At 42.0% G+C, this 288,358-nt stretch overlaps 3 protein-coding genes, 1 long non-coding RNA gene and 1 other non-coding gene across 13 annotated transcripts; 3 read left to right on the forward strand and 2 right to left on the reverse strand.

Moving 5' to 3' along the window:
* Positions 1–24,143: 24,143 nt before the first annotated feature.
* Positions 24,144–136,393, reverse strand: ZPBP (zona pellucida binding protein). Of its 3 annotated transcripts, XR_006594055.1 has the most exons (9): positions 136,236–136,392; positions 134,442–134,522; positions 125,633–125,758; positions 116,544–116,693; positions 103,736–103,954; positions 84,060–84,136; positions 61,163–61,340; positions 38,954–39,066; positions 24,144–24,352 (listed from the first exon to the last, which is right to left on the reverse strand). XR_006594055.1 is itself a non-coding variant. In XM_006929088.5 (8 exons), the coding sequence occupies exons 1-8, from the start codon at positions 136,360–136,362 to the stop codon at positions 24,258–24,260; spliced, it is 1,053 nt and encodes a 350-aa protein (XP_006929150.4). In that variant the 5' UTR covers positions 136,363–136,392; the 3' UTR covers positions 24,144–24,257. The 3 variants fall into 3 exon arrangements, 2 of the variants coding, with proteins under 2 accessions (XP_006929150.4, XP_023105921.2); XM_006929088.5 differs by lacking the exon at positions 38,954–39,066; XM_023250153.2 differs by lacking the exons at positions 38,954–39,066; positions 125,633–125,758 and having other exon boundaries at positions 136,236–136,393.
* A 307-nt stretch (positions 136,394–136,700) lies between these two features.
* On the forward strand, positions 136,701–192,963 carry SPATA48 (spermatogenesis associated 48). Of its 7 annotated transcripts, none has more exons than XM_045052110.1 (11): positions 136,701–137,530; positions 138,406–138,537; positions 139,576–140,319; positions 147,094–147,191; positions 165,438–165,514; positions 171,235–171,373; positions 173,251–173,318; positions 177,033–177,074; positions 178,306–178,413; positions 187,328–187,435; positions 187,673–189,618. In XM_045052110.1, the coding sequence occupies exons 3-11, from the start codon at positions 139,761–139,763 to the stop codon at positions 187,821–187,823; spliced, it is 1,350 nt and encodes a 449-aa protein (XP_044908045.1). In that variant the 5' UTR covers positions 136,701–137,530; positions 138,406–138,537; positions 139,576–139,760; the 3' UTR covers positions 187,824–189,618. The 7 variants fall into 7 exon arrangements, with proteins under 7 accessions (XP_044908045.1, XP_044908046.1, XP_044908047.1 ...); XM_045052111.1 differs by having other exon boundaries at positions 136,701–136,969; XM_023250150.2 differs by lacking the exon at positions 187,673–189,618 and adding an exon at positions 187,554–187,575 and having other exon boundaries at positions 136,703–137,530.
* LOC102902482 (2-hydroxyacyl-CoA lyase 1-like) lies at positions 161,789–163,572 on the forward strand. Its single transcript, XM_045052113.1, has one exon. The coding sequence runs from the start codon at positions 162,788–162,790 to the stop codon at positions 163,514–163,516; it is 729 nt and encodes a 242-aa protein (XP_044908048.1). The 5' UTR covers positions 161,789–162,787; the 3' UTR covers positions 163,517–163,572.
* Positions 192,964–252,291: 59,328 nt separating the features above from the next.
* LOC109497768 lies at positions 252,292–255,310 on the reverse strand. Its single transcript, XR_002737209.2, has 3 exons — positions 255,246–255,310; positions 253,015–253,158; positions 252,292–252,941 (listed from the first exon to the last, which is right to left on the reverse strand). It is a non-coding gene; the product is annotated as an uncharacterized LOC109497768 (long non-coding RNA).
* A 16,319-nt stretch (positions 255,311–271,629) lies between these two features.
* Positions 271,630–271,767, forward strand: LOC111559644. Its single transcript, XR_002740768.1, has one exon. It is a non-coding gene; the product is annotated as a small nucleolar RNA SNORA7 (small nucleolar RNA).
* The last annotated feature ends 16,591 nt before the right edge of the window (positions 271,768–288,358 follow it).

Consider the following 288,358-nt stretch of genomic DNA (forward strand, 5'->3'; position numbering starts at 1 on the left):
ATCTGGAAGAAATGGACAAATTCCTAGATGCCCACACACTTACCGAAACTCAGAAGGGAAGAAATAGAAAATTTGAACAGACCCATAACCAGCAAAGAAATTGAATCTGTTATCAAAAATCTCCCAACAAGTAAGAATCCAGGACCAGAGGGTTTCCCTGGGGAATTCTACCAAACATTTAAAGCAGAGATAATACCTATCATTCTCAAGCTGTTCCAAAGAATAGAGAGGGGAGAAAAACTTCCAGACTCATTCTATGAAGCCAGCATTACACCTTGATTCCCAAACCAGACAGAGACCCCAGGAAAAAAGAGAACTATGTCCCTGATGGCCAGTGTCCTGATGAACCTGGCAGAAATTCTCAACAAGATACCAGCAAATCGAATTCAACAGTATATTAAAAGAACTATTCACCATGATCAAGTGGGATTCATTCTTGGGCTGCAGGGCTGGTTCAATATTCTCAAATCAACGTGGTACATCGCACGAATAGAAGAAAGGATAAGAACCATATGATCCTGTCAATAGATGCAGAAAAAGCATTTGACAAAGCAACCTTTCTTAATAAAAACCCTCAAGAAAGTCAGGATAGAAGGAACATACCTTAACATCATAAAAGCCACATATGAAGGGCCCACAGCTAGTATCATCCACCGTGGGGAAAAACTGAGAACATTCCCCCTGAGATCAGGAACACGACAGGGATGTCCACTCTCACCACTGTTGTTTAATGTAGGAAGTCCAAGTGTCAGCAGACATCAAAAAGGAAAGAAAAGGCATCCAAATTGGCAAAGAAGTCAAACTTTCACTCTTCACGGATGACATGATGCTCTTCACGGAAAACCCAAGAGTCCACCCAAAAAATGCTAGAACTGATATGTGACACAAGCCAAATTTAACAAATATTAACAATGTACCATATTTGCTTTAATAGGCAAGAGATCAAGTCTACTTCCATTAATTATTAAAAAATCAGACGGTCTTCTCCAACGCAAGGTAATAAGGAGAGATGAGGGGGCACCCAGCTGGCTTGGTCAGTAGAGCATGTGACTCTTGATCTCAGGTCGTGAGTTCGAGCCCCACATTGGGGTTATAGTTCACTTAAAAACAATAAGGAAAGGTGATGGAGGCTCCCTGTCATCTGAGTAAGGAGGCCGTTGCAGAGATACCAGTCAGGGCACCTATGGCACCAGCATATGGGCTTCACTGGCCAGTATAACTTGCAACATAATGTTCTTACTAGGCTTACCCACCCACTCTGTTCCCACTGGTAGCCTCTGTGGGTGGCTGGGGCAGTCACTTCTGAAGACTCATATTCAGAGACAGCAATTCGCTCCTTCCAGAATAAATGGGAGTTCACAGCCCATATGTTTTCCATGCCAGGGACCACTTCTCACTGTCCCACATACAGCTGGTTCATCCTTCCCATTCCAAACCAGACTCCCCAGTCTCCCAGTTGAGTTTCCTAAACACAGATGCCATCTTTGACTGAATTTCGCCACTTGCACCCAGAGTTACAGCCAAACTCTGTGTATGGACTGGAATTTCACTGTGAGGTCACAGCCCACACCCTGCCCCTGTCTACCACTGGCCGTTAGAGCCTTAGGCTTTGGGTGCCTCCAACCGTGCTCGAACATGGCCGCTACATCCCAAGTCCCTGCCTTGTCAGCATTTTGAGGTATTAGCCATTTTCCAATATCCAATTTAAGGGCCGTCACTGCTGAGAAGAATTCTTTGCTCTTAATCGGACTGTCTATGCCCCTGCCATACTGTTCATTTGGCATTTTACCTTTGCATGATGTAGAGATCATATCACACTTTTGCATCACAATTTATTTTTTCCGTATGCTCTACTATTTATGCTAAGCTCTTTTTATTTCAGGCTATGAAACATTCGGTCCCCAGAATAAAGGCTTGCTGACTTGTTTTCAATATATTAACTCAGAGTTTTTTGCCAGTGAACATCTTGAAGAGCAACTCAAAGCTCCCATGACTGTTTGCCTGCCCTGTTGTCTCCTGGTTTCTCGGTTGAGTTGCAAACCTGAATGTCCGGGTTGCAGCATCCTGAGACATACGAATGCCCACTGTTGCAGGGTTTATGGTGAACAGCAATTACACGGCCACTGGCCAGTTCTGATGCGGGTCAGGAAACAAATGATTTCTGGTGTAAAATTTGTCATGTTGAACATCATTTCTTATACTGAGGAGACACTGGTGCTTAGTGACGATAAAACAGGTCAAGTTTAACAGTTTTGTTATTTGCAGCGTTCATTTACTTTGTTCCAACTTTTAGAATATAAGTTTCTTGTCTTAGACTTTCACAGTCCAGTATTTATATGCATATTTGAATCTTCTTACATAACATAATTAAACACCTCGATAGGTATCTAATAAAATCATAAACCAGTGAACTGAGTCATTTCTGCAAAAACACAGATTTCCACAAGCAGTTGGAGACATGTTAGAAAGTGGTGGTTGTCTGAACTCCACCACAGAATTCCCTCTGAGCTTTGCAAAGCACCTGCTGTTTTAACTTTAACACAAAAATGTAGAAATTAAGCCCAAACACCTAATTTTTATTTTATTTTTTATTTTTTTGTTTTATGTTTTTAATTCTAATTAGTTACATGCTATATTAGTTTCAGGTATACAATATAATAATTCAACACTTCCATAAATCACCTGGTGTTCATCCAGGAGGGCACGACAAGTGCCCTCCTTAACCCCATCACCTCCCACCCCCCACCCACCTCTCCTCTGGTAACCATCAATTTGTTCTCTCTAGTTAAGGGTCTGTTTCTTGGATTCCCTATTTTTCCTTTTGATCATTTGTTTTGTTTCTTAAATTCCACATATAAGCAAAATCATATTTTACTGACTTACTTGGCTTAGCATAATACTCTCTAGCTCTATGCAAGTCATTGCAAATGGCAGGGTTTCATTTTTTATGGCTGAGTATATATATGATGGAATATATATATGTATATGCTATGTCAATGGAATATATATATGTATATGCTATGTCAAAGATTAATTTTGACCATATAGTTGTGGGTTTATCTCTGGGTTTTCTATTCTGTTCTATTGATCTATGTGTCTATATTTGTGCCAGTATCATATTGCTTTGATTACTAAAGCTTTTCAACACTTGGGCTGCTTCCATAACTTACCTATTGTAGATAATACTGCTATAAACATCAAGGCGCATGGATCCCTTGGAATTAGAGTTCTTGTATTCTTTGGGTAAATACTCAGTAGTGCCATTGCTGAATCATAAAGTAGTTCTCTTTTAACTTTTTGAGAAACCTCCACCTGTTTTCCACCCTGGCTGTGCCAGTTTGCATTCCCACCAATAGTGCAAGACAGTTCCTCTTTCTCCACATCCTCACCAACCCTTGTTTCTTATGTTTTGTTTTTTGGGTTTTTTTTTTTTAGCCATTCAGACGGGAATGAAGTGGTATCTCACTGCAGTTTTGATTTGCATTTCCCTGGTGATGAGTGATGTTGAACATCTTTGCGTGTATTTGTTGGCCATCTGGCTGTCTTCTTAGATAAATGTCTATTCATGTCTTCTGCCCATTTTAAATTGGATTATTTGTTGTTTGGGTGTTGAGTTGGTAAGTTCTTTATATATTTTGGATACTAACCCTTTATCAGATATGTCATTTGCAAATATCTTCTCCCATTCCATAGGTTGTCTTTTATTTTGTTGATTGTTTCTTTCATTGTGAAAAAGCTTTTTATTTTATTTTGATTTGGTTTTAGTTTTGTCTGTTTATTTGTTTGTTTGTTTCCCTTGCCTCAGGAGACATATCTAGAGAGAAGTTGCTATGGCCACTGTCAAAGAAGTTACTGTGTGTGTTCTCTTCTGGATTTTTATGGCTTCAGATCTCTCATTTAGGTCTTTAATCCATTTTAAAATTATATTTGTGTGAAGTGTAAGAAAGTGGTCCAGTTTCATTCTTTTGCGTGTTGCTGTCCAGTTTTCCCAACACCATTTGTTGGTGAGATTGTCTTTTTCCATTGGATATTCTTTTCTGCTATGTCAAAGATTAATTTTGACCATATATCTCTAGGTTTTCTATTCTGTTCTCCTGATCTATGTGTCTATATTTGTGCCAGTATCATACTGCTTTTATCACTAAAGGTTTGCAATATAACTTGAGGTCCGAAATTGTGATGCCTCCAGCTTTGCTTTTCTTTTTCAAGATTGCTTTGGTTATGTGGGGTCTTTTGTGGTTCTGTACAAATTTTAGGATTGTTTGTTCTGTGAAAAACACTGTTGGTGTTTTGATAGGGATTGCATTATAAATGTGTAGATTGCTTTGGGTAATATAGACATTTCAACAATACTTGCTCTTCCAATCCATGAGCATGGGATGTCTTACCATTCCTTTGTGTCGTCTTCAGTTTCTTTCATCAGTGTCTTCTAGTTTTCAGAGTACAAGTCTTTCACCCCTTTGGTTGGGTTTATTCCTAGGTATCCTATTATTTTGGGTGCCAAATGCCTCATTTTTAAAGGAATAAATCCCGTTGAACATTAAGTGACGCTGACATTCATGCTAGGCGTGTTCACCCAAACGGTCAATCAGATTAGGAAGGTTTAACAGAAAATGCACTCTGCTTGGCACATGGACATTTGATGGCCCAAGAGATGTGTATTGTTTAACTCCTTCCTGTGAGTTCAGAGAAGTACACAAAGCCTATGACTTACGCATTATACAGGCTCAGAATTCCCAACAGCAATCAAAGGATATAAATGAAGTCACGTTAGGACATCATTGACACAGTCTGATGAGTAAAAGCAATTGTAAGTATTGCCGCCTTAGTTTAAATTCAATTTTCAGGAAATGTAAACATTTCTCAACCTCATTTAAACTTTAGTAATATTTAATGATTACTTTTCTATTTCAAAAATTCCTGCAATTGAAATCTTAGGCAGAACTGCTTTCAAATACACTTTATGGAGCTATTCCTTTTCCCATTTTCCTTTATATATTATATTTATGTTATCAAGTCAATACATTCTATTTTTATTTGATTTCAGGCATTATTCCCTTCCTAAGCATGTATTTCTCGCAAATTAGAGTTTTAAAAGTGAAAACTATCCAGTAAGTAATGCTTTTCTATGAAACTATTAATGTTATATATATGTGTGTGTGTGTGTGTGTGTGTGTGTGTGTGTGTGTATATATATACACACATATATATATACACATATATATATAGCAAAATAGGTTATTAAATCGTTTTTAAAAACCCGCTGTTCAGACAATTGATAAACATAAACTCTAAGCCAAGAATTATGCTAGGTGCTTTATTACCTCACTTAGCCTCACAGGTTAATATTCTCCCCTTTTTTGCAGAGAAGTATATGTGGGCTTGGGGAAGTTGGAAAATAGGTTTACATTTCAGGCTAGTGAATGATGGGGTTAAGAACCAAACTCTGCGTTACACTAGGTCCTGGGATTTGAAGTCTTATCATTCACTTTTAGAACACGGGCCTCTATGACCAGATTTTCAAAATGCTCTTGTACAGTACTCCCCACAGATACAAGGAATGGATGGCCCCCTAACCCCGTCATTCAGCTCTGGTGATATTGACGCTCAATGAAGTGAAGGGTAGATCCTCACAAAAATATCATGACCTCCCTTGTCTAAACGTTGGTCATATATTTTGATTCCTAACTGAATGATATCTAGATTTCTGGTTAAAATTGTATTCAAGCATCAATGGTGTTTTATATATCTTTTTTGTAGGTATGGTCCTTCCACTGAGATTTACAAAATATGACCAGATATTATGACCCAGTCTTCCTGAAGCCATGTGAAACAAACTGCCATTTATTGAGTGCCAATTATAGGACAAACACTACAATAGGCCCTTCAAATTCTTTCCTTTGGTTTCTTCCTTTTGTCACCTGAGCTGTGTATCGATGAGGAAATTAACACGTGGTAGGTAACCTGTTCAGATGTCAGGGAGAGAACTGGGGCCAGCTCCCCCTGGTCCCATTATCCTGCATGGGGCATGGTCAGGGCTGGGATGGATCGGTCTACCTGCATCAAATACTCTTCTGACACAGTAGCTGTTGACCTCACTTGACCATTTCTATCATTCTACAGATATGTTCTGGGTGTATGCTGTGTGTCAAGGATGGTTTAGGCCTCGCTGACTAGGAAAGATATAGTCCTGAGGTCCATGGAGCTCTTAGTCAAGTACACCAACGGAGGCGCTTAAATCAGTCTACACAGGGGGGCATCTCGGCCATTTTGAACTTTGGTCTTAAATTCATTAACTTGCATCAGTAACACCTTTTATAATTGAAAACAAAGTTTTGCTACCTCCTGGTGCGTGTTAGCTAGTGATCGAATGATGAGGCTCATGTTGTATGGAACCAATGTCTTTAAAACAATCAAGTGCCTTTTCGGGTTAGTTATGCTCTCTCCACAAGATAGTCTGCACACAGTTTCCATTTTAGCCTCGCAAACTCCAGTTTAATAGGAATTAATTATAAAGTAAACTCTGCTCATGTTACATAATGTTAAATCAGTGATTTCAAAGCACATGCTATTTCTGAAAACGATCCTGGAGATGGGGGAAGTGGTTGTTGCAAGAGTGACAGGGCCCTCCGGCCGCCAGCTGCAGACCACTGGCCAGGCTGATCCGTCTGCTTCCCCTGCCCTCCCTTGCATTTTCCTCTAGAAGAAAACATTCCCGCTTAAAAATAGGCATTATTGCAAAAAAATAAAATTAAAAAAAACAGGGCACCTGGGTGGCTCAGTCGGTCAAGCATTCGACTCTTGATATCAGCTCAGGTCATGATCCCAGGGTCCTGGGATGGAGCCTGCTTGGGATTCTCTCTCTCTCTCTCTCTCTCTCTCTCTCTTTCTGCCCCCCCTCCTCCCTTGCTCATACTCTCTTTCTCTAAAAATAAAATAAAATAAAATAATAAAATAAAATAAAATAAGGCATCATTGTCATAAAGGGGCTTGATATAAAAATATTTTCCATCTGTCTTTTTGTATGCTGTAGGTTAATTATGGCATTGATACTATAAAAAATAGAGATCTTATAAACAGCAACACTGAAATGAGAATAAAAATGTGTCCTTTGCAAAAAACAAAATGTCTTTAAAAGAAACACTATGGGCTTTTTTAGTACAATGAACAGATACCTACACTTGAAAGGACAAATAATGTTATATAGTAATTGGGGGAATATAAAGGGAGTGGTTAATTTGGATATGGGACCCAAAATGGAAGACTCAAAATTTAGAATAATATTAGAGTAATATAAATTTTAAAAGATGTTTTAGAAACCTTTAAAATACTGAGAAGCATTTCCTAAAAACTCAAAAATACATAATGAACCCCTTTCTTAAGGCAACAAAGAAAATAATAAAACAAAAGTGGTCGATGAGCGAGATAATTTTTCCTCAATTTATTCTTCAAAAGTATCTCAATTTTCCAGTCGGAAGCTTTCCTTCTATATATGCATGCATTTATACAAATGGGTAAAATTACCTTCTGAATTCACCATGGTCTAAAATATACATACAAGCAGGGGATGTTTAAAAGGAAACAAACAAAAGACAAAAGAAGCAAGGCATCATTGGCCAGACATTCCTTTTAAGTCAGATATCAAAGAAAGCTGGATATACGCAGTAACAGGTGCACTGGAGTAGACAGAGAAAGACTCTCTTCAGCCGATTTTGCCATTCAAATTTATCTATGTAAATACAGCTTCATGAACCCTGTAACTATGTGTACATAGCTATAAATATAAGCACGTGTATATACACATATGTATTTAATAGCGTTATTTACTACTTATAGTTTGAATTTATTTTCTTGCAGAATTTTAAATACTTATCCCACAGAACCAGTATTTGAAAGTGAAAAAAAGCAAAGATCTTAAATGGCATCATTTACAAATATATGGGATGCTTTACAAGGCCCCAGATATATAGAAGACTGTATCATTGTGTTTTCATTTTTAACAGGCTGTTGTAGGAAAAGATATACTAAAATACTACATTGATGAATTACAGACAGTTTTGTATAGACTGAGAACAATGATATATTTTTATAAGTCCTTTCGTGAAAGTGAGTCTGCCAGTAAGTGACCATGCCCTGGGTCCAACAACATCAGTTTTATCTACCAAGTGTAACAATGAAGGGCCCTTCAGCCACCATTTTTCTTGCTTATCTGACATGTGGAGACTTTATGCTCAGTGTTGAAACTACCAAGAGAAATCCCAGGTGGGGGGAAAGAGAAGGCGTTGATCCAGAGCGCACACCCATGATGCTTTAGGGAACAAGGGCTAGCGCATGCTGGTTGGAGGGGATGGCTCTGGCAGCAGCAGACAATGGCGGGAGTTAGAAGGCGTAGGCAAGTGGTTTCCATCCCTGGCATGGGCCTTACTCCACAGGTCTAGGACCACAATGGCTAACGACCAAGGCCAAAACATCCTTTTAACATTCGTGCCGTAAATATCCTCGATAAAAAAATAAATATTTGCAATCTCTTTGCTTTATGTAACTTAGCAGTAAAGACTTTGGCCATTGGACGTCTGGTTCTAAACCCACTCCTACCAACCTACTGACTGTTGATCAGGTACATGATACCTACCTCTGTACTGCAGATTGCTCTTTGGTGAAGTGGTACCAACCCCTAAGATCATTGAAGGAGTTAATATTTGGAAACCACACAGACTAGAATAGATAATATTGATAAAGCACAAGTTCCATATAAAAGTGTTTATTACTTAACACATTGGAAATGTGAGAATATTGAAGTTAAAACATTTGGAAGATTCTAAATCAGTGCAAGTGAATGTCTCACTTTAGGACTCATTTTTTTCCTGTGTTTAAATTTAAAACATATAATTTATATCATATCGTAGCTTTTATCCCATTTATATATAATATCTGCCAGAAAATGTTTTGTAATAACCTTAATATTTTGTGGAGCTGAATTTAATGATTAGGCCCAATCTGTATATGTTGTCGCATGGGTATGTATGTTGGACTGGTTTATAAAATAAACTATTTATTAAACTGGGTTTTGCACTTGTAGATAGAATCACGTGTAAGAGAATACCTTTGAAGTATTTCGGCCTTTTAAACTAGATTAAACAAGAATAAAATGTGTATCATTAAAACACTCAAAATTTGACAATTATTTTGAGTTACTTAAGTATAATCCTTGAAGGTTATTCAAATATATATTCTGACTTCCACTCCTGTTACTTAAGTGAAGGATTTCACTGCTTTACACTGAAGTAATATCTATCATATAACCGTGCCCACAGCATGGGTGTGATGATGGTACATTTTTATTTTGTCATTTCTAAAAGTAAATGCAATGCTCCTTAAATCAAATACCTGGAAATATAGACTAACCGTAAATAAATATCTTGAATTCAAGTACTTCTTATGGACCCTCACTAGTTTCCTTTGCTTCGTGTGGCCTGAAGGAAAGGCTTCTTTAAAAATAAATTAAAAAAAAAAAAAGTCTTTTTAAAACTAAGAACTTCACTCACATTCCTGAGTTGGCAGATTAGGTAATGTAGAATAATCTTCCTGCCCAAGTTGATAAAACAAACTGGACAGAATATATAATCCCTTTTGAAGTGATTGGTGGCCTAAAGACCTAGGAAAAACTATCAGACTGAGAGCTGGAAAGGCACAAGTGCAGAGTGTAGCCTGGCATTCTGAGCACTTTTGCCGAGTACAACTCCTATTTGGGATAGTATACTGAGACACTGACGAGCAATTTTGATATCTTGTGGGTTGAGTAATCAGGGAAAAATTTGGAGTCTGGGTGCACCAAAGATCGGGGGCCTTGGTCATCTCCCCACACTTCAGTTTGTGACCCCAGTGGGCTGCCTGCAAGGTGCACAGGTGATCTGCGGGTGAACCAGGTGCTATCTTAACCGCAGCCCATCTCTGAATCATTGGATTCCTCCAGAAAATCACAACTGCTGAAACTGGGTTAAAGTGATCCTAGGTGGCTGCTGTCTCTGGTTCCTCTCTGGAAGTATGTAACACTTGGGCTCTAAATTATGATTACAAATATTTTAAAAACACGAAGCACATTGCCAAAGCTAGAGAGGCACACAGGGCTGAGACAGCATCAACACAGGGAGCAGAAATTAAGGACAACAGGTGCAGAATCGCAGGTTCTGTCATGACGCAGTAATGAGATCCAGAATATAAAGAGAAATGCTGCACTCAAGCAGGTACAGGACAAAATTGAGAACTTCAGCAGAGGATTAAAAACCTAAACTGACTGAGCAAAATCGAAAAAAAAAAAAAAAAAAGAAAAGAATTTTGGACCTCAAAATGATAAAGATTCAATTGAATAGGTTTCACAGAATATTAGAATAGTATAAGAATAATGAATTGGAAGACAGAACAAAAGAAAACAAGCACAGATAGGAAATGCATAAGGAAGCATAAGAGAGTGAAGGATGTAGTGAATATTTAAAGCTACAGAAGGAGGAAGACAAAAGGATAGAAACACCTATTGTTATGATTGCTTTAATTTTGCTTATTTTAAATTTACTAAGTCTTTACTAATTTTTCAGTCACCATTCAGCTATATCTCCATATTTGCCATTTCAGTGGCTTTTACTCCTTCCTTCATCTTTCATTGAAAGAAATACTTTTTCTTCTGTCTGAAAAACACTCTTTGGCATTTCTTTTAGTGAATTTCTACTGGTGATACTTTTTTTTTTCCAGTTTTCGTTTGAGAATGTCTTTATAGCAACTGCATTCTTCAAAGATAAGCATATAAAATGGTAAGAGGACCATATAAATATTAGATCTTGATAAGGATACATATAGTATAATCTACAGGGTAATATTGTTATATGTAACTGATGGAATAAATAGGAGACATGAAAGATAACAGAAGGACCTAACAACAAAATTGATAAAACTGATGTACTGGGCATGCACATGATTCTTCCTAAAAAATTTGCAGAATACATGTTTTTAAAAGCACACGTGGAAAATTTACACACAATGACTTTAAACTGAGCCATGAAGTCTCGACATACTGTAATCTGACATCATAAAGATTATAAATCTTGACAACAGTTTAAACTGTAAATCAATAAGAAAAATTAAAACAAAAGCTCTCCCTATGTTGTAGATCAAGAAACAGAATTTCAAATATCCCACAGAACAAAGGAGATGTCACAAGAGAAATAATAAATCTGATGTGACTGAGCAAAAAGAAAAAGAAAAAGAAGGCATAAAGAATCAATTTCAGGAATGGAAAAGGCAAAATCGCGACAGATTCTGAAGATACTAAGATAGTGAAATCATATTACAGGGGACTTGTGGTCCTGCCAAAACAAAGCATCCCCATTTCTCCAAGATTCTCCCTCTTCTAAAATCCTTGACACAACGAGCTTAAGAAACCTTGGAAAGTTGGAAAGGAGGAGGGGGGAGGAGGCTGCCTAAGAACTTAAGGAGTTGAAGAATGCCACTGCAGGAGTGCCCCGGTTTCCTTACTGCCTCCCATACATCCCAGGACCACCAACAAACATAGAAAATGCTCCAAGAAAAGCAAGAGGATGGGAAAAAGATGACCTAACATTAGAAGACCTTTCTGGCTGTAAACACACCCTAATCCAGGCAACACAAGGAAAGCCTGTACCTCCACCCTTGGTTTTAGTGGTCCCATTGGGAGCTGTCCTCTCACCCACCTTCCACCCTGCAGAAAAAGATGGCACTCCCATGCCCCTGCTGGGTGGTGTCGGGCCCACTGCTGCCCCTCCTACATCGTGAAGCGGTCCAAACCTTGGCTGGATACTCTTCTGTGCAGAATCCCATGCCTGGGTGTCAGGCCTTTTGTCAGCCTGGGCAGTGGTGCTGTATATATAGTGGGGAGGTACACATCCTTGCAAGCACTGAGCCACTGGAAAGAGCTGGATGTCATCAGTTTGCTACCACCTGGATGGCTAGTGTCCTTGAGGAATAGTGCCCTATCAGGGACCCACTAGTGGTCTCTGTTTGGGATAGGTTTGACATTCAGAGTTGACATTAGCTAGAAGAGCTGGGGAAGTGGGAGTCCATGCTATCGGGCCCATATATAGCCCCACCACCCTATTCTGGCCATTCTATTTATGTGTCCATATGGAGCGCTAGTGCAGCTGATGATTAAATCTGGCAAATATCACCTGGCTGAGACATTTTATCACTGGGCCATTCAGTACCTCTTCTAAGGGTCACATGCCTTTTGCTGGATGCTAATGTGTGTTTAAAAGCCTTTGCACTTTGGAGCACCCAGGTGGCTCAGCTGATTAAGTGTCCAACTCGTGATTTCAGCTCAGGTCACGAGCTTACAGTCGGGGGATTGAGCCGTGTTGGGCTCCATATGGAGCATGGAGCCTGCTTAAGATTCTCTCCCTCTCCCTCTGCCCCTTTCCTGCTCTCTCTCAAAAAAAAAAAAAAAAACAAAAAAACAAAACAAGTCTATGTACCTAAGGCTATATGTCCACCCATAGTACTCTGCCCCAGATCTTCTCTCCAGTCTTCAGTCTTTTTCCTTCTAGGACCCTGGTTACAGCCAGGCTATTTCCACTGCCTAGGAACAGTCTATCATTTACCCTCTCCAGTCTTGCAGGGCCACCTCTGAAATGAGATAACCACTCTCAAATTCTGGCTTGCAACCACAGAGAGCCAATCCACTCGCAAGTCAAGCTCGGGATTTCCTCATCCTTGGGATTTTTCCTTATCCTTCAGTTGGTTGAATTGATGTCAGCTTAGAGCAGAGTAATGGTACACTTGCTGTTGGTGATATGGGGGGGTCTGGATTACCAATTAATATAGCTTCCTTGGCCCACCTGGTCTTACCTGGACTCAGTTCTCAGTGTACCATTTCCATCTAACAATGGATTGCCGCTGGGTCAGTGCAGACACAACATAACCATCATAATGGAAAGTTCTGGGCTCATGGTCACTTGGTGCCCCACAGTTAGGTGTTCCGTAAGACTTTACTTGTATTGCTCTGGCTACCTCTCCTCCCATTACAGGAAACCCACAAATGCTCAGACCAGCACATCCCACATGGCCCCATGAATGGTGTGTCCTTGAAGTCTCTTGTGGAACATAATGCTGTGTTGGTTTCTTCTAGCCTCACATAATTTATCAATCCCAGCATTCCTTCCTCTACCATCTCCTGAGGCAGCTCTGGCATTTCTGCTTTGCTCAGGGTGGCCCACCCCCTTTTCCAGACATCGAAAAACCCTCCTAGCAGTAAGTTTCCCCATAACCTGGAGTACTTTGCCAGAGGGTTAAATAGCACCTCCCTTGAAAAGTGTCCTAGTCAATGAATTCTCTCACAGTTGTACATTCCAGTTCCTTTGATCAAATACCCTCAAACTCCAACCCCCTGGTTCCTGGCAGTACAAGTAACAGGGTCTTTCTGTATGCTACCAAAGAGGGCTTTGGCTTTCACACATGGTCTTATACTGTTTGTTAAAGGCCCTCCACTTCACATAATTTCTTTTCAAAGCATCAATCTGCTAACCTGTTGACATCACCGTCCCCTTATATTTCAAAGACCTAAATCATCAGAACTTGCAAGGATATGCCATTCAGTGGAGCACTCCCTCTGCCCACGTGGTCATCAGAGAACATTTACTGAAGCCCCATCTTCCTGCCTCATATTCTCAGACCGGCTCCTGGCCTAACTGGGGTTAGTCTGGATCTTCTAGGAAACAGTCACAAACGCAGGTTTAGTTATGTAAGAGATTAATTTGGGAAAGTGTCTATGAGAGAAAAAGGAGAGGAAGAGGGGAGAGGCAGAGAGAGCCTTCATGTAATGATGCAGGTTGGACCCCATGAGGAGAGCAGATAGGCAGGGCTTAGGCAGAGTTGTAGACTGCAGTACAGTCTTAAGAAGGAGCTGGCTGGGCTGGTGAGCAGTCCTCTAACCCCAGCTGCCCATCAGGAAGCTCCCACAGACCTAGATAATGGGCCTGCATCACGACCCCATGCTCGGTCACTGGTGGCAGCAGTCTGTGGGAAGCATAGCATCATGCAAGCAGGGGGGATTCAGAAGGCAGCCGTGGGGCCATCAGTTGGTTATTCCTTCCGGTAGAAGGCTGTCATGGCTGTCGCACTTGTGCCACCACCAGCCCCACCTAGACTGGGTGCTACGGTCTTCAATTCACTTTTACCACAGGACCAGGGAGTACTCGGACATGTGATGGAGAATCTCTCGCACTCCTTCCTGCTCCTTTGTGTTATGGCAACCCAATTCCCCCTGGATGACCAGGTCGATCCATCCAAACCAGTACAGTCACCAACTTTTTACCAGTTGGTTCAAGAGCATGAGGTGGAAGTTTCAGCTTACAATTTAATAGAAGTATTCTCCCCTTGGCAAATAATCCCTCTAAACTAGCAGAATCCAAAACTGCAGAGACAAGAAGCAAATGTTTTGCTAGTGAATAGACAGGGTGATCATGAGAAGCCATTCCCATCACCTACCCCAACACACACACAATTCTGAGACCCAGGAGTCTTAACTATAGAAGTGACAACATGGTATATTAGTGTCATGCAGGTAGTGACACAGTTCTAGGGCCTCCCACCATGCCCATCTTACAAGAAGTACTGTAATTCCACAGGCACAAAATCAATGAGGGCAATGCAGCTACTCGCTAATAGTTGGTGAGTGGGAGCATAAATCATCACCCCCAGGAAGACAATTACTCTAGCCTCAGTAAGTGATGTCACTCGGCTGACACTGTAAAAGTCTTCAACTTTAGTCCAGATGGCTTCAAGGTGATGGGGCACATGGTAAGGCCAGTGAATTACATGAGCATGAGCCCATGGCCACACTTCAGTTCCCACAAAACGAGTTCCCTGATCAGCAGCAATGCTGTGAGGAGTATAATGACAGCAATAAAGGCATTTGGTAAACCCACAGATGGTGGTTTGGGCAGAGATATGGTATGCAGGGAAGGCAAATCTATACCAGTTCCAGTGCGAACTAAGGGCTGCACCTTTCATAATAACCTTGGTCCAATGTAACCAACCTACTCTTTGGGTGGCTGGCTGGCCGTCTCTCAGGTAAATATTGCCACACTGGGGGCTCACTGTTGGACTCTGGTGCTGAAGGGACAGGCACTCAGAAGTGGCTGTGGCCAGACTGTGCCTTCGTAGCAAACCCTCCCATATTTGTCACTATGGCCACTTTGTTCATGAGCCTACTGGCAAGGAAGGGAGAAGCTGACCATTATCCATGGACGGGCCATGATGCCCGCTGGATTATGAAGGTTCCCCTCTGCTGAGTTTCTCTTTAGTGTTCATTCCTTCAACTCTGTGCTCATTTGGAGAGATCATACACTTTTTTTTTTAACACTTTGCCACCAAATTTCCAATCTCATTCCTTCCAAGTCTCTGATCAGTGAGCCAAACTGCTGACTTACTACTGCTTAAAACCCATGTAGACCTGTACCTCTAGTCATCTCTCATTCCTGGCACTGTAGAAAATTTGAGCACTGCTCGAAGTTCTACCTGTGGCGAAGATTCCCCTTTGCCACTCCCCTTCAGGACCACCCCGGTGAGTATCACTGGTGCACAACTAATTAGGATCAAACCTTTTCTCCCCCAGTAAGTTTGTCATGGAGAATACCACATTGAGGTCACAGATGGAGGATGAAGTGAGGACGCAGGACTAGGAACCATGAGAGTCTGAGCCAGTCCTTGTGCAACTTACCGTGCTCTTCGGACCCTGCCTGAGCCCAGTTCACTCTCATAGTCCCACTGGCTGACAGTGCTGCTGTGCACGCCCAATGCCACAGCTCCGTGTGTTAGAGCACAACCATTTTGCTGCAGCCAACTCTAGAACACAGAGACAATCCAGAAGCCGTTTCTCAAAAGGAGAAGAGTTAATGTGAAGAGGACAGCGTGGCCTTCTCTCACAACCCAAATGTTCACACTGTGATTCACCTCACCTCTACAAACCTGCCCAAGATTCCACACTACACCTTATCTGCTGCGACATTTCCCCTGTGCTTGGATTGCTGAGGTCACGTTGTCCACCTGGGGTGCGGCTTGTGCAGTGGCTGGGACAGTTGCAGGGACGTCTCCTGCTCTGAGCCTCATTCAAAGCTGGTGGCCTTTCACGTTACTTAGTAAATGTGCAGAAATGACACACTCAGTTGAAATAAATGCGGATGTCAAAACCACAAGAAGTCCCCTCTTAGACAATGCACATTTTGATTTGTGGAAGAAGTAAGATAAAGAAAGTTGTCCATGATCATAGAAGGATAACAACATACCCCAGATCACAGGATCCCTAGAATTTTTACCAAGGTGGCAGGCTCCTGAATTTTTGTGGGGCTTATATCCAATGCTCTGACATGCAGGATTTGATAATTCCCCTGTGCTGGAAACAATCATAATGGTGCCTTTAATGTAGTAGATGAGGGTGGTGTATCACACAATGGGAAAGTGGCAAAATTGCCTGAAGACAAGATTATGGCAGAGGCTAGAATACAACACAGCCCTGTAGTGGGACAGTGAAAGTAGGCTTCTGGCCAGCCAGCTGAAAACAATCTGCTTCTGGTGGTCTCTACCTAAAAGCATAGAGAAGAAAGTATTCACCAGGTCCTCAGCTGCATTCCATAGACTGGGGACTATTTTAATGTATTCTAGTAAGTAGTATCTGTGCTGGACCCCACAGAATGCTGGACGGTCATTCTCCGAGATCCATCTATCTGGCACAGGCCAAAGAGACGAGATGTATAATGATGTGGAAGGAATCACTGTCTCTCCATCCTTCTAGCCTTTGGAAATGGCATTAATCTCTGCAGTGCCTCCAAAAATGCAGTACTGCTTTGGCTTGTTGTTGTGGTAGGTAGGGACTGTTCTAGGGGCTTCCACCAGGCCTTTTGTATAATTGCCATTAACTCCATAGTTCATTGAACCAGGAAGAGGCATATGTCCGGCTGCTCTTAGACCAACTATGTATTCTGGAACTTGCAGCAGGCCAGGGGACCACTGGGAGGTAAGCCTGACCCTAAGCTCCTTCATTAGTCTGTACCTGAGCATAGAGGTATTTTGGTTCCCAGGAGGAGCATCAGGTAAGAGCCAAAGGCGAGTAATCTCCAAAATATTTGCTGGTTTTCATGACCCTTTTAGGCAGTGCCCCTATCCGGTGGCCATCGGTCTCTTTAGGGAAGGCTAGAAAGCCTTGCAGCATAAATATTTGGCAGAATAGTGGGTCCTTCCTCAAGAGTCGCTGTGAACTGAGTCTGCCCTACTCTGTTCAAGGTGTAAACACCTCTCTGGGTCTGTGATTCAGTTCTGACAATTAGCTAAGAAGTCATCGCCCAACTGTTGTGACTTAAGTCAGTCTTCTTTGAAACAGGCCTGGAGCTCTAACAAATAAACCTAGATTCTAATACAATGGTGGACCGAACTGCCATCCATTTCTTTCAGCCCTAGGACACCGTGAACATCAGACCCACGCCAAAGATCCCAGTGGATCACATCTTTCTGATCACTGCTCCAGCCTTGTTGGCCACCTGTCTTTCACCTCCTATTGGCACAACTACTAGAAGCCATCTGTCCATCATCCCCATTTGTGGAGCCCCTTTCAGTGACAGCACCCCAGCTCTCATTACTGGAACACAGAGAACTCCCATTACAGAGATTCCAAGAAAGCCACCACTCCATTCACCAACAACTCCTCTGGTGACAGGAGTGTCTAGACCTATCGGGGGTTGGAAATAGGGGAGTGGGTAGGCAGATGTTATACAGAAAAAAATCCACTTCAGCATTCCAGTCTCCCCAGCCTTCAGACACCATACTCAGCATGCCAAGTAGTTCCAGCCTTGTCAATTCCATTCAGCATCATCCACTGCTGGATTCAGGTTGATTCACTGACTCCCACGTCACTCAGACGAGCAAACTTTTAGTGCTGTTCTCAGCTGCTCAAGCTAATGCATTGAATCCGGAATCTCTGATAATTATATCCATCTCAATAAATTCAGTCCAATCCTACACTCCTTCCATCCTGAGTCTACTTGGGATCTACTCCCGTATGTATCAGTTATAAGTCTTCTATTGCTGTGTAACAAATTACCACAAAATTTGTGACCTGAAACAACACCCATTTATTATCTCAGTTTTCTGTGGAGCGGGGGGGTTCTGAGCATGGCTCAGCTGGGTCCTCTGTGCGGGACTCGGCTTTAGCCAAGGTGTTAGCTGGGCTGGGCTCCATTCTGGAGTATGGAGTCCTCATCTTAGCTCACATGGCTGTTGGCAGAGTTCAATTCCTTGCAGTTGTACAATTGTGCTAGCTGATAGCAGAGGCTGCTCTCACTGTCCATGGCCCACAGCAGGTGCTTGCCTGTTGCTTCTCTCACAGGCCATCAGGGCACAGCAGCTCACTTCTCCAGGGCCAGCTGGAGAATCTGTTGCTCCAGTCAGATGGTAGAAAGTCTTACATAAGGTAATCATGCAAGCGACCACCCCACCTTTGACATCTTCTATTGTCTAAATTTGACTCATGGGTACTTCCCACACTCAAGACAGGAATATACAAGATGTAACAACTCACTGGGGGCAGGGCCCCCTAGGGTGTGTGTCTGTCACAGCATATGTATATCCCAGATATCTCCTGATATAAACTGGCTAGCTATTGAAATTCTTTTGCTATGAATGGTAGGTAACACTTGGTACCCAAACAAGCCTGGGCATTGTCAGGATTCAAGTTTAGGTATAGGTTCAGAAGCAATGAAAAATGATGATGGTTTTGGGAAGGAGGCAAGACAACTATTTTAGGAGAGACAATAGGTTCTTCAGACAAGAGAAAGACTAACCTTCTCAAGAAAAAAGGGCCCCTTGCATCAACAAAAGCAGCCCAGTACAATGTTGGCTTTGATGTGCCCAGCTTCAGCGGGATCTTCCATAGGCCCTCAGCTCCATTTTGAGGATCCTACTCTCCTTCCCAGTCAATGTCTTATCTCTAACCTGAGAAACACTTTTAGGTTGTGAATTCAAGCTCTTTGGTAATCCAGCCCACCATCTGATTAGAACTTGTCAGAAGTCTGTGTACCCGCAGGAAAAAGAGCTGCTTTCATGGCATAGATTTCTGGTTCTCCAAAGCCCTAAACTCATCATTTTTTCACCCAGTCTTTACACTTCATTGTCTTCATTAAAATGCATTATTTCCCCTGCTGCTTGGATGCCAAAGCCCTGTCTTCTACAGGCACTTGACCCTGGGTATAACAGATGTTGATTTAAATGATATTCTGCTACCGAAAACCATGAATTGCCACCAGCAACAGAGTCAATATTATCTCTACATCTGCAAGAAGACAGGTCTGTGGGAAGTGAGATGTCCAGGAAGCCTCCTCCTATGAACACTGAGCACTGGGTGGCATGCCTGAGGTCACCGGTGGCCTGCAGCAGGGTGAGACGCATGCAGGGCAGAAGAGAGTGGGGACAAGCTGAGCCATGGAGGCCTCTCTGCATTTTTTGTCATCACACTGGACCGTGATGACAGAACCCAACAGAACTCAACACAACGGCCCCGTGGATATAAAAATCTGACCCGTGTCAGCCCGTGTGTTCTGGGCCCCTGACTGCTAGGAGAGAGTGAACTGAAATCAGAAAGTGGAATATAACAGACAAGAAAGATAACCACAGGTTAGAACCAGATTCTAATCAAAGAACTTACACCAGTTTGAAGGTGGGAAGATCTCACTGTATCTTGTCCACTTGAATGGGTGACTAGGATGTGTTTCTCTTTTCTCTCTTTTCTGAATGGATATTTTAAACTAATTACTCACTTCCTTCTCACCCACTTTATATTGGGTAGGTTGGAGGCAAATGAACAGTCTACACCACAGGGGCCCTGGACCGCATGTAACCTTCTGTACATCTCCCCTGAGTCTGAATTTCAACCTGGATACTGTCACTGCCTGAGAGTTGGAGGCTGTACTACTGGGGGAAAGAATGAACATTTCATTGGAACCAGTCATGCGAAGGGAGTGTACCGATACAGACTAAAGAGGTGCTCTGTGTGAGATAAAGACTCTGACTCACTAACACCCATTCCAAGTATATGTCTTATATTCCTTTTCCTCTATTACTGAGAATAAAAGGTGAATGGATCTATTTTCCACTCCTTTATAGTGTCAGGGCCTTGTGACATTACTCCATTCAATATAACATAGAAGTCTTTAGAGGGTTTTCACTTTCCCCTTTCACTTCTGAATTGAAGGTCAATCAATGCCTAGAAGCACAACCCTGAGGGCAAAAGCTGTACTAGGGAAGGTGGGGCAGAGAAAAGACGAGGCTGGGGAGGATGTCACCGTGGGGCCACTGCACCAGCTCTAAACCAACCTTGCCCGATGTGAGAAAGGAAACCTCCAGACCAGGACTCTGTAACCCGCAGCAGAACCAAAACGAAACTGGCACACATCTTCCCACCTACCAGCTGTGTGAACTGGGAGAGTTACGTAACTGCTGTGACTCCTTTTTCTTGTCAATAAAAAGAGAATAAACAGTCACAGAGCTGGGCAAAGTAAATGTGAAAATCTATATGAAGGATTTCAGACAACACCTTTTACATAGTAAGTTGTAGATAAATAGCCATCGTCAGCAAGGGCAGCGGCACTGATAGATGAGAAAAGTACTCACCAGTACTCAGAATATGGGAAACGATTCCATATATCAAAATAATTTAAAAAGTGATGTCGGGGGGGCGTGGTGAAGTAGGTCCTCAGATAGATTACTGGTGGGACTGTAGATTGGTACATTTCTTTAGGAAATTGGCAAATGGTCCAGAGGATTAGACATCTCCAAACCCAGTATTCTACTTCTGGGTACGCAGCCTACAGAAGACTTCAAAATACCACAGAGCAGTAAGAAAGAAGACGTTAGCTCTAACGCTCTATAGAACAGTGCAACTTTGGAAAGCAATAGAAATGTCCACAAATTAGAAATACTTAACCACAGTAATTTCGCTAAAATGTATCAAATATTAATTAAAATTACGTTAATGAGGTGAATAAAATACTATGCAAAATACACCATAATTGTAAGGGAAATATGAGTATCTACGGCATGAATAAAAAATCACACAGAAATAAGAGATTTGCCACAACGTTAACAACACTGCTGATATCTGGGTTATGAAACTATAAGTGGTATTTCCCCCTCCTGTAATGAATACTCTATCAGTTAGGATATTTTCAACTGCAAGGTTACAGAAAATCTAACTTGCTTCGTTCGACACAAGGCGCCTTCTTCTCTCACACAACTGCGCAAGTCTAGGGCAGCCTGGGGTTCAGACACAAGGGCAGTGATTCGACATCATCGTGGGCACCTCCGCCCTATCCTCAGTGTGGGCTTTGTCCTGGAGCATGGGGTTTTCAACACAGCAGTTGCCCTAAAGAAGCCATGTGCTGACGGGTTCAAAAAAGGCTTGTTCTCTGGGCTAAACAAGCCTGGCGCTCTGTTGGGAAGATGGGCAGAAGTGAGTGGATATCAGAGAGGTGGGCACTAATGCCTTCTTCCAACCGCTACTGTTTTAATTTTTCAAAGTGTGTCTATTGCTTCCAAGATGTCAAAACTAATTTGTCTCACTGTAGAACATTTGGAAAAGAGGGTACCAAAAAACCTGCTGACATGATCCTATTACAGAAGACAACCGTTAACATTGGGTTCGTTTGAAAATTTGAAACAACACTACCTGGCGTTCTCTCCTATGGAACTAGCATAATTTATTCAACCACTTCTCTTGATGTTAACTTCATCGGTGGTAATTCCATTTTCATTCATATATAGAATGTGGATATTAACACCACTGGGCGTAATATTCCACCTGATTTCTAATTTACTTTCTTAAGGTAGTTTCCTTTAAAGGTAAAATTACTGGACCCAACTTGTTATAAGGCTCTTTTTACATGTTGCCAAACGAACACACAATTACACATTTACGGTAAGAAAAAAATCCGACGGATAAACTACAAAACGGGAATCGTATTTTCCCTAACTTCACAGATGGGTGTAAACATCACATTGCGTTAATATGAAAAAATGTTTTGTTAAAATTAAGGCATTATGTAAGTGGAAGATATTATTCTGATGCCAACAAAAATAAGGAACACTTGAAATTGGCCTCTCTCAGGGATCAGTTCGTCATTTTTACTGTACGCATTGTCATCGCTGAAAACAACTTCCAACACTCTGTGTTGTATGTTAATAGATGCAATGGTTCTGCTAAGTACGGAAATATTTATTCTCATAGGATGATTCCAGGACTCACACTCACTATTCTCCTATTGTCTACTCTTATCCCAGATCACCTTCTCTTCCTGACTGGATTCTGACCTCCAGTAAGAGCACCACCATTATAATTAGGGCTCTGCTCTGCTTCCCCAGGCTGACTAGCTACTGAGCTGGTATCGTTCATCCCTAGGAAACTGTGTCAGAAGTTAAATTCCTCAGCAGTTTTCAATCCTAGGGGAAAAAAAAATAACCCAAACTTAGGGAGTACAAGAGAAAATGTATTTCAGTTCATCTTACTACAGGATTAAGAAATCTGGAAAGCTTTAGGGAGCCGCGCTGCTTTTAGAGATGGTGAGTGAGGAGGTCTTTTACTAGGTACAAAAAACAGGTACTTTAACACGCATAACCTCCTCAACAGTGTAACGGCAAATATGTGACTTACTATACGAAAGAAGGCTTTAAAAAAAACAAAAACAAAAGGGTGCCTGGGTGGCTCGGTCGGTTGAGCGTCCAACTTCGGCTCAGGTCATGATCTCATGGTCTGTGGGTTCGAGCCCCACGTCAGGCTCTGTGCTGACAGCTCAGAGCCTGGAGCCTGCTTCTGATCCTGTGTCTCCCTCACTCTCTACCCCTCCCCCACTCTCACTTGTCTCACTCTCTCAAAAATAAATAAACGTAAAAAAAAATTAAAAAAAACCTCTAAAAACCATATGCAAACAATGATGTCATGATTATCAAAGTTACAAGGAATTAAAAAAAAATCACCAAGGCTAACAAAGAAATGTCATATGAATTCACTTCCCTTTGCACTGATGTGAGAATTCCAGGGTGCTGATTTGTCCAGGGGATGAGCAAACGAGAGACTGTCTAAGTGGTCAATTTTACAGTCAGGTAGAGCCCAGGTGTGAGAGACCTTTTCCCCGTCGATGTGCTGCCCGGCTGTGCCTACATCCAACCTGTGTGTTTGCCATTTACAAATGTTTATGTCTTCAGAAAGGAAGTATGAAGGAAAAGAACGGCATGTCTAAGAGCATAGACAGTGTTACAAATATAAATGGAACAATAATTAAAAAATTGAGAAACTACTAATTTCGTACGTTACTCATGTAACGTACTGGTACTTAAATCTTTAAATTTTGGGTAATCTTCCAAATTCAAATACAGCACCCCAGAGTGAGACAGAGTATGATGGTGTGGGGAGAAGTATCTGTGACAAAACAACTGTAATAATAAAGGAAATGAAATAAAAGATGTGATGACTGTTTGATACTTTTGCCTAGAGGTGTCCTCAGGGCAAGAACCTAGAGGTTCTCTTTCCACACTGTGAAAAGTTCAAAGGTTAACGTAGGCACATACGAGATGATTATTCCATTCTAAAATGTCAAAAAGGTAATTTAAAGGCCTTTATACTGAAAAGCTGAAGATCACCACACTGAACTTTATTAAAAACTCATGGTGTCGTTGGGACCTGGCCTTACACTACAGCGGTTAAAGTCTGCAATAATAAGATGCACAGGCCTTTTAAAAAGTGACCCTGAACTATGAAAGTTCAAACTAGAAGAAGGAACAGCTCACCAATTTAAATGTTCAAAGGAACGGAACGAGCTGGAACCAAACGATTATGGAAGAACATGGTGGCCTGAGATTAGTCAACACACAGTAAGTGCAGAATGGGCGATTTTAAAATAATCCTGAAGTATCTTTTGGGGTAACACCAATATAGCATATTTGGAACTATTTTTAAAAAGCAGCAATCCAAGAAACACTCTCAAGTCGTGTGTGGGATCGGCACCGATGGCTAAGGATCAGTGGGTGCTCCATTCATAGAGCATCTGGACATACGCTGTTTCAATGACAATGATGACACCAGATTTTGTAAAATCTAATATATTTAATTTTGGCATAATAGTGATTTATTATGTATTAATACTTCAAAAATATACTTTTGTGTTTAATAAACCACCAAAGAACTCAGAACAATGGCCCTATAAGCACGCTTTAGCTCCATACACCAGGCTGCTGTTGCACTGAAGGCAGTGAGTTCCATCACGGGGGTTATAAGATCCAGGACTGCAGATCACTGTGAATAAAGAATAAGTCAATAGGTAACAGTTTCCTCAAATGCCACATAAATTAATTTTACATGGAGGATACATTTTCAAAAAAGATTCTTTATTCCTTTTTATAACTCATGCTCCTTTGTAACTGTGGCAAAATACACGTAAGATAAAATTTACCATCTTAACCGTTCTTAGGTGTCCACTTCCATAGCGTGAAGTATATTCACCTTGTTGTACAACTTATTTCCAGAACTTTTTCATCTGGGAGGAACCGCCACTCTATCTCCATTAAGTATCTCTCCATCCCCCTTCCCACCAATAACCTCTGACAGCAACCATCTACTAGCTGTTTCTATTCAGACCACTCTAAATGCCTGCTACGAAAACTTGTAACTTTTCACTGTGATCCTGGCTTAGACTAAGACTACGAGCTCACACAATCTTACTCCTCACATAATGCTGAGTTCAGAAAGCTGGCGGGGTCATCTTGTGTGTGCTTCACCAGAAGCCAGGGAGGTGAAGACGGTCCATTTGCCAATGCATAAAGACAGCCCTGAACACGGGAAGGACCTGCAGCTTATTTCTAATAATCTCATGACCTCAACTCCTATTTGTCACTTGCTAAATGTTTAATCTGGGAAAAGTTACTAACTTAACGTGGTTCGATCATCCCTGTATATAATGAATATGTTGCCACAGCTGTCTCTGCACGGCAGGAAGTAAAGAATCTAACGGCAGAAAGAATCTAATGGCAAATACACTCTCTGTTATGGACTGACTCTGGGATTCTGGGTAAGCAGTTGATTCCTAGTTCTCGCTTCTTCATTTGTAAAACAGGCACAGTGACAACCAAGTCTATGCTGTGATGTGAGGACTGAAATCACATGACATAGATGAAAAAGCATCCAGAACACCGCAAGCCTTCAATAAATGCTCTGCCCTTGGTGGGACCGATGCTTTTCCTTACACTTCCATTTGAGGCAGGGGCATGAAGGTCATGTGATGCCAAGGACTCTCGTTGGGCTGGGGTCTTTGATTATCCTGTTCCTCCTTTTCCTATTGCAAATGTAGTCAGCCAAGGATTCACAAAGATGTTAACTGCACATCTAAAGTAAGGCGACTGGGGGGCTCAGTCAGCTGAGTGTCCGACCAGCTCAGGTCGTGATCTCGCAGCTCATGGGTTTGAGCCCCACGTCGGGATCTGTGTTGACAGCTCAGAGCCTGGAGCCTGCTTCGGATTCTGTGTCTCCCCCTCTCTCTGTCCCTCTACCCCTCAAGTGCTCTCTCTCTCCTTCAAAAATAAATAAACGTTAAAAAAATTTTTTTTAAAAATTGCATGTCTAAGGCATGGCTGTTATGGGCCATCAAAGAAGATTCTGTTTCTAGCACCATGATTCAGTAATGCAGGTCACTGTCTGGATCTGGGTCATATTACATTATTTAACCTTTTATCTTTCTTTCAAATAATATTCTTTCAAACTGGGAAATATCTTAACTGTTACTCAGATGAAGTGTTTTTCATTCTAGGTTCAGCAGATTTCCTCAAGTTTGAATTGATCTTTTATGTAAAAAATACCGGTTAGACCAAGTGAAATCGATTTTTGCTGTGGTCATAACAACAGTGTTTAAAGTGGTGATGTATAGGGTAAAACTGTAATGATGCGATGTTTTCCAAAGATGTGTGATCGCAGTACACTTTCTTCCAAAATGCATATTAATATTTCTTGACGCACAATATGGACATGCTGAGAAAAGTTATCAGTGTTAAGTCATTACACAGGGAGCAGAGAAAAGTGAATCTGCGGGCAGTCTTTACATACACTTTACACACAGGGTCACCAGCAGAGCAGACACTGGCATGAAACGGTCTAAACCCCAGTTTGAATACACATGATCTTCTAATAAATGTTCTCAGAATTAACAGATCTTCATGATGCCATATGTGCTGTAATACCTCGGAGAACTTGTCTGCAGCCCTCTCTCCTAAGGTCTATCCTAAAATGTCATGTTCCCTTTTATGTGGAATTCAGGAAAAATGCTAAAATGCTAGTTACATTTAAAGGAGAAGATTAGCAAAGTTGTCTTCTAGCTTTTAGTCTCACTGAGCAGAGTATTTCCTGGCTACGGGCATGAGAGCGACCTGACGAGATCCTGATTGTGTCACGAAGCGGGGTGGAGCATTGGTGATTAATCAGTACCAAAGTGCAAAGAGATGAGAGGTGGGGGACAAAACCTTCAGGGAATACTTCCTTAAGAAGGGAAATAACCAACCAGAATACAAAACGTATGCTACATGTGATATCAAAATTAAGAACTTAATTACAAAAATCATAGAAGTAATGAGCCAAATAACAAAACTGGGGGCACAGTTGTAGATAAATAACCAATAGAATACTATTCAGAATATACAAAGAATTTGTACAAATCAATGGGGAAAGGACAGAAAACCAATTTAAAAATAGGAAAAAAAGAAAATATACATGTCAATTTGACTGAGCCACCAAAAAAAAGCACTCAAAGAAAGTTAAGAATTTGGGAAATGTGGGGTGCCTGGCTGGTTCAGTCAGTATAGCATCTGACCCTTGACCTCAGGGTCGTGAGTTCGAGCCCCATGGTTGGGCGTGGAGCCTACTTCATTCAAACAAAAGAAAGAATTTGGGAAATGTGAATAAGCATCAAACTAATATACTGAGAGTGACTTCAGCAAGATGACAGCTCAAGTGACTTCAGCAAGATGACGGCTCCAGGCCCCCAGGCTCCCAAGGAAATGCTAAACAAACTACAAGAGACTGGCTAAAACAACCTTGTAGCAGCTTTGGAAAGTAGTCAGAGACCAACAGCAACCAGATGAACATCCCATCAAGAAGGCAGGCTCAACATGGTGGAAAATTTGTGGCACTTCTGCTCGCCCTTGCCCCAGAGCTCCTCCCCCATGCAGACTCAAAGGGGAGGCCAGGCTGCCTCCAGGGGAGCAGCAGCCAGTGCTCCCTTCCAGCCCACAAACCAGAGGGCAGGGCAGACCGGACTGGCCACCTGTCTGACGGCCACCCGAGGGACTGGTCTCAGCGCTGCTTGTTTCAGACGTAGGGCAAATCTCTGGCCCGGAACAGCCCCGGGCACATTCTGAGAACCGCAAAGTGATTACAGACCCACAGACACCTGGGACAAGAGACTGGTGACTGAGGACTACACAGAGAACACCCAAGGGCCACAGGAGGAGCGGGGTGCAGACTCTTAGGGAAATGAAGATGTTTAAAAATAGAAAGGTATAATAAGAAAGGGAAGAAAGAAAGAAAGAAAGAAAGAAAGAAAGAAAGAAAGAAAGAAAAGTTAAATAAATAAATAAATAAATAAATGCAGCCAAGTATACAGAAGAATCAGAAGAAAGCACACAGGACCAAACATGAAAAAGTGTTCAATCTTTTCAATAACTGTTAGAGAAATGCCAGTCAAAACAAGAATATGGTATCACTTCATTCATACCCATCAGAATGGACACTATCAAAACAACAACAACAACAACAACAGGGAGGAGGAGGAGAAGAAGAAGAAGAAAAGGACAAGTGGTGGCAAAGATGCAAAGCCACCGGAGGCCTCGTACCATCGGTGGGAATGTGAGAAGTCGCCGCTGCGATGGGAGGGGATGTCCTACGCCTTTGTTCACTGCAGTTATTACCACAGCCAAGAGGTGAACACAATCTACGCATCCCTCATTGGCTAGATGGAGAAAGAAAATGTGGCATACACACATACTGGAATATTACTCAGCTTAAAAAACATAAATCCTGTGATGTGCTACAATATGGATGAATCCTGAGAATACTATGCTAAGTGAAATGAAGCCAGTTACACAAAGACAGTGCATAATCCCACGTACAAGAAGCATTTTTTTTTTAAGTTTAATTATTTATTGAGAGAGAGAGAGAGAGAGAGAGAGAGAGTGAGAGTGCACAAGCTGGGGAGGGGCACAGAGAGGGAGAGACAGAATCCCAAGCAGTCTCCACGCTGTCAGCACAGAGCCCGATGTGGGGCTTGAACTCACCAACTGTGAGATCGTGACCTGAGCTGAGCTCAAGAGTCAGACGCTTAACCAACTGAGCCGCCCGGGTGCCCCAAGAAGTATTTAAAAATATCAAACTCCAGAAACAAAAAGAGCTGTGGTTTCCAGGAGCCGAGGGGAGGAAGAAATAGAAGTTGTTCAAAAGGTATGCACTTCCAGCTGATGAAAAAGTTCTAGACATCTGTTGCACAACGATGTAAAGTTAAGACCACTGAACTGTATACTTAAAAATGGCTAAAGTAGTTGATTTTATGTTATGTGCTTTTTAACCAGAATTAAAAAATAAAAAATACAACAAAACATAAGAAAACAAAAATCTCCAAGCAAATTAGAGGCCAAGTCCCCATGCCTTCACAGGTGAATTCTACCAAATTCTAAAAAAAAACAAAAAACAAAAAAATAAAACACAACATGAACCCCAATCTTTCTCAAACGCTTCCAGAAAACTGAAGATGAGGAACAACATCTAAACTCATTCTGTAAGGCCAGAATTGCCATCTCGCTAAAGCCAAAGACGGTACGTGAGAACAAACGAAAGGCCAATATGCCTTATGAATACGGATGGAAGTCCTCAACAAAATACTAAACCAAATTTAACAGCATATTAAAAGGATTATATTATATGTCATGGTCACTTAGGACTTACTCCTAAAATGTAATGACAGTTCAATATGTGAAAACCAATGCAATACATCACATTAACAGACTGATAAGGGGAAAACCCCATACAATCATCTCAACTGATGCACACAAAGCATTTGGCAAAATCCACCATCACGCTATGGTGAAAACTCTAAGCAAATTTCAATTATGTAGTGGAGTGTTATCAGCCATAGTTACTACGTGATATGTTAGATCCTTAGACTTTATCCATCTTCTAGCTGAAGGTTTGATCCTAAGAAAGTAGGACTTAAATGCTCTCCCCAAAACTAAATAAAATAAAATAAAAGATAACTATGTGAGGTGATGGGGGTGCCAGTTAACTAGATGGGGGAAATCCTCTCAAATGCATACCAAACCATCACAGGGTACACCGTGAGCATCTTACAGTTTTGTCCATTCTACCTCAACAGGGAAGACAGATGCCACAGGAACATACGTGAAGGAACAGAAGGCAAAGTTGCCAAATAAAAAGGAGTTCTGCAGTGAGTCAAATTTGGTTTCAAATTCGAATTTTTCACTTAATATCTTTATGAACGCATGCAAGTACCCTAAGATTGCCAGGATTCAAATTCCCTGATTACAAAATTAGGATACTTCCTACATCAAAGGGATGTATGATGCTTAAGAAAACAGTGGCCAGACTCTCAGCAAAGCTTCAGCTATTATCATGAAGAAATCAATAAAATGTGTATTTCTGTGACTGTGCCTGAAACACAGTCAACACTCAGTATCATATGCACAGAACTCAGTCTTGTGTTCTTTCCATTCCTGAGTGCTGGGAGCAAGTCTGTATCATCCGTCTGGCCCTAACCACGTTCAGTCATTGTTACTTATATTTTCATATGTTTAGATTTATACCCAATTAGAGGATACATTCCTTAAAAGCTAAAACTGTGTTGTGTTCTCGATAATTCCCTCTCACATCATGAGAGGGTGGTGGTGAATAGTAGAGTAGAACCATGTTTGGCGGTGGGTAGAATAGATACTTATGTAATGTTTAAAAAAAAAAGAGGAATAAAATGGATTTTCCTCAACCTGATAAAGGGCCTTCATGAAAACCCACAGCCAATATCATAATCATAAAAGACTGTGAGCTTTTCCCCTAAGATCAGGAAAAAGATAAGAAAGACTACTATCTCTCCTTCTTTTAATACAATATTGGAAGTCTTACCCAGAGCAGGAAGGCAAAAAAAAAAAAAAAAAAGCAAATTCAAATTGGAAAGGGGAAGTAATGTTAGCCTGTCAACAGACAGTATGATCTTATATGCAAAAAAAATCTAAAGAATCCACCAACTCCCCCCCCAATTTACCTGATAAACAAATTCACCCAAGTTATGAGAGACAAAATTGACATGCAAAAATCAATTGTGTTTCTAACAATGAACAATCCAAAAAGGAAATAAAGAAAACAGTCCTGTTCACAATAAAAATAAAATAAAAATAAAATATTTAGGAATAAACTGAACTGACAAAGCATAATGCTTGTATACCAAAAACTACTAAAAATTACCTAAAGAAATCAAAAAAGACACAAATAAATGACAAGACACCCCCTGTTCATGGGCGGGAACATTTACTATTGTTAAGCTGTCAATACTACTGCAAACCATTCATGGATTCTATGCAAATTCTATTGAACTCCCAGGGACAATGTTTTCAGAAAAAGAAAAATCCATCCTAAAATTCACTGAAACCTCAAGGGAGCAAGAATAGCCAAAACGATTTTGAAAAAAAGAAGAACAAAGTTGGAAATCTCACACTTGAGGATTTTAATCCTACGATAATAAAAATGGTGTGGTCCTGGCATAAAGACAGAGCGAGAGACAATAAAGTAGAGAGCCAAGAAAAAAACTCTCAAATGATTTGGACAAAGGTACCAAGATCATTCAAATGAGGAAAGAACAGTCATTTCAACCAAGAGTAGCAGGTAAGCCCATATCCACATGAAAATGAAGGAGGCTGGACTCTGACCTTACACCTTACATAAAACTTAGCTTAAAAAGATCAAAGATCTAAAAAGAAGAGATGAAACTGTAAACCTCTTGGAAGAACACACAGGAAAAAAGCTTCATGACATTATGTTTTTCAATGATTTGTTTATATAACACCAAAAGCAAGTATGTACAAAAAAAAACCAGATAAATTATTTGCAAAGTATATATCAGACAAGGAGGTTACTACCCCAATAATAAAAACAAAGAACTCCTATAACTCAACCACAAAAATTAACCCAATTAAAAAATGGGCAAAAGCTTTGAGGAGCCATCTCTCCTAACAAGACACACAAATAACTAACGAATACATGAAAAGATGCTCAACATCACTAACCACCAAGGAAATGCAAATTAACACCACAATGACACACCACTTCACACACATGAGGATGGCGAGTTATTAGACAAAACAAAAAGGTAAAATAACAAATGTTGGCCAAGAGGTAGAGAAACTGTAAGCCTTGTGCTTTGTTGGTGGGCATGTAAAATGGTGTAGTCTCTGTGTAAAACAATATGGCAGTTCCTCCAAAAATTAAAAACCAATGATCCAGTGATTCCACTTCTGGGTATAAGTAGGTGGAATGAAGGTGCGTGCCTCTCTTGAAACGTGTATGTTGAGACCCAACTCCCAGTGTGGCTCTATTTAGAGATGGGGCCTCTAAGGAAGTAATTAAGCTTAAATGAGGTCGCAAGAGTGGGACCCTGATCTGACAGTTAGTGTCCTTATAAGAAGAGATAGCAGAGTGCTTGCTCTCTTTCTGCACACATGACATAATGAGAAGGTGGCATGTTATGCCATCTGCAAGCCACGAAGAAAGCACTCGCCAGAAATGGAATCAGCCAAAAGGTTACACTTGGACTTCTAGACTTGAAAATTGTGTGTGTGGAGGGGGGGAAATGTACCGTTTAAGCCATCCAGTCTACGGGATTTCATTTTGGAAGCCCAAACTAACATAGAACTAACGTATCCAAAAGAACTCAAAGAGTTAATCTGTACATGCATGGTTCACTACAGCATTATTCACAAGAGCCTAGAGGTGGAAACAACCCAAATTTCCATTGACAGATGAGTGGATAAAGAAAATGTGGTTACATACATATGGATACAGAAGATGTGGTGTAAGTCATGAGAACAAAAGGCACAGCACAGGGAATACAGTCAATGATACTGTGATAGCTTTGTGAAGGGACAGACGGTAGCTACACTCGTGGTAAACACAGCATAGTGCATAAACTTGCCAAACCACTATGCTGTACAGCTGAAACTAATGTCGCATGTGTGTCCACTATGCTGAAATAAAAAAATTGTAAAATTAAAAGAAGAAAAAAAGATGCGGTACATAAGTGTTAGGTGAACTAATGTGAACCAATGTGGGAACGTGAAACCAAGAAAAGTAACGTGGAAGGGGATGGGGTTGTGTCCTGGTCACCTACCACACATTTTAGGGAATGGGAATGTGGTCCATCATACCAGGGAATCCTGTTCAGTCTTAAAGAGAAAGGAAATTCTGACATATGCTACAACACAGAAGCTAAGTGAAACATGCCAATCGCAAAAGGACAAATACTTGTATAATCCCATTTATACGAGGTACCCATTGTAGGCAAATTTATAGAGACAGAAAGCAGAATGGTGACTGTCAGGGACTAAAGGAAGAAGGGAATGGGGACTTATCATTTAATAGGTACAGAATTTCAGATGAAGATTAAAAAAGTTCTAAAGATGGATGGTGCTGATGGTTATACAACAATGTAAATGTACCTAGTGCCACTAAATTGTACATTTAAATATGCTTAAAAGATTAAATTATTTTATGTATATTCTACCACAATTTAAAAAAAAATGTGATGCAAGACATAAGGGTCATCAGATTGCAAATATTTAAGGCGTGATTATGCCAAGAACTGCACACAGGATTTGTCCCACACTGCTGTTGTAAAAAAGTGTTAATTAACACACCAAATGTGGAAAAGACACGGATATATTTTAACGAATTACATATCTATTGATCCAGTATTAGGTAAACACTTTGAAGAATCTTGGATACTAGGCTATATGCACAAAGCTATTCATAACAGCATTGTTCTTCCTGGCAAGAAAACTCAGAAGTATGAACCCATTTTAAACAATAAAACAGATATATACACCTTTTTATATTCACATAATAGAATATTATATGGAAATAAAAAAATTTTAAGTAGTGTTATAACCACAAAAAATATGGATGAATCTCACAAACACAGTCTACAAAATGTGAATCAGTTAAAACAGGTTACCATTAGAGAGATTCCCAGGCTGGATTTTTAAAAGTCCTATCTTATGCTACTAAAGCAAAAATATAAATATTAACCAAATTAATTTATATCAGCTGTAACTCAAAACCTCAACCACAATTTTATTTTATTTAACTTGACAATTTAAAACTGGTAGCATTTATAAAGAATAAATCAAGTGGTTTGTCCTCTCTAGACATCAAGACGTTTAATAGGAATTACAGCAGATCGGTACAACACAAGAGAGAACCCTTTAAAAGACATGTATAAGGCATGTACCCTTATTTTTAGATCTGAGGGTAAAGAAAAAACTTTGACATTAATGAAATAAATTATTAGAAAAATAATTTTATCATGACTGTGAGTAAGCAATGAGACTTAGACTATGTTAGACAAACAAAAAACATGCACCAAAAACAATGTCCACAATGTTAAAAAAAAAAACAGGTGGTTAGAATTCCAAATCTAGACTGTACTAAATTCACACATCTGCAGTAAGAGTTGATAAAGTCTGGAAAAAGCAGCACACTATTGGACAGCCCTGAAGAGGTGGCAAAGGCGGGCAGATACCGAAGGCACGCTAACTCCTGAAAGAAGAGAACTGTACCGCGTAAAGCTGTTCTAGATTTCTGCGGCGGGCAGTTGTCAGTCCATGCGGCCCACGGGTAGATAAAACTGAAGCAGCAGTCCAGTCTTAACTGGTTTCAAAAAGTAAAAGGACAGGCTTTTAGGCCACTAGAAGACATGGAAAGTAACAGGAGAAATTCAGTGAACAGCGTCAGGGGCTCTAAAATCTGCATGTAAACTCCACCCAGATAACTGGCTAATGTATGACCTTCACATGTATCCGTGATATTGCACGCTCAGCAAAAGCAAGAGTCGGAAGGCTGAACAAACCGAGAAGATGATGCCTACGGTGGGGGAGAGAGTTTAGATTTTGAATCTGGCGTATCGCTTAAACACAAATCAACAATCTTCAGAAGAAAAATAAATCAGAAGACTCTATACAGCACTACCCATCAAGTTTAGTGTATCATAAACATTATTAGATTTTCAAAGACCTGGAAAACTGTGACTTATCGTCAAGAGGAAAAAGATCAGTAGAAACAGATCCAAAATAACACAGATGTGGTTATCAGACATGAAGACTTCAAAGCAGCTAGCACAGATGTATTCACGGACATAAAGGAATACACTGTCATAATAAGTGAGCAGACTGGAAAACTGCATCAGAGAAATGGAAGCTCTAAAGCATATAAAAGAAAATTCTAGATTCCCAAACTGAAATACTAACAACAAAACAAAACAAAACAAACCTGGATATGTTTAACAGCAAAATAACAACAAAAGTAGAATACGTCAGTAAATACGAAGACATACCAACAGGAACTGCCCATTCTATAGAATAAAGAGACACAAAAGTTTCAAAAAATGAATACAGTGACATCAGCAAAAATACAGGTAGCCCCAAAAGGTTGTCCCAACCAAAACGACCTGAAAAAAAATCAAACAAAAACTCTCAGAGTTAACGTTGAAAGAACTCTGGAAAACAATCAACATACTGGAAACAGGAAGTAATATGGCAGAAATAAATCTTTTCCTGTCAGTAATTACTTTCAATGTAAATGGATTCTATTCCACTATCAGAAGACTGAGATTGACAGAATGAATAAATAAAACATGATATAACTTTATGCAATCTGGAGAAGACTCACTTTTGATCAAAAGAAACAAACAGGTTGAAAGTAAAAGGATGAAAAAAGATATTCCATGAAAATAGTAATGAGAAGAGAGTTGCATGGCTATACTAGTATCACACTAAATAGAAGACTCAAAACCTGTTATAAGAGAAAAAGAAGGAAACTATATACTTATAAAAGGGTCAATTCTCCAAGATATAACAATTATAAAAATATATACAACAAACAATAGGCACACAAAATATATAAAGCAAACAAAGAATTAAGGGAGAAGTTGACAGCTCTACGGTTTAATAATTAGAGATTTCATTACCTCACTTCAAATAATGGATAGAGTTTTTAGACAGAAGATCAGCAGAGGGCTTATAGCACAATAAGCCAATTAAACCTAATGGATATACAAAAACACTCCACTCACAGTGATAGATACCCATTTTTCTCAAGTGCACATGGAATATTTTCTAGCATAGAGAATATTTTAGGCCATAACACAGACCTTAAAAGACTGGCGTACAAATCATCTTATTACAATCGCAACAGAATGAGGCCAGAAATCTGTAACATGAAGAAAAGTGGAAAGTTCGCACACACATATGTGGAAATTAACACCCTATTAATAGACCAATGGGATAAAGAATACATTGAAAGGGACACTGGAAATGCAAGGTTGTTTCAACATTAGGAGATCAATCAATGCAAATTGCTATACTCGCGTAAGAAAGGAAAAAAACCATGATTATTTCAAAGGCTGCAGATAAAATATAGGACAAAATTCACTAACGACTCACGATCAAGACTCACGATCAAGAGGGGTCACTGAGAGGCTGGGGCACGTTCATGAACGGAGCAGTAATGAGAGATCCAAACACCAGTGTTCCACAGCTTTCATCTGTCATGTCGGCCACTGCGGAGGAGGTGGGTGCAGCCATGAAGGCAAGGCCACACAAGGTGGATGGGAGAGGCTGTCTCAAGAGGAGATTCTCAAAGATCTGGGCCCCACTTCACTGTGAAAAAGAGTTTGTTGGTGCCATTAAAGAAGACACTGAAGAATGTCATCTAAGAGAGTATGTGGAACAGTAAGGGGAAACTGAAGTGACTGAAATCCTGACTGCCTGAGGCAGTGGCAAGAAGAGAGGCTTTGCTTTTGTTAACATTAGATGACTCTGACTTCAGGAACAGCATGCAGTGGAGTGCCTGGGGGGCTTAGTTGGCTCAGGTCGCAATCGATCTCACGGTTCAGGAGACAAGCTTATCATTCGATGTGAATGGCCACAACTGTGAAGTAAAGGAAAGTCCTATCTAAGTAAAAGATGCCAGATGGATGTGGCTCTGGAAACTTTGGTGGTGGTCACAGAGGAAACTGCAGTAAGCGTGGTGGTGGATATGGAAGCAGTGGGGGTGGCGTGAATGGACACAGTGATGATGGAAGCAATTCTGGAGATGAGGGAAACTACAGTGGTGTCAACTACAACAATCAATCTTCTAATTGTGGACCCAAGAAATGAGGGAATTTTGGAGGCAGAGGCCCTGGCCCCTATGGTGGTCGAGGCCGGTACTGTGCCAAACCTCGAAGCCAAGGTGGCTGTGGTGGTTCCAGCAGGAACTGTAGCTATGACAGTGGCAGAAGATTTTAATTCATGTCAGAAAATAAAGCTGAGCAGGAGAGGAGAGACAGAAGCGACAGGGAAGTCACAGGTTACATGATATGTGTGAACTCAGTCACGCACAGTGGTGGTGGGGCCCAGCTGCTACAAAGAAGACATGTTTTAGACAATACTCATGTGCATGGACAAAAGTCTCGAGGGCTGTATTTGCAACTAATTGTACAACAGGTTATTTTAGTTTCTTAAACAAATTTTTTTTTCATGTTTGTTTATTTTTGAGAGAGAGAGAAAGAGCATGAGCAGGAAGGAGACACAGAATCCGAAGCAGGCTCCAGGCTCTGAGCTGTCAGCACAGAGCCTGATGCGGGGCTCGAACCCAGGAACCGTGAGATCATGACCTGAGCTGATTGAAGTTGGACGCTTAACCAACTGAGCCACCGAGGCACCCCTTTAGTTTCTGTTCTATGGAGGGTGTAAAGCATTCCAACAGAGGGTTTCAGTGTAGATTTTTTTTCTGCACTCACGTTGTCGATTGTTAAATGTAATAGTCTGATCATGATGCTGAATGAGTGTGTCTTTTTAAAAATGTGCTGTATAAACTTAGTCTACTCTGAAGCCATTTTGGTAAACTATCCCAACAATGTGAAGTTAGAATTCCTTCGAGGTCATTCCAGGTTCCATTCAAAATTTATTTACCACCTGCTCAGGCACAGAAGCCATGGTCTCCAGAAACTTTGGTACATGTGAGCTGACATTTACTGTTGTGACCTGCAGTTCACTATTAAAAGGATCACCCAAGCGCAGTCACAGAATTTACTTGGTTGTTTTTGGCATATCTTATGTCATATATCTGAATTGAATGATGGTATCAGATAAAATTATAAATGGGAATGAAGCCTGTGCATCATATATCATGTGTAATCAGTAAATGCCTTAATATCCTCTTAAAAAAAATCAACTGCACTCTTATAAGCTAACTGGAAAATAAGTCATTAAAAAAATTCCATTTACAGTAGAGCAAGAAAACCCTTTAACATCCTTAAGAATAAATCTGAGAACTACAAAACATCCTTGAGACAAATTTAAAATAATTTACACAGATGGAGAATAACCGTGTTCACTGTCAGGAAGACTGAGTATGTTTGAGATGATTAATTATTATCAGTTTTGTCTCCAGAATAAATACAATCTATTCAGACTACAGCAGGCTTGTTTGCAGAAACTGGCATCCTAATTCTAAAATGTACACAGTAATTCACAAAACAGAATAACCAAAGAAATGTTTAAAATGTAATACAATCGTTACTATGAAAGTACAGCCACCGACACTTTGGTATTGGTGAAATAATAGATGTGTGGATGAACGGAGCAAAACCGAGCCTATACGAGCATCGTCAGTTGAATTTTGATAGAGGCGCCAAGGAATTTTAATGGAGGAAGAAAAGTCTTCAGTAAATGGTGCTGGATCACCAGGATGGGATGAATGATCATCAACCCTTACCTCATATTAAACACAAAAATGAACTCAAAATGGACCATGGACCTAGATGTACAACCCAAAGTACGAAACAAAAAGCCCAGGAGAAAATCTTTGTGGTCTTTGAATATGAAAAGGTTTATTAAGACACATGAGCCATACGATAAAAATGAGTTAGCTGGACTTCAACATTTTTCTTTGAAAACGGAAATGCAGGCCAGTCTGGGACGACACATTCGTGGCACATACAGGTTCCCCTCTATCTGAAAGCAGGGCATTCCTATGAAACATTCTGGAATGCCGTAAATGGTGTCAAGCAAAGAAGCAACTACCACTTCTTTAGAAGTGGAAATCCCCTCAAGTTTCTTCAGTTAGTGAAAACGGTTTCTAAGGTAGGCCGTTACTAAAAACCAAGTGGCATAAAGTGAAGTTTCAGACAGCGGAGAAAACCTGTATATTGGAACATGACTTTTGTCTATACTGTATTAAGAACTCTTACAACTCAGTAAGACAAGAACCAGCTTAAAAAATGGGAAAGGTAATATTTGAGCAGACACTGTACAAACAAAATACCAATATCCAATGGGAACTTGAAAGTATCTTTTTAAAAGGAATCTGAAAATTAAAACCACAATGAGATACCACTACACACACACACACACACACACGCACATGCACACGCACACACCCATACTGGAATTGCTAAAATGAAAAGAGTAACCATACTCTGCTTTGGAAGGATTTAGAATAACTGGAACTCCCCAACTTTGCTGGTAGAACATGAAATTGTAGAGCCACTTAAGAAAATAATTTGGCTTTTTTTTTTTATAAAGTTAAACATACACTTACCATGACCCAGTAATCGCAGTCATACGTATTTTCCCAGGAGAACTGAAAACATATGTCCACACAAAGACTTGTACAGGAATTTTCATAGCAGCTTTATTTGTAATGGCCTAAAACTGGAAACAACCCAAATGTCCATCATCAGGTGAATGGATAAACAAAATGTGGTATATCCATACAAGGGATACTACTCAGCAATAAAGAACAAACCATTAAGACATGCAATACTACTGATGAATCTCAAAATCGTTATGCTGAGTGAAAAGTATTCTGACAAACATTACATACTGCACGATTCCATTTATAGAAAGCTATAAAAATGCATGCTAATTAATACACAGTGACACAAGGCATATCAGTGTTTGTTTCAGAATGAATGTTGAAGCACTCTCAATTACAAAAAGGCAGAAGAAGAATTTAGGGTTATGGCGAAAACCTTTTTCTGGACTGTAGTGATAGTTTCATGGATGCATGCATGTCCAAGTTATTAAATTGTATGATTTCAAAATGAGAAGTTAATTCTAAGTCAATGTTGAGCCCAAACAAAACAAGTCACAGAGGTTAAGGTAAGACAACGTGTATTTCGTGATTACCATGCAAACCAATAGTATCTATGGTTACTGATTACCTCAATAAAGTGAAAAGTAAAACATCCTGAAGTGGGATAAAAAATACCAGATTCTGAGAACAGATATATCAAGGCAGAAAGGAAAGACGATGGACTATGGAGGCCTCGTTTATAGGAGGATTCAGCTGTTTCATATTTAAATTGCTTCAAATCTTAGAATATGAAATAAGCGACAATATAAAACCTGTTTTGAATAGATTTACTTGTTTACTTGTTGCAATGATACATGTGCGTACTTGTTTGCAGTATCATTTTATAGGCTTCTAGATGTTTGAAATACACCATTATATCATTATAAGAAAAAGATCTGTTTCCAAACAGCCATAATAATTCTCTGCCCCCCCCCCAAAGCAAAACCAAACAAATAAAAATAAACCTCCAGGTACAGATAGCTTCAATGAAGAATTAAACATTTGAAGAGAAAATGACATAAATTTTACAAACTATTTAGACAAAGCAAGAAGAGGAAATGATTGCAACTCATTTTTAAAACCTGCAGTGCCCTACTACTAAACTTTTACGAGTATTTACAAAACTACAGACCAAAGTCCCTCATGAATATAGATACAAATATCCGTAACAGTAAGCATATAAAACCCAGAGATAACCAGAAATGGTAAATGATGCTCACACATAGTTTACATTAGGTGAGCTTATGCAAGGTCAGTTCAACATCTATGTATCCATCGATTCATCATAAAATATGATAACAGATAAAAACCATATGATTATCTCAACAGTGTGTATAAAAATCGTGACAAAATTCAATCACATTCATAATCAAAATTGAAATAAACAGGGAATGGAAGAGAATTTCCTTCATCCAGCCATGGCACCTCTGAAAAACCTCTAACTAGTATCCCACTGAACTGGGAAAGCCTGTGGACTGTGACAAGGGAACAGGAAAAAGATGCCAACTCTCACCACTTCTGTTGCGCGCTTTTCCAAACATGCCAGCCAGACTAACGGGGCAATACAAACAGAGGGGGTGGGAACTGTAAATAAAAAGTGAAAGTGTCTTTATTCCCATGTGACATGATCAGGTATGAAAAAAATCCTCAAAAATAAAAAAGAAACTCTTAGCACAGTAGCAGTGTTTGGCAAGGCCACACTATATGAAGTCAATACTTCTACAAGAAAATAGGAAAAACTCTTCATGAAATTGGGGTAAGCAGAAACTTCTTGAACACAATTATCTTTGGGCCATTAAGAAAAATACTGAGAAACTTAGTTTTGTCAAAATTAAAACTTCTGGTATTTGAAAGACACCGGTAAGAAAGTCCAAAGAGAAAACACACGGACGTATTTCCAGAATATATGAATAAACCTTCATACGCCAATGTTCACTAGAAAAATAACTTGACAAAAGGGTAGAGGAAAATATTTGAACAACAACTCACAAAAGAATATGTCTGCGTGCTCAAACGGAACACGAGAAGGTACTTGGTATCAGCTGTAAGGTAACCGTATATTGTACTACAAATGGCAGAGTACTATACTCTGGTTGAGACGGTTAAAATTTTTAAAATGGACAATATCAAGACAGCAAGAATGTGAAACAAGCAGAAATCTCATACATTGCTGGCGGGTGTGAAAATCATCCAACCAATACTCTTTAAACTTTGGGAGTTGGTTAACGGGTTAAACGTATCTTACCATATCCCCCTACACCTTAACTCTTACATGTTCACCCAAGAGAGATGAAAATGTAGCTCCACACAAAAACTCACACAGAGATGTACTTACAAGTTTTATTCACAATAGCCAAAACTAGAAACAACCCAAATGCCTATGAAAAGTTGAATGGATAAATAGTTATCTTTAACAAGTAGGTGTGAGTGGTTATGAAGTGGCATTAAGGGAACAATTTGGGGCAACAGAACTTTCTGTATCCTCCGAGTGGCACTGGTTAAATGGATGAAAACACTTATCAGAACTCACTGGACTGTATAATTAGTATGTCTGCATTTAAAATTAAAATGTGTGCATTAATGACACTTTCATAAAGTTGATTAAAGAAATATTTTCCCACAAATAAAGCTCCTAGCCCAAATGGTTTCCTTGGTGAATTCAATAAAATACTTAAGGGAAAAAAATACTATTATTACATATATACACATGAACATATGTATCATACACATATACATAATACCCATACATGGATTTTTTTAAATACAGCAGAAGAAAGAACATCGCCAACTTGTTTTTTCATGGCTGGAATATTCATGATCCTAAAACTGAGAAAGAAATTATAATAAAATGCATAATATAAATAACACCATTCCTTAAAATATGAGCATGTTAAATCCGACAATATATAATGATGATGTGGAGTCTGTCCAAAGAATGTAAGGCTCAATAAATATTTTTAAAGATTAAGTATAATTTTGTTTTAGTTTAATAAATGCAGAAAAGCAGTAGACAAAATCCAACTCTCATCCGTAATAAAATAGCTCATAAACTAAGAATAAATAGGAATTTCTTGGTCCGATAAAGGACATATAAAAACAAACACAGCTAGCATTATACTTCAAGGTGAAATATGGCATGTTTTCCCCTTAAGATTAGAAAAAAGATAAGCATATTTTTTCTCATAATTTATATTAAATATTTACTTAAGGCCCCTGCAACAGGAAAGAAGAAATAGGGGGCACAAAGATTGAAGGGAATAAGTTGATACTTTATTTGCTAACCCATATGATTATTTACATAACAAACCGGAGGGGTCTACAAATATAAGTATGTTTTGTAGGTCATAGGAAATAAATCGCACATACAAATTAGTATTTGTATTTTAACAGTCAGCAATTGAAAATTCAATAAAAAAACATCCAATTTAAAATAGAGTCAAAAATGTGTAAGACATTCTCACTGAAAATGACAGAATATTCATGAGAGTACTTCCAGAAGCCAAAGAAAGATACCTCCATGCTGTTTCCCATAATAGCTACAGCAGTTTGCATTCCCACCAACAGTGTACAAGGGTTCTCTTTCCTCCATATGCTCGCCAACACTTGTTACCTAAGGTCTCTTTGTCTTATTGATAATAACGTGATGAGATCTCATTGTGGTTTTGATTTTCACTTCCCTGGTGATTAGTGATTTTGAGTACCTTTCAATACACCTGTTGGCCATTTGTATGTCTTCTTCTGAGAAATATCTATTCAGGTCATTTGCCTGTGTTTTAATTGGATTATTTGTTTTTATGCTATTGAGTTGTAGGAGTTCCTTATATATTTTGGAGATTAACCCCTTATCAGACACATGGTTTACAAATAATCAAAATATGGAAATAACCTAAATGCCCATCAACAAATAAAAGAGTAAAGAACATACGATTTATATATACAATGGAATATTCATTATTCAGTCTTAAAAAAGAAGGAAATTTTGCCATTTGTGTCAACATGGATGAACCTGGGAGACATTACGCTAAGTGAAATAAACCAAACACAGGAAGACAAATACTGCTTGGTCTCTCTCACATGCAGAATCTAAAACAGTCAAACTCAAAGGAGCAGAGAGTAGGATAGTGGGTTGCCAAGGGCTGATAGGAAGGAGAAATAAGGAGATATTATAGTTTCAGTTATGCAGGATGAATTAAGTTTTAGAGCTCAAAACATAGTGATGTAACTATAATTAATAATATTGTACGGCATACTTGAAATTCACGAATGGGGTAGATATTAAGTGATCTCACCATGCACACATACACAAATGGTACCTATATGAGGTATGGGAGGTGATGGATTATGTTAATTAGCTTGATTGTGGTGATTATTTCACAATGTATGCATATATCAAAACGTCAAGTTGTACATCTTATGTAGAATGTTGTCAATTATCCCACAATAATGATGAAAAAAATGAAATAGCTCATGAATACAAAGCCACATTCTGTCTAAATCATAATTCTATCAGGCTTACTGCAAATGGAATTGACCAGCTGACTCTAAAATGTATATGGAAATACAAAGGACTTTTCCAGAGATGACAAACACAATGTATCCCATCCTACACATTCTTCAATTGTGACTTTGTTGAGCAGTAGAGTCTGTGTTACCTCCTTATGAAATTGCGTAGACCTTTGTGAGTATGGCAAAAGTGAAGCGAGGTGACTTCTGAGGCTAGTCATAAAACACATAGCTTTCCACTGTTTTCTTAGGACATGAGCTTTTAGGTTCTATTGCCATACTATAATGTAACAGTCCCCAGTGCTCATACAGGGTGGTTTTAGGTATATTACTATATTTAGTTAGTATGGAAACCCTCAAGAATGATAGGCATATGGCCACAGTCAACAGAAAATTCTCACAATAGTAGGGAATAATCAGCCTAGACTAAACTCTGGTTCAGCCTAATAAACCTTAAAAGCAAGATCAGAAGTGGTCAAACTGTCTCCCAACAACTTATCAGTGTGTCCCAGACAAAACTCACTAATATAAAAACACAGAAATACAAAAATAGTCAACAACAAACAACAAAACATGCATAATGTATATAGCATTCAGTAAAAAGTTAACTGGTACCTGAGGCAAAAAAGTATGATTCATAATAAAAAGACAAATAAATGAATTGCAAGCTACTGTGAACAAACATGTAAGAACTAGAAGAGACCATTAAAACAATTAATGTAACAATATTCCATAAGTTCAAAACTTAAGACATGGAAGATATAAAAAGTGTTTAAGTTATCAGGAAGTCAAAACCGAAGAATGAGTGAGATGAAAAACTACACAGGGTACACTTCTTGGTCGATTTGATGTTGCAAAAGAAAAGAATAGTGAAGTGTGAAGACGAAACAATAGAAACTCCAAAATAAACACACAGAAGACTTTTTCTGTGAAGAGATCAACAAAAAGCTGTGAGAAACTGTCAGGCTCCCGTGCTTTTAAGTGGAATCTCTAAAGGAGAAGGGGGTTAAAGTTATTTAAATAAATAAAGCTGAACAACTTTCCGAATTCAAAGAGCACGGAGTGTCCACAGATCCAATAAACTCAAAGACAAACTCCAGGGCAAGAATCACAAAGAAAAAACTACATGGAGGTGACTCCCATGTATGTTCCTCACAAGCAGTGATAGAGACTCTTAGAAGGATCCTCGGAAAGAAAGACACCTACTGTACCGAGGAACAAAGAGGTGACAGAGGGCTGCACACTGGAAGCAATTCAAGTTAGAAGACAAGGGGCGGGCCACACTGGAAAAAATGTATAAAGAACAGAAAAACTATCAACCTAGATTTCTATATCTAGTAAACAAAGTAGCTCAGAAATGAAGAAAAAGAAAGACTCTTTTCAGAAATTAGAAAGATGAAGTATTTTCAATAGCAGAGTCACACCAAAAGAAATAAATAAAATCCTCCAGGCCATTGAAAACAACTGCGGATGGATGTGGGTCTCCATGAGAAATCAACACTGCTGGATATGGTAATTACATGGGTAAATACATGAGATCTGCTTATTATTTATGTCCTGCTAAAAGATATCAGCTAATAAAAATAGTAACAATGTAGTGTGAGAGTTGTGATACATACAAAACTAAAATGGATGTCAAGACTAGCACAAAGGTCAAGGGAAGAGAAATGGAAACATACCACTAGCTCTTATGTGAAAGGGTAGAATATTACTTACAGGCAGACGGCACTAAATTAATGATATACATCATAAGCCTAAAGCAACCAGGAAAATAAAAGTACACAGACTTGTACTTAATAAACAGCAAGATTAATGGAATCTTAAGTTATATTCAATTGATTTAATTGACTGAAGAAAAAAAATAGATAAAAAAGGAACAAAAAGTAAGAGGGAAACAGAAAACAGTGAGATGATACTCTTAAACATAACAATATGAATTGTCACATTACAATGGGTTTAAAGATTCCAATTAAAAGGTAGAGATTGTCAGATTAGATTTTTTTAAAAGCAGAATCAAATTATACATTGCTGAAATAAATACATCTTAAATAACAAAAACACATTTAAAGTAAGGAAATAGTAAACGGTACAGCATAGCATGTGTACTGGTCAGTTTTATGTGTCAACCTGGCTATAAGCACTACTGGCTAGTTACTCAATCAAACCCTAATCTAGGCACTGATGTGAAGGTACTGTGTGGATGTGGCTAACATTTACAGTCAACTGACTCTATTAAAGGAGATAATATTCTGGGGGGGGGGGGGAGGGGGAACTGATCTACTCCATTAAAAGGCCTATGAGCAGAACTGAGGCTCCCTTGAGTTGGAAGAAATTCTGCTTGTGAACTTCAGCTGCCGGCTGGGGGCCGTGCACATTTTGCATAACTTCCTTGAGGGCCAGCCCTATGGACTTTAAATTAATTAACTAGCTATCAAAATCACATAAGCCAATTTCTTGCAATAAATCTCTAAATATCCTTGTATCTTATTGATTCTATTTCTCTGGTGGAACCCTGACTGATAAACCCTATTAACATTAATAAAGAGAAATCTCACTTATTCGGCAATATTAACATTAGGCGAAGTACAAGCCAGAGGAAAGACCATTACAAGGAATAAAGGACTCTTCATAATGATAAGGGTGTTATCATAAATAGAAGGATATGATAACGTTAACCATTTATGCTCCAAAGAGCGGAACTTAAAAAGAAATGAAAAAAAAAAAAACAAAAAACACTAATGGAACTATAAATAGACAACTCAATCACTTTAGTAAGAAAGGTAAATAAATACCCCTCTCTAAATAACAGAATAAAATAGACAGAAATAAAATAGACAGAAAATCGGGGGCAATATAGGAGATTCAAATAATATCAACAAACTGATTTGATACTTACAGGAGAACATTCTACCGAATGAGGGAAAAATACACACTCTCTTGAAGTACAAATGGAACATTTACCAAGATATACCATTTGCTGGGTCACAAAACATTTCAATAAAGTGTTCAAGTCATGTAAAGTATGTTCTTTGACAACAACTGAATTAAACTAGGTTTCAATAAAAGAAACACATCTGGAAATCCCCTTAACGTAGAAATTAAATGTCACACTTCTAAATAACTGATAGCTTAAAGTAGAATCAAGAGAAATGAGCATTTTGAAGTGAATGAAAATGAAAATACAACACGTGAAAATCTGTTCAGCGCTACTAAAGCAATACTAGGGTACTGAAGGATACAAATTACCCAAATGTTGCCAAGAAAAAAAATGACCTGAACAGCCATATGTATTTCAAAAACTGAACTTTTAGCAAAAAACGAAAGACAAAAAAAAAAAAAAAAATCCCAACAAAGAAAAACCAAAGGTGTATTCTGGCTTTGCCTTGCTGTTTATGGTAAAATGCAGGAGGAAGCAGAGAAACTGAGGACTGCACTGTTCGGCAAAAAGAATCAGCATGTGATCATTTGAAAGGTTCTTGGCCTACCCACATTGCAAAAGACGCTGAAATCGGGATATTCGCTAGCAGAAAAGCAAGCTGTGGGGACAATGATGGTATGGCCAGATAAACTTTCGCTACTGAAATTAGGTATGTGACTCATAGATCCACTCGACCACCCCAAAACCTAGAATTGATATTCACAGTTTTCAGAAAAGATCTGTGCCTCCACAAGATTTTTGATTAATGGTGTGAGCGTCCAAGACACAAACAGAACACCGCAAGGTTTCTGAGAATGTTTTACAGCAGAAACACTGCTCACGTGGTCTAAAGGGGACAGACAGGATAAAATTAAAGAGGGCTGTTAGAGTTCCAAAATTTTACAAGCAGGCAATGGGCCGGTATTATTATCTGCAAACATGTGTTCCCCTTTGAGGAAAAAGGGAGGAATGACTGGCAGGAGAGCATCCCAGGCCCAGAGGCTGACCAAGTGAGAGCCACAGGCCTGGAACCTGCAGCCATGGACTCCGTGGACCCAGAAATCCGTGCCTCTGTGGGTCCCCCGGGAAGAGGCCTGAGATACAAAGGACTATGGTGAAGCCCTGAAATTTAAAGGAATTTTCCCTCCTGAGTTTCAAACTTGTTGACTCCTTTCTTTCTGGCAATTTCTTATGCCTATCCCAGTTTATTTTAGAAGCAGGTAATTTTTTTCCTAAGTTCAAATGTCCACAGACAGAGAGGAATTTTGCCCCAAGATGGATCACCAGTGGAGTCGCAACCATACACAATGTGGAGGACTTAAATAATGGGGATTTGGAATTTCTGAACCGATATTTGAGTGAGATTTTAGACTCAGAGGTGAAGTTGTAATGGGATGAAATTTTAGAGGATGCTGGGATGGGGGGATGGATTTTTGAAAGCGGTACAGTCAAGAATATTTGAGGGCTAAGGGCAGATTGCAGTGTATTGAATTATGTCCCTCAAAAAGATAGATCTAAGTCTTAACTCCTAATACCTTTGAAACTGATCAAAGCACTATACTTAAGTGAATAATATAGCATACTACGGTATACTTAAATCCAAACCATAGATTAAATATAAAAGGATTAAAAATCCAATTAAAAGACATTGTCAAAATGGATGAAAACTTGAAGGTTCATCTATAAGGCTGACACACATTAATTACTTTCAAAAATTGAAAAGGTAGAAAACATCACACAAAAATCTGGAGTGGTTTTACTAATACCAAAAAATTAATTTTAAAAACAATCATATTTGAGAATTTTGACCATTTTTTTCCTGGTAAGTGACAAAACTGAATAGAACAAAGAGCCACAGAAGTAGATCAAAAATCCCATTTGAATATAGGTTATATTAACAAACATGCATTATCAAGTACATGAACAAAACTGAGACTTACAGACCAATACACTCAACAACTACAGGATTCACATTGTTTCCAATAAAATAACTGTAAATATATGGATTAAATTAACACAGTATTTTCATTCACCACAGTAGATTAAATCAGAACTCAATATCAAATTACATTTTGAAAATCTCCAAATATTCAAGATGCATATATTTTTTTTGAGGAGGAAAAAAGAAAAAAACAAAAGGGAAAAGTGTCCTTTGGCAGTTGGGTAGTGACATGGAAAAGGAACAAACGGGTAAAAATTAAGATTTTTAACAAATAAAACAAAGAACTACAGCAACAGCTGTCCCGCCAGGGTGACCCTGTTTTCTGAACGCCTCCCCCTGCCACCCCATGACCCACCTCACTCTGCCTGCCCCTGTGTGGAGAACCCCAGAACCCCTCGCCCACACCCTACCAGGGCACCCCCTGCACAGAATGTCCTAGGACAGCCACTTCGGTTTCAGCTGTCCTCCCAGGGTTCCCTTTGTACAGACAGCCCTGGGACCACTGGCTTCCATACACTTCAGCCGTCTTGACAGGGTACTTACTCTCTTCTTGGTGAGCACTGGGACCACCTGGTCCACACCAACTTCAACTCTGGTCATCCCTCCAGAGCACCCCCAGCCATGCCGGCCACAGCTACAGCCAGCCAGCCAAAGTCACCAGGAACACACAGTCTACTGAGAGAAGGACCACATGCAAGACCATTCCTTCAAGTTTACAAGAAGCTGTCCATTCCACCTAACTCCCAGAAACACAAAAAGTCAATCAAAACGAGGAGATGGGAATATACTCAAAAAAGAAAGGAAAATACAAAACCTCAGAAAAAGAACCAAATGAAACAGAGACAAGCAGTATGCCTGATAAAAAATTTAAAATAATGATTGTACAGATGCTCACTAGGTTGGAGAAAAGGGCATAAGAACTCAGTGAAAACTTCAAGAAAGGGAGAGAATGTATAATAAAGAACCTATCAGAATTGCAGAATGCAAGAACTGAAATGGAGGACATAGAGAGAGAGAGAAAGAGAGAGAGAAATCTTAAAAAAAAAAAACTGAAATGAAAAATAGGAATGAAGCAGTGAATCAGAAGATAGAAAAATTGAGATTATCAAGTCTAAGTTACAGAAAGAAAACTGAAGACTTGTGGGACATCTGCAGGTGGAAATTATGGGAAGCCCAGAAGGAGAAGGGAAAGGCAATGAAATAAAGGTCAAAAACTTGAATGCATGAATTTATAAATAGAAGGACTTAACAAATCCAAGTAGGATAAACTCAGAGACACACAGCAACACACATTAAAACCAAACTGTTGAAAGGCAACAGTACTGAAAAATACTGAAAGAAGCAAGACATAAGCAACTCATCACGTACGTGAGATCCTACGCAAGACTATCACCCAATTTCTCAGCAGAAATCTTATAGGCCATAAAGAAGTAGCACTGTATACCTAAAGTACTGAAAGAAAAAAAGGGTCACCTGAAAATTCTACATCTGGCAATAATGCCTGCCCTTCAAAAACAAGGGGGAAATTAAGTTATTCTCAGATAAAGAAAAGCTGAGGGAGTTCATTACCAAACCACCTGCCCTACAAGAAATGCTAAAGGAAGTCATTCAGGTAGAAATAAAGAATGCTAGACAGTAACTCAAAGCCAGGAGGCAATATAAAGATCTCTGGTAAAAGTAAATACATGAGGAGTATAAATGTGGGTATTATTATTTCAATTTGTAACCACTTTTTTATTTTCAAAATGATTTACAAGACAAATGCAGAAAAATAATTACACATCTCTGTTTTGGGGCACACAATATTAAAGATACAATTTGTGACACAAACAAAGGGGGTGTAGAGCTTTTATATTTGAATGAACTTAAGTTGCTAAAATTAAAGTCAGGTTGTTTTATGTCATCCCCATTGTATAGCTCTACTATAGATACAAAAGAAATGAGAAGGGAATCAAAAAAGTGTCACTATTAAAAAAATCAACTCAACAGAAAAGGACATCAATGGAAGAAATTAGGAAAAAGAAAGTTTTAAGAAATACAGAAAACAAATATCAAAAAAACTGACATCCCTCCTTTTAAGCAGTAACTTTAAATGTAAGTGGATTAATTTCTTTAATCAAGAGACAGATACTGGCAAAGCAGATAATAAAAAATGATGCAATTACGTTATCCACAAGAGATTCAAATAGGCCTGAGATGCAAATAGGCTGTAAGTAAAAAAACAGAAAAAAGTTATTACATGCAAATTATAACCAAAGAAAGCTGGAGTGGCTATCCTAATATAGACAAAATAGATTTTCAGAGAAAAACTTAACAACAACAACACAAAAAGATGGGAAGTACATACTGATGAAGGACAATTTAGTTCATCATGAAGATACAACAATTATAAACATACATGTGCCGCACCTAACAACAGAGTCCCAAAACATATAAAGCAAACTGACGGAACTGAAGGGAAAAAGAGTTATACAAAATAGTGACTTGAATACTCCACTTTTAATAATAACAAGCAGACAAAAGATCATTACAGGCCTTGAACAAAACTATAAACCAAAAGGACTTAGGAGACACACACAGAAGCCTCCACCAGAATAACTAAATACATATTTTTATCAAGTGCACATGGGACATTCTCCAGTACAGACCATGTGTTGGATCACAAAAAAAATAAGTCTTAATCAATTTTAAAAGATTAAAATCAATGAAATATCCTTTCTGATCCCAAAAGAATGAAGCTAGAAATCAGTATATTAAGAATACTGGAAAATTTGCAAATACTTAGAAATCAAACAATATAAACAATCAATGAATCAGTTAATAAACACAAAGGAAATAAATATCATAAGACAAAAACGAGAACACTATATACCAAACCTTAAGGGATGCAGCAAAATAAGTACTAAGAGTGTTATTTATAACTAAATATATACATCAAAAAAGAAGAAAGATCTGAACTTAATAAACTGACTTAAGGAACTAGGAAAAGTGAAACAAACTGAGCACAAAGCCAGCAGAATGAAGGAAATAATAAAGATTAAAGGTGAGGTTAATATATATATTTTATATATTACATATAATATATATAATAGAAAAAATCGACAAAGCCCAAACAAAAAAAAATGGACCGCTTCAGCTAGTTTGAGTAAGATTAAATGAGAGAAGATTCAAAATACTAAAATCACAGTATCAGTGAACATAGGAACATTACTGATTTTACACAAACAAAAACGTAGGAATAGTATTACTGATTTTGATAATATAAAACTATACTATTAATAATCATATACCAACAAACTGAATAACCTAGATGAAATGGAAAAAATTCTAGAAACACATAATCTACTAAAATGACCCATAAAGAAGTAAAAAATCCAAATGGACCTGTAACTGGTAAGATAATGAATCAGTTATTGGGGTGCCTGGGTGGCTCAGTCGGTTGAGCGGCCAACTTCGGCTCAGGTCATGATCTTGCGGTCCGTGAGTTTGAGCCCTGCGTCGGGCTCTGTGCTGACAGCTCGGAGCCTGGAGCCTGTTTCGGATTCTGTGTCTCCCTCTCTCTGACCCTCCCCCATTCATGCTCTGTCTCTCTCTGTCTCAAAAAATAAACATTAAAAAAAAAAATTTAAAAAAAGATAATGAATCCGTTATCAAAAACCTCCCCAGAAGGAACAGCCCAGGATCACATGGCTTCACCAATGAATTCTACCAAAATTTAAACAATAAGTAACACAAATTCTGTTCTCAAACTCATCCAAAAATTTGCAAATGAGGGAAAACCTCCTAATTCTACAAGGCTAGCACTTCTCTGGTACCAAAGCCAGACGAAGACACTGTAAGAAAAATACAGTCCAATAACCCTTAAAATACTGATGTAAAAATCCTCAACAGAATACAAAGAAACCAAATTCAGCAACCAAGTGGGTTTTTATTCCCAGAATGCAAGGATGATTCAACATATGAAAACTTGATCAATGTAATATACCACATTAACAGAATAAAAGGAGAAAAATCCAACACGTGCTCATCTCAATGAAGGAAAAAAAACCATTTTCCCAATGTCAATACTCATTCAGGATAAAAATAACAAACTATGAGGGGAAGAAAACTTTCTAAACATGGTGAAGGCCAAAAATTAAACACTCATAGCAACATCATATTCAACAATAAAAGACTGAAGCTTTTCCCCCAAGACCAAAATAAACACAAGATGTCCACATTTGCCATTTATATTCACCATAGTGCAAGTTCTAGACAGAGTAATTTGGTAAGAAAAAGAAATACAAGGAATCCAACTGTAAGTGAAGAAGAAAATTATTTCTGCTCATGATCTTATGACTCAAAAAAAAAAAAAAAACCCACCCCTGTGAATCTGATAAACAAATTCGGCAAAGTTGCACCATATAAAATCAATACACTAAAATAGTTGCATTTCTCTAAGTCAGCAATGAACAATTCAAGAGAAAATTTAAAAAACTATTTTACAATAACATCAAAAAGAATAAAATGTTTAGAAATAAATTTAAAAGAGGAGATAGAAGACCTGTACACTGACAACTACAACTTTCAACATTGCTGGAAAAAAAAAAAATAAAGAACACACAAATAATTGGGAAGACATCTGTATTTATGGATTGGAAGGCTTAATATTATTAAGATTAATTATTAACACTATCTTATTAAGATTAATTAATTAATTAATCTAATTAAGATTAATTAACACTAATGCCACACAAGGCGATCTACGGATTCAATGCAATCCCTATCAAAATCCCAACTATGTTTTTTTTCAGAAATAAAAAAACTCACCTTAAAATCCGTATGTAAACTCATGCATCTACAAGTAACCAGAAAATATTAAAAAAAGAAAGACAAAATTGGAGGAATCACACTTCCTGATCAAAACAGCGTGGCATGAACACAGACATCCAGACCAATGGGACATGAGAGAATCCCAGAAACAAACCCTCCCCTACATGATCAACTGATGTCCAACAAGAAAGCCAAGACCATTCCATGTATAAAGGATAGCCTTTTTAATAAAAGATTTCTGGGAAACTGAATACCCCGCATGTAAGTAAATAACACTGGACCCTGACTTTCCACAGTATACAAAAATCAATTCCCCAAAGGCCCCACCACCAAACACCACCATACTGGGGATTAAAAAAACATACCCACCTCTACCTATACAGACACTTCAATTGAGCTTTTAGGAGAGCATGAGCTTTTCAATAAATGGGCCTGAGAAACTGGGCGTTCAATAGGAGATAAAATCACACTGCAACTTTACATGATACGAAACAATTCAACTGAGATCTCAGTTAAAGCACATACTCATACTTAAAACTTAAGAATTATACCTTATTCCTCCTGTCCTCCTCATGCTTTCACAATCCACGAATAATGTTTCTTGACTGTGCCCCTTAAATATATTAGATCCATCCACTTTCTCTATTGCCATGGGCAGGACTCAGTTATTAATTAGGCCATGCTCAGTCTTGCTTTTGTGTGTGTTTTCTGCCAGGAAAACTCTGTTCACAAATCTCTATGACATTCTTCTCATCACACAGGGCTTGACTCAGGAGTCACTTTTTGAGTCAAGTCTTCCTCAAAATCCAATTGGTATGGTCCTCCATCCAAACCCTAGTTACTATCTCTGATGGTCAGTCTCCATTTAAACCCACAGCCTGGTGCACTTCCCACCCTTCTGTGCCCTGTACAACAGGGCATTCGTTCCCCCCTGCCTCACTGCTGGGTGTCCGCAGTGACCACCTTGCCATATGCCCACAGCCTGCCCCAGGCAGCCCGTCTCCCCAGCTCCAGCCCTACAGGCTGCATGGCTCCTTCCTCGTCCTCCTTCAAGCCTGGGGATGGTACGTGATACAAGCTTCAAGGCGTTGTAGTTCTAGATGCTTCAACACACCTTACTGGCCCCCGCATTCCACCCAAACCTCCGACTGTGGCACTTTCATTAAATGCTATTGGATATACTAGTGTTTCCTGTTTGAACCCGACTGATACGCTAGAGCGTATCATATCACCCTGTTTAATGTTTTTATTGTGCCGATCACCACGTGCAATGATTTTATTAACTCTTCTGTTTAAGGGTTGTTTGATCTGATAAACTTAAATATCAGAGAAGCCACTTTTTCAGTTCATTCATCAAGGTATCCCTAGGGTCTGACGTTTAGCAATAAGCCACTGTATATATCTCTGAATTCTAACACATGTCTGGATGAATAAAATAGAAAATAATGCCACTACTGTACTGAAGGTATTTATGAGTTGCTGAAAGATAAGGATGAAATGGCTCAGGATGGGAATAGCAAGTTATACTATGAAGCCAGCATCTTATTATTGAAGGTTTTAAAGTAAAAAATGAAGGGATTACATTAGGAATTTAGGGGTATAACTGAAAGCTATGTGAGATATGGGCTGAAGAGGAGAAGAAGAATTCCCCAGTTAGGAAGGGAACGTAATCATTCCACATGAGTGTGTGCGCGCGTGCACACACACACACACACACACACACACGGAATTCAAATTAGACGACTGTAACAGGAATAGAGACGAGAAGATAAATTTTGGAGAAAGACCTAAAGGAGGATTTAACTGCAGGCGGGCAGAGAGGGAGAAAGAAGGTACAGAACAGTTAAGAGGAGGCCATGGAAGGCTGTCTGGGGAACGGGCCTTGAGTGGCAAGTGTAAAATCCCTGGAGACTAAAGGGAATTAGCCGACGCAGCCGGCGGCGAGGGGAGTGACACGGTCTAACTCTGTATGGCTGTAAAAGTCTGCTTTTTACTTTTTGAAAAGTGATGCTTGCAGTCCAACAAAAGAAGTTCCAAACTGTCTGTAATCCCATCTCTATTGTGAGAGAGGCTGGAGATGGTGTGAACATTTAAAACTGATAAAATAACCAAAAATATCCAAAGTCAAAATGCTCATTTTTTAAAACTAGTAGTCACATTTCTGTAAATGTATACAAGGAAATAACTCAAAAAATAAAAGCTGAGTAACTGTAATGGTAAATCATCTTTAATATCATGGTAACAATAGGAAATAACCTAAAGTCTAACATAAAATGCTTGGCTATCCATTTTAAATAAATAAAACCAGTCTGAATTTCTATTGTTGGCTATCCATTTTAAATAAATAAAACCAGTCTGAAGACAGCAGAATAATACAGAACTATGTTTATAACTTAATGGTTAAAAGAAAGTAAATCATAATGATTTCATTATTCCCACTGAGCCTTTACTAATAGCTGTTAGAATTGTAAATTTATGAAGACAAAAATCAAGTGATACCATACAAAAAGAAAAAGAAAAAAAAACCCTTGTAAATTTCTTTTCTTCACAGTGCCTTTAACAGTGGTGTTCGAGCTTTAGGGGACAATTTAGTATCTTTACATCTTATTATGAAATATAACACATAAAGAGAGAAAAAGACATAAATGTACAATATAATGAATATTGCATAGAAACCTATCTGGAAACAGTTTAGGCTGTAACACAAAACTGCCATCACTCCCAAATTCCTCCTGTGCCCCCTCCAATCACACTCCCTTCCATCCCTCCAGAAGTCAACACTCTTCTGTTTTGTGGTAATACTGTCCCTGGACTGCATTCTAGTTTCAGCATTCATGAATATATCTCTGTAAAAGAATTGAACTATGCCTACGCTACATGGATTCTGTGGTGTTTAGCTTCTTTCCTGTAAGTTAATAAAATGCACCCATATGACTGTAATCCCCATTCATTCACTGTCATTCCTGTAAAGCATTCCATTGTATGAATAGATCACTAGTTATTCACACGTCTTACCATTAGTGGACACTTGGGTTGTCTCTAGTTTGGGACTATTAGAAAATACGCTGTGATGAAACTTCCCCGAGTCAAATGCTAGTTACAGAATGCGTGCATGGCACATTTACTACGACATGCAACTGTTTCCCACAGTGGCATGATCTCCACTCACGAAGGCAGAGTGCGGCTGCTCCTGGGCCTCCACCCCTTTTCGGCACCTAGTATTCCCTGACTGTTTACTTCCTGTCAATCTCAGAGCTGTGTAGTCGGATCTCAATCTGTCTTGAATTTACATTTCCCTGATTACAGAAAGTGTGAACGTATTTTCATGTACCCATTGATGACCTGGAATTACTCTTTTGTTAAGTACATCTGTTCAAATCTTTTCCCATTTTTGAATATTGTTTTGTCTTTTTTAAAAAGTGTTTTTTTAATTTACTTTATTTTTTATTTTTTTTATTTTTAATATATGAAATTTACTGTCAAATTGGTTTCCATACAACACCCAATGCTCATCCCAAAAGATGCCCTCTTCAATACCCATCACCCACTCTCCCCTCCCTCCCACCCCCCATCAGCCCTCAGTTTATTCTGTTTTTAAGAGTCTCTTATGCTTTGGCTCTCTCCCACTCTAACCTCTTTTTTTTTTTTTCCTTCCCCTCCCCCATGGGTTTCTGTCAAGTTTCTCAGGATCCACATAAGAGTGAAAACATATGGTATCTGTCTTAAAAAGTGTTTTGTATTAAATTTTTAAATATGTTCTGGGTAGTGGTCTTTTGTTGGTTATATCCATTACAAATAATTTTCCCATTCTGTAGACTACCTTTTCTCTCTTTGCAGTGTCTTGATAAACAGAAGTACTTAATTTAGTAGAAAAAATTATCAACCATTTAATTAAAGTTAGTGATTTTTGTGTCTCTTTTGGGAAATCACTTAAAAAATTTTTTTTAAACATTTATTTATTTTTGAGAGACAGAAAAGACAGAGCACAGTGGGGCAGGGGCAGAGAGAGAAGGAGACACAGAATCCAAAGCAGGCTCCAGGCTCCGAGCTGTCAGCCCAGAGCCCGATGCGGGGCTTGAACTCACAAACCGTGAGATCACGACTCAAGTCAAAGTCGGTTGCCCAACTGACTGAACCACCCAGGCGCCCTGGAAAATCATTTTCTGATGCTGAAGACATGATGATATTTCTCTACACTGTATTCTAACATATTTACTATTTTTATGTATTTATGTCTATAACACATCCGGAGATGATTGTGACTTTTTAAACTGGGTCCAATTTCATTGTTTTTCTTTATGGCTTGGCATTCCAGTATTACCTCTCTGACACTTTTTGTTTTACATATTTAAAACCATGTTATTAAGCACTCATAAATTTAGCAATCTTACATTATTATATCTTGACAGACTTATCCTTTTATCATCATGTAATGCCCCTCTGTGTATCTAGTGAGACTTCTTGCCAATCCTGTTTTGTTAATATCAGCTTTTTTATTATTATTATTTTTCTTGGTTCTTTGATTTAAAATTAAAACAAAGGTTCAGGGTTGCATATCTGAGCAAGATAAATTTTGGAGTCTAAAAGACCTTATTAAAAACAACTGTATCGTTTAATTCACTTTTACTGCATAAAGTACACAGGTACTTTATAAGGTATACTTTATTAATAAAATCATCTCAAGATGTTTAAATACTGTACCAACAACCTAATTATTTCTGACCACTCACAGACACGATATCACTAACAAAGAGCTCCCTGGGAGCTTTGAATGTACAGTAGCAAATCTTATGTTCAGAGAAAGCAACAGAAATTGACAATATTACATAAACAGTTACTGAGCTATACATTCAATCTGCAACAGTCAGTGAAAAATAGTCTGCTTCCTCAGTAGAAGGAAAGTTATCTTATCTGGGTACTGCTTATCATGCTACTATTCAAGCATTTAAAAAAGGTATTGCCACACCAATGCTAATACTCAGGAATCTCAGACCTCCATGTGTATCAGAATCACCTTAAATGCTTATTCCAGAAGGAGATGTCTGCTTCCCATACCTTGATATATTTTTCAGAAAATCTTTAGGTAATTTTGATACACACCGGAGTTTTAAAACCACTGCCAAAGTTTAAAGAGGAAGAAAAAGAAGGTGTAGTGGGAAATTATGTCAAAAACCGTTGACATTCAGGTGTTTTTCTGAGGCAATTAAATACGAATAAAATGGAGAAAAATAAAAACAAGATAGAGTTTTACAGAAATAATACAAACTACGGAAATCATCCAGGAAATCAAATTTAAGATTCTGTGTTTTAAAAAAATTACATTAGAAAACAATATAATCTTCTAGATGGTCTTTGGTTGTATTATCTTTATAATCTATGAAAGTATGAGACATCTAGTATTCACAGACTTAATTAGAATCTTCTTTCTTCAGCATCAAAATGATTGACAAAATCATGACAAAATTAAGCAATGCTAAATATGAAATGAGAGAAGTATTTTACAGTGAAAATTAATTTAAAATGCTAAACGAATTAGAAATGAGAAAGATAACATAGGTAAAAATGTTAAGCCTCCACTAGTTTATAAGCAAGCAATCTTTATCTGTCATCTAGAAGTAAAATCACAGAAGTAAAGTATGACATCCAAAAAAGAAGAAAACACCCGCTGTTCACTTAATCTACTGCTGAGAAAGTAAACGCATTTTTCTCACATTCATGTCCCAATCAATCCTCTTTGTTAAACATAAGCTTACTGTCTCTTCATTTTGGAAATAAGTTGTTTTACAAAGTACCTCATGTTTTCATTTGCTTCTCTCTAGCATTCCATTTTATACCAAATAGATTTAAGTTCATTTAGTATGCTAATTTTGTAACTAATGGCACATTTAATACCGGCTTCCAATTCAAAGGATGAGTTAAATATCTTTTTGGGTAGCATTTGCTCTCTAAAAATTTTGGAGCAATGGCCTCATGTAATATAGACAAAAGTATTGTATGCGATGGTCACATTATACTTAATGAGTTCTGTTTTAAAAAGGCAGCTCAGTCTTACTTCATTCGTGTAACAGAAATGATGACAGCACAAAGGTAATTCTAAATTAAAACATTTATTTACCATATGTTGGCATAAAATGAAATTTAGCAAATCACTAGTTAATAAGTATACTGAGCAATGATAATGATCCCATAAAAATGAAAAAAAAAATGTTCTCTCTCTCCTCCACTCAAAGATAGGACTCCTGCTGCCACATTAAATTTGTACCCTTCCACTCTGCCCTCTCCAAGCCCAGCTAAACCCAGAGCTCTTCTGACAGCACCCCTCTAGCCCTGGTTATGCAACCTCCCCCCCCCCCCACCCCCCCCACCCCCCCCGCAACCTGATGCTCCTTCAGGCCCCTGACTTGGCTAGAACTGCTATCCCTGCATGTTCAAAGTCCTACCTCAAGTCTCACATCAACCCAGAAAGCCATGTCTAATCACATCCTCTGTGACCCAGCCTATCTGTAACTCAGTTTCCTTTATATCATTTCCTTTTCATTCTCTTCCCTATGCCTCTTGTTCCCTAACTGTTCTACGAATGCATTTCCTGTGTCTGTAAACTCTGTGGGCACAGACCCCATGTCTGGGAGAACAAAATAGTATAACAGAGGCAGGAAATACTTCTGAAACTTGTAAGTTTCATTACATACTTCCCATGGGGTCTGTTGTCAGGAATAAATTACTTTAATGAACTTGATCAAACAGGATGATGCCTAACAGACTGAATGTTATAATTGCATGGCAAAATGAGAGAATGTGACAACTGTATTATCCAAATTGTATAAATGCAAAAAAATTTTCAGTAGTAAAATTTTTGTGCTTCTCAGAGATTCAACCCTATTATTTCACTTGTAAAAGCTATGCTTAACTATTTCAAAATTCTTGGAATTAATGACATACAAATATTTAAGCTTTTTAGTTTATCTTAGGTCTTTATAAAGTGAAAATATAAATGCATTTAATAGACAGCTAAACTACCAGGTTCTGGTCTCACTGTTTGGTATTTCCAGGGTTTCTTCACCATTATCTGTGCTCTAAAGTGATATACATAATCACAGATTATCAAAATAGTTACACAGTTGGTATATGTGTTTATTTGTTAAATCTGTGTCATATTTCCTAAGATAATTTTTCAAGTACATTTTGTCAAATTTCATATCCTTAACCAAAAACTCAATCAGAAAAAAAAAAAGGAAAAGTATTATCTACCAATTAAGTCAAGCAAAGGAAAAAGAAAATTTAGTGCTCTATTATACTGAAAGGATTTTGATCTAACCTAAGATAGAGAGTAGAAAAGAACAATCAGAGAAGACTGAATGAAAATGGTACTAATTTACTGATGTTGCTATTAGAAAGCCTTTTAAAACTGAAGATTAATTGCCTCATTCAACTTTTGAAAACAGAAATTCAAAGACTCTGAATCCATGAATTAACTTATTCTAAACAGCCTCTATAGAACTCTCTTCTTTAATAAGGAAAAGACAGATGAAAGCCAGATAGCACAGATAGCTCCAGATAGCCCTGGAGCTCCGATCAAAAGTCAGAAAAAAAACAACTGATAAGAAAACAATTCATATACTTATTGCAAAAAAGAGAAAGTAAAAATATAGCTAGTCTAAACTGTACAAATGTAAACTCATCAATAACGGATTCTAAAAAATACATCCTTTGTCTCTTTTTAGGGTAAGTAAATGACTCACACCCATTATCTGTGTGTCCTCCCAGACAACTGCCTAACGCCCCTAACCCTTCTTTGCTAGAATATTAATACAAGGCCCAAGTTAAGCCAGCTTTTTTTTCTTTTGTATCTTCAAGCTCACGTAGTCTTTTCAAACATGCTGCTTAAAATCAGCTAAAGATCTAAGTGATAGTAAAAATAAATACTAGGCATTCACTTAGGGTCATGAAAAGAAGGAAGGTTTCATAAATATAAACCATGAAATTATAGTTCATTACATACCACAGCATTCAGGACATTTTGGATGTTTTAGGGTATTCATTCCATACCCTGGAAAGCAGCGATTAATCCATACCATTTGAAGAGTACCTTCAATATAGTATATTTCGGGCAATGGCTCTGCACGTCTGCCTAGAACTTCTACTTGTTGATTAAAAAATCTCTCTATAAGATTTTTAGCCTAAAATTGAAATACAATATGAGAAAATTATTATCAGAAATAAGTTAATTTTAGAACAAATAAGGGTGCGTACATATTTAGAGGCAGTGAAAACAAATTCCTGAGGTCCTTATTTATTCTTGCATTCACAGGATATAAATAACATATAAAAATTTGAAAATGTCACCTATAAACATCAGATTTCCAAATAGACTTCAAATACAGCTACAAAGAAACCATTTGGATATATAACCAGCATTTTGGCCCCTTTGGATTTTGAATAATATATGGATGGGCATATGAGCAAAATCAAAACAGCTCTTTGTGGAGTTGAATATACTCTAAGAAATGTACTCCAACAATTAACGTGCTTTAAAAATGTACTTTAAGAATCTTTAAAAAGCATTCCTTTAAAAAGGAACACCCTCTACTCTTTCCACAAAGAAAAATCAGGTTTAAAATCAAGAGGAAATACAGCAAATGTTAAAATTTCCACTTCTGTGCTCCCAAAATTAAATTAACAAAATAATTAAGGCATCATTCTGATCTATAATTAATTACCTTTTTGCCTGTAATAATTATTCTGGTGTGAGTCTTAAAATTAACAAGAGGTTTTTATGCTTTTCAGTGTTAAAGCAGGAAGTAGGGGCATGAGTTCAAACCCTCTACAAGCCAGTAAGTTCTCCTCAATTTTACCACTCTAACTGGGAACTTCGAATCAGGTCAGGAGCACAAATGAATGGACTCATGCTGATCTCTAACCACTGAAGGTGTACCTCAACTTACTGACTTCTTCACATTTCTTGCAAATTTTCCTTGCATGAAAATTTATTCTAAATAATTATACCAATGTTTTCAATATACTGCATTTAAGGCAAATATTCTATTCGTCAATTACTTACCAGCTTTCTATAGTTTAAATGGTTTGTTTTTGCTTTTGATAAACTTTGGTAAATTTGTTACTTACTGTTTATTTGGTTAAACATAAATTTGGGGTAAGGAAATACTTAAGAATTAATTAGATATAAATCTGGTATCTGATCAGCCATATTTAAATGCCAGACCATAATTAAAAGTTACAGGAGCACAAACATAATCACTCAGCTTACTAACACCACCTCTAACTAACTAACTAACTAACTAACTAACTAAATCACTGCAACTAAACATGAGAAAACCTGTTAGGGAGAAAAATGATCAGATAAATTAGATTCCTGTTTCCTATTTTCCCTCTAAAAAGAATAAGGATAGATCTCTTATTTGATAAAAAAAAAAAGGCAAAAAATTATTTGAATCATTAAATTTTTTATACTAAGTATGTTGATGGTTGATGTGGGGTTAATTACTTATACCAAAGAGTGAAACTGACAAATTCTCTGAGTGGGTAAGGATTACAAATTTTAACATAAAACTTTTTGGATCAGTGTGGATGATATAAGAAGAAATTGTAATTATAGAAACCCTCCATAAATTAATCATCTGGTCTAAGATATAAAGAATATACCTGACTGAATAAACACCACACTTCCCAGCCCATGCTACTCCTTCCTTCACCACCCTCAAAAAACTTTAAAGAATGATTAAGCATATACGGAAGGACTATGTTCTACAACGACTGGTCATTAATTACAGGGCTGGAATGAGAAGCCATTACTATCTCAACAATGAACAGCCTGTAAAGTGTATGAACTTTTACAGAGAGAAGTTGAACAGCTTATGTTAAATACCACAGTCTGCTCCACTGACCATGCCAACCAAGTTAGGTAGTGAACAAAAGTGACTGGAAAGGCTGTCCTATCTGCTTAATACATTAAGCATTACATTAGCCCAGAAGGCAGTAACTACTTAACATTATGGTAGTTCTGTAATAGATCATACATGCCATACATTGTATAAGACTAGAGTCCAACTGGAGCTCCAATATCTACTGGGGAGAACTAATATCTTCCAGGTGTTAGGGTATTACACCTGTAAGTTAGAGTCCTCTAGAAACTCTTGGTTAACGCCTATATTTGGAAATCTCTGTGGAAAAATAACTATGGTCATCAATTGGGGATGGAATTAAGAAACAAAAACGGAGACAGAAGCTTAAAGGTGTCTTGGATGTAATGGACAGAGCTGTGAATTTGCACAAAAAAGATCAGAGATACTAGTGCTCAGGGAGCAAGTGAGAGAAAGGACATCCTATCTCACAAGAGAAGGTCCCAATGGAGAACTATAAAAAATGATTAAACAGAAATACAAAGTCGTCTTCGTGACGGGAACACTATAACATGGGTACTATGTACACATCAGTGAGTTGGGCACAGAACTAGGGGATAAAGCTCAGTCTCAAAGCAGAACCGAAAGCAGGAGGAGGAAAGTACAAGTTTGTGTGAAATCCGTGGAAGTTGGAACCCGTTCCTGAGATGCACACTGAATCCCAGCACTTCAGAACAGAAAAGGTTAAATTTGCAAGGTGGAGATGACTTCAACCCTGCAGCAAAAGACCAAAGAATCTACTCTTCACTTAGCGATGTCACTGAAGTACTGATTGTTCCAGAGGGATTAAAACTTGCACTGGAACACCAGGCTCTTAAGGAAGAAAGATTAAAGGCAAACTAATTCATGTTTTGAAATTATTGAGATTTAAATGGTCATATTAAGAATTTTTAAAGTAGTATATTACTAATTGAAAAAAGCAAGTTGCAGGCAGTGGGAGTATGGAAAGGACATTTAAAAATACAAGAAACTGGGGCACCTGGGTGGTAAGTTGGCTGAGTGTCTAACTTTGGCTCAGGTCATGATCTCATGGTTCACTGGCTCACTGCTGTCAGACTCTCAGTCAGCGTAGAGCCTGCTTTGGATCCTCTGTCCCCTTCTCTCTGCCCCTCCCCCACACGCACCCTCCCCTCCCCCGAAAAGTACAAGAAACAACTTCCATTTTCAACTATATGGCGTCCTAGATATCCTGAAAAATCCTCCTGCTAAAAATCACCTAACTGAATATATTTCAACAATGAGAGAAAATAAAAGGAGGAGGATAGGAAGAGACAGAGAGGGAGGCCAAAAATGAGGAAAAAACTACAAATGTAATAGTAGCTAGATTCCTGATTCATTTCATGCCAGTCTGGGTATTCTAGAGTGTTTTAACTTACCAGCCTAAAGACATAGGGGAAAAAGTCTTAAACCTGTTTAAAAAAAAAAAAGACTCTGTAAAAAACTGAGCCAAGAAAAACATTCAATCACAAAAGGGAATCAACAAGAAAGCTTCTTTATCAAAGCTGAGGGAGGAAGGGTGTTGGAAGGGGACTATGGAGTGGAGGGCTGGGGAAAGCAAAAACTCCTCTGGGAATTCCTACAAATTGGTTTGCTTTCAAGTGGGTTTGGGTTTTTATTGCATTTTCTATGTGGTATAAGATCCCCAAACTAGAAGTTAACATAAAATGTGGCTTTTTTTGAGAACAACCCTGGAGAGTTAGGCAGAAGCAAACCCAGAAATCCTGCAGAAGCATACCCACAACTTAGGCAAAGGGACTATCTACCAATAAAGGCTGATAAACATGACTTCACAGAACTATAAGGAAAAGGATGAAATGAGAAGCAAAAGAATAAACAGCAAACCGCCAAATTAGAACATCGAGAAAGTCACACAACAGAATTTCAGTTACCTAAGACACAAAAATGATATACAGTATGTTTAAAATACATAAAGACACAAAAGTGATATGAAAACATGAAAAAGGAAATTTATACCATAAAACAAGGTAAAGTACATTTGTAAAACAACCTCCCTAAACTACAAATGATAAATGGCTTGCAAACTGGAGTGAAATTAAAAACTCAATGGATAGACTGAACATCAGAATAGGCCCAGTGGGAGGCAAAATAATGTAACACAATAAATATCTGAGATTACTCAATACAGAACATAAAAAAGAAAAAAGTAGGACAGTAGCAGAAATATGGAGAAATCAATGAGATCATCTAAAACATATTAAAAATAGAAGTTCTAGAGAAACAAATGGAGCAAAAAGGTAATTTTCAAAGTTATTCCAGCAGAAACGTTCCAGAAAGGACAACGGCAATGAATCCTCAGATCTCAATGGAAAAATAAATTCTGGAAGAAAAATATGACAGGAGAAGGATGGACTGAGATGCAAGAAGGAAAAGTTAACAAGGAAATGGATAAAACTGTGGATCTATCTACATAGACATTGAAATTTTGAAACAATTTTTAAAAGAACTAAAATACTGTTGAAAAAAACCCATAAAAATGATCAGGTCATCAGAGTTATAGGTCTTTATGTCCCTTGTACTTTTTTGGAAACTAAAATAAGTAACTTTTGGTTCTGCTATCAAGAATACATCTTAAAATTTGAAGCAAACCCACAAAAAGAGTAAGAAAAGAATGTATAACATCCAAATAACAGAGGAAAGATAAAGTTTAATCAATCCAAAAAATATATATAGGGAAGGAACAAAACCTGAAGAATAGAAAACCAATGTAACTGGTATGTAGTGGAATGATAGAAACCAATCCACATAAAGCAGTCGTTTTATTTGAAAATAATAAGGCAATGGACAAGGCAGGATATGAAACAGAATTATTTCTTTTTACAAGGCACAAGGCACAATCAACCAAAAGAAAGCAGAATCAAAGGGAAAATGTTATAAAGAATAGATGGAAGCACCCCCCCCATAGAAGGGTGTTGTATTTAAATCCAAATGTAATTAAATTAAATGTAACTGGTCTAAATATTCCAATTAAAAAGCAGAGATTGTTAATTGGACTTAAAAGATTGTTAACTAGATTGTTAATTTGGACCCCCAAAAGAAAGACATCAATAAGATGGCAGAACAGGAGGTCCCAGTTTTCACCTTACACAGAAACACTGTTTGGACAGTAATCCGTGGGTGAAAACACTTTGTAAGAACTCTTCAATATATACTAGAAATGTTCCAGCATCCCCATGGACCACAAAACCCAAGATCGGATACACTGAAAATGGTTGGAAGAACAGTTTCACTTTGACTACATCGCTGCTCCCCTGGGCCAGCAAAACTCAAAACCTGGAAAGATCCTTCTGGCCCACAACTTATCCCACGGGGGAGAGACAGTGCCATGTGAAGGTCTGGCTTCCCAGCCTTGTGGAGCACTGTCCATGAGGCCTTCTCCTGGAGGTCTACTTCTCTGTCTGCACCCAGAACTCAGAGGAAATCAGCAAGGCTGGATCATCTAGGGAAAGCTAAGAACAAAGAAAAGGGATGGAGTCTCATGGGAATGAGCCAGGACACCATGAACTCCAACAGATGGCACGCAGAGCTAAGCAACCAGAGTGAAATTGAGTAACAAGTTTAACTCTGCAAAATGTGGAGAAGGTATACAAACCTGAAATTCCCTTTCAGCAAAGAGGGAGAGAAATGGCACTCGTACCCATCGGCCAAGAATCTAAGTGGGCTGCTTCAGGGAAAAGAAAAAGGTGACCCTTTGGGCAGCTGGCATGACTCCACAGGCTACACAGGGGCAAAATAATCAAAATACTTCCTTCAGTAGGGAGGGAGAAAAGTGGCACTGGCACACAAAGCCCTGGCATTTCAGGCCATCGCCAGAGGGAAAAGGACTGAGTTGCCCTAAACACCTGATATGGTTCTCGGTACCCAGCATGGCTCTATCGGATTGAGGAAGGGAAACAATTCTAATACATTTCCCCCAAGAGACAGAGCTAGGGGAATTCAGCAGGTGCATCCACTGAAAAGGTTTAAGAGATTCCCCTCCCCACCTCGCCCCACCAAATCTCTAGTCAGGTCATTCTCTCCTAAAGCAAGACCACAAAGATTGGACAAAGTGGCAATTTCTTTAAATGTTCAGACACCAGCCAAAGCCACCAGGATCACAAATCATCAGGGAAATATGACACCATAAAGGAACAACAACAACAAAAAAGTTCAATAGTTGACTACAAAGATATGAAGATCCATGAATTGCCTAACCAAGTATTCAAAATAAATTTAAAGAAGCTCAGTAAGCTACAAGAAAACACTGAGACATAACAAAGAAAACACTGAGACATAACAAACAAAACAGGAAACAATAAACAAATAAAAGTTCAACAAAGAGACAGAAACCATAAAAAAGAACCAAACTGAAATTCTGGTATGAAGAATACAATGACTGAATGGAAAAATTCAAGAGAGAGCTTCAAAGGCAGACTTGATGAAGCAGAGAAAAAAAAAAAACAACCAAAAACCAAAAACCAAAAAAAAAAAAAAAAAAAACAGCAAACTTCACAGACATATCATTTGAAATTATCCAGTCTAAGAGAAAAGAAAAACAAAGTGAAAAAACTCACAAGACTCATTTGACATCATCAACTAAATCAATATATGCATTATGGAGGTCCCATAATATAAGAGAAACACAAAGAAATTAGAAAGCTAATTTAAAGAAATAAAACCAAAGAACTTCCTAAATCTGGGGAGAGGAACAGACATCCAGATTCATGAAGCTTAAAGAATCCCAAAAGGGTTGTACTAATCAGTACTACCAAGGACACCAAGAAACATTATAACTAAAATTGTCAAAGTTCACCAAGACTGAATTATGAAACCAGCTGGAGAAAAGCAACCAGTCAAAAAAGGGGTACCCCCACCACCTTAGGATATCAGTGGATTTCTCAACAGAAACCGTGCAGGCAGAAAAGTGTGTAATAATATATTCAAAGTTCAGGAAGAAAAAGAAACTGCCAACAATACCAAAAATACCATACCCATCAAAACTGCCCTTTAATAATGAAGGAGAGGAGACCTTTCAAACTGAAGGAGTTTGACACCACCAGAAGCCCCAGAACCTCAGGGACAGCACTGCTTTGCAAGAAGTGTTAGAGGGAGTTCATCAAGACGAAGTAAGACGATGTTAGATTGCAACATAAAGAGAATGAAAAGTGTAAATCCCGCTGGTAAAGGTAAATATATATGCAAATACAGAATAATGGAATACTATAAGGGTGACGCACACATCATACTTAAAGCTAGTAAAAATGTTAAAGACATAAGTATTAACAATAAATGCAACTACAAAAATCTGTTCATGGATGTACAATACAAAAGGTGTAAACTGTGACCCCAATAACAAAGTGTCGGGGGAGGGGACAAAAATATAGAGTTTTCATATGCAATTACGTTATCCACTAAAACAGACTGTTATAAATGTAAGATTTATATACAAGCTTCATGATAATGACAAAGGAAATATCTCAAGCAAAGAATCAAAGCATATCAGTACAAAAAATTCATCAAAAAACAGAGGAAGACAGTAGCAGAGGAAGAGAGTAATGAACTACACAGCAGACCAAAAGCAATGAACAAACTGGAAATAGTAAACCCCCACCTAACAATAATTACTTTAAATATAAACAGATTAATCCCTCTCATCAAAAAGCACAGAGTGGCTTCGTGGATAAAACAAGATGCAACTAACTCTACGCTGTGTACAAGAAAGTGACTTTATATTTAAGGGGATTCACACACTGAAAGTGGAGGATAAAAAGAGATATGCAGATGAAAACCAGACAGCAAGGATGCTGTTTTTACACCTGGGAAAGAAATCCCCTTCGCAGAATAAAAAACTATCATAAAAGACAAAGAACGTCATGCATTATGTAATGATTAAAGAGTCAATTCAAAGGGACAATGTAATAATTATAAATATATATGCACCAAACACATACGTTTATATAAACATATAAAGCAAATACTGACAGGACTGAAGAAAAAACATGACATCAACACATAATATTAGAAGACTTCATACTCCAATTTCAATAACGGGTAGAATATTTAGACACACAATCAATAAGGAACCATCACACTTGGACAACACTATACACCAAACAGATTTAACAGATATATTACACATTCCATAAGCACTCATGTTTTCAGACAACATTATTCACAAGAGCCAAAAAGTGAAAGTAACCTGTATGTCTATCAATGGATGAATGGATAAACAAAATTTGGCATAAATGTACAATGGAATGTTAGCCTTTAAAAGGAAGAAAATTCTAAGACATGGTAAAATATGGATGAATCTTGAGAACATTATGCTAAGTGAAATAAGCCAATCACAAAAATTACTATACTACTGAAATTATATGCAATATATAGAAGAGTCAAACTCAAAGGAACAGAAAGTTGAATGGTAGCTGCCAGGACCTGGAGAAGGGGAAATGGGGAGTTAACACGCCTGACCAGCAACTGGTGCTGGTGGAAATACTACACAGAAAACCCGCAAGACCAGAAAAAGATATAAACAATGCTATCACCCAACATGATATAATCAACTACATACAAAAAAAAACCCACCCAACAAGAATACACTTTCTTTTCCAAGTACTCACACAACATTCACCAAGATAGATCATGTTCTGAACCATCTAACAAAGCTCAACAAATTTAAAAGTACTGAAATCAGTGACATCCTTTAGGTAAATAACCAGTAGTGTGACTGCTGGATCACAGGGTAGTTCTTTTTTTGACTTTTTGAGGAACCTCCACGTTGTTTTCCAGAGTGGCTGCACCAGTTTCCATTCCCACCAACAGCACAAGAGGAGTCCCCTTTCTCCACAGCCTTGCCAACATTTGTTGTTTCTTGTGTTGTCCATTTTCGCCATTCTGACAGGTATGACGTGGTATCTCACTGTGGTTTTGATTTGCATTTCCCTGATGATGAGTGATATGGAGCATCTTTTCATGTGTCTGTTGGCCATCTCTTCTTTGGAAAAATGTCTTTTCTTGTCTTCTGCCCATTTTCAATTGGATTATTCGTTGTTTGTGTATTGAGTTTGAGAAGTTCTTTATATATTTTGGATACTAACCTTTTATCAGATACGTCATTTGCAAATATTTTCTCCTATTCTGTAGGTTGCCTTTTAATTTTGTTGCCTGCTTCCTTCACTGTGCAGAAGCTTTTTATTTTGATGTAATCCCAACAGTTTATCTTTGCTTTGTTTCCCTTGCCTCAGGAGACATAGCTAGTAATAAGTTGCTACAGCCTGTGTCAGAGAAACTACTGCTTGTGTAGAATTATTATGGCTTCAGGTCTCACATTTAGGTCTTTCATCCATTTGGATTTTATTTCTGTGTAAGGTGTAAGAAAGTGGTCCAGTTTCAGTCTTTTGCATGATCCTGACCAGTTTTCCCAATGCCACTGGTTGAAGAAACTTGTCTTTTTCCCATTGGGATATTCTTTCCTGCTTTGTCAAAGATTAATTGACCATATAGTTGTGGGTCCACTTCTGGGTTTCTATTCTGTTCCACTGATCTATTTTTGTGACAGTACCATACTGTTCTGATCACTACAGCTTTGTAATGTAACTTCAAGTCTGGAATTGTGATGCCTCCAACTTTGCTTTGCTTTTTCAAGATTGCTTTGGCTATTCAGGGTCTTTGTGGTTCCACACAAATTTCAGGATTATCTGTTCTAGCTCTATGAAAAACGCTTGTGGTATTTTGAAAGGGATTGCATTAAATGTGTAGACTGCTTTGGGTAGTATGGACATTTTCACAATGCTTGTTCTTCCAGTCCATGAGCATGGAATGTTTTTCATTTCTTTGTGTCTTCTTCAATGTCTTTCACCAGTGTTTTATAGTTTTCAGAGTACGTCTATTCCTAGGAACTTTATGGTTTTTGGTGCAATTATAAGTGGAACCGATTCCTTGATTTCTCTTTCTGCTGCTTCATCATCGGTGTATAGAAATGTTAAAATATTTCTGCACGTTGATTTTGTACCTTGCGACTTTACTGAATTCGTGTTATCAATTCTAACAATTTTTTGGAGGAGTCTTTTAGCTTTTCTACATAGAGTATCATGTCATCTGCAAACAGTGAAAGGATAAAAAAAATACTGATTCGAAGGGGATACACGCACTCCAATGTTTATGGCACCATTATCTACCATAGCCAAATTACAGGAAGAGCCCAAATGTTCATCGACTGAAGAATGGATAAAGACATGGTATATTTATAGAATGGAATATTACTCAGACACAAAAAAGAATGAAATCTTGCCATTTACAACAATGTGTATGGAGCTAGAAAGTATTATGCTAAGCAAAATCAGTCAGAAAGACAAATATTCTATGATTTCACTCACTTGAAAGTTTTAAGAAACAAAACAAATGAACACGGGGGGAAACAGAGAGGGAGGCAAAGTAGGAAACAGACTATTAACCATGAAGAACAAGCTGCTGGTCACCAGAGGGAAGGGAAGTAGGGAAATGGGGGAAACAGGGAATGGGGATTAAGGACAGCACCTGTGATGAGCACTGGGTGATGTAGGAGAGTGATGAACCACTAAATTCTGCACCTGAAACTGATTATCACACTGTGTGTTAACTGGAATTTAAATAAAAACTTGGAGAAATAAAATAAAATCAATGACATGTCAAAATACGTGAGACAGAGCTACAGCCAAGCTGAAATGGAGATCTACAGCATGAACCTTTCTATGAGACAAGACAAAGGAATAGAAGTAACCTGTCTCAAGAAGCTACAAGACAAGTAAGACAAGGAAGGAGGCAAACAGAAGAAAGGAAATAATAAGGTGGAAGCAAAATTTAATGAAATTGAAAACAGGAAAACGATAAAGTCAATATCACAAAAAGCTGATTCTTCATAAAGATCAATAAAATTAATAAAGGTCTAATGTGAGTGACAAAAATAAGAGAAGACCCAATGGAAATGTCTGCAATGAAATGGAGAGTATCACTAAGAGACATTAAAGGTCAATAACAGAAAATTCCACACAACTCTATGCTCAAGCGAAGGACAACTGAGAAATGGATTAATTCTTCACACACCACAAACTATAAAAATTCAACTATAATAAAAACAATGACCTGAACAGTTCTGTAACTAGTAAAGGAACTAAACATGTAAGAAAAAGCTCCCTAAATGTTAATATCCAGGTTTCATAAAATTCCAACAAATATTTCAAAAATTAATCCTGAATTTAAAAAATCTCTTCTAGGGGTGCCTGGATGGCTCAGTGGGTTAAGCATCCAACTTTGGCTCAGGTCATGATCTCACGGTTCGTGGGTTCAAGCTCCACGTTGGGCTCTGTGCTGACAGCTCAGAGCCTGGAGCCTGCTTTGTATTCCATGTCTCCCTCTCTCTGCCCCTCCCCCACTTGCAGTCTGCCTCTCTCTTTCTCAAAAATAAATAAACATTAAAAAATAAATTAAAGGAGGGGTACCTGGGTGGCTCAGTCGGTTAAGGATCTGACTTCAGCTCAGGTCATGATATCATGGTTCATGAGTTCGAGCCCCGCATCAGGCTCTGTGCTGACAGTTCAGAGCCTGGAGCCTGCTTAGGATTCTATGCCTCTGTCTCTCTCTGCCCCCTCCCCCACTCATGCTCTGTATCTCTCTCTGTCTCTTTCTCTCTGAAAAGTAAATAAACACTAAAAAAAAAAAAAATAATTAATTAAAGGAAAACTATGGACTAATATCTCTTATGAATACATGCAAAAATTCTCAATATTAAACTAAATCCAACATGACCATGTGTGATTTATTTCATATATACAAGGTTGCTTCAATATTCTAAAACCAATCAATGTAATCCACAAGTAAAAGAAGAGAAATCATATGATCATAACAATTAATTAACTCAGAAAAGTCTTGGACAACATCCAATACCTACTGTTAATAAAAATTTTACCAAAGTAAGATTACAGGGGCACGGTCTCAAAATCATTTACAAAAAGCATCTACAAAACACCTATAAGAAACATCGTACTTCATGCTGAAAGAATGGATGCTTTCTCCATAAGCTCAGAAAAAGGAAATCTACTCTCACTACTCATATTCAAACTCATAAAGCACTGGATGCTTTGGCTACTTCAAGAAGTCAAAAAAATCAATATGGAGGCAAATGCACAGACTGGAAAGGAAAAAAAATGAAACTGGAGATGACATGATTGTCAGCAAAGGAAATCTCAAGGAATATAAAATACTCCACAATACAAAAGACCTAGAACTAATATGCAAGTTCAGCAAGGACCTCAGAAACAAGATCAACACACACTGATAAAATGCATTACTAGGCATAAACGGTGAACATAAGGAAACTAAAATTAAAACGCAGTATTTCCTTTTTTTTTTTTTAAGTTTCTTTGAGAGAGAAAGAGAGAGAGGGAGGGAGAGCAGGCATGTATGTGCTCGTGAGCAGGAGAGGGGCAGAGAGAGAGGGGAGAGAGCATCCAGAGCAGGCTCCACGCTGTCAGCACAGAGCCCAATGTGGGGCTCAGTCCCAAGAACTGTGGGCTCATGACCTGAGCCAATGTCAAGAACTGGAGACTCAACCAACTGAGCCACCCAGGCACCCCAAGACACAGTTCATACTAGCAGGTTATGTATGCTAAAAATTACAGGAAGATGATTTAAAAAATTAAAGAAGACTTAAAAAGATATAGAGACAGCACGTTCATGGATTAGAAGAACGAACATAGTCAAAGTGTTAAGTTATTCCCAAACTTCTACAAAGGTGGGTTTGGCTCCGAGACCACTACAGTAAAGTGAATATCACAATAAAATGAGTCAAGTGAAGTTTTTGTTTTCCCTGGGCATACACAGAAAAAACTGTACTTTCACAATACTGTAGTTTATTAAGTGTGCAATAGCTTTCTGTCTAAAAAAACAATGTACGTACCTTAATTAAAAATCACTTTTTGGCTAAGAAACATTAGCCTTCATCTGAACTATCAGGAAGTCGTACTTTCTGCTGGTGGAGGGTCCTGCCTCGATGCTGGCGGCTGCTGACTGATCAGGGTGGCGGCTGAAGGATGCGGTGGCCGTGGCAATGTCTTAAAATCAGACAACGATGAACTCTGCTACAGCAACTGACTCTTGCTTTCACAAATGATTTCTCTACAGCATGTGATGCTGTTTGATGGCATTTTACCCACATAATTTCCTTCAAAATTGGAATCAATCCTCTCAAACGCGGCCACCACTGCTTTACCTGCCAGGTTGATGGAATGTTCTAATTCCTTTATTGTCATTCCCACAATCTTCACAGCATCTTCACCAGCTGTGGCTTCCATCTCAAGAAACCACTTTTTTCCTCCTCCCTGAGAAGCAACTCCTTATCCGTTCAACTTGTATCATGAGACGCAGCAATTTGGTCTTCAGGCTCTACTTCTGATTCCAGTTCTCTTGCTGTTTCTGCAGTGGCTTCTTCCCCTAAGTCTGGAAACTTCAATTTGTAAAAACAAAACAAAACAAAACAAAACAAAACAAAACAAAACAAAACAAAACAAAACAACAACACAGTATCTGTGAAGCGCAATAAAGCAAAGCCAACACAACAAGGTGCCCCTGGGCAGGACTGATCAGCAGAATTCCTACAAGAATCCCAAAGGTTTTTGCAGACATACACAAACTCATTGTAAAATGTATTTAATGGAGCACGAATATTAAAATAGTGAAAGCAATCCTGAAAAGACAGGAATACAATGCGATGAATAACTGCCTGTCATTAAGGCTGTCTTGGCTGAGACAGTGAGGTACTGAGGGAGGCATAAACACAAAGACAGGAAAATAATAAAGAACCCAGAAAGAGGGCCACACAAATACTCTCAGCTATGGTTTAACAAAGGTACTAAAGCTATTCAGTGGATAAAGGACAGCATTTTTAACAAATGAGGAAGAAATGCAATACCCAGGGGCAAAACAGTAACAACAAAAATAGCCTTGCCCTAAATCCCATGTATAAAGCAAAAGCTAACTGAAAATGATCACAGATACCAATGGAAAATGTAAAAAAATTTAAAAAGGGAGGAAAATCTTCAGAATGTAGGACTATGCAGAGTTCCTATATTTGACCCAAAAAAGCACAACCCATAAAAGGAACAATTGATACACTTGAACTCATAAAAATGATACACTTTTTTCCTTAAAAACCCATGTGAAGAGGAAGAAAGGAGAAGCTAAAATCTAGGAGAAAATATTTACAAACAACCTCTCAGAAAAAGACTACATCTAGAATATACAAAGAGCCCTCCTCACTCAACAGTAGAAAGGCAAACAATTCAGGCAGAAAATGAGCATCAGATACTTCATCAAAAAGGAAGTGCAGGTGGCAAATAAGCATAACAAAACCTGATCAACATCATTAGCAACTAGGGAAATGCAAATGCCAACCATCATGGGATACTGCTAAGTAACTTTCATGGGGACAAACTCAACAACAGTTACACAATACCACATGCAGAGTAGAGCACAGAGAAACTGGACCACGCAGACACTGCTGATGGGAACGGAAAATTAACTGTAATATCACCCACAATTAGTCTTCCGACACGGTAAATTATTTTCACATGAAAACTTGTACACAAAGTTTACAAAAGCTTTAATTTTAACAGTCAAAACTTGGGATCGGTCCAGATGTCCTAGAACAGATTAAAAGCTAAACAAGCTGTATACGTATATGCCCTGTGGGACACTAACTCAGTAAAGTAAAGTAAAGGAACAGACTACTGATAGATGTACCACCTCAGATGAATCTGTAAGTAATTATGCTGATGGGAAAAAAAAGTCAACAGCAAAAGGTTACATTCCCCAAGATTCCTTTGTTGTAATTTTTAAAATGATGAAACTTTAGAAAAGGAGGGCAGAATTAAGAATTAATCAATTAATTAAGAATTAACATCACGCATTAAGGAGAGAGGTGGGAGGGGTGAGGAAAGAGGAGGGCGTGGTTATGAAAAAGCAGCACAGGAACACTTGCAGGACTGAACTGTCTGTATCTGGACTATGGTGGTGGATATATGACTCTGCACAAATGATAAAACATCACAGAACTTAACACACAGAAATGAATACAAGTGAACTGGCCAAAGAAGAAGGACGGCAGTGGATTTTACCAATGTCAATACCCCCTCCTGGGAGACTGTTCTCTGTCGGTATGGTTGCAAGACGTCACCATTGGGAGAAACTGGGCAAAGTGTACAAGGGATTTCTCTGGAATATTCTTACAGCTCTATTTTACTTAAAACTCTCCTCAATTTTTTCATGCAAAATAAAAAGCTGAAGGAGTTCCTCACCACCAGACTGGCCTTATGAGAAATGTTCAAGGGAGTGCTTTAAGCTAAAGGGAAAGCATGCTAACTAGTAATCAGGAAAACATGTGAAAGTGCACATTTCAAGGTCAATGTACAGTGGAATTCTAAATAATCTAGTGTTAACTGCTTAATCACTTACAAATACTGTATGAAGAACAAAAGACAAATAGTAAAAAAATAACTATGATCATAATAAATACAGTAATTAGTTAACGCACACGCAAGGTAAGGAGATTTAAACAGAGGGGCGCCTGGGTGGCTCAGTCGCTTGAGCATCTGACTCTTGATTTCACTTCAGGTCATGATCTCTCTCATTTCTCATTGAGAGAACAATAAAGATCAGAGCAAAATAAAGACTCCAAAAAGACAATAAAAAAATATCAACATAAAGCAGTTTAAAAAAAACAAAAAATATGGACTTTTACCTATACTCACCAAGAAGAAAGCAGATTCCAGCATATAAAATCAGAAATGAAAATGGAGACATTACATACCATACCACAGAAATACAAAACACGAGAAACTATTATGAACAATTATATACCAACAAATTGGACAACCTAAAAGAAATGGATAAATATATAGAAACATACAACCTACCAAGAATGAATCATGAAAAAAGAGAAAATCTGAACATATCAATTACTCGTAAGGGGCCTAAATCAACAATCAAAAACCCTCCCAACAACCAAAGTCCAGGACCAGACAGATGGCTTCACTGGTGAATTTTACCAAAAATTCAAAGAAAAAATTAATACCAATTTTTCTCAAATTAATAGAATTTTTCTCAAATTATTTAAAAATACATACAAAAGGAGGGAACACTTGCAAACTCATTTTATGAGGCCAGCATTACCTGATACAAATACCAGACAAGGACACTACCAGAAATGAAAACTGAGGTCACTATCCTGGATGAACAGACATGCAAAAATCTTCTACAAAACATTAGTAAACCAAATTCAACACTACATTAAGAGGATCATACATCAGGGCGCCTGGTGGCTCACTCAGTTGAGTGTCCGATTTCGGCTCAGGTCATGACCTCAGAGTTTGTGAGTTCGAGCCCCACATCGGGATCTGTGCTGACAGCTCAGAGCCTGGAGCCCGCTTCGGATTCTGTGTCTCCCTCTCTCTATACCCATCCCTCACTAGTACTCTGTCTCTCTCTCAAAAATAAATAAAAACATTAAAAAAATAATTTTTTTTTTTAAAAAACAGCATCATGATCAGGTGACATTTATCCCAAGGCTACAAGGAAGCCTCAACATAAACAAATGCATCAGTACAATACACCGGATTAAGAAAATGAAGGATAAAAATCATATGACCATCTCAATAGGTGGTTAAAAATCATGACAAAATTCACCATCCATTACGATAAAAATTCTCAATAAAGTGGGCTCAGAGGAAATGAACTTCAACATAACAAAGGCCATATATGACAAACCCCCAGCTGACATAGCGGTGAAACTTTCAAAGTCTTCCTCTGAGATGGGAAACCCAGGCAGATGCCCGCTCTCGCCACCTTGATTCAACACAGTACGGGAAGCACCAGTCAGAGCAAGGAGATACAAAACAGTTCAAGGCATCAAAGAAGGAAAAGGCATTCGACTGGAAAGGAAGAAGGACTCTATTTGCAGATGGGAGGGTGTTATATGTAACAACCCTAATGACTCCACCTACAAAGAAAAAAACTCTGTAAAACAAATGAATGCAGAAAAGTTGCAGGTTATAAAATCAACATACAAAATTAGCTTCATTTCTGTACTTTAAAAATAAAACATCAGAAAGATAAACTAAGAAAACAATCCCATAAAAAATTATATATCAGAAAGAATAAAATACCTAAAAATAAATGGAACCAAAGAGGTGAAAAACTTACGTACTAAAAACTACAAGACAGTAATGAAAGAAACTAAAGAAGCCACAATAAATGGGATAACAGTCCATGCTCATGGGTTGGAAGAATTAATACTGTCAAAATGTCCACACTACCCAAAGCAATCCACTTATTAAATGTAAAACTTGAAGCCATAAAACTCCTGGTACAAAAGATAGGGGGTAAGCTCCTTGAGATCGGTTCTGACAATGACTTTTTTGGATTTGATACCAAATACCAAAATAAACAAGTGAAACTGCAGCAACCCTAAAGGCCTCTGTACAGCAAAGAAAACCAGCAATAAATAGGCAACCTATGGAATGGAAGGAAACAATTTAAAATTTTTTTTTTCAACATTTATTTATTTTTGGGACAGAGAGAGACAGAGCATGAATGGGGGAGGGGCAGAGAGAGAGGAAGACACAGAATCGGAAACAAGCTCCAGGCTCTGAGCCATCAGCCCAGAGCCTGACGCGGGGCTCAAACTCCCGGACCGCGAGATTGTGACCTGGCTGAAGTCGGACACTTAACCGACTGCGCCACCCAGGCGCCCCGGAAGGAAACAATTTTAAATCATGTATCTGTTAAGGGGTTAATATCCAAAATATATAACTCCTACAAGTCAATAAAAACAATGACAAAAAACACAATTACAATATGGGCAGAAGTTCTGAACAGACATTTTTCCAAAAAAACAAAAAGGCTTACAAATGGCGAACCCATACATGGAAAGGTGCTCAATGTCATTGATGATAAGAGAAAGGCACATCAAAACTACCACAAAATATAACCTCACACCTGTTGAAAAAGGCTATTATCAAAAAGACAAGAAATAACAAGCACTGGCAAAGACGATGAGAAAAATGAAAACCTTGTGGGCTATTGGTGGGAATGGAAATAGGTACAGCCACTAAAAACCATAGACAAGTTCCTCAAAAAATTGAAAACAGAACCACCAGATAATTCAACAATTTTACTTCCAGGTATATATCCGGGAAATCACTATCTCAGAAAGATATGTGCACCCCCATGTCCACTGCAGCATTTACTTATATACCCAAGACATGGAAACAACCTAAGTGTCCATCAATGGATAAACAGGTAAAGAAAACACCGTGTGCGTGTGTGTGTGTGTGTGTGTGTGTATGCATTTACATATATGTACATACACACACACGTATATATATATGTGTGTGTATGTATATACACATACGCAACTATAAGTAAACACACACATATACACACATGTAAAATAAAAGGAAATCCTGCCATTTGCAACACCATGGATGGATCTTAAGGGCATTATGCTAAGTAAAATTAAGAAAAAGAAATACTGTCTGAATTCATTTATATGTGCAATCTTAAAACAATCAAAGTTGGGCAGGGGATGAGATGTGTCAACAAGTGATCAAATGGCACAGAGCTCCAGTTACAGGAGTCCCCTCTTACCATGGAGAATACATTCTAAGATCCCCAATGGATGCCTGAAACTGTGGCTGTTACTCAACCCTACATATGCCATGTTTTGTCCTATACATACATCCCTATGGTAGAGTTGAGTTTATAAATTATATCACAATAAGGGATTAACAACAACAATAAAATAGAACAATTATAATAACGTACTATAACACAAGTTATGTGAAAGTAGTCTCTTTATCTGTCTCTTAAAATATCTTATTGCACTCTACTTGCCCCCTTCTTTCTCCTGTGATGATGTGAGATGATACAAAAGCACATGTGATGAGATGAAGTGAGGTGAATAATGCAGGCATTTTGACACTAATGACCTACTGACAAACATGAGAAAGAAAGATTATCTGCTTTGGGGCCATAGTTGACCACTGGTAACTGAAACCATGGAAAGTGAAACCGTAGATGTGGTAAAACAACTAAATAAGTCTGGGGAGGTCATGTACAGCATGGTTACTCTGGTAACAAAAATGTACTGTATATTTGAAAGTTGCTAAGATAATATATCTTAAAATTCTCATCACACATACACACAAAATCAGCAACTCTGTGTGGTTATAGATGTTAATTTAGTGTAATAATAGTACTGCAATATATACATACATCAAGTGATTATGTTGTAAACCTAAAACTAACAGCCGTATCACGTTATATGTCAGTTGTATCTCAATATAAATAAACATAGATAGATAAAATGAAACTCTGAAAATACACACAAAGAATGAAAAAGAAAAAGGGGAACAAAATTACAAAAGAAAGGGAAAATAAGGAAACAATAGTAAAATAATAGGCATAAATCCAATTATATCAATAATGACATTAAACTTTACTGGAATAAATACTTCAATTAAAGATGTTTTTATTGAGAATAGAAAGGGGTCAATTATATGTTGTCTATAAGAAACATGCATTTTAGATATAAGGACATAGATAATTGAAACCAAATGGTTAGAAACGTATCCCTGGCAAACCGTAAACACAGAATCACTGAATTAATAATATTAATTTCAGATAACATTTGAGAGCAAGGGTTAAAGGGGACATTTTATAAGGATAAAAGCACAAACTGTGGTTTTTAGTTTGAAGGTCTTCCATGTTTTCTGCTAAACTTATAATGAAGATATATGGGGTTTTTTTCAATAAAGGCAGAATTAGTATTAACACAATTGAACAAATATCCATAACTAGATTACTAATCTCTCAGTAAACTAGAAATAGAAAGGAGCTTCCTTGATCTGGTAAATGGCATCTGTGAAAATTTGGAGCTAACAATGTATTTAATAGTGAAGGACTAAATGCTTTTCCCCTAAGATCAGGAACAAGAAAAGGATACCTACTCTTATGACTAAATACTGTAAAATCTGGCCATTCAAACAGGATCAGTAAAGAAACAAAAGGCATAAAAATCAGGAAAAAAACAAAAACAAAAACACAGTCTCTATCTGCATATGACACGGTGGTTTATATAGAAAATCCTAAGTAATCTTTAAAACAACTACTATAGCAAATGAATTTAACAAGGTGGCAAATACAATACGCAAATATACAACATGCAAACATCTATTGAAAACTGAAACTGACAAATGAATTTTTTAAATATTCCATTTAAGATAGTACCAAAAAAAAAAAAACCCTACAAAATACTTAGGAATAAATTTAGCAGAAAACATGCAAGGCATTTAAACTAAAAACTGCCAAAAAAAAAAGTGTATTTTTTAAACCTAAATAAACATGGAAAAACTAACATGATCAGGTATAAGAAAACTTCATATTATTAAAATTTTACTTCTCACCAACTGACTGGGAGATATATGGAAACTCCAATCAGAATCTGGGGCATTTTTCATTGTTTTTAGAAACTTGACATGCTGATTTCAAATTTTTAGAAACAGGGGCACCTGGGTGGCTCAGTTGGTTGAGTGTCCAACTTAGGCTCCAGCCATCATGATCTTGGGGTTCCTGAGTTCCAGCCCCGTGTCAACTCACCGCTGTCAGCACCTAGCTGCTTTGGATCCCCTGCCCCCCTCTCTCTGCCCCTCCCCCACTGGTGCTCTGTCTCAAAAATAAAAACATTAAAAAAATAAAAAAATAGACATTTTTGGAAATACAAAGGACCTAGAAAATATAAAACAATGTTGAAAAGAAACCAAGATAAAATACTTATACTACCTGACATCAGATTTGCTGTAAAGGTACAGTGATGAAGAAAGTATGGCACAGGATTACCAAACAGATCAATGCAAGAGAACAGTGGAAAAACAGTGCATCTAAGAAGAAACAGAACATACTCGGATCAAATCTTCAAAGAGCCAGATAGACAGATCTTCACAGCAGCAAATATGCCAAGATAAGTTTGAATTTACCATAGTTGGGGGAAATTTTCAAGTTACATAGATCTTTCTAAATTCAAAGAAGTGTATTTATAGCAATAAATAAGAAGCTAATGCAAAATGAAAAGGCCCTAAAGTTGAAAACCAAATGAAATGAACACTAAAGCAGATAATATTAAATAATTTTTCAGATCTGCAAATGAAGGCCCCAGAAATGCTTCTTTGAAAATACTTTGGCCTGCAAATTCTGAATTCTTTTTTTTTTTTAAGTTTGTTTATTTTTTGAGAGAGAGAAAAAGCATTAGCTGGGGAGGGGCAGAGGGAGAGAGGGAGACACAGGGAGCCTGATGCCTGCTCGAATTCACCTACCAGGAGATCATGACCTGAAGTGAAGCTGGATGCTCAAAGGACTGAGCCACCCAGGTGCTACTGAATTATTTTTATTATTATGCTAACCATTACACTGCTATTACACTACCATCAAGCCAGAAAAGCACCAGTCTTTATTTTGAGATAACAAACAAAAAAGAGACCATTTTATGCCTCTTTTCTTTTCTTTCAGAAAAGAAAGAAAAGAAGGACAACAGGAAGGAGGACAGAAGAGAAAAAAGGAAGCAAAGGGACAGATGAATAGCAAAAAAAAAAAAAAAAAAGTATCCAAATGAAAGGAAAAGTCACAGGGCAGAATGTTCCAGGAACAACCTAATATAACCAAATAACATTCTAAACGAACAAATGGAGTTAATAAAATTGCAGACCTTTCTTATTACAAGCTTCATGGATTGCAGAATTTGATTTTTTGTTTCTATTTAAAAAGTAGAAATAAAATTGACTCTCAATGTTAAATGACGGAAGGAAACTACAAATGGGTAGCACCATGAGATCATCTTGAAGAAAATTAATAAAATGTGTCCATTTCCTTCCCTACTCCTAATTCCCAGGCTTGAACACACATTCCCACTCCATCACCAAAGAAATGAAGGTTTATGACTATGTAAAAGTTTGAAGATTGGTAGAAGTCTAAAAGATGTGTTAATAATAAAGGTTAGCACAGTACCCATGGATTAAGAAATAAGATTAAAAAAATAAGATTTACTGCTCTCTGCTCCTGGTGCCCCATAACATAACTCCTATTTCAAAAGTTAAAAAAAAAAACAAAAAAACAAAAAAATTATCCCATAGGTGAAAGATAACCCCTAAGGAAAAAATTTAAATGGAAATACTTGAAAACATACAGATTGATGATGTAGCAATACTATTTCAGGAGGCTCACTAAGTGCAAGTTAAGAAATTATCCCCTTCAATCAATTTCACTGAGCAAAAGTAATGGATATTGACCTGAATATGCAATACCTGTACCTTGAACAGGAAACCCTTACAACTATCATAATGTAAATAATTTTATATTCTAAGTACTCAAAAATATCACCTTTTTACAAAGTGCTTATGATCACTGAAGAGTCATTAGAGACAGGAAAACACTGCTGTATGTTACATACGTGGAGTATAATGTGAGAGAGAAAAGTACATTAAAATACCTGCTGGGAGTTTCAGCATAATTTTTAGCCTAAGCACTGAGAGGACTCTATGTGATTTAATTATAATTACATAGATATACACATACACACTAATATACATATATAACATATACATAGTATATATAACATACTAATATATGTACGTATACATATACACTAATTACATGGAACAAATAAGGCCAATAAGTGGAAAAATCATCTTTCTTAATATAGTCACAAGATGCTAAATTCTAAAGCTTTTCATAAAAATAATAACTTTTAAGTTATTGTCATTTATTATTTGAAGTTTTATTTTTATTGTTGAACTTCCTAAGTGCAGGGTTGGATCTGATGTGTTCTAAAACAGCTGAAGTGCTTACTTACACACTGAGCATGTTCATGGTGTTTTCTTTCTCCAGCCTCACATAACATACCTTAGACAGTCTTTTGGAAGATTCACAATTATGGTCTGCACATGGCTTAGGTCCTTTTTCAGTGTCTAGAGATGAAACTGAGAAAATACATTTTATTTTATCATGGGCCCAAAGTACTGTATCATAATATTAAAACTGGCTTTTGAAATATAAAACAGATGATTTATCTAATACTTCTCTTCCACTCGTAATTAAGCAATTTTCCTAATGTTAAACTACTCTTTTTAGCTACAAACCTAAGCCAAAAAGTTTTTTAATATGAATCAGGAAAACCTCACTATTATACTGATCCTAAGAATTAATAATAATGATAGTAACAATAACAATGCCTGATCATAACAATAAAGACTAGAACAGAAATGTATGAAATAAAGAACAGAAAAATCATAGAAAAGCTTCACCAAAGTAAGAGTTAGTTGCTCCTCTGAAAAGGAAACAAAATTGGCAATCTCTTAGGAAAGCTAACCAAGGAAAAAAGAAATGTCCCAAACCAACAAAATTATAAATAAACAAGGAGACACTGTAACCGATAACATGGGAATTCAAAGGATCATTAAGAGACTACCATGAATAACTATACCTTACTTGACTGAGGAACATGGAAGATATAAAAAATTTGCAAAGACATAAAAACCAAAAGGGGAATACGAAAAAGAGGACTTTAGAGAATTCTATTAAATAATCTTTCTAAATTACCTCATCAACCTAATTATCAGGGTTCTAAAACCCTCAGTTACTTCACTATGGACCAAAATATACAAAGTCTGATTTCTACCCCTAGGTCTATCATCAAGAAACCCAGGCACATTATTTACTATCTCCTTGAGACTTCTGCTCTCTGCTCTGTAAAACAACAGGCTAAATATTATGATTTTTCCATTCTTTCCAGTTGTAAAAATAAGATTTAAAATATAAATGTCAGGGGCACCTGGGTGGCTCAGTCAGTTGAGCGTCTGACTTCAGCTTAGGTCATGATCTCACAGCTAGTGAGTTCGAGCCCCATGTCGGGCTCCGTGCTGACAGCTGGGAGCCTGGAGCCTGCTTTGGATTCTGTGTCTCCCTCTCTCTCTGTCCCTAACCCACTCGCATTCTGTTTCTGTCTCTCTCAAAAATAAATAAACATTAAAAAAAAATTTTTAAATATAAATATGTCAGTCTTAACAATCTAAGCTCTTCTCTAACCACAAGCAATCGTGACTATTTTACTTTCTCCAAATTCTCAATCATATCCTACCCATTAGCCATTCTAGAATGTTTCCTAGATATACTCTGTGTTGTCTTTATACATGACTTTAAGTTGCTATTCTGCATGGAATTCTTTTAAAACACCAATAATTTCATGGGTCTCCTTAACTGTTTATCTCCTAATGACATCTCTACTTTCATAGCACCCAAAGAACACCTGGAATTTCCGCCACAGTTATTTGCTGTACTACTGTTACATGACATCTTCCTTTAAGTAGAATATGACCTTCTTGAAGAAAGATCCTTGCTCTATATTATTGACTTTGCCTGATATGTTATGTAAAATATGTTGGATGGATAAGTGTTGATATGAAGGTAATAAAATTGACCACAGAAGTACTAATAAATGCAGAATACACTTGTAGAATATTGGGCAATCTTCATTATTTCAGTATTCTTTTTTATTTTTATTTTAAGTTTATTTATTTTGACAATTACAATGAGAGAGAGCATGCACGCACAGGGGAAAGGAGAATCCCAAGCAGACTCCATGCTGTCAGTGCTGAGCCCAACGCAGGGCTCGATCTCACGAACCGCAAGATCATGACCTGAGTGGAAATCAAGAGTTGAACACTTAACCAACTGAGCCACCCAGGCGCCCCTTCAGTATTCTTCCCTGCTTTCATCTGAATTAATATCACAAAGAATTATCAAATATCACAAAAAGACAAACCATATCTGGGTGATTTTATAAAAGCAAACAGAACAAGGTGTTTGAGCTGAAGCAGACCTCCAAGTAGGGTTGTAGATTTGGAGGGGAAAAAAAAAAAAAAGGAGGTTTTTTTTTTTTTTTTTTTTTTTTTTTTTATGGACTATTTTTACTTTAAATCCTTTTAAAATGAGACCATCCTAAAACCAGACCCAGGAAATGTAAAATTTCTAAATTTATGTATCAAAAATATACAATGGAGTTAAAGAAAGCATTTTCAAATTGTAGCCAAATATTTAAAATATTATTCACCCAAGGTAATGCTTGCTTTTGAAGCTACTGCTCATGAAGTAATTCAGAAGATGGTAGACCAGAGTCTACCAATTTAACATAATATGATTATGAGATCAGATCATCATGAAGATACACAATTTTATTTTTTTAACTTTTTAATGTTTATTTTAGAGAGAGAGACAGAGCGCCAGTGGGGGTAGGGCAGAGAGAGAGGGAGACACAGAAACCGAAGCAGGCTCCAGGCTCTGAGCTGACCTGTCAGCACAGAGCCTGATGCAGGGCTTGAACTCACAAACTGTGAGATCGTGACCTGAGCTGAAGTTAGATGCTTAACTGACTAAGCCACCCAGGCGCCCCCACAATTTTATTTTTAATTTAAATCCTTATAAAATTTTAAGGCAAATAAAAAAAATCATTAACATCTACTATTTATTACGCTAAATCAAAATTGTTGGAAATAGTAACACAGAATCAACAGAAATTATCCAGTCTTCAGGATCAGTCAGTACGGACAGTGATCAATCAAGTCACCAACATGTAGAATGTTTAAGTTAAAATCCAGTACAAAGCTAGTAAGGGCCAACAGGAAGTATGGTTTCCTCCACCATGTTAGATAAACCACATAAAGCTCACGCTCCCTAGATCAGTTCACTCCATCAGTTCTCTGGATCTGAGACAGCACGATTTCTTCCTGAACTCCTGCCTATGATATACATGCTTTACTTAGGCTAGATGGCTAACCTCACGCTGTATGAAACTATGCACCCTGTTTTGTTTTTTTAGATTAAACTTTCTACAAAATGAAACAATGAAAAAGAAATGATGTCAGTAATATGGTGATTTCGGATACTTCAAGCCATGTCCTACCACAGAAATGCTGACAAAAATAACCCAAAACAGAGTCAACTTTGCTGAAACTCTGGAAAACAGCTGAATTTTTACAATTAGAAGAATCAAATGGTTTTTCAATCAATGGTCTCTGAATCATTGATTCAAAAGAACCTGAATCAAGGGAAGTTGACTTAAGCACAGCACTTAAGGAATCTCTTATCAGAACACTAACATCAAGCTAAAGGACATGAGACCTGAGAGATCACACACAACAAAGAACAGTCTTTGCAAAGGTAGTTTAGATAAGTCACTAAACCAACAACCACAACACCTATGAACAATAACAACAGACACAAAAGAGGTGGAAGAATCTGGTTTCATGGTAACTACCTGTTAGAATATTAAAAATGTACAGTTTTGGGGCACCTGGGTGGCTCAGTCAGTTAAGCGGCCGACTTCAGCTCAGGTCATGATCTCACGGTCCGTGAGTTCGAGCCCCGTGTCGGGCTCTGTGCTGACAGCTCAGAGCCTGGAGCCTGTTTCAGATTCTGTGTCTCCCTCTCTCTGACCCTCCCCCATTCATGCTCTGTCTCTCTCTGTCTCAAAAATAAATAAACGTTAAAAAAAATGTACAGTTTTCAAAAAAAAATTACAAGGAATGAAAGAAGACAGTATGAACCATACACGAAAACAAACAAACTATCCCTGAGGAAGCACAGAAATTTTAACTATTAGACAAATAAATATTCCATACCAACTGGATTGAATATACTCAAAAAGCTAAAGGAAATAATGAACAGAGAACAACAACAAAAAGGAAAATGGTTTCTCAACAAATATATCATATTAATAAAGTAAAAGATTATATAAAAGGAGACCAAACAGAAATTCTGGAACTAACAATTACAACAACTAAAATGAAGAACGCACTACAGGTTTTCAATTGATCTTGTGAAAGAAAGAACCTGTGAATTTGAGGATAGGTAAACTGAAAGTATCCAGTTAAGAGGAGCAGGAAGAAAAAGCAGGAAAAGAACTGAAGGCCTAAGAGACTGTTGGACTTCCGGTGTACTAACATAAGCATAATGGGGGTCCTAGTTGAGAAAAGAAAAAAGAAAGAGAAAAAGAAAAAGAAAAAGAAAAAGAAAAAGAAAAAGAAAAAGAAAAAGAAAAAGAAAAAGAAAAAGAAAAAGAAAAAGAAAAAGAAAAAGACTTGAAGAACACTTGAAAAAATAATAGCCAAAAGTGTCCCAATTTGATAAAAGACATGAATCACATATCCAAAAAGATCAATGGAATTGAAGCAGGATATATGCAAGGGATTCAACAGTGAAAGAGATTATAACCAAACTGTCAAAAATCAAAGAGATAATCTGGAAAGCAGAAAGAGAGAGAGAGAGAGAAGAAAAAAACAAACAAACTTGTCACTTCCTTCAAGTGCATAAAAAGATTAATCGCAGATTTCTTGTAAAAAAAACCATGGAGGTTCAAAAGCAGTGAGATAACATATTTAAAGCATTAAAAGAAAAAATGCTTTCAACCAAGAATCCTGGAAAACTAGCATTCAGAAATGAAGAAGAAAGTAAAATATTCCAAACACAATGTTTGAAACATTAGATAGTAACAGGACAACAGATAATTGATGCTATACAAAGAAATAAGTAACAGTTGTAAAGTTAACTACACAGGTAATAGGCAATATTGCTGTATTTTTATTTTTTTAACTCCACTTTTTTCATGTATATGATTAAAAATAAATACATAAGACAACAGTCATAAATCTATGTTAATGGTAAACAACGCATATAAAAATGCAATCACTGGGGCGCCTGGGTGGCGCAGTCGGTTAAGCGTCCGACTTCAGCCAGGTCACGATCTCGCGGTCCGTGAGTTTGAGCCCCGCGTCGGGCTCTGGGCTGATGGCTCAGAGCCTGGAGCCTGTTTCCGATTCTGTGTCTCCCTCTCTCTCTGCCCCTTCCCTGTTCATGCTCTGTCTCTCTCTGTCCCAAAAATAAATAAAAAACGAACTCAAGTATCAGAAACTGTAGGGGAGTTCTGTCTTACAGGGCCCTCCACAGGTTCGTAAGTTTAGGCCTCCATTCGTCCCAAGAGGTTCTCCCGTATAAAACAACCCTCCTGAAGATGAGGAAAAAAATCAGAGTAGGTGTGGATAAAGTCAAAATTCTGTACAAACAAATGGAAATATTGAAGAGACAGGAAACTAAAAAGCAATCCTGGAGCTGCTAAGTATGAGAACTGAAGTGAATAACTGATCTGAAGGCAGATCTGATCAGGCAGAAGAAACAAATCAGCCAACCTAAAAACAGAACATTAGAAATTATCAAATCTAAAGAAAAGAAAAAAACCGAGGGAAAGTGATCAGAACCTAAGAAAACTTTTGAACATCATCAAATGGACCAAAATCTATACTGTGGGGGTCCCAGAAGGAACAGAAAGTGACAGAGAAAGTATTTTAATAAACAGTGGCTGAAAACTTCTCAAACTTGATGAAATCATGAATATAAACATCTAGAAGCTCAACAAATACCAAGTAAGGTAAACTCAAAAAGACTCACATGAGGCCACATTATAATGAAGCTTCTGAAACACAAAGAATCATGAGAGCAGGAAGAGAGAAGTAACCTGTCACATACAACGGATCCTCAATAAGGTTCTGAGCAGATTTCACATAAAAGCTTTTAGAGGCCAAATGTCCTGGGCTGATATAATAAAAGTGCTAAAAGTTGTTTTTTTTAAATGTCAACCAAGAATCTTACAACATGCAAAACTGTCTTTCAAGAGTAAGGGAGGAATTAAGACGTTCCCAGATGAACAAAAGCTGAGGGACTCTGCTACCACTAGATCTGCCCTCCAAGAAATGGTCAAGGGAGTCGTACAGGGTGAAAGGAAGGACACGAGACAGAAATTCAAAGCCATGTGAATAAAGATCTCAATAAAGGTCAATGTATGAGTGATGCTAAAAGCTGCTATTATTGTAAGACTGGATTATAACAGTAATATTGACATGATTAAAAAACAGCCTAAAGGTAGTATGACTGCAACGTTGTTTTCTAACTTCACATTTTACTTTCTACACAATTTGAGAGACTAAATTCATTTGAAATATTAGTTTATATTTTGGGTCAATATATAAAGTCATAATTTTATGTCATCAACAACTGAAAGGGGTGGGAACAGAACTGTTGAAGGAGAGTTTCCAGACGGTACTAACATTATGCTGGTATAAATTCAAATTAGCGTTATGACATTAGGATGTTAAATGTAACTCCCATTTTGACAACAAAGAAAATACCTATAGAACATACACAAAAGAAAATAAAGCAAGCTTTAAACATTTAAGTACAAAAAGTCAACTACACACAAAAGAAGACTGTAATTGGGGCGCCTGGGTGGCTCAGTTGGTTAAGAGTCTGACTCTTGACTTAGGCTCAGGTCATGACCTCACAGTTCGTGAGATGGAGCCTGGTGTCCAGCTCTGGGCTGACAGTGTGCGATTCTCTCCCTCTCTCTCTGCCCCTGCCCTACCTGCGCATGTGCTCTCTCTCTCTCTCTCTCAAAATAAATAAACTTTAAAAAAAAAAAAAAGAAGGCTATAATGAAGAAAATGAGGAACAAAATAGAAAACAAGAAGCAACATGGCAGAAGTAAAGCCTGTACTATGGGTAATCACTTTAAAAGTAAATGAATTAAACTCTCAACTCAAAAAACAGGGATTGACAGAATGAATAAAACAGCCATAATCCAACAACGTGCTGTCTGCAAGAGGCTCACTTTAGATACAAAAACACAAGTACACTGAAAGTGGAAGGATGGAAATAATACTCCACGAAAACAGTAACAAAAAGAGAGCAGGGGTGACTACACAAATATGAGACAAAATAAGCTTGAAATCAAAAAAGGGTATAAAAGAGAACATTATATATTAATAATAGATTTAATAGAATGGTAATATGTAAAAATTATAAACATGTATGCACCTAATTCATGTACCTAATACCAGACTATGACAATTTCTAAAGGAAAACAGAACTGAGAAGAGAAACCCAGGATTGGAGGACTTCAATGGCAAATTCTTACAACAATTTAAAGAAGAATCAATACCAACCCTTCTCAAACTCCTCCAAAAAGCAGAAGAGGAAGGAACACTTCCAAATTCATCCTATGAGGCCAGCATCACCATAACACAAAAAGCAGACAAAGATACTATAAGAAAAGAAAATAATAACAGATCTGTATCACTAATAAACACTGATGCACAATTCCTCAACAAAATACTAGCAAACTGAATTCAGGAGCATATTCACAGAGTAATACACCATGATTAAGTGGGATTTACTACCAGAACACAAGGATGGATCAACATACAAAAAGCAATGTAAGACACCACATTAACAGAATAAAGGGGCTAAAAACACACATGCCCATCTCATTTGATGCAAAAAAGCCATTTTACAAAATTCAACACCCTTTCATGAAAAAAATACTCAACAATATAGAAGCAGGAGGAAAATCCCACCATATAATAAAAGATACACACACACACACACACACACACACACACACACACACACACACCAGCAACAGCCAAAATCATATTCAGTGGTAAAAGACTAAAAGCTTTTCCTTGAAGATGAGGAAAAAAACAAGGATGTGGACTTCTGCCATTTCTGTTCAACAAAGTACTAGAAGTTCTAGCCAGTGCAGTAAGGCAAGAAAAAGAAATAAAAAGTATCAAACTGGAAAGGAAGTGAAGTTATTTCTATTCACGGATGATATAACATTATATGTAGAAATAAAGATTCCAGAAACAAAACTATACAAACAAATAAATTCAACAAACTTGCCAGATACAAAGTCAGGTGCATTTCTAAAACTACACCCAATAGTATGAAGAAGAAATTATGAAAACAATTTCATTTACAATAGTATAAAAAAATACTCAGGAATTAACCAAGAAGGTGAAAAACTTACATAATGAAAATTATAAAGCACTGATGTGAGAAAATGAAGAAGACAAAAATAAATGGAAATATGCCCATGTTCACAGATCGGAAGACCTAATAGTGTTAAACTGTAAACACCACACAAAGCAGCCTATAGATTCCGTGCAATCATACCAAAATTCCAATGATGTTTTTGTAAAAATAGAAAAACCCACCCTAAAATTCATATGGAATCACAAGTGACTGGAATAGCCAACACAATCTTGAAAATGAACAAAGCTGAAAGCGTCACAATTCTTGATTTCAAAACTTACTAAAAAAACTATAGCAACCAAAACAGCATGGAACTGGCATAAAGACAGTCATACGGACCAGTGGAAGAGTTAGACACGAAGAAAGCCCTCACATATACAGTCAAATGATTTTTGATAAGGGTGCCAAGATGACTCAATGGGGAAAGGAAAGTCTTTCCAACAAACGGTGCTGGGAAAATGGACATCCACAGGTAAGAGAGTGAATTTGAACCTTTACCTAATACCATATACAAAAATTAACTCAAAATAGATCAAAGGCCTAAATGTAAGATCCAAAACGCTGTCAGAAGCAAGTATAGGGCAAAAGCTTCACAGCACTGGATGTGGCAATGATTTCTCACATATGGCACCAAAGGTAAGGGCAATAAAATAAACTAGACAAACTTCATGAAAAGTTGAAAAATTGTACATCAAAAGACAATATTAATAGAGTTAAGAGCAATGTACAGAATGGGAGAAACTACTTGCAAATTGAGATCTGATAATAGATTAATATACAGAATACACAGAAAAATCATAAAAGTAAATAAAAAGATACCAACCTGGTTCAAAAATGGACAATGGAACCGAACAGACATTTCTTTCAAGAAAATGTACAAACAGCTAATAAGCTCATGAAAAGGTATTCAAGAATCATTAATTATTAAGTAAATGCAAACCAAAACTATAATGAGATGCTGCCTCATACCCATTAGAATGGTTACTATGAAAATAAAAAAAATGGGGCACCTGGGTGGCTCAGTCAGGTGAGCGTCTGACTTCGACTCAGGTCATGATCTCACAGTTCGTGGGTTCAAGCCCTGTGTCGGGCTCTGGGTTGACAACTCAGAGCCTGGAGCCTGCTTCGGATTCTGTGTCACCCTCTCTCTGTGCTCTCTCTTTCTCTCTCTCAAACATAAATAAATAAGCATTAAAAAAAAAAAAAAAAGAACTAGTGCTGGTGAAGACATGGTGAATGAGAACTCCTACGCACTGTTATTGAGAATGGTAAATGTTGTAGCCCCTGTGGGAAACTAAAGCAGTTCCTTAAAGAAATCAATACAGAATTACCATATATATTTATAAGTATACACTTACAACAATCCAGCAAATCTACTTATAAGTATCACTCCAAACAACTGAAGGCGGGGTCTCAAAGAGATACGCGTACACTCATAAGCAGCATTATTCACAACAGCTAAGCTTGATAGCAAGCTAAGGGCCTTCAGTGGATGAATGGATAAGCAAAATGCGTGTGTGTGTGTGTGTGTGTGTGTGTGTGTACATGAAATATTACTCAGCCTTAAAAAGGAGGGACATTCTGACATATGTAACAACATGAATCAACCGTGGGGACATTACAGTAAGTGAAATAAGCCAGTAACAAAAAGAAAATGACTGTACGATTCCACTTATATGAGATCATTAAAATCACAGCAATAGAAAGTAGAATGATGGATGCCTGGGGCTGCGAAGAGAATAGGGACTTTATTTAATGAGGATAAAGAATCAGTTTTCTACGATGAAAAGGGTTTTGGAGATGGATGATGATGACAATGACACAAAACCATGAATGTATTTAATACCACTTATCTGTGTATTTGAAATAGTGAAGGCAAATTTTATGTCATGTGTATTTGACCACAATAAAAAATAGAAACAAATATTTTCAAAAAGTATCAAGCCAACCTTCTCTTCAGGAACCATGCAAGCAAGAAGAGAGTAGAGTGAGTAAATCTAAGTATTGAAAGAAAAACTGCCACCAAACTAAAAGGCTGAATCCAGTGCAATTATCCTTCAAAACTGAAGAAGAAAAAGAGACTTTCTCAGATAAACAAAACTTGAGAAAATCTGTCACCAGAAATGCTGCCTGGCAAGAAATGTGAAAAGAAGTTCTTCACAGAGAAGGAAAACAACATATGTCCAAAACTTGTATCTAAATAAATATTAGAGAAGTAAAAAGCGAAGGTAATATTAACATTAAACGGACAATAAATAGCTTGTTCCAAATAATGTGAATATCGTACAGTGGATTAAAGCTTAGGGACAATTAAGTACACAACAGTGTTGTTGTAAGGGGAAGGGAGAACAAATTTGGGAATTCTGTTATAAAAAAACCGAATCATACGTATGCTCAATTAAAAGCAGAGAACACAGAAAAAGTAAAGACAAAAAAAGAAACGAAAGACAAGGGGCAGCAAACACAAAACAGTAACAAATGTGGCAGATCTCAATCCAACCCCATCGATACTGATTTTGAGTCAACGGTTTAAATATACCAATTAAAAAGACCGTCAGAATGAATTTTCAAAAAAAACCCACCTAATTATATCTCATCTTCAAGAAACCCACTTTAAACACAAAGACACTGGTAGATGAAGATTAAAGGGGTAGGGGAAGATATACACACAAACTCAAATCAAAAGAAAGCTGGAACAGTAATATTAATTTTCATTGTAGATAAAACATCAGGAAAAGAAAAGTTATCACAATTAAGGTTATTATATATGATAAAGGTGTCATTTTTCCAAGAAGACAGACAATCCTTAACGAGTACAAGCCTAATAACATAGTATGTAGAAATGGGAGGCCAAAACTAATAAAACCACAAGGACAGTGGAGCATTCTGCTAATAGAGATGGGCACTTCAACAACTCTGATCAATCTGTGATAAATCCAGAAGGTAAAATATCAGTAACAACACAGTGGACCTCAAGAGCAACATCAGTCAAATGCATCCAACTGACAATTATAGGATGCCTCATCCAGCAGGAGAATACAAATTCTTCTGGAGCACATGCACCTTTCACCACGACAGACAACACTCCGGACCACTGAACACGTTTTGAAAAATGTTTTGAAAGAGGAATGATACAATACATGCTCTCAGGCTGCAACGGAATTAAACGAGAAATACATGATAGAAAGAGAGCTGGAAGATTCTTGCACCTTAAACAACAGACCAATATATACCACATGAATAAAATAAGTCCCGATAAATTTTCAAATATTCTGGACCAAATGAAAGTAAATATACAACTTATCAAAATTTGTAGGATACAGTAAAAGCAGGGCTTAGAGAGAAATTTATAGTACTGAACTCAAATTCTAGAAGAGAAGAACAATTTAAATTAAATAAAGTTTTTATCTTAAGGAAACCAAAAACGGACAAATTCAATCAGAAGAACAGAAATGTAAAATTCAGAATGTGTACTTGTGATGAACACCAGGTGTTGCATGGAAGTGCTGAATCACTATGTTGTACATCTGAAACTAATACTACACATCATATGTTAACTAACTGGAATTTAAATAAAAACTTAAAAAAATGCAAATTAGAAAAAAATTAAAAACACTTGAGTAACTGGAATCAATAATAAAAGTCAGGGGAATTAGAAAAGCAAAAACAAAACCAAAAACAAACAAAACAAAACCAAAAACCAGAAATCAAGAAAATTAAAATCAGAAAATCCGTATAGAAAATCTGTAATCAAAAACAGCAGAAAGAAGGAAACAATACAAAATAGAACAGGTATAAACAAAACAGAGAATAGAAAAAAACAATAAAATCAAGGAAAACAAAAAAAGTTGGTTCCTTAAAAAGATCTACAATATTGATCACCACCTAACCAAAGAAAAAAAGAAATTATGGGGCACCTGGGTGGCTCAGTCGGTTAAGCGTCCGACTCCGGCTCAGGTCATGATCTCGCGGTCCGTGAGTTCGAGCCCCGCGTCGGGCTCTGTGCTGACAGCTCAGAGCCTGGAGCCTGTTTCAGATTCTGTGTCTCCCTCTTTCTCTGACCCTCCCCCGTCCATGCTCTGTCTCTCCCTGTCTCAAAAATAAATAAACGTTAAAAAAAATTACAAAAAAAAAAAAGAAAAAAAGAAATTAAAGAAGGGAATTACTACCTATCTACCTTTCATAAATAAAAAGAATTATAAGAGAATATTATGTATAACTATATGCAAAAATATGATACCCTAGATAAAAGAGATGGAAATATAAACCACCTAAACTGAGTCACAAAGAAACATAAAATATGAATAAGCATATAACAACAAGAAAAGATCAAATCAGTAATTAACAACCTCCCAATAAAGAAAAACCCAGGATTCAATGGCTTCAGTGGTATATTCTATCAAGAGTAATTAGAGAAACTCTCAATCTCTTCTGGAAGAATAGAAAAGGGACACTTCCTACCTAATTTCATGAAGCCAACATTACCCTGACACCAAAGCCAGAACAGGACATCACAAGAAAACTCTGGGCCAATTTATGAATGCAAACATTCTCCATAGTATAGTAATGAACAAATTCCAGTGGCATACCAAAGGAATTTAAACCCTGACTAAGTGGGATATTTCCCAGGGATGCAAAGACAGTTCACCATATGAAAATCAAAAATTATAACACATGCATTCATAGAAGGGGTAAAAAAAAAAAAAAGGATAATCTCATTTGATAAAGAAGAAACATCTGACAAAATCTGACAGTTTCATGATAAATGCACTCAAACTCGGAATTGAAACGAACTGCTTCAACCTGATGAAGAACTTTTATGAAAAGCCCATAGCCAATATTATATTCAATAGTGTGAGATGTCAGCTTTCCCCCTAGGATTACAAGCAATTCAAGGATGTTTACTTGTGCCACTTCTAATAAACAGTATACTGGACAGGCTAGCAAAATCAATTTAGCAAGAAAAAGAGATAAAAATTATACAAGTTGAAAGCCAAGAAGCAAAGCTATTGTTATCCTCAGGTAACATTATCTTCTATATGGAAAAAACTAAAAATTCCAAGCACAGACACAAAAAAACACAGAGCTAACAAATTAATTCAACCAAGATGCAAGAAAATGCACAAAAATTAGTGAATTTCTACATACTAGCAATGAACAATGTCAAAATAAATTCCAAAATGCACTCAAAACAGCATCAAAAAGAATGAATAAGTACATAGTGATAAATCCATCAAGAGGTGCAATACTTAACACACTGGAAAGTACAAAACATTGCTGAGAGAAATTAAAGAAATCTGCTATGGCCTCAATATGTGTATCTGCCCCCCAAATTCGTATCTTGAAATCCAAATGCCCAATGTGATGATATTAGGAGGTGGGGGTCTTTGGGAGGTTCTTAGGTCACGAGAGTAGTGCTTTTATGCATGGGGTTACAAGTACTCTTGCAAAAGTCCCTCCAGAGAGATCCCTGGCTTCTCCTGCTGTGTGAGAATATAATGAGAAGTCTGCACACCTGAAAAGCATCCTTCCTGAACATGATGCCACCCTGATCTCAGAATTCCAGCTTCCAAAAATGTGAGAAATAAATTTCCACTGTTTTTTTAAAGTGTTTATTTATTTTGAGAGAGAGAAAGAGCATGAGCAGGGGAGGGGCAGAGAAAGAGAGACACACAGAATCCAAACCAGGCTCCAGGCTGTGAGCTGTCCGCACAGAGCCCGACGCGGGGCTCGAACTCACAGACGACGACGAGATCATGACCTGAGCCGAAGTCAGACGCTTAACTGACTGAACCACCTAGGCACCCCTCATTTCCATTGTTTATAAGCTACCCAGTCTGTGGTATTTTGTTACAGCAGCTCAATGGTCTAAGACAAAGTCCTAAATAAATGGAAAGATATCCTGTATTCGCAGATTGGAAGACTTAATATTGTTAAGGTGTTAATACTATCTAAAGCTATCAGTGAGTTCAGGGCATTCCCTACCAAAACCCTAATGGCCTTTTCTGGCAAAAATGGAGAGATAGATGCTAAAACCCATGGAACTGCAACCAACTTCAACTAGGCACACCAACGTTGAAAAGAAGAACAAAACTGGAGGACTCTCATTTCCAAGGTTCAAATCTCACTACAAAGTACTATCAAAAGCTTATGATCAAAACAGTGTAGCGGGGCGCCTGGGTGGCTCAGTCAGTTGAGCTTTGGCTCAGGTCACGATCTCACAGTTTGTGAGTTCAAGCACTGCATCAGGCTCGCTGCTGTCAGTGCACAGCCCACTTTGGATCCTCTGTCCCCTTTCTGCCCCTACCCTGCTCGCACTCTTTCTCTCAAAAATAAACATTAAAAACAAAACACAACAAAAACAGTGTGGTATTGGTCTAAGGACAGGCATACAGAACGATGAAGTAGAAGAGTGTAGAAATAAACCCATATATCGGTGGCTGGCTGACTCTCAACAAAGGTGCCATAACAGTGCAATGGGGAAGACCACAGTCTCTTCAAAGAATGGCGCTGGGACAACTGAACATCCACACTTAAGTGAAGACTGGGTCCATATTTCACAGTATATAAAAAATATTTACTCAAAATGAATCTTCTACATTTAGCAGAAGATAAAATTTCAAATACTTGAAAGAAAACAAAAGAGTATACATCAACAAAAAAGATCTCCAACAAACAACCTAACATGACACTTCAAGGAACAAGAAAAAATAAAAATAAAAAACTTGTCTTCACATTAGAAGAAAGACAAAAAGAAAAATTAAAGCAGGTATCTTCTTTGGAGAAATGTCTATTCATGCCTCCTGCCCATTTTTTTGATTGAATTATTTGTTTTTGGGCATTGAATTTTACAAGTTCTCTACAAATTTTGGATACTGACCACTTATCAGATGTATCATTGGCAAATATCGTCTCCCATTCTGTAGGTTGCCTTTTAGTTTTTGTTGATTGTTTCCTTCACTGTGCAGAAGCTTTTTATTTTTATGTAGTCCCAATAGTTCATTTTTGCTTTCGTTTCCCTTGCCTCAGGAGACGTATTTTGAAAGAAGTTACTATAGCCAATGTCAATAAAGTCACTGCCTGTGTTCTCTTTTAGGATTTTTATGGTTTAAGATCTCACTTTTAGGTATTTAATCCATTTTGAATTTATTTTTGTGTACAGAGTAAGAAAGTGGTCCAGTTTCATTCTTTTGCATGTAGCTGTCCAGTTTTCCCAACACCATTGTTGAAGAGATGGTCTTTTTCCCACTGGATATTCTTTCCTGTTATGTCAAAGATTGATTGACCATATAGCTGTCAGGCTTATTTCCAGATTTTCTATTCTGTTCTAGTGATCTATGTATCTATTTTTGTGCCAGTACCACACTGTTTTGATCATACAGCTTTGTAATGTAACTTGAAGTCTGGAATTTCGATGCCTCCAGTTTTGCCTTTCTTTTTCAAGATTGCTTTGGCTGTTTAGGGTCTTTTGTGGTCCATACAAATTTAAGGATTGTTTCTTCTAGTTCTATGAAAAATGCTGTTGGTATTTTGATAGGGACTGCATTAAAAGTGTAGACTGCTTTGGGTAGTATAGACATTTTAACAATATTTGCTCTTCCAATCCAGAGGGGAGGTGGATGGGGGGATGGGCTAAATAGGTGATGGGGATTAAAAAGTGCACTTGTCATGATGAGCACCAGGTGATACATGGAAGTTGAATTACTAGGTTGTACACCTGAAACTAATATAACACTATGTGTTAACTAACTGGAATTAAATAAAAACTCAAAAGAAATTAAAGCAGAAATGAATGGAATAGGGAACAGGAAAAATAAAACAAATTATTAACAAAAAGAAGAGCTGGTTCTCTGAATTATTTTTTTTATGTTTATTTCCTTTTGAGAGAGAGAGAGAGAGAGAGAGAGAAAGAGAAAGCATTAGCGGGGGAAGGGCAGAGAGAGAAGGAAGCACAGAATCTGAAGGAGGCTCCAGGCTCCATGCTGAGCTGTCAGCATAGAGTCCAACGGCTCAAACTCACAAATGGTGAGATCATGACGTGGGCTGAAGTCAGATGATGCTTAACTGACTGAGCCACCCAGGTGCCCCTGGTTCTTTGAAAAAATAACAAAATGGATAACCTTTAGCTAGACAAGCAAAAAAAAAAAAAAAAAAGACAGATCCCAAATAAATAAAATTATAAATGAATCTGGAGACATTACAACTGATACCAAATAAATACAAAGGATCATTAAAGGTGGCTATGAATAACTATGTACCAAGAACTGGACAACCTAAAATAAATGGATCCATTCTTAAAAACATATAGCCTAACAGGACTGAATCATGACAAAACAGAAAATCTGAACAGATCAACAACAAGTAGAGAATTGAATCTGTCACCAAGACCTCCCCAAACAGAAAAATACCAGGACCAGATAGCTTCACTGGCAACTTCTGCCCAATATTTTTAAAAACTCAATGCCAATCCTTCTCAAACTCTTTTAAAAAACTGAAGAAAAGGTAACATGCCCAAGAGCTCATTTTACATGGCCACTGTTATCCCTGATACCAAAGCCAGATACAGACACTACAAGAAAAAAAACTACAGACCAATACCCCTGATGAATACAGAAGGAAAGATTCTCAACAAAACACCAGCAAGCCAACTTCAATAACACATTAAAAGCTTTGTACCCCATGATCAAGTAGGAGTCATCTCTGGGATGCAAGGATGGTTCAACGTATGCAATCAACAAGTATGATGCATCACGTGAATAGAATAAAAAAATCCTATGAGTATCCCAGTAGATGCAAAAGTGTTTGGCAAAATTCAATAGTCATTCACAATTACTGACCAACAAATCAGGTCAGAAGGAAAGTACTCCAACATATTAAAAGCCTACAGCTAACATCATACTCAATGGTAAAAGGTTGAAAGATTTTTCTCTAAGATCAAGAACAAGACAAGGAGGCCTATTCTCACCATTCCTATAGTAACAGTATTAGAAGTCCTGGCCCGAGCAATCAGGCAAGAGAAAGAAAAGGCATCTGAATCAAAACGGAATGAGTAAAAACGTCTGTGCCTGCAGATGATGCAATCATACGTACAGAAAATGCAAGAGACTCCACCAAAAAAATTGTTAGACCTAATAAATGAATTCAGTAATGCTGCAGAACACAAAATCAACATACAAACATAAATTTCATTTCTATACAGTAACAAGTTACTTTAAAAGAAATAAAGAAAACAATGCCACTCATAATAATATCAAAAACAACAATATAATTAGGAATAAATTTAAACAATAAGGTAAAAAGATCTGTACACTGAAGGCAGTAAGATATTGATAAGGAAACTAAAGACTCACAAATAAGTAGAAAGATATCCCAGGTTCATAAGGTTAAGAATCAACATTGTTAAAATGTCCATACAACCCAAAGCAATCTATGGATTCAATACAATCTTTATCAAGATTCCACCAGCATCTTTTACAGAAATATAAACACTCAAATTCTTATGGGACCACAAAGAATCCTGAATAACCAATGTACTTCGGGGAAAGAAAAAAACTGGAGGCAATACACTTCTAATTTCAATGTATATTACAAAGGTACGGTAATCAAAAGAGTATGGTACGGACATAAAACACATATCTATGGAACCGAGTTGAGAGCCCAAGAAATAAACTCATGCATATAAGGTCAAAGGAGCCAAGAATACTCAATGGCGAATAGGTAGTCTCTACAATAAATTGTACTGGGAAAACCAAACAGTCACATGCCAGAGAATTAAACTGGACTCTGATCTCATGCCAATCCCAACCATTAATTTGAACTGAAGATTTAAATGTAAGACCTAAACCATAAAATTCCCAGAAGAAAACATACAAAAAAGGTCCTTAGTGAACATGCCAATGACTTTATGAATATGACAGCCGAAGCACAAGCAACGAAACCAAACCAAAACATGGACCTATATCAAACTAGAAAACGTCTTCACAGTAGAGGAAACAATTGTGTGTAAGGATGTATCCATACAGACACAATGGAACAGCATTTATCTGTGAAGAAAAAGCAAATTCTACCATCTGCAACAAAGTGGATGGACCTTGAGGGCATTGTGCTGAGTGAGATTAAGTCAAACAGAGAATGACAAATACTTCCATCTCATTTACATGTGGAATCTACAAAAACCACTCATAGGAACAGAGAACTGACTGGTGGATGCTGGGTTAGAGGGTAGGGCCTGAGGGAAATGGATGAAGTTAGACCAAGGATACAAACTTCTAGTTAGAAGATGAATAAGCATATGGATATAATATAGAGCATGGTGAATACGGTTAACAATAAGGTATATTTGAAAGTTGCTATAAGAGCAGATTGTAAAAGTTCTCACCATGATAAAATAATAAGATAAAATAAACTGTAACTATGTGAGATGATGTGTTCACTTTACTGTGGTAATCATGTTGTAATATATATGTGTATCAAATCCTTATTCCTTACTTCTTCAACTTACATAATGTTACGTATCAATTTATTTCAGTAAAGCTGGAAAAAGAAATACTGGACGAAGGACTTGAATATACTTTTCTCCAAAAAAGAATACACACAAATGGCTAGTAAGCACATGAAAAGGTGCTCGGCATCATTAGTCATTAGAGAAATGCGTCTCAAGCCCACCGTGCCTTGTTTCCATTACCATCATTTTTCTCTTATGGGTTCAACTATACTTCCAAGGTTTTCTAAGGACTATTAAATGCCTAATAACAGCACCTATTAAATACACTGGGTAAAAGACCTCATGACTCATGAATGCTAACAGTGGGTCCTTGAAGAGCTGAAGAACCAGTCTAACTGTGATACTTTTGTCTCAGCAGCTGCAGAATAACTTTCACAATTTTTCTGGAGAAGGAGAAAAGCAGTAAGGAAGATAAAAAAAAGACAGTGAAAATGGGGCTGAACTTCTCTTCTTCTTTTCCTGTAAAGCTTCACACCTCTCAGGTGTGTCTAAAAATTTAATCCTAGATGTCCAAAAAAAAAAAAAAAAAAAAAAGAGAGAGAGAGAGAGAGGAGTGAATACAAACACCAGGAGGAGAGGAATCAAGGACAGAGTAAAGAAGAAAGAAAGGAGTACGGCAAGCAAGATCATTTGAGATGGAAAGGGGGCGGAGTCAATTGCCATGGGACCCAGTAAAATACACCGACAGTTATTCCAAAGTGATCATTCATCAACAAGCCCTTTATATAAGTCTAAAATCAATTCCTCAAAATTCCTTGAAATTTCCAGAAAATACTGGGCCTCCACTCTGTGTTATTAGGAAAAGCACTGTAAGCTGTTAGAACGGTCCCTCTGATCTATATTAACTCATCTTACTGCACTTAGATGCTTTTTGCAAATTAAATCCTGTAGTCAAATATCAAGATAGGCATTTCCTTATACTAACCCCATTCTCTAATAAGTTACCACAGCAAGGTTTAGTTATTTGAGAGTGCAAAATTTTCACTGAGCACATAAATCAGTAGAATTTTATTTTGGGGCCTATCAGAACTAAGCCAGAGTAGAGAACATGAAAAGTATTCAGATCTATAATATTTACATTCTAAAAATGTTGTTGGTAATTCACATGTCTTTAAAATTTGCTATTCGTTTTCTGTAAAGAACTGTGTTTACTTACCTGAAAATGTAAAGAACAATTCATTCTGCAAACCAGCTCTTTGCATTTTAACATGATGGCATTCAGACTTCAGTAAAGAAACCTCACATGAAAGGTCAAGAACCAATTTGCTTAAAATCTGAAGAAGTTTCTTCTCAAAAGAAATATTATAAATACTATTGCAAGGAGCTGCATGATATCGAGCCGTGAACTGGTAATAATAATGAGGCTCACGATAAGCTGTAAAAAATTAAACAGAATAACACAAAAGCGGTTATTTAAGCAATTCAAATGCACTGCAACTACTCAAGCGAAATCATTACTTGGAAGAAGTTCATAGTATTTTTATACCCATCCTGAGGAAACTGAGGGATACGGGGGTTATGTCACACTCCCATGCCTATGGTGTCAAAACTAAGATTCTAACCGAGAAACCTGCCCCAGACTCTACGCCCTTAACCAATATATTATTCTTCCTCAAACTTAGGAATGAAAGTTCTCTTAATATTCATCTTAGAATAAACTATAGTCATATAATTACCAGCTATAAGCAACAAATAGTATGTTTCTCATAAATCTACCAGTTTTATCAAGTGCCATTACAATATCTGAAATGGGGAACGTTTTTCCTGCCCATTTCAATATATAACTGAAATGACACAAAAAAATAAAGATGATAAGAAATCCATAATAATTACATATATTATGTAACCACATGCTCTGACACAAAGAAATCAAAATCCAAATCAACAATTAAAATCCATCAAACACAGCTTGGAGCCTGGAACCTGCTTTTGGATTCTGTCTCTCTCTCTCTCTCTCTCTCTCTCTCTCTCTCTCTCTCTGCCCCTCACCTGCTCATGTTCTGTCTCTGTCTCAAAAATAAACATTAAAAAAAATTTTTTTAAATAAATAAAATCCGTCAAACATTTGAAAACAAACTACTACTAAATAACAAATGGTACATCTAATAAAGTAATGACTATTAAAAATATTATTAAAACAATTATAGTAGCAGGACATGACAGCTGGAGAAACAGAAGCCCACATCCCAATGAAAAATAACGTAAATTATTTTTAAAAAACAACCATTTATAATCTCTGAAAATGGTCCTAATGCAAGCAGAAAGAGAGAGGGGTTCCCAGAAAAAGAACGACAGTTTCTGAGACGTATGAAAAGTTATTTTAGGCCCTGCTGGCCTAGGAAAGAGTGTAGGAACTAACAGGCCAGGAGACAGTCTAATGATTGCTGAGGGAGCATCAGGCGAGCTGACACCCAGCAAACACCCCCCCACCCCCAGTAAGGTGGGCTCTGCGTGACATTCCTGGGCACTCCTGACTGCCCAAGAACAAATGAAAGGGAAAAAACAATTTAACTGATAAGCGATCACAGTCACGCAGGACATGAGTCTCCACCAGTTTACAAATACCTTAGTAAATGACAAGAAAAAGGCAATCCTATCAATAGCCTAATCTCCAGAAACCCATAGACTTAGTTTCCTGGAGCCCCAACATCACCCTCCTCTCCACAGTGATGTGGGAAACAAAGACAAGAAGGAAATGGTAAATAAAATTAAATTTCTTTTTATTTTATTTTTTTTTACGTTTATTCCTTTTTTTGATAAAGACAGAGCGTGAGTGGGGGAAGGGCAGAGAGAGAGCGAGACACAGAATCCGAAGTAGGCTCCAGGCTCCGAACTGACAGGATAGAGTCTGATGCGGGGCTCGAACGCACGGGCCGTGAGATCATGACCTGAGCCGAAGTCGGACGCCCAACCGACTGAGCCACCCAGGTGCCCCCAATTAAATTTCTTTATAACCCACTGACAATATTTAATGTTTCTCAAATGTTACACATATTTGTCAATAGTATAGCCCATTGACAAATATTTGAGACAGGCAGAATAAAACATTCCTCCAATAAACTCCCAACTGTCTTAATGTTAATGCCTTCCTGGAGGGAAAACAGCCTTAGCCTGACAACAGCAAGGCCTCAGGGACATTATGAGTCCTCTTTAGCACATCGAAGTCCTTCTGGAGGCCTCTATAGAACCAGTCAATCCTCATAAACCCAGTGCAGCTCTTTCTGCCCCCGGGTCCTGTCCCTGTGCTTTAATAAAACCACCTTTTTGCACCAGACATCTCCAGAATTCTTCTTGGCCAACAGCTCCGAACCACCATCATTCCAAAACCGCACCAATATCAGCGACAATAAATAGGTGATAAAACTCCCGGTGCTAGTTAGTTCTGACAAATATCTCAATTAATTATGAGCGGACAGCAGTTCACTGCATTTTATTCCATCACCAGCTTTTAAAAGAATCGAAATAAAACGTCAAAGCTGAAAAACAGCTAAGAGACGGAGTCCAAAGCCACTCATTTTGTGGACTTGCAAACTATTGGCGGGGAATGCCAAGTGATTTAAACACACTTTTGGGTGGCAGTAGGGGAGATGAGGCACCACCAAAGAGGTGAAATGCCATTTGCCTGCCAACACAATCCTAGACCAATCCACAGGCTGGTGGCTGAGGCGCTGGTTGGGGAGGAAAAAGTGTGCACAAACTAGGGCAGACTAAGCATGTTCTTGTACTAAACAGAGCCAGAAGATATTCATAAACTATTATCTACTATTCTTTTCTGATAATGGAAATACTGTCGGTAGGAAGACAAACAAAAAATCTGTACACAAACAAAAACAAACCCATATTTTAAAACTCCCCGTGCAGACTCAAAAGTGAAGCCTGACCCGCCGCACACGCTTCAGGTACCTTTGCGGGATCTAAAGCCCTCCGAGTGCTCAGATTCTGGACCCACCAAAGCCAGAGAACTGAGGAAGCCGCTGGCCCTGATGACTTACCCCAATTCTGGGAGACTCTGCTTTGGGAAAGATCCCCAATGTTCTCCTTACTTGTTGCTAGTAAAACCCTTCCTTTTCCTATTCTTGGCTCAGTTGTGCCTTTAGGCTCAACACCCACCAAGAGGGGAACTGAGTTTTGGGGGACATTAGGACAAAGAGAAAAGTGAAAAAATATTTATTCAAAAAAATCTCCTAACAGTCAGTAAGAACAGGGAGTCCGGGGTGGTGAACCCAGACCTTCCACCTCCCTCCCCTCTCGGCCCAGCGAGATGGAAAGCACTCCAGACTGGGCAGATGAGAATGTGGGGCGCCCTCTTCCCCAGCCCCCAGACAGCAGCCCCCCAGGAGGGGCAGGGGGGGTCGGCACTTCTCCTGCCAAGCGGAACTACCTGCTCCCGGCGGGAAGGTGCAGGTGAGTATGGCTGAGACAGCTGGGAGGGGACGACTCCCTTCTTCCACTGGCCAGCACTTCATGCCACGGAGGCTCGACACTGGCTGTGGCAATGCTGACAATGCCCCCTGGGGGCCCTCGCTGCCCTTGACTGCCCTGGCCCAGTTCACGGTGAGGGGTCCACAGCTGGAGCAGCAAACCCAGGGGTCCCAGAGATGCTGCTGCTACCCCTCCCCGGCCGCCAAGCTCCTACAGCAGGGGGGCACTTGTGTCCTCACCCCAGCTCCAGACTGCGGGTCAGGTGGGAGGATGTGCCAGGGGGCAGGAGCAGGCGGGAGAGCAGAGAGCTCAGAATCTCTTCTGGAAGGAACAGGCATCACTGGAGATAAAGTGCCAGGAAGCTGGAACCTCGGGGCAGTCTCAAAAACCCAGGAGGTCTGGGGAAAGACGGTGGGGAGGTGACTTATAGACTCCCTGGGGGGGCAGGTGAACTGCACGCAGGCTGCCTAGTCTGTCAGACAGCAACTCCGGAAGTCTATGCTGCAAGCAACAATCCTGGGGTCAGAGAGAGTCTCAAACGCTGACCAGGGGAATATCCCCTCAAAGGAAGGCATACTTCACTGGATCAGCCTTCAGAGGAATTTATGCCCAGGGCATTGCTAAAAACCAACTGCTGCCATTCCTAAAACAAACTAGGGGCTGGGGGTGGGGGACTTCACATTATGGTGAGTGAGGAGCAAACTTCATGGAAGTGATCTAGACACTTGCGAACTTCATGGAAATGATCTAGGCACTTGCTAAACAAACATCAAATAATTACAAGCCTGGGGAGGGCGGCAGGTTCCAGGCTATCTAAAAAGTCCAGGTTCTGAAAAAAATTTGAGTCAAGCAAGGAAACAGGAAAGAATGACTCATGTCCTGGAAAAAAGTAGGAAACAGTAACCACTTGCGAGAATGATCAGATGTGGGATTTAAAAGATAAAGATTTCAAAGCATCCGTTATGAATATGTTAAAATAACGAAAGGAAATTATGATTAAAGAAGGAAGGTATAATGAGAATTTCACATAACTAATATTTGTAAAGTTTGAAATTATATAAAATGAACGAAGTGCACATTCTGCAGTTGAAAAATGAAAGCACTGAAAGGAAAAATGGACTCAGGGGCTCAAGAGTAGATTGTGATCTGGCAGAAGAAGGAATCAGCTAAAAGCAGTTCTTCAGATTAGAGTGAAAGAACATGACCATAGTCAGTAATCGGAATCCACACCAAAAACAAAGTGTTCCGGTAAAGGTAATTATGTCATTACAAAGACAGAATAAGTGCATATTTCTTCTACTTTTTTCCTTTTACTGATAGAAAAAGCAACTGTGTAAAGGATTTGTGTATGATGTTCCACTGGTCCCCTACACTGGGCCAAGGAAATGACTACAGGTGGTAACTTGAATACATGGGAACAAATGAAGAGAATAAAAAATGAGCAACAAAAAGGCTAGTAAGCTATAAACCTACAAACACACGTGCTCTCCTTTCTGTTTCTGGCTTTTCAGAAACACATAACACTATGCAAAATAAGAGCTATCTATTGATAGTTGTGTAACATTTACAAATGTAACACGCATAATATTTATACCACAAAAAGCAGAGAAAAGGAATATGTATATGTAAGAGTAACTTTTCTACATCTCAGTGGAATTTAGTATAAATGTCAAGCTGACTCTGCAAGGTAGGTTAAGATGTATGTGGTAATCCTCAGAACAATCAGGAAATAAAACTCAAATACAAAGTGAAAAATCACTACTTAAAATGCTACATTAGGAATTAATCTTTTAATTCCAAAGAATTCATGCAAAATACAGGAACGCACATGAAGCAAAAAAATAAAACAGCAGAGTATATCTAATGATATAAAAATGGCATTAAATGTAAAGGAATGACACTATCCAGTCAAAAATGATACTGTCTAGTCTCTTCACAGACTGTGAAACTGGATTGAAAAAGCAGTATCAACTATCTGGTGGCTACATGAGACACACTTTATATTAAAAAAAATACAAACCGATAGAAAGTAGTAACGTGAAAGATGATACACTATGCATACAGCAAACACAAGAAAGCAGAAGTGGCTATACAATTATCAGGTAAGAGAGACTTTAGAAGACACAAACAAACAAAAAGGAACATTTTGTTAGAAGGGACAATCCTTCAGTAAGACAGAACAATTATAAACATAGACACACCTAAGAACAATGTACCAAAACAAAACAAAAACTGACAAATAAAAAAAGAAACAGACAACAATTATTAGTTGGGGGTTTCAACACCCACTTACAATAATAGATACAACAACTAGGCAGAAGATCAACAAAGAAATAGAAGTCCTGGGTAGTGTCATGAACAAACAGACCTAACAAGTATCTACAGATCTCCACCCAAAACAGCAGAATACACATTCTTCTGGAGTGCTCATGGCACACACTCAAATACTCAAAGATGTTGCAGATACTGCACTACAAATCTCAATAAACTTAAAAGGATTGAAATACAAAGTATTTTCTCTAAAATGGAATAAAATTAGAGTAAGAGAGAAATTTGAGACACTTACAGAGACACAGAAATTAAACAATAGCATCCTAAATAACCAATATGTCAAATAAGGAAATCAAAAGAGCAGTTAGAAAATATCTTCATATAAATTAAAATAAAGACAAAATCTATGGGATGCAATTAAAGCAGTACTTAGCAGTGTGTGTGTGTGTGTGTGTGTGTGTGTGTGTGTGTGTGTCGCGTGTACATATAATGTGCTTTTATCACAAAAGAAAGATCTCAAATCAGTAATCTAACCTTTAACCTTATGGCACTGGAAAAAAATGAGAAAACTAAACCTAAAGCAAACAGAAGGAAGAAAATTATTATTATTAAAATAATAAAATTTAGAGCAGAGATAAATGGTATAGTGAAAAGAAAAACAGTAGAAGCAATGAAACAAACCTAGTTTTTTGAAGAAATGAACAAAATTGATAAACCTTTAGCTAAAGTAATCAAGAAAAAGAGAAGATTCAAATTCTCAAAACCAGAAATGAAAGAAACAGCATTATTGCAGAATTATTCTGACCTTACAAAATAAAAAATTACTACAAAGGGACACTATGAACAACTGTATGCCAATAATTAGCTTAGATAAAATGGAAAAATCCTAGAAAGACACAAACTATTAAAACGGACTCAATAAAAACACAGAAGATCTAAACAGAGCTACAATAAACAAAGAGAATTAATAACCAGTATATATACATACATACGTACGTACATACATACATACATATATGTATATAGAGTGAAGAAAAACCAACGTCCAGATGTCTTCACTCAAGAATTCTAGAAAATATTTTAAGAAATGTCAACAATTTTAAATTAACTCTTCCAAAATCAAAAGAGGAAGAAAAACTTCCCAACTCATACTATGAGTCTAGTATTACCCTGATAGCAAAACCACACAAAAGAGATACCACAAGAAAACTATGGACCAATGTCTTATGAACACAGATGCCAAAAACTTTTAACAAAACACTAGAAAACTGAATCCTACAGCATAGTGAAAGAATTATACATTGTGACCAAGTGGGATTTATCTATTCCAGAAATGCAAGGTTGGTTTAACATTTGTAAACCAATTAATGCAATATATCAATAACACACAAAACAAAAACCACATAATTATCAGTTAATGCAGACAAAAAGCACTTGACAAAATCCAACACCCTCTCACACACACACACACACAATCAACAAACTTGGAATGGAAGGAAACTTCCTCAACCTCCCCTCAAGGGAACCTACATAAGAACTACAGCTAACATCACATTTACAATCAAGGCAAAGATGTCTGCTTTCACCACTCTTATTCAGCAAATTATTAGAAGTCCTAGCCACCACAATAAGAAAAATAAGGCATACAAATTGAAAAATAAATAAATAAAACAAAACTGTCCTTCTGTGCTTATGACATGACTGTCTCACAGAAAATCTACAAAATAAAAAGATTCTAGACTATTAACTAACCTTATGTTAAAATGGCAGGTTATAAGATTAAGACACAAGTACTAATTCATTTGCTATATATCAACAATAAGCATGTGGAATCCAAAATTTAAAACCTAATACTATTTAAAATTGCTCCAAAGAACAAAATAATATACTTAGGTACATACTGAACACATACATGAAAGAAATAAAAATAGAAAATTAATAGATGTAAGAAATGAAGAACGACTTAAGTAAATGGAGATAAACCATGTTCATGGATTGAAACACTTACCATAGTAGAGGTGGCAATTCCCCCCAAATTTATCTATAGAGTAATTCCCATAGAAATTCCCACATGTAATTCCCATAGAAATTCCAGCAGGACACTTTGTAGACGCATTCAAGATTATTCTAAAATTTATATGGAAAGGGGCAGGCCCAAAAAACACAAAAACAATCTTCATAAAAATGAATAGTAGGAGAATTAGAATTACTTTACCTTATATTGAATGTTTCTATACAGTTATAGTAATTAATTAATGTGGTACTGGCAGAGGGACAGACCTATTAACTAATGGAAGAAATTAGAGAACCCAGAAATACTCTCACAAATATTCTCAACTGGTTTTTGACAAAGGTACAAAAACAATCCATCAAAGGAAGAACAGTCTTTGCAAGAAACGAAGCTGGTGCAAGTGGATATCCACCTATAAACAATTTAAACCTCACGCCTCACACAAAAAACTGAAAATGCATTAACATTAAAAGTGACATTGTCAGGCTTTAGGAAAAAATAGGACGATGCTTAATAACCAAGTTTGATAAACCAGACCTCAAGAAACTGAAATACTTTAGCTCTACTCCAAATTATAAGACATTAAGAAACTGAAGAGGACAAATAAATGAAAATATATTCCACGTACATGGGATTATAATAATCAATACTGCTAAAATGTTCACACTACCCAAATCAATGTGATTCAATAAAATCCCTATCAGAATTACAATGATGCTTCTTACAGAAATAGAACAAACAATCATAAGACCCCATATAGCCAAAGCAATCTCAAGAAAGAAGAACAAAGCTGGAAGCATCATCATGCTCCCTGATTTCAAACTCTATTACGAAGCTACAGTAATGTAAAAAGTATGGTATAGAGATACAGACCAACAGAACAGAGAGCCCAGAAATAAATCCACATAGGGAGTCAATTAATTTTACAACAAAAGAGCCAACAACATACAATGACAGAAGGTTGGTCTCTTCAAAAAATGGTGCTGGAAACTGGACATGCACATAGAAAAGAATGAAGCTGGATCACTATCTTATACTACACACAAGAATTAACTTGAAACGGATTAAAGAACTGAAGGTAAAACCTGAAACCATAAAACTCCTAGAAAAGAATATAGGTGATAAGTACCTTCGCAAGTTTTCTAACCTGACACCAAGAGTAAAAGCAACAAAAGCAAAAATAAACAAGTGAAACTATATTATACTAGAGAGCTTCTGCAAAGCAAAGAAAATAATCCACAAAATAAAAAGGCATCCTACTGAGTAGAAGAAAACTTCTGTAAATCATGTATCAGATAAGCAGTTACTATCCAAAATCTATAAAGACCTTATACAAACTAACAGCAAAAACACAAACAATCCAATTTAAAATAGGCAAAAGATCTAAATAGACATTTTTCCAAAGAAATACAGATGGCCAGCAGGTACATGAAAAAGTGCTCAACATCATTATCAGGGAAACGCACCTGTTAGAATGACTGTTACCAACCAAAAAAAAAAAAAAAAAAAAAAACAAAAAACCCAAACAAACAAACAAAAACAAAAACAAAAAGTAATGAGTACTGGAAAGGATGTGGGAAAAAGAGAACCCTTGCATACTGTTTGGTGGTAAACTGGTGCAGCCACTACAGAAAACAGTACGGAGGTTCCTCAAAAAACTAAAACTGAACAACCATATGGTCCAGAAATTCTACTTCTGGATATTTATCCCCCCCCCCAAAACCCACAAAAAAGCACTAACTCAAAAGGACATATGCACCCCCATATTCACTGCAGCACTATTGACAGTAGCCAACTGTGTCCCCTGCTGAAGAAATTGTGGGCTGCGTGTGCATGTGTGTGGCAACACGGATGGACTTTGAGGGCTTTATAAGCTAAATGAAGTAAGTCAGAGAGAGACAAATACTGTATGATTTCTTTTCTATGTGTAACCTAAAAAAGAGAAGCTCACAGATACAGAAAACAGACTGGTGGTTGCCACAGGCAGGTAGTGAAGGGTCAAGAAATGGGTAAAGTGGGAGGCGCCTGGGTGGCTCACTCGCTTAAGCTTCTGACTTCACCTCAGGTCATGATCTCGCAGTTCGTGGGTTCGAGCCCCACATCGGGCTCTGTGCCGACAGCTCGGAGCCTGGAGCCTGCTTCTGATTCTGTGTCTCCCTCTGTCTCTGCCACTCCCCCACTCACATTCCATCTTTCTCTCTGTCTCTCAGAAGTAAATAAACATTAAAAAAATTTTTAATAAAAAAATTAAAAAATATATATGTACCAAATGTATATATTAAAGAACTTTACATATAAAAAGATTTTAAAAGGGCTCTGATGGCTTTTGTGCCTGTTTAATATAAATTTATTTTAACATTTGTTAAAATGTGCCAAATGGCCAAACTCTATAGACTTAATAAGAGGGCTCAAATTATGGTTACACGTGGAGAACCAACTAAACTTAAACATGTTACCCTCCATAATATTAGAATAATAAATATAAAATAGAGAAAAATAAGTATGGCTCACTTAAGTTGTAGCCTTGCCTAAATTTGCCATAGTCGTGGTACTCACTGTCTTAAAATATCTCATATTGAGTAGAGATGCTCTAACAGAAGGGAAACTAAGTGAAATTAAATCTTCACCACCTGTAATTGGCTTGATAAAATGGGATCACATTAACTCTATGGTAATAACTATACGGACCTATAATATATATATACTGGACCACAGTAATATAGTCTAACGTTAAGTTAAAACAAGTCTTCTAGGATTAAAATTTATTCTATCAAAACTAATTAATAAAGAGGTGATTATCCCCATTGTTTCTCCATTGATAGCCTAATTTCGTCTGTTTTTGAATTTGGAAAAAATAAAGTGTGCCTCATGGTGGAATACTACAAATACATACGTACATGCATGCATACATACGTAAAATGTGTGGGTTGTGTGTTTACATAGAAATAGATGAGAGACACAGACAAAAAGACACACACACACACATACACAGTGGGGGCAGCAGGGAGAGGGATTTATTCAACTGTTCCATACAGTACCCTTTGAAGAAGGGAAATGTGACACAAACTCCACGATCACCAATTGAGGAGTAATCAAATCTGGAATACCATGTGGCCATTAGAAAGATTAAAGTGGATCTTTTTTTCTTTTTTTTAAATATAATTTATTGTCAAGTTGGAGAACATACAGTGTATACAGTGTGCTCTTGGCTTGGGGAGTAGATTCCCCTGATTCATTACTTCCATACGACACACAATGCTCATCCCAACAGGTGCCCTCCTCAATGCCCATCACCCATTTTCCCCTCTCCCTCGCCCCTCCACCCCCATCAACCCTCAGTTCGTTCTCTGTATTTAAGAGTCTCTTATGGTTTGCCTCCCTCCCTCTCTGTAACTGTTTTTTGCCTTCCCCCATGGTCTTCTGTTAAAAGTTTCTCAAGTTCCACATATGAGTGAAAACATATATTATCTGTCTTTCTCTGACTGACTTATTTCACTTAGCATAATACCTTCCAGTTCCATCCACGTTGCTGCCAATGGCAGGATTTCATCCTTTCTCATTGCCAAGTAGTATTCCATTGTATACATATATCTTCTTTGTCCATTCGTCAGTTGAGGAGACATTTGGACTCTTTCCATAATTGAAATAGAACGAATTACATGATTTGTTTTAAGCACAAGAATAGCAGGTCTCCAAAGTCAGGCTTTATTAAATGAGGCGTCATCCTGCGGTCTCTGTGGAACCAACTCCGGAATCAGAATTCCTAGATTCAAATCTGAATCTCCGCCCCATTCGCACAGTGAGGCCCTGAGTGAGTCGCTTCACCACTCAGTGCCTCAGTGCTTCTGCACAAGACAGGACATGGCAGTATGCACTGCACAGGTCTGTTGCAGGACTGAGTGAGTCGAATACAAATACGGCACTTTAATCAATGCCCTAATCCCACGGAAACACAGCACTGCCTGGCACATAATGAACGCTCAATAAATATTAGCTACACCCATCATTACTATAAACCAGCATTCATTTTAGGCATGTGTGAATATACCCTTAGAAGAGATTTCAAAGTATATTCCTTTTAAACAAGTGAAATAACAAGATGGGGAAAACTATGTAACAAAAAGGAAGTGTGACACATTCAAAAGTTTAAACATTTTTTGCCTAAGTTAACATAGTTTCTCATAAAAAAATTATGCCTTTCTTTGGATATATGGGACAGTGTTTCATCAGTGACTGAAAATCATCAGGAAACCACTAATAATTCTGCCGCGCGTTCCACAACCCAGCTGTGACAAGGATGGTACGTTAGTTTCCTGTTGCTACTGTGACAGATCACCGCAGACACGGTGGCTTCAAATAGCACAAATATTATCATCTTGCAGTTTTGGAGACCAGAAGTCCAAAGTGAATCTTACAAGGTACACTCCTTCTGGAAGCTCCAGGCCTCTGCCACCTCCACCTCCAGCTCCAGCTTCTAGAGGCCTCCTGCTCTCCCTGGCCGCGGCCCCTCCTCCATCCTCAGAGGAAACCACGGGGGCCTCTCCTTCCGCCATCACGTCTCCTTTATGTGTCCATGGCCCTCGTGCCTCCTCTGCTAAGGACCCTGACGCTGGGCCTGCTCAGCGACTTCAGGACAACCTCCTCTCCTCAAGATGCTTAGCTAATCGATATCTGCAAGAGCCTTCTGTCCGGAAAGGCAGCACAGGCCCAGGTCCTGGAGATCAGACAGGTGCATCCCGGAGGACCCCAACTCCATCCACCACATGCAGGTTCCCCCGGTGAAAGGGGACATACAAGCAACCTCTGCTCACGCTGCTCTCCCGGCCACTCGAGTAACCCACCCAGCTCTCCCCATCTCATACCTCCACAGACCACACTGCTTTTAGAGAAGGATTTATGGTGGCATTTCATGCTCCCGTCTGGGGGGATGGCAATGTGCCACCAAGAGTGAAACTCAGAATTTAACAGCAGTATAAACTATAATATTGTAAAAATTTGAAAACATGATTTCCAGCCCCATTTTCACTCAGCGGCTTAAATTTATCTGCGTTCATATCAACACTCCCCCGAAGAAAAGAAGGTCTGCCCTCACCACTAACACTTACGCAGCACTTTGTAAAATAGTGGCAAGTAGTAGTTTTTCTTTAAAAGACAAAAAATAAAAATAAAAATAACAAAGTCCCTTTAAGACAAACCTAAAGATATTTAAATATTTGAAAACGTTAAGAAATGTTAACATACAACTAAATGCACTTCTTACCATATATAACGTATTTTAGTTGAAGATTTTTCACAATTTCCTCCACAGTAGGTTTATACTCCAGGAAACAGGTGTAAACTCCACTCATTCCCTCCTCAAAGTTCTGGAATATAAGGCTTCCTGTGGATGTTACTTGTGTAGTGCTGTTTTCTAATAAAGGAATAACACAGTAATTAAATTACACGACACTGAGATAAAATAACAAAATATTTTCTAAACAGAGCAAAACCATCAAAATTTACCTACAGAATCACTGAAGTTTGTCGGGGGCATAACTAGTGATTGCGTCTGGTGTTTGTTGACAGCAGATGCCAGGATGACCTTCTTAGTGTGTGAACTGGACTAACCAGGGGTCACCAACTGTGCGGCTGCCTAAGTGGCAGAGGAGACTGACAATTCCATGTACTTCATGCACTCCTAATCTCCTTGCATTGAAATGAACTCTATCAGATATTCGCATGTATATAAAAGCAGCATTTATTTACATATGCTATAAAGTAATTATATATCCACATATGTATGTGTACTGATTGATAAGTTCTGCCCTCCGTAAGCTTACAAACTGTATGTGAAAGGGAGGAAACAATGTATCCAGAACAAAGACTAACCCAAGATACTAATAACTAGGTACTTCTAGTCATTACACAGGATACCAGGCAAAAGCTGGGTTACAACCTTAGGGTTGCAGAAGAGAGAAAACAAGAGACTGGATCACCCGACCTGCCCAAAGTCACACAATCAGAGCTGCAGTGTTGAGAATGAGGACTGGATGTTAAGAGCCCTTGGGACTTGCCTGTGCTTTGTTACTTAAGTACCACACTGGGAGGAAGCTGTGCTGTGTAACAGGAAAGAGGTGTGATTTAGAGGCTTGAGACGTGGGTTTCAGGTCTACCTTTCTTTCTCATAAACTGTGTAACCCGAGGGTAATCACTTAATCTTTCTTAGGTCCAGCTCCATCATTTGTAAAACAAAGAATCATAATATACAACAGCATATCTCACAGAATTGTTTTCGTGTAACAAATACAACTTAAATTACTTGAAAAAGCTATAAATCCTTAAGTAATTCAAGTCATTATTCTGAAAGTGCATAACCAGTTTTGCATTTGAAAATTTTTATATTAAAACTCATTCAATAATTTCATATGCCCTTCATTAGAATGGAAAGTGTTATCCCAGCAAATAATTATCTTTTTCCACTTTAAGTAAATAACATATTGCTTATAAATTTCAGGTTGAAATTTATTTTTGAATAAATGTATTTCCTCAAAATAAGACACAACAGGAATGTTCTTAGTGATGAAATTTTCATTATTAACTTGCTCAATAAAAATCTGTTCGGTTTCAGGGCACCTGGGTGGCTCAGTTGCCTGAGAGTCTGAGTCTTGATTTCAGTTCAGGCCATGATCCCAGGTGGTGGGATCGAGCCCCACACTGGGCTCCATGCTGAGCATGCTTCGGATTCTCTCTTTCCCTCTACCCTTTTACCCTGCTCATGCTTTCTCTTTCTCTCTCTCTCAAAATAAATAAATAAACATTTTTAAAAGTTTTCTGGGTTTCTAGTACATGCAAAGTCCTACTTCAGATACCAAAGGAGAAATGAATAGAGATGGATATACTCTCCCTCAAGGAATTTACAAGGAATAATATTATGCCTTAAGAATTCCCATTTCCAAATCCTTGGATGAAGCTGAAAAAGAGGTTATAAATTGTGACTATGTTCCTATTGTAATGCTCATTTCTTTTTTGATGAAAGATTACATATTTACCATAAAATGTCTCTTTTCTAAAACAGATTAACAAGTTTTCAAGTGTTTGCTATAGATTTCAGCAGAGACAAATGCTTTATAGTAAATATGATAAAAGGTGAAGTCAGTCAAAGAAATACCACATGATTTCACTAGTATGTGGAATTTAAGAAACAAATGAGCACAGGGGAAAAAGAGAGAGAGAGAGGGGGGCAAACCAAGAAAGAGACTCTTTAACAAGAGAGAACAAACTGATGGTTGCCATGGGGGAGGTGGGTGGTGGGCTGGGTGAAAGAGGTGATCAGGGATCAAGGAGCACACTTGTGAGGAGCACTGGGGATTGTACGGAGGGGCTGGATCACTACACTCTACACCTGAAACGAATATTGCACTGTGTGTTAACCGAAATTTAAATAAAAACTTCAAAAAAAATTTTTAAATGAAGAGTTAATACCGATTCTTCTCAAACTATAAAGTAAAATGCCCATAGATTTTAAACACCATGAATATCATGCTGTCAATTAGGCTATGCATTCTTGGCTATAATTTTCCCAAACTAGAAGTGTAAGTGCACTAATACATATCTGAATACCTATTACAATTTAAGTATTATGACGGCCAGAAAATCACGTAGGACATGATCCACGATAAAGCACCCTCTCACCTTCTTATTTTTAAAACATTAAAGTGGGAGTGTGCGGGAGGCTCAGTCGGTTAAACGTCCAACTCTTGATTTCAGCTCAGGTCATGATCTCACAGTCCTGAGACTGAACTCCACACTGGGGCCAAGCTGAGCATGGAGCCTGCTTGAGATGCTTTCCCTCTCCCTCTGCCCTTCCCTCACTCATGCACTCCCTCTCTCTAAATGCATGCGTGCATGCATGAATGAATGAATGAATAAAAATTAAAAGCGGCACATTTTGAAAAGATACTCAGAGGATTTCACAGCCAACAGAAAAAGCCATGCTTCAACACCACTTAACAAATGACCTTTAAGTAACAGAGTTTAAATGTGAATTTCACGATGCCAAAGGAACATGTAGGCAAAGGAACAACTCAGGCAACAGCATACAGTCCGTGAATAACTGAACTAAAGTCAATACTTCTTTCTCCACAACTTAGCTTGATCATCTAAAACTTTAGAGTTGGACTAGACTTCTAGTTCATGACTTACAACTCTAAAATTACACGGCAAAATTTAAGCACAATTTCATTATAACTTATTATTTAACAAAAAAATTAAGTTTGCACTTTTAGTTTCTGCTCAGATATGGAAACTGACCACAAGAACATGGACCCCACTATTACAATAAGGAAAAAGACAAATTGTCAGTTAACAATTTATCTCAAACCTATCAAAAAAACTGAGGTGAGAAGGTAACCAATAAACCTGAAATCTGGGGAGGGACAGTGACCTGTGGATAGAACCAGGACCCAAGCATTTAAGAAGACTCAGCTGAAAGTTCTCAATGATTTACTAAAAGCCAAGTGTCAACCTGTGTGAACATGTGAAACTTCTGAGGACCAGAGATACTGGGGTGGGGGGAGATGAGGTGTTACACCCTCTTATAGGGTGTACCCTCAGGAACACCTCAGACTGATCAAAGAGAAGGTCAGGGGAATCCTTGGCATGACCCCCACCGGACGTGGCTCAAGGAGGGGCCCAGCAACCCTGCCAAAAGTCCACCCACACCCATTTCCCCTACTTCCTGGTATGCAACAATGATTTAATGTATAGGGAGAGAAGGAACAAAAATAGTCACCTAGGACTCTGTGGAGACTTATTGCCACTGGGGAAGGAAACATAAAGGGAAAAGAGTCTCATCCTTGAGGAACAGTCAGCAAGAAGTACTAGGCCAACACTACAGATGGAGAAGGGGTTAGGGCATTTGTGACGGCTGCCCCCACCCCGGCCACAAGCCCCAGGGACACCATACCTGCCAAAGACCAGGCTTAACCGAACATCAGAGACTGTCCCTCTCTCCCAATGACCCATCAGTAAAAGAGTCTAGTCAAAATGTAGTATAATCAAATTAGAAGAGATGCAAGAGATTCTAGAGATTTTTTTTTTTTTTAAAAAGGAGAAAACAAAGCCAAGAAAGGAAATGTTTTCTCCAAAGACACTGGAGAAAAAGAACTTCTCATGAACCAGCCTATACCTAAAACATCTTTAACTTTATCTGACTGAAGCTTTCAATAACCACAGCAACAACCAATATTAAACCAAGATAAATTCTTGACTAGATTAACACAAACTTCTAATACTAAAGACTTAATGCTATTTTTTAAAAAAATTTTAAATGTTTATTTATTTCTGAGACAGAGAAAGAGCATGAGTGGGGTAGGGGCAGAGAGAGAGGGAGACACAGAATCAGAAGCAGGCTCCAGGTTCTGAGCTGTCAGCACAGAGCCCGACACGGGGCTCAAACTCACAAACTGTGAGATCACAACCTGAGCCGAAGTCGGTCACTCAACCAACTGAACCACCCAGGCGCCCCATTAATGCTATTTTTAAAAAGGTATTTATCTCAAAGCATAAAAATTCTTACTATCTATAGTCTTATTTTATTCAAGATGTCCAACTTTAACAAAAAACAAGGATACATACAGATAAGTAAGACATATTTCCAAAATACCAGGCGATGTACAGAGTCAGACTCTTAAGTGACATATATGTCAAAAATATCAGACAGTTAATTTAAAATAACAATGACAAAAGTATTAAAATACTGAATAGAAAACATAGATAATATGCAAGGCCAGACAGGAGATTTTAGCAGAGAAACTGAAATTACAAAAAATAATCAAATGAAAATGCCAGAACTAAAAGCAAAACAAAATGGACAAAAACAAGAACAAAAAACACAGTAACACAGACAAAGTATTCCTTCAATGGACTCATAAAAAGATCGATACAGCTTAGGAAAGAATCAATGAGCTTCAATATGTCAAAAGAAACAACCCAATCTGAATCTCAAAGAGGAAAAATAAACCACCACCTCCACCAGGAAGAAAGATCCAAGAGCTGTGCAACAATATCAAAGAGCGTTACATATAGGTGATAGAAATCTCAGAAGGAGAGGAGGGACAGCATGGGAAAGAATAAATATTTGAAGACATAATGGCAGAGAATTTTCAAAAATTAATGGCAAGCATCAAATTAAAGATCCAAGAAGCTGATCAGGGCGCCTGGGTGGCCCAGTCGGTTAAGCGTCTGACTTCAGCTCAGGTCACGATCTCGCGGTCCGTGAGTTCGAGCCCCACGTCGGGCTCTGGGCTGATGGCTCGGAGCCTGGAGCCTGCTTCCGATTCTGTGTCTCCCTCTCTCTCTGCCCCTCCCCCCGTTGATGCTCTGTCTCTCTCTGTCTCAAAAATAAATATACGTTAAAAAAATATTTTTAATAAAAAATAAAATAAAATAAAAATCGAAGAAGCTGAGAGAACACTAAGCAGAATACAAAGAAAAAAAAAAGAGGTACGTAAAATTCAAATCACTGAAAATGAAAGGCAAAGAAAAAATCTTGAATTCAGTCAGAAATAAAATGGCATGCTGTCTACAGAGGGACAGGGATAAGATAACAGCAGACTTCTCATTAGGAACTATGCAAGCAAAAAGAATACAGAGGGCCATCTTTAGAATGCTGAAAGAAATAAACTGTCAATCCAGAATTCTACAAGCAACAAAAGATAAGCAAATTTAACCCAAAGCAAACAGAAGAAAGGAAATAATAAAAATAAAAACAGAAATCAGTGAAAGTAAAAAAAAAACAAAATAAGAGAGAAAAATAAATCAAACCAAAAGCCGGTCCCTTGAAAAAACTGGTAAGAACATTTTTTTTTAATGTTTATTCATTTTTGAGAGACAGAGACAGAGAGACAGAGAGTGTGAGCAGGGGAGGGGCAGAGAGAGAGGGAGACACAGGATCTGAAGAAGGCTCCAGGGTCTGAGCCATCAGCACAGAGACTGGCATGGGCTTGAACTCAGGAACCTTGAGATCATGAACTGAGCTGAAGTCACTGAACCAACTGAACCACCCAGGCATCCCAAGACTGGTAAAATTTTTAAACCTGTATCCAGAGAGACCAAAATGAAAGAGAAAAGACAGAGCCAATATCAGGCAGAATGGGGCACGTCATATAGATCCCGAATATATTAAAAAGATAGTAAGACAGTATCGTAAATACTTTATGCACATAAATTCAACAAGTTGAAAGAAGACTCTAAATTGGGCAAATTCTTTAAAAGATACAAAAAACCAAAAACTCACAAAATGATGAAAAGGGAAAATCAAAATCCCATTCCTCCCTCACTTAGACTGTATCTGTGAACTCTGAAGCTGGACTTCAGAGGCCGAGGACTTCAGTAAGCATCCTATTCTCTCAATGCCTCAGTTTTTTCACACCCAAAATGGACAGAATGACTGTACTTTACTGCAGAGGGCGGTCAGTATGGATAAACGTGTCTGTGGGTGTATTTATACACATGACAAACACATAAAGAAAAGCCAGGGAATAATTCTGTAAATGTTCACAGTAGTGTTTACCTGACCAGTGTTTGGGGACAGAAAAATGGGATTTTTAAGCACCTTATTAGGAGTGCAACGGTCTTCGTAACGGTGTATCCTGCAGGTTCTAGGATGTCTGTTTTACCGTATCATGACTTGCATATATCTTATATACATCTGTACACATGATGTGATTCATTCAATAAAAAATAGTACAGAAGGATAGAATGTCATCTTCAATCTCAAGAAGAATAGTAAGAGTGTAGTTACCGGGTAAAACTCGTGTGTGTATGTGCTTAGATATATTCAGAAAAATGGGGAAGTCCACCCACCAAGAAGAGTTAATTCATCAGGTTGGGATCAGGGTTGGGGTAAGACGTACAAGTCTTTTTGCAAAAAATGCATTTTGTTTGTGAATAAAAAATACGGGAAGACAAACAGAGGAGGAGTGGGGGCAAGAAGAGAAGGTAGGGAGACGGGGCGGGGGGACCGAACAAATCTAACATAGGTCCCCTATATTTTACAACCCATCTAAACAATCTGAATGTTTCTCTCCAGGGGCATGTGCAAGTAATTATACAATTGCATGATTTCTTTTGCTAACTTTTAGGGAAACCATCTTTGGAATATTCATAAATGTCCAAAAAGATTCTCCATTTTTCAAGCTTTAGGAAAATCAGACATTTCCAGATCTTTCTGAAATAATGATAGAACTAATGAGCCTGCAGACTGGTAGACAGTGAATTATGATGTGATCCTGCACTGAAATCTCAAATATGATGATGATGTCAACACCAGAATTTCCTGAGAATAGTTTTTATAAAAAAAAAAAAAAAAAAAAAACAAAAACCACTGCACTAACATGATTGTATCCTTACTTGGAAATAAGTACACATCTGAACGTCTATTTTCCATTATGAAAGTGAGTAAAATAAAATACTGTTCTTAGTTGCAGGATTCAAAATTCAATCACATACTATACTTTTCAAGATAAACTACAAGACTGGCAATGCATCTTAGAGAAGAAAATGTTTCAGATTTCAATTTCCGAATCAAAGGAGTAACAAATTGTAAAAGAACAATTCAATACTTAAATGCTTCTATTTTTGAACTTACGGAGTTTTAACACCAAATGTAAAATATACTAACCTACATGCTTGTGCTACATAATGTGCTACTATCACAGAGCAGTAAAAATAAAATCTGATCACATCATCAGTACTGGATGCTTCTATACCTGGCCCATTTCACTGATTTCTATTAAGTGCCCGATCTCTTGGGATTTTTTGTCACTGATCTCTGCTAATCCATTCCTACTATGTTAGTACAATGAGGCAGAGACATTACACAAAGACTAGCACAGCGCAGCCCCCAGGCAGGCACTCACTAAGAGCTGAGTACTTCTCACTAAGAGCTGAGTACTTCACTCTGAAGAACCATCTCACCTAGAGAGGAGTAACTATTTAAACCTTGAGCTTCTTCAGAATCAGCATAAATAGTTCAGAACTGTACGGCTAAGATTATTCAATTATATAAAAATATGAATTAAAACATATTACGAAACAAGTGTTTCCTATGAATGTTTCCTCAGCCAAGTCTTGGTATGAATATAATGCTTTCCCCCAACCACCATAACAAAATAAACCCCCAGGTTTCAGTCTACAGGCACTCTCTCCAAATACCAGTAGGGAGAGGGAGGGAGGGAGGGAGGGAGGGAGGGAGGGAGGGAGGGAGGGAGGGAGAAAGGAAGGAAGAAAAAAGAAAATGTAAACAGATGTAAACAGAGCAATAAAGACAACTTCCCGGATGGTATACAAAGATGATTAAGTGCTTCATTGAACACATAGTTAGGATGAAAATTCATTAAGCTGGTATTTAGCAAGGCTGAACACAAGAACAGCTAAGCTGATTTATATTTTTTAAACTACACTGCAAAAACAGATCAGCAAATGAAAGATTAGAAAAAAGATAATGCATTTCAAAATAACAAAAGAAGTTGAATGGAGAAAATGTTGATCAGACCAGTCATACCAATAGTAACCGCTATGTGGAACAAAAATACTTTCGTGAGATTAAGATCTTGTTTCCTCAAAAATTTATTGAAACCATAAGGCTACCATTCACATGTGTCTCTTGAGTCTGTCTTCTCCTCTGGATGAGTAACTGATTTACTAAGTTTCCTCTTTCGTAAGCACAGCACCAGTCATACATTAATACACAATCACAGTCAAACCATGCAGTATATCTAAATGCACGTTTTTAATACCAAAGTATGAAAAGCTAAATACGGTCTTTTTTTTCTTAATAGATTCTAATATTGAAATTAAATTCAAATATAATCCACATTGGTATGGTTTTTAGTCAGAAAGAAATGTAAAATCAAAAAATGTAAAAACTCTACTAGTAAAGACCTGAGCTGTCCCTACGTGGTGCTGTTTAAGACAAAACCATGTTTATAAATCTGCAGCTCAAAGGGCTCATTTGTATTGTCAATAAAAACCAGAATGATATCTGCTTCTTCGTACACACTTGACTAACAGAAGTCTGAATGAAGAAACCAAAATGGCTCTAAGAACTTTTTAAAAAGTAACATTTTTGTGGAATATAGGTGCTCAGAGAATTCCCCAAACTCTTAAACAGTCGTCAAGTGTCTCTATCTCAGATTAAGATGTGTGAAAAATGTCTATACCACCTGCACTGTTAGACTCTAACTCCAAAGGGAAATCACAGGAAAAAACAAGTGAGGAAATATATACATATATATGAGATATGACTATTCTGTGTTCTGAGTATATTTCAGAAATATCCATTGAATTATAATAGAAACAAAAGCCTACCTGAAATAATTTTTCCTTTTGGCCCATGCCACTGGAATGATGGATCTATCAGTTCCGAATTTCGCAGTCGTTGGGTTACACATAACACGTGTGGACTCTTTTGATGAAGCATAACATATACTTTCACTGAAAATACAACATCAAAATGTTCCAATAATATTTTGTATCATTTTATGCTCTATAATGCCTCACATTTTTGTAGTTTGCGTTACATGTTTTTATAACTTTTCTTTGGGTAACTGCAATTACTTGATAAGGACTAAATTTCATTGCATTCCATATGATAACTAATACTCAAAAATATACACATGTATTATATTTGGGGGTGTATGTGGGTTTACCAATCCGAAAAAAATGCATTGGGCTTTTATGCAGAGTTCATGACACTAACTTATTTTATTCTCAGGATATTATTTTAATTACAAAGTATTAAAACTAGTCTATACTAGACTGTATCTGTTTTGCAAAGACACCAAACCTGAAAGGAACCAATAAATCTGTTTATATTAGCAGAATAACTATTCACATTGATGTGATACAAAGTACTGAATTTGAAAGTTATAATGTGATTAAAAAGTCAAAAAATACATGCTTTGATTTTATTAAGCATTTTTTCCACTTTGCTTTAAAATTCAAAGAATCCTGATCATTAAACAAGCCAAAATTATATTCTTTAGGAGATACAAAAGGAACACAGTAAAGATTCAATTATCTTGAATTTACTCATAAGTCAGCTTATGAGTAGAAAAGCTTTTGACATGCCAACATTTCACTGATTCACCAAATTACAAAGCTTTTTGTGATCCAGTAAAGATTGTATCTGAGAATCAAAACTCTGCCTAACTTAAGACGGTCTCTCAAGTTTCGCCATATAGTGTGATGGTTACTGAATGCAGCTTTCACTCACTCACTCCTTCATTCACTCATTCATTTGTTAAGTAGGCTTCAACAGTTACAACCCTGAGATGAAACCTGAGCTGAAATCAAGAGTCCAACCCTTAACCAACTGAACCAGTCTCCCCTGAATATAGCTATTAGATATAGATATTCTTCCATAGGTTAAGAAAGTTCCCTGTATGCTTAAATTATTTGTTTTTTACCATTAATTGCTGTTAAATTTTAAGCAATTTTTTTCTATAGGATGCCTGGGTAGCTTAGTCGGTTGAGCGTCTGACTTTGGCTCAGGTCATGATCTCACAGTTAGTAGGTTCGAGCTCCGCATCAGGCTCTGTGCTCACAGCTCAGAGCCTGGAGCTTGCTTCGGATTCTGTGTCTCCCTCTGTCTCTGCCCCTCCCCTGCTCGCTTTCTCTCTCTCTCTCAATCTCTCTCAAAAATAAATAAACGTTAAAATAAAAATGTAGGCACAAGTAGTAAAACATTGTAGAATAATCTATGTGCTGTAAGAAATCCACACTGAACTGAAATGTCCATCTATTAAGAATAAATTTAATCATATCCCATTTAAAAAGCAATAAAAAAGAAATCAGTGATACATGTTTTACAATTTAAGTTTAGAAATTAGAGTTTTAAAACAAAAACTGTGATAAAAAGTTGTGGTATCAGTGAAAATGGCAGAGTAAGGAACTCTAAAAATTATCCCCTTCATAAAGGTAATAAAAAAACTGACAGAAATTGTCTGGATCAACATTTTCAGAGCTCTGGAAATTACTCAAAGACTTGAAGCAACTCATGAAAAGTTTATTCAAGAAAAACAACTGAATCTTTGGCATGATGGGTTGAATTATGCCTCTCCCCAAATTCATATGTTTAGGCCCTAACCACCAGTATCTCAGAATGTGAACTTATTTGGCCATAGTGTCTTTAGAAAAGTAATCAAGTTAGGGGTGCCTGGGTAACTCAGTCGGTTAAACGTCCAACTTCAGCCCATGTCATGATCTCACGGTTTGTGGGTGTGAGTCCCGCGTCGGGCTCTGTGCTGACAACTGAGAGCCTGGAGCCTGCTTCGGATTCTGCGCCTCCCTTTCTCTCTGCCCCTCCCCTGCTTGCTGTCTCTCTCTCCCCAAAATAAATAAACATTAAAAAAAAAGAAAAATAATAAAGTTAAAATGAAGTCATTACAGCAAGCCTCATCCAATACTACTGGTGTCTTATAAAAGGGGAAAATCTGGACACACGTACAAATTACAGAGGGGATGTGATGTGAAGAGACACAGGCAGAAGAAGATGGCCACCCACAAGCCATGAAAGGAGAACTGGTACAGATCTCGCAGCCCTAAGCAGAATCAACCCTGTCTCTGACTGATCTTCTCCCCTCCAGAACTGGGAGACAATAAAATTGTGTTGTTTAATCCAACCACTGTGTGGCGATTTGTGGCAGGATCCAGGTGCGCTGGTAGCATTGTAAGTTTCCTTATTCCCATCACCCCCCCCTCCCTAGCTCTGCCTTAGCTCTGCCCACCGCTACACCAATCACTGTAAGAACCAGCACTCTGGTAGCCACTAGAAGGGCCAACAGGGTTGGCGAGACTTCTATGCTTCCTTCCCAGAGAACTGTCATTATTGGACTTCTCTGGCAGTTTCCTACAAGGCTGTCTTTGCTGGATCTAACGCAAAGCACAACCACTATAAAAAGCCTTTTCCCAAAAAGTATTTTTCAAAAGCAACTAGAGAGTTTCATTTAACTTTATAAATGCCTGATGCAGTGGGTAACAGTTGGGTTAAACAGCAGGCCAACCAATAAGCTTATGAGGAAAAGCTGGAAATGACATCCACAGGAGCTTGAAAGTTCTAACATATTCCTAGCAAAGCAGAAGACCACATACATGCATGCATGGGGCAGAGGGCGGGGGGTGCATACCTAAGACTCAGCATGCTTAGTCAAGAACAAGAACTTAAGTTCTTAACATGTGGCTGAAACTGACGCTCTGGCTAGCTAATATTTAGGGTGTGCCCCAACCAGCACGCAGAGCCTCTGCAAAGACCAGGAGACTGGCTGTGGTGTTCATGAAATCTCCATCCAATGATTGGCCTAAGCTAACTGAGCATCGACTTCAGTGGCTACATGACAAACAACACAAAATGTAAAGAATTAGTTCAGAAAAGTCATTAAACATACAAACAACAACAGCAAACACCAACAACATCAATATCTGATTTCCAGAGTTGCCACATTAAATTACTTAAAAAGTCCAGTTTTTAACCAAAAATATGAAACATAAAAAAAAAAAACACACACAAAAACCAGGGAGATATAGTCATAGGTAGGAAAAAAAGAAAGCAATCAATAGAAATTGTCCCTAAGGAAGCCCAAATTTTGGAATTACTGAACAGTTATTTTAAATATGAGCAAAGAACATTATGTCTTAAGTACTAAAAAAGAGGTATGAAAATGTCTTCTCTCCCAACAAAGATTATCAATAATGAAACAGAAATTATCAAAAACAAAAAACAAAACAAAAGAAATTCTGTATTAAAAAGTACAATAACTGAATTGAAAAATTCACTGTAAGAATCAAAAGCAGATGTAGGCAGGCAGAAAAAAAAAATCCATAAACCTCAAGACAGATCAATTGGGGAGTATCCAGTATAAGAAAGAGGGAAAAAAATGATAAAGATAAATGAACAGTACCCAGAGACCTGTGGGAAATCATCAAACACTCCAGTATATACATAATAAAAGTCCCATGGAAGAGAGGAGAGCAAAAAGGCATAAAGATATTTGAAGAAACAATGGCAAAATCCCCCAAACTGATGAAAAACATGAATCAACACATCTAAAAAGCTCAATGAACTCAAACTAGGACAGATTCAAAGGGATCCACATCCAGACACATCATAATCATCTGCCCAAGTCCCAAAAGACAGACTCTTAAAAGCAGCAAGAGAAGCAACTTGTTACATGCGTATGGTCTTCAAATGAGCTGATTTCTCACCAGAAACAATGAAAAACAAAGTCTGAATAGACCTAAAGCAAGGAAAGTGACTGAATTAGTAATCAAAACTCTTTCTATAAAGAAAAGCCCAGCACCAGATGAATCCACTGGTGAATTTTAACAAACAAGTAAAGTCGAACTAACAACAATACTTCACAAACTCTTCCAAAAATTAGAAGAGAAGGGAACATGTCCAAACTCATTTTATCAAATCACTATTACCCTAAAGCCAAATTCTGACAAAGACAACACAAGAAAACTATAGAACTGCTTCCCCTAAGAACATAGACATAAAAGGCCTCAGAATAGTAGCAGCCAATCCTGCAGCATGAAAAAGAATTATGCTTCATAATAAACCAGGATTTATCCCAGGAATGCATGGCTAATTCAAAATACAAAAATCAGTCACTGTAATACCACATTATGTCAATACGATAAAGGACAAAAAACACACGATCATCTCAATGTATGCAGAAAAAGCATTTAACAAAATACAACACCCTTTCACAATAAAAGCACTCAACAAACTAGGAACAGAAGGGATTTTCTCAATCTGATAAATAACATCTACAAAAAAGTCACAGCCGGGGCGCTTGGGTGGCTCAGTCAGATGGGCGTCCAACTTCGGCTCAGGTCATGATCTCACGGTCCATGAGTTCGAGCCCTGCATCGGGCTCTGTACTGACAGCTCAGAGCCTGAAGCCTGCTTCAGAGTCTGTGTCTCCCTCTGTCTCTGACCCTCCTCCACTCACGCTCTGTCTCTGTCTCTCTCAAAAATAAACATTAACAAATTTTTTTTAAAAAGTCACAGCTAACACCATACTTAATAGTGAAAGACTAAAACCTTTCCCTCCCCCTAAGATCAGGACTAAGACACGCATATCTATTATCAATATGGAACGGAAGGTTCTGGCTGGAGCAACTGGCAAGAAAATAAAAGGCATCCATATTGGAAAGGAAAAAATAAAACTATCTCTATTTGAAAATCCTAAGAAATGACTTCCCCACCAACTAAAAAATTGAGCTAAATAAATGATTCAGTAAGGTGACAGGACACAACATCGATGTGAAAAATTCAATTATATTTTTACATAATAGCAATGAGCAATCCAAAACCTAAATAATGAAAACTGTTCCATTTACAACAGCATCAAAAAGAATAAAATATTTAGAAATAAATTTAACAGAAGCGGTACAAGACTTGTACACTGAAAGCTAGAAGACATCACTAAGGGAAACTGAAGAATAAATAAATGGAAAGACACCCTATGTTCACGAATATGGTTAAGTTGGTGGTGCTACAAAAATTGATCTACACTTTCAATGCAATTCTTACTGACATCCCAACGGGCTTTTCTACAGAAATGGACAACCTGATGCTAGCATTAATATGGAATTGCAAAAGACCCAGAATGGCCAAAATAATCTTGAAAAAGACCAAATTTGAAGGACTCACACTTAATGATTTCAAAACAGCAATCAAGACAGCGTAGTACCGGCAAAAGGACTGATAGCAATGAAATAGAATTTAGAGTCCAGAAAAAATTCATACATCTATGGCAAACTTCTACTCAACAAGGCACCAAGAAAATTCAACAGAGAAAGAAAAGTCTCTTGAAGAAATAGTACTGGAACAACTGGATGTCCACATGCAAAAGAATGAACTTTGACCCCTATCTTGTACCATATGCAAATATTAATTCAAAACGGGATCAAAGACCTAAATGTAAGAGCCAAAACTATGAAATTCTTATAAGAAAATACAGAAATAAAACTTTATGACTGTTGATTAGAGGACTGTTTCCGAGATATAGCACTGAAAACACTGGTACTAAAGAAAAAAATAAAAACCGGACTTTATCAGAGTTTAAGATGTGTGCTTTAAAGCACACTATTAAAAAACTAAAAACACGTTTGTTCATTTGCTTTATTTCTTAAATTCCACATACGAGTGAAATCATATGGTATTTGACTCTCCCTCTGACGGACTTATTTCACTTAATATTATACTCTCTAGCTCCATCCACATCCTTGCAAATGACAAGATTTCATTCTGTTTTAGGGCTCAGTAATATTCCATTGTGTATATGTACCACATTTCCTTTACCTATTCATCTAACAACGGTCATTTGGGTTGCTTACAAATGAACAAAGAAGTCCCTCCCCCCACTCTTCCTTGGCACAGTCATCAAGACCACCCTCAGACCCCTGGTGCAGCCCAAGATCATTAAAAAGAGGACCATGAAGTTCATCTAGCACCAGACTGATATGTCAAAATGAAGTGCAACAGCAGAAGCCCAGGGGATCGGGACAGGACAGGGTGTGCAGGAGATTCAAGGGCCAGATCCTGATGCCCAACACTGAAGTGGCTTCCAGAAGTTCCTGGTCCACAACGTCAAGGAGCATGAAGAGCTGCTGATGTGCAACTAGTCTTATGTGCAGAAACTGCTCCCAATGTCTCTTCTAAGAATGGCAAAGCCATTGTGGAAAGAGCAGCCCAGCTGGCCATCAGAGTCACAAATCCCAATGCCAGTTTGTGCAGCAAAGAAAATGAATAGACAACTTGTGTGCACGTTGCGTTTGTGTTAATAAAACCATAAAACTACACAAAAGAGAGAGAGGGAGAGAGAGAGAGAGAGAGAGAGAGAGAGAGAGAGAGAGAGAGAGAAACTAAAAACAGACTCTTAACTACAGAAAACAAACTGATGGTTTCCAGAGGGAGGTGCTGGGGGGATGGGTGAAATAGGTGATGAGGATTAAGAGTACACACATCTTGATAGGTTTTGAATAATTTATAGAATTGTTGAATCACTATATTGTACCCCTGAAATTAATACAACACGGTATGTTAACTATACTGGAATTAAAATTTAAAGTCTTAAAAAAATTTTTTTAAGTGAAAACACAATCCACAGTGCAGCCGCTCTAAGAAAACAGTGTGGAGGTTCCTCAAAAAATTAAAACTAGAACTACCCTATGACCCAGCAATAGCACTACTAGGAATTTATCCAAAGGAGTGCTGATTCATAGGGGCACATGTACCCCAACGTTTATAGCAACACTTTCAACAATAGCCAAATTATGTTGGAAAAAAATGGAAAGAGCCTAAATGTCCATCAACTGATGAATGGATAAAGAAGATGTGGTTTATATAGACAACGGAATACTACTTAGTAATGAAAAAGAATGAAATCCTTCCATTTGCAGCAACATGAATAGAAGTGGAGGGTCTTATGCTAAGTAAAGTAAGTCAGTCAGAGAAAGACACATATTGTATGTTTTCACTCATATGTGGAACTTGAGAAACTTTACAGAAGACCATGGAGGAAGGGCAGGGAAAAAATAGTTACAGAGATGGAGGGAGGTGAATCCATAAGAGACTCTTAAATACAGAGAACAAACTGAGGGTGGACGTGGGGAGTCGGGGAGAGGGAAAAATGGGTGGTGGGCATTGAGGAGGGCACTTGTTGGGATGAGCACTAGGTGTTGTGTGTAACTGATGAATCACGGGAATCTACCCCCAAAACCAAGAGCACACTGTATACACTGTACGTGAGCCAACTTGACAATAAACTACATTAAAAAATAATAATAAAATAAAGATTCTACTAAGAAAAAAAGAAAATACAATCTATAGTATTGGAGAAATTATCTGTAAATCAAATATCTAACAAGGGTTTAGCATCCAGAATGTAAGAAAAAAAGAAAAAACCTCTTCCAACTCAATATATATATATATATACGTATATATATATTCAACTAAAAAATGGGCAAAGGACTTGGGCATTTATGCAAAGCAGATACCCAAACGTCCATTAAACACACGAAAAGATCTTAAACATCATTAGACATTAGGGAAATGTAACTCAAAACCACATGAAAACCCACTTCACAGACACTAGGTTAGCTATGATTGAAAAAGATGAACAATAACAAATGCTGGGAAGGATGCTGTAAAATTTGAGTCCTCATACTTTGCTGATGTGAAAGTAAAATAATGAAGACTCTCTGAAAAATAGTTCAGCAGTTCCTCAAATAAACATAGAGTTGCCGTATGTTCCAGGTATATATTGAGAATTTAAAACGTGATCACACAGAAACTTTTCAGGGATGTTTGTAACAGCATTATTCAAAATAGTCAAAAAGTGGAAACCATGGTGCATCCATAGGATAGGATATTATTCAGCCACAAAAACCAATGATGTGCGGATACTTTCTATAACATGAATGAGCCTCAAAAACATTATAATAAGTAAAAGAAGCCAGATGCAAAGCAGCACAAAATGTATGATTCCACTTACATAAAGGTCCAGAATAGGCAAATTAATAGGATATTAGTGGTTTCAGCAGCTGGAGAGTGACTGCTTAATGGGCACGGCATTTCTTTGTGGAGACACCAAAATGTTGTGAAATTACATACTGCTGATGGTTACACAACCTTGTCAAAATACTAAAAGCTACTGGAATGTACACTTACAAGGAGGAATTTTAAGGCATGTGACTTTACCTCAGTTAAAAAAGAAAAAGTTTTAGTTGCTATGCTTCTCATGTGACTATTGCAAAAGCTTATAAATCCAAATCCTTTTCAACTGAAAAAACTGTAGCATATTTGAACTGCATACATTTAATATCACGGCTAAAATTATACAATAACAAGCAGAAACACTATAGGCAGCTTTAATTACATGACTTCTAGAAATAACTATACTTGGCCCACTTAAGCAATTACAGCAAACAGAATCAGACCTGGATGAATAAAACTATATGGAAACAATTCAAATCCATTTCCATAGAAGGAAAAGAGCCTTAGGAGACTAGGGTGTCTGTACAACATTAGCCTTTTGGACGAGATTGATAAAACCTAAACACATGATAAATACTCTCTTAAAATTACTGAACATCTATTCGTTAATACCTGGAAAATTTGACGATCCCACTATTTTCACCGTATCCTGGGTCAAGCGAAAACCTCTTGGTAATCGAATCAAATATCCAACTATCAAGAACAAAAACAAACGATCAGCAATCTGCTTCATTAGAAATTCCAGGGTATTCTTTAGTAGAGTATATTTGATCTCGGTTGAAGAGATGCCAGCGAAATTACTCTACTTCCTGCTTCCCCCTACTATATCTCATCCTTGGTTTTTTTCTACATCCACTCAGAAAACTCTGTTTTTAAAGTCCCAATGCCCCACGCCTCAAGACCCAAATCACAAGTCCCTCTTCCTTGAAACCTGTATGTCCTGATCACTTACTTTCCCTCGCTTCCATCACCAGCACCTCTTCAATGACATGCACTGTACATTGTATTACAGTTCTTTATGTACACATGTGATTTTTCTTGTTATAGACTCCATCGATGGTAGAACCTATGTTTGTGTCAACCTATGAAAAACCAGTACCAAGCATCTTGCACATGGTACAAACTGAATAATAATAGTTGCGTACAATACATTCTGATATTCTTCGGTCGTTGCTGAATGAGCAAATGGGCATAATAGTGTGCACTGACCAAGTCGTAGGAGCACTATAAAAAAAACACAGTAAGGCATATACCCAAAAACATTTAACAGAGAGGGAGGAGAGTGCAAAGAAACAAGTATGGTATTCAAAGTCAGAAAACCACTTACTGGTCTTAGGAAAGTCACCTTAAACTCTAGCATCTTCAGTTGGGACTGAACTGCAGATTTACAGTTACTGTAGGGGCTGAACCCAAACTATCAGATGCTATGTAAATATCAGTCTTTTCTATGCAGAGCTTACATACTAGACACTGCCTGCTTTGTTCTATTTATTCTATCCTCAGGTCTGATCTTGTCATCGGATCAACAGGTAGCTCACACACACCCCATCACATCTAGCGTAAGACCAGGGGTCAGGGTCAAGAAGCATCCTTCTCCTACTGGGTAATTAAAGGTTACGGGCTACTCCTTACATATCCTAGAACCTTACGAGCCCTGACGCCTACACTTTGGAATACCTCGGAATGTCTATTCACTCCATTTCTTTCCTTTCTCCTCCTTAGCCCATGCCTTCCTCCACAGTCCCTCTACAATTACATTCCTGGAGGACTTCTTTTCTCATTTCTCTTCTTTTGTACAACTTGTAGCATTTTAAGCAACTCCTTTTTGTGCTTTTAATTATTCGATTCTGGGAGAGACTTTATTTAAAAAAAAAAAAAAAAGAGTCCAACATTTGAAGGCTAAACAACGCAGCCACCACCTTTCCAGTTACAGGACACCGGCTGAAACTCCCGCTTCACTTTTGCGTTGGCCAATAACCGAAATAACATTTTGAAAACAGGATGGAACTTCTTGGGGCACAAAGAGGGCGACAAAGGGCGGCGGGAACACGTCAAACCCTTGAACATCCCAGTCTCTCCCCCGTTTTACGACTAAAACCAGTAGATGGAGCCCCGCGACCACGGATGATCACAAAGCTCCGTGTGCAACCAACCCCCTGTGGGGCCGACAACCGCCCGGGGCCAATCGGGGAGCTGCTTCACAGCCCATCTGACTTCAAACCCGGGAGCCCTGCTGCCTGCACGGAGTCAGCCGCTGCCCCGGGCAAACGCGCGTTCCCCCCGCGGGTTTCCAAGAAAACACACCCCCCACCATGGCCGGTACCGGAGTTTCTTCGGTTCGGCGGGCACACGTGACCCGAGGGGGGTGGGGGAAGAGAGCCCGCCACCCGGGCGCCGGCGCCTCACCTGACGAGGACGCCCGCGCCACGAAGGCGGAGAGCAGGAGGACGACCGCGGCCCGGGAGAGCGGGGAGCCCGCGGCCCGGGCCCGCCGCCAGCCCCGCCGCGCCCGGCCGGGGCCCGAGGCCTCCATCCACTCGCCGCCGCCGCCGCCGCCGCCTGCCGACCGTCGGCGCATAAGGTCGTTAATCGGCGCGCGCCCACCGGCCCGGACCGGAAGGGAGGCCGGAAGGGCGGGTCGCCATTTCCGCGGGGCGGGGCTGGGCCGGCCGCGTGGCCAGCGTCCCTCGACGCCAACCTCGGGGGCGCGGTGCCGCCCGCCATGCAGCGCCCCGGCTGCGCCCCGGGGACCTTGGCGCCGCCCAGGGAGCTGTGGGGAGCGGGAGCGCCCTGCTGAAGGTTCTGGAGCGGGAGGAGCACCGCGGACCGCCCCCCCCCCCCCCCGCCTCCCCGCCCTCGCCCCTCCCTTTGAGTGCGCGTTGGCGGGCCGAGCGAGGCCGCCTCATGAGGCTCAGCACCCCGGCCAGCCCTGGGCAGCAGGCGGTGGGAACTGAGTGAGTGGGACGCCCGACCACCTGCCGAGGACAGCCTGGTGTCGAATGTCAGCTGCCGGTGTTTGATGGACAGATGGCGCCTGATTGGGAGGGAAGTGCATACGCACCAGGTGGGATCGAAAGTAAGACCTCGCAGCCCCGGAGAGAAGCTTCGTGGGAAGAACAGAGGAAACCACCTTAGAGGAGGTCGACTTCTGTGCTGCACTGAGCCTGGAAGATTGTGTTTTATCACCTAAGTTCGGGAGAGTGTGTGACACCACCTATGGGCATTTATGGCCGCAGTGTGTTTAAGAGAATCGCGCCTTAGCTTTTCTGCAGCTGGAAGGAGTCACTTAACGGGAGCAGCGCTACGACAGAAATGTATCTTATGCAGTTGATGCAAACACATCAAAGAATGAAGCATAAGCCACTGAAGACAGTGTCTAACAGTGACGTGTAGTGTTCGCTTTAGTAGGAAGAAATGAATGCTCCTCAGTGGACTGAAAACAGTCCCTGGATATGCTGGGCTCCAGTGGAGGGATTTAAAATTAACAGCCTAACCACTTAATCTAAACCCCTCCCTTGGTTGCTAGTGTTATCGCAAAGATTTAACGCCTTTCCAAGTGTTCTGATCACAGATATCCCTGTCCCCTGCTGTCTTAGCAGCTGCCCTGATTTACATATTCATAGTTGGGCTCTTGTCTGTTTTGCCACCATTTTAACCTCACTCCTAGGACAGTTCCTGGCATACAGTAGGCATTCAAATAGGTATAAATTTAAAAAGAGGGGGAGGGGGAGGGGGGGTCCAGGGAGAAAGCAGAAAGCAGAACAAAGCAGAAAGGAACAAAGGCTATTTCTGGAAAAGCACCAGGATGTTCCTTGAGTTTTCTGGCTACTTTTATGCATGTGTTAATTGTTTGGTAAACTGTATACAGTACAGTTTATTTCACTGAGTGGATTTACATCTTTAGAAACTTTTTGTTTTTAGTTCTTTTGTAAAACACTTTTTTTAACTTTTTTTTAATGTTTATTTTTGAGAGAGAGAGACAGAGACAGTGGGAACTGGGGAGGGGCAGAGACAGAGAGGTACAGAGAATCTGAAGCAGGCTCCAGGCTCTGAGCTGTTGGCACAGAGCCCAACTTGGGGTTTGAACTCATGAACCATGAGATCATGACATGAGCCGAAGTCAGACACTTTACCAACTGAGCCAGCCAGCTGCCCCCCAAAAGACTATATACAGGTTTGAATTAAATTTAGTGTGCTCAAGCATGTTTCAGTATGATTTGGATCCAGCCAGCATTTTGGTCGTATCTTACTGAATAGTGTCCCCAATCACTATGGCGCGGTATATGCCCTGTTAAAACTCCTCTTAATTTTTATAAACTGGTAAACCTGAAAGATACGATTTTTGCCAACTGGACTTGTGGCTGCTATTGGCTTTTGTTTTCTGCCATTGAGAATTTGTTGCAGTTCATCATCCCTCCTACCTTGTTCTCCTGGGTAAATACCTAACATTCAACCTGAGAGTAGGATGTAATATTGGAGGTTGTAGTTAATGTGTGGTGTGATTATGAAGATGGAAAGCTGATTGCAAGAAAGTAGCTTTCTCACTCATACTTGCATTTTTTTTTTTCTCCATTAGGGATGCTGTGAACCCTGTGCCCAAATTCCAATATTTGGAATTCCTGTGGCAGCGGTTTTCATACAAGACCAAATTATCTCATTGAAATGAGCTTTTAAATGACCAATTTGTTAATGGTGTCCTTTTTCGTAGGTGAGCAAATAACTGCTTTCTTACTCTGGTTTTTGGAAATGCTTTGAAAAATTCCATTGTCCCTATTCTGTACATTGGTAGCAAAAACGTAAAATAATTTAGTGTATTTTAAACTTTTTTTAACGTTTATTTATTTTTGAGACAGAGAGAGAGCATGAACAGGGGAGGGGCAGAGAGAGAGGGAGACACAGAATCTGAAACAGGCTCCAGGCTCTGAGCTGTCAGCACAGAGCCCGACGCGGGGCTTGAACTCACGGACTGTGAGATCATGACCTGAGCCGAAGTCGGACGCTTAACCGACCAAGCCACCCAGGTGCCCCAATTTAGTGTATTTTAAAGATGAACTTGTGGGGCACCAGGGTGGCTCAAGTCAGTTGAGCATTGGCTCAGGTCATGATCTTGTGGTTCGTGAGTTCGAGCCCCACATCGGGCTCACTGCTGTCAGCCTGTCAGCACAGAGCCTGCTTCAGATCCTCTGTCCCCCTCTCCCTCCCCTCCCCTGCTGGTGCCCTCCCAAAAAATTAGATATTTTAATGATGAACTTGTGCTTTGACTTTACTTATGTTTCTTAAAAATTATGTGCACTGAGTTACCTATGATATAATACATGTTCATTTTTTGCTTTACATTTACATTTGCTTTACATTTACATTTATTTATTCAGGTAGTGAGTTTTATAATTTATTAGGTCTGTAAGGTAAAAATTTTAGTTAGATATAGACTTTAAAAATATATTGTCAGTTGATTAGCTGCTTTATACTCTTTATTGAATATCATTTACCCATAAAATGTCAACTTATGGAAAAATTTAGAAATAAGTGACAACTGAGCACCATTTTCCTGAGCAGTGGGGAGGAAACTATCATGAAAACACTACTAACAAGGCCATTTTTGTCTTTCCTAAGAATTAAATTATGACATATACACTAACTGGTCCAATGTGTTACAGTTCTAGCTGTTGCCAAGCAACAAGGACTCTCTTTTGTTCTATTATTTTCTGTCCTCATCCCTTACTGCCCTATCTACTTCTTTTGGTAGGGAAAAAATATCTACCTTAAAAAAAAGAAGAAGAAAACCTACTCTATCAACATTTAGAAAACCAAATCAACAACTTTAGGTTAGATTAACCAATCCTCAATTATTGGAAATAGTAAGTTTTAGAGTAAAAGAGAAAGGCGTCATCAGAAGAGCTTCATTTACAGTCAGCCAAAATTCTAAAGAGCATGGATATGGATTCACAGTGCACACCCGGAAAGATCAGTATTTCTGAAAGGTCCATCCTTCCAGGAGCAAAGGCTGTTGAGAACGTGGATTACCCGCACTACTGCGATCTCTTAAGAAAAATGAACATGCCTTTTGTGAAAGGCGTCGAGGACAGACATGACCATGGCAGAATTGAAAAGAAATGCAATCCTACTTTTCTTAAGTTTCACCCTTATCCCCCTTCAGTCATGCCAGACTATCATTTACACTATCCTTATCCCCCGCCATATGGGCAAGATTATCCACTATTTCCACTTCGGGATGATGTGCCCTTGGGTGATCCCTGTTCAGGGTTTTTGAGTCCTGGTGGTGATGCTGATTTAAAACCTGGCATTGGCAGAACCATACCAAACCTGGTGGATTTCAGTGACGTGAAACCGCAGCATCGAGTTCCCAGGCCAGACACAGGATTTCAAACAACACTGAAAAGGCAAACAATTTTAATAGAAGAACTAAAACAAGACAGGAGATGGGATTCCAGGGCAACACCGGACATTTCCATCAGAGCAAGACTTGGAGGTAAATAAAGTGGCATGGGCTTTATAATTTTTTTAATGTTTACTTATTTATTTTGAGAGAGACAGCGGGGCAGGGGCAGAGAGAGAGAGAGAGAGAGCAAGAGAGAATCTCAAGCAGGCTCTGCACTGTCAGCACAGAGCCCTGACCTGCGGCTCGATCCCACAAACCATGAGATCATGACCTGAGCTGAAATCAAGAGTCAATGCTTAACCGACTGAGCCCCCCAGGTGCCCCTGGGCTTTATAATTTTTAAACATTCAAACGAAAGAGAAGAGCATGGATATAAGATTCAGTATTTTAAACTTAAAATTATACAGAATAAGGAATTCTTATTTTTTAAAATTATAGATGGTAAGGAAAAGGTAGTAAGAATAAGCCTTTTATAAATCTATTTGTAAGAAAATGTATTTTTAAATATATTTTTGACAGAGAGTGCATGTGTGGGAAGTGGAGGGGCAGAGAGAGAGGGAGAGAGAATCCCAAGCAGGCTCCATGCTGTCAGCACAGAGCCTGACACAGGGCTTGATCCCACGAACTGTGAGATCATGACCTGAGCCGAAATCAAGAGTTGGATGCTTAATCGACTGAGTCACCCAGGTGCCCCTAAAAAAATGGCTTTTAAAACGTGCCTTAATTAGGATAAGTGGCCAACACAAAGTGTATATCAGAGAATTTATTCTAGACATGTAGATAACCTAATTTTTCCACAAGGGAATGTATGTTTAGTTTGGATGATTGTATAGCATACCTCCTTATCTGTCTCTCTCCCTTGAAAAACGTCTGCTGATGGTTATGAAAGAGGTCCCAAGAACCAAAATGAAATGGGAAGGTAGTTGGAAGTCGATTTGGGGGTCCAGTAAGAAACAACCCTTCTGTAGCCCTGGATACAGAATTGACCCCTTACTGATAGCTCTACACTTTATGGTTTCTCTGTAAGAACTCTCAGACAGTGTCACAGGCCTGGTGCAGAAATGGTGAGAAACACTTGCAAAGCAAAGGCACACGGAATAAGAAAGAGCAGTTCGGAGAGAGAGAAGCAGATGATAAGAGCTAGGCTTTTTCACGTGTGCTTCAGCTGTGGACTCAGCAGGCGGGCTTGGGGGAATTCTCTAGTTTGGCATTTCCACATGAAGAGTATGAGTGAAAAAAGTAAAGAATGTGAATGAGGTTCCAGCAATCTATTTTAAGAAGTAAGTGTTTTACAATCCACTTGAAATGCCATCTAGACCGGAAGCTAACATAATTTGCCTCGAACCATTGATGAGTTCGGGTCTGTCGTGCAGAATCTGAATCTCCCTGATTCAGAGCTAGTGACTATTTTTCGACTCTGTCAAGAAAAGAGCTTGAGCTCAATCTTTTGCTGATGCTTCCGTGTAAGATAATAGTCATTGTTAAGAATATGTTTAAAGGAATTGAAGTTGTTTATAAGAGTCCTATTTTAGACAAGTATACCACTTTGCTTACAAGCAGTAAACCCCAGCCTAGTGTAAGTTTCAAGAGCCGTATTTTTGGTTTGTTTCGTTAGGTTTTTCTAAGCTTGGACTCTTAGAACATTATTCCAGCAAATTACACGTTGAAGAAATAATTCATCGAAGCTAACTTAAAACTAAAATAGGGTTAACGGACTTTGCACCAACAGTTCAGAACCAAGTATAGAACTCACTGCCCGAATCAGTACAATAGAGTTCAATTGTCTATCTAGGCTTGAATCCTAAGAGAAGGCTTACTTGCCCTATCATCCGGGAATAGTTGCTAATCTCTTTATGCCTGTGGATATACATATAAATTCACATACTAGTATTATTTAATAAGGTAATAACGAGGACTATTTAATATAATTCACATAAAGATATCACATGAAGATATCTGACGAATAAATGTTAGCTCTTACAAAGTCCAGAATTTTCAATTCCTTGGCAATAAGAGTACTTCTCTTATAAAATCATTAGGATTAAATGAATTAAGACATGTAGAGCACGAAACAAAATTCCTGGAACCCAGTTCAAGCATTCAGTTAATAGTAGCTGTTAATATTGGCTATTAGAGTTTCAAGGAGTAATACCGGCCAGCTGTGGACTGGGTTCGATATAATTTGTCCAAATTTTCAATGATTTTGTAGATCTTGGAAATAATCATTAATTATCAATAGTAAGTACTTTCAGTTTTTAGCAAACCCAAATACACATAATGTAGAATACATTCTGATAAAGGACATATTTGTAGAATTAATTATATCACACACCAGTACGCTTTTCAGTGGGCGTTCATAAATACCAAGACAATATCGTAAAAGATTATATTGCCAATTTCTTGCCCTATTCCGACTTTGTCTAGACATTTAACTGGGTTCAATACTTTTTTGTTCCTAGCTGGCTTTCTTTATCATATACCAGTCAGGTATTCTAAACTTATCCTAATTATATTCAAACCCTTCATTGGTCTTTTTGCCTCTAATTACAACAGATGACACATCTTCCTTATCACAGAGAAAATAGAGGTTGCCTGTATCACATCTTTGACTTTCCTACATTCAGCTTCCTAATATCAATACTTCCAACTCCTTGTATATCTTATTACTGTTTTTAGCCACCGGCTTAGCTCAAGCTACTAAAAGAAAATACCATAGGATGTGTGGCTTAAACAAGACATGTTTACTTCTCACAGTTCTGAGGGCTGGGAAGTCCAGGATAGAGGTGCCAGCTAATTTGGTTCCTGGTGAGATCCCTTTTTCTGGCTTGCAGAGGACATGCTTCTTCCTGTTTCCTCATTTGGCAGAGAGAGAGAGACAGCTCTGGTCTCTCTTCCTCTTTTTTTTTTATAAGGATAGTAATCCTATTATGGGAACCACACCTTCGAGACCTTATCTAAACCTGATTACCCCCCAAAGGCCCAACCTTCAAATACCATCACACTGGGGGTAAAAGTTTCAACATGTGAATTTGGGGGGCATGCAAACCTTTGCTCTATAACAATCAACCATTTTTAAGTGCATGGTTTATTGGCATTAAGTACATTATTATGAAACCTTCACCACCATTCATCTCCTTAAGTCTTTTCTTCTTAAAAACCTAAAACTCTGGGGGCGCTTGGGTGGCTTAGTCGGTCAAGCATCCAACTTCAGCTCAGGTCATGATTTCACAGTTCTTGGGTTTGAGCCCTGCATCAGTCTCTGTGCTGACAGCTCAGAGCCTGGAGCCTGCTTTGGATTCTGATTCTGTGTCACCCTCTCTCTGTCTTTCCCTCCCACCCTCTCTCTCCCTCCCTCTCTTTCTCTCAAAAATAAATAAACATTAAAAAAATTTTTTTAAAAACCCTGAAACTCTGTACCCATTAAATATTAACTTCTTATCTCCTCCTCTCCTCCCAGCCCCTGGCAATCACCATTTTTCTTTCTGTCTCAGAATCTGGCTACTCCAGAAAATATACCTTTGTATGATTTTGGTCTTTTAAAATTTATGAACACTTGTTTCGTGGCCTACAATATAATCCGTTGTGTAGAATATCCATGTGCACTTGAGAAAAATGTGTGTTCTGCTTGGGTATTCTGTTGGCGTGTTCTGTATATGTCTTTTGGGTCAAATTGTTACTGTTTGAGTGCTCTGTTTCCTTATTGATCATTGTCTAGTTGTTCTCCCCATTATTTAAAGTTGAATGTTGGAGTCCCCAACTATTATTATAGAGTTATTTCTGCCTTCGATTCTGTCAGTATTTGCCCACGTACTTGGAAGGTCTGATGTTGGGTGCATATAAATAAAGTATAAAGTAGAAAACACAAGAACAGGAAAAATCAACTAAACCTTAAATTGGTTCTTTGAGAATGACAAAATTGACCTACCTTTAACTATGTTGAGAAAGAAAATTTAGAGAAGACCACTACCAAGGATATTTTAGATGTTGAAGAAACACATCTCTAGCCATTAGAGGAGGAAAACACATGAATAAGAAAATATACAGGGGTGCCTGGATGGCTCAGTCAGTTGAGTGTCTGACTCTTGGTTTCAGCTCAGATCATTATCTCACGGTCATGAGATAGAGCCCCAAGTTGGGCTCCATCCTAAGCATGGAGCCTGCTTGGGATTCTCTCTCTCTCTTTCTCTCTTTTTCTCTCTTTCTCTCTCTCTCTCTCTCTCTCTCTCTCTCTCTCTCACCACCCCCTCACTCATTTGCACACTCTGTCTCTCAAAATAACTGAATAAATATTTCCAAGAAAAAAAGATAAAAAATATACAGAGAATACTCCTTAAATATTTCTTTTAAGGTTTTGTTTCTTGGGTCGCCTGGGTAGGCTCAGTCGGTTAAGTGTCCAACTTCGGCTCAGGTCATGATCTCGCGATGGTGAGTTCGAGCCCCGCATCAGGCTCTGTGCTGACAGCTCAGAGCCTGGAGGCTGCTTCGGATTCTGTGTCTCCCTCTCTCTCTCTCTGCCCCTCCCCTGCTCATGCTTATGCTCTGTCTCTCTTTCTCTCAAAAATAAATAAACATTAAGAAAAATTTAAGGTTTTGTTTCTTTAAACCATCACATTATAGAAGTATTTTATGATAAAAATGATAGGTCCTATGGAAAAATACCATTTGTGGCAGACCCCTCCAAACTCATACACTTTCATGTGTTGCACAAAACTCACAATGAACATATCACAGTCACAGACATGTCCCATCTCTAACAAGGGAAGAACTAATACAACATTTTCCTTGACAAGGGACTTGATACTTGTTTGGTGGCATGAAAGTGGTGAAATGAGACTATGCGTAATGAAGAAAAGGTGTGTGATCGCTGCTCCTGAATGTGGCCATTGGCAGCTCACCGCTTTCAGTGTGTGCCTGCCCTTTCCCGCACCAGGGCATGAGGTCTGTTCCTTGCCCATGTTGTCTCTGGGCTCTAGCCTACAAGACATCATTGGCAACCATGATGTAAGTGGAGCCTGACTTCAGGACTTGCACATTGGGATTAGTCCTCTTGGGATTCTTCCTCTGGATTCTCAGTGACTATTTTGTGACAAATCCAGCATGGGCCCGTAGGAAAAACAAACAAACAAACAAGGCAGTGGTCAGCAGGCCTAGCTGAGCTCCCACTGGCCAGCCATGTGAGGGAGATGATTTGGGACCGCATGAGCTCTCCCAAGCTACGCCACATGACGTACAACGCCCGCCTGGCCTCAGAGTCCCGGGAGATGATGAGTGGTTGGTTTAAGACACTGGGTTTTGGAGTGGTTTCTTCTGCAGCCGCAGAGTGTGAAACAAGGTAACGGCAATGCCATCGTCTTACTTAGATGTGAGCGTAGCGACCCTGACGTGCGCAGCTGAGATTCATTGTCCTGTTTCCTGTCTCCTACTCTGCCTTAAAAATCACATTTTAGGTTTTTTTGTTTTCCTACTTTCCTCTTTGGTCAATGACAGCAAATCGGAAGGACACCACAGAGTGCCATCCTGCTGCGGTGGGCACAACGGTCTTCTGGAGGGTTTCCTTTGGCCAGCTGGGTGTCACCATCAGAATTATCCTTGTTCTCAAAATGGAAATAACCATGGGCTTCAGCACGACCTTTCTCACTTGGCCTTGACCTCCTGCCTCTGCCTCTGCCTCTGTATTTTCTCTTCCTGTGGTGACAAAGTGCCGCAAACTTAGCAGCCTGACATGAAACCCATTTATTAGCACCCAGTTTTGTGAGAAAGTCTAGGCAGGCTCAACTGGGTTTTCTTTCTTTTTAATTTTTCAATTTTTTAAATTATTTTTTTAATGTTTATTTTTGAGAGAGAGAGAGAGAGAGAGAGAGAGAGAGAGAGAGCAGGGGAGGGGCAAAAAGAGACAGAGACACAGAATCCAAAGCAGGCTCCTGGCTCTGAGCTGTCAGCACAGAGCCTGACATGGGACTCGAACCCATGAACAGTGAGATCATGACCCGAGCCGAAGTTGGACGCGTAACTGACTGAGCCACCCAGGTGCCCCTCAACTGGGTTTTTTATTCACGATCTAACTGCTGAAGCCTACAGTGTCTGGGGAAAATCGACTTCAGGATCATTCAGTTTGTGCAGATTCTGGTTCCGGGCATCAGAGCTGTCATAGCCAGGGACACTCTGCTCCCTCAGGCTACCTGTGCTCCTCCTCACGAGGCCTCCTCTGTCTTCCAAGTCAGCAGTGGTGTGTCCAGGCCTTCTCAGACTCTAATCTTTCTGACTTCCCCTTTGTCAAGGTTAGATCAAGAGTTGTCTTCGGGGAGATAGTCTCAACTCCCCACAGTCTGGCTGGGCCAGTATCCTTCCTCCACACGCCCACAGAGCTCAGAGCCCAACTATCCTTATGGTTGCTACACGACACTGCAACGATCTACTTACATGACTGTCGTTGCTCTTTGTTCAGGAGCACCTCAAACCCAGGAACCCCCTCTTCCGTCTCTGTGTATCTATTTCCACTTATGGCGCAGTAGATATTTGTTGAAGTCTGTGTGTGTATTTGCTAGGGTCTTAGAACTTCTATCAGGTAAGTTATCTACATGGTAACTAGACTCCTTTGTGTGGCCACCGTCCCCAACCGCACACTCATCTGCAGATTCATGGTACCCAACAGGCCTCTTCTAGTAATGAGTGATACATACCAAGTAATTCCACGTCGTTATAATTACCCTAAGATGGAAATTCAGCTCTCACTGCTAAGAAAAGTTGTTAGATATTCCACCGAAACGTCAATTAACGTCATTTCTAATAGGAAATACTTCTGGCGGAAGAAAAGATCTCTAGTACATCTTTAAAAACCCAAAGTACATACATTTTTTTTTTCAGGTTGGACAAGCCCACTGAAAGTTACTCCTTTACCACCTCGTCACGAAGCGTGCTCAATAAATCACACATATGTATTTGACGAAGAACCAACATGCACGGTAAGATTGTCTTATGGGATGGGGTTACACAATATTTGCAATTCATTTCATTGTCTGTGTATTTGATATTTTATGCCCTGGAAAAAAATAGCTACTGTTTATAAAGTACTTCTTACGTGCCAGGCACCATGCAGCCCTTCACAATGATTGTGTGTCATGTGTTATCGTTTGTCGTCCTGTAGCAATACTGTGGGGGAGGAGAGAGCAGGAAATGCTGATAGTGCCCAACCCAGATGCCCTATCCTGGCAAGGGCACCCTCCTCCAGTAGCCATGAGTGGTGGCCACCAAATGCCTGACGGTCACCAGCCTGGAAGACCGCGCCCTCCTACACGGTCTCCTCAGACTTTGGCCAATGGCTGACTGACTTCCTAGAGGAAACACACCTGAAACTAAGCAGGGTCCACATTCTCACTAACCTCCTGTCCCCTAGGGTGCTCCGACAGTGTATTACTTGAGTGAAAATCTTGCTTCCATCCCTGTTTCTGGACAAGGCAGTATTGTTATCCCCACCTTACTTGAGAAAGCTAATGCTCAGTGATGTTACATAACTGATTTTTTAATTTAATTTCAAGTTCATTAACATACAGTGTAGTCTTGGCTTTAGGAGTAGAACCCAGGGATTCATCTCTTACCTATGACACCCAGTGTTCACCCTGAAAAGTGCCCTCCTTTTAATGCCTGTCATCCATTTAACCCATCCCCCCACCTGCCTCCCCTCCAGCAACCCTCAATTTGTTCTCTGTATTAAAGAGTTCCTTACTGGGGTGCCTGGGTGGCTCAGTCGGTTAACCGTCTGACTTCGGCTCAGGTCATGATCTCACGGTCCGTGAGTTCGAGCCCTGCATCGGGCTCTGTGCTGCCAGCTCAGAGCCTGGAGCCTGTTTCAGATTCTGTGTCTCCCTCTTTATGACCCTCCCCTGTTCATGCTCTGTCTCTCCCTATCTCAAAAATAAATAAAATGTTAAAAAAATTTTATAAAAAAAAAAAGAGTCTCTTATTTTAACTGCACACTAAGTATGAAACCAAAGTTTAAACCTGGGTATCTTTCTGAATTTAATGATTATGTTATTAATCATTTTTCTATGTGGATTTTATTGGCTCTAAACTCTTGCTATTTAAATGACTGGAAGACTACCCAAGGGATATACAGATAGCTCAAGGATTTTTCTTTTTTTAAAAAAAATAGCTTGGGGCATCTGGGGGACTTAATTGGTTAAACATCCGACTTCGGCTCAGGTTATGATCTCACAGTTCTCGGGTTTGAGCCCTGCATCGGTCTCTGTGCTGACAGCTCAGAACCTGGAGCCTGCTTTGGATTCTGTGTCTCCCTCTTTCTCTGCCCCTCTCCTGCTCATGCTCTGTCTCTGTCTCTCTCAAATATAAATAAACATTAAGAAAAAAATTAAGAAAAAACCCCAGCTCTATTGAGACATATTTCATATACCACAAAAGTCATCCATTTAAAGTGTTCAATGTTTTTTTTTTTACATTTAAAAAAATTAAGTTTAGTTTTGAGAGAGAGAAAGTGTGAGTGGGGGAGGGACAGAGAGAAAGGGAAAGAGAAAGAATCCCAAGCAGGCTCCGCACTGTCAGCACCAGAGCCTGATGTGGGACTTGAACCCACGAACCATGAAATCATGACCTGAGCTGAACTTGGACACTTAACCAACTGAGCCACCCAGGTGCCCTAAAGCGACTGATGTATTTTTAAAGGTGCTCACGAAATGGAGCAACGTCACCACAATCTAATTCTAGAACATTTTCATCTCCTCAGAAAGAAACCCCATAGCCATTAGAAGTAAAGATGTGAATACTTCTAAGGAATCAGTGTCCATTTCCATGACCCCCATATGTATTCCTTTCCACAATTGATCTCTGCTTGTGGATTTATCTGTAACTGTCGTGTTAGATTTAGTTCTACTTTCCCCATGTCTTCCTTCACGATTGCGCAGACTGATTCGACCACAGAGGGGATTGGGGCACACGTCCCACAACTGCCAGTTGTACCACAATGAGTGGCGAAGGAACCAAAAGGGTCCCTCAAAATCCGTATCATCAGTGCCTCCTTTATCTAGATGCCATCCAGCCATGCCGGACTTCCTGCTTTTCCTTGTCTACAGACTTTCTTTATAAGAAAATCTTGCCTTTAGAAATGGGGGTAGGGGCACCTGGGTGGCTCAGTTGGTTGAGCGTCTGACTTCAGCTCAGATCATAATCTCGCAGCTTATGAGTTCGAGCCCTGCATCGGGCTCTGTGCTGACAGGGCAGAGCCTGGAGCCTGCTTCAGATTCTGTCTCCCTCTCTCTCTGCCCCTCCCCCGCTCATGCTCTGTCTCTCTCTTTTTCTCTCTCTCTCTGTCAAAAATAAATAAACATTAAAAAAAAAAGAAATGGGGGTAATTTGGCCTGTTTTGAGCCATTCTAAATTCAGATAAAGTGCAGAATGTGGTTGAAAGGATAAAGAAAACTTGTACTTACTAGTTTCACTCATTCCATCTCCAGACTTTTCAAAGAATCCATTGCTCCTGTAGGTAAGTCCTTTGAGAGCAAATCAAAGTAAACATTTTAAGAAATGAAAGGCATTGGTGCCTTTTGTTTTTCATTTAAGCTGCAAATTCATGGCAAGTCTCCATGTTTTATCTAGTTATCTATTTTAGAATTAGACTACTGAAGTAAGTGCTTGTCATGTAAAGGCTTATTAGCATCTTTATTTAAATTCAAAATAAGTTTAGACTTCTTCTCGCAGAAAATAAATCTGGATATTTTATTTCCAGTAGTAGAAACTAACCAGGTAACATGGGGCAATACTTCTAATGGGAAACAACTAGATTAATATTTCGCTTTTATTAAAATATCAAAAAGCTAATAAGGTAGAAGTGATTGGGTCAGCGAAAGGATGGAAATTTTAAAATGTAAGCCTAGCACTCAGGGCCACTTTGGCCATACAGGAATTTGCCATTCTAGAAGGGAAAGCTAAAACTCTGAGCCGGATCTTTGGTGGTCTCAGAAGTATAAAAGATCAAAAGTTGGAACTGATCTCTGAAAACAATCCACTGCTTTGGGAGGAATACCTGGAGGCTGGTTTCTTAGGAAAAGGATACATCAATAGGAAAAAGCCCTTAACCAGACTAAAGCCTGGCTTGGTCCGAGTAAATGAGAAAACTCTAAGTCTTGAACTGGTATCGAGGTGATCTGAGATTCTTATCATTCCCAGGATGCAGGCAGACAGAAACAAAACTTCTCTGGAGAAAGATAATATGTGACTAAGCCTTAAATTATTTCCATCAATAATGTTTTAAAATGTCCAGCATACAATCGATAGTAACCAAACACGTAAAGAGAAAGGGCACCGTGAATTAGAATCAGCAGAATGAAAGAAAACAGAAAGACACACATTGATTCTAGACATTGAAAATATGCAAGGAGAGAAAAGGTGAGTCCAGAAATTTTGTAAAGAAATTAAAAATTACGAAATGGGAAATTGGGAAATTGAGGGGAAAGGAGTTCCAGAACTGAAAAATATCATAAACAAAGAACAGGGCAAGTGAGCACAGTAGCTGATCTGACACTGGTGGAGAGAATTGGAGAGCTAATAGGTAAATGAGGAGGCACCATTCATGATAAAGCAAAAATGCACAGAAAAATGGAAAATACGAAGTGGGAGTAAGAAACACATAGGAAACAGTGAAAAAGAGGAACGTGTATTTATTTGAAATCCCAAATGTATAGACGAATAGGACAGAAGCAGTATGTGAAGATGTAACTACTGTATCTACCGTGTGCCCATTTCTGGGGGGTTCCTGGAGGGTGCCTTCACGTTCCCTGCTGTACAGGGAGAGTTAAGGCCCCGCACAAGCACCAGATCCCACAGCAACAGCTTGTCAGTGTTCCTCCCAGCACCACGGCAAATGGCAGCCCAATTTTCAAGACAGAGAGATCCAAAACATGGAAGACACAAGAATGGAAAGAAATAGGAAATTCCTGAAAATTTTGTTCGCATTGTTTATGGTAATTGCAATGCTCAGAATCTGGACCTCAGCAGTCCTTTTTTGTTAGCTCTTGTGAAATTTGAAGAAATTCTAGGAAGTTAAGGCATTTATGATGTTGACAGTCATGAAGGATCTCAATGCGGATGAACAATGCTGAAGTATTAGGACATAAAGGAACATCTCCTTCAATGTCTTGTCATAGAACCTAAGAAATATCTAGCATTTGTAGAGAAATTTCCATTGAGTCAGACTTCAAGAACACTGATGAATTCAAATAGGAAATGTGGTCCCTTCCTTATGAAACAGTACACACAAAACATGCAGAGACTAGAAATAGAAGATTCGCCAGCGAGAGAAAAGCTTCTATAAAGATTTGCTTTGACGGGCGCCTGGGTGGCTCAGTCGGTTGAGCATCGGACTTCAGCTCAAGTCATGATCTCATGGTCCATGAGTTCGAGCCCCGCGTCAGGCTCTGTGCTGCCAGCTCAGAGCCTGGAGCCTGCTTCGGATTCTGTGTCTCCCTCTCTCTCTCTCTCTGCCCCTCCCCCACTTGTGCTCTGTCTCTCTCTCTCTCTCTATCAAAAATAAATAAACATTAAAAAAATTAAAAAAAAAAGATTGAGAAAACCGTGTAAACAATAAACTTCAGGATCTGCAAACGTTTCATAAAGAAATTGAAGATATATAACATATAGAAATGGCAGCTTATAAGACCCATCAGGAACTGGAAGCAATGGGTTTTAGAGAAAAATCCAGATTCCAATGAAAGATGATACCAGGTATCAATGATATACCAAAATGCTGAAGAACTCGAAGAGAGCACAGATTTCGGAATCTTGGCCCCTTCAAGGGGAGGACCAATCTTACCCACACATTACACACCAACCTTATCAAGACATGACCCACAGGACACAGGTGATTGTGACAGACCTCGTGAACTCTGCAAAGTTCACGATAAAAGATATTTTAAATGAACCGTGGCCAATTCTAATTTAGTGGACTTTTTATTTTATTTTATTTTATTTTATTTTTCAACGTTTATTTATTTTTGGGACAGAGAGAGACAGAGCATGAACGGGGGAGGGGCAGAGAGAGAGGGAGACACAGAATCGGAAACAGGCTCCAGGCTCCGAGCCATCACCCCAGAGCCTGATGCGGGGCTCGAACTCACGGACCGCAAGATCGTGACCTGGCTGAAGTCGGACGCTTAACCGACTGCGCCACCCAGGCGCCCCAAATTTAGTGGACTTTTTAGAAGTAAAAAACTTGATGTGATTTTTGCCTTCCCACATGCCTTCTTTTTGCCAGGACAGCCATTGTTTTCACATGCTTGTTTGTTCTGCCTGTAACACAGCTCTTATTCTTATCAAGGTTTACATGTGATTTTCAAGAGAGACATAGAAATTACATCAATGATATAGCAACAATTGATTTGGCAAAGATCCAATACATATTAGTGTACAACATTAACAATGGTAGGTTGACTTGGATGACCTCTATGTTAAACATAGATTTTTTTTAATGTGTAAAGACACTGAAGTATCTGTTCGTGACTCTTGCTGATAAGAGTCATTATAAACTCTGTGGCAATTAATAGGACAACAGGATATTGGGGGATTTAGTATAGACAAAACTCATATAGTAGAATAAGGCAGCACAATTAGTTAATAAATATAAATATAAATATAAATATAAATATAAATATAAATATAAATATACTGGGGCGGGGCGCCTGGGTGGCGCAGTTGGTTAAGCGTCTGACTTCAGCCAGGTCACGATCTCGCGGTCCGTGAGTTCGAGCCCCGCGTCAGGCTCTGGGCTGATGACTCGGAGCCTGGAGCCTGTTTCTGATTCTGTGTCTCCCTCTCTCTCTGCCCCTCCCCCGTTCATGCTCTGTCTCTCTCTGTCCCAAAATAAATAAACGTTGAAAAAAAAATTTTAAATATACTGGGGCAACTTGTTAGTAATAATACACACACACACAAGTATACCTTCTTGCAAGGACCATTCGTAAAATTACCACGTATCATAAAACAACCTGGAAATTTTCAAATATTTAATTTTTAAATTTTTTGGCTTAGATTTTTTTTTTAATTTCAGTATTATTAACACACAGTGTTGTATTAGTTTCAGGTGTACAATATAGTGATTCAATAACTCCTTACATTACTCAAATATTTTATTTTATTTTTTAATGTTTATTTCTTTTTGAGAGAAAGAGACAGAGCATGAGAGAGGCAGAGAGAGAGGGAGACACAGAATCTGAAGCAGGCTCCAGGCTCTGAAATGTCGGCACAGAGCCCGATGCGGGGCTTGAACTCACGAACCGTGAGATCATGACCTGAGCTGATGTTGGACACTTAACCGACTGAGCCACCCAGGTGCCCCTCAAATATTTTAAATCACACAGAGTATGTTCTTTGACCACAAGACCATTATAACAGATCAAAAACCCTAGAAAATCATGTGTTTGGAAATGTAAAAATGTATTTATGGACATGAGTCATGGGCCAAAGGAAAAACATAAGGAAAATAGAAAATGGAAAATGTCTTGAACTGAATGATAACAGCAATATCATAGCAAAATGTGTGGGAATTAACCATAATAATGCCTAGAGGAAAATATATAATCTTTGATGGTTATGTAACAACAGAAGAAAACCTGAAAATTCAAAAACTGAGCAAACTAGTAAAACATGGCAAAATCCATTTTTTTTATAATGTACAAACCCCGCACCTTCAACATGTCTAGGACACAGAGAAATACTAAACTTTGAATGACTGCAAGTTAAAAAAAAAAGAAAGAAAACATAAAATCCTAAAAAGTCATGCTTCAAGCACTTAACAGAAGCCTTTTTTTCGGTAAATGAGGACAGTCTTGGAAAATGTGTGGTAGAGAGAAGCCGGCCTACTCCTGATCTAACAACCACCGCTAGAAAGATAGACTCCGTCTGCAGAGAAGGAATTTAAAAGCATACACGACTTGAGGTGGCAGTCTTTGAAAGGCATTAATTGTTTAAAAGAAAAGAGAGTCGCCCTTTGGAGGTTGAGTGACGAAAAGGAAAAAGGGAAAGAGGGAAAGTTAGTATTTTGAAAGGCAAAGAATGAATTGAGTGGAGGTGAGACAACCCCTTTGATAACAATCGCCTGGGACGCCTGGGTGGCTCAGTAGGTTGAGCCACCGACTTCAGCTCAGGTCATGATCTCACAGTTTGTGAGTTCAAGCCCCGCGTCAGGCTCTGTGCTGACAGCTCAGAGCCTGGAGCCTGCTTCGGATTCTGTGTCTCCCTCTCTCTCTGCCCCTCCCCCGCTCATGCTCTGTCTCTCTCTGTCTCAGAAATAAATAAACATTTAAACAAAAAACAAAAAACAAATGCCTTCCAGGAGGAATATTAGAGAAAGTGCTGTACTTCGCCACACGGACAGAAGAGGGCAGCATTGAACTAAGAATATCGCGAACCACCCCAACTCCATCAAGTGAATGAAAGAAAATGTGATAAATCTATTCGAAGAAACTATAACAAAAGAAGAATCGAAATGAGAACCAAAATACCTTAGTAAGAATACAACATACCAAATCAACTATAAAACAGAAGAAAACTGTATTGTAACACTCCAAACTGAGTTACGTGTTTCAAACAAGCATCTGAGGATATGAAAAGCTGTCTTGATACAGATATTTGAAACTTAAATACAAATAAAATTGACAGTGAAAAAAAATGAAAAAAATGGAAGATTCATTCAGAAGCTAAGGATCACACTATGCCCAAAGGAAAAGATATTCAAATAAAAATTTAAGAAGTGACACTGAAGAAACGCAGGGAATCACCCAAGAGAAAACCGGAGATGAAGAATCAGTTAAAAATATCTGACTGAGGGGCGCCTAGGTGGCTCAGTGGTTAAGCACCCAACTCTTGATTTCAGCTCAGGTCGTGATCTCGCTGTTCATGAGTTCAAGCCCCATGTCGGGCTCTGTGCTGACAGCTCGGAACCTACTTGGGATTCTCTCTCTCCCTCTCTCTCTACTCCTCCCCACTCATGTGCACTCTCTCTCTCAAAATAAATAAATAAACATTAAAAAAAGAAAATCCTTTCTCCAAAGTTAGAAAATGAACAGCTACGTAACCCAAAATAAAGTACAACAAGATATTTTAAAAGATAAGAAAAGAAAGTGAATGAAGTGTAGATGAAATGGAATAGAAGCTGTTGCCTTTACTTTTCTGCCTTAAACATAGAGAAAATTGACCACAATATGAGAAATAATCGTTTGGAAACACTAGAGACAAGGCTGTGATGGATTGCAATCTCTAAGGAAGGGAAAATATGTGAACCCTCCAGTTTCACCAGGTTACTCCCTGGAGGCAGCTTCTGAGCAACAGTCAAGGGAAGGGAAGTCCATACACACCTTTAGGCTCTTGTTCAGTTGAGGAGACAGAGATTGGGGCTCTGGGGGACCCAGGCATCCAAAGTTTGTGGACCAAGGCACCAGAGAGGAGGGGGCTGCAGAGACAGTGCTCTGGAGAGCTGGGGAGGACAATGTGCAGGCCCGTTAGCACCGACCTGTGCACTGACAAGAGGAAAGTACTGGAACTTGAGAAGGACCAGACTTGCTGTAGAGAACTGCATGATCATCCTCTGAAACGCCAACAGCGCAGGGGATGGTTCAAGTGCCCACAAAACTGGAATGAAGATACCTTGGAGGACACAGGATGTCAAGCAGGATCTTCAGAAGGATGTCACTTTTCTAGTCAGGCTTTCTTAGCCCTACTCCAAAGGTTCCCGTGGACCTGCTCTGACAGGTTAAAGGCAACCCTCAAAAACATCCATGGACTTCCAGTACTTAACTTTGTGCTGGAACATATTCTAACACTACTTAAGAATAAAAAAGTTAATAGAGAACCCAGAAATGGACCCACAAACGTATGGCCAACTCATCTTTGACAAAGCAGGAAAGAATATCCAATGGAATAAAGACAGTCTCTTCAGCAAGTGATGCTGGGAAAACTGGACAGCGACACACAGAAGAATGAGCCTGGACCACTTTCTCACACCATACGCAAAAATAGTCAAAACGGATGAAAGACCTAAATGTAAGACAGGAAGCCATCAAAATCTTTGAGGAGAAAGCAGGCAAAAACCTCTTTGATCTTGGCCATGGCAACTTATACTGAACACATCTCCAGAGGAAAGGGAAACAAAAGCAAAAATGAACTACTGGGACCTCATCAAAATAAAAAGCTCCTGCACAGCGAAGGGTAGGAAACAATCAGCAAAACTAAAAGGCAACTGACAGAATGGGAGAAATATTTGCAAATGACATACCAAATAAAGAGTTAGTATCCAAAATCTATAAAGAATTTATCAACCTCAACACCCAAAAATCAAATCATCCAGTGAAGAAATGGACAAAAGACTTGAATAGACACTTCTCCAAAGAAGACATCCAGATGGCCAACTGACACATGAAAAAATGCTCCACATCATTCATCATCAGGGAAATACAAATCAAAACCACAATGAGATACCATCTTACACCTGTCAGAATGGCTAACATTAACAACTCAGGCAACAATATGTTGGCGAGGATGTGGAGAAAGAGGATCTCTTTTGCACTGCTGGTGGGAATGCAAACTGGTGTAGCCACTCTGGAAAACAGTATGGAGTTTCCTCAAAAAATTAAAAATAGAACTACCCTATGACTCAGCAATTGCACTACTAGGCATTTATCCAAGGGATACAGGTGTGCTGTTTCAAAGGGACACATGCACCCCCATGTTTATAGCAGCACTATCAACAATAGCCAAAGTATGGAAAGAGCCCAAATGTCCATCAATGGATGAATGGATAAAGAAGATGTGGTATATATATATATATACACAATGGAGTATTACTTGGCAATCAAAAAGAATGAAATCTTGCCATTTGCAACTACGTGGATGGAACTGGAGGGTATTATGCTAAGTGAAATTAGTCAGAGAAAGACAAATATCATATGACTTCACGCATGTGAGGACTTTAAGAGACAAAACAGATGAACAGAAGGGAAGGGAAACAAAAATAATATAAAAACAGGGAGAGGGACAAAACATAAGAGACTCTTAAATATGGAGAACAAACAAGAGGTTACTGGAGGGGTTGTGGGAGGGGGGATGGGCTAAATGGGTGAGGGACATTAAGGAATCTACTCCTGAAATCATTGTTGCACTATATGCTAACTAATTTGGATGTAAATTTAAAAACAATAATGTTTAAAAAAAAAAGAATAAAACAAGTTATGGGGCGCCTGGGTGGTTCAGTTGGTTAAGCATCCAACTTCAGCTCAAGTCATGATCTCATAGTTTGTGGGTCCAAGCTCTGCATCAGGCTCTGTGCTGACAGCTCAGAGCCTAGATCCTGCTTCAGATTCTGTGTCTCCTTCTCTCTCTCTCTCTCTCTCTCTCTCTCTCTCTCTGACCCTCCCCTGCTTGTGCATCCTCTCTCTCCCTCAAAAATTAATACATCAACATTAGAAACAAAGAATAAAACAAGTGTTAGCAACCAACAACCCAACGTTTAAAATAGGTACTCAATAGAAATTAATTTTCATGCCAAGAAGTAGGGGACTAGTTCCCATACTCAGGAGGAACAGTCAATCAAGAACATGGGACCTGGGGAGCGCCTGGGTGGCGCAGTCGGTTAAGCGTCTGACTTCAGCCAGGTCACGATCTCGCGGTCCAGGAGTTCGAGCCCCGCGTCAGGCTCTGGGCTGATGGCTCAGAGCCTGGAGCCTGTTTCCGATTCTGTGCCTCCCTCTCTCTCTGCCCCTCCCCCGTTCATGCTCTGTCTCTCTCTGTCCCAAAAATAAATAAACATTGAAAAAAAAATTAAAAAAAAAAAAAAAAAGAACATGGGACCTGGAAGTGGTGGACAGGAAGGAGCAAGCAGACAAGGACGTGTGCAAACACAGCTATTACACACACGTTCCATACATTCAGATGGTGAAGGAAACCACAACCACGGAGGTGAGGAAAATGCATGATGTAAACAGGACTCAAGAGGCCATTTAGACATGAAAAACACGATACAATGAAAGATAAATGGATACACGTTTCAAAGCAGATCAGACACTGCAGGCTAAAAGATCAACAAGGTTGAAAATGTAGCAACAGAAACTATCCAAAGTAAAACAGAAAACGTATAAGTAAAACACCAGTTAGCTTGGGGATGATAGCAGGCCGTTTGACACGCGTGTAACTGGCATTGCAGAAAAGAATGGAAAATGGGGGAAATAGTTGGGCCAACAGTGGCCAGTGTTGTTCCTCATGATTTAAATCTACAGACCCAAGAAACTGAACAAGCGCCAAGCTGTAGAAAGATAAAGGACACTGTGCACCGAAGTTAAATTGCTGGAAAACGGGGATACAAAGGACATCTTGAAGCAGTTAGAGGAAAAAAATCCATTATACACAGAGGAGCACAGGTAAGAATGACAGCAGGCTCTTGTCCGAATCTGTGCTCACTAGAAGAAAATGGACACATGTTTGCAATGTCAAAAGAAGTTCATGAAGAACACATTCATCAGCAACAACAAATTTCAAAAAGGAAGGCAGAGTAGATATTTTCAAAAAAGAAACCTAAGGCATCTACTGCTAACCGACCTAAGGAGGTTCTTCAGAGAAAAGAATATAGTGTAGGTGGAAATTTGAGTTTGTTAAATGGAATGAAATTGAGGTCAAGAGACACGGTAAATGTGTGGTAAATAGAAAACGCTATTCTCCATTTTGAAATACTGCAAAATATCCTTTAATATTTTTTTAAGTTTATTTATTTTGAGCACGCGTGAGAGAGAGAACAAGCAAGGGAGGGACAGAGAGAAGGAGAGAGACAGAATCCCACTAACATTACAGAGCCTGATGCGGGGCTCGAACTCACGAACTGTGAGATCATGACCTGAGCTGAAGCAAAGAGTCGGACACTTACCGGACTGAGCCACCCAGGTGCCCCCAAAATATCATCGAATGTTTAAAGCAACAACAGTCGCAATGTATTTGGGGCATACAGCACATGTAGAAGTCCATCATATAACAATAGCACCCGGGAGGTCAGGATGAAAATAGGCGTATGATATTGTAAGTTTTTACACTATTCATGAAGTGGTGTAATATTATACTTTAAATCCTAGAATTAAGGACGTATAAAGTCTTAGAGTGACAGTAATAACAGAAGCCAATCAATCAATCATAGGCAATAAGCTAATAGGGGGAGACAAAATGAAATTCTACAAAGAAAAAAAAAAAACCTCAAATAATACAAAAGAAAGTAACAGAAAAGGAAAAGGAGGAGATGAAACCAACAGTAAACAAAGCTGTATTGAAACCAAATTATGTCAAATGTTATGTTAGATAAATTTAATGTAAGGAAATAGAAAGTCAGACATTTTTATGTTGGATAAAAAAAATCAATACCCAACTATATGCTGACTACAAGAAAACCATGGTAAATAGAAATAGAAAGTCAGACATGTTTATGTTGGATAAAATAATCAATACCCAACTATATGCTGACTACAAGAAAACCACGGTAAATAGAAATAGATAGGAGTGTGGGATGGGAAAATATCTACCATGCGCGTTTTCTTACTAAGTTTTTTTGCGGTCTCAGTGCCATCCAAATCAATATCTTGTCTGTATCCACGTGGAGTTTGAGAAGTGCTTTATAAAAAGGATACAGAAAAGCAAAGGATCAGAAATGACCAAGACTGTTACTAACAAAAGGGGGAAAAAAATCAATACTCTCTCAGGATCAAAACTCTCAGCAAACTTGGAGACTTGGAGGGGACCTTCTTCAATCTGCGATAAAGCATCTGTGAAAACCCTGAGGCTAAAGCAATGATGATGTAAGACTGAATGCTTTTCCCTTAATATCAGGAATAAGACAAAAGTGTCTGCTCTTACCACTATCATCTTCCATTTAGTGGAGGAGAGAGCTATTGCAGAAAAGCAAAAAAACAAAACAAAAAAAGAAATAGAAATAAATCCATCTCTGGGTAGAGATGACATGATGGTATTTATAAAAAAATATCCTCAGAAATCTTCAAACCAACTGCTGGATGTAATCTTCAATTTCATGGGAGGCATAGGCTTATGATTAATATGCAAAAGTCAATTGTAATGTTAAGTATCATAAGCAAACAACTGGAAAATGAAAGTTTAGAAGATTCCACTGACAACAGTACCAAAAACCGCATAGGATTTAATAAATAATAAAACACGTGCATTTTTTTCACTGAAAACTATAGTATGTTACTGGGTGAAATAAACTAACGAAGACACAAATAAATGGAAAGTAAGCCAGGTTCATTGGCTGGAAGGCTTGTTAATTTATTAAAACTTCCCCGATTGATCTCTAGATTCAATGCAGACCCTATAAAAATCCTGAGAAGATGTTTTGTGGAAATTGACCAGACGGATTATAAAATTTCTATGACATGAAAAGCCTAAAATAGCTAAAACAATTTTGAATAAAAATAAAGTTGGAGGATTTGTGCTCTCTGATTTTAGGTTTGACTGTGAAGTTGAAATAATCAGCACCAATTGGCAAAGTGATTGGCAAACCCATCAATGGAAAACAGTCTCCAGAAACGGAGCCATCTACTACATTGTCATTTGATTTTTAAAGAATGTGCCAAGGAGGCCTGGGTGTCTCAGTTGGCTAAGCGTCGCACTCCTGATCTCAGCCTAGGTCTTAATGTCAGGACTATGAGTTCAAGCCCTGCGTTGGGCTCCACACTGTGGTGAAGGTTACTTAAAAAAAAAAAAAAAATGGTGATATACTAAACATTTCAACTGAAAGGCAGAGATGATCAGAATGGATTAAAAAAGCAGGACACAACTATATGCTATTTACAAGAGGTACGCTTTCAGTATGAAGATACAGATCAGCTGAAAGTAAGTAAATAGAAAGCATATTAGATGCACGTGATATATTCACTGTAATCATATGCTGTAGCATAAAACAAATCTTCATATGTTTAAATGTATTGAAATAATTCTACTTGTGTTCTCAAACCACCACAGAGTTAAATTAAAAATAATTCACCATAAGATGTTCAGGAAAGCATCAAATGTTTTAAAATTAAACATCACAATTCTGAACTATCCATGGGCCAAAGAAAAAAATCACAAGAAAAATTAGAAAATGTTTTAAGCTGAACAATGATGAAATTATAACCTATTAAATCTTATATGATGCAGTACACACTGCTGAAAAGAACAATATTAGCCTTTTATCCTTATATTAGAAAACAAGGAGGTTCTGAAAATTAGTAATTAATAATTAAGACAAAAGAATTGTTAAATTAAACAAGAAGAAAGAGGGGAGCCTGGGTGTTTCAGTCAGCTGAACGTCTGACTTTGGCTCAGGTCATGATATCGTGGTTTGTGAATTCGAGCCCCCTGTCGGACTCTGTGCTGACAGCTCGGAGCCTGGAGCCTGCTTCGGATTCTGTGTCTCCCTCTCTCTCTGCCCCTCCCCACCTTGTGCTCTCTCTCTCTCTCTCTCTCAAAAAAAAAAAATTAAACAATTTTTTTAAAAAAGAAAGAGAATTAAAGAGTAGAGATCAATGGAAGAGAGAAAAGCTACATGAGAGAAAACTTTAAACCAAAAGCTGTTTCTTTAGAAAGATCAAAGAAAGAGATCAATAAAAGACATTTTATTAGTACAATCAAGAAAAAGAGAGAGAACACATATTAGCAACATAGGAAATTAAAGAGTTTATTACTACTGATCCTGAAAGCAAAATAAGAAAATATCCTAAACTATATAGTTTGCCAATTCGTTTAGCATCTTAGGTTAAATGAACAAATTTCTTTACAAATATAACTTACCAAAATTGATACTAAATAAAATGGAACACCCCCGATTGATTATGAAATGAATGCCCCCGATTTATTAAAGGAATTTAATTTTCTGATCAAAAATCTTCCCACACTGAAAACTCTAGGATCAGATGATTTCGTTGCTGAATTTTGTCCAACATCCTAGGAAGAAATCACATCAGTCTAATGTAAGTTATTTCAGAAAATAGAAGGCACACTTTCCAACTAATTTTAGAGGTCTGATTTAACTAATATTCCTGAACCAGACAAAGACATTACAAAAATAAAAAAAAGAGGAAATTACAGACTAATATTCTTCATGTACAGAGACACAAAAATTATTACCAAGTATTAACATATCAAAACCAGTGATATATAAAAAGGTCAGTATATTATGATCAAAGGAGGTTGATGTCAAGAGTGAAAGTATTTCCTTAACGTTCAAAACTCAATCAGTAATAATTCATCCTACTGGTAACCATCAGTATGTTCTCTATAGTTGAGTCTGTTTCTTGGTTTGCCTCTTTTTTCCCCCTTTTGCTCGTTTGTTTTGCTTCTTAAATTCCACTTGTGAGTGAAATCACATGGTTGATACCTGTACAGAAGAATTGGGGGATAAGGTAAGGCCTGCTGTGACTTTGCCGGGAGTCACCAATGTTCACCAAACAGCTTTTAGAACCATTTGATAGAAACACCAGGGCAGTGTCTTCCAGAGAGCAAGTGGTGGAAAACTCTGGGAGGGAAAAAAAAAATGAAGAGCAGGGAAGATCCTTCCAAGAAATGTGTTAGTGTAGGATGGAAGGAATCTGCCTGTCTTCTCTGGTGGAGGAATGTAGGGGGCCGCCTCCTCCATGCTGGGTATAACCTCCAACGGGCCAAAATAGCACAGGAATTAGCTTCTCCCAAATCCCTGCCTGTGGGTGATTACACAGCCTTCTCCCATGCGCAAGAACAGGTACACAGAGACTGTTTTGTGGTACGTGAAGGAGCAAATATAATGGACGCTGGACGCACTGTGCTTCCAAATGCCCTTCCTCGTCACAGGCTTGCTGCTGGCACCTTGGGAACGATGGGAGCCGGTTTGGGATTGGCCATTGCAGCCTCTACGTTGGCCAAGATAGAGCCCAGGGCAGTGGGTCTTCTGCGTGGAAGGAGACGGTGTATTGGGGTCTTCTGCACCCAAGTGGAAACCATCTGCAGGCACAACTTGCCATCCGTACCTTTGGTGGTGATTCACAATGGAATTTGTCAAAGTGTCGACGCAGATGCTTGGAATGAAATGTTAATATTTGGAGATGCTACTGCAGTGGCCCCTCCAGTCTGTCTTCTGCCAAACTCACATTATAAGCGAGTTATAACTGTGTTTTTTAGAGGCAAAGGGTATCTTGTACAAGCGCCAGAAGAACTCCAAAAATCACTGAGCCAGAGTGTGGCAGACACAACTAAACCCTCTTCTATCAATATCATGACTAAGTCGTGAGTCATATGGAAGGCCCAGGATTTTCACTGGCTGGCCCACTGTAATACATAAATAAAGATGCCAGGGGAGTTTTCTCTTTCTTCCAAGATGGAATTTTATTTTCCACAGCAAAATTACTAAAATATTAAAATTAAAAAAAAATTTCTAAATGAAAAAAATATATATATAGAATTCAGCCTAGCAACAGAACGATTACATGATTTCACTAGATGTAGCTTTTTTTTTTTTATTTTTTTCTAACGTTTACTTATTTTTGAGACAGAGAGAGAGAGAGAGAGAGAGAGAGAGAGAGAACATGAACGGGGGAGGGGCAGAGAGAGAGGGAGACACAGAATCGGAAGCAGGCTCCAGGCTCTGAGCCATCAGCCCAGAGCCCAACGCGGGGCTCGAACTCACGGACCGCGAGATCGTGACCTGAGCCGAAGTCGGCTGCTTAACCGACTGAGCCACCCAGGTGCCCCTCACTAGATGCAGCTTTAATGAAATTTAAAGAAATACAACAAACAGGTTTAAACAGAGACTAGAAATAGGGGAAGGAGGAAGTGTTGTGAACAGGAAAGTGGACAGTGGTAGCATGGAAGGTAAAGATGGCAGACAGAATGAGAAAGTCTAGTATTTGCCTGATGGGAACTTAAGAAGAGAATAAAGAGAATCCATTGGCAATAAAGGGGTAACAATGGAGATTTGTCCAAATTGGGGGAAGTTATGCATTCTGAGATTAAAGAAACATAACGAGTCTTTAGCCCGATGAAAAAATATACCTTCTCCTAAACACATTTTCTCCATGGGAAAATCAAGACAAATATCCTAAATATTGCCAGAGGGTGGGGACGGGGACGCAGAATACTTGCAGACAATTATACTCCGTGTACTTCCAAAGCAACAATAACCATCCAGAAGCCAATGAGGTGTAGGTAGGTTACCAAAGAATCATAGCCATTAAACTAGAATTCTAAATTCACCTGGAACAGTATTAAAAAGTGAGGATGAGTTAGTTAAGAAACAAAGCTAGAAGTTTGTATCCTTGAAAGAATTACTGAAAATTGAACTCCAGCCAAAGAGAGTGGAACCAGGAAAGAACAAATTGGGTACCAGAAGCAGAAGTAGACAAAGAACCACTGGTAAAATACTGTGGAAAATTTAAATGAATAGTAATACTTAAAGATTCTAATGACAATTAGAATATAATAATAATAATATATTATATATTTAATTACATATATATTATTAAAATATAATAATTATATATAATATATAATATATAAAAAATATATAATATAATATACTTATATAGTTAAAAATTAATATTAATAATTATAATAATCAACGAATTTCAATGAAATAAGACGAAAGGTAGGAAGGGGGAAGTGCATCAGAGCTAATGTCTATTGTTAAAAGACAAGTCACACAAGACTTAAAAAAGTTTTTTTTAAATGTTTATTTTTGAGAGAGACAGAGCGTAAGTGGGGGAGGCGCAGGGAGAGGGGGAGACACAGAATCCAAAGCAAGCTTTGCGCTCTAACTCATGAATCGTGACATCATGACCAGAGCCGAAGTCAGATGCTTAACTGACTGAGCCACCCAGGCGCCCCTAGACTTTTTAAGTTTTTTATTTACATGGTGCTAAAAACATCATTTGCCAGCATTTAAAATTCAAGAGCTTTCTCATAAAAATGTGACTTTCCATTAAGTTGAATACACATGTTGTAAATTTTAACTTAATCACTTAGGAGACCATACATAGAAAGTAAGTTTCCAAGACAATTGAAGAAAGTAGGGAAGCATTAAGCCTGGTCTGTGGAAGGGGTGCTATGAAAGGAGAAAAATGGAGAACAAGGAAAAAAGAAAGCATGGTTGTAGAAAACATTAGCAATTCCCATGTGTATCTGATCTCCTTTCACTTATTATTCACACCTTCTAGGAGGATGGAGAATCACTTTTACAGCCAAACAGGAAATATAACGCGAAGGACTCATTTTACAAGTCCTCGACACAAAAGTAAGCATTTTTCCCAGTAGAGTTTTGATTTAAAAATGTATTTCTTCTGGGGCACCTGGGTGGCTCAGTCGGTTGAGTGCCTGACTCTTGATTTTGGCTCAGGTCATGATCCCAGGGTTGTAGGATTGAGCCCCGAGTCAGGCCCCGCGCTCAGCACAGAGCCTGCTTGGGATTCTCTCTTTCTCTCTCTCTCCCTGTGCCCCTCCCCCTACTCTCTGTCTCTAAAATAACAAAAATAAAATTAAAAATAAGGTATTTCTTTCATCTTTTGTGACACATCCCCCTTTGTGTCCACAATGTCCGGGATGCTGTAATTCAGAAAACATCAGACACAGATATTTACTCACACTGATGGCTGAAATAAAACAGGTCAAGGGAGAGTCTTAAAGAAAATCTACGGGTAATAGAAGCATAAAACCAAAACATAAAAGAAATGGTCAGTGAGAGGAGGAGATAAGAGTACAGCATCATAGAAAACAAGAGCAGAGAAAGCCTGAAGGGGTTCATTTACGCAGTCAGAAACCATATTCAGCTTTTGCGATGTGTCTGTGCCCTAGGCTGTGAGGTTCGTCAGGGAATAAGGCGGACGGAGATCTCTGCTCTCAAAGAGCTCTCATTCTAAAGGCAGATGGACAATAAGGACAGACATAACACATAAATAGCTCATATCCTAGAAGATGATGAGGCTGTGGAAACATAGAAGAGAAAAGGTAGAATGGGAAGAAGCATCTGGAGCGTCCTGTGTATGGACGATAGGCTTCCGTAGTGAATAGGATGTGGGGAGGGGGGGCTCCTTAAGTGATGGGGTTTGAGAGCAGCTCAGAAGACCTAAGGGACTGACTTGCAGATGTCTGGAACGAGCATTTTCCAGGCAGAGGGAATATACAGCCGTTTGGAAAGCCTGTGTCGGAAATGTGCATAGGGTCAGGGAAGAGAGGGGGGCTAGGGTACCTGGAACAGAGTAAGGGGGACATTAGGAAGAGAAGATGGCAAAAAGCAGGGAGTGCCCAGAAGCTGATGTCCAGGGGCATTTTTTTTTAATTTTTAATGTTTTTATTTATTTTTGAGACAGAGAGAGACAGAACATGAGCAGGGGAGGGGCAGACACAGAATCCAAAGCAGGTTCCAGGCTCTGAGCTTTCAGCACAGAGCCTGACCCGGGGCTCAAACTCACAGACTGTGAGATCATGACCTGAGCTGAAGTTGGATGCTTAACCGACTGAGCCAGCCAGGCGCCCCGACATTTTAACCAACTGTAAACACCAGGGCTTTATCTGTGAGGGAAGTGAAGGTCTAGCAGAGAAGCGGCAAGATCAGACTTGCATAGGAAAGCAACATGGTGGCCTCTGTGTCCCCAGCCAACTGATTGGGTCAGAGAGAATTGGGAGGCATCTCTAGAGGTTGGGTAAGGGCGGCTCGTTGGGAAGGTGGTAGGAAGGTGTCAGCCGTGGCTGGCTCCTGGATGTGTTTTAAAAGTAGAGCCAATACAATGTCCACATTGGAGGTCATGAGTCTCAGGGAAATCAAGAACAATTCCAAGGCTTCGGGCTAAGCAGCCGGATGGACCTGAGATTGATTGCCATTCCTTCAACACGGTTGGAAGCAGGGGAGTGGGTTCGGAGGGAAAGGTCAGAAGCGCATTTTAGAAGAGCTGAATATAAAGATGTTCATGAGACATCCAAGTGGCTATGGCAAGTAGGCAGTGGGGTGTGCGGGTCTGGGGTTTGGGAGAAAGGTCCAAGCTAGAGAAATAAGTGTGTGTGTGTGTGTGTGTGTGTGTGTGTATGTTGGGGGGGGGGGGTCATGTCCTAGAGACAGGTGTGAACTGGCAGGCACGCAAAGGGTGTAGGGAGTGAAACCGCAAATGGCCAAGTACGATGAGCACTGGGAAGGGGTGATTGCAATTGCCCAGTGGGCTTTTTGAAGTCAGCAGGGCCACAGAGAGTGGAGAACCGATAAGGATGTGTGTGCACCCGGCAAAGCACTCCACCCGCCCCCCCACCCCTCCCTCCCGACACTGTGCTGAACCCCACTGATGTGCTGCAGATTCCAGCTTCCTGGTTTTCTTTCCTACCGATGGCACACCCAGCACCCAACAGGTTCATGAAATATACATATGATCGGATATTTTCCCAGGCGGCTTATAAAAATATAAAGAGTATATAAGAAACGGATCAAAATCAGAATCATGCTTTCTCTCTCTCTCCCTCTTTCTCTGCAACTCTTAGCAGAAGAAAACAGCATCGGGTATTTGTTGACGAACATGATGCCATTTTGTTCATGAAAATGTCACCGAGTAGCCCTTCCTCTTGTGTGTTTTGTGCCTAAGAAATGTTCTGGGAGATGCTCGTCCGTTGTGCAAGCTTGGGTTTCAATCATCTTTGCTTAGCTTGCATCGAATTGAAAATGAAGGCTTTGTAAAGAATGTTACTTCAAGCCCGTTTTGCGGCTGAGCTGGGGGGAGGAGAGGCAAATTCGATTTGAACATACACTTGCAGATTCAAAGGCAAAATCCTACCTTTTTTTTTTCTGTGAACAGTGCCAGTTTTTAAGTAGGGATGATTTTCGTTCTAACCCCTATTTCAGCCTACAACAGATAATGAGTCAGCAAAATCGCTACAAGTCTGTATGGCAAGTTTGCAACAAGATCGCGTGCACTGTCTCCCCATTGTAAAACGGCTTCAAAAAGTATGGGAACCTTCATTTCCACACAGTTCTTTTCATTGGTGTCTCGGCCACAGCTTCTTATTTTCCTTACGAAGAACGTTGTTCGTGTGTGAGCCTTCATTAACGCCAAGTGGTAATATTTATCCTGTTAGAATAGGCTGCATCTTGGGGCACCTGGGTGGCTTGGTCGGTCAAGTGTCTGACTTCGGCTCAGGTCATGATCTCACGGTCCGTGTGTTTGAGCCCTGCGTCGGGCTCTGTGCTGACAGCTCAGAGCCCGGAGCTTGCTTCGGATTCTGTGTCTCCTCTCTCTCTGCCCCTCCCCCGTTCATTCTCTCTCTCTCTCTCTCTCTCTCTCTCTCTCTCTCTCTCAGCCTCCCAAAATTAAAATAAACGTTAAAAAAAATAGGCTGCATCTTTTTAGCAACTCATGAGAAAACAAATGACTGTACTAATTCGTATGACTGTTCTAATGAAGATGCCCGTACTAATTTATACTGTTTACCAAGCTGCGATGCTTTAAGAGCACTACTCAAAAAAGCCAAATAAACTTCATTGACATTGAAAAAAAAGAAGAAATACATGATATGGAGCTGGATTCCGGAACCATAGAGCAAGTTGAGAAAAGAGCTCTGGAGAAGATGTCGACAGCCTGGGGGCCGGTGGTGAGATCCCCGGTTCTACCTGCCATCTCTGGGGCTTTGGCAGCCTGCAGTCTTTTGGGCCCTCAAGTTTCTCATCTTAAAAATGAAGGATTATAACTAAATGGCCTCTGATTTCCTCTCTGGCTTTTGATTTTATCCCCTATTGTATTTTTTTGAATGTTTATTTATTTTTGAGGGGGGCGGGTAGGGGCAGAGAGAGAGGGAGACACAGAATCCGAAGCAAGCTCCAGGCTCTGAGCTGTCAGCACAGAGCCCAATGCGGGGATCGAACTCACAGACCAAGAGATCATGACCTGACCCGAAGTCTGATGCTCATCTGCTCAACCAACTGAGCCACCCAGGCGCCCTTCCCTTACTGTATTCTCATCTTGGTTTCTATCAGAAAAAGTTCCAGTGGTCATTTGAGAAACAGTTAATGATTTGGCTAAATTTGTGATGCTTAATTCAGAATGTTTTTTTATGTTTGTTTCTTTCTTTTGTTTTTAAATCATTCTATTTGATAATCTCTTTTAAAATATATTGGGGGCACCTGGGTGGCTCAGTTGGTTGGGCATCCAACTCTTGATTTCAGCTTAGGTCATAGTCTCACAGTTGATGAGATCGGGCTCTACATCAGGCTCTGCGCTGACAGTCAGAGCCTGCTTGGGATTCTGCCTCTCTGTCTCTCTCTCTTTCTCTCTCTGCCCCTCCCCCACTCTCTCCTGCACTCACTCTCTCAAAATAAATAAACATTTAAAAAATAAAAGGAACAAAATATGTCATATAAAAGTTTTCTTAGGGAAAAAAACTTTTGTACCCTGTATGGAAAACTCCATAAAGTATTCATGAAATGTATCAGAGGCTCAAACCGAGATGCATCTTTGAAGACTCAATTCAACTCAGGTTAATTTTTGACTACACTATCCAGATATTGTGTCAGAAAAGTGCACCATTTAAGCTTTTGCTACAATTAAAAATGTTTCATGAGAGTTAGATTTCCTTTGGGAATTTTCGCACTGGGTGAGTTGAAAACATACACGCCAACAAACACACTGTGGAGCCATCACTGTGCTGTCTGACTTCACAGATATTAATTTATTGAATCCTCACATCATTCCTAGGTGGCAAATATAATTTGTATGTTGTGTATTTTTAAAAAAAAATTTTTTAATGTTTATTTTTGAGAAAGAGAGAGAGACAGAGCATGAGCAGGGGAGGGGCAGAGAGAGAGGGGGACACAGAATCCGAAGCAGGCTCCAGGCTCTGAGCTGTCAGCACAGAGCCTGACATGGGGCTTGAACCCATGAACTGTGAGATCATGACCTGAGCTGGAGTCAGACACTTAACAGACTGAGCCACCCAGGAGCCCCTGTATGTTGTTTCTTATCTGCTCCTTTATCCCAAGCACCTAGCACAGTGCTTGAAATATAGTAATTTCCAAATAAATATTTGTTTGGAGTCTATTTCACTGCATCGGTCATGTATATCTGTCAAAAAGAGCAGAACTTTCAAAACTTGAAATACCATCTAAAGATGGTGCCTTTAGGTCCAAATCCTACGTATACAATCCTTGCACTTACTAAGATGGCTGGACTCCTTGTACCATTGGTGTGGTGGGACAACGGGAAAGTGGCTCCCTCTTCAGAGGCGGATAATTTGCATTTGCATCCTGACGTCCACCACCAGTAGCTGAGCGACCTTAAGCAAACAAATTCCATTCTCTAAGCCATCGTTTGTTTATTTGTCAGTTAATGGTCTTTCGGCCCTGCTGCGGTCAAATGATTTTTCTTTTGTGTCAACTATAAGATGTATATAAATAGGTGCATTGGTTTTCCACTGCTGTGTAGCAGATGACCACACATATATCAGCTTTAGACCACAAGACTGTGGTCAGAATGTAAGCGTGCCCCAATGGGGTTCAAGACTTGGGGTTTCTCAGGCTAGAATTGGAGAGTCAGCGGGGGCTGGATCCTTGTCTCCCAGGAGCACTGGGATTGTTGGCAGAATTCCATTCGTTCCAGCTGCTGGGCTCGTGAGATGTGTCTTCAAGGACAGCTGAAGTGTCTGATGTGTTCTTGTCTCTTTTTAGGGGGCACCTGTTTAGGTCAGACCTACTTAGGAAAGCCCACCTTTGGATTCACTCAAAGTCAAACAGTTAGGGGACTTAATCACATGGGCACAATCCCTTTGCCATATAAAGTTGCCATACAGAGTATCGCAGGAGTGACCTCTTGTCATACTTACCCGCTCTGCCCACACCAGACGGGAGGTAGTTATATATGACATGTACCCCTGGGGGGCAGGAATCTTGGGGGACACCTTAGAATTACCTGCCTGCCATGAGACCACGATGACTCATACCAATTGCAATATGCATTTTTCATAAAATATCATTATTTAATTTCACAGAGCTTATGAAGTTGTTCCTTGGGATAAGATGCTACCACCGAAACTCGATCCAGAAAAAACAACAGTGGAAAAAGCTGCTGACCCGATTTCACAGTGCTTTACACGGAAAAGATATGAAGGGGTACCAGCAATAACCCAGGTCAGTGACCAAGGACCTTAACTGCACAGGCATCATTCCTTTTCCTATATATAAAGTTGCATTTTCGCAACCATGCATTTATTTCTAAGCTGACGTCCAAAACTTTAATACTCATTCTATTGTAAGAAATACGGAAAGCACACATAAATATGTACACTTATGGAACTGAGTTCCCTGTTTTAATATTTTAACATTGTCTATGTTGGACTTTTTTCTAAAGTTTATTTATTTTGAGAAAGAGAAAGAGCACACGGGCACAAGTGAGGGAGGGGCAGAGAGAGAGAGAGAGAGAGAGAGAGAGAGAGAGAGAGAATCCCAAGCAGGCTCCACGACAGTGCGGAGCCAGACACAGGGCTCGATCTCACAAACTGTGAGATCATGACCTCAGTCAAGATCAAGGACTTGGATGCTCAACCAACTGAGCCAACGCATCACTTTTATGAAGTGAAAGCCACGCTCCTTGACAGGCCATGTCTCCAGTTCTGTTATTTGCCCCCACTCAGCCTCCCCTCTTCCCCCCCTGCCCCGCCCCCGACATTGTGTTCCTCTTGCTTCTCCAGCCCTACCCCCACACCGCGCTCTACTGCATCACTTTCTACGCGGAACCTCAGTGGAGTCCTCATGGGCCATGCTCTTCCTCAACACGCCATATTGTTTTGGAAACAGGGCTCCGTTGCCTTCAGTATTCCATTTTTTCCAGGCTAAATCCCGTGAATCTTTCAGGTATTATCTTGGACCTCACTTTTACCTTTCCAACCCTGGATTAGATGTCCCTGCTCTGTGCCTGCAAAGCATCTAGCTCCTCCTTCCGTTGACCTCTCTTCCTTTGGTTCTGTTCCTCGTCCCGCAGAAGTCTGACAAGCACTGGGGCCACCTCTCATAATGTAGCTCTTTGCGATGTAAAATAACATAGCACTAAAGAGGAAGATTATTCTATTGACATACGGTTCTAACCAGGGGCTCTTAAGAGGTTCATGAACCACAGGGTGAGAAGCCCACATTATTTTGAAAAACTTTTTTGGCTTTTATAGAGAAAAATGGCAGCGAGAGAGGAAAAACATGGCTACAATAATATAAAGTCTCGGCACGGGATTCGCATGTGCCTTGATTCTTACGGCTGTTTTTAAGAATCTCTCACCTACTTTAAAATATTTTTACATCTTTTGAAAATTGGTCACTTTTTCAACCTATCTGTGGCATTTAATTAATCATACCAGGATCCAAAGTTCTCCCCGGCAAGATGAGGTTCAAAGCTCAGGGTCTGGGCAGGACTGAAAAGGGGAGACCAGCCTGGGGCTGCAGAGAGTGAACCTAGGTGGATCCAAGTGAAACATAATCTCTGGGATGAAAACAAAAATGAGACCTTTTCTGGGGCACATGGGTGGCTCGGTTGGTTAAACGTCCGACTTCAGCTCAGGTCACGATCTCACAGTTTGGGGGTTTGAGCCCCCCCATCGGGCTCTGTGCTGATAGCTCAGAGCCTGGAGCCTGCTTCGGTTTCTGTCTCTCTCTCTCTCTCTCTCTGCCCCCTCCCCACTCATGCTCTATCTCTCTCTCTCTTTCAAAAATAAATTAAAATGTCAAAAACAAAAAAATGAGACCTTTGTCAGGACTTCAATCCAAAGGAGTTGGATGATGAGGCAGATTCCAGCTGTGGGAAAACAAACTGGGAAATTGTGGGTCTGAGAGCAGAGCGGAGACCAGAGGGGCTCTGGGGCAAACCCCCAAAGTGTTAAGGATGCTTGGGGAGTGGGTTCTGTTGGGAGCCTGGGGCTTACCATTGATGCGCTGGGGACTGAAGAGCGCTGGAGATTATATATGAGAATTTACGGTAACTTGTTCATTAAATATGTCCTTCATTTTGATGCCGATTTTAGATGGTTGGTGGACTCTGGGACAGATTTCAAACAAGATCTTTCTTGGCACCCATCAAGCCAGTGACTTTGTAAGTTTTATCTCCTCATGATCTTGTTACTAAATTTTTCACTAAAACATCTTTGTTATTAATGTCTGGTGCTCCAGCCCATGGGTGAGAGAGGGGCTGAGGGGCGTATCCTCTGGAGAATATTCCAGAGACCTCAGACTTCCATCCCTGGGACAGGAAAGAGAACTCAAATCTGTCTCAGTTGCTCAGCGATGCCTGCCTGCCTTTTCTTACACCTCCTTAAAATTTAGACTATGAAATATACCACAACTATTTAAAAATAAATTGTCCTTGGGGCGCCTGGGTGGCGCAGTCGGTTAAGCGTCTGACTTCAGCCAGGTCACGATCTCGTGGTCCGTGAGTTCGAGCCCCATGTCGGGCTCTGGGCTGATGGCTCAGAGCCTGGAGCCTGTTTCCGATTCTGTGTCTCCCTCTCTCTCTGCCCCTCCCCCGTTCATGCTCTGTCTCTCTCTGTCCCAAAAATAAATAAAAACGTTGAAAAAAATTAAAAAAAAAATAAATTGTCCTCTAAAAATGAATTTTTATATCAGTAAAAAAAAAAAAAAAGATGAGGTGAAAATGTGCCAAATTATAATCGAGTTTAACTGCCGCGTCTACTGTTACAAATAGTGACAATATTGAGAAAAATGCTGTCTTGTCAGCAAACTTAGATTTTGCCGAGCCATATTCTAAAAATAATGTGTAATTTTCTTGATAAGGATCGTTTAAAATATGTTTTGCCAATGTGTAAAACATCCCAATATAAAAAATAGATTCCAGCGTATATGTTGAATGGCAATCATTTTTTTAAAAAAGAGTATGACACTCAAAAAATATAAGACTCTCGAAAACAAAGCAAGCTGATGTCGCTGTGATCATATTCAAATATCTTTTAAAAGAATAAAGATGAAGGCATTGGTACCCGTTCTTACATTACATGAGTGCTAACAAAAATACCTTATTAGCATCTTATTTACATCATGTGGTGAAATGGCAGATAACTCACGCAGATGATAAAAATTTTGTATTCCAGTTTGTATGAATCATTGCATTTTTTTAAATAAGAAACCATCCGATGAATGAAAAGCTTTATGTCTTCGTCGGTAGGCCACATCTCCGAACTTTCAAGAATGCCGCTCATCCTGCAACCTTCATCTATGCAAAGGTTGCACTGAGGATCCCACACTAAAACCTGTATGGGAATGTTTCTGCGGCTGTACTCAGAGTGCCAAAACCTAGAAACAACAAAGGTATCTTTCAACAGGCCAGTGGAAAAGTATACAGTGGATAAACATATACATGAGTATACAACCAATGTTTTAATGTTTATTTGTTCTTAATAGAGAGAGAGTTATAAGACAGAGACAGAGCACAAGCAAGGAAGGGCCAGAGAGAGGGAGACACAGAATCTGAATGAGGCTCCAGGCTCCGAGCTGTCGGCACAGAGCCCGACGTCGGGCTTGAACTCATGGACCGCGAGATCATGACCTGAGTCGAACTCAACCGACTGAGCCACCCAGGCGCCCTGGTGTGTGTGAATCTTAAATGCATTTTGCTCAGTGAAAATAGCCACACCCAAAAGGTCACATATTTTATGACTCCATTTATACGACATTTAGAAAAGGCAAAACCACAAGAAGGGGATAGAAAAATGGCGGCCAGGAGTTGGGAAGGGGGAAAGGGATGTGCATGGAGAGCCTATAAGGGGAACATTAGGGTCATGAACTGTTCTGTATGGTTCTGTGATGGTGGCCACATGACTCTTAGTGTTTGTGAAACCCAGAGAACTAACCACCACAAAGAACAAAGTTTACTGAAGGCAACGTGAACTAAGTACGTACATGGAAACACCGATACGTATCTACATACATTCCTGCCCAGGGTGCTGGGGGAATCCAGGATGGAATGCAGATTGTGACAAATGAATCCGTGCTACAAATAAATGACATGACTACACTTGAGTGGATGGGGGCAAAACCGGGTGATCTTAAAAAAGGCTGGGCCCTAATAAATTTGGAAATATTATTTTGACCGAAAAATGTAAGGCTGAAGACAAAAGGAATACGTGGCATATAAGTGCTATACTCCAGGTGGTACGTGTGTACCTGCAGGGTGTGTTCCCACAGGGAAGTGGGTTGGTGATTCTAATACTTCTGACATATAGGGTTGAACAAAATGAAACTTTTGGTGGGAAACAAGAGGCAAGTTTCACACTGTCAGGAGAAAATACGGGTAAGTAGGGGAGAAAGGCTAAGAGATGATCAGGACGTATCCTGTGAACTCACGTTTACTTTAATACAGATAGCAGATACAGAAATAGACATAAATATGCGGGTATACACACACTCTTACACATCCACCCATCCCTAGCTCTGTCCGCTCAGAGGACCCCGGAGTAGGGACACCCCAGCAGCCACAACCATATCTAGCACCCACATGCTGGCTTTGAATCACCATTCTCCGATCAAAGAAATTGTGAGACCCTTGGAGAAATGGCTGATTCTGGGGTGGGTGTGGGGAAAATACAAAATAGACCTGGAGTTCCTTGTGAGGCTGTAAATAACGGGGATCTTGTGCAAGTCACTGAACTCCATGCTATGGCCGTTTCATCTCCACCATGGAGGATTAGACTGGATGGTCAGTAGGATCCACTCAACGTGAAGATTCTGTGTCTCAGCAAACCAGGGGCTTTGCCAAATATTGCCCCACCAATCACTAAGGAGGTGTGCAGCAAAAGGGAAACCTAGGGGGTGCCTGGGTGGCTCAGTCGGTTAAGCGGTTAAGTGTCTGACTCTTGATCTCAGCTCAGGCATTGATCTCAGGGTCATGAGCTGAAGCCCCATGTTGGGCTCTGTGCTAGGCGTGAAGCCTCCTTAAAAAATAGGGGGTGGGGGTAACCCAAGAGGGGAGGCTCTGAAATAGGGCTAAAGAGAGCAAGCAAAGGGGCGCCTGGGTGGCTCAGTCGGTTGAGTGTCTGACTTTGGCTCAGGTCATGATCTCGTGGTTCGTGAGTTCAAGCCCTGCGTTGGGCTCTGTGCTGATGGCTCAGAGCCTGGAGCCTGCTTTGGATTCTGTGTCTCCCTCTCTATCTGCTCCTCCCCTGCTCACATGCTGTCTCCCTCTCTCAAAAATAAAGATTGAAAAAAATTAAAAAAAAAAAAAAGAGAAGGCAAGCAAGACATGTGTGTCCATGACACTTGGAGTCAGTTTATCCTGCTTTGGCTTTTCACTTAAAACTACATCTTTAAATCACCTCTGTTTACCATTGCAAACTTTTATGTTATTATTTTATTTTATTTTATTTTATTTTATTTTATTTTATTTTATTTTATTTTATGTTATGTTATTTTATTTTGTTATTTTATGTTATTTTATTTTATTTTAAGTTTATTTATTTACTTTGAAAGAGAGAGAGAGAGAGAGCGCACGCTAGGGAGGGGCCGAGAGGGAGAGAGAGAATCCCAAGCAGACTCCACACTGCCAACACAGAACCCAACATGGGGTTTGAACTCACAACCGTGGAATCATGACTTGAGCCAAAATCCCGAGTCGGATGCTTACCTGACTGAGCCACCCAGGTGCCCCTACATTACAAACTTTTAGAGGTTAATTCCCAGGAGGCATCTCCAAAGAGATTAAATCCCAGGAGGTATCAATAAGAGAAATACTGTAACCCTTGGATGCTTATTAAGTGAACGTCACTAACTCCATTGTGCACATTTTCTCTTTTCTAAGTGTGAGTCCAAGTTCCAGAAGCAAATACATCCCTCTTTATACGTAAGTGATACCGTTTCTTAATGTTTTAAAAATTACTAGATTTACATCTAAATTGTAATTGCTTTCAGCTCAGTCATGTCTGTAATTTATTGTTTAAGACAATTTATACTTTCGAACAGAGTTCTAACATTTTGCCAGCCCAGAGCCTGCTTAATGTCAGGACTTTCATTACAGATTTGTTAAAGATTATGATAAAAGAAAGAAAGGGGGAGCGGCATTTTTTCTGTTTCCCCAAATTGGTTATTTTATGAAGTAAAATACCCTGGATGCTCCTAATATTGGGTGTTGTCAACCAGAAAGGCTTTTATACTCAATGCGGAAGATACGACGTGCTCCCTAACACTAAGTACGGGAAAATGTGTCTCCTTTTTCTTCTGAGTTTAAATGTGGCTCTCCATGGAGAAGTCACAAGACTTCTCACCGTGTCCTCACAGTAGTAGGGCTGTGTGGGCCCCCTAATCCCACTCCCGATGGCTTTGTTCGTGACCTGAGGTCCTCACACCTCCTGCTCCCGTCACCTTTGGACATTAGGATTTCAACACAGGAATACGGGAGGAGCATAAACATTCAGGTCATGGTGCCTTGGAACAGAGTAAATCCAAGAAAATGGAGGCCCTGGGCCTTTAATCTTTGCCCTTGCTGCCGCCATTACTGTTGCCTCTTCTGCCCTACAATGGAGCTGACTACTCTTTCCAACTAGTGGCCCCAGCAATGGGACAAGGACACTATGCCCTCTGGCTGACAGCACCTCCGCCTTGTCTCAGGGCCCTGAAGGCACATGGCTGGGCGCCCCGGATTCCCGGGCACCTGCCCAGGTTCCCATCTCCAACAGGAGCCCGGTTGGTTCTGGCGGATGCCAGTCCCTGCCTTGCCCCCCCCCCCCCCCCCCCCGGGCCAGCCTCCGGTGAAGGAGCCTCCCTGGGCTGCACAAACAGCTTCTTTCTTTGCACAAAAACACAACCCACCTGTTCCTCTCACGCTGGCCCAAACTTCAGATCACGAGAGCCTGGCAGGTGTTACTCTGTAAAAGAGGAAATCTCTTTTCTTAGTTTTTTTAAGGCCAATTGTTCTATCATCATGGTTATTATTATTATTGTTGCTGTTGTTGTTGTTTCAGTTTTTCATCGATTTTAGCAAATAAGATTCCCTTTGAATGTTAGGGCACTGTTTACCTCTTCTTCTGTTCTTCTTATGAAGAAACACGCGTTTTCTTTTCTTGTCACGCAAACAGGGGTTGTGTGCAGTCTACAAATGCCGATGATGTTGACAACCCCTTTGGAGACATCACATCTCTCGCCAAGCCTCGGGGCTCCAGGATTCTTTATACAAACACAAGTCGGTGAGTTCCACTTGTAATTACTCCCCTTATAGTGCCATTTGGGGTGAAACACGGTGATGGGCTTTATCATAAATGAGGGAATACAAGATGGCCTGCCATCGAATGTAGTTTAAGAAGAAAGACGCCTGCTGTCCCAAAAGAAACATAGCTCCCCACAAACGAGATCATAATTCTGTGCACTGACTGACCGGGGTGCCTTGATGCACAATAATGTAATATATCTTATATTCCATGTTTTGCATGCATGTAAAAAATATATTCACATAAACTATAAAGACATTTCATATATTATAAAATTTATATATTTTATAAATATAAATTTTATATTTTTTATATATTTTAAATATTTTGTATATTTAAAATTTATATATTTCATAATATATAAAATATTATATATGGTATAAGTATATTATATCATCTATATTTTATAATATACAGATAATATATACAATATATTTTTCTATAATATACTTATATAATATATAACTTATAACATGTAATATATATTATATATAAAAATATAATTTGATATGATATAATTTAAAAGTGATAATGTATAACTTACAGTTTACGATATACAATATATTATACATAAGGATATAATATAACATAAAGTTATAATATATATCTTATAATTTATAATATATTATATCTGAAATATATAAGATGACATATAACTTTATATATAAGACATATATCATATTATATAATATATTGTACATAGTATATATCTTATATAAAATAAATACAAAATATATTTAATATAGAATATATAACTACATTTAATGTGTACTATTTTAAGCTACATATATAATATGTTTATGTATAATCTATAGATATCTATATATAGATATCTATAGATATCTATACATATATATTTGCTTTCACCAATGGGAATATGGGGGCTCAGAGGTCAGTCACTTCCTAGGACTCACCAGATACAACTGGAAGTTGAAATCCTGTGCTCTTTTCATGAGCCACTGAGTTGCTGACTGCCATGGATATTATCCCAGCAGTTTCTGCCGGGAGAGACAGACAAACTTGCAGATTTCATGCAAAGCCAAAGTGTGAACTACGACAGTATTTTCAATGTTAATTGATTCCTTGTTTGTTTTTTTTTTAAACATCAGTTGCGCCCATGAGACAAACAAGTTGCATTTCGCACCAGCTGTCCTTCGAACTTACTCTGTTGCAGGTTAAATTTAAGCAATGCCGTCTCCCACAATGGTCTTAAATTTCCCTGTTACCTTTAAGGACTATGTAAAGTTTTTGACCACTTGGGCAAACTATGAAGTATGTTTCGAATCTAACTTTGGTGTTAAAATATAGTTGTGTAACTTATCTCACTTAACTCTCTACATAACACACCCAAAGGGAAAGGCAAGAGAGCCTGGAAAATGCTCCAGGCACTGTGTTAAGAACTGTGTAACATAAAGATACAAAAGACAAAGACTTGGCCCTCACGTAGCTTAAGAATCTGAAGGGCAGATAAACGCTGTACACAAATAATTACGATAAAAAGCAGGATGAAAGAAGTCCCCCCAAAAGTTAGCTTAGTGTTTTCGAAGCTCAGTAGCACAGAGAGGTCACTTTCACTCGTGAGACACACGGGATGCATGTGACGTCTGAGCTGAGTCTTGAGGAAGGATCAGTTGGTGTGATTCTTCCATAAATTTTGCAAGGGAGTTACTGCTATTAAACAGAGTAATTCTAAAGATTTTAAAAGGATAGGAGGATGGAACCACCTTAAAAATATCCTACAGGTCTAAAGGTCTAAAGATTTATTTTGTTTTTTTCTTTTGAAATGTGCCTTTAACTTTTGCAACATTTTATGAGACATGCTGGCCAAAAAATCCAAACATATTCTCTTGGGTCATTCCTCCAAGAGAATGAAGAGGGGTTTGGCAAGCATTGTAAGAATTTCATGTAAAACATCCTATTTAGCCTGAATAACTTTGGGCCGGTCTACCTCGGCTTGCTGTGGATTTCTGTTTCTGAGGAAGTGAAATTATGCGTGGCTCCCGGAAAAGAAATTGAAGACGTTGGTTGCACTTGTCCGATTTGGCCACTAGAGGGCCACCAGGCTTGCAAAGTTCGTTTCGAATCCGGTTTCCATGTTTAAGGTCCTCTTAACCTTCTAACACAAAGAAATGGTTTTCACTTTTATTATGAAATATTAATAGATACATAAATATGTAGTGTCACAGGTAACATATAAAGTGAAATAACAAATAAAAGTCTGTGTTTTCCTGCCTCGCTAAAGAAATAGTATTTGACTATTTTAGTACCTTACTAATGTCTTCTAAGCCATGCGTGGGTGCCTCCCAGCCTCACCACCCAGATCCCCCTTCCCAACCCAGAAGCCACGAGTCTTTGTGCTTTTCCTTACTTTGTTTTGTAGTTTACTGCATACATGTAGATGTCTAAACAAAATATATTTTTGTAAGTTTTATTTATTTATTTTGAGACAGAGAGAGCTCTCGAGAGAGAGAGACCCCATGCAAGGGAGGGGCAGAAAGAGGGAGATGGAGAATCCCACTGTCAGCACGGATCCGGACACGGGGCTCGAACTCACGAACCCTGAGATCATGACCTAAGCCAAGATCAAGAGTCAGATACCTAACCGACTGAGCCACCCAGGTGCCCCATAAAACATTTTGTTGATGTTACAATACCGCATTGAGCCAAAAGGCAATTCAATATGATGCCATTTGCATAAAATCCAAAACCCAGAAACACATAAACTTACTAACTTTGTGCTAAGTAGAGGATATGGAAGCGCCATCCTATTCAAAAGCAAGTATCACTCTTCCTTTACTTTCTCATCATAAACTTTCTTAAAGAAAAATATCTTCCTGATATTAGTTTTAGGATTCTCCCCACAATTCACGATACTTAGTCATGGTGGAAATATGAAACCACGTTTCAGACAGTCAAGGCCACCGACTCCTAGTTCAGGTGGTTCCATTGCTGGCATCACCAGTCTCCCAGAAAAGAGCAAAGGTTTGTCAAACTGCCCTCATTAATTGATTTTGTTTCCTGGCTACCAAGCCGTCTGACATGGCTGGGGTTTTCAAATTGCTGGTGATTGTACTCATCGTTAAAAAAAAAGAAAAAAAAAAGCTTAAAGCTATTGTAGAACCAGATCTGATCATTACAGAAAAAAAAATACAGAAAAATTAGTGATGATAAAAAATAGGACCAAACTGTCCTACAAAAGCATACTCGAAGCACATAACTATGGGCGTGCTGTGGAACAGCCTATCTGTGCGAAGTCAGGATCCAAAATCCAAAATCCTGCCCTTTCCTGAGAAAATGGAGAGAGCGGCTGGAAATGGGTTTGCAGTGGACCAGCTGTTGGAGCTCCTGGGGTACCCTGTCCTGCATCTCACCTGGTCCAGCCCCTTGTCTTACCAACAAGGAAACTGAGGCGCAGGGGAGGGGACACGCATGCCCTGGTGGGAGAGCCCACTGGAGACGAGCTGGCCATGAACCCGTGCCTTCCGCCCCCATGCCTGATGCTTTCCGGACACCGCTGGACTGTTTTCCTAAAGCAGCCAGGCACCCCCCACCGCCCCCCCCGACTGGGCTGTCTTCCACTAGGCTGTAATCCTTCATTTCAGAACTTTGCAGGGTTTCACATTTACTATGCCTTCACCCAATCATCCCTGCGATGAAGCCTTTGCAAATAACGAGCACTTGTCCAAAATGGATCCCCAGGCAGGTGCTGGCCAAGGTCTGACATGGAAGAGGGTGTGGGGGGGGGGGAGGCGGGTGGTGCCTTCCTGCCCGTTGCCGTGGCGTGTGGCACCTTTAACAAACAAAAAACCCCCAAAGCCTTACCACAATCCAGGTTAGAGAATGGGGCTATGAATAGTAGTTCCTTACGCTGGCTGGCCGACACTTCTGCCTTTTCAGAGGGCTTTCCCGTCTACGCTCTCATTTGATTTTCAAACTAGTGTGGGGAGGCCAGAGGTGTGCCAACAGGTTCTCTCCCCATTTCACAGATGAGGAGGCCGAGGCCTGAGTGCAGGATGTGACAAAGCCGCAGGTCAGTCATCTCGGGAGGGGCCAAGAGCAGATCCTTCTCACCCCCCACCCCCCGGGGCGAGCTGGGGTGGGGGGGCCCCTTCTTCCCACAAGGACACGCCCTCTGCCTCCGGGGAAGTAGCGGTTCCGGGGCTCCAGCCTGCGGACAAACGAAGCCTTCCGGCTGTTTCTGTGTCCGCTTCCATTTGGAGAGATTCGAAGACCAGAGAAAGAACAAGTATAGGCACTTGACGAGGATAATGATAAAACTACAGTTGCTGAACAGATCTTGCGGCCATGACGTGTTACGCTCTGAGAAACACGGGCCCCGTGACCAAAATGATCCTGGTCCTGCAGCCGCCTTCTCTCAGCCCTCCCTGAGGGCCCAGACTTGACCCTGCCCAGCCCCCGCCCCTCCCGCTGCACCGTGCCCCGCCCCCTACAGGGGAGCTACAGTCCCCTGACCACAGCACAGTGTGGCTCAGAGAGCTTCAGTTCAGTGGTCCAAGGTCACATGGCTGGGAGGGGCGGCCCCGAAGTTCACGGCCAGCCTCTCTGACCTCTGACCCTGTGCTGCCTTCTGTCTCCCTCTCACACACACCCCCACCCCCGCCTTACTTTTCATCGGTGGTCTTTGCCCCACTCGGGTTTTTCCAACCTCTACATGTGCATTAAAAGTGTTCTCATTGATGCAAAAGCCGTCAGGAATGGGCCTGGTTGATTTCTGCCTGGATGTGTGCCTGACACAGAACGGCTCTCAGGGCAAGATTGTCTGATCGATTTGAACTTGAACGTGCACCCACACCCTGACTAAATGCCCAGCAGCGGAAGGTAGCTGAGCTCTCCCGCCTGGGCTGGAGGCCCTGGATGGGAGGGCACGGGGGCATCGCCCAGCAATCCATCTGGGGCTCCTGGGTCCAGCCGGTTCTGCCACCTGCTACGACACGGGACTTAGACTTTCTCTAAAACCTCACTTTCAGCATCCATACGATAGGCATGATCCTTAGGATCCACAACGCAGGGTCTGGCGAGAATTAAGTCCATTTGCACAAGCGTTTAAAACAGTGGCTGGGACACAGCGCGTGCTCACAGGGCTTTGGTCCTGTCTGTGGACGGGGAAGAAGCTGTCTGCGCGCTGAAATCCCAACCCACATACACCCTGCCTGTGTGCCACATACAACATGCTGTCCCCGCGTTTTCTTTATTTCCTGTTTAACTTTTAATTACACACCATCTGTGCTTCCTTTTCTAAGAGGCTCACTAAATTCCTTACGTTCTAAAATTATTTAATTTGTATTTTATCATGCCAGGTTGAGCCAAAGCAGTTAGTTGCAAACTTAGGCAATAATTTCTTCACATGTGCCCGTTAATGGACAAAATCCAGGCTTATTCCGGGGTACGGAAGAAGGTGTTTAAAGGACCAGAAGTTGTGGAGAAAGACAAAAAAAATGAAGACTTCTCTTATTTTTATTCTTTTTTGATTTTTTTTTTATGTTTATTTAGTTTTAAGAGAGAGAGAGAGAGACAGAGCACAAGGCGGGAGGGGCAGAGAGAGAGAGGGAGACATGAATCCGAAGCAGGCTCCAGGCTCTGAGCCATCAGCACAGGGCCCGACGCGGGGCTCGAATTCACGAACTGTGAGACCATGACCTGAGCCCCCCAGGCGCCCCTCTACTTCTCTTATTTTTAAATGAGTTCCTGCTTTTCTCTGCTTTCCCTAAGTGGCAGAAGGGGGTCTTTGAACGTGGAACCAACCCAGAAGTCCACGCGAAAGCCTGCATAGTGTAGCACCTTGAACAGATGTCTCCTGCCCCTAGAAAATCATGTCACCTGTCAGCAGCAGGCCCGGGTCCCCCGGAGGCGACTCTCTTCTTGCCAGAAGGTCAACATGTGGCACTCAAGGTGGGAAAAAAGTCCCCTTGTGATATCCCTGAAAAGGGGCAATTTGAGCAGATTTAGAAGCGGCGTGGGTGAGGACTTTCGTTTTCAAATATTTGGCAGTGTATTGAGCAGCTGAATTCTTTTCTTAAGCCTAAGCGGCTTCTCTTTAATTTAGCCTCCTGGCTCATGGTTTGTTGTTATTGGATGTGATGTAACGTAACATTATGTCATTATTATAATGTAATGTCTAATACCACTTGGCGTCAATAACCCGTGCGCCACGAGGCACGTATAGCTGTATGATGTTTTCTATCTTCTTTCGATTGACAAAACCGTTCCCTTCCATCTTTGACTTCTTAACTGCTCTAATGGAAGGGCTATGACTTTAGAGGCATTTCAATTCTGCAGGTGTTTTTAGGGGCAGTGGAAAAAAACATCTCACACAGAGGAAGGGGATTTCCTCTGTAACATGCATGGAAGCTTTAAAGAAGGTTTGGGGGAAAGACGTACGCATGAATAATTCTGCCTCGGTTTTTGCTACCTCTCCCTGACATACAGCTACCCTTGAAGAAAATTCCAGCAAATCCTAAAGGGCACTTCCTAGAATTTGGCAACACTGATTTGATCACCCGAGTCCCTCCAACAGACCTGAAAATGCAACTCTGAAATAGGGATTTCCAAACCTCCATGCACAGCTTATCTAGAATTATCTAGACAGATTTTGAAGATCCCGATTCCCAAGTCACCTCCCGCCCTCCCCCTCCACCCCGCACCAGTGAAATCAGAACGTCTGGGGGCTGGGAGTCAGGCATGGGTACCTTTGAAAAATCCCCGTGAGTTTCCAGTATGTGGGGACATTTGGAAACCACTGTCTGAACATCTATATAGCTGGCCTCTGCTGGATAAACCTCATAGGCTCCACCTGCCGGGCTCCTATTTTAGAAATTTCTCATTGCTTTAAAATCTTGTATTTCAACTGAAATGAGTTGAGCCCCACCTAAGTGCTGAAGATCCTCTGGTTGCTTTCACATTCATTGAGTCCCTTGAATCCCGGAGGAGCCTTAAAGAGGTGAATGGTGTCCTATCCCTGCTGCAGGTGACCGGGCTGAGGCCCAGAGGGCTTCCCTCGCTGGAGGAAAAACTCACAGTTGGTAAAGGGGTACGTCAGGCTTGGAAGGGAGGCCCGGGTCCCTGTGCTTTTCCGTCACCTCATTTACCTAGTCTCCCAGGAACCAGTAACGTGTACGGTTTCTTCTGCTATTGCCATCGACGTAAATTCCCTTCACTCTGTTAGAGGGGAGATACCAAGGGGCCACACCACGACCCACGTCCAGGGGTTGGGGGGGGACACCCAGCATCTGCACTGGGAACCGCTACCTTGTCCCCACCCAAACACGTCCATAGCTGGCATCCTCACCCCCTCTCGTGGAGGAGGCAGTAAGCCTCCGAGAGATCCCGTCTCCGGTCCAGACCTGCGAGCTGATGGGCCGATTCCCCGGGTTCGAATCTGGGTCCTGACCCTCGGGCACACACCTGCGTCGCTGCCCCTCTCCGCCATCTGCCCCCTCCCCTGCCACTGTAAGACACAACGTCCCTGAAGCCCCGTGCTTTGAAATTTTCTCCTCAGGCAAATGGTTCCTGGACATCTCCTTTGGTTGATTGGGTTTGTGGGAAGGCCCCAGATGCAAGCAATGCGCCCGGAGGAACCGCTCCCTTGACCGGGACAGAGGCTCGGCATTGCATTGCGTCTGTGCATCCATCTAGAATGAGGGACCGCGCCAATGTCATGTCGCACTCTCAAAGGAGTGGCCCGGGGATGGGAAACGCCGCCGCCGAGTGAGCAGAAGGGCAACTGTTGTCTGGCCCTGTCCCTGCTCCCGGCACATCAGCGGTGGTGATCTCCCTCCCTCCCTCTAAGCCCTGAAAGGATGCTCGGAACTCGAGTCCACAAAGATCATGTCCTGTTTGAGTGAGAGCCAAGGTTTGCACACAGTAGGTTCTTGCTCCTTGAAATACAGTTTGTGTATTTATTTTTCAAATGTTTTATTTATTTTTGAGAGAAAGAACACAAGTGGAGGAGGGGCAGAGAGAGAGGGACAGAGGATCTAAGTACAGACTCAGTACAGACTGAGCCTAAGTACAGACTACAGCACAGAGCCTGACTCGGGGCTCGAACTCATGAACCGTGAGACCATGACCTGAGCTAAAGTTGGATGCTTAACCAACTGAGCCACCCAGGCGCCCCCTTGAAATACAGTTTAAATTCCCTATTGTCCCTCGCTCCTGAGGCCAAGGCCACAGGTCTTAAGCAGCAGGGGGAACTACACCCACACAGCCCCACTCCAGCCTCACCTCTCCCTCAGCAAATAATTTACTTAAAGGCACTTGTGTGCAGGGGCACCTGGGTGGCCCAGCCGGTTAAGCGTCTGACTTCAGCTCAGGTCATGAAGTCAGGGTTCGTGAGTTCAAGCCCCACATCAGGCTCTGCGCTGGCAGCTCAGAGCCTGCTTGGGATTCTCTCTCTCCCTTTCTCTCTGCCTCTCCCCTGCTCATTCACCCTCTCTCTCAAAATAAATTAAAGAAAACGAAATTACATGAAATCAGGAATGCAGTATAATAGCGACAAGAACATACTATTTTCAAATCACGATCATGTGTCTCCTAGTGCTGGAGTCAGCACGACAGAGTCACGTGTGGGGCACAGGTCGGCTGTCCTGCAAAGAACCAATGTCTGCCTTCAACGGGAGACAGCTCGGCCACGAATCATGTCTGTAAAATACATGCAAAGTTCAAAGACTAGGAAAACACGGGCTGGAAAGAAGTTTCTGCGGTCCTAGAGTAGGGCCACTATCGGGGCATCTCCAAGTCAGCATTTCCTGTTTGCCGGCCCGATTTCCAGCACCTTCCTTTGCACCTTTCTACTTGGGTGCTGGTGACAAGGACTCATTCACAAATGCCTGTTTTCATTCCCTCTCTCCCCCTCCCTTTTAACTCTTTCCTTCAGCTCTGCCAATATTCCAGGATACACCGGTAAGGTTCATTTCACAGCCAGCCACCCAGCAAATTCTGATATTCCATCAACGGCCCCATCGCCAGACTCAGAAGTGTACCGGTGAGTATTAAGTCCCATCACTCAGGGCATTCAGATACTCCGGGCGGGGCGGGGGAGGGTCCTCATTATGGTCGTTCCGCTAAAGAACAATTAACTACAAAGAGCAAATTTACATCAGGGTGTAAAATCCAAAAGACAGAAGAGTTCATTTCCCTGCTGTGGTGGCAAAAAGGAGCCCTGTAGGAAGACACTCCCACCACGTTAGGTAAACAGCAGGCCTTCCTCTTGGACTCACAGCTTTGCACACACACGACCCTCCTGCATCGACACCGGAACACGCCTGGGTGCATGGAACACACCCCGTGAGACGCACGTTCGCTTCCCCCGAATCGCTGCCTTCTGTTTCAGAAGAGACAACATTCTGTTGAAAGTCGACATATGGTTTTAAACACCGTTTCGCAAATTGAAAGCCGGAGACGTTAGATGGAAGGTTATCGCTGACCCTGTCGTTCAGAGCTGCCCGAGAGGAGCTGCGCGCTGCTGCTAGTTATGACTCAAATTTGAAAACATTTGATGGAAGTCCCGGCCTCGCAAACAGGATGACGGTTTTGAAAAATGCAAACTCAGAGGTCTTAACCAGGTCCAGTCGCTGGCTCCCGCAAAGAAATAAACTACCCCAGTAGGTCCCTGTGCGCCCTGGAGGCGGAGGGAGGCGGTGCTCCCTCGCTACCCCCCAGAGGGTGCCTTTTCTCCTTTTGGTCTTAGCAAACATTTATTGGGCATCTGCTCTGGCCCCAGGCGCTGTTCGAGGCACTGAGCGCATGGGCTGAACAGACACGAGGCTGGCTTTCAGGACCTTATGTGCCGGTGTGACCGACGGAGGGCACAGATGCCCACAAGTCACTGAGGGAATAAGATGAGTTCAGCGAGTGCAGTGAAGGAGAAAAGGCGGGGAGACGCCGTAGCCATGCCAGGACAGGGTGCTGATTTAGCTCGGCGGTCAGAGAGGGCTTTCTGAGGAGGTGACCCTCAGGTGGGAGTCTTCCTGGGTTTCTTACCTGTTCTGAAAGGCAGCAAGGGTAAAGGGACTCCTGGGCCCAGGTGGGCCGTTGGTATGGCTGTGTGCTAGTCCCCAGGAAGTCACAGGAGTTAGACCCAGTTTGCATGGAGCTCACGGGCTAGCGGTGAGCAAGAAACACACCGCTGGAGTCCGAGGATGACAAGTGTCACCACAGTCGTGTCCCTGACGTGGGTGAGCTCTTCCTCTCCACCGGGCTACCCAAGTGCTTTGTGCTTAACTGACCCACCTCCCCAACCCAGAAAGCCTGTGGGGAAGATGCTCTTGTTTTCCCGTTTTACGGGTGAGGAAAGGGAGGCAGACACAAGGTTCTAGGCGAATTCTAGGAAGGCTTCATGGAGGAAGGGTTACTTTGGACGAGGGCCCTTGGTCTCATAGATATTTGGGGGGGCAGGCTGCGTGTGGCAAGGCTGGCTTCCTCCAGGGATCCCACACACGAAGGCCCTCACTACACAACCATGGACCACAGGAGAGCCTCGTGTGGCCCTGTGTCTGAGGCACCCAGATCATTCCACACCCTGTGCACAGGACCCAGTTCCTCAGGCAGGGACCAAGTGGGGGACGTGCCTGCTGACACAGGGCTTCCTCAACTGATCTAAATTCTGGGTTTGCTGATTGCTTAGGCTCTGGGCCATCTGACGAGATGCATTTTGAAGGAGGACATTGGCTTTCTAGGCTAGTGTTTTGCATCCAACCAGTTTTCTCTCAAGACACATTTTCAAAGGTCACAGGTCCAGTTGCAAAGGCAGGACTGACAGAAATTGAGACAATTAGTGTAATTTTATTTCACTGAAGGGCCCAAGGAAGCAATGGCACAATTAAATGCATCCTAATGTCTGTCGTGAAGACGTAGCTCCCAGAAGGCTGGAAAAATACACCGTGTCTGAGCGGTTAATGACGGAGGAGAGGCCCGATGATGTTTTCCCAGGGCAATGCCAACCTTCCTCATCTCTGGCCTTCTTCCTTCAGGATCCACCTTCTCTCCCCAAACGTCTCGGGCCGCATCCCTGATGCCCTGTTGGTATAGCATGTTTCCACAGCCCCAGGATCTAGCTGTCCAGTGTTCTACTATGTCCCAAAGAAGTCTGTATTTCTTTTTTTATTTTTTTTAAATGTTTATTTACCATTGAGAGACAGAGAGACACCGAGCAGGAGCAGGGGAGGGGCAGACAGAGACGGAGACACAGAATCGGAAGCAGGCTCCAGGCTCTGAGTTGTCAGCACAGAGCATGACGCGGGGCTCGAACTCGCAAACTAGGAGATCATGACCCAAGCTGAAGTCGGATGCTTAACCGACTGAGCCACCCAGGTGCCCTGAAGCCTGTATTTCTAAGTGGAAAACCATCCTCCACTGTTACTGCTACTGTTATGACTATTTCTAGTGTCACCAGTGCTGCTCCTGCTGTTGCTAGTGTTACTACTGCTGTTGCTAATGTTGCTACTGCTATTCCTACTTGAGAAAAGAACTTGAGTCTTCGGCCACACCCTCCAGCCCAGGTTTAGGCCCCTTGCTGACCCCCCGAGAAACCCCCACACTCGCCCCTCATATCCTGCACACACACCACTGTCATCTTGCTGTCTCAGAGTGGGGACCGAGGACCCTCCGGGGCAGCTTCTCTGGGGTTCTTATTCTTGGTGTGCACAGAGGCTCTGGAGACACAGTGGCAGCACCCAAGGGTAACAAGGAAGCGACCAACCCCTGTTGGGCCAGGTGCCCAAATCTCCATCCCTGTGCCCACCCCTAATGGCTGTACCTGCAGGCACTGGGGCTTGGCAGTGCGGAAGCACGGTGGGGTGCTCAGATTTTACAAAGCACACTCTGGGGTGCCGGGTGGCTCAGTGGGTTAAGCATCTGACTTTTGATCTCTGCTCAAGCCCCATGTCGGGCTCTGCACTGACAGTGTAGAGCCTGCTTGGGATTCTCTCTCTCTCTGTCTGTCTCTCTCTCCCCCCCCACCCCCCCAAAATAAATAAATAAGCATTGAAAAAATAAAAATAAATAAATGAAGATAGAAAGCATTCTGTAACATGAGGAGGCACCCGTGATCAGAGAAAACCGGACCTTGGAGATTCTCCATCATGAAATATGTCCTCTCAATTTTGTGACACCATATGTCCTGTAACTTTGCTAGAACTTTCTTGTGGAAGTGCGAGTCCGGGTCGGGTCTCTGATGAGTATCTTGAGAACTGAGTGAGCTGACTTCCTCCTGACAGCGTCTGCCTGACCCTCTGCGTCTTTTCTGCTGTTTCTGAGAGGCCGCGTGCACACGGGCACGTGCCGGGCACTCCTGGACCCGGGCTCCGGCATGCACCCTCCCTGCCGGCCTGGAGCTCACCTCTGCTGCTGCCCCATGGGCGCCTGCAGCCCACCCCCAGGCGAGCCGGTCCCCTGGCCTCTCCCCCACTCCCGCGTCAGAGCCTTTTCTCCCACCAGGGCCTCCATCTCCTTCCCCCCACCAAGACGAGTTCTTTCTTCCAAAAGCTTCATCCTTCCCTCAGAGTGCTTGGCCCTCTCTAGCCCTGCCCCCCCACTCTTGTTTGGGGAGAAACCCAGCCACCACTCCCCACCCCAGCTCCTTCTTCCACCCCCTCACCCCCTCCCCCCACCCCCACCCCACCCCAGCCACCTCTGTGCTATAGAAATCAAAGATGTCCTCTCTGAGCAGGCATTTCTCTGCCCTCCTTCCTCTCCCTTCTAAGCTTCTTTCAGAGGGAAACACCCAGTCTCCCTTTCCAGTCTGCCTCCCGCACCCTCCCCACCCACTCTCCCTCACGCTCCTGCAGTCTGCATGCAGACATCACCAGTCAACCAAAATGCACCTGCCCCCAGATGGCAGGCTGGTTAAGACCACCAGGAGAGGAGGGGCCATGCACCCCTCGTGGTGCAGAGTTCCCAGTGGGAGACCATTGTGCCGGGTTGGGATTAAGTGAGCTAGGCCTTGAATGCCAATGCCAAGGGACTGATGTCCATGTGGTCCCGGTAACAGGTTTTGAGCCAGGTGTACAGGCCCCCAGCTGCATTTTAGAGTGATATTGAGATGAGACGCAGAACAGCAAGGAGGGAGAGGAGTGGACAAGACTCAAGTGCGGGAGAGCGCAGGGGTGGATGAGACGGGGGTTGTGAATCTCCCATTCGGAGAGCATGAGAACGCACATAAGGGCTTCTCCTGCCTGCCGCTTCCGTCACAGGGCAGCGTCCCCTGTGTGTTCCCTCATGCCGCAAGGCCACCTTCACAGAAGCTTGAGTTTGCACCCCAGCAGCCATTTTCCACGACACAATAAAAAACCATGACTTCACGATAATCATAGCTTGTTTTAAAAAGCCACTTTGGGTTGAGTTGCTGTGCGCTCCGTAACTTTTGCCACGTATGAACACCGCATTCTGTGTGTGTGTGTGTGTGTGTGTGTGTGTGTGTGTGTGTGATTCAAGCGGCAGCAAAAGTGACCCCGGCTGTATGCAGTCGTTCAAGAGAGTTGGCGTGGCCTGTGTCCACCCTGGGAAGACCACCTCTGGGCATGAACACTGATTGGGAAAGCATTGTTTGTGTAGCGTTCTACGTATTTAGTTATCTTCTTTCAATTCTTGCAACACAGAGAGCATTTTTCCCCGCTGGGTAAATGAGCCAACGAAGACACATGTGAGGTTGAGCATGTCCTGTGAGAGCAGTCAGCTTAACCCCGCTGGCAGGGGGAAACCGAATCCCAGCCCTGCATGTGGCCGGTCCCACCCCCGCCCTGAGCCTCTCCCCACGAGCCCTGTGCCCTCCCACGCCGCTCTCCCTGTACCCCTTCTTCATCTACCAACCTGCTTTCATCACAACCCACTTAACTCCTCCCTGACATAGACTGTGGGAGGGGAAGGTGGGGAGGACTTCCTTCCCCAGCCCAGAGAGGTGACTCTTCCTCTCTGTTCCTGTTGTCCCAGCCTCACCCGCACAGAAGCTTCGTGTTGTAACTTTTGATTACTTCCTTTTGACTACATTTTCTATATTCTTAGCTCCTACTGTAATTCTAGGCACAGAGTAGACTTTCAGTCGATGAAACTGATTGCAATGTTACGCACATAATGCAATAAATGAAACCGAAGGCAAATAAAGGAAATAAACGAAACGATGCACACAAGGATGAATCATTCCCAGTCTCCGTGTGCTCTCCTGACCCTCATTCTCCACCCTGAACATGTGTCTCACTGGAAAATAGATAAGGTTATGTGTTTTTATGTTTATCGTATAGGTCATTTTCTTTCTTTTTTTTTCCCCTGCCACCCTGTCACAGCATCTTACAGAAAGAAATGGCAGTTGACCTCTTCCGTCACCAGGCACCGCTGTCTCGAATGGTCACAACTGTAAAACCCTACAATCCCTTCAATAAGAAGGACAAGGAAAGTGTAGGCTACTGACAAATGCCTGCCCTCTGAATGGGACTTACAATCTTCAGCCTTGGGGAGGCACTGTGCATGGTGCAATGGGGAAATAAAAAAACCCAAGCATGTTCTGGGTGTGTCTGTAGAGGTCTGATGAAGTCTGGTGTTCTTTTCTGCCTGAGGCAGAGTGTCCTGGACCCCAACCTCAGTTCCTTGCCTGACCGGGGCTTGGAATGCCACCACTCCATGAGGGCAGCCAAGGTTTTTGGGAAGCCATCAGCAGCAATGGTTCTATTTCTAGAAGATTCCTCTTTAGAGTTGGAATGCCAGGCCTACCTAGAGGGTTCATGTCTTGACCAAGTTAATGCAGTGATTGTAACTGTAGAGCATAGATCACAAAGTTGGTTACCATAGACTATCCAATCAAAACCCCATATGTTCTGAATGGGAAAACTGAGTGGCTGGGAGAGAAAGTGGGGGTGTTCCTTCCATAGAGGGCATCACACGGGGACAAGATCTAGGATAAAGGACAAAACCATCCCTTGCCTGGCTGTTGTATTTCTCTTTCAGGAAAAAAAAAAGCAGGGGCGCCTGGGTGGCTCAGTCGGTTAAGCGTCTGACTTCGGCTCTGGTCATGATCTTGTAGTTTGTGAGTTCGAGCCCCACGTCGGGCTCTGTGCTGACAGCTTGGAGCCTGGAGCCTGCGTCCGATTCTGTGTCTCCCTCTCTCTCTGCCCTCCCCAACTTGTGCTCTGTCTCTCTCTATCAAAAATAAATAAAATGCAAAAAAAAAAATTATAAAGAAAAAGAAAAAGAAAAAGAAAAAGAAAAAGAAAAAGAAAAAAAGCATCCCCACAGGCTCCATGAGGCCCACGGGACAGCAGTGACCAGTCCCATCCACTTTAGGGTCAGTGTGTGGACCTTGGCCAGACAGAGCACCAGCTCCAGAATCACTCAAGAGTGAATGTGGGCCATACAGGACCCCTCCAGCCTCCCAAATGTAGTTTTACTGGTATACATGTAAAGTTTATTTATATCTGCCTACCCATATCCATAGGTCCTATCAAGAGTTTATGACGTGCTCTCTCAAATCTTAGCTCATTTGACCCTGCAACCCCCCGCAGCAGGCATTTTACAAATACCTTGCTACTTGATGAAACAAACAGAAACAGAAAAAAGGCGGGGTGTGTGGGGGGTGGGGAGTTCACCCTATGTTCCTAGGCTTTTCAGAAGGATTTTTCAGGGTTTCTTCCTGCTTTCTTCTTCCAAGGGCTTCTAAGAGACAGCACGTCAAGCAAACGTGTATAAGTTCTGCTCATTCCTTTGAAAAAGGGCAAAATTGGCTGTTTTTGTTTGGGGACGGGGTATTGCCTCGGTCGACCTCCACAGATCTGGATGTTGGCTCCCCAGACCCTCTGTGTGAGCTGCCGTTCCTTCCAGAACAGGCAGGAAGGCACGCATCCATTTGTCCTGGGAAGTTGACTTGCTTTCACAGAAAAGGAATGACTTCACCTGAACCTAATCTCGTGGCCTAATTATTCTCAGAACAAGCAATTCTGTTTGAAAAAAAAAAAAATCAGACCAAAACAGAAATCTTCATCTCTGGAAGATTCTCACCCAAACACACATGGGAAGGATTAGCCCTGTCCAGGAAATAGATTAATGCAGGTACCAGAGATTATGTTTTGTGGTAAACATCCCTGGCAGGCTATCGCTCAAAGTCTGAGGCACCTGTTTATTCTTCTGGGCCTTTCTATGGCAGAGCACCAGTGGCACCTGATCTTGGCATTCTGCAGGCTACGATAACCATTTCCATCCTCTACAGTGCAGGTAACCGGACACCTATCAGAGTGCCGAACACCTTCCAAGCTGCTTCTAGAACGATGCTGGCTTTGTCCGCAGCATCTTCAGGCAACAGCCAGCACGAGAGACGAGGAAGCACTTCTGTTTGCACAAAAACTAGCTCAGTCTGCTTTCTCATGAAGACAATTAAAATCCTGCTCACCACAGATCTAGAATCCCAGGCCAACATAGAAATACCAGCTGCTAGAAACTCCTAGCCTGTGCTTGTGAGGGTAAGTTGTATTATTTGGGTTTCCCTGGTCAGAGTTCAGTGGAAACTCATAAAAATCAAGGGCAATGGCTTCAGGGATAGTCACCTGCTCTTCAAGATCTGAACTCTGGTCTTGGATTATTCTGATGCACTGGGAGCCAACATATCTACACCTGCTTAGATGAGCCATTTCCCTTGGCTCCCTTCCTTACAGCACAGGATGCCCTACATTACTCTCCTGGCTTTTATCTATCCCCAGGGATGGACCAAACGCAGAGAACCTCGAAGTTTCCATAAAACTTAGGTGGCAGAGAATGTTCAAAAATTTTAACTCTTTCACCCATAACAGAAAATGCATGCTAAAATGCCCATTTTAGAAGAAAAGGATATGACAATTATAAAATATTATAAATACATTACTCAAGCTCGATAATATGAAAAGTATGATACCCATGATAGAGGAGAGGAAATCTAGAAACAAATGGATAAAGAAATTATGTTAACCCCCCGAGCACAGGATAGATTTGTTTGGATAGATGATATTGAGACAACTGTATAGAATCAAAACAGAAAAATAGATCCATCCAGGTCCCACCCATAAGTCAAAAGTAAGTTGTGCCCATAAATCAAAAATAGAGCTTCAAATGGGTAATTTACAGCCTGGAATTTCAGGAGAATTGGTTTATTAGGTAGAGGAAAATTTTTCCAAAGACCACTGAAGCCAGAAATTATGAAGAAAAAAAAATAACTACTTTAACTTAAAAAAACACCACCAAAATCTTTTCAAGAGAAACTTGTTGACAAAATATGTCAGACAAAATTCCATATCCTCACTGTAAAAACAGTCCATGTTTAGGGAACGAGAAAGACTACACCAATAGAAACAAGGCAACCAAGGCAAAAGACATTAACAAGTACATTAAAAAAATAAGAACTATAAATGGCGGGGTGCCTGGGTGGCTCAGTCAACCAAGCGTCAGACTCTTGATTTTGGCTCAGGTCAAGATCTCACAGTTTGTGGGATTGAGCCCCACGTCAGGCTCTGCGCTGACAGTATGGAGCCTGCTTGGGATTCTCTCTCTCCCTCTCTCTCTGCCCCTCTCCTGCTCACACACTCTCTCTCCCCCTCAAAATAAGTAAACACTAAGAAGAAAAGAAACATAAATGGCCAATGGGCAAAGAAATATTGACACTTCAGGAGTATTAGAGAAATGTGGTATTTCATTTTCCACCCACGGATCAGTACTGGTAAGAAAAGACCCATAGCTTTGCTTTCTGTAAGTAGGACTTGACAAAGCTAAGCCCCTCTCCAGAGGGCCCTCGGCAAGATGTTTCCAGAGTTTTCCAAGTGGCCAAGGTTCAAACTCAGCAATTTTCCTTTTAGGATTTTGTCAAGCAAGTAATTACGCCAGTGAGCAAATATGTTTATATAAAGATATTGAAAGCGTGGCAACTTATGACAGAGAAGAATTAGAAACAACTTCATGCCAATTGAGAGAAAATTTAATAAATTGTGCTACATGAAGAAGCTAAATATACGTGTTAAAAAGACAGTGGACGTCTATATTATCATGGAAATATATACGTGCAATTATTGGTACCTGTAAAAAACAGATTTTACAGAAGGGCGCCTGGGTGGCTCGGTCGTTTAAGCGTCTGACACTTGATTTCAGTTCAGGTCATGGTTTTGCGGCCCATGGTCTGAGCCCCACGTTGGGCTTTGTGCTGACAGCTTGGAGCCTGCTTGTATTCTCTCTCTCTCTCTCTCTCTCTCTCTCTCTCTCTCTCTCTCTCTTTCTCTCTGCCTCTCCCCTGCTCACGCTCTCTCTCTCTCATAAATAAACAGTAATAAATAATTTTAAAAGCATATTTTACAATAGTACATATTTAATTATCTCATTTTCATTTTAAATGGCTATGCGGAATAATGTGGGGAGATGTAAAACACATTAGTAGTAATTCTGTATTTTTATACTGTTGTAGTGACGTGTTTCTTGAAAACTGGAAAATTTGAAAAGTTGTAAGACCCTATCCCTAAAACTCTCCAAAACCCCTTAAAACAGAAACTGTGAGAATTTTTCCTTTATGAATTTAGTACCAGGAAGATATTTGTCCCTCCTACAGAACTGGTGTCCGAATAGGAGAATTATGTAAGCCACCTACCTCAACCTTTTCTAAAATTTGGTGGTTTGTCATATAGGTAGGTGTGAAATTACATAGTTACCCTAAATGGAAAATGCTAAAATGGAAAGTGCTTCCATTTTCCCATGTCTGCCAGGAAGCCCAAGGCCGAATTCAATCAGTAGATTAACTCAGAGATGCTGACAAACTCAAGTCAGGGTTCCACGTTCAAAACCGAGAGCCGAAGGAGCCTCCTGAGTCATTCTGGGACGTGCTGCCGTCTGAGAACCTGACTCCGTACCTGCTTTTTCCCCTCGCCACAGAGTTTCAGATTTTCCTGTTTCGATTATAAGATCCCCCTGATATTAGGAGATGCCTAACCCTTGGGGGAATCGATAGGTCACAGATCACATTAGACATGCTTAACGTGTTTCTCGTTAGTGTGTCCCCGCACCAGAGGGAGCACTGACCCATGGAAGGAAAACCCACGCCTGGGCAGTGCAGTGCAAACTACCCCACTGTCTTCGTGGTCCATCACCCTCCCGCCCTGATCCTGCTGGGAGGAGGTTGTCACCAGGAGAGGTGCCGATTACCTGGTGGAGGCCTAAACTGACCACCCAGGATTATGCTGTAATAAGTGAAATTTTTCTTTTTAAAAACATTTTTAAGTTTATTTATTTTGAGAGAGACAGAGACAGTGCGAGTGGGGGGGGGGAGGGGCAGAGAGAGAGAGGGAGAGAGAGAATCCCAGGCAGGCTCCTCGATGTCAGCCCGGAGGAGCCTGATGTGGGGCTGGAAGCCACAAAACCATGAGATCATGACCTGAGCCGAGACCAAGAGCTGAATGCGTAACCAACTGAGCCACCCAGGCACCCCTAAATGAAAATTTTCTAAATGAGCTCTACTTGTTCCCTTTAGTCTAGGCCAGACCGAATTATTCTCATCTCTGGGAATCACAGAGTTCTGCATTATAATCAATACACCGCTAAAGAAGAAACCTGCTAAATAGTTACAATTAACTGGGGCGCCTGGGTGGCTCAGTAGGTTAAGCGTCGGTCTTGGGCTCAGGTTATGATCTCTCAGGCCATGGGGTCTGGCCCCGTGTCGGGCTCGGAGATCAGAGCTTGGAGCCTGCTTTGGATTCTGTGTCTCCCTCTCTCTCTGCCCCTCCCCCACTCACACTCTGTCTCTCTCTCTCAAAATACACATATTAAAAAAGTAAATAAATAAATAGTTACAATTAACTAAGGGACCAGTGTGTTTCTCTGCAAAACGTATTTTCAGGATCAATTTTCAATTTTAATTTTAATTGTTTTTTAAAGTTAATTTATTTATTTTGAGAGAGTGTGTGGGGAAGGGCAGGGAGAGAGAGAGAGAGAGAGAGAGAGAGAGAGAAAGAGAGAGAATCCGAAGCAGGGTCCTCGCTGCCAGCGCAGAGCTCGACTTGTGGCTTGAACTCACAAACCGTGAGATCATGACCTGAGCTTAACCAACTGAGCCACCCAGGCGCCCCAGCATCAATTTTCTAAACATCTGCTTCGAAGGCGGTGTTTTCTCATTTCCAGTCTCAGCGAAGAGGGGTTTCAGAATCAGCCTGAATGGGCTCCAAGTCTCGGCTCCCACACTCTCCCTCCAGGGAGGGACCCCTCCAGGGAGGTGACCCCTCCCTGCCCCGAGACACAGCTTCTGAGAAGAAAAGGACAGCAGCCCGACAGACCCATTTTCCTGACTTTGTGTTCACAGCAAATCCTTGTGCTTTCTATCTAGATGCTCTACTGAGGTCTTCTCGAAGCACTTGTATGTTTTCCTTCTGGCTGGTTTTGAACACGCTCACAAGTGCCCTCTGCAGAGCACCTCCCATCTTTCAAAGCTGGTTCCTCACACTCTAGTGAAAACCACCACTGAAAGGTCGTGCCGCCCTGTTCACGGGACCCGCTGGTCATGATGAACAGGAAGAGGCTGCTTTCCTGTGCCGCCCACCCAGAGTGGGTCTCCGGGGCAAACCCCACGGCTTCTACTTTGTCAACCGTAAATGAAAACAGCTTTACCGCCTCGCTTTCACACTTTGGACATAAAAGCCATGAAGTGTCAGTAGAAATCTATGTTTCCAGTGTTGGCAGACTGTTTTCATGTGTCTTTTGTGGGCAGTGCCACAAGATACAACATAGAGGAGGCTCGTCAATGTGCTGGGGGGTTCAGAGGGGGCCCGTGCGGGGTCCCCGGGGTCGTAAGGTCCTTGGCAGGAAGTGTCCAGGGGGTCTGCAGGGAAGATCGATGTTGGGGGGGGTGGTGATCCAGGTCTAGGGAGGCCCCCAGGCAGGGTTGGGAGCTTCCGGGCAGGTCAAAGCAGGGCTAGGGAAAACCCAGTCAGATGAACTGGAAAGAGGAGGTCCTGGAACCGTGTGGCATAATTTCTGCAGATCAGAGAGTCCAAACCCAAACTGGCATGTTGGGTAAACACCCCCAGCATTTAATGGTTTAGGGCCACTTGAATATACTCAATTACTTAAGATGACAAAGGCAGCAAAAGTCTTCCCTGAGAGGGTTACTAAGTCACTGTGCTTCGAGCCAGGGGTCTTGTGGGTCCTTCCTGAGATGGCTATGAGGCCACTGTGAGCCATGGCAGATGCTGCATTCAGACATTGGAGCAAGACTAAGAGGGCAAGATCCACAACTGCTTTTGATGCCAGAGGGGGAGGATGCAGACTGGTTTCTAAGGGAACAACAGTCCTTCTGTCCTCTCTGCTCTCCATTATTCTGGGTGGTGTGGCCTCCACTTGGGCTCAGCTCTAGGGGCTTCCATCCACTTTACACTGGACTCTGCCCACAACGTGGACCTGGTGGGAGAAAATGCTGGCACTCAACGACTTGGGAGGAGGTTCACAGTTCCAAACATCGACCAGGTTTCGAGGGCAGATTTGGACCTATGAGGTACTAACCGCCATGACCAACACCAATGCAAATGGAGGGGCATTCAGCCTCAAAGCCAGTGACATGCTCAAGCTAGCATGCCCCATGGCAATACAGCTGCCTGGCACTCTGACAGGTGGCTTTCTGCTCTCACCTTTATTGTCATCTAGATACACACTAAATGTATAATCCTTTAAAAACTCAAGTAAATTACCTAAAATAATCTAGAATTTAAAGGTATTTAAAGTGCTACAGCAAATCAGAATCTGAATCCTTGTCTGAAAATATTGGAATCTATCTATCTATCTATCTATCTATCTATTTATCTATCTATCCATGCATCCATCCATTTATCCATCCATCCATCCATCCATCCATCCATCCATCCACCCACCCATCTGTTTATCTGTCCATCCATCCATCCATCCATCCATCCATCCATCCATCCATAAGTGCATCTGTCTATCATCTATCTCTCTATCTATCTATCTACTAGCTATCTAATCTCTCACCTACCCATCCATCCATCCATAAGTGCATCTATCATCTATCTATGTATGTATGTATCTATCTATCTATCTACTAGCTGTCTAATCTATCACCTACCCATCCATCCATCATCCATCCATCCATCCATCCATCCATCCATAAGTGCATCTATCATCTATCTATCTATCTATCTATCTATCTATCTATCTATCTACTAGCTATCTAATCTCTCACCTACCCATCCATCCATCCATAAGTGCATCTATCATCTATCTATGTATCTATGTATCTATCTATATATCTATCTATCTATCTACTAGCTGTCTAATCTATCACCTACTCATCCATCCATCCATCCATCCATCCATCCATAAGTGCATCTATCATCTATCTATCTATCTATCTATCTATCTATCTATCCATCCATCCATCCATGCATCCATCTGTTTATCCATCCATCCATCCATCCATCCATCTACCCATCTGTCTGTTTATCTGTCCATCCATCCATCCATCCATCCATCCATCCATCCATTCATCCATCCATCCATAAGTGCATCTGTCTATCATCTATCTATCTATCTACTAGCTATCTAATCTATCACCTACCCATCCATCCATCCATCCATCCATCCATCCATCCATAAGTGTATCTATCTATCTATCTATCTATCTATCTATCTATCTATCTATCAGCTGTCTAATCTATCATCCATCCATCCATCCATCCATCCATCCCATCCATGTATCTATAATCATTCTACTTAAACTTTACAGGTTCCCTTGACTTTCTCTTTCCTTTAGGAAAAGACTTATCTCTCCTAATTTGCTCATCAAATGAGGGTCAGTAATATGTATTTTAGGTTATTGGTTTTCTGGGTTTTGCTATTTAAAAGAATATGTCTCAACTGCCATCTAGTAAAGGTCACGGAAATATTAATATATTTCTAAGACAAGAGGACCAAAAGGCTCAGCTTTCAACATAAGTTAAAGTGTGGTGTTGCAAATTGCAGAAAACCAGTGGCCTGTATCTCTCCAAGGATTATTTCATAATGAATTTACCAGTTGAGAAATAAAAGGACCTCTCTGGAGTCAGCTTTATACACATAACAGTGAAACACACACAGGGACTGTGGACTTTCAAGGAGGCTTCTGAGAACAAGGGGACAGGTGAGTGATGTCCACACACCCTGGGGGTAAGCGGTGGCCCCAAATGATCTGGACCTTACTCACAGCCCAGGGACACGGCAAACTCGTTTCCTGAAGGAGCATGTGAGGAAGAAGAGCTTGCAAGGTGCATGGCGGGTTAGCAGGTGTGGGGTGTGCCCTACTCCCCGTGTTCTGGAGGGGAAGTCTGGCGGAGACACCCCCCACATGTGATTCCTGTCAGCAGACACAGATGGGGCTCCATGTCACCCAGGGATGTCTGGCCGCTGCCTGTTTGGGTGGCTCTGATCTTTTGTGCAGTGAAGTCAGGTCATGGCTCTACAGAACAGTGGGGGAGCCCTCCAGCCCCTCCAGCCAGAGCCTGGGGTCTATAAAGTCCTGTGTGGGAGGCTTCGCCATGCCCCCAAATGCCAGGATGTCCCTGGAGAAGGAACCAAGAGCTCAGGAGTAGACATCATTGTACCATGGAGGTGAGACTTCCTGGTATTTTTCCAAAGCACAGGGATCTTTGCAAAGACCTACGCCTCTTTTGCTTAAAAGGTGACACTAGCTAAGGTGGGGAGTGATGCTGTTCATGTGGACTGTGGCTTGACCATAGATCCTTTGATTTCTTTATGGTTTGTCCTTGAGGGTGCCTGGAGTCTTGGGCTCCTGGAAGAAGGTTCTACTCTTCAGAGAAAGCTTCAGCCCCCTTCCTTCCTCCCAGGCCCTCTAGAGATGTGGCCTTTCCATCAGAAGCACCTCTTGGGAGGAAGTTGCTCACTTTAACTTCCTGCCTGAGGAGAAAGCAGTGGGCGCTGAAGTGGAGGGTTACAGGGAGAGGCAGGACAGGGACTTCACAGGGGTAAACAGGGAGAAGCCGTTCGTGTATGGAGGGACCCCAAATTCCCACCACTGCCCTTTCTGTGGTCTGGCCGCTGAATGTGGGACCAGGGTATTTGATTACTCTTGGTCAAAGCTTTCTCCTCATTTGGAATATTTATCTTCCTAATTCTCTAACTTTCTAAAGTTACATGGATGTCCCATGAAGACTGTGACCTCTTCCCTTAGAAAGGGGGGTTGTATGCTTTGGCCCTACTCTTGTAGCCGACTCATGGGCCTATGTTGAAGTCAGTGTCCCCTCAAGTGCAGGTTGGGGAGGTACACAGACTTATGGCAGGAGATTTATGCCCTTGATGCTCTCCCATTTCATATTAGAAAAATGTTGGGTTGTTGAGGACATTCAAGGAGAGAACATACATAAATACCGGACACATTAGAGACACTCAATACATAATGACACCATTATTATTAAAAATAACATTCCTCTGAAACAGATCATGGCTCCCCTTCTTCTGCTGTATGTGCTATCCATGTAATAAGCACCTGTACCCTAAGTCCTATGGCCTCTGACCCTGTTCAACCTCAGTCAGTCTTGATGAGCCAGTGACACCATGACTCACCCATGTGACAAGGCCAGAAGCTGAGAGTCATCCTACATCTACTTTGGATTCTACTTTGTCTCTCTATCAATATAGCTGTCAAATAAGTCCCCTTACTTCTGTGACTCCTGATATTGCCTTAGTTTGTTTTTTAATGTAAAATATTATGGCAATTATCTTTTTGTGATGAGAAGATCCATTTATATAGTTTCTTTCTCATTCCTTGTAGTCTGGAATCATGTTTTATTTATCTTAGTATCAGCCACAGTCCTATACCTAGCTAGGCACCTATTAGGTGCTATTTAAAAATATCTGTATAATGAATGAATGGAAGGATGGATGATGAATGGATGGATGGATGGATAGATAGATAGATAGACACATGGATGGATGGATGGATGGATGGATGGTTGGATAGACACACAATTGGATGGATGGATGAGTGGATGGGTGGGCAAATGGACACATGGATAGCTGGATGGATGATGGTTCACACGCATTTTTCCACGTACACATGCATTCTACTGGGACACAGAACACATCACATTCTTCTACTTTAGTTGAAGAATCTTGGTTGTCAATGAGATGATATCCCACTAAAGGATAAATTGTGTAGTGTAGACTGTACACATTTTAGAGCCTCAGAGAAAATAAAGAAACTTGTAGATCAGGGCAGCTGGGAGAGACTGTGTGAGATGAAGATGTGGAGTTAAAACCTGAATGAAAACAGAAACAGGTTGGGGCGCCTGGGTGGCTCAGTGGGTTAAGCATCCAACTCTTGATTTCAGCTCAGGTCATGATCTCACTATTCATGAGTCTCAGCCCTGCATCCGGCTCTGTGCTGGCAGCACAGAGCCTGCTTGGGTTTCTGTCTCCCTCTCTCTCTCTCTCTCTCTCTCTGCCCCTTCTCCATTTGCTCTCTTTCTCTCAAAATAAAAAAAAAATACAAAAAGTTCTCCAAAGTCAATTTCTAAAGATTTTCTTTTCGTGTCCAGTACAATCTCACTATTTGGTCCCAATTCTCAGGATCCTTGAATCATTTTGTTACACTTCCTCTGAATTTGCCAAGTGAAGATACAAACAACATCACAAGTGCATGCAGAACCCACTAATTAGAGACTTCAATTTCAATGAGGGGCTGGCCAGACAGAAGGGAAGGGAAGCGAGGAAGCTGAAACCTTTTTAATATCCCTGTGCACGAGGTCAAAGTAATATTTCATCTGATCGCTCCAGCTACCCTACAGGGTATGTATTCTTTTGTATGGTTTACAGATGAGGAACTGGAATTCAGACAGGTGCCCAGGGTTGCACACTAACTCATGGAGGATGAAGACTGTAGCCGAGGTGGGACTTCCTCAGAACCGTTGGCCTCTGTGGTTGGCTGCCTCCAACCAGGCTCAGATAATTGAGATTCTGATTGCAAATTACTATGAACTATATTTAATCAAATACCACTCCTTTTAAACACAACTGAAAGAGAATAAACCATTTCTGTGAAGATACCTTACAGTTCAGATTTCTCCTAAGTCAGACGGAACTGTCGAAATCCTTCCAAACAGCAACCTCTTACTCTGTGTGTTCCATCTCAGGAAAAATGACTGTCCTCAGCCTGCTTTTCTGAGAGTAAGCTCCTCCAGCCTGAATTTATGAACATCCACCATCTTTGTCTTTAATCAAGCTCCAGTGCGTGTCTCAGGGTTTAGCACAGATCTGAGGGCACAGTGCCAACTGGTCCGGTTGGTTACTCAGTTAACACACCTGCGGGGGCTCATTCCAGCGCAGCTGGGTTCCTTCGGGGGGAGGGTGTGATATGTCCCAGTTGTAGAGATAAACAGCATTAGGCCAGACAGGGTTCTAGATGCAACAAGGTGTAACTAAGGAGCTCTAACAGAGGAGAGAGTAGACAGTGCTTCCAGGGATCATGACCTTGAGCTGAGCCCTGAAGAATGCCATGAAATTCGCTAAGGGGAGAGAGGGGAGAACCTTCCAGGCAACATGGGAGCTGGAGCAAGGGAGGAACATATGTGGCTGGACTGGAGACCCAAACTGATGACTTCCTCCATTGTGTGGCCTGGCGGTTCTCCAGAACGGTAGTCTCAGGGCTCCTTGATACTCTTGAAAATGATAAAGGTTCTGTATTTATTCACATGGGTTAAGTCATTGATATTTATTGTATTAGAAATTAAAAGTGAGAAATTTAAAAATCTGTATTCATTAATTGTTTTTATTTTTAAGTAAAAAAAATTTTTTTTAAGTGTGCTTTGCACCCAACATGAAGGCCAACACAGGGCTTAAACTCACAACTCTGAGATCAAGACCTGAGCTGAGATCAAGAGTTGGACGCTTAACAGACTGAGCCACCCAGGTGCCCCCTAATACATTTTATTTTATTTTTTTAAAGTTTTTATTTTTATTTATTTTGAGAGAGAGATGAGAGAGGGGCAGAGAGAGAGGGAGACAGAATCCTAAGCAGGCTCCTTGCCATCAGCACCCAGCCCAATGTGGGGTTCAATCCCACAAACCATGAGATCATGACTTGAGCCAAAATCAAGAGTCAGATGCTTAACCGACTGAGCCACCCAGGTGCCCCCAATTCACTTTAAAACCACAGAAATAAAGCCATTAGACGTGAACACAAATAACCCATTTTTTTATGAAAAGTAACTATATCTTTCAAAAAACCAAAAAATAATGTGTTTTATTGTTTTAATTTTTGCAAATCATTAGTGTCCAGCTTGCTAAAAGAGAGCTGGATTCTTGCATCTACTTCTGCATTGCAAATCTGTGGGAATAGGTGTCTTTGGTTGAAGTACAGGAAAGTTGTGAAGATAGATATTTGGTAAGGAGACATGTGTTTTAACAGCCTTTTTAGAACATTGTGCTATTTTTCATTGACTCACTATTAAAAATCCATCAGTGGGGGCGCCTGGGTGGCGCAGTCGGTTAAGCGTCCGACTTCAGCCAGGTCACGATCTCGCGGTCCGTGAGTTCGAGCCCGCGTCGGGCTCTGGGCTGATGGCTCGGAGCCTGAAGCCTGTTTCCGATTCTGTCTCTCCCTCTCTCTCTGCCCCTCCCCCATTCATGCTCTGTCTCTCTCTGTCCCAAAAATAAATAAACGTTGAAAAAAAAAATCCATCAGTGGTAGTTTCTTCGAGATCAGTTGCAGGGTTCTGGCGCCTGGGTGGCTTAGTTGGTTAAGCGTCCGGCTCTTGATTGCAGGTCAGGTCACGGGCTCGTGGTTTATGGGATCGAGCCCTGAGCTGGGCTCTGAGCTGACGGTGCGGAACTTGCTTGTTGGTCCGTCTCCCATTTTGTCAACTCCTCTCCCTGAATGTGTCCTCTTAGGATGGGCTATAAAGGAAATTTTCTCCCCAGAGTTAGAGACGGAAGGGGGGCAATGGCCATTCTGTAGCGCTGCTTTGTCCTTCCCGAGGGCCCGTAGTGGGCAGGCATAAGCACGTGGGACTTTTCCCTGTATCGCAGAGGCAGTGAAGGTTGTGAACAAATGTGTGTTATAAGATTCCCTTGAACTGGGGTACAGGATGCTTTGAATAGACAGCCCGTGAGCCGCAAAAACAGGGATCCAATCCACTAGTCGGGGCCCGGGGTCTCTCTCCTGACTTGAGCTGGACGACTCCACTTGGCTGTCATGCACGCCACTCAACTCTGCATATTCTGGTCTGATATCCTCCCAATCCCCGCTCTTCTCAAATCGGCTTCTGTCCCTGACTTCGCAGGTGGAGGGTGCTCGTGTCATCCTGCACGGAGTCGCCTAGGCTGGCTACCTGAGCACGGTCCTACATTCCAAACCCCCGCCTCTGCTCCCGGGACACCGACACTCATGTGAGGGCTGCCCCGGGTTCCACTGAGTGCATTTCCTAATGTCTCTCAGTGTCTTTTTTCCGTCCACTCCCACCTCTCATCTGCCTCCAGCCCAGGCCATCAATCGCTTCTTGGCGCTTTTGTAACGGTCCTCTGATGGTTTCTCTCACCCACTCTCCTGCTCTCCTTCTGCCCGATGCGAATGCATCTTCCTCAGTGGTGCTAGAAGCTGGCCCTAAAATACACATCTGCCCATGAAACTTTTTGCTAGAAATCCTTCTACTTTCAGAGAGAGCCCTGGAAGCCCCAGAAGAAGTCCTTCACCCTCAGCGGAGCTCATGCACGGCATGGCTCCTGTCCTTCTTTTCAGGCTCATCTTCTGCCCGCCACCAAGCCATCCCACACTGCTGCCCTGCAGGCTGCCAGCCTTCATTCCACACTTTTTCACAGGCTCTCTTGCCCTTCCTGCCAAAGCCCTCACCGTAACCCTAAAGAGCCAATGGTAATATCCCAGGTCTCCCTAACCCCCTGGGGAATTAACTCTTCTGTCCCTGTCATTTTTATTGCACTTGGTACCTATAGCTATCTACCTAATGAATTGTTTCATAATTGTTGATCTGTACGCCTGTTTGCCCATAAGTCTGGACACTATGTCCCATAAGGGTAGAAACATTGCCTGACACATATTGGGAACACAACCCATGTTAGAAACAGTCAACTGAAGTTCGTAGGCATGAAAGATAGAAGGAAGGATCCATTTACACCTCCACCATCTTATCTGACGCGATTCCCTAGGACATTGAAGATGAGTGGAAAACGCTACAAATGCATTTCCTTCAATCTGTCACTACTTCAGGAAACACTTATTAAAAACCCACAGTCGCCTGGAAAAATTGCCCCACATTCTGTACCCAGGCAGAAATGAGCCCTGAGACACGCCGTGGCTAGAAAGAAGGCTGACCTGGGGCCATTTATGCAGGCATGTGAGGACTTCGCGTGGAATGGACAATTGTGTACTGAATTGTCGACGTTTGCACATTGAAGGTGCTCATGAAGGTGTAAACAGGGAAGGGATGGGCTGTCCGTGGGCAGAGGGTCACAGGCGGGGCGGTTGTGAAATCTGTCCGACCGTAACTGCTGTTTTAGCTTATTTTAATTTTGATTTTTTTATTTTTTAAAGTTTATTTATTTTTGAGAGAGAGAGTGCACATGTGAGCGGGGGAGGGGCAGGGAGAGAGAGAGAGAGAGAGAGAGAGAGAGAGAGAGAGAATGCCAAGCAGGCTCCATGCTGTCAGTGCAGAGCCACACGTGGGGCTCACACTCACAAACCGTGAGATCGTGACCTGAGCCGAAATCAAGAGTCGGACACTTAACCAACCGAGCCACCCAGACACCCCTGCTTTAGCTTATTTTAGAATAAAATAGAGGAGTTTCCCCTCTGAGTCTGGCAGAGAGAGCTGGTCAGGAGAGGAAGCCAATCAAAATATAATGCATTTGGTTTCAGATGCTGTGCGCTGCTGGGGAAATTGGATTTGGTGACTAGATACCAGCTGTATGCCCCAAGAATTCCTACCGCCACCAAGGGTCACTTTCTCACATACAGCTCACAGGTGGTTCAGGTGGGAGAATTGGGCATATCCATCCATATCCTTCCATATACAGCTGTTTTTCTGCTATTCTAACTCAAAAGAAGAGTCCCATCTTGCAGTCATTAGCTGGAAACCAGCTCCCTTGATTTCCTGTCATAGGCAAGAGCCCTTCTGAACATTCTAGACCATTCTGGAGTTCACTTTGAAGACACTTTGTGCTTCTCTGATAGTAGCTTGGCTGCAGAACAATGGAGTACTTTGTGTGCCTAGCCATCCCGTTAAAATGGGTTTTTTTTTTCTAATTTGCTAATGTTTGTTTATTTATTTTAGTTTTACATATTTTATTTACTGTTCTAGGCACTTGGGCAGTCTTTCACTTTCGAGACACGTATCTTTCAGTTCCACTTTTTTTCTTTTTTTATTATATAGGTAGATAATTTATCGTCAAGTTAGCTGTGGAGAAACGTTTGCTTATTTTTGAGAGATAGAGACAGAGCATGAGCAGGGGAGGGGCAGAGAGAGAGGGAGTCACAGAATCCGAAGCAGGCTCCAGGCTCCGAGCTGTCAGCACATGACAGCTCGAATCCATGAACCGTGAGATCGTGACCTGAGCCGAAGTCGGACGCTTACCCAACTGAGCCACCCAGGCGCCCCCCTCCCCCGTTAAAATGCTTTAAAGTTGATTAAATAATTACAACTTAGGTAAATAGCACACAATTATTTAAGCAGAGTGTTTGTTATCATAAGCATGCTTTTTTTTTTTTTTTTTTATGGTGGCCTCAGAAATTCTTACATCTTGCCGGTTAGTTGGCTTATAAGGAATCACGGGAGTACAAATGACATAGAAAAGATGGCCTGGGTCAGCAACGTCCGCCATCAGCCAGCTGCATGATCTCAAGCAAGTCGCCGGGCACCTCCGGGCCTCAGTTGCCCTGTGCAGATTGAGGGTGTGATTTCAAGGATTTTCGAAGTTCTTGCCAATCTCTATGTTGGGGATACCGTCAGTATCTATATCCACCCTGACCATAACAGCCACTCTGTAAGGAAGCACCGGTAAGGATTATATGGCCTGCTTCAGGTGCCTGTCGGGCTTACGTGTGGCCAATGATTACTTTGATGTCTGTCCTGTTTCTGATTACCCATCTACTTCCCGAAGCAGAATCATGCAGGAGGAGTTCACAGGCAGCACGCTGGCTACGAAGCTGGGCCACAGAGTTTCACTGAACTTGGATGTCAGTTTCATACATCCTCAGGGCGTAGGTCACGATCTTAAGGGTGCCCAAGCCCCACCCACCCAATGGGTCACTGAGTGGGGATTTGAGGAGTGGGGGCGGGACGGCCGAGAGAAAAGTGGGGGTATGCAGTCAGCTTCAGCCGTGTTTCTGTGCCAGCGGTTCTCGAGAACCCGTGCCCAGACCTGGAGCCCAGTTTGGTCAGATCTCTGATCCCTGGAGCTGCCCTTGCCATCTTTCCCAGGATCCAAGGGCTTGGTGCCCATCGCCTTCCTGGAGAGGTGCCCACGAGGGGGCAGCATTAATGGGTTTTCCCGCGGTCAGCATACAACCACTTGGCCTGTTCTGATGGGCTCCTGCTTCTTCACAGCCGTCCACTCTCAGGCCCCCTCCTGTTTCCGGTCTCACTGCTATGCTGTGGACCAGCAACTCACATCAATCCTCTCCAAGTCTCAAGGACCTTGGCTTGGGTTCACTGAGTCTGGTCACCCATTTCAGACCTTCTGGAAAAGGGCACTCCCCCCTCATGCCCCGGCCCCACGAGGTTGATGGGAGTGTTCACCCGGCAGAAATACCTGCTAAGGAGCAAGTTTCTGGTCCAAATGCAAGGCATTCGAGCAGAGTAGACTCTGTTACAAACACACCACATGCGTTTCTCTTCAGCCCCATATCGATCTGTACTCAACTTCGATCTGTACTCTGTACGAAGGTTTGTTTAGCTGGGTGTTGATGGATACAAATATGGCAGGGTGAGACGGTCTTTGTCCCTCAGGACATTCGTCTCATCTTTAAACTTTCCTCTCCTTTAAGCTGTAAATGAAGTCTTGTAAATGAAAACATAAAATAAAATAACGGTTACCGCTTGTTAGCACAGAACATCCGCTATGAGAGAAGCTGAACCCTGACTTTGCATCCTATTTAAAAAGTTACCACAGATGGATGAGCCACCTAAATATAAAATCTAAGCTAGAAAACTTTTAGAAGAAAACACCTCATGACATTGGATTTGGCAATGATTCCTTGGACCGAACACTAAAATACAGGCAAAAAAAAAAAAAAAATACATTAAAAGTGGATAAGTGGGACCATAGCAACATAAAAAACTTCTGTGCATCAAAAGACGTGATGGACAGAGTGAAAAAGGCAAGCTATAGAATGGGAGATGTTTGCAAATCACATATCTGGTAGGGAGTTAATATCCAGGATTTGTAAATAACTCTTAGAGCTCAACAACCACAAAATAAGTAACTCAATTTCAAAATTGGGGCGCCTGGGTGGCTCAGTCGGTTAAACGTCCAACTTGGGCTCAGGTCACGATCTCGCGGTCCATGAATTCAAGCCCCGCATTGAGCTCTGTGCTGACAGCTCAGAGCCTGGAGCCTGCTTCGGATTCTGTGTCTCCCTCTCTCTCTGCCCGCCCCTCCCCCCCCCCACACTCTCTCTCTGTCTTTAAAAAATGAATAAATGTAAAAAAAAATTTTTTTTAATAAATTTAAAAAATGGGCAGGGGCGCCTGCGTGGCTCAGTCAGTTAAGCATCCAACTTTGGCTCAGGTCATGATCTCATGGCTCGTGGGTTGGAGCCCCATGTCGGGCGGTCTCTGTGCTGACAGCTCAGAGCCTGGAGCCTGCTTTGGATTCTGCATCTCCCTCTCTCTCTGCCCCTCCCTTCATCTCTCAAAAATAAATAAATGTTAAAAAATAATTTAAAATAAAAAATGGCTAAGATGGCAAATGCTACGTGATGTGTATTTTACCACAATAAAAACAGCTATGAGATGTGATCCGTATTGGCAGCAGGAAGACAGAGGGGAGAAGTTCAGAGAGCAGTGGGCAGATGCCCCTGGGGCCAGGGTTCAGAGGGAAGGAGGCTCGCTCGATCAGCAGGTACGCACATATTTTACACCATCCCTTGGATGCCTGGTACATTCGCAGTCACCTGAGAGTAAGCTGATTTTTCTCTTGGGTGCTGGTTTATACCAGGACAGGCTTCCCGACCATCTGGGCATAAATGGAGAACAGAAAATCCACCCTGTGCCCTCCCTAGCTAACTGCCTGGGGAGACAGGTGCAGAGCCAATTAGCCGGCACGACAATTTCGTCACCGCTCTCCTGGGAACCTAAACGGAGTTCGGTGAAGGCAGTTTATTTTCCCGAGCAGCCCAGGGAGGCCAGCATGGAGACAGTTAGCTGCAGAATGAGCAGGAAGCCTGTGGCCTGGGCCTGGCTGCCCGGCCTGATGCGATGCCACCAGGGCTCACCTCGGGAACCGCCGTGTGTGCCCCTGACAAATAAGATTTGGGCTCCCAAATGATCAAGGCTGGCAGCTTTTCTCTGCCCAGGCCAGAGGCCGGGGCGTGTGGGTCACTCACAAACTGTTGGGTGCAGATAGTGCCAGACCCTCAGGAAAGGCATGAACCAGATTTTCCCGGGTGTTCGAAATGCAGGTAAACGGAGGTTTCAGAATGAGAACGTGTTGCCCCTGGGTTTCACTCAAGACGAGAAAAATTCCAATTCTTCACTTTGCCGTTTGACAATCGTTCTATTTATTTATTTTTATCATTTTTTTTAAAGTTTATTTATTTTGAGAGAGAGACACAGAGAGAGGGTGGGAGAGAGAGAATCCCAAGCAGGCCCCGTGATGTCAGCACAGAGCCCGATGTGGGGCTTCATCCCATGAACCGTGAGATGGTGACCTGAGCCGAATCAAGAGTTGGAGGCTTAACCCACTGAGCCCCCCAGAGGCCCCTCAACAATCATTTTAAAGTACACAGATGGATGTCAGTGTTTGTATTTGTGTTTGTATTTGGTGCTGGGAACACAATGAAAAGCAAAGCACATTCTCTGCTCACAGAGCTCAGGGGAGAACGGGCGGGTGACAGGTGCACCTGGCGACGAAGCCAGACGATGCCCCGGTTTGCCAAGAACCGCACCTGGGGTTGGTATGTCCCCCCGCAAGTCAAGCCCGGTGCTCCCTTCATGCCCGAGAGGTTGTGCTGTCATAACACTCCCATTGTACAGATGGGAAAACTGAGGCCCCGGGGAAGATAGGTAACTCGCAGAAAATCGTGCAGAAGACAGACGCGGAGCAGAGTGGGGACTGAACCAGCAGCCCCCGTCCTTGCAAAGGGAAGAGGGTGTCCTTTGAAATGAATGGGCCAAAGGGAAAGCCCAGACAAAGGCGTGACCAGGGCTGGTGGGCAGAGCAGGAGGCGACGTGGACGGTGGCTCCTCCGGGGCCTTGAACGCCAAGATTATGCTTAGAGATGGGGCAGCTTTCCGTGAGATTCCATGGGGATTTTGCCTTTTCCTTAGCCTGAGAGTTAATTAAACTAATGTGCTGGCCATGATAGCCGAGCAATTATAGCCCCCGGGGGCTTTCACACATGGCTGGCTCTCCCACCGGCGGCGGATTAACGACCCGGTGCAGCCTGTGTGAGTTCCTTCCAGCACCGAGGCTCCCCGAGTCTGAACCGGCTCCTGCGGAATCCTGGCCAGGGAGCCCGGAGCGGGGGTCACCCGGGAGGCCAGCATGCTCTGCAGACCCCGGTCACTCCCAGCCTCTGAACCCCGGAACCCCCCCCCAGGGAGCCCCGAGGGCACCCGCCGACCCCACCAGACCCCACATGTTGCCACGTGTGTCCAACTTCCCGGGACGGGAATCCTGCCGACTATCCAGCGAGTTTCTCCACTATCCGGGCGCTTCCGTTAGCAGTGCGTTTTTGTGTGTAATAAATTGCCTCTCTTTGGCGGAAAATCATTTCTCGTGGTTATCTCTGTGATCGGTTACTTCTGCTGTCCTTTAATGGACTTCCCCCGATTATACGGCTAGTCATTAAAAGCTTAGTCCCCGGCACAATGGTATCTTATGTAGAGTGATCCATGAGAGCTTTATAGAGGCTTACCAGCCGCAGCCTTAATTTTACTCATTCGTCTTAATTTTTTGTAATCATTTTTTGTAAAGAGGGTATAATGTCAGCCTTGCTTCTCTGCCTCTGACAGATCCAATCTAGCAGATAATTACCATAAGGAAATTGATGCTTTAGTGTGCGGGAGAGAATTTAATTTACTCAGACATCCTACAGTACAATGCATTCCAGAAGATATGAGGATTTAAGTTTTTAAGAAATTAAATTTTACTATTTAACATGATTACTTATGTTGAACATCATTAACTAGCTTTTTTAACTGTTCGAAATAATTACAAGCACACTAGCTGTGTCTAAAATCCAGAGTCTGCATTAAATATGGGTTAAGGATCCATGAAATGAAAAGAAAATCCCGTCTTTTTTTTTCCCCCCTCTCCTGTCTTCCAAAATCTCCTCTTTAACACCCACGGACGAGGGCTGAGAAGATGCCCACTTTGAAAGCTGTGATTATTTTTTTCCCCCGCGTGCTCTTGTAACGCACCCTTTTGATAGAAGTATTTCATTAACCAGCCAGGCCTGGTTCTTTTCTTTCAACTGGTGCTGCTCGGAGGAAGTTTTTGGGAGAAAGCACCGGAAGAGGCGGGAAAGCGTTTGGGGACAGAGTGACAGAGGCTACTTGGTGTCCCCTGCAAAATCAAGGGTGTGCACGCAGAGAGAGAGACCACTTCTGGTATTTCCTGCTTTTCTTTTCAAGGCGTGGGTGGTGGTGTGGTTGGGGGGAGGACAGTGCCAGGTGCAAGGTTAGGATCCCCGCAAAGCTGAGGCACAGAGACAAGCTGTGAAGCCCGGGGCCTTCTGGAAGCCAGGCCCTGTCTCTTCCGCGCTGGCCCGCGCGAGGCCACACGTCCCCGAGGCCCCCGGACACAGAGACTTGGGGGTAGAATTTCGTTTCACCGCATCTAACCTCGTTAACTAGATTCCCAAGAGTTCCTCAATCCTTTCCTAAACGTGAAGTGAAACACTCAACAGGAAATTTCTGGACAAAGCCAGCCCAGAAGTTCCCTTTATCCAGCATCTCTGCCCTGTCACATTTCCTCCGAGGAGAGGCTTTCAGAGAAGCCCTCGGCGTCCTGTGTCCGCGGCAGGCCCTGTGACTGTTTGGGTAACAGCCGGGGGATTGCCCAAGGGTCCCGACCGAAAATTCCCCCTCTCCCTCGACTGAGGAAGCTGGGGGCTGGGTGGGCCTCTGCGGTGGTCCTGCCTCAGAGGCTTCTGGAATTCTGCCTTGCAGATGTGGCTTCATCCTTCCCAGCGGTTCAGGGTGGACGCTGAGGCTGCGTGTGTGCCGACCTCTGCCAAAATCGGGGTGCTTCGCCACAACTGTGCAGGCCCCTGGGAGGGAGGGCCGCTCTGCACACTGGGAGAATAAATGCCCAAAATGTCCCAAACACTGTGATTATCCGACAGGAGAACCGTGCGTTCGGCCCTTGCTAGACGGCCACCTCTCTCTGGGAGTTGCTCTGTTCTTTGAAATCTTAAATATAATCTTATTCGAGAACACATTTGCACTCGCCTGTGTTTATCTGTAAGCTGCAAGGGACACAAAGGAAGCAAAAACGCAGGCGACACGGGTTGGCAACGAGGCGCTCTCTGCCTGAAACAGTCCAGTGATAAACGTGAAGGGAGGTTTTGTGCCGGGCCCCCGCTGGCCACAGTGTTTCATTTATTTCTTGCAGCCCCGTTGTGAGGCGGATATGAGGATATGACGATACATGTTGAGCAGATGAGAAGTCTGGGGCTTCGGTTACATAAGCGTCCAAATACAGCTACTGTTACAACTCATAACGAAAGCCGATACCTTCAGAGACGTTACGCTAAGCCGACATGGTTCTAAGCTTCTACATATATTGATTCCTTTCATACACGTGCTCGTGCACATGTGCGCATGCCCACGCGCGCACGCACACACACACACACACACACACACACACACACGCAGTACTGTTATTACCCCGTTGGGAAAACCCAAGTACGGAGAATAAAGTAACACGCTCAAGGCCCCACAGTTAGCAAGTGGCAGAACTGGGATTTGAACCCAAGACGGCGGGCACGGGGGTCCATGTTCTGAGCGGCTAGGCTGTGCCGCAGGGAGGACTGGGCCATCACCACGCCTGGATCCCAACTGCTTTGGCAGTGTCCCAAAGCCAGCTGTGACAGCTGGCATTGCTTTGTCTAGATGCTATTATAGTCAGGACTCTATGATTTACTGGATCCTTCCAACCAGCCAGCCAGGTAGTTATTCACAAATGGCTCCCGACACCTGCCAGAGGTCAGATGCTAGGCACCGAGGATGCTAGAACCCTCAGGGACGCCAAACCAAAAAAAAAAAAAAAAAAAAAAAAAAAAAATCATCCAACGGAACACAGTTCATGCGTTACCTGCAGGGGACACATGGTCGTGTGGACCTGCGTTAAAACGTCTAGTCTCTCCAATCACTTCATTTGTCACTGAAACTATTACTGACTCCTGCAAGTCCTGGCCGCCGCTTTCCTGGCTCTCCCTGCCCCGCCCTCCCCTGACCACACAGGCACAAGGCATGGCTTCCTCTTTTCACCGGGGCAAGCTCTTTCCAGAGTGTGGCTCCTGACTTCTGCCCCCCCAGAAATGCATATGGCTCCCGGTTAACCATCTCATCGCTGGATTCATTCGGGAGTCCAGTTTGCTACCATCGGGTTTCCTGATTGTGAGAAGGCTCAGTTCTCTGTTCCAGATGGGCATCACGGTCAGAGCGGGTAAACTGCCATGTCTCACTAGGGTTTCAAAATTGCGTGCGGAGAAACGGTGAGCTGGAAAGAGCCCCAGTTAAGACCCAAGTTTTCCCACCCCCGCTCGTGTCTTCTGAAATGCCCACTAGTGACACGGGAGAGCCGAAGATTGTCGTATCTCTTTGCCACTGAAGTGACCTGGGGTGTCTGTAGCACACCGAAGCCGTTCCTAGGTCCAGAATTGCCAACAAAAAAATGTTTAGGAATTTAGGACTTAAGGGGATTCCAAGGAAGCTTGGCGATAGCCAGAAACCACCCTGGACCCATGTGATGGCATTTCCTTCTCTGATGGGGCTCTTTTACTGACAGCTGCATCTGAGGCATTAACTTCCACGAGGGAATGGGTCCTGTCTCACCCGTCACTGTGGTCCTAGTGCCCAGAACAGACCCTGGTCCGTAGTGGGTGCTTGGAAAACAGGACTGAATGAATGAGTGAATGAATGAATAAACGAGGTCGCAAGATGATTGCTTTCGGGTTTTCCTGTCCATCAGTTCTCCATCCTTGTTCTCATCCTATGACCCATGCAACTTTTTAGGAACTCGACGTACTGAATCAGAGGCTAAGGAGGTGGGGTCTGGAACAGAAGTATCTGCTGAAATTTCTGAGGACGTTGACACTCAAACTTAAGTAGTTCTGTCCAAAAGCACACAGTTAGGAAGTGTCAGGGCTGGCGTAACAGCCCAGGCTCACTGACTCCAGATCTGTCGTATGCATATCCCACTACGCCCATGCCCCATGCATCGCACACACTGACTGTGGTCGGTCATGCCCCCCGGTCCTCTGATTCTTGCAGTTGCTGGGTATAGGACACTCCACGGGCACCGTCCAGAGAGCTGATGCCCCCAGTCCCGGAAAGAGCCACAGTACACACTCAACAACACTGAGAACTTCTGCCGTGGATGAACTTCCCTTTAAATTGGGAGTGGGCAGTAATTCTAGAGATTGGTTTGTATTTTGCAGGCAGAGATAATATTCACCTGCTCTAAATCTTAAATCTCTCTTCGCTCATTAGAGAGTAGGCTGTTTATCTTGCTTTAAGCCCATCTTGGTCTTTCCTAGGAGGAAGGGCTGGATCCCAATCCCGGGACACCCTTGGCTGGACGCTGTCAAATCCTCTACCCAGTCTGATTCAACGCTGGTCTCTCCATGCCCTCCTTGCCTCCCGCAGACGTGTTATCTGTCCGTTCTGTCCAAGTGAATGGAGCTTCCCACCCAGTCCAGTCGTGAGCAAGACCAGAAAGTCATCTACCATACTCTCCCCCACGCCCCCAGGGCTTTAGCTGCTCTGGCCAGGCCCCCCCTTGAGATGGGGATTTCAACTCCTCCTATCTCTGAGCTGTGCACCCAGCCACCTTCAGACACAGACCCTTTTCGGCTTGAGTTAGTCAGTTTCTGCTGCTTGTCATTAGAGCGTGACACCTTCAAAACCATCCCCCTCCACACCCGCACATCCACTCGTTCACCAAGGACTCGTCATTCTACCCATGAAATCGGCCTTAAAAGCCGATCTTCTCTCTCAGTGCCCTTCCTAACGTGCACATTTGATCACCCCACTTCCGAGTTCCCACCTTCTTCACGGGCTTCCGTAGTGAGCAGGATCAAACCTCCAGGCTTTGCAGAGCCCACAGGGCCCTCTGTGACCTGACCCCCGTATCAGCTTTGCCACTTCCCCTTCTCTCCCTGTCTTACTGCCCCACCCCTTACCAGGAAGTTCACTTGGGTAACACCACATGAGGTTCCCAAAACATGAGATGACCTTGACCTTCAGGCTTTAGTGCATACTTATTTCTTCAGCTGGGAATTTTCATCTCTGCATATTCACTGCGTTGAGTTCTCACTCACGCTTTCAGCTTCCGATCAAATGCTGCTTCCTCCGTGCAGCCTCCTCTGATTTTTCCCTTTGTACTTGCCCTCTGTCCCCCATCCACCCTGGAGCCATTAAAGGCTCATGCTCTGCGGTCAGACTAAGGAGATACACATCCGGACCCTATCACCTGATGGAAGGCCAAATGGTACGGAGGAAGTCCGTTCACCTATCTAGACCTCAGTTTCCCCACATGTAAAATGGTACAGTAACAGTACCCACTTCATAGGGTTCACTGTGAGGGCTGATTGAAGCCATGCATTCAATACCTACCACATGGTGTTCAATAAAGACTAAATATTGTTATAATGGCAATTATCTTATGGCATCGTATTGTTTATACCTGCACTTCTGTTCTCCACTGTAGTCATCTGCTCCGTATCAGAGGCTGTATCTTTCCACGAACATGTGTCCAGAGCTGGGAGCCATGCTATGTAACATGTTCTGGAGAAACGTGGGTTCAGTGGTTCGTTGAAGCCAGGCTTGGCCAGCCTACATGAGGGGGCATTGAATGCCACCTCCATCAACAAGCATGAGAAGACGTCAGAGGGTGAGGGTTAGATCCCCATGCACTGTGGCCCTTGCTGTCCGAAGAGACTTTCAAAAACACTATCTAGAAAGATAAACCCTACTGTTTGAGTCCTCAGGAATGCTTCAGAATTTGGCCCTTGGAACCTTCCAAGACCTTGATGACAGTGAGGAAGCAGTGGGTTGTCAATTCAGGGAAATGGTCACAGTTGGTGGGCTTGGGCCCCTGGGGTGGAGGAGGTCTGAGGCAAAGGGAAGTGAGAAGGCAGTGGTTGTCCCGACAGAGAGCAAGCCCGGGTGAATTCACTCTTCTCTTGTGAAAACCCTGGCGTCTATGTGCTTTGGCCAGAGGCAGAAACTGGTCCACCCACCGTCCCTGGGAATCCTTCCAGGTGCCTGGCAGTGTCATCATCCAGAGCACGGGCTACGGTGCCAGATGAAATTTCAGCCCCACCACTTAATAGGCACCTCGTGTGAATTTGGGGACTTTTTAACACCTTCAAACCTCAGTGTCAAAGTACAGCATAGAGAATGTTGTCAGTGATGCTGTAATAACTTGGTGCGGTGACAGGTGGTACCTACACTTCACACGATGAGCATTTCGACATGTGGACAATTGTCGAATCACGATGTTGTGCACCAGAAAATTCAACAGCTTGTGACAATTGTAATGAATACGTATTCTCAGACGCTCTGTGTAGCTTAATATATATTCTAATATATATTCTAGATCCGGTGGGCATCACCAAGGGTCTCAGGAAAAATAAATAAATATAACTTTTGGAGAAGAGCACTAAAACTTACACGCCACTCGAGAAGCAGAAGCTATTTATTGAATACTTTGTGTGTCCCAGGCGCGATGCTGGGCGCTTCCTGTGTTTTCTTGTTTATTTCTTCGGCGTCCAAGGATGAGATGCCTAAGTATTTGGATGGCTCCTTCTCCGTCCAGAAGTCCTCGTAATTGGAGGTACCAGGTTGTGCTTCCAATCACACTGGACAAGCAGCCGTGTTTGCACATCTCCGCGCGTTGATCAGCAATAACGAGGTTAACGATGCTCTTATTCCAAGAGTCTCAAATTATGTTTCCACGTTAACACCCATTAAGGTGAATGACAATGCATGATAAGTAGCGTTTCAATTTGAAATTGAAATTGGATCAATTAGCCTTTAAACTAGCCTAAATAAATTCCGTTCGGTAGCTCCAAAATTATTCAAATGCCACGATTTTGAATAAGAGGTTTTTAGAAAGTTTTTCATCCTCCAGATTCATGCTAAGACCAGTCACACCTGCGTCTGTAATCTCTTGTCTTAGGAGGGAAAAAGAACACAGACCATCTGCTGGCAAAGCCTCACGGCCTGATTGGGAATGTGTAGCATTTATAAGAATGATGATTTCCCTTCCAACGATTGTGGAGAGAGAGAACTCTTAAAATCTAGGAGGAATGGGGTCTTAATGTACAATGGGTCTATAATGCCCAAAGACCTTCAAAGTCCCCCTGGCTGAGATCTTCAGGGGGTCGTCCTCTCCCAGCCATCAGCTGGGGCGGCCATGGGTTAGAAGCTAGTAAGGTATATGTCAGTTCCTCCCTGGCCCTGCTGCCCCACGCACCCCCTTGTTGTTTATGCACACACCTACCTCCTATTTGAGAGAAGGCGCCAGAGGGGAACTTGCTCATCGCTCTAGACCCTCTGTCTCCCACTATCCAGTAAACTGCTCTTACCCACGATACACGCCTGTTAAAATACTCTGTCCTTTCCGACAACGTGCCAGCTCCTTGACGTGTCAGACCCACACGGACACACGCTCAGGTGTTCCTCTTAGTGAAACTCCAGAGGAGGAAGTTTCGCGTACCAGACCCTCCACCCCTGCACTCAATGCCTGAGGTGGACACTGGCCGAACGCAGCTAACATCCAGGGTTGTTGCAGGACCGTCATGAGATCAGGCGCAGTGAGGGGTCCGCACGATCTCTCACGTAAGGAGCCGCGGCGAGAAAATGCTCAGGAAACGCTAGTCCCCGCCCCCTAAATGCTAACAAGTGTGTGGTATTCCTGGGCTCTTCTAGTCAGTGGGAATTCGGCCTCTACTGCCGGCCCTGGTGCAACTGAGAACAAGCACCCACAGCTCAGCGCAGCTCCTCCCGACAAACCCAACACCTGCCGACCGATGGAGAGGGACCCATTTGTCCCCGCTCAACCCCGAGACCAGCGATCCTTTGGAACAAAACTTCAATCACATCACTCACTCCTTTTTTTTTTTTTAAATGTTTATTTTATTTATTTTTGAGAGAGAGGCATGGGGAGGGACAGGGAGTGAGGGAGAAAGAGAGGATCCCAAGCAGGCCCCGTGCTGTCAGCGCAGAGCCCGATGAGGAGCCCGAACCCATGAACCATGAGGTCATGGCCTGAGCCCAAATCAGGAGTCGGACGCTTAACTGACTGAGCCACCCAGGCGCTCCTTGGAAGCCCCATGGAAGTCTTGGTTTCCTGGTCTGTGAAATGGAAGCAATAGTAACACCCATCTTGGGAGATAAAGAAGACGATCTAGGAAAATGGTATGTGCTCAATAAACATAAGCTAATACTTCGTGGCAATGATGGCCCGTGGCTCCAGCCGGGGACAGCCGAGGTAGAACACGAGGGTAGAGGCAGAGAACCCTGTTCCCAGCACAAAGGTACCGGTTATTCCACAGGAGCAAGTAGCTTTCTCCCAAAGAGGGAGGGGTGACTTCTCCCAAAGGTGTTGCACTCCTTCTCTCTCCAAAGGGAAGGTGGAACCATCACTTGCCATAGACCCCCGGCCAGCCAGCTGCTGGCCACACGTGCCTGGGGAACACTCAGCCCCTCTGCATTCACAAAGCGGGGACGCTGGCCCCACACTGTAAAGGCTGTCATGGAGCTACGGACATTAGCGGGCACCTGCATCTGGCATGTACCAGGTGCTCAGGAAAGAGATGCGGTACGTGAGTCAGGATGGTACACAAAATCAGCCGTGAAATCTGCAAACAGACGACTCTGTTTTGCGATGCCGTTAATCGAGCACCGTCTGGTCGGGACGCAAAGTGAGAACAGGGAATGAGGAACACCTTCCTCTGGGGAAGACCTACGCCATCGCCCTCTCCTCTCCCCAACCCCCCCAGCCGCACATTTCAGGGCACACTGCTCGCTCAGTCGACCCTGTGCAACGGGGATGCGTTGTGTTTGCAAACACACCTGGCTAACGTCTGGAAAAACACTTGCACGGAGGGGCAAACGGTACACGAGCTTAGTAGAGAAGAACGCTGGAATTGTACTCCCTCCCTCAACAGTGGGGTAGCCTTCGGGGGGAGGCGGGGGGCTCAGTTTTCTCCTTGGTGCAACGGGGCTCTCAGCAGCAACTTACAGAGTTCCAGGAGGACTGGACGACATAGTGGGCGTGAACGCACTTTATAAACTATGAAGCCCTGTGCAGATGTGATCAAGACTTATTGGCCCAACCTGGAAATGACTCCGAGCTTTCGCAGGCAATGCTGACCACTTTCCCCCAATCTTCCTCTAGCCGGGTGGGAGTTACCGTCTTGTGGGAGAGGACTCTCCTGGAGGGTAACGCGTCGCTCTGTCTCCTCCTGGACTGGTAACAGGGCTGTCCAACACCCGTTGTGTCCTAGCTCCCACCGCCCCATAAGCCGCCTGCCTGTTCCTCCGGCCGCTGCCAGCAGCCAGCAGCCAGCTTCCCACCGGGGCTGCTGACATCACCTGCTTCCGCCCGCCTCCCTCTGAGTGCTGCTGGAAATCCAGGCTGGTTCCCTGGAACAGTGGGGTCTCTCCGAAGATCATTTGGCCACCCCTACCTGTGCCACTGCTGGAGTCCCATGAGCTAACAGCCCCGGGGCTCCGTGGTGTTCCCAAATGGCTTGACTCAGGAAGGACCAGCATGTGGCCACAGCGTGTCCATTCTTGTCCTCCACTTGGGAGGCAGTGGCCCAGTGGAAACAGCAAAGCTTAGGAGCGGAAGCCATAGGCTCTAATACCAGCCCACCAGGGACTTCTGGGTAAATCGGGGCAGATTACTCAAGCTCCCAGGCCCGACTGTCACCACCCGCGAAACTGGGACGCTAACACGGGCTCCAGTACACGCACAGCGAGCGTCGTGCCAGCTGACTGCCCTTTGTTTAGTTTCTCCACTTACTGACGGAGACACTTTCTCTCTGTGCCTTGCTTCCCCTTGATATTTTAAATTGGTAATAAAAAAATTCTTATTCCTTTTAACATTCTTTCTGATTTTTTTTTTTTTTTCCTCCTCTCTTCCCTGGAGCCTTAATTGACCCTTTATTATTCTCTTGCTCCCTCGGTTTCCATTTCCAATACAGTTCCAGGCGGGTAACTCTAAAGGCACTGCGCGAACCTGTCTAACCATAAATACAATTTGACAAACTATTTCCAAGCAGGCCGTAATGTGAGAAGGGAGGCGATCCCCTCTCCTTGTCTCATTGAGCCTCACGCGTCCCCTCAATGCAGACAGCAGAGCCCAGTGAAAGGATATCATTTCGCGTAGATTTCAGACAATAAACACCGTGACCATCAACCTGGGGACCGATTTTCAGGCTGGCCTCTTTGTTGATAGCGAAGATGTGGCCATTACAAGGAGAATGGTGCAGGCGCAGGACAAAGAGCCGCGGAACCCGTGCCCAATGTATACGGTGCACCCCAGAGTGAGGGGGCCCGAAGGTCGGGGCTGGGCTTCAAGCCACCCAGCCAGTGGGGGAGGGGTGTCATCCGGGGAGAGAAAGGCAGCACACAGCCAGCTCGGATTTTAGTCCCTCCTTAGCTTTCTACAGTCAGTACCCACAGATGATTCCCTCGCACAATATACAAAATGTAAGAACGCTGACTTTTTGGGGTGCCTGGGTGGCTCAGTCCATTAAGTGACTCAGTGAGCATGATCTCAAGGTTTGTGAGATCGAGCCCTGTGTCGGGCTCTGTGCTGTCGGCGTGGAGCCTGCTTGGGATACTCTCTCCTCTCTCTCTGCCCCTCCCCTGATCACTCTCTCTCTGTCTCTCTCTTCAAAATAAATAAATAAACTTAAAAAAAAAAGTAGACTTGGGGCTCCTGGGTGGTTCAGTCGGTTAAGTGTCCAACTTCGGCTCAGGTCATGATCTCACGGTTCATGAGTTCGAGCCCCGTGTCGAGCTCTGTGATGACAGCTCAGAGCCTGGAGCCCGCTTCTGATTCTGTATCTCCCTCTCTCTCTGTGCCTCCCCCGCTCGTCCTCTGTCTCTCCCTGTCTATCAAAAATAAATAAATATTAAAAAAAAAGTAGACTTTCCACTACTTTTTCCACAGATCATGAGTGACCGTGGTCCATTAGCTACATTTTAAGAAGCAAAGCTATTTGTACATACTGGGGTAGAGAAGAGTGTCTTGTGCTTTTTTTTTTTCTTGTTTGCTATCTAGCCTTGCTTTCTCAGCTTGGGGTACAGATTGAGTCACTTCCTTATTGATTGTTTGAGCTCCCCACCTGCTGTTATGAGCAAGAAGGTCCGTGTTTCCCCGCTGAGGCTGATGTGGTCCAAGGGGCCAGTCTCGCGTCCACGTTCCAAGCAGAGGGATGGAGAACGGGACATCTGGCCAGTTCACCCCATATCATCACCTCCTGGGCTCTGAACCCACATGGAGGGGACCAGGTTTGAAGTCAAATCAAAAGTCACACCATATCCTCCTGCATTTTAACAGATTTTACTCATATGACTCCTTCTTTCACGCAGATCTTTTCCAAGGTGGATTCCTGCCTCTGCCACAGGAAGTTGTGGAAGAGGCTATCGAATAAATAAGATTTAAAAACCAGCTAGCCACTGTTTTAAACAGTAGTGCCTCCTTACGTGTGACGGAAAAATAAGTCTCGGTGGGTATCCTCTGGGCTTTCCCAGCCCTCTGCAAGCCCAGCCCGTCCAGAGTCTCGTCCTGCCCTCCCCATGAGAGTCCAGTGAACTTCACCTGAGCTGGGACGGCAGCTCCTTACCTGGCCCGCTCGCCCTGATTCTCCGACCATCCTTCTCTGCCAGGCCAGTCTTCTGAAGCATAGCGCCAGCCCACCTCCCCCCAGTCCAGAACCTTCTTCGAGGGCAACTTCCCCGTCAGCTTGGCAATCCCTTCAATGTCCTCCTTCAGGAAGGGCCTGAAGCAAGAGCTTTGGGTAGTGGCATTTTGTGGTAGCCAGTGGACGTAATCTGTTTTATGTGGTCTTTGGGGAGAAACCCTAAATATGAGTCTTGCCACTTGTTTGCTGGAGCTCACGCGGGACTTCTGGCTGTGAGGTGGGGGATGGGGCCGGACGAGGATAAGGCACAGTGTGGAAGTGGGAGTCGGATAACGAGGTGAGATGCAAGACGGGAAAGGCGTCAGGGACAGAACCGCAGTGAGCACCGACATGTCCCCATTGTGGAAGCCGTCGGCATGGCCGTCTTGGTGGCGGCACGTCTGGGGAGGCAGCCTCCAAATTCAGGCGGCGGGACGCCATTGGAGGGTCCCACGCTGGACCCAGGCTGTCGGAGCCAAACCCTGCGGAAGGGTGAACGGGTTCTCACCTTCCTCCCTCCTCCGGAAACGCCCTCCCCTCCCATCCTCAACTACCGAAATGTCCTCCAGCCTCCAACACCTGCTCAGATGCCAAGTCCTGGAAAAATCCTCCACTGGTTCCCTCGACCGGATTTTGTACAATCTGATCCTAACCCCCGTCAGGATGAATGTGTTTAGTGTACAAGACTGGAAGTCACTTCGGAGCGAGGCTGGTGCCTCGGTCGCCTCTTTTCTTCAGAGTATCGACAGAATGACTTACCCAGAGTAGGCGTTCAGGAGACATCGCTGGTGGGTGACGATTCTCCGCGTGTGACCATTTCCCCAGCGTGGGCGGCAGGGGTTGGAACAGCAAGGCATCACATGCTGGTTTTGCTCAGTTGAGAGCACGCCATCGACCAGGGGGCTTAAAAAACAGACATGTACTCCTCAAAGTTCGAGAGGCTGGAAGTCCAAGATCAAGGTACCAGCTGGCTTGCCGTTCGGCGAGGGTCCGCTTTCTGTTGGTAGACATCTATCTTCTTCCCGTGTCCTCACGTGACAGAGAGAGAGCCGGGACCCTCTCCAGGGGCTCCTTTATAAAAGCACGAATTTCATTCACGACCTCACCTCCTACCACCATCACATTGGGGGGTTAGGATCTCAACGCATGAATTCGGGGTGGGGGCTGGGCACAAGTGTCTGGTTCATGGCACACACCAAAGCCGTCACACCGAGAGTGCAGCGCGAATCAAAAGACAGACGATAACAAACATTGGCAAGGATGCAGGGGAGTTGGAACCACCAGACACTGCTGGTGGGAGTGCAAAGTGGGGCAAAAGAGTATGGCTGTTTCTCGAATGGTTAAGCACAGAATTGCGACGTGACCCAGCAACGCCCCTCCACAAAAGCTTGTAGCACAAACATTCGTAGCAGCACAATTCACGGCAGCCAAACAGTATTTAAAAAACCCGCATATCCATTAGCTGATGAACGGATAACTGAATGTGTGGTCTAGCCACACGATGGAGTATTATTTGGCAGCAAAAGGAAAGAAGTGCCAATACGTTGATGAACCTCAGAGACATGATTGTCCGCGAAGGAAGCCGGGGCGGCTGCGCGGCTCCAGTCATTTGAGCGTCCAACTCTCGATTTCGGCTCAGGACCTGATCTCGAGGTTGTGAGATCAAGCTCCGTGTCAGGCTCCGGGTTGGGCATGAAGCCTACTTAAGATTCTTTCTCTCTTTCTCTCAAATAAAAATATAAATAAATAGGGGCACCCGGGGGGCTCAGTCAGTTAAGCGTCTGACTTCAGCTCAGGTCGTGATCTCGTGATTCGTGGGTTCGAGCCCCACATCGGGCTCCGTGCTGACGGCTCCTGGAGCCTGTTTCAGATTCTGTGTCTCCCTCTTTCTCTGCCCTTCCCACACCCCCCACTCACACTCTGTTTCTCTCTATCTCAAAAATAAATAAACATTAAATATATACATATATATGTGTGTGTGTATACACACACACACACACACACACATATATAAAAAAGCCAGACACAAATGCCACATATTATATGATTCCATTTTTCTGAAATGTGTGGAACAGGTAAATCTGTAGAAATGTGAAGTGGGTTACAGGTGGCTGGGGGCTAGGGGAGGAGAGCAGGAGTGAGTGATCACCAGTAGGTAGGAACTTAATTTGAGGGGCGATGAAAATATTTTAAACTTAGACTGTGTTGATGGTTGCACAGCTGTGACTATACTAAAAAATTATGCACTGAATCGTATCATTTAAATAAGTGAATTTCAGGGTAGGGAGTTATATCTCAATAGAGGTGTTACGAATTCAAGTAGAGAAGGAAAGAAGAAAGAATGATGCCTGTTTATGGCCTGAGTGCCTCGGTGGATCTTTTTCTCAAGACAGGAAGGTCCATTCGCTGCAGCTGAGAGCTGAGGACTCCTCTGGGGCCGTGATACATGGAGAAGCCCAGGAGATGTCCCCACACACATTCCAGGTGTGCAGGGGGAGTGTGAGTTGGGATTTCCAGGAGAGCCCAGATATGGCCCATCAGAATTGGGGGTATGAGCACCAACATGGTACTTGGATCCATGGAGGTGGGTGAAGTTCAGGTGAGAGAAGATATGGAAGAGAGACACCCAGATTAGAGATGTTGGGCTCAACGACGTTTCCATGTGGACACAGAGAATGGAAAGGAATCAAGATAGGAGGGAACGCATGAACAGAGGCCCACAGAAAAAAGCAGCTTCAACGTGGCATGGTGCTGAATACCGTCAACACAATATTGTGTCAAGAGGTTTTATTAGATGAGAGCAGAACGTGCCCTTTGGGTTGTGGCTGGAGCCCCTCACCACCCTGGTGAGACCTCTCCTGGGGAAGGGGGTGGGTCAGGGTCGCCTGGAAGGACTGGAACAGAATCTTCATGGCTTTCTCTGCTCAGGTGCACCCCAAGGCCAAAGTCAAGGTGTCATCTGCGCTGGGCTTTCTGGAGGTTCCTGGGGGAGAATTTGCGTTCAACTCATTCAAGCTGTTGACAGAGTTCAGTTTCTGTGGTAGTAGGACGGAGGTTCCCAGTCTCTTGCTGGCTGTCAGTGAGGCCAACCTTCGTTCCTAGATGCTGCCGGATTCCTGCTCATGATTTCCAGGTGCCTCCATCCACAAGGGTCAAGGACCCCCCACATACGTCTACACTCTCTCCAACTTCCTCTTCTGGGCCAAATCCTGCCTCTGCCCAGAAAACGTTCTCTGCTCGTAAGGGTTCACATGATTAAATCTGGGTTACGCTCCCTATTTAAGATCACTGACCAGCAGGGCGCCTGGGTGGCTCAGTCGGGTAGGCGTCCAACCCTTGATTTCGGCTCCAGTCATGATCTCACAGATTGTGAGCTTGAATCCCGCGTCAGGTTCTGTGCTGTTAGCACGGAGCCTGCTTGGGATTCTCTCTTCTCCTCTCTCTCTGCCCCTTTATCACTGAAGCTTGTGCTCTCCCTCTCAAAATAAATAAGTAAACTTAAAAAAAAAAAAAAAAAGGTCACTGATTAGCAACCATTGTGTTACGTTCTCTAATCTCCTTTGACCTTGTAGTGAATCATGCTCTCAGGTTCCAGGGATTAGTGTCCAGCCGTCTTTGGGGCTATTCTATTATCATGGAAGAGTGTGTGTGTGTGTGTGTGTGTGTGTGTGTGTGTGCGCTATTGCACATACCTCAGGTTTTAAATCACAGCTTTTAAAATATTGCCCCTGACACTTGTTGTTATTTATTTATTTATTTATTTTTATTTTTTTATTATTTTTAAAGTTTTTTTTATTCTACCTTTTTTTCAATATATGAAGTTTATTGTCAAATTGGTTTCCATACAACACCCAGTGCTCATCCCACAAGTGTTGTTTTTTTTTTTTAATTTATTTATTTTGAGAGAGAGAGAGAGGGAGGGAGAGAGCGCAAGCTTGGGTGGGGGAGGGGTAGAGAAAGAGAGAGAATCTCAAGCAGGCTCTGTCTGGCGAGCGTGGAGCCCGGTATGGGACTCGAACCCACCAACCATGAGATCATGACCTGAGCCGAAATCAAGAGTCGGACAGTCAAGTGACAAAGCCACCCAGTCGTCCCTTGCCCCCAACACTTCTTATTGTCATCAGTTTAAATTCTTATTCATCCAACGTATTCAACCCCAAAATTTCAAAATAGCACAAGTTAATGCTACACACGCACGCGTACATCACTGAAAGTTTCATTTTCCTGGAAATTAGTGCATATCACTGGATCCTCTAATTGTGGGAAATGGCTGTTTCTATTTCTTCAGATTAATGGATCTGATGATTCTACTGTGATGAAACCCTGATTGTTCTCCCTAGAAAAATCTGGAAACAACACAAACTTTCCTACACAAGTTCCGAGATTCTTGAACCCACGTTGACCACCTCTGATTTGGTCCGAGCTTCTCAGCTTGTTGATAAAGTGAGTTTTGGAGCATTGGTATGTCCGAGGCCATGTGCTAGTTCATGGCAGACTCAAGCTTGGAGCCCCAATCCCCTGTCATTTGACATGGGCATTGCCTATGCCAGGTGGGTCACACTCCATGAAAGGGCGTCCAACAAGGTGGGTGTATAGGGAAGGGGACAAGGGAGGGTCTTAAGCACAAGTAAAGGAGGACAAGGAGAGATAAAGATCGAGAAAAGTACAGTCAAGGGCACAAGGGACAGACCAGGGAAAGTAACAGATATTGGGTGTATTAGCAGTGTTCTCTGGAGAAACAGAACCAATTGGATGTGCCTATATATAGGGAGAGATTTATTTTTTACAGAGTTGGCTCATGTGAATTTACAGGCTGGCAAGTTTGAAATCAGCAGGGCAGGTAAGTAAGCTTGTGACCCAGAGAGGAGCTGGGGTTGCAGCTCAAGTCCAATTACAGTCTGGAGGCAGAATTCCTTCTTCCCTGAGGGATTTCAGTATTCTCCCTGAAGACCTTCAACTGATTAGATGAGGCCCACCCACATAGGGAGGGTAATCTTCACTACAAGTCTACTGGTTTAAATGTTAATCTCATCTCAAAACAAAGCAAAGCAAAGCAAAACAAAACACCCTCACAGACGTGTCCAGAGTGGCATTTGACCCAAAACTGGCCACAAGAGCTTAGCAAGGTTGACACATATAATTAACAATCGCATCAAGTGAAGATGTGGACACTCCATTTCTACAGTAGGTCTCGGTGATTAACTTAGGTGGAAAGGTCAGTTTGCTGAGGCCATATAGTTGATATTTAAGTATGGGTTATGGGTTAATTCCAGCCACAGACGATCTGCAGTGTTCTGGTCTGGCCCTTCTCCTTTCCCCAGGGGTCCTCGGCCACACACCCCTGTCCTTCCACTCTCAGGGCTCCCCCCGGGGCCTCCGGGTGTGTCTGCTCTTCTGGTTGAATTGACGTTCAAGGGATGTGCTCTTAATCCTGCTTCTGTACCAGTGTTATTTATGAATTGACCTTAAGCTCAGGACACCATGACATCTGATCTCTGATGGACTTCCTCTAGAACGGCACCAAGTTGATGAGAATTAGCGTAACCCGACCTCCCCCTAGGAATCCCCACCTTTTCCACCATCCCCTGAGCAAGCACCTGGGCAGCCCCCACCTCCAAACCTTTGCCTTCCTTGGACCCTCCCTGCCACGGGCTGTTAGCCTCTGGAAGTTTCCAGTTCGCTTTCCATGGAAATGCTGTTCAAGTTCACTCTTCTTAGCCTCAAAGTACAGCTAAACTTGAGACTGTCACTTTCTTTCTTTCTTTCTTTCTTTCTTTCTTTTTTGAGAGAAACAGACACAGCTCGAGTGGGGGAAGGAAGGGGCAGAGAGAGGGAGAGAGAGAGAGAATCCCAAGCAGGTTCCTTGCTGTCGGATGCTTAACCGACTGAGCCATCCTGGTGCCCTGAGACTGTCATTTCTAACGCTGCTCCTCAGGTCTGAGGTTAACATAAGAGAACTGCAATGTAGACAGGAGAATTTAAAGCTGGTGGCAGCTGTTCCGGGTCCTGGCATGGCTCAGCCTCACCCCTGCGGCTCGCTCTCAGGCCCAGCATGGCCGCCATGTTGCTGGGCCCTCTCCTTATTCCTCAGGACCCTCAAATCCTACCCCACCTTGGCCCCCCCATCCATAGTCACAGAATAGGGGGGGACAGGTGACTTATCATCGTCACCATCAGCTGAGCAGAGACGCACTCTGTCTCCAGGAAATTAGATTTCACAGATTTCTCTCACTATTACCGAATAAATGCTGACTGTCTTAGTTGGAAAGCCCATCACACTGTTTTGCCCCCAAGAACAGAGGGAGAGCCGACCCCCAAGACTGATTTGGACTTCCAGCAACTGATCACCACTTAAAAATAGCTCGTCTGCCCTGACCCAGGGAGGTGACGAGGCCTGTGGGTTGTGCAGGAGAAGCCCACAGCCTGGCGACCCAGTGACAGGAAGCTCCCGTCCTGTGGAGGAGGGCCCGCAGAGGCTTCCCGGGGCTGGCCCAGGGGTGAGTCACACTGGCAAGCCAGACCCAGGTGGGTGACAGGATCAGAGCTTCTCTGAGTCACCTCCCGCCCTCTGTGGGCACACAGGACCTCATCCCCTGCCAGGTGGGCGTATGAAATTGGGCCATGACTAATGGAGGGGTTCCCACTGGCCTCCATACCTTGTTTTCCAGAGAAAAGTGATGTTTTGATTCTACTTTCTTTTTTTAGCTCAAAATGCTTCTGGATATGTAAATTGAGTCTGAAACCCTTACATACAATTTCCAAATAGCTGAGAACATATATGAATCACAAGATGAGAAAACAAGATGCTGAGTATCTCTTATGCCTTTTAATAAAGAGGCTCTCGGGAGTAATTAATAGAGTTTTCCTTGTTAATTTTTCAAAGACGTGGAATTGGATTGATCTGTCATGGAACACACATCTTAGTTTTTACAACAGTTTTTTTTTTTTTTAAGTTTATTTATTTGGAGAGAGAGAGAGTGAAAGCAGGATAAGGGCAGAGAGAGAAGGAGAGAGAGAGAGAAGCCCAAGCAGGCTTCACGCTGTCAGCGTAGAGCCCGATGCGGGGCTCGAACCGCTGAACTGTGACATCATGACCTGAGCCGAAATCAAGGGTCGGCGGCCACCCAAGTGCCCCAATTGTTACAATTGATTTTTAAGGAGGAAAACGGAGCAGGAGTTTTCTCTCTGCCTTGTGCTCTTACTGAGTGCCCATCATCAAATGTGATTACAGTTTTGCCACCAGTAAAACTGAGTCTATGGAACAAGATCGTCCGGATCGAATGATCAATCCATTTGTTCAAGTCCGCTAATTGCTAAGGCACCTTTTTGCAATAGATGTCAAGGGTCGAGGAAAAAGACAGAGGTCTTGACTTTGATCCTTCTCCCTCAACTATTTGTTCTATGAAAGCAGGAATTTGCCTGTTATTCACCAAACGCGGTAAACACTCAGAAAGATTTGTTACATAAACGAATGACAATGGCTGATTCGAAGCTGGTGTGCGGAAGGGCGCATCTTTCTCTTTCACTCTGTTTTATGAAGGAGCATCAGACGACTCCTGAGAGACGGTGAGGATTTGCAGTCTGGTCCACTGGCACATGTCCAGTCCTGCGGGAGCCCTTGCCTTATCCCGGGGGGCCTCCTTCTCGCTTCCAGAAAGCCTATCGCTTCCCGGTGCCCTCATGCCTGCCTCCCCTGTTCCCCCAGCCTCAAATCTCAACCATCTGAATCTTCATTTCTTTTTTTTTATTTTAATTTTTTAATGTTTATTTTTGAGAGACAGAGAGAGAGAGAGACTGAGCGCGAGCAGGGGAGGGGCAGAGAGAGAGAGAGACACAGAATCCAAAACAGGCTCCAGGCTACGAGCTGTCAGCACAGAGCATGATGTGGGACTCGAACTCATGAACCAGGAGATCGTGACCTGAGCCATGGTCAAACGCTTAACCAACTGAGCCACCCAGGCTCTCCCTACGTCTTCATTTCTAAAGTCTACTCATTGCCTGTTTCACGCTTACATTTTCTTTCCCCTCAAATTTGCTTAGATCTTTCCTTTCATCGTTTCACCCATAATTGGAATCCTTTCCTGAATGCCCGGATGTGTCATCCTAGGGCTGGGCCTTCTGCGTCTGTGCCCTCTCTTAGCACAGATGACACGCAGGAGCAGGGAGGGCAGGTGTGGCCCCTGGGCTGTGCACGGTGGCCTGCGTTTGGACTTCACGACACATGTGCATTTTTGGTTGGATGGTGGGGTTTGAACTTTGACCTTTTCTAGTAAGAACTCACATCTCCTCCCAGGAAGGAATGATTTGTGATGCTTCCGAAACAGAGAGGAGTCATGAAGAAAGTGCCGTCATCTTGGAACTTTATGGGTTGACTCTTCCTTAGCAGTGGTGACGTTGGATAAGTTAACTCAGCTTCTTGAGTCTCGAGGTCTTTCGGGGTGACGTGGAAACACTAACACTCACCCAACGGGGCGATGTGTGGGTGAGATGGGAGAACATTTGCAGAGCCAGCCGAATGCCCGGCTCGTCTGCCCTGCCCCTGCAGGGCCCGGGGCCCCACGGCTGTGCCGCCTGACGCCGAACTGCACCGGGAAAGAACACAAGGCTTAGCCCAGATAAGCCAGTAGGGAGGCCAGATGTCATCTCTGAGGTTTTTTAACTGAGTGGAACATTTTATGCAGGAAAACAAGGTAAAAATTTCCCAAGGGGTTTCTAAGAGATTTCCAGCACTTCCTAAATTAGCCCTGACCAGTAAAACCACGAGAGCAGACTTCCTGGCAGGGCCTGGCACTTCCATTTCCAGTCCCAACCGAAAGCAGGAAGCATTGAGACAAGTAATAATTCAACTCTTCGGTTGGCTTCCAAAATTATCCACATTCAGGTCCCTTGGCATTTGCACCAAAGGTCAGGAGTTACGATTTTATCTGTCCCAGGTTATCGACTCGCGTTTGACCGAGCCAGTTGTACACTCACTGTAGCTGATGGAGATACTTCTGTGTGTTCGTCATCACCCCTAGAGATGCCGTGACAGCAGGAGCCCCTGCAAACCTGAGCCTATACACCATCAACCTAGCAAGACAACGGGAGAAAAGCCTGCACTTTGGATTCAGACCGCCTGAACACAGTTCCCGGCCCTGTCGTGGATTAGCTGTGCCACCTGAAGCAAACTGGTTAAATTTTTAAGTCTTGGTTTTCTGTTCCGGAGAGCAAAGAAGCTCCACACTCGTTAGGATGGTCAGAATAACAAATACAAAGTAAAATAAAATAAAATAAAATAAAATAAAATAAAATAAAATAAAAAAATAAAAGACAAGTGTGGTGACGATGTGGAGAAATTAGAATCTTTTCATTGCTAGTGGGTATGTAAAATGCACACCTGCAATGGAGTTTTTCTAAAAAAGTTAAACATAGGGGCTCAGTCAGTTAAGTGTTCGACTTCAGCTCAGGTCATGATCTTACGATTCATGAGTTCGAGCCCCGCATCAGGCTCTGTGCTGGTAGCTCAGAGCCTGGAGCCTGCTTGGGATTCTGGGTCTCCCTCTCTCTCTGCCCCTCCCCTGCTCGAGCTCTGTCTCTCTCCCTTTGTCTCTGTCTCTGTCTCGCTGTCCCTCTCTCAAAAATAAATAAACATTAAAAAAATTTAAAAAGGCAACATGTTATCAATACAAATATAATAATAATAATAATAATAATAATAATGAAAACCCAGAGGGCTGCCTGGGAATCTCATTTGGTTAAGCATCTGACTCTTGATATCTGTTCCAACCATGATCTCATGGTTTGTGAGCTCGACCCCCGAGTTGGGCTCTGTACTCACAGTGCAGAGCCTGCCTGGGATTCTCTCTCTCCCTCTCTCTCTCTGCCCCTCCTTTACTCTCTCACTCTTGCTCTCTCTCTCTCTCTCTCTCTGTCTGTCTGTCTCTCTCTCTCTCGGATGAACGGGTAAACAAATGTAGTCTATACACACAATGGAAATATGAACCAGCCTTACAAAGTAGGAAGGAAATTCAGACACCTGCTACAACATGGAGAAAACTTGAGTTACATTAGTGATGTAAGCTAGTCACAGAAAGACAAATACTGTATGATTGCACCATGTGAGCTGCTTAGAGTAGTCACATCCATAGGGACAGAGACGAGCATGGAGGGCACCAGAGACAGGAGGGGGGGGTGGGGAGGTAGCATTTAATGGGGACAGGGTCTCAGTTTGGGAAAAAAAAGTCTTGGGGATGGATGGTGGAGAAGGTCGTACAACAATGTGAATGTACTTAATGCCACAGAAATGCACACTTGAAAATGGTTGGAATAGTAATTTCATGTTATGTGTATTTTAGCACATTTTTTTAAAATGGGGAAACTCCCTGTTTTCATAAACAGTGCTTAACCATTACTGTTCTTCTGTACCCAAAATTCTGTTATAATTCCATCTTGGATTCTAGGCAAAGCACATGTGTCCGTACTACGTGGTCGCGGGATGCGTCACCTTGCTGATTTGGCAGATTTCAGCACATAGAAAACTCTGGCTCTGTCGTTAAGGACACAATCCTTCTCTAGCAGGTGCTCAGCGATAGTGACCCAATGCCCGAAGTTCATCCTGGCCTCTGGACACCTGGCTGCTCTGTGAAGCTTCCTCAGACCTGGAGACCCAGACCCTCCTCTGGGAGCTTTGAGCACCCAGCCTTGTCTGGAGCAGGTCAGGACACCCTCAGTAGGTTTGTCTCACCAGATTTCTTCAACTCCTTTCCTTTCTCCCTTTTTTTTTTTTTTTCTGTTCCTCTTGGCTTTATCTGAATAACTCTATGTCCTGCAATGCTTTGATCACAGGTCAACAGGTGTTCCCCCTTTATCACACAGATTTACTTAGGGTGGCCAAAGGTACAGGTCCAGGCTGTGATCGTGATCAGGAGATCCGGGAGGTCGCAGTACCAGTGATGGAATGGGCAGTCCCAGCGGGCGGGGGGCGGGGGGGGCAACACCCTTGTGGAGAAAGACTCGTGATTATAGAATTGCCAGGTAGTTGATACTCAATCATGACTTCACTTCCCTTTGGAAAACGTTACAATCCTTTGAGTCTGGCAGACAGTCACAGACATTTGGAAACACGTGGAAATTTCCCATGATGTCATTTGATGAAGCCAAATAACGTCTATATATATTTTTTATTTTTGCCGTGAATTATCAGTTACACCTTCATGTGTGTTCGTTCTTCATGGATGGAGGTGTCCTCCTTGGAAGGCCTGTAAGTCGTCACTGTGCATCAGGCAGGAGTAGTTATGCCATCCGTGTCCTCTGATGGGGGCAGAGACCATCCATTGTCCCAAAAGCATTTGGAACATCTTCGCTGACCTCCTCCTCCCGTGAAGGAATGGGCAGGGCACAGCGGTGTGGCTGACGCACAGAGGGATGACAGGACCTGGGGTAGGCGGCCCTTCCAGGAACCCCAGGGCACCCCATCCTACATTCCCCACATGGCAACAGGCACAAATGATCTGTGATCCGCAGCGTAACGTGATGGTATGGTGCTTCTGAAATGAAGTTATACAAGATGCTGACTTTCCTTCCTCGTCCTACCTCCCTCCTCCCTCCCGTTCCCCCCCACCCCCAGAAAAGCAAGATTCCGTGTCATGAGCTGCCCCGTGAAGGACAGAAGCCTCTTGCCATCAGCCACACGTGGGGAGAAGGCATGCTCCCACCTCGGCTGACAGCATCACTGCAGATTTCAGCCTCCCTTGGTTGTCTTTAAGCGGCCCAGTTTGGGGGATGGCTGTTACGCAGCAGTGAATAACTAATTCAAACACCACCATTGCTTTTCTTTCTTTCTTTTTTAAGTTTATTTACTTAAAAAAAATTTTTTTAATGTTTATTTATTTTTGACAGAAAGAGAGAGAGAGAGACGGAGCATGAGCTGGGGAGGGGCAGAGAGAGAGGGAGACACAGAATCGGAAGCGGGCTCCAAGCTCTGAGCTGTCAGCACAGAGCCTGATGCAGGGCTCGAACCCACGATCCATGAGATCATGACCTGAGCCGAAGTCGGACGCCCAACCGACTGAGCCATCCAGGCGCCCCAAGTCTATTTACTTTTGAAAGAGAGAGAGCAAAAGAGTGCACGTAGGGAAGTGGCAGATAGAGAGGGAGAGAGAGAGAGAATCCTATGCAGGCTCTGCACTGCCAGTGTGGAGCCCTGACGTGGGACTCCAACTCGCAAACCGTGAGATCATGACCTGAGCCGAATTTGGACGCTTGCCTGACTGAGCCACCCGGGCACCGCCCCCACCACTGCTTTTGTGAATCGCTCTGACGCCCTTGGTTTGTGTTAGCTTTGTAGAAGAGCCAAGGGCATGGGTCTCAGTCACAGTAGCTTTTGACCATGTGTGCCCGCTCAATAAAGCCAACACAAGTCCAAGCCCATCCTTTTCCTGTAGTGTCCTCAGGGCCCCTGTGTCTTTCCCCGACTCCCCAGTTCTGGCCTTTGTTCTGTGACCAGAAGAGGAGAGGGCGTGCCACAGATCGGGAAGCCTCTGCTTCCAGCACCACGACCTGCATTCCGACCCCATGTCCGTGGTGTGCGACGAGTGAGTGCAGCAAGGAAAGAGGGGCCTTCAGGGCCACGTGGACACGGGTGCAACCTCTTCCTCTGCTACTTAATGGCTTTGCAGCAACTCTGTGAGGCCCTGTTTCCGCATCTGTCAAATGGAAAAAGAACCCACAGGGTCATTGTGGGGCTTGAATAAGACGGTGCAGTGGTGGAAAAGGGGATGGGGTGTGAAACGGGGGATGTCTAAGTGGCTTACTGATGCATAACAAACCACTCTGAAATTAGTGGCTGCAGACAATGACCGGTTGTCATAGCTCAAGGCCGTGAGGACTGTCTGGAGCACCAGCTGGGCTGTGCTTTCTGGGCTGTTTGACCTCAGCTCATCCGTTCAGCTTCATCCAGCTGCAAGGTCAGCGGCCCTGGGGTCACATGTCCAGCAGTTGGTGTTGGTCTCTGGTTTTTTTTTTTGCATGTGACCATGCATCCTCCAGAGGATGAGGCAGGCATTCTTACTCGGTGGTCTCAGAGCAGAGTTTCGAGAGGTCAAAGCAAACATCACAAGATCTCCCAAGGCTTAGCTTCTGGGGCTTGCAAAATCCCACTGCCATGCATCTCAGTATCCGTTATTATCATCGTCATCGCTCACAGGAGGCTCCAGCTTCCAGAGGCGGGAAATAGACCCCACAAAATCACGTTGCAAGGGGACGCACACACACACGCCGCTTTGCACGGAGCCTGTGCCCGTATTTGGCCACCTGCCACGAGCGTGCAATAACCTGTGTCTGTATCATTCTTTCCCCTGGAGGTTACCGGAGTAGCCACTGGAACAAAGCTCTGGAGCCTGCGTGACCTCAACCTACATCCCCGCTTTGAAGAGCTATCTGTGCGATCTTAAGACGGGTGCTTATCCCCTTTGAGGCTTACTGGATCTGAAACTTCTCTCACGCCTTCTTTCTTCACGGGTATTTTTCTTCAGCACAGGGACTCGCCCCTCTGACACCCTCTGTTCTCACATACAGTCTTCAAAAGTGAAAATAGAACAGGTGGAGATTGGTGACGTCCACGAATAACTCCCGAATCCCTGACCCAGGCCCCTGCAAGCTTCCCACAAGAAACGTACCCACAGCCGTGAGCCTCAGCGAGGAGCCGTGAACGCCACACTGGCCCTGATGCCATGAGGAATGGTTCCAGGGCACCACACGTCCAAAGGGAGCACGGGGTATAGGTCACTCTCTGAGTTGGGGTTCTCCAGGGTAGACCTAAAACCTCGTTCTTACTTCTCTGACGGGAAGGGGGAGAGTGTTCAGCAAGGAGGGGCAAGAACAGAACACACAACCAGAGTGTAAAAACATGACGAGGGGGGACCAATGTGTATTTACTCTGTATCTTGCCTCCTAATGCTCCCCAAGGGAAAAAAAAAATTGCTCGATTGATACCCATGGACTTGAGCAATCCCAAAGCATTCTCAGCCATCCCAGGGACAAACGGAGGTGAAGGGAAAACTCAGAAGGATCTGGGAGCGTCCCCGGACTGGAGGCCGCCTTCCAAGGTTGGGGCAGAGGACCTTCCCGTTCACTCAGTCAATAAATGCCCCTTGAGCGCTTACGGCATTCCGGACGCCATTCTAGGTACAGACGTCCCTGTCAAGGAGGGGCCTCGGCTCTGCTTATCTGATTCTCCTCGAGCACTGGAAGGCCTGGCCCGCAGTGAGTGCAGCTGTCTGCTGGGCTCCCCTGGGGAAGAAATCAGCCAGGGCCTCTGTGCCACCACCCCCTGCCCCGGGCCCCTGGGGATCAGGTGGGAGACACCCAGCTTAGAGCTGCTGCTCCAGCTTACGCCTTCTTTCAGATCCTCAGAGAGGCCTCTGTCCTTCTGCCTTGGGAACGGAGAGCCTCTGTTCCTTCTATGGGGGCGTTCTCCCCGCTCTCCGCCGAGCTAACTCTCATCTGTCCCTCCGCTGTGCGAAGGTCCCTTCCTCGGGAGGCCTGGTGGAACCCCCGGTCACATAGAGTCCCTTTGTTTTGTGCTTTTGTGTAAGATGTCATCTTCCTGGGTGGCATTCTCGGTGTGATTACACAATCATTTCTGTGACGTTCTGATCAATCCGCGTCTCCCTCAGGAGGCTCCCCACGCTTTGAGAACAGAAACCCGGTGGTCTCTTATCAACTTCCCATTCCCAGCACCTGGCATTGTCCTCCGCAGTAGATGCTCAGAAATTATCTGATGAATACGTGAATGAATGAATGAATGAATGAATCTCCCCTGGTGGTCTACACAGGGGAGCCTGAGCCTGCTCTGGAGGGGCCAAAGTGGGGTCCCAGGACAAGACTTTGCCTTGGAGTAATGTCCCCTCCTAAGAGGCTCAGGCCCATCCTGAACTCCCTTTTTCCTTCATGGCTTCGACCTGGAGCCCGGTAACTTCACCTCCGTCCCAGGAGTCCCTTGTGCCGTTTCTCCCAGGAGGATCAGGGAACGCTCACATAAACCCTCTGCTGGCTGCCTCGGGTGTCCCCAGATCCCAGAAGCAGTGGCATCCAAGCGTGGCTAACAATTTGGAGACGGGGAAAAAGGACAAGGCTCTGCATTGGGGAAGCAAGTCCACCCTGGGGTCAGTGAGTATTTCCAGAGGCTCTTGGTCACGATGCACGGAGAAGGACGTGAGGGAAAATCGAGCGTTCAGAGTTGTGCCAGAGGCAGGAGAACTTCCTGTTGAAGATGCAGTCCCGTCCGGGAGGCGCGCAGACCCGATATGACCTCCCAGAGGATCTTCTAGATGGTCTGACCAGTTCCCCTGGCTTCGATTCCCGCATTTAAGGGCCCAGATCATTGCTGTGAGGGTCAGAGAACAAGGAGGCGGTCATCGTTTTCTGGAGTAACGGTCACGATGAGGAGACACGGGCGGAGCTCCCGGAAAGGAGCGATCGTGGCCAGTGCGTGTCGCTTGTAGACGATGACAGGGTCACAGGGAAATTTAAACCAGGCAGCGTGTTGCTGGCGTGGCTTTGACGCATTTGTAAGACGTCTTCATTTCGGCCTAAGTGAAACCGAGTGCTGTTGAAGGTTTAGAGTCTCCCCTACCTAACCAACCTTGGCTGCTTCGGACCTCGGAGCCCAGCCTCGACGGCTGGCCATGGGGGCTGCCAATGTGTTCCCCGCTCCTCTGGGGACGTCTAAGTCCAGACAGCAGACCCGTGCTGCCGGCACCCACAAATCCAGGTGCGGCTCTGGCACTGGAGAATGTGTCTGATTGCCCCAAGGAAAGAACAGGAACAGTGTGCCCGTGAGCCCAGCCTGCCCAAGGGGTAGATGGCCAGCAGGTGGCAGTGGTGCCCGAGGCCTTGCAGAAACCAGTCCCGGCCTGGGGACAAACCGTGCACGCCGGCAGGCCTGCTGGGGAAACTGATGAGCGTCTGTGTCAGCTTCCCCTTCTCTGGGCCGGGGCTGTCCTGGCTGACTTGGCTCCCAGTGGGGAGCAGGTCCCACCCCTGCAGCCGGTGGGGAGACCTCAGGCATGCCTGCTCAGGGCGGGGGCGGGCGGGCCAGGAAGAGGGGGCGCTGTTCAAAGAGGGGTGACATTTGGGGCCGTGTTTGAAGTCGGTGTGACTCACCCCTGCCTGCCGGGGAGGGAGGTGAGGTCCCTCCAGGCAGAGAAGTGGTCTGTGGAGGAAGCCTCCGTGGGGCCAGGTGGAGGGTGTGGGGAGGGCGGCCGCCCCTGCGACCAGGTGGGGGTCATGCCTGTCTGCATGTGCCCCCAGGGGACGGGGCAGCAGCTCCTGGCCGCCTGTCTACACCCGGGTCGTCAGGGCTGGGCTGCGGGTGGAGGCCAGGGCCCCCTCCTGTGGACGGGGCCTCGGACAGAAGGCAGGGACGGACAGAAGGACCCCCAGGTCTGAGCCATAGCCCCTCCACACCCTCCCCCCACAGCACCCGTGTCCTCTCTCCCCTCATCCCAGTGCCACAGCTAGCTGTCTGTTCCCCGTATCCCACTGGTAACGCTGGGAACTTACTAGAAAGGTGTTTCAGTTTGTGGCTCTGGGCGCAGGACAGCGGCATCCCTGTGGGAACCCGGCATCCAGCCGCACCCAGTGAACAGTGGGGCACAAGTGGATGCGGTGTGGAGTGCTCGGGGTGGCCCGTGGGCAGTGAACATGCCCGGGTCCACGAGTGTGAGGAGGAAGGCAGCGGGAGGGGCCGTGAGAGCAACAGCCAGGCCTCGGGGACCTTTTGTGCCCCTGAGGATGTTGTGCCGCCCAGAAGGGGTCAGGAGTGCGGCAGGAGGTCAGGAGGTGCCTGGCCGCAAACCCTGGGGTCCCAGGGGAAAGCCGAGGTCAGGAGAGGAGGTCTCCCCCGTTCCCACCCCCCAGCAGCCCTTACAGAGCAGCGCCCCGAGGCTGGTGGGGCTGTGAGCGCTGGGGTGCATCTGGGGGCCCCGGACCCCGTCTGCACAGGGGCAGAGTCCACCTCTCAGAACACGTGGACAGGGACAGAAGAGCAGGCCCTGATGACGTGTGTGCAGCCTGGAAGGACAGCTGGCTGGGGCCCCTCAGGCCATCACCTCTTTGAGGGACCGCCCCCAACGAACTGCCTGAGCCACGGAGCCACCGTTCAGGCCCCGGGAATGGCAGTGAGGAGGCCCGGGGTGAGGGCGGTGGCAAAGGCCAGGATGTGGGAGCCGGCAGGGACCTCAGCCGGGGCTCCTAGGCCGGCTGGGGCGACAGAGGGTGTAGTCTGAGAATGGGGGTGCCCAAGGGTGGTAGGTGGGCCTGCCATGACCAGCAGACATGCATGGCCATTGCTTTGGGGGGAACCAAATGCAGTGCAAACATGTAAGAGAGGGGACCAGGTGGAAGGGGACCCCGGGGAAGGGACAGGAGTTTCCTGTGGGGACAGGATGCATAGGTGTGGGCAGCTGTGGGAATGCACTGATGGATTAGATGTGCTGGGGCGGGGTCAGGGGGCCGGTAAAAGGAGAACTGTCCTGAAATGCCAGGGAAAACAAAGATCAATCGCATAAAATCAGGGCTGCGTAGCTGCAGATGACACTGTGACATCACCCAAGACCTTTGGCAGCGCCCGGGCTGAGGTTTCTGGCAAAAGCCACATTTCAGTTCATGGAGGTCGAGTGGGAAGTAAGGACGCACGGTGGGGGCTCGTCTCTCACTGGTACACAGGCCGGTGCACAGGGCCTGGGCGTGGCCCAGCCCCACCCGGTCCCCACCCAGTCCCGGTCCCCACCAGCTCCTCTGATGCGCACGGGAGAAGTCCCTCAGATTCCCGGGTTGTCAGCAGCCCCTCCCCACCTTGGCCTTGGGTTCCTTCATGACGTCATTGGCACTGATTAAAGCCAGGCCCCGCCTCTCTCTACAGCCACCGAAGTGGCCTGGGTCCTTTCTGACGTTGGGACATGGGATGAGCCACCAGGGGAAGGATTGCACCGTCTTGTTAGAGCAGAAGCCGTGTCCTTCTGTGCCTTCAGGGAGAGACACATGGCTGGACGGAGAGCTGCAAAAGACCGGTTCCGAACGTCGTGTGGTAACCAGAGCCCAGGTGTCCCTCATTGATAGGCAACTGTCTGAACTTGACTGTGTGTTTACAGAAGACACCGTCCTCTTAAAGTGCTAGTGTCTGTCTTTCAGGAACCAGACGTGTTTGAATATCTTCACAGAATCTTAGAAAGGACTTGAAACAAATTTAAGGCAGTTTCCTAAGAAGGGGGGGAGGCAAAGACCTAAGAGTGAGGTCTTTGTTTTGGTCACAGTAACATATTGTTTAAAAGACAGAATACCAGGGCACCTGGGTGGCTCGGTTAGTGAAGCGTCCGACTCTGGATTTTGGCTCAGGTCATGATCTCATGGTTCATGAGTTTGAGCCCCACATCAGGCTCTCTGCTGTCAGTGGGGAGTCTGCTTCAGATCCTCTGTCCCCCTTTCTCTCTGCCCCTCCCAGAGAGGCTCTCTGTCTCTGTCTCTCTCTCTCTCTCTCTCTCTCTCTCCTCTCAAAAATAAATAAACATCAAGAAAAAGAGACTCGAAGACAAGAAGCCCTCCTCTTGGCCTGTGTGCTCTTCTCCGGGAGAGTTGTCACGTCTGGGTGCATCAGCCTTGTGAATTTGCAGGTGCACCCAGCTCAGTGGGGCCCATCAGGGGACCCTGTTGTGTCTCCTGTCCCTCCCTGGGTGTCATGCTCTCCTCCTACTGCTTACACGTCCTGTGCTTCCTCTGATATCAGCTCAGACATTTCCACACATGCTTCTCACACACTGACTGCAGACAGACCCCATAGCAGCATCCACCACAGAGGGGACTTTGAACACAGCTGGCCAATGCCCGCCATTTTGCAGAAGGAGACATGAGACCCGGGAGGTGAGGTGAACCACGAGGCCCACGTGCATTCGTGCCATCCTCTTACAAACAAGAGATGTTGCCAAAAATAATTACGTCAGTCACGCTTCACACGGGAGAAGAAGCAAGTAAATAAAATGATTCTCCAAGAGAGTGACAGGTTGGTCTCCAGGTCTCGTCTCATGGCGAGGGGCTTCCCAGACACCACCCTGCATTCCAACGGCCCTGGTACGGAGGACCCACGGTCTGTACTTGTTGGCATCTGGCATTCCCCACCTTCTTTCGCTTCCACGGCGCCCTTCGAAATATATCCTTCACGACGTATTGTCCCTATGTGCACACTGACGCTCAGAGAAGTGAAGTTACCTACACAGAAGATGACGGAGCTGGGGTTGGGGTCTTTGTGCCTCCAGAACTCTGAGTCCTAACCGTTGTCCATTCTGTGGATCAACATGGAATGTTCTCTGACCGTCCCGAGGAGCTGCACCCAGCCACTGAGCTAGCATCAGGCGGAGGGACCATTGCTTTTTGCCGAATTCTGCGGTCCGCGAGTGATTTCGTGACCTGAGACCTGGGTCGGGTTGGAATGTGTGCAAACTGACCGAGGAACTACGCAAATCCCTCCCTATCTGTGCAGGGTCTGCTGTGCAAGGACGGTGTGCCCAGTGCCAGCCAGCAAAAACGCTCGACGGCTTGACCAAGCGGCAGCTTGTGCAACAGCCCGCCGCGGCCAGAAATCTCTTACCCAAGATTACTTTCGGCCCTGCTGTTCTCGAGCAGTGGAAGGCAGCCAGGCCGGCCAGGGGTGGTGCCTGGGGGGAGACCCCGCCAGCCGGGGGGGGGGGGGGTTCTGATTGGCCTTCTGCCGCTCAGCAGGGGTGGGCGGGGCAAGGCGTCGCACCCCTGAGCCTCAGTTTCCCCCCTTTAGAACGTCATGATAAATACCTTTCCCCCTCTCTCTCTGGCCCACCCTCGCTCACACTCAGTCTCTCTCTCTCTCTTTCAAAAACAAGCATTAAAAAAGAGTTGTTTAAAAACTTACTTAATTTTAAAATGTTTATTTATTTTGAGAAAGAGAGAAGGACAAAGAGAATCTCAAGCAGTCTCTGCACTGTCAGCGCAGAGCCCAATGCTAGAGCCCATGAGCTGTGAGATCATGACCTGAGCCAAGATTATGCCCTGAGCCAAAATCAAGAGCCGGGCACTTAAGCAACTGAGGCCCCCAGATGGCCCTAATAGAAATTTTTTAATGCCATTAATAATTTTGGGCACTGAAATAGTTTAGTATTTTTTTTTAAGGCTAAACTCTCTATTTCACAGTGTTAAAAAAACAAAACAAAACTTGTCTTAATATTTATAAAAGAAGGGGCACCTGGGTGGCTCAGTCTGTTGAGCGGCTGACTTCAGCTCAGGTCATGATCTCATGGTTTGTGAGTTCGAGCCCCGCGTCGGGCTCTGTGCTGATAGCTCGGAGCCCGGGGCCTGCTTCAGGTTCTGTGTCCCCCTCTCTCTCTCTGCCCCTCTCCTGCTCGCACTCTGTCTCTGTCTCTCTCAAAAATAAATAAACATTGGGGCACCTGGGTGGCGCAGTCGGTTAAGCGTCCGACTTCAGCCAGGTCACGATCTCGCGGTCCGTGAGTTCGAGCCCCGCGTCAGGCTCTGGGCTGATGGCTCAGAGCCTGGAGCCTGTTTCCGATTCTGTGTCTCCCTCTCTCTCTGCCCCTCCCCCGTTCATGCTCTGTCTCTGTCCCAAAAATAAATAAAAGTTGAAAAAAAAATTAAAAAAAAAATAAACCTCAAAGAAGAATTAAGAACAAAAAATATTTCTAAAAGAAAACGGCACACCTAAATCGTGGTATCTGATTAAGGACAACTGTGATTAATGAAGTGCATACTTATGATTATGCAGCATCTGTGTGTAGGAGGGAGAAAAATGAGCAGTCTGCAGCGAAGGACAACATGAGCCTGATCATTGCCACCGCACCCCGTGTGTCCCTCTTCCTCCAGCTAGCTGTGTGCACTCCTAGCTAAGACAGTCAACCAGAGTATAGCAGTTGGCCAGCCTTCCCATCCTTCCTTCCTTCCTTCGTTCCTTTTTTCCTTTCCTTCACGTAATAAACACCATTGTGTCCCCATCATCTGGAAAAGAGTCTGCCTGGAGACGACAAGTTTTTAATTTGTTTTATTTTGTTCTGTTTTGAGAGAGAGAGAGAGAGAGCTCACATTGGGGAGGAGCAGAGAGAGAGGAGAGAGAGAGAATCCCAAGCAGGCTCTCGGCACAGAGCCCGACGCGGGGCTCGAACTCACAAACCGCGAGGTTATGACCTGAGCCGAAGTTGGATGCTTAACCGACTGAGTCCCCCAGGGGCCCCTCCAGGCTGCATTTCATACTGGTTCCCAAGGGTCTTGGCTCAGAGACATTCGGCATCTGGTAGAAAATGCAGCAACCACCCTGGGGCACAGGCCTCATCTGCCTCCCGTGTCCCAGAGCCCAGTGCGAGGAGAGGCCTGCGCACTGGCCGCTGGCTGTGGTGGCTGAGGTGGGCAAGGTGGGTTCCAGTATTTCTGGTTTGCAGCAAGGGCTCTTGTGGGGGATGCTGGCGATGACAAGGGCAGGGAGAGACGGTGCCACCTTTGAGGTTACCCTGGGCGGGGGAGAAATGCTGCCGATCAAACAGGGGAGTGGGAGGATAGAGGGCCCAGAGGGGCGGCCTGGGGCTGGGCCCTCAGAGCCCATGAGCGAGGCCAGAGCGGAGCCCCAGCTCAGAGAGAGGCCAAGACAGGCTGAGCCCTGCCCTGCCCTGCGGCTCAGGAATGACAGGGAAGCTCAGGCAACCGAGGGGGGGCCGACCGATCAGACTCGAGGCAGGTGTGGAAGGAACGAGGCTGGGGACAGAGGGCACCGCGTCCCCGTGCACTGGTGCGCCTCGGGCCCAGTTCCTCCGTTCTGCATCTAGGGACTTTCCCAAAGCACAGACAGCCGGTGCCTTCACGGTGGCAAGGACAGTAAGAGGTCTCTGTCTGTGGTCACAGCACAGGCTCGGGCCAGCGAGGCTCAGCTGGGCAGGTGCACTGGGCCAGACGGGAGGGGGAGGGCAGGGAAGGTGTGGGGCACCAGGGAATCTGCCCCTGGCCCCCCTCCCGCCTTCCCTCCGGTTCCAGCCCAGTGCTTATCTCTGAATCAAGCACGCATGAGGCCAGGATACACATCTTCTGGGGCCTCCAGAGAGCTGGAAACCACATCCGCACCTTGGCTACTACACGAGGGGAACTGCCCAGCCCTGGAGGACTCCTGGTCTCCACCAGCTGCCTCTGTTTCCTCCCAGCAGCCTCTGCTTAACGCGGTGGGATCTGCGTTCTCCTCCCTGGCTCGAGAGCACAGCCTTTCTGCTATTCTTGGCTTTTCCACATGTGCCTGCACCCCCCGCCCCCGCCTCATACCCAGCCAGCCACGTACCAGTCCTGTGGTCTACACACGGTGCAGCGCCCAGCACTGGGCACCTTCTCTGTCCCGGGAGCTGGGGGCCTCTTCCTGTGTCTGGTCTCAACAGGGCTCTCTTTCCTCCTTCTCGCATATTCCCTGTTGGTCCCTCACACGAGCTGTCTTCCTTTGCCAGCGTCAGGCCGAGGAAGGGCTTCAGAGAGTCAGGCGTAGGACGTCAGACCCCAGTGGCTGGGGGAGGGTCCCCGGAGACCACTGTCTAAGATGTGGCCTCGGTTTCCCCGTCTGTAAAACGGGGAGCTGCGCTAGGTCTGGCAGATGAGGTTGTGAGATTCTCGCTTTGCCTAGCTCACAGCTGCCACTAAATCGACATTAGCTACTTTTAACAGCTCAGGACACAGCCTCGCTGGGCTGGGCGAGAGGAGGGGGTTGCCCATCTCCTGTTGTCTGCTGGAGGCCAAGGTCGGGCCGAGTCCTCATCCTCAAGTCCCTGGAGAAGGTGATCGGGACCAGCGCGAGTGAGCACGTGCTCAGCTACAGGAATTGGGTTCAAGTGACTGAGGTGCTTGTCTGAGTGTTTCATCCGGGACCCCCAGCCTCAGGTGACGCGTGCCCCGGAGGGAGGCTCTGGTCCATCGGCTGCTCCAGGTCTCTGAACAGCAGCTGCCACCACTGTGCCCTCTGGGGCACCCCAAACTCATCTTAGCACAAAGGGGAGCTTGGGAGATGGGCCAGTCACTGAGAAGTGCCCCGTGGAAGGGCTCTGTTAGGTGGCTCGGAAGTGTCATGTTGCGGCACAGAGAACAGGAGGGGACCTCGCCCATCACGGCCGCTCTGGATGTGCCTCTCCCCCTGTATCTTTTCCCCTTGGCACTGGTCTGTTCCCAGATATTAGGAGTCACAAAATCCCCCTTATCTCTCCCTGTGGTTCCCCAGTTTTCCCCCGGGCCCCTCTGAGGTCATGGCTCACAGACGCAGTATAAAGGCCGCTGGGAGCAGCAAGTGTATCCTCCCCCCCGCCCCACCAGCACCTCAGCCCCTCCACGACCTTCTAATGACCTCAAACACTGTTTCCTGCTATTTCAGACCCTGGCACAGATGTCCAGGGACCTCAGTGACAGCAGTTGTGATTAAGACACGTGGGTACGTGTCATTTAATTGCTAAAACCTCAACCAAATTCTATGTGAGCAAAACCTCCCCAATTCACCCATCTGATGAGGCCCATGGGGCAACGTGGGTCCATCCATGTCCCCTCCCCACCCAGGGTCCCCTCACTCACTGACGGACCCAGTTGCTGGAACAGGATTGGGAAGTCACGGACGCCGTGTCGGCCGGGGAGGCAGGACATCGGGAGCGAGGGCCTGCCCCATGCACAGCAGGGAGCAAGCAGGCTGGGGTGGGCTCACCCCAAGTCAGTCTCCACCCACGGGGAGCCCCGGCAGGGCCCTAACAAAGGAGGACAAGAGAAAGACCGCCGGACCCGAGGGCAGAGCAAGGACTAGGGAAGAGGTTTCTGGAAGGAGCTGGAACCAGGCAGGCCCCCTCCAAGCTTCGCGCAAGGAGGAGGTCCTGTGCACAGTGCAGCTTGCTTTCTGACCACACAGGGGAGGCAGCCTGACTCCTGGGTCCTCAGTTCACACGTTTCCCCTTCCCTCGATGCTTCAGGGACCGTGAACTTCAAAGCCCGTGTTCCAGGTGGAGTTTGAAGTTATTTTGAGACGAAGGCACAAGGCGCGGAAGGGAAGAGGTCCTGTCCCCCGTTGCCAGACATCACACACCCCACACTGACTCCCCTGCAGCAGAGAGGGAGCTCCACACCTGTTGCTGCAGGAGCTGCTTTGGGGAGAGCTGGACGGCCTGGAATCTGCTGTCAGGGCCCGGAGCACACAGGGGCAGGGCTGAGCAAGGCTATGGCCTCACCCCTGCTTCCCTCCTCCAGGGCCCGGGGCTCCTGGGGAGCGAGCGGTGAAGACCGAGACATAGAGCCTCTGGCCACATGGGGTTGGCGATGCTGTCTGGGGTGTGGGGGGAAGGACACAGACCCCCAAACCACAGCAACACCTACCGATGCGTCTGCGGGGTTCATTTCTAATTCTCTCCACTCAGCTTCCAGGATCCCGAGCTACAACATTCCTCTCCCATTTCCCAGATGTCTCCGCCTGCAGCCACGGGTGCGAATCAGGGACTGACGTGTCTGAACGGGGGGGGGGGGGTAGGCTCTGTTTGGAGGCAGCATCGGGAGGGTTTTGGGGGTGGCTGGGCTTGGGAATTGTGCCGCCACGGCAGTGGGGTGCACAGAGCGCTGGTCTACCGAGGACGAAGGGTCAGAGGTGAACAGAAAGGTGCACACGTGCGCGCGTGTGTGGGTGTGTGTGTAAGAGAGAGACAAGGAATCGAAATCACTTCCTACAGGTTCAGGGAGACGCCAGCTGCGTGCCCCGTGACAACCGTCCCACTGTGCTCCAGCTTGCCAGAGGCCTTCTCTGCTACTGGCCATCGGTCTCTTCTTCCAGCCGCCCCTGCGCCCGCCTTTCCCCACAGCACTGTTTTCGCTACCATTTAAGGCATCGTGGGGGGAGAGAGCAGGCCCTGCACCTAGAAGCCCTGGGTCCCCACCCTGGTTCGGCCAATGATGCTCTGAGTGACACTGGGGAAACCACTTCCCACTTTGGCCCAAACTTCCCCTTCTCTGACTAGAAGGCTGGGCACAGATCATACCGGGCTCGATTCGGCCCTGAGGCTTCCGTAGCTTTTCCATAACTCTGCTGTAAAAAAAAAAAAAAAACCCAGGCCCGAGCTCCGAGTCGGTGGATTTTGTTGCCCGGCAGGGGCTCACCCCACCCATTTGTGTCATGCTTGGGGACCCTGTGACTTTGGTATGTGTGAGCTGGGCAGGATCACAGGTGTTCCTGTGTCGTACCCGGTCCTGGGGGCTGTGCACCGCGTCATTCCAGAAGTTGCCAGCCCCCAAAATGGCAGCCCCAGAACTGGGTACCTGGGAGACCTCACTCCCATCTCTCCACTGGACACCCCACTTTATATATTTACTTTTTTAAGAGATATTTATATTTATTTGTTTTGAGAGGGAGAGAGAACCAGAGCAAGGGGGGTAGGGTCAGAGAGACAGCGGGAATCAGAGAGAATCTCAAGCAGGCTCCATGCTGTCAGTGCAGAGCCCAATGCGGGGCTTGAACCCACGAACTGCGAGATCATGATCGGAGCCGATGTCACGAGTCGGACGCTTAACTGCCCGAGCCACCCAGGCGCCCCTGGACACGGCACTTTATAACAGCTGTGATAGCAGAGCAGGGGCCCGTTGGGGATGTGACTTCAGGGTTCGTGCCCCACCCCCCATCCGCTAGCCTAGGAGTCAGGAGCCTTTGTCCCCACTCGATTTCTAACTTGTACAGTCAAGGACTTTCCACCTCTGAGACCCAGGCTCTAAAGCTGCAAAGTAAGGAGGTGATCTCTATGGCATTTGCTAGCATGGATTCTGTAACACCCATTACTCTGAACGGACCTCCTGTGAGTATAGCCGTATGCTCTCAGGAGCCTTACGGTTGACTTGCTCCTCCCATAGCTTGGGGACACCATTCCTTGTGCCTAATTTCTCACCAGAAATCTTACCAGGAGTCAGCAGGCTGGGACAAACCAGGCATTATGGTTAAAGTGCTCCCCAACCCTGTAGGGAGGTGAGCGGTAACCCACACACAGGGAAAACATTTTTGCAATGACCTCTCCACGCCCGAGGGACTGTTGGAAGCCTGAGCCCATTAAGCCTTGAATGCAGTGACTTCCCCGTGACTTCCAAAGGCCGTCAGAACTCACGGCGTTTGGGAAGTCAGGAGCACGGACACCAGCAACTCAGCTTGGATCCCTTAAGGTGCCTTTTCCAATTCAGAGGACATTGTGGGGATCTTTTAGTAGCACCCTGTTGGTATTAGCCTCCGATAACAATGGCGACAGCTGGGCAAATCTCTTTGTTCATTTCACTGATTGGTATTAGAGACCGAGTTTCGATGCCTGAGAGGAGAGCCATCTGAGAAGATGAATCGACAAGGTGTGACGAAAACTTGCTTATCGAGGTTGCGCTGGGTGCAGGCATCTATTTCATTACCTCCCATTTCCTACTTATAATGTAATGGCCAGCCTTTTCCTGTTACCCAAGGGTAGCAATTTCCACCTTAGACAACATATTTCTTACATATCCTTTGGTAATCATGGACAACTCGATGATTTCCCCTTGTTCTCTACACAAGAACGTCCTGCTCTCTCTCAAACAGCAAGGCCAGGCTCTGGTCTCTTCCCCGTACACAGGAAACCTGTGGCCAAAGCTCTTCTCAACAATCTGGGATTGCACATCGCACGTGGCAACGAAATTAGGGTAATCTTTAAATGCCAGAAAGGAACCACTTCCCAGGGTGCCACTGGGTCAGTCCGTTTTGGGGAAAGTGAAGGCCTCTAGCTGACTTCTCAGGGGGGCAGATCACCCGGAGAAGGAGACGTCTTCTCCAAAATAAGCACGAACTCCATTCAGTTTGGAAGCCAGACTTTCTTACTGTCTCCAGACAGCAGCCCTGCGGTGGTGGGAGAAAGGTCGTCGTCTGACCTCTTCCAATGATGTCACTAAGATGAGGCACTTTTCAACAGTATTTGTAGGTGGTGAGGGTCCAAGCCAGGTGCACTCAGGATTCTGAGGCCCAGGAGGAACCCAGGTTTTGGGAACTGTGAGCCAGAGGCCAGAGGAAGGGGGACTTCCCGTTGAGAACAGGAGCTGGGGACAAACCAAGGAGCTAGCTGGTGCCTGAGCAGACTGAATGCCTTTGAAAAAACCCTGGGGGTGGGGGGGGGCATCTGCATGGCTCAGTTGGTTAAGCATCCCACTTTGGCTCCGGTCATGATCTCACAGTTTGTGAGTTCGAGCCCCACATCGGGCTCTGTGCTGACAGCTCAGAGCCTGGAGCCTGCTTCGGATTCTGTGTCTCCCTTTCTCTCTGCCCCCCGCCCCCAGTTGTGCTCTCTCTCTCTCTCTCTCTCTCTTTCTCTCAAAAATAAATAAATATTATTTTTTAAATGAAAGAAAAAAACCCTGGGACAGCTGCACCATATCTTCCAGTGGGGACATCCAGAACTGGAAGCCAGAGATTGGCCCGAAGAGGGACCCAGAGGGGGCTTGAAAGAAAGGTCGAGGCAGGAAGGAAGTGACAGACACTATCAAAGGCACTAAATATTAATGATTTCCATCCTCACAAGAGCCTGGGAAGTAAGAAGTATTCCTGCTCTATAGACACATAGGCGAAGGCATTTGCGTAAGGCCACAAAGTTGACAATGGAGGAAACTGAGGTAATCACTCAGGAGACTGAGTCTCCAAACCACTGGAGCCATGCCACTCAAGGTCCACAGACCAGTGGCACCTCTGTCATCTGGGAGCTGGCTAGAAATGCAGATCCCCGGCCCCACCTCAGACCTCAGACAGATTCAGAATCCGCATTCTGTCAAGATTCCCAAATGATGGGTCTGCCTTCCTGTCGATGGTCCTTGTGTACTTTCAGGTCAAGTCTCTGCATCCTGCCAGGGTGGGAAGTGTCTGTGGAATCTCTGGAATGGAGGCCCAATGAGGCAGAGTAAGCCATGATGCCCCGAGCATTCTTGTTCTAATGTGATAATATAACACAAAAATAAAGTGACAGCAAAATGAGAGTTCACGAAAGTCAAAAACATTCGTGGGTGCTGCATGGTCCCTTCGTTTCAAGTTTATGGGCTTTTTTGGTCCATCTCTCCATCGGACCATTTGTTAAAATTATTGAAGATAGAGAGTCTTGGGAGGATACAGGTTGTCAGACCATTGTCTCATTTTGCCCACCTGTCAATACAGAGAAGTTAAAATAGCTCAGACCGAAGGGGAGCTTCCAAGTTTAAATTATTGGAATTCTCACCTAATGGAGATGATGGTTCTGAAGCAGTCTTCAGGAGATGGGGCATCCATAAAGCAACGCAATACGGAGACAGGCCAGGCCATGCAGGAATCAGACGAAGAATCAGTAGTCCGGCCAATGGCAGTGACGTACCTGAGAAGACGGCTTGCAAAAGGGAAGAGGGGGCCAGATATGAGTGGGTGTTTGTTCAGCAGTGCCCAGATAGAAGGGATTGGGCAGACATTCACATGCAAGAGACTTACATAGTACCAGGAATTGTCCTGACAGTTTTCACAGGGTGCTCAAATATCCTCTGCTATGCTATGCCCTAATCATAGCTGATGGCTACTAATTTGGGCAACATGCATGAATATCACCAGAAAGAAATACTTCTTATTGTAAGTTAACAAAAAACTCCCTATTCTTGGATTATAATTTGGTATCTTCGGAGTTTGTATATCATGAATTTGTTTCTGAGAATGTGGTTACTTTGAGATGCATTGACAAAATTGACACTTCACCCTTGACCTGGAAATGACATCAAAGGACAGAGTAGCCAAACCCAGTGATCAGTGGGCCTCTTTTCCTGACACAATACTGGATCTTTCCCACTACTTTCTTCAAATTCACTTAATCATCTATACCCAAATGCCTGCTCCCTAGCCCATCCTTAGTTCTTAAACCAGTTTTCACTGAGATACCCAGCACTTAAAGTTCTGCAACCATTCCCTCCTTCCCACCCAAGTAGGCAGACTTTAGTATAATCACTCTCCCAACTGGGCTAAATGGGAAGTTCTTGTTTGGGTCCACAGTGGATGCCTCTCCCTGCCCTGTGCACACTAGTCTGTGGACAGTGATCCTGGGTCCCATCTCAGTCCCATCCTGTCCTCCAAACCCTTTGTTTACATCAGAGCTTACACCTCTGGAGTTTGAAGCCTGGCCTCTGAGCACCTCACAAGGTGGCTGAACCTAGTCTCTAGAAACCAGTTTTCCAGATGTTTCCATCCCACCTGGCTCACGGTCTACACCCCATCTACCACTGAATCCTAACACCTCTTGCTTTTCCCACTCAGAAGGCTGACAGTGTTTCTAAAACCCTGATGGAGACATGACCTTAGACACTCTTGTCCAGCCTCCCTGCCCCAGACAACATCCTCAGCCTTATACGTTCTTCCAAATTTGCTTATTTTACTGGACAGACAAAGCACCACCCAGACTCTCCTCTCTACCTCCCTACATGAGGAAAGCGGATTAGTGACAGCTTGGTGTAGAAAAGTATGACACACGTCATGAGGGCGAATTAGGAAAGGGTAGAGGAGTACCTCCAAATAGAGGAAGTGGGGTAACACTGGCAGGGGCTAGGCAATCGCAAAGTTCAGCAGGAAATGGAAAGGAGATTAGTTTGTGGGGAGGCACCCAGATGGAAAGTGAGGAGGGGTGTGGCTGCCTGAACAGCAAGGCTCTCACTGGGAGCTCGGGGCCCCTTCCTCAGTGGGAAGGGTGGTGGAGAGACTCTTCCTCTAGCTCTGCACCAAAGTACATTCATCTGTAGCTTGCAAGAAGAAAACCAAACAGCCCATTGGGAACCCATAAGATGTCCGGCTTCAAATCTATATCACAACTACTATGAAAGGGGCAAACAGGCAGCATAAGATGGCAAAGTGACTTCCACATCCTATTTCATTTTTTAACCCAGTGCCACAATGTCATAGACCTGAGCTATCCAGATGGTCTCTGTGAACTATCTCATAATGCAAAAGTAGAGTTTTGCTTAATCATACACACACAGAGAGGTACATTTACGTGTTTTTATGTTGTGTGTGTGTGTGTGTACACAATTTGCATTGGAGGAATTAAGTCAATAATACCTTGTCGTTATGACCTCAGAAATGTTGGCAGTGCTAGCATCTCGCTTCAGTTGCTAATTCCAGTTACAGTAGTGATTAGAAAAGGAATCCTAACATTTACTGGAATCTGACTTTGGCAAACATAATGAGTCTGGCCCATGTTAGTTTTAAAAGGCTTTTCATAGACCATTCCTTAAATACAAAGGAACAAAGTGGATGGAGAAAGTCAGTCCATACAAAGGTGCATTCTTCCCCTGATGTCAGCATTACAGCAGATCTTACATAGCTACAAAGCTTAATTTCTGGCTCTTTAGCCAATTCAAAACTTAATTTTATAAATGGGATAGAATGGATTAAGGAAGCCTTAAAAGTAAGTGTCAAAGATAAACATGAAATCCAGTATACCCTTTCTCACTCTTTCTGCCTTGTCCTGTCATTTGAAGAAATCTCCCTGGTTGGTTGGTTAAGAGATTTGGAACACAGTCTGTCTTTGTTCTTTACCCTCTAAATTCTAAAATCTCTATTGTTACCAAACAAAGAAAACAGACTAATATTTCTTATGAATATAGCTGCAAAAATATTTAATAAAATACTAGCAAATCCAATCTAGCAATATATTAAATAGATTATAAATCATGTGTACATACTCCACCTGGGATTTATCCTGAGAATGCAAGGTTGGTTTGACATGAAAATCAATCAATGTAATACAATGTATCAATAAAATAAAGCATAAAAAATGATCATCTAAATTGATACAGAAAAAGCATTTGACAAAAATGTAACCTGTTCCATGGTTCAAAGAAACACTAAACGCAAAGTAAAACAAACAAACAAAAAAAACCTCTAAGAATAAATGGTACGTTGGCCTGGCAGGACTGCTATAACAAAATACCAGGGACTAGGTGGCTTAAACAATATAAAACCTATTTTTTCACAGTTCCTGGGACTGGATGTCCAAGGTCAATTTGTCATCATGTTTGGTTCTAGTGAGGCTTCTCTTTCTGACTTGCAGATGGCCAACTTCTTGTGTTCTCATCACATGACCTTTCCTCTGTGTGTACATGCAGAGAAAGAGAGAGAGAGAGAACTCTAGTGTCTCTTATTGTTGGATTACCTGTCCTGTTGGATTAACCTATCCTTATGGCTTCATTTAACCTTAATTATCTCCTGAAGGGCCCTATCTCCAAATGTAGTCACATTAAGGGTTATGGCTTCAACATATGAATTTAGGATGAGCACAATTCAGCATATGAATTTAGGATGAGCACAATTCAGTCCATAACAAATGGGAGTTTCCTGAGCCTGATAAAAGGCACATGTGAAAACCCCACGGATAGCATTGTACTTAACAGACAGAGACTAAATCTTTCTCCTCAAGACCAGGAACAGGACAAGGATATCTACTCTTACCTCTTCTATTCAACTGTGAGGTCTCTTAGCGAGAGCAATTAAGTGAGAAGAGGAAATAAAAGGTACTCAGATTGGAAAGGAAGAAGTAAATCTATTTGCAGATGACATGATCTGACATGTGGAATATCCTCAAGAATCCACAAACAAGTAATAGAATTAATTAATGAGTCCAGCTAGCTTGAGGAAACAACATCAATACACAAAAATCGGTTGTAACTCTATCCACTATAATCTACAAATGAAGACAATTCCATTTATGATAGCATCCAAAGTAATAAAATACTTAAGGCAACACTTGTGCACTGAAAACTGTAAAAGATGGCTGAAGGGTATTAAGGAGACATAAAAAGTGGAAAGATAGATCATGTTCATGGATTGGATGATTTAATATTATTAGGATGGTAATTCTCCCCAGGGGGATCCACAAATTCAGCATAATCCCTATCAAAATCCTAACAGCCTTTTCTGCAGAAATGGAAAAGTTCATCCTAAATTCCATTTAGAATTGCAAGAGACCTTGAAGGCCAAAACAATCTGGAAAAGGAAGAACAAATTTAGAACACTGACACTTTCCAGATGACACTTCAAGGCTTACTACAAGTCTTTGGTGTGGTATTGGCATAAGGATAGACATATAGGCCAATGGAACAGAATTGAGAGTTCAGAAATAAACCCATATATTTACAGCTAATTGAGTTTTGATGAGGGTGCCAAACCCATTTATGGATAAAGAACTGTCTTTCACTAATGGTATTGCAACAACTGGAAACCCACATGCAAAGGAGCGACATTGAGCCCGTGCCTCACAAAACACACAAATGTTAACTCAAAATGGATCAACAGCCTTAGCATAAAACCTAAAATAATCGATGTCTTGGAAGAACACACAGGAATGAATATTCATGATGACGGATTTGGCAGATTTCTTAGATATGACAACAACAAAGAACAAATAGGTAGGTTGGATTTCATCAAAATTAAAAACTTTTATGTATCAAGGAATACTATCAAGAGAGGGAAAGCACAACTCACAGGACAGCAGAAAATATTTGTGAATCACATTTCTGATAAGAGTCTAGATTATATAAAGATTATATAGATTATGTGTATTATGTATTATATAAATTATAAAGATTATATACATCATACATGGATGATATAAAGAACTCTTACAACAGAACAACAAAAAGACAAACAACTCAAATAAAAAATGGGCAAAGGATTCGAAAAGACATTTCTCCAGAAGTGATACACTTATCACCAACAGGCACGTAAAAAGGTGCTCAACATCCTTAGTCATCAGGGAAACTCAAATCAAAACCACAATGAGATAGCACTTCATACTCACTGGGACGGCCATAATGACAACAGTGGAAGACAGCAGGTGTCGGTGAGGATAATGGAGAAAGTAGAACCATCATGCACTGCTGGTGGGAACGCCAAATGGTGTCGTTGCTGTGGAACACAGTTTGTTACTCAATAAGTTAAACGTGGAAGGACCACATGTCAGCACTGCTACTCTTACGCTATACCTGAAATAATTCAGTTCAGGTGGGAGAACAAAAATTTATGCACCCGTGTTCACAGTGGCACTGTCCATGATAGCCAAAAGGTGGAAAGAACCCAAATGTCCAACATCAAATGAATGGATAAACGCAACACAATCTATGCACACAGGAGGGAACAGGGAGTGACTATTTAATGGGTCTGGGTTTCCATTTGGGGTGAGAAAAAAATTCTGAGCTAAAGAGTAGTGATGATTGCAAACATTTTTTCTGAGCCACGGTTTTTTTAAAAATGGAGTAACCAACGTCTGTGTCATGCTTAAACTTCACAGGGTGTTTATGTGTGCCTGAAAGCTTTACTTCACAACGAATATTTGGAACTCAAGAAAGTAGGACCCTTACCATTTTATTGAAACAAAAAGAGACAAATGCAATATTTACTTAGGACCCAAGCCTGTACCTGAAACTTAAAATATGAGTGAGTGAGGGGCACATGGGGGGCTCAGTTGGTTGAACGTCTGACTCTTGATTTTGGCTCGGGTCATGATCTCAGGGCTGTGGGATCAAGTCTTCAAATTGGGCTTCACGCCGAATGTGGAGCCTCCTTGGGATTCTCTCTCTCTCTGTCTCTCTGTCTCTCTCTCTCTCTCTCTCTCTCTCTCTCTCTCTCCCTTTGCCCCTCCCCTGCTCTCAGTTGCACACACACACATACACACACACACTCTCTCTCTCTCTTAAAAAAGAACAAAAACCATGAGTGAGTGAGTAAGTGAATGCGTGAACAAGCGAATGAAGACACAAACAGATTCAGAAAGCTGAACTGACTTTCCCAAGTTTACAGACCTGGTGGGCAGGGGCTGGCTTGTATTGTGAAGCTAGCTACAACAGAGGTATATGATCCACGGAAGTGGAGCCAGCATTTAAGCCCATGCCTTCAGTCTCTGCCTGTCACATCCGTCCCACCGTATTGTGCTGTCTGCCAGAAATATATTCCCCGCGTCGTTTTTTCTGTACTTCAAGGAATTGTTAATAATTTAGAAAAATAAGTGATACACATCCATCACTCTCCATTAGCTCGGGCAGCATGAGACCAAACCAGACCAACTCTTCCAGAAGAAAAAGGCAGGGTTTTCGCAAGGCTAAATGGCAAGCGACTCCTAAATGGAGTCACAATAGACCAACAAGGTGAGAATCTCCTACAAACCCAACGATGACACAACCCCCCCCCACCTCCCCCTCCCCCAGCCTGCTATTGTCAGGGTCCTGTGACATCCTGGAGCTCAGACATAATGCTCCGGGGCATCAAGTGGCCTCTCCTGCCTTGTCATAATCCCATGTGATACAGCAGAAGTAGTTACAACAGGGGTTTCATCGCTTGTCCCTTCGGCTTATGCCTCAGGAAGTTTAACGTTAACCAGGGTGTATTTCCATAGGGCCCCGAATATCTGCTGAAAAAAGTAAAAAGACATATCTAATTGTCAAAAGATCAGTGTACTTGACACAACATATGAATTTATGAATGATTTGTTGGGTTAAATAATTAAATAACTTGTTTAACCTGGATATTGACTCATAGGCATCCACAGTTACATACCATGACCTGGCATTAAATATCGATGTAAGTGATGAAATCATTCCGAATCCAACCCCAAGGAGGCACCAGGGCACTGAGAAGGAGAGCTGTGCGTCCGGATGTGGACGTCAGCGCCGTGCTCCCAGCTGCGTTACCTTGACCAAGCCTCCCTGTGCTCCCCCCTCTTTGTCTGTTAAGTGGGCTAATGCCAATACCCAACTCGGAGTCTCAGTATGAGAATTAAAATACAGAGTCCTTGTAGAGCACTCAGCATAGTGCCGGCAAAGAGTAATCTCTCAAAAATATAAACCATCATGGGGCGCCTGGATGGCTCAGTCAGTTGAGCATCTGACTCTTGACTTCAGGTCAGGTCATGATCTCACGATTTGTGAGTTTGAGCCCCGCATCTGGCTCTGCAGTGACAGGGCGGAGTTTGCTTGGGATTCGCGCTCTCTCTCTCTTCCTAAAAATACAATATCTCCTTCTGAAAGTATATATATATATATACACACATACACATATATATACATATATATACATACATATATATATATATACATATATATACACATACATATATACATATATATACATACATATATATACATATATATATACATACATATATATACATATATATATATGTATCTGTTGTTATAAAAACCCATGATATGTTGGTATATGCCAGCCGTTGAGTTACATTAAGAGAATTGTTGAAAACAACAATAAAAACACTGGCTTTGTTCTTTGGTGCAACAAGCTTACAAACAGACTTTCTCTCTAAAACCCTTTTCTAGGTACAGTCATATCAGTACGAACAACAACAACAACAACAAGAAAAAACAGAAAGAACAGAGAAGAAGTTACACCCCCTGGCCCCAGACTCTCAAAAGCAAGTACGTCCAAGGACTTGGGTAATGCTCAGGAGTGCTCAGGAATCTCGCTCAGGTTGGAATTTTCAAAGAGCATTCACACGACAGAAAGGCCAGAGAATCCAGGACAAAACCAGGAGCCGACGTCTGGCCTCCGGGATGAGCTGAGAGAAAACTGAACACGGCCGCCATGCCTCTTCAAGCTGTGTTCAGTGGTGGCAGCGGACAGTCGGGAGAATTCCTGCCAGAAGGAAGATGAAGGCCAAGATGAATGGGGTGGTGAGAGCTCCAGGCTGTGCCGAATCTATTCAAGACCAACAAAATCTCATCAGGCGAAGGTGCGGACCTACGAGCGCCTGACTCAGTGGCTGTCGACAGTGCGGTGGCTTGAGACGCAGACAGACTGGGATCAAAGTCTTGCTCTGGCTGCTTCACTTTGGGCTAACCTTTTTATCCCTCTAAGCCCCATCTGTTCATCTGTATGAGGGGAATGGTAGCATTAGGTCGAAACATATATGACAGGCAATGCTAGACCGCCTTTATCTCCAAAATTAGCAATTTAATACGGTTCAACCCAATACCTAGTTTCATATGTGTTGATGGTGATTCTAGATGATGTCAAAGTTACCTGGAGCTGGTCCGTGGACCATGTCAGCTCTTGTCCACCTATACTGGAAGATTTGACAGAGAGTTGGAAAGTACCAGAAAATGTCCTGATTTTATACAAGGAGAATACTAATAGTTTAGGTATTCGAGTACTCCAAGCAAATCATTTGAATTTCCTGATAATAATAATGTCATGTATACCATAATATCCAGGCACTTTTTTTACCCATGTGTCATTCTGATTCTTGTAACAATCTTTTGAGCTGTATGGCTAATGCTGGTCCCCTCGTCACACCCCCAGAAAGTAAGTGATGTGTCCAACGACTTAGATGGTAGACACCAGATGTCTTTGCAGCAAAGGCTTTAATTCCAAATTCAGAGTTCTTTCCACTGCTCTATTCTTCTCATTTTTAATGCATTTCTTTCTTTCTTTCTTCTTTCTTTCTTTCTTTCTTTCTTTCTTTCTTTCTTTTACTTTCTAATCTAGTATAGTTAACATACAGTGTGATATGAGTTTCAGGTGGATAAACTAGTGATTCAATACTTTCATACAATAGCCCGTGCTCATCGCGACAAGTGCCCTCCTTAATCCCCATCCCCTCTTTCTCCTATCTCCTCACCTGCCTCCCCTCTGGTAACCATCAGTTTGTTCTCTATCATTGAGAGTCTGTTCCTTGGTTTGCCTCTCTCTCTCTCTCTCTCTCTCTCTCTCTCTCTCTCTCTTTTTCCATTTTGCTCATTTGCTTCTTAAATTCCCCATATGAGTGAAATCATATATTTGTCTTTCTCTGACTGATTTATTTCACTTAGTGTTATACTCTTCATACTCCTTCTATATTTACAGGAGAAAAACTCCCAGAAATGGATCTTCAGCTGTATAACAAAGCAAGCCCTTGGCTGTGAGGGCCCATGTCCCCGATGTCCTTGGAAGAGGAAGGTCTGGGTTACTTGGTAACTGGGGTGAGGGAGCACAGGTTCTCTCTCCTTGCTTAAGTGGGTGGTAAGTACCAAATATTTTCTGTATGGAACCAAGGTTTCCAATTTGGGGGGATTCTCTTAAAACAGCCAACTTATCTGAGCTGCTATTAATACGGAGGAACTCCATGCGTCATTATCTAGTAGAGGGAATCAGGATTGGGGTTTCAAGCTGGCAGTTCTTAGAATTAATTTCCTATTTTCTACAAAAGGTCACCTTCCCCATTTTGTTCTTTCTGCCAACAGATCGTAACACTTCTTGACTTACTTATTTTAAAAATGGGAAGGGAGGAGGAAAATCCACGTATTTAAGTATGTAAGCACTGAGCATGGCTGTGCGAGGTTAAGTGTGGTGTAACTGCTACAGTGAGCATCAAAAGCAACAGGTCTTTCCAAATTTTCTGAGTGTCTGAGGTAAACGCCTCCCAGTTCAGATCTGTGAGAGTATCTGTTGAGCATAGTGCCTTGGATCCCCGTGCTCCTAACTCGCGTGGCTTTGGTGTGCCGGAGTCACTTTCCAAGTCAAGTGTTGATGTGAGGTGGTCGGTTGAACCTTTATGGAGAGTCTAGAGTCCTTCATCAGGAGCCCAGTTCAGTGAGGAAGACGTGGACACCGTGTACCAGAGCCAGAACAGGAATTCTCTTTGGCAAGGGCGAATTGTTGCTAATCCTAAAATTCATTTATTTCCGTGAAAAAAGACAACCATATGCCCCATGCAAATGCCTCCTCCCGTAATAAGTCATCTCCCTCACCCAATCCCACCTCCAGCCAGGACCCAGGATTGCGTTTGAATGTTTATTTATAATTCAACAGAAATTGATCTTGATCTTGTTAAATAGTTCTTTTTAAGTTCCCTCTAAAATTGCTCTTATTAAATAAGAAAAGCAGCACAGACCCTTTCCACTTAGAAGTGTTCCTCTTTTCTCCAGATCTTCAGCAGTATTTTAGGGTTTAAAGGAAGCAAGTCTCGTCCTAAAATATAAATATAGATCTCCCATTGGCTCCAGACACAGCTTTGCCTTGCGGCTGAATTTTGCTAACAGTCACAAACAAGAGTGGGCTTTCTGCATTACTCAAGTTCTCGAATGACTCGGTGCAATGTTCCATCATTCGAACATTCCTTTATGCGTATAATCAAGACAGGGCTTACTTTGAGACAAAGGTACCCTACTTTCTTCCTTCCAGGATTATAAACTGATCGTGGCTTTAATCTCAAGTGTAAGCATTCAAGGTGGGGGGAATAGTGCAGGTTCATTAATTACATGCTAAAGTTTCTGATTTAGAATGCTCTGTATGGGGACACCAGGGTGGCTTTGTCAGTTGATCATTGGGTCATGATCTCCGGTTATGAGTTTGAGCCCTACATTCAGCTCTCTGCAGTCAGCATAGAGCCTGCTTTGGATTCTCTGTCCCCCTGTCTCTCTGCCCCTCCCCTGCTTGCACTGTCTCTCAAAAATAACCATTAAAAAATAGAATGCACTGTATGATCAAAATATCCATATTAACCACATATAGTTTATAAAATGCATTCCATTACCAGGAAAGCGACCGTATGAGAACATACGTGTCTCAGTTTAAGGAGTTCCGTGTGTGTTTTCACGTTTTCTTTGTTTGTTTATTCTGTGTTGCCCCCTTACCCCATCTCAGTCTGTGTTACTAAGTTGCAAAACTGATAGCCTTTTCTGTTGGTGAAAATTTCAACATTGATATCTGAAAGATTGACCAGGCACCCCAGGACTTGGTAAATGGGAGAGCATGTGAATGAATGAGGAGGGTAAAAAAGAGTAACCTGTTTAGGGAGCCTCTTTGGGAAGAATGCCAATTCCATCCAGGGCAGAAAATCGCACAGTCCAGTGTAGGCAAGTCAGGGAGAAGGTTTTGTGTGATTGGGTGTTTTGAGGTTTAAGGGTCAGAAGTCATCTCTGGGGAAAACTTTTCTTTTCTTTTTAACTTTTTACATGTTTATTAATTTTGAGAGAGAGAGAGAGAGAGAGAAACAGAGCGCGAGGGGAGGAGAGGCAAAGAGACAGGGAGACACAGAATCCAAAGCAGGCTCTGAGCTGTCAACAAAGAGCCCCATGCGGGGCTCGAACTCAAAAGCCATGAGACCATGACCTGAGCTGAAGTCGGACTCTTAACCGACTGAGCCACCCAGGCCCCCCTGGGGAAAACTTTTCTACATAAAAGAGGACAAATAGAGCCAGTCTGGGAAAAACCCAATCATCCTAGGATCCCCTGGTTGCAAAGAGGGTAATTTGTACTGAAAACAGAGGTCATTTCTTAGGCCCTGGCAACAAAGAACCCAGGATAGAAAGAAAGAAATTACCTTGCTTTAGAGAGACGACGGAGACATCTGAACGCAAGGTCCTTGGGTCAGTTTGAGAAAGGCTTTATTCAATGAATTATCCGAGTGTGTACAAATAATCCACTGGGACCCTGTTGCATTTGAGACTGCTGGCTGAATACTTTTATCCAACATCCTTTCTCACTTACCCTCTGTGAATTTCCTTGTCCCGCACAACCAGCAGCCTGAGCGTCACCGCCCCGCCCTCCCCTCTGTGTCACCGAAGCCCATCCATAGTCAGTAATGAACCCTGCTGGTCTATCACCTGCCTTATCTCCCATCCTTGTCTCTGCCCTCCACTCTTCCCTTGGAGGAGTCTTGGTTCAGGCCCCGATGATGACTTCCAGCCAGGGCTGTTCTGACCATCTTGTAATATCCACTCTTGTCTCCAAACTCTCTTTAATGCATCCTTTCAGGGAAACCCCATCGCAAGTGAATGATGGGGTATTGCATCAGCCTCAAACACAGTATTCCTCCATCAAAAAAATGAGATATCCATCAGAGGGACGCGTGCCCCTCATCATGACGTGCCACCTACAGGAAAAGTTCAGGAGCCAAATTTACCCCGAAGCTGGCGTCTCGTCATAAAAGAGCCAAGCCTACAATCAGAGCCACCCACTACCAGCTGAGTGTTGAATCACAACCCAGAAGCAGCTCTTCCCCGAAAATATTTACCTCACACTCAGCGTGTAGCACATGATCGGGGCATCGTAACAAAGACCGTCATTCAGTAGTTCACATCTCTATAGTTTTGAAAAGTTCCTTTAGGGTATTTTTCCCAGATGAAAAGTCAAAACCCAGGCTTTTCACAGGCACTTGAAAAAGGCCAAAATATCTCAAAATCACCTGGAACATCACCTCCCAGAAATCATCACATTACCTATTGCCTTCTGGTCTTTTGCCTTCGTGTATGTATTTTCATAATTAGGATATATGTACGTATGTGTTGCATACAAATGCATGTATGTGTACATACATATACATATTTATACAGACATATTCGTGTAATCTATACATACGCATATATGAATATGCATGTATTCATTTGCCATCTTGTCCCCATACTTGGCGCACGGCAGGTTAACGTAAACATCAGGTAAAAGAATTAATAATTGAATACACATACACTGGTAGGTAAGAAAACAAAGAGAGTTAAAAAGAAAGAAGGAAAATCTGGTCAAGGGTAAAAGACAAGTAACAGATTCTTTTCGCCTCCCTGTGACATCAGACCTTGGCTACTTCTCAGCCGGTCTTTATCCACGTTGAGCCTCTGAAGCGAGACGGACACTAAGGCAAAATGTGCACTCTTGGGTTGGGGAGGGTGGTGGTTCGTGTTTGAACCTACAGATTGATGGAACAAGCGCTCACTTTATTGAATGGAAAGGCAACGCTACCACACAGGGTGATAACAACTAGATTAGAGCCTGAGTCCTCCACTGGGTTAAGGAACCCTCCATCTCCAGTTCTGGAAGACAGGGAGGTGAAGAAAGCCTCTCCATGGCTGGAGGTCGGCCTTGAGATTGAATCTTCCAAAGGCCTGTTTTTCCCCCGCACACTAAGACGTGAGGGGGGGGGGGGTCAAGTATAAGCTGTGAAATGTCTGCCCAGGGATGAAACAGAGTCCAGCAAAGACGTGCCCCATTTCTCTTTCTGCTGCACCCTGCCTGCCGTCTGAGGACTGCCCTGATCAGGTGTGTCCGTTTATTTAAGCACGTCCCTTGTGCCTGGTAAGAAAGTTCTGGAGTGTTCTTGTTTAGTTCTCATATCTTTATTCCAACATAGCTTGTCTTTCTGGTTGTCAAGTTCATATTTGACCAAGCGATGTGCTTACTACATCGTATCAGAGGCTTCCCTGACATCAAGCCATTCTTACATTTCTGTAAGAGAAACACTGCACATCGTGTTTCTTCTATTTAATAGTAGCTGATTAAGTTTTTCACACTTGTATTCAGAAGTGATGTTGCTTTACACATGATTGTTTGTGCTTTTTTACATATTATTATCCTGTCATCCTGGTTTCCAGTTTCTTCTTTGTACTAAAACAGAACAGGTGATATTGGAATGAAAAGTTCCTTCAAAATTGGAAAAAAAATTACCTATGATGTCAGGTACATCTAGAACCAGGTCTTTGGTGGAAATTGTTTGCCAAAATTGCCCATTCCTTCCTTGGCTATTGACTTATTCGGCACGTCTACTACTTGTCCAGTTAAAGCTGATGACAAAGTTCCTCAGAATGTTATCCACACGACTGAATTTTTTATAAGGAAATGATTGTGTATAACAGCACTCTTGTAATTTTGAAATTCTACTGTACCTCTTTTATATCTCGTTTTTCATTTGTAGTTTTCTTTTGTGTGTGTTTCTATATTTCCCCTATTTTCTGAAATGTTCAACTTTTTTATTTTCAAAGAATTATTTCATTAAATTTAAAAGCAACATACTGCTTTCAACTGGGCTTGTTATAAAAAAAAAAGTTTCCTGCTTTGACCTTTATTTGAATCCCTCTCATTTTAACAAAGTGGGTAATTTAACAAACTGCCCTCAAGATCTGAAAGACTAAGCAGTGAAAATAAATAGAGGTATAAAAGTCCTAAGCAATATACCATAAAACCTCAAATTGCGAGTAACTTGTTCAGCGAGTATTCTGCAAGACAGGCATTTTTTTTCCAATATATGAAATTTATTATCAAATTGGTTTCCGTACAACACCCAGTGCTCATCCCAAAAGGTGCCCTCCTCAATACCCATCACCCACCCTTCCCTCCCTCCCACCCCCCATCAAGCCTCAGTTTGTTCTCAGTTTTTAAGAGTCTCTTATGCTTTGGCTCTCTCCCTCTCTAACCTCTTTTTTTTTTTCCTTCCCCTCCCCCATGGGTTTCTGTTAAGTTTCTCAGGATCCACATAAGAGTGAAACCATATGGTATCTCTCTTTCTCTGTATGGCTTATTTCACTTAGCATCACACTCTCCAGTTCCATCCACATTGCTACAAAGGGCCATATTTCGTTCTTTCTCATTGCCATGTAGTACTCCATTGTGTATATAAACCACAATTTCTTTATCCATTCATCAGCTGATGGACATTTAGGCTCTTTCCATAATTTGGCTATTGTTGAGAGTGCTGCTATAAACATTGGGGTACAAGTGCCCCTATGCATCAGTACTCCTGTATCTCTTGGGTAAATTCCTAGCAGTGGTATTGCTGGGTCATAGGGTAGGTCTATTTTTAATTTTCTGAGGAACCTCCACACTGCTTTCCAGAGTGGATGCACCAATTTGCATTCCCACCAACAGTGCAAGAGGGTTCCCGTTTCTCCACATCCTCTCCAGCATCTATAGTCTCCTGATTTGTTCATTTTGGCCACTCTGACTGGCATGAGGTGATATCTGAGTGTGGTTTTGATTTGTATTTCCCTGATGAGGAGCGATGTTGAGCATCTTTTCATGTGCCTGTTGGCCATCCGGATGTCTTCTTTAGAGAAGTGTCTATTCATGTTTTCTGCCCATTTCTTCACTGGGTTATTTGTTTTTCGGGTGTGGAGTTTGGTGAGCTCTTTATAGATTTTGGATACTAGCCCTTTGTCCGATATTTCATTTGCAAATATCTTTTCCCATTCCGTTGGTTGCCTTTTAGTTTTGTTGGTTGTTTCCTTTGCAGTGCAGAAGCTTTTTATCTTCATAAGGTCCCAGTAATTCATTTTTGCTTTTAATTCCCTCAGGCAAACATTTCTAAGAAATTTTAACTTGATAAATGAGCAATGTCTTGCAATATGAGTTGTACGTGATGCTAAACATCACATGATCACAACCGAGCCAATGGTTCTCCCTCCCTCTCTCTCTGTCACTGCAGGATTGTGTGGGTGATCGTCTCCCATGTTCAGATGCTTGGTCTCAGGCCATGGTGTTTGGCAGAAATCGGTGATTTTTCAGCACGTTGGAAGGTGCCCACAACTGGCACTGGTGTCTTTTCTGTCACTTCAAAGCACCTGTGGACAGTCCTTTGCTTTTCCAGACAAGAGTGAGCTTAGGAACACTTTGCTTCATTCTAGGTCAGGCTGCCTGCGAATATAGACCCTTTCCTCTGCTCCCTTATTGCCAGTTACAGTAAACAGTCTATGACAAGAGTTTATTAATATCGTACTGTAGTCAACATCTGTGCAAGCATATACAATGGCCCTCATGCAGAAAGAGTCCATTGAGCTAATAGACAGCAGTGATTCTGTTAGTGATAGCGAAAGCCTCCCTACACAATAGCCCTCCTCTCTCTTGTCTCCCTCACACCAGCCACAGAGGCTTTCAAATGTAAGTGCAGGTTAATTTATTTTTTAAAAATATTTTGTACTTTCTTTATTATGTTGTATTACATCACAGTATCGTAACATTTTATATGAATATTTCGGGGTTGTGGAATGAATCATTTGAGTCTCCATTATTTCTCATAGGGAAATTAGCTTTGATATACAAGCGCTTTGGATTACAAGCATGTTTCTGGAACGAATTATGCTCACAAAGCAAGATTTTACTATAATTGACATTCTCCAACTATTAGATCTGCATAGGCTTTTACACCCAAGAAAAGAGAGTATTTTTCACAAACACATGTAAGACATTCTAAAAATAGAGCCTGCATTAAACTGTAAATGTAGTCTCAATAAATTTCAAAGGTTAAGATGTCAGCTTGTGGCCAACTGGCATGTTCAGCCATGATGGTGCCTGTGCCTCCCCCAAAATCTAGACTCACGCTTCTTCCCACCCACAGAGCACAGGTTTCCTCTCCCTGAGTGAGACAACCTGAAGGCCTATCCAGTTATTACCTCCAGCTCCAAGTCTGAATGCTGTTTCCTCCAGCAGGCTCCTCTTGTGTGCAAAACATCAATACGATGACTGTAGTTCCAGTCTGCCACAGACAGTCCCTGCCAGTGACTGTTGTCCCTGCCTCTCATTTGGTAAAATCAATTCAGATTTTTCATTTTTTTTTATTGAAGAACTACCATTATCGACAGTTGCATTGAAATAAGCGAGGAGGGCATCAGTAGACATCTACGTTGTCATAGTCCTGTCTGGGTGTGCAACACAAGCAGCTAGCAGACCAAGTTTAACTTTAAACATGAAAGTGAACCAGTGATGATCTACCCTTTTTCATGAGTGTCATGCACGTGGATGTGCGTATAGCTCTATACGAGTTTATCTTGTTGGCCTCAGGTAACTGTCCCCATAATTAACATACAAAACTGGGATTTTCTGTGTCTGTAAAGCCATGCCCATCCCCTCTCATCCTTTTTTAAATGTTATTTATATGTTTTGAGAGGGAGAGAGAGAGCATGTGCTCTAGAGAGAGAGACGGAGGGGGCAGAGAGAGGAGAGAGAGAATCCCAAGCAGGCTCCATGCTGTCAGTGTAGAGCCCGAAGCGGGGCTCAATCTCACAAATTATGAGATCATGACCTGAGCTGAAATAATGAGTCATGTGCTCAATTGATGGAGACACGCAGGTGTCTCTATGCTCCCTCATCCTTAACACAGACAACCAGTAATCTGTTTTTAATACCTGTGGTTAAGTTATTCCACAAATGTCAGACATTTGTGAAATGCTTTTGGAATTTTATAATAAAACATTTAGACAAGAATGATTTTTAAAGTAAATATTTAATGAAGAGTTAAATAATTAATTTGTATTTCTCAATCAACTTAATGGTGACTATATATCACACAAAATATTTGTGAGCATTTGCCAACTGCCATGTGAGCTGTAGTGTCACAAGAGACCATGAGAAAACTGAAGATAAAAATCTCATGGAGCACCACCATCTACTTTAAGAGTTAGAAAATATGCAAGAAGATGAACAATCAAGATGTATAAGTGCATTTCATATCACTCGATGAAACATGGCTTTTCATTTGGATCAAATGACCCTTGATTCTGTTGATCTGAAATTCCAAGATTTCTTGTCTGCAATTAAAAGTAAAGTATTAGCTGGGGGGCCTGGGTGGCTCAGTTACGTGTCTGACTCTTGATGTTAGTTCAGGTCATGATCTCATGGTTCACGGGATCAAGTCCTGTGTCTGGCTCCGCACTGACAGTGTCGACCTTGCTTAGGATGCCCTCTCTCCTTCTCTCTCCCTGCCCCTCCCCTGATCATACTCTTTCTCTCAAAATAAATAAATACACTTTAAAGAAAAGTAAAGTATTAGCTTTTCAATGTGTTGGCCCATTGGCAGAAGAACTTTGCAGACATAGAACCGATGTGAGCTTTGTATCAACGGCATCGTATGAATCAAACAAAAATATTTCAATTCAAGTAATGGTTCAAAGTTTTAGAGTAGTTTGTAGAATCAAAGTAAAGTTTTTGAGATTCAATTTGTTAAAAATGAAATATCTAGGGGCACCTGGGTGGCTCAGTCGGTTGGGTGTCCCACTTCGGCTCAGGTCACGATCTCGCGATCTCGCAATCTCGCGGTCCGTGAGTTCAAGCCCCGCGTCGGGCTCTGGGCTGATGGCTCAGAGCCTGGAGCCTGCTTCCGATTCTGTGTCTCCCTCTCTCTCTGCTCCTCCCCCGTTCATGCTCTGTCTCTCTCTCTCTCTGTCTCAAAAATAAATAAACGTTTAAAAAAATTTTAAAAAAATGAAATATCTATCATTTTCGTAAATTTTACTATAAACCCCATTCAAGAATTCAATGCTGGGGATAAAACTAACAGCTCTGCAGCAATATTCTGAATGCAAATTCTGATAAAGTGCAATGCTAAAGAAAACGAAGCTCATGAAGTTTACAAAGTAGAACTGTCCTTGGAATTGGTCACGGAGCATGAATAATTAATACGTACAAGTACGTACGTTAGTTAATACGTTAGTACATACAATACTAACAAGTTATGAGAGTCTACCAACCAAAAGAGAAAGTGGTTGTTGAGATTTATACATCCTTAGAATATTCATTCACTATGATTGTAAGTGAACTATGAACTTGTGACCACATCGATTTAAACAGGAAAGAAGAAACCTCGGGCAGGACAGTGCTTTTTCCCTTTGGTGCCACCATTACTCAGATTGAGAAAATGATTGAAGGTGAAGGAATGGCTGTAAATCAGTTTGTCAACAAGTGTTGTCAATTTGGGTGATATTGCGTTCGAGAGCAGGTGGCAATCTGTAACCAAAACGATCCCACAGTGGAGTGCTAGAGATCTGTAGCCTTTTGTGTTTCAATAGATGGAATTATTGGAAACAAAGCTTCAAGCAAAGTGAAGACCAATCCAGTTACTTTGGATTGAGGAAAGCAAAGGAAGACGGGACAATTGCATTACAAGAGTCCAAACAATAGACTGGACTTTATGTTGAACATCTACAGCTATGTTGTGTATTGCCTAGCTAGGTAGAAGCGATATTGCCATAGAGCTCTTATTTTTATTTTGGATACATTCACATTCTCTACCAGAACAGAGTTGAAAGGGAGACGTTTCACAACCCGAACCATCTCAGAACAGTCAGAGGAATCAGGAGAAGATGGCCTCCCTGGATCATGTCTGGAGAGTGGCTAGCATCGTGCCAGCTTCAGAGACTGGAGGGAAAGCTAGCCCTTCAGAGGTTCTCATTCTATTCCCAGCTTGCTCAGCAGCTGGTGATGAGAAGATACCGCAACAATGATCAAGCCCTGAGCAGGAAAGCCCCCTCCAACCATCTTTGATACTATCTCTGCCTCTTTCTTGAAAGCATCATGGACGCCCTCAGACCTCTGGTGAAACACAAGATCATGAAAAGAGGACCATGAAGTTCATCCGACACTGGTCAGACAGATACGTCAAAATTAAGCGTCACCAGAAACCCAGGGGCACTGACGATAAGGTGCGCAGGGGATTCAAGGGCCAGATCCTGATGCCCAACGCTGGTCCTGGTGTGGCTTCCAGAAGTTCCTGGTCCACAACGTCAAGGAGCTTGAAGAGCTGCTGACAAAAGTGCAACTAATCTTATGTGCTGACACTGCTCCCAATGTCTCTTCTAAGAACGGCAGATCCATTGTGGGAATGGTGGTAAAATTGCAGTAAAACCATTCATTTAAAATGGATAGAGGTGAAAAAATAATAATAATGCCTAAGAAAGTATGTAGGCTTGCATACATCCCATTTTAATGCAAAAATACTAGAATATTCTCCACTTAGCAGAATTTACTCTGAACTACCAGAGATTTTCCTCAATTAAAATATGTTCTGAAGAGCGACATCAATTAAAAGTGTCACCTCACACCTGTCAGAATGGCTAAAAGCAACAACACAAGAAGCCACAGGTGTTGGCAAGGATGGGGAGGAAAAGGAACCCTCGTGCAATGTTGGCGGGAATGCAAACTGGGTGCAGCCACCGTGGAAAACGGTATGGAGCTTCCTCAAAAAGTTAAAAATAGATCTACCCTATGATCCAGGAATTGCACTACTAGGTATTTACCCAAAGAATACAAAACAACTACTTTAAAGGGATACATCTACCCCAATGTTTATAGCAACATTATCAACAATAGCCAAATTATGAAAACAGCCCCAAAGTCCATCCACTGAAGAATGGATAAAGACAATGTGGTGTGTGTGTGTGTGTGTGTGTGTGTGTGTGTGTGTGTATTATACATATAAAATATAGAGTGAAATATTACTGAGCCATAAAAAAGAGTGAAATCTTGCTATTTGCAACCACATGAATGGAGGTAAAGAACATAATGCTAAATGAAATAAGTCAGTCAGAGAAAGACAAATACCATATGATTTCACTCCTATGCGGAATTTAAGAAACAAAAGAAATGAGCATCAGGGAGAAAAAGAGAGAATCAAACCAGGAACCAGACTCTTAACTATAGAGAACAAAGTGATGGTCACCAGAGGGGACAGTGGATAGGGGAGGTGGGTGAAAAAGGTGATGGGGATTGAGGAGAGCACTTGTCCTAATGAGTACAGGATATTGTACGCAAATGCTGAGTCACTATATTGTACACCTGAAACTAATATCATACTGTCTGTTAACTAACTGAAATTTAAATAAAAACTTGGAAAAAAATATGTGTAGGAAGCAAGCTGTTAAGATGAACATTTTAGAACGTTTAGGAACAAATGGAACAAGTTTCAACAACATTGACATTAGTAAAACGTCACAGACTGCTTTTAGCCTGCACCGTCTCTTATTATATTTGACTTGGTTGGCTTATGAATTTGGATTTGGGTCACATCTACCATACTTTGAACAGATAATTGTTCCAGACTTCACACACACACACAAAAGGGCCCAATTCATTTTATGAAGTTAGTGTCTTCTCAGTTCTTAAACCAAATGAGATTCGTGCAAATGAGCAAACATTTCTAGATCTATTTAACTTGTGAATATAGATGCAAACATTGTAAATCAAATATAGGCAACTAAATTCGATGGTGTGTTTAGAAATATCTTATGAATATTTAAATAAGTGGAGAAAAATTAACCTGGAGAGAGAACTGAACTTCATCAGTCTGATGAAGAATATAACAAAAGGTTTTAGTAAACACTTACGTGATGAAGGAAATGTAGACACATTCCATTTAAGTTGGCAATGAAAAACAATATTCACGGTCACCACTTCGTTTAACCTAGTGTTGGTGAAGGATCAGAAGAGAAGACAGAAAACCATACTTGTGTGCACATGACATGATCACGTATGCAGGAAAAACATCAGAATCACCAGATAAGCTATCGAAACCAAGAGCGTTCAGCCACTTTGGTTTATTCAAGCTTAGTCTACAAAATTCCACAACATTTCTACACAATAGCAAAAGTCCATCACATGGACCATCAGTTGCCATTATTCTTGGTAGTTGTTCTATAAAGTCACCACGAGTACTGGGTTAGCAAATACTGAACCATTGCTTAGAGGGGAAATACAAGGTTAAGTTCCAGCGAGCCTCTGGTTACATTTTCATTAATCAATCAATTCATAGCCTTGTTTTATGTGTGTTTCTGTTTAAGGACATCTTTTTTAATTTTTTTTTTGAGAGAGAAAGAGACTGCTTGAGCCAGGGAGGGGGAGAGAGAGAGAGAGAGAGAGAGAGAGAGAGAGAATCCCAAGCAGACTCCACATTCAGCACAGAGCCCAACGTGGGGCTCAATCCCACAAACCGTGAGATCGTGACCTGAGCCAAAATCAAGAGTCGGACGCTTAACCGACCGAGCTGCCCAGGCGCCCCTAAAGACTCTTATTTAATATATACTGTTGATTCACTGGCATCAAACTCACGGCCAACAGCGTTATAATTCGGTCACTGATGCCTGAACAGAGCTTTTCTGACTGGCACACATGTTTTTGCACAAAGCAAATTACAGCCTTCTTGCATGAAATCTAGACAGCACGTTAGCACTATATTTGGGGGCATTTTAAACAGCAAAATCACCCACAAAAATGTGAAAAAAAAGGTCACAAAATAGACCACAAGGAGCTCTTGTACTCGTTTCCAGTAGGAGAGCTGAGAGAAGAAGGTGGGGGTGCTCTGTGTAACCTCAGCCAGAAAGACGAGTGAGGACCATTCAAATCCCTTGCCGCTCTGTGCGCGTCTGTGAGTGGAGAAGGGTTCTGTGAGTATTGGTCTGGAGTTAGAGATAAGCTTAGCAAAGTGGTGAACTACAAGTGCGGAATCTGTGAATAATAAGGATCAACTGTGTGTGCGCATAGAAAACAGAAAACAGGACTACAAAACTAGCGAAAACATCGAAGTGGTTAGAAAACAGTGAAGACATCTACAGAGAAAATACTGAACTCTAATACAAGACACAGAAAATGATCCGAATAAATAAATCTTCCACATAAACCCCATAAAGGCATGTCTGTACATACACAAAATAATAGAGAATAAAAGAAAGCCAGATCAATGGAGCAGAAGAGGTTCCGAGGAAAATTGGTGTGTATATGGTCAATAAAAGTGACACACTGGATGAATGTGGAATTTTTTGGAAGACAGCTTTGGAAGATAACTAATGACATAGAGAAAAATTAAGGAGCTCCGTACGATGAGGGCTTTAGATCAGTTCTATCCAATAGAAACATAATGTGGGATATATACGCAATTTACAATTTTCTAGTTGCCACTTTAAAAAAGTAACAGGTGTAGTACCTTTGATGATATACTTTATTTAACCCATTATGTCCCAAATATTCTCGTTCCAACATGTAATCAATCTTTAGAAAATTATTGAATATTTTACCACTTTTTTCTTTCTAAGTCTTCAAAGTGTAGTGTATTTGGCATTTAGAATACGTTTTAATTCAACCTCTAAATTTCACTGCAAATAGTTTTATCTAGTCAGATTTTAGAAAATTTACAGTTAAAAAAGTCGATTCATATGACCAAGATGTTCCCAACATAATTTTTCAACAATTGAATTTCTCATGGAAAAAAAATTGTTTTAATGCAACACTTGTATCCACTTTGATAAAACTGCCTCACTTATTTTAGAAGGATTGATCTTAGGGGTGCCTGGGTGGCTCTGACGGTTAAGCTTCTGACTCTTGATCTCAGCTCAGGTCATGAACTCGCGGTTCATGGGTTCGAGCCCGGAGTCCGGCTCTGCACTGATAGCACGGAGCCTGCTTGAAATTCTCTCTCTCCCTCTCTCCCTGCCTCTCTCTCTTTCAGAATAAATAAATAAACTTAAAAAAAAAAGGATTGGTTTTACTTTGAAGCAAGCATATCAGTATCACTACTGTCTTTCCAAATGAAGTAAGTTCACTAACTCATCTATCAATGCAGCATCATTAAAATAGAATCAAACGGAGTATTGCATAATTTGAAAAGCAACTGTGTATGCATCAGTATCCACAAAGCATACTTCAAATTGTTCATGTGATTGTTGCAGCCAATTTCAATTATGCAGTAGAGAGCAACTAAAATCTGTATACAGTGATGCATGCTGGAAAACACATAAGATTGCTATTGTTAATTCGTATTATGGAAAAAGTCCTTTTTTACTGAAATTCTCATTCCTTTCTAGCTAAGTCACGAAAACACCTTTCTTCTTTTTGGAGGTATAGATTTCAGTCGCTCAGAGGTAGTGTGATATCAGTAAGAAAATGTGTATGACATCGCCGGTCTTTGACTATTGAATATTTGGCAAATGTCACTTGTGTTTCAAGAAATCTTGAACTGTAGTTAACAATGAAGAAAATCTTCACAAACACTCCCACCATTCAACCAACAAGCATTGGCAAATAACAAAGATTATTAATTGATTCATTTGCCTTTATATACTGAAAGATACTAATATGTTTATGATACTTTAAATTTTCTTCCTTCCTTCCTTTCTCTCTTTCTTTCTTTCTTTCTCTCTCTCTCTTTCTTTCTTTCTTTCTTTCTTTCTTTCTTTCTTTAAGTAGGCTTCCTGCCCAACATGGAGCCCAACATGGGGCTTGAACTCACAACCCTGAGATCAAGACCTGAGCTGAGATCAAGAGTCAGACACTAAACTGACTCAGCCACCCAGGTGCCCCTATTTGTGATTCTTTGAGTAAAAGTATGAAAGCTTCAGAACATTGAGCAAAAGATTGTTTCAATATTTATCATACTGTAGAATGAAGCAAATAAGGGAATTATCAGTCTCTTACCTTAATATATAGTGAATCTGGGGATGCCTGGGTGGCTCAGTCGGTTAAGCATCTGACTTCACCTCAGGTCATGATCTTACAGCTCATGGGTTCGAGCCCCGAGTCAGGCTCTGTGCTGATAGCTGGGATCCCGGAGCCTGCTTCGGATTTTGTGTCTCCCTCTATCTGCCCCTCACCCACTCTCACTCTATCTCTTCTTCAAAAATAGATAAACATAAAAAAATTTAATACCTAATGAATCTGGATTTTTTCACCTAGTGTAGCTGGAGCACTGTCTGTCTTAATAGGAGCTCGAATTTTTCATGTGTGTCTGAAATTATTCTTTGAAAAATGTAAAGTGTTCAAAAAATGTCAATGGTATCTCTGGCACAAGTCAAAGTTTTAGATGGTGAATTCACAAAATGTCTACGTTCATGTGGAAGTCCTTGGAGAAAGAAATAACAAAGGAATGAGTCGAATAACATTTCGTATTAGGTGAGTCACCTAAAGCTAAAACATGTGCTTACAGTTTTTCAAAATGTTGAATCAACTGATCGTTGATGTGCTTAGAAAAGTATTGCATCCTATGGGTTGTTTGGTGGCTTAACCGAAGATCTGACACTTTTTTGTCTTTCCCTTGTAACTTTCGGACAACTTAGTCATTCCTGTAGCTTCATCATTTCTTTTACCATATTACTGTCTAAAACTTCTTTTTTTTTTTTTCTGCTCAAGAATTTAAGCTATTCTAAGTCCAGTCTATCAAAAGTTGCTGGTCATTTACTTCTGATTTCAGGTGATTAATTCTTGCCAATTATTTTTTGATTGATGAAAGGAAACACCTTATCAAATTCACTATGTATTTACTAAAAATATACTTTAAGGGCACCTGGGTGGCTCAGTCGGTTGAGCATCTGGCTTTGGCTCAGGTCATGATCTCACAGCTCGTGGGTTTGAGCCCCGCATTGGGCTCTGTGCTGACAGCTCAGAGCCTGGAGCCTGCTTCGGATTCTGTGTCTCCCTCTGTCTCTCTCTCTGCCCCTCCCCCACTGGCACTCACTCTCTTTCTCTCTCTCTCTCTCTCTCTCTCTCTCTCTTTCTCTCAAAAATAAACATTAAAAAAAAAAATATATATATATATATATATATATATATATATATCCACGTTATGTTTAAAATGTACTTTTTTCCCCTTGGCTAGAACAATTTATAATCACCATTTATCATAAACTTTGTGACACTTCTGTGTCATTTTTTTTTTATGGTTCCAATTGTAGTACGCTCCTCTGAACTTCCACTGGTTACTGCAACAGGAGTGCGGCTTCATTTTTTTTTTTTTTTGATGTTTATTTCTTTATTTTGAGAGAGAGAGTGTACGAGGGAGGAGCAGAGAGAGAGGGAGAGAGAATCCCAAGCAGGCTCTGCATGGTCAGCACAGAGCCCTCCCTACGTGGGGCTTGATCCCACAAACTGTAAGATCCTGACCTGAACTGAAACCAAGAGTTGGACGCTCGACCGACTGAGCCTGGCAGGTGCCCCAGTAGTATGGCTTCATTTTAAATGCCAAAATCTGGCCACACTTATTTGTAGACTAGAATAATACACTAAAAACATTAATTAATGATAATTTTAAAATATGGATCAATAATTGTAATTTGTACAATATCGCTCTAACTCTTGCTGTCTTTATAACATATTTAAAGAAACACGCTTCAGTGTTTCATCAGTGCATAGAAAAATCATTTGAACTAAATCAGTTGATGGACATCATATAGATCAGTCATACATTTATGTGTAATAATGGAAGTGACACGTTTGCCCAACCTACACACCGCAATAGAACAATATTCTACATTGTGCAATAGTTAAATGTATGCCTGTCAAAACAGTAAGTTAAGGGGCGCCCGGGTGGCTGAGTCAGTTAAGCATCTGACTTTGGCTCAGGTCATGATCTCACGGTTCATGAGTTCGAGCCCCGCGTTGGGCTCTGTGCTGACAGCTCGGAGCCTGGAGCCTGCTTCGGATTCTGTGTCTTCTTCTCTCTCTCTGCTCCTTCCCTGCTTGTGCTCTCTCTCAAAAATAAATAAACATTAAAAAAAGCCAATAAGTTGAACATTATGGAAAATATTTTATTCTGCTTCAGTTTTTATTTCAGTTACTTAAAACCAAACAAATTGAAAATTCATTTCCTCAGATGCCCTGGTCACCTTTCAAGTGTTGAAGAGCAACATCTAGCATGATTTTTCCATGAATTATAAATTTAAATGTGAAAGAGAAAACTATAAACTTAATTGAGGAAACTGTAGGGCCCCACACAATTTGTGATCTTGAAGAGTAACACAAATGTAAAACTTAAGTTAAAAAAAAAATAAAACACCTGTTATGAGATCATATTCAAATTAAGCATTTCTGGGGTGCCTGGGTAGCTTAGTCGGTTAAACATCCGACTTTGGCTCAGGTCGTGATCTGGTGGTTCACGGTTCGAGCCCCAAGCCGGGCTCTGTGCTGAGCGCTCAGAGTCTGGAGCCTGCTTCGGACTCTGTGTCTCCTCCTCTTTCTGCCCCTCCCTGGCTCGCGCTCTGTCTCCCTCTCAAAAATAAATAAACATTTAAAAACATGTAGGAAAGAATAAAATTCAGCATTTCTGTGCCATGACTAAAACCATGGACAAAGTTTAAAAGATAAAATTAGAAAGAAAGACGACGTCAAGCCTTAGTAGAAATTGGAGATGTGCAACGTCTCCTCCAGTGCTGGGAGAAGTAGATACTGATTTTCATCGCCATGGAGGGCAATCCAGCACCACTGATCAAGAATAGTCACTACAACCCAGTAGTCCGTGGGGCACATACCTGAGGGTGCTCTAGACAGTAGTCCCCACGGAGGCAGGGAGCTGGATGCCACAAGGAAATTTATCCAAGAAAAGCAGATAGGTGAAATGTGGTAGATGTCTGCCACGGAAGATTATTTCATGGCGGAACCCAGTTCAATGTACCTAGTGAAACACAGAGAAATTGTTGATTTATTTTTTACGTTTGTTTATTTATTTTTGAGAGAGAGCACGCTCACGCATGTGTGCACTAGTGGGGGAGGGGCAGAGAGAGAGAGAGCGCGAGCGAGTGAATCCCAAACAGGTTCTGCACGGTCAGTGCAATGCGCCCAGTTCACCAACTGTGAGATCATGACCTCAGCGGAAGTAGGATGCTGAACCCACTGAGCCACCCAGGCAGCCCTCACAGAGAAATCTTTTAAAGCAGTCCTTAGTGGGGGGGGGGGGGGAGAGGGTATTATAGAGATTACAGATTATATTATACCGTGTGGATAAATTAAAACTATATGCTCATGAGATACCAGTACACATTTTGAAAGGAAACTTCCAAACTAAATATTCAACACATCAGAATGATTGTTTGTAGGGCGAGAGCAGTGACAGTGAGGTAGACTAATGATTATAATGTGTCATAAAGGAGGGAGGGTGGTTAATTAAATCTTCTCTTTTTGAAGTCCAAGAAAATTGTTTTCAAATGTACTGGATTTCATTTCTGGCAGTATGACAGGATGTCCTGAGATATGTTTCCACCAAAACAAACAAACAAACAAAATTTAATGTAAAGTGTCTTTAAAAATATATTTTAATGTATTGCTCAGAAGCAAATAGGAAAATGGAAAAAGAGTCCAAGGATGTGAGCAATCACGAGCCTGGTCCCCTCACCCCCGCAAGTATCAGTGGAATCCTTGAAATGGAAGTTTTGGTTTGATGTCCACACATGGAGCAAAGAGATAAGTCGAATTCTTTCCCAGATGGGGGCACCAACCAGATGCCTACTTAAAGTCAAAAGCCAGAAAGATAAGGTAATTTAGAAGCAAACACAGGGGCAATACTATGTAGAAGGGGAAAAATTCATCACCCCTACCTGGCTTTCGTGTTCATTTTTTTTTTTTAATTTTTTTTTTTTCCAACGTTTATTTATTTTTGGGACAGAGAGAGACAGAGCATGAACGGGGGAGGGGCAGAGAGAGAGGGAGACACAGAATCGGAAACAGGCTCCAGGCTCTGAGCCGTCAGCCCAGAGCCCGACACGGGGCTCGAACTCACCGACCGCGAGATCGTGACCTGGCTGAAGTCGGACGCTCAACCAACTGCGCCACCCAGGCGCCCCTCGTGTTCATTTTTAACTCAAAGTCCAGATATCTCTATAGTTTGAAAAACCTCAAGGCAGGAATCCAAATGGCCCCAGGTTACTAATATGCATACTTTCCTGTAAGAAAAGATGAATAAATCATTTCCAGGAAACACAATTCCCACCTAGTGGGATTCGCAAAAAATTCCCACTGATAAATTTCAAAGGAGCATCATAAAACATGAATAACGTATCGTGAGTAAAAAGTAGTTGACAACAAAATGTGACCAGGAATATTGTAAAAAGGAAAGAAAACATTTTTATTTTTATTATTATTTTTTTAATGTTTATTCATTTTTGAGAGAGATAGAGTGTGAGCGGGGGAGGGGCAGAGACAGAGGGAGACACAGAATCCAAAGCAGGCTCCAGGCTCTGAGCTGTCAGCACAGAGCCCGCTGTGGGTCTCGCACCCACGAACTGCGAGATCATGACCTGAGCCAAAGTCGGACACTTAACCGACTGAGCCATCCAGGCGCCCCCTGAAAAATATTTTCAAGTACTAAGATTAAAAATACAATAAAACCACAATACAGTACAATGATAGCCAGCAGATTAGATAACAGCTGAAGACAGAATTATTTTCCCGATAATCACATTTGAAGAAATCATTGGTGCTGCCACACAGAAAGAAAACTTTATAAACTTTATAAATATAAAGATGTACTGAGGGACATGAAATATTAGATTGTAATGGTTTAACACACATCTGTTCAGAGTCTAGATGCAGAGAATACCTTAAGTGGAAATGGCTGAGAATCTTCTAGAACGGATTGTAAGACACCTCTCTTTGGATTTGGCCAGCCCAGGCAATGTCAAGCAAAATAAAATAAAGCTTATACTGAGATACAAAATGCTGTTTCAGAACACCAAAGATAAGGATCTGAAAACTAGAGAAAAGACAAATACCTAAAAATAAATGGCAATCCCACTGACAGCTGACGTAGCGACGTGGCAACAATTGAGACAAAAGCGGAAGATGGGAGAATGATATCACTGAGGTGCTGGCAAAAAGAAGTCAATGTGAAGTTGTATGTCTGGGGAAACTCCCTTTAAAGAACAAGAGAAAAATAGAGATTTTTCTCTGAGAAGAAAAAACTGATCTCTCAACACCCACCAAAGACAGTTCAACAGAATGGTCTTTGAAAAGAAGGAAAGTGAACTCTGATGGATAATGTGACCCGCAGGAAGAAATTACGGGCAAATGTATTGTTATATTTGAAGGGAAAATCTAAGCAACAATGAACTATTTGACAAAATAATAATATAACAGCAATATTTAATTTTAGGGACTCGATAAAAGCAGAGTTAATCTCAAATACTGAACCAAAAATCAAAAGCATATTAATCTTAGATCTTGGCATTGTTTAGGAGGAAGGAGGATGTATTGGTGAGCTTTCTTCATTATTCCTCTTAAAATTTCTAAGATGATCACTAAAAAATAGACCAAGTATGTGAGTTCTAAAAGAATCAGAGAAGAAAGAAGAAGAATGAGAAATTTGAAAATCCAATTGAACTGAGAGAGGACAAAAAAGGAAAAGACAAGAGGAGGGGGGGTATTAAAAGCACAAAATAGCAGTAGAAATACATCCAACTACTTTAAAATAAAAATAAAAGTAAATGTACTACTGTCACAGGTCAGGTTCCCCAAGAAGTAGATCTGAGATAGAGATTTGCATGCAGGAAATTCACTAGCAAATGCTCTCAGAATCAGCTCCTGGGGGGAATAGAATGAGAGAAATAGAATCAGGAACAAGTTATTTAGCTGTGCAAGTCACAACAAAAGCCTTAGCTAAAACCACAGGGGTCTTTGGGAGTGGGATGGCCCTCCAGAGATAGCACAATAGGGGCTTGGAGAGATGGGACTTTCATGGCCTTAGAGTGACCAGGCACTGGACGTGGGTTACCCTGAGAAGATGTGACCTTGGGCGAGGTGCCTTTCGGTAGCTGAAAGCAAATCTTGAAGAACAGAACTGAGTGCTGGAAGCCACTACCAAGCCCAGCAGCTTTGGGAAGGGTCCTTCCCTAAGAAAAGAAACTTGTCTATGCCCCAAGCAGTCAACACAACTAAGCATTCCATTAGCAGAATATATAATGACAAAGAATTCCAACTATATGATGTTTACAAAACACCTACCTGAAATGTAAAGACATCAGAAATAAAAGAGTGGAGGAAGAATGATGGGACAACACTGAAATGGTTGTAACCATATTAGAAGAATAAAAAAGAAAAGAAAATTGATCTAGAGATTAAATAGGAAAGAAAAAATGATTGATAAGATCAAAGTGAGTCAATAAAACTCAATTCACCTGGAAGATATAACAGCTAAACCTATATGCATCTAACACCATGGATTCAACTCTACAAAGTTCAAACCTGACATACATGCAAGGAGAAAATGTCAAGTCGATCTTCATAATGGTAGCATATTTGTAACACAACTCAATTTTATTGATAGATCAGGCCAAAATATTCGTGAACATTTAGGATATTTCAGTCACATAAGTAACAATGTGACCTTAGCACATGAACCATTGTGTCCAAGAACTGAAGAACACATCTTTTTTGGCTCCATGAAGGAAACTTTGCAAAAAGTACCTAAATACTAAGGGCAGAGAGCAATTCTTAATAAATGCTGACATCAGCGCAGTTTATAACAAAAAGATAACTGAGATGCATGTAATTTATGACATTTAAACCACAATTCCAAATAACTTCTCTATTAAAGAGTCAACGATTTGGGGGATATCACTAAAATTTTTAACTGAACTTTATTAATTAAAATGTTACCTAACAAAACACATAGGCATTTCATACCCATTAGGACGGGTACTATTAGAAAAAAAGAAAAGAAGAAAGAACAGGTTTTGGTGAGGTTTGGAGAAATCAGAACCTTGTATACTATTAGAGAAAATTAAAATGGTCTACAGCCTCTGTGGAAAACAGTATGGTAGCTCTTCAGAAAAGTAAAAATACATTTACTGCATGATCCAGCAACTCTACTTCTGGGTCGATGCTGAAAAGAATTGACACAGGGTCTCAAAGAGATATTTGTACCCCCATATTCATAACACTACCCACAATGGCTAAAACATGGAAGCAACCTAAGGGTCTATCAGAGGATGAGTGGCTAAGCAAAATGTTGTATATACATACGATGGAAGATTATTCGGCCTTAAGAAGGGCATTCTAACACCTGCTCCAACACAGATGAACCTTGAGGCCATGATGCTGAGGAAAATAAACCAACGAAAAAAACACAGACTGTAGGATTCCACTTCAGGAAGTTATATAGGGTAGTCAAGATCATAGAGGAGGCATGGTGGTTCCCAGGGACTGGCGGGGACAGAAGAATGGAAGGTTAGTGTTTCACGGGAACAGAATCTTAGTTTTGCAAGATGAAGAAACTCCGGGGATGGAGAGTGGTGATGGCTGCGCAAAAATATGAATGTACTTAATCCCAGCGAACTGTGCACATAGAATTGTTAAGACTGCAAATTTTACGTTATGTGTATTTTACCACAATAAAAAATTTGGAAAGAAAACCACATAGCATGCACCTAAAATGATACGTAATAGGAAATGTATAGACTTCAAAGCTGAGGAAAAAATGAAATAACCATCTTATTTCAGTTGGGGAAATAACAGTGGAATCAACACAAAGAAAGTAGGCAGAAAAAAAATTATGATAAAAACAGAAGTCATGAAACAGAAAACTAAGGAAGGATGGATGAGACCAACACAGCAGATTCTTTAAATTCTTGCATATTTAAGAAATCTTTAGTGACATTTCTCACATTTACGGAAGAGAATGCACAGAAGTAACTTAAAAAAATTTTTTTAATCTTTATATTTTTGGGAAAGAGAGACAGAGAGACAGAGACAGAACACGAGCAGGGGAAGGGCAGAGAGAGAGAGAGAGAGACAGAATCCGAGGCAGGCTCCAGGCTCTAAGCTGTTAGCACAGAGCCTGACAGAGGGCTCAAACCCATGAACCATGAGATCATGACCTGAAGCAAAGTTGAACGCCCAACCGACTGAGCCACCCAGGTGCCCCCAAAAGCAACTTTTGAAAAAGAAAAGGAACCCAACCATAGATGCCACAAATAATGAAAAGAAAGTGGTAAGTACAACTTGGTTCCAATATAATACATAAACCAAAAGATAACGGACCCATTTCTAGAAAAATATAACTTCACCAAATTACTCGAGGATCTTAAAAAAAATGAAATAGTCCCATAATCATTAAATAAACAGAATCAGTGACCTAAAATATATTTTTTAAAAGAACACATCTGGGACGCCTGGGTGGCTCAGTCGGTTTAGTGTCCAACTTCGGCTCAGGTCATGATCTCACAGTTCATGGGTTCGAGCCCTGCATCAGTCTCTGTGCTGACAGCTCGGAGCCTGGAGCCTGCTTCGGATTATGTGTCTCCTCTCTCTCTCCTCCTCCCCCACTTGTGCTCTGCCTCTCTCTCTCTCTCTCTCTCTTTCTCAAAAATAAATAAAAATTAAAAAAAAAAAGAAAGAACACATCCTACTTGATAATTGTGCCAGTGAACTTCAGCTGACATTGAAAGAACAAATAATTCTAGTCTCACACCATCTCTTTTAGAATATGGAAAAAAGCATATTGCTCAACTGAGATGATGGAGCTAACTTCCCCTAAATATCAAAACCAGACAACACAGAAAATGGAAAAGAAAAATCCAGGCCAATCTCGCTCATCTCTACAGATTCAATAATTCTAAAAATAGAGAGAGACAGAGACAGAGAGTCAGAGAGAAAACCAAATCTAACAGTGCATAAAATGTTAATGTTATGCCTAAGTAGAATCGGATCTTGGGAATATAAGGCTTGGCATCAGAAGACTCATTGGTGGGGGGAAAAACATTAATAGATAAATGGGAAAAAATAAGAACAATAAAATTCAATATTCAGAAAAACGGGGCTTGGAATAATAGAAAATGAAGAAGCCTTAAGCTAATAAAAAGTGGTTATTAAAAACCTAGGGAAAACATTATATGTCATCATGTGCTGTTAAAATGAGTAAGAAGGCAACCGTCCCTAATATCACACTGCCCTTCAAATTATACTGGGGGCTGTAGCCAGCTGGGAAAGACAAGAAAAGGAAACAAAGAGTAGAGAATTTTAGTGGGCAGAACAAAGCTATCATTATTTGTAGGTAATATAATGGACTATATAGGAAAACCAATGGAATCTGCTGATGAACTACAAGAATTAATAACAGAATTGTAAAGGAATGGTAAATACAAAACAAGCAAAAGAAAGTCCATGGCATTTGTACATCCCAGTCAAATGGATACCCATACCTCTATGTGGAAATGTAATGTCAAATATGACAGAGTGTAATGTCAAATAATACGTAAATGTCTTCCTATATACAATAGAAAACAAAAAATGTAAAATACCTGGGAATACATACAATAGAGCAAGTGTAAATGTAGAAGGTCCACACAAAGAAAATGACATACCTGGGGGCACCTGAGTGGCTCAGTCGGTTAAGCATTTGACTCTTGGTTTTAGCTCAGATCATGACCTCATGGTTTCATGAGTTTGAGCCCCATGTTGGAATCTGGGCTCACAGTGTGGAGCCTGCTTGGGATTCTCTCTCTCTCTCTCTCTCTCTCTGCCCCACCCCTACTTGTGCTGTCTCTGTCTCTCTCAAAATAAATAAATAAACTTTAAAAAAACAAAAAGAAAAAGAAACTAGGAAATGAGATACCTGTAAAGGAAGACAATATACTAAAGATGTTAGTTGTCCTTAGAGTGATCTGTGTATCCCATGCAAACTTCCAACGGTGCTATTTTCTGCGTCAAGCTGACTCTACAATTTGGGTATCGCCAACAATATTGACTGGGTATCGCCAACAGTCAATAAGAACATGGTTGAAGAACACAAGGTGGGGAAGACGCCTCACCATATATCAAGACACATTGTAAACAATATGACTAAGACAGGTTTCTTTGGTGCGGAGATAAACAAAAGGACTTATGCAACAGAAGACAGGACTCAGAGACAGACTTAGACAAAGACAGAAACCTGATTCGGATCAACATTGGAGAATGTTGGAAAATGGTGCAGAAAATGACTTTTATATAGGGAAGAAAATGAGCTAGTGTCCCTCTCTCACATGACCCACAAAAATCTTGTTCAAGGTAAATTTATGACATAAATATTAGAAGCTGAACTGCAAAGCTTGAAGATAATGTAGAATCCTATGACCCAGAGAGGGGAAGACTGCTTAAAGAAGTGGAAAGAACATTCCATCAGAGCAAGTGGTTGGCCAGTTGGCCTTAAAATTAAGGTACGACGAAGATATGAAAAGGTAATGCATATTGGGATAAGGTATTTGCAACACACATCCCTGAGCAAATATTTTTTCTTAAAAAATGTCAATAACTCCCAACATATGAGTAACAAAAATGACCAACAATCCAACAGAAAACTGGGAAAATTCTTTCAATGGGCACTTTGAGAGGAAAAATATATGAAAATGTTGACTCTCGCTAATCATAAAGGAAATTCTAATTGAAATGACAATAATGTTAGTTTTGCCACTAGATTGGCATTAAGGTTGAGGCCTGACAATATCAAGAGTCAGCAGCACTGTGGAATGGGGATGTAGGGGTACTTTCCATGCCTGAAAGGCAGGAGGGCAGCTGTATACTAACACATAAAGGGGGTGTGCCTGTGGTACAAGAGTCAAGAGTAAAGGCCATCAGGAGGGCAAAGAAGCCAAGTGTTCCTAAGCTCTTGAGTCCCTAGGTCAAAGCAAAACCAGCCACACTTACTGTATTTGTCATGAATTCATTCAGTGGACCTGAAACTCATGACGAAACTTCAGTATCTGACATCAGAATAACCCAAATTACAGAATCACAGAATCGTGCAAACCAGACACCACTTCTTTTTGCCATCGTGGTGAGAGCTACATAGTTAACAAAACTACAAAATAAATATCGTCTCTAATGTGATTGTTAAAGTCACTAAGCTACTGATTACAAAAGTAGCCAGCGTTTGTGAAATGCTTTATCACATTCTGCAAGCCACATACAAGTTTATAAAATATTGTGATGGGTAGTACTTAAAAACATCTGCCAGAGAATTTTTCAGTCTTTTTGTTTTGGGGATTTTGTTTGTTTTTTGTTTTTTGTTTTTGTTTTTGTTTTTGTTTTGTTATTGTTGTTGGGTTTTGTTGTTTTTTGTTTTTTACATAGGTCCTTCTGAGCTTTAATATCCATATCCTTCTGGCAAATTTGCCCCACTTTTCTGCATTACAATTTCTCAACTGTTTAAAGAGGAAAGGGATAATACACTGGCAACTAAATCCAGCTAGTCTTGAAATTCTAACATTCTGGAAGACACCACAGATTCGTGGCAAGACTGCAAGGCTTCTCGGTTACGTATTGAACTTTACAATCCTAACTATGTCATAGGAGGAAGATATTGGGTTGTG

The sequence above is a fragment of the Felis catus genome, chromosome A2, assembly GCF_018350175.1.
Source record: "Felis catus isolate Fca126 chromosome A2, F.catus_Fca126_mat1.0, whole genome shotgun sequence".
Taxonomy (NCBI): Eukaryota; Metazoa; Chordata; class Mammalia; order Carnivora; family Felidae; genus Felis; species Felis catus.

Bases quoted from the DNA above. Each gene is read 5' to 3' on its own strand.
- ZPBP (XM_006929088.5), bottom strand. From the start codon at position 136,362: ATGGAGGCCTCGGGCCCCGGCCGGGCGCGGCGGGGCTGGCGGCGGGCC. The intron at 134,523-136,235 runs GTGAGGCGCCGG...TGTTCTTGATAG, and splicing joins GGCGCGGGCGTCCTCGTCAG to TTGGATATTTGATTCGATTA. The intron at 103,955-116,543 runs GTAAGAAGTGCA...AATTTTTTACAG, and splicing joins ACTAAAATACGTTATATATG to CTTATCGTGAGCCTCATTAT.
- SPATA48 (XM_045052110.1), top strand. From the start codon at position 139,761: ATGGATATGGATTCACAGTGCACACCCGGAAAGATCAGTATTTCTGAA. The intron at 173,319-177,032 runs GTAAGTTTTATC...CTCTTTTCTAAG, and splicing joins CCCATCAAGCCAGTGACTTT to TGTGAGTCCAAGTTCCAGAA. The intron at 177,075-178,305 runs GTAAGTGATACC...TCACGCAAACAG, and splicing joins AAATACATCCCTCTTTATAC to GGGTTGTGTGCAGTCTACAA.
- LOC102902482 (XM_045052113.1), top strand. From the start codon at position 162,788: ATGAAGAGCAGGGAAGATCCTTCCAAGAAATGTGTTAGTGTAGGATGG.